General features: G+C 41.6%; 3 protein-coding genes across 11 annotated transcripts in view; 1 reads left to right on the top strand and 2 right to left on the bottom strand.

Annotated features, from left to right (window-relative positions):
* The window catches only part of mical2a (microtubule associated monooxygenase, calponin and LIM domain containing 2a), a 296,251-nt gene extending 254,510 nt beyond the window's left edge, over positions 1–41,741 (bottom strand). For 5 of the 6 annotated variants that reach the window (XM_060838999.1, XM_060839005.1, XM_060839007.1 and 2 more), the window contains exon 1: positions 41,516–41,741. The gene's annotated coding sequence lies outside the window, so the exon portion shown is untranslated. Of the gene's footprint in view, positions 1–39,792; positions 39,821–41,515 lie in introns of those variants that run through there. The other variant, XM_060839004.1, reaches the window with a different exon arrangement.
* A 49,840-nt stretch (positions 41,742–91,581) lies between these two features.
* Positions 91,582–128,276, top strand: LOC132824235 (dickkopf-related protein 3-like). 2 transcript variants are annotated; one of them, XM_060838550.1, is made up of 7 exons: positions 91,582–91,622; positions 92,118–92,238; positions 103,152–103,274; positions 116,877–116,969; positions 117,929–118,073; positions 119,476–119,632; positions 127,517–128,276. In XM_060838550.1, exons 1-7 carry the CDS (start codon positions 91,606–91,608, stop codon positions 127,767–127,769), a joined length of 909 nt encoding a protein of 302 aa, XP_060694533.1. In that variant the 5' UTR covers positions 91,582–91,605; the 3' UTR covers positions 127,770–128,276. The 2 variants fall into 2 exon arrangements, with proteins under 2 accessions (XP_060694533.1, XP_060694532.1); XM_060838549.1 differs by lacking the exon at positions 91,582–91,622 and having other exon boundaries at positions 91,968–92,238.
* Positions 128,277–133,654: 5,378 nt separating this feature from the next.
* usp47 (ubiquitin specific peptidase 47) lies at positions 133,655–287,477 on the bottom strand. Of its 3 annotated transcripts, XM_060838995.1 has the most exons (29): positions 287,152–287,477; positions 223,132–223,191; positions 219,164–219,367; positions 211,568–211,681; positions 210,663–210,813; positions 205,528–205,624; positions 203,073–203,218; positions 202,877–202,956; positions 201,237–201,386; positions 198,822–198,917; positions 198,586–198,738; positions 195,914–196,081; positions 192,488–192,619; positions 186,187–186,263; positions 180,305–180,360; positions 174,952–175,064; positions 171,165–171,269; positions 170,542–170,749; positions 169,672–169,787; positions 167,309–167,428; positions 164,488–165,268; positions 155,253–155,428; positions 151,903–151,983; positions 148,437–148,552; positions 143,810–143,928; positions 139,913–140,043; positions 136,945–136,992; positions 136,336–136,466; positions 133,655–135,247 (listed from the first exon to the last, which is right to left on the bottom strand). In XM_060838995.1, the coding sequence occupies exons 1-29, from the start codon at positions 287,188–287,190 to the stop codon at positions 135,073–135,075; spliced, it is 4,143 nt and encodes a 1,380-aa protein (XP_060694978.1). In that variant the 5' UTR covers positions 287,191–287,477; the 3' UTR covers positions 133,655–135,072. The 3 variants fall into 3 exon arrangements, with proteins under 3 accessions (XP_060694978.1, XP_060694981.1, XP_060694980.1); XM_060838998.1 differs by lacking the exon at positions 223,132–223,191; XM_060838997.1 differs by lacking the exons at positions 223,132–223,191; positions 287,152–287,477 and adding an exon at positions 253,005–253,419.
* Positions 287,478–288,358: the final 881 nt, after the last annotated feature.

Below are 288,358 nucleotides of genomic sequence, written 5' to 3'. Positions count from 1 at the left end.
GGAGAGAAAGAGGCAGAGGGGGGTGGAAGAGGGAGAAGCAGAGAGAGGGAGGGAGGGAGGGAGGGAGAGGCAGAGAGAAGGAGGGAGGGAGAGGCAGAGAGAGAGGGAGGGAGAGGCAGAGAGAGGGAGGGAGAGGCAGAGAGACGCAAAGAGAGAGAGATACAGAGAGATGCATACAGAGTGAGAGTGAGAGAGAGAGAGAGACAGACAGACAGACACACACAGAGAGAGACAGAGCGAGAGAGAGAGAGAGAGAGCGAGAGAGAGATATTGCATTACTAAATCTGTGTCCTTTCTCTCTCAGCTGCTACTGAACACAACAATTGAAATATAGTTTACTGTGGATTTGAGAGTCTGGTCACATTGTATTTCAAACCTAACAAACCACAGAGAGAGACCTATCAAATCCCAATGTTTGATACTCTCACAGAGCTGTGAAAGAAAACTGTAGATGCAAATTTGGCTTTCTTGACTCAGATGCCTGGTTTCAATGTCTTCAGTTAAAATGGTAATTATAATGCAAACAGTTTTAGTTATTACACATTGGTCTCTTGCCTTGCTTCAGTCTGTGAATCAGGTGATCACAGCATCTATTTTAGATTTGTATTTGTTCTTGTTTCAAAATTAAAGGTTTCAGTCAAGGAAAGGTCTCAAATATTGCAATCAGATGACAGAAATTAAAATTTGACAGTCAACATTTACCATGATCTTAACAAAAATATGGGAATGAACAGACCATTCAGCTCACTAAGTCTATCCCACAATCTAGCCTGTATCTCAATACCATTCACCTGCTTTTTGTCCATATCAATGAAAACCTTTGCTGAACAAAGATCTGTCCAACTGGGTCTAAAGGTCCTAATTGGTCCCTGGCATGCAGAGCCTTATTTTGGGATGAGGAGGATTTTTAGATTTCCAGTCTATGTCAACACCCCCAGGAATGTTAGACAGCTCTTCTGTTTGACTAACAACAATTCATTACCCATAGCTTGGGGATGCTGAAGTATGTACCACTTGGACTGGAGAGATTCAGAAAGGTAGCTCCTCACCACCTTTCTCAAGGGGTCTAAGGGATGGACAATAAATGCTCATCTATCCAGTGACACCAACAATTTGTGAAAGAATTTTTAGAATCTGTTGCACGGTGTACACAATTCTTGGAAAAAATTGTGCTGTACTTGTAAATGCTACAGATGTTAGCAAAGTCCATAACCTTGCTTCTATAAAAATCTACAAATGTAATTCAAAACAGGCGTCAATCTTAGAACCCATTCCGCACCTTGTGCCTGTGTCAACTCTTTGAAGGGGCAATCTAATTGTTTCCCCTCTTTCTGCCTAACCCTGTAAATTGCTTCTTTTCAGAAATATGTCCAATTCCCTGTTTTCAGATGACATGCTGACATCCGTTTGCATTGCATTGTAAAGCGAGGTATAAGCAGTTAAAGTCCAGGGGCTTCCTACTATTAAAAGAAATAAGGATGTGAGAAAAAAAATCAAAATCAGACCCAAATCCTCTATTCACACCTCAGCAGCTATTCTGAGTCAGTTCTTTTCAAGGAAGTTATTTTTCCAGCTAGTTTGATTTATTTTTTGTCACTTGGACTGAGGCTTAAATCCCACTTTCCCCTGCCTGTAAATTCCCCTGGAGCAGGGAGTTAAACTGGGGAGGACTGAACCCTTCAACAGGAGGAGGAGGGGGGGAACAACTTCAGAGAGTGTTTGACCGATGACTTCTTCCTTAATGTCGATTGCCCCATTTACATGATCAATCTAATGAGCTATGTTCCCTGTCTCCTGCTTAAACTGCTCATTGGCAAGCCCAGACAAAGCAGGATTGCTTCCCAGATTTCCCCCTCCTCCATTCCTGCGGGATATCAATTTAGCGAGGGTTAAACTCTATGCTGTCTTTGCTTGAGATACGCCCTTTCACCTGAGGGAGTTTCTGCCTCTCACTAGAGTCCTGGCAGCTTCCCCACCCTGCTTGCAGCATAATACATTCCCTTCAACAATAGCTCAAACCTTCTTTCTTTCCAGACAAGAACTGATCAGATCACACTAGAATTCCTGCCCTACAAGGGCATAATGGTTAGGGATTGTAACATTCAAACATAGCCTGGGACTGCCGTAGTGTTAAGGGCCTGGATGGAGAGGAATTTGTTAAGTGTGTACAAGAAAATTTTCTTATCCAGTATGTGAATGTACCTACTAGAGAAGGAGCAAAACTGGACCTTCCCTTGGGAAATAAGGCAGGGCAAGTGACTGAGGTGTCAGTGGGGGAGCACTATGAGACCAGTGATCATAATTCTATTAATTTTAAACAGTTATGGAATAGGATTAACCTGATAAAAAAAAAGTTACAGTTCTAAATTGAAGTAAGCCCAATCTTGATAGTATTAGGCAAGAACTTCCAGAAGTTGTCTGGGAGAAGCTATTCACAGGTAAAGTTGGAAAATGAGAGGCCTTCAAAAATGAGATAACAACAGTTCAAAGACAGGATGTTCCTGTTAGTGTGAAGGGTAAGGCTGGTTTATGTAGGGAATTCTGGATTATGAGAGAAAATGAGGCTCTGCTCAAGAAAAAGGAGGAGGCATGTGTCAGATATAGAGATCTGGGATTGAGTGAATCCCTCGAGGAGTATAACGACAGTAGGAATATACTTAAGAGTGAAATCAGGAGGGCAAAAAGGGGACATGACATATCTTTGGCAAATAGAAGAATTCAAAGAGATTTTGCAAATACATTCAGGACAAAAGCGTAAATAGGGAGAGAATAGGACCCTGTAAAGATCAACAAGGCCATCCATGCGTGATGGGTGAGATACTAAATAAGTATTTTGTGTCAGTATTTACTGTGGAAGGGTATGGAAAATGAATAGTGATATCTTGAAAAGTTTCCATAATACAGTGGACAAGGTGCTGAATGTCTTAAAACAATAAAAATGGATAAATCCTCAAGAAATGATAGGTGTATCCCAGAACTTTGTAAAAAGCTAGAGAAGAGATTGCTGGGCATTTTACGGAGATATTTGTATCAATAGCCACAGGTGAGGTACCAGAAAATGGGAGATTGGCTAATATGGTGCCATTATTTAAGAAAGATGGTCAGGACAAGCTAGAGAACTATACACCAGTGAACCTGATGTCAGTGGTCGGTAAGTTGTGAGAGGATTTTGAGGGACAGAATCTACCTGCATTTGGAAAGGAAAGCACTGATTAGGGATAGTCAACACAGCTTTGTGCATGGGAAATTGTGTCTCACTAACTTGATTGAATTTTTTGAAGTGACAATGAAAATTGATGAGAGCTGAGTAGTAGATGTTGTCCAAATGGACCTCCAACAAGGCATTCAACAAGGTTCCACAAGGTTAGATCATATGGAATCCAGACTGAGTTAGACAATTGGATACAAAACTGGCTTGAAGGTAGGAAACAGAGGATGGCGGTGGAAGCCTGTGAGCAGTGTGCATTAAGGATTGGTGCTGGGTCCAATGTTTTTTGTCATTTATGTAAATGATTTGGATGTGACTATAGGATGTGTGGTTTATAGGTTTGCAGATGATACCAAAATTGGTGGTGTAGTGGACAGCAAAGAACGTTATCTCATTGTTCAACAGAACCTTGATCAGCTAGGCCAATGGGCTGAGGAGTGGCAGATAGCGTTTCATTTAGGTAAATATGAAATGTTGTATTTGGTAAGGAAAACCAGGGCAGGACAGTTCATTGTAGGACCCTGAGAAGTGTTGCTTGAAAGTGGAGTCACAGGTAACCAGGGTGGCGAAAGTAGCATTTGGCATGCTTGCTTTTATTGGTCAGTGCATTGAGTATAGGAGTTGGGAAGTCATGTTATGGCTATACAGGACATTGGTTAGGCCAATTTTAGAATATTACATTCATAGCTGGTCTCCCTGCTATAGGAAGGATGTTGATAAACTTGAAAGGGGTCAGAAAAGATTTACAGGGATGTTGCCAGGAATAAAGGCTTTGAGATATAAGGAGAGGCTGAATAGTCTGGGGCTATTTTTCCCAGAGCATTGGAAGCTGAGGAGTGACCTTATAAATGTTTATAAAATCATGAGAGTCATGGGTAGGGTGAACAGCCAAGGGCAGGGGAGTCCAAAACTAGAAGGCAGAGATTTAAGGTGAGAGGGGAAAGATTTAAAATGGCAACATTTTCATGCAGATATGATGCATGTATGCTAGCAACCAGAGGAAGTGTGGCGAACATAATTACAGCATTTTAAAGGCATCTGAATGGGTATGTGAATAGGAAGCGTTTAGATGAATATTGTCAAAAAAACTGGGAAACGGGACGAGATCAGTGTAGGATATCTGGTTAGCATGAACAAATTGGACCAAAGGGTCTGTTCCTGTGCTGTATAACTCTGACTTGATGACTATAACTGTAAGCCTAGGAATGGTTGTTGGTGATGTTCATGTGGAAATGTGTCCTGGGCCTCACTCTATCAGTTTAATATGGTGACAAGCTGTTTAATTTAAAAACAAAACCTATAGATGCTGGAAGGCTGAATTAAGATCAGGAAATGCTGGGAACATTCAGCAGGTCAGGCAGGATCGGTTGAGAACAAAACAGAGATGATGCTTCAGGATGTTCACTTTGTTTCTGTCTCTCTCTTCAGTGTTGTTAATGTGATCAGCTGAGTATTTCCAGAATCTTCTGTTTTTATGCTTATTTGAACAGATTTATGCCTCATCAAACAGCAAAGAATGGAATTGATAGAAATGCATAAAATATTAATATGATCGGATATTGTTAATGAGGCTTTACTGTAAGGTTAGGTCTACATGCACGACAGTGAACATTAACAGGTTTTATTGACCACAAGACGCTGAGGATGGTAAAGAGATACCCCATATGAGACCCGTCATACTTGGATTGCAGGTCAATCTTGTTCCAACATCAGCTTGACGTAGCTCTTTATACACACGCTCAGTAGCTATTATTAGAGTAAACGTAGAGTGAATCCTTTCCTCCACAATTGGATTGAACTTTATACAAATTCACTTCTTAAAAAGTGGTACTATTTTTACATCAAATTTACCCCAGGACACCCATTACTTGTGAAAGTGCAAAAGCAAAGGGCTGGAAAATAACTTGTGTGTGCATCAAGACCTTCCTAAAATGTTGGCCCATCATCTCTGCAGGGTGATCCAAATTAACTGAGTAGGTGTATATTAACTAATCAAAGCTCAATGGGTTTTTAAGTCGCTGTGAGAATATTATCAAAAATCATTGGGATATAAGTCTGCAATTATAGGTGATATGCCCTACCTGTGTTAAACAAGGTTTGGAAACAAGAATACACAAGTAGTTTCATTTCAATTTAACCGAAGCAATAAATATTTCCAGGAAGTCAACATACTAACATCTCCAGAAGGTATTCAGCTGGACAGCCTTTTTTGAAAGAGATAATTATCCTTTATCCAACGCAAGGCACTCCCAACTTGATTCCTAAAATAGTTTATTTTCTAAAGATCATTGCTGTCAAGTTAATTTATGAACTCAGTTAAATATGTACAGACAGATCTCCTGTAATATTGCTCATAATGGGTGGGTCAGCGTTATGACGGAGGTGTGACTGTAGGAAGTGTACGTGATAACCATGACACTTAAGAATTTAATGTGTATATCTTGTAATGTAATAAATTGTTCCAAGACACTTTACAGGAGCATTTAAATGTCATGCCAAACCATATAAGGATACATTAAGTCAATTGACCTGAAGCTTCATCAAGGACATTTGTATCAAACTGGGCCTTAAAGGGAAGAGAAATGTGTAAAGGTTTAGGGAGTGATTGAAACAGCCCAGATTCCAGGCAGATGAAGGTGTGGCCATGAATGGTGAAGCCATTAAAACGAGTGGAGCTCATGAGTCCAGATTTAAATGTGTGCAGATGTTGTGGGATTGGAGGAGACTGGATTGATAGGGAGGGAAGGATTTGAAAACAAAGCTGAGAACTTGAAAAATCATGATTAATGATTCACATGAACAACGAAGAGCAAGTGTAATCTTCAAGTGAAATAGGGGAAGGGAGTTAGGCCATTAGATCATAAGAAATAGGAATAGGAGTAGGCCATTCCACCCCCTCGAGCCTGGTCCGCCATTCAACACAATCCAAATATTCCTCATGGCCAGAATTTTCCCCAAAACCTTTGATTTCCCTACTAAGATTCTAAGAAATAGGAACTGCAGTAGGGGATTGTTGATGGAGGACTCACAGATGGAATTCAGTTCCAACTCTAAAGTGATAAAATCTATCTATCCATTGGCAGTCTGTGGTGCAGTAGTAGAGTCCCTTTCTGTGTGTGAATTGTAACAGGTCTGAATGACATGGGCTATTCTGAGAAACTGTGGAAAACGGGTTGAAACGTTGAGCAAGGTCTTTCTCGACCTCGGGACCAAACAGCTGCATTTATCAGGATCAAATTCCTGGCAAGCAACAGCTGTGAACTGCCGACCTTTGACCATGTGCATAGCTGTGGATATAAGCTAGCCTCAGCACCAGGGAACCCAGGTATCGGCAGCAAGTACTTCCAGCTATGGGAGAACCAGGCTAGCACTGGATACAAGAGAGACACCACAGTTAGACAGTCAACTGGTATACAATTAATATGAAGTGAGTTTCAGGCAATTCCACAAGAAAACTCATCAAGCCTTAGGGAGAGAAATCCTTCATGAAACTCATTGAAAATAACACTGAGCAGACTTTTGGTAGGAGTCAGCCTGAGTCAGAAGCTCTGGGTTCACGTCCCACTCTCGGGCCTGATGTCCGAGGAAGGTATGTTCATAACACAGCCAACTCCATTGAGTGTAGACTTGTAAATACTTTCAACAGTTTTTAATGGAATGCAGTAAAAGTGGATGAAATTCCTAATTAGCCATGTGATAGTAGGAAATCAGAGCATCTACTTTCACTATGTCAATCCAGACTATAGTGTGTATGTTTTCAAAGGAACTTTAACTACTTTGAGTACCAAAGATTGGTATTAACAGTAGGGATTTTTACCCTATTCTGGCTGGGCTGGATATGTAATCTGCTTCGTTACCCTATCAGCAGTGCTGATGGTTGGACATGTCTTTGTGCAGAGAATTCAACAAGAATTTTATAAAATGATTCTTTGGATAGAAGTAAAGATTATCATAGCTTCGTTGTTTGTTTGTACTAAGTGAGAGCTAAAAGACATAACAAAGGTTGTGAAAGCACCACCATTGCCAGGAGAGTGTAATTACAGCATGACATTTATTAGAGAATATTCCCTCTATAGACATAGATGTGAGCCATGCTCGGTGGGTAATGTTTTCACCTTTGATTTAGAAGGTTGAGGAATCAACTACTGCTCCAAGAATGTGAACACATAATCCAGGTTGACATTCAGTGTCATGTTGAGGGATTGCTGCAATTCAAAGATACCATTTTATAGATGGCAAATTAAAGTGAAACTCTGATTAATCTCTCAGGTGGCCGCTAAAGAATTCAGGACAGCATTTTGAAGAGTATTGAATCTCTGCCACTCTCCTGACCAATCTTTGTCTCATCCGACATGATTAACACTATTTTGGTCATTATCACACTCTGGCTTGTAGAATCTTCATTTTCTGGTAAGTTATTTTCAAAATCTCATGGTCATGAAGATTACAATTCAAGAGCAATTTAAAAAAAAATTCAAATCAAGATAATATGTGACATGGAGCAATTTTGGGGCTGATGGGATATTTGTGTCCTTTCCAGCGATAGAGGACCCAGTTCTTGTTCATGGATAAAAGGATGCCATCCAGTCCATTGCACCTGTGCCAGCTCTTGTATAACAGTCTAAATTGTCCCACTTCACTGTTCCTCCCTGATAACACTGTAATTATGTTGCCTCTCATGTATTTATCCAATTCTCTTCTGAAAGTTACTCTTAAAAATTATCCCATCAGAACCCCTTCATGATTTTGAACATCACTATCAACTTCTCCATAACCTTCTCTTTTTTCAGGAAGTAAAAAAGGTCCAGATTGGCTTGTATGTCTCAGTATTACAGTAAGAATACTGCATTGCATTGGACATCAGTTCCTGTTCCAGCAGTAGTCCAGACAGGAAATTGTTGTTGTTTTACTACATCAGAAATGATTTTAGTTTAGTCTCACATACTATTGTTTCAGCTTCAACTGTGGAACTTTGCACTGTATTTAAAAAGTAACTCATTGGGTAATTCTTTCACCTCTGCTCATTAATGGTGGGTTGAAGACCCAGTCTAGAACCTTGAGCACCCAATCCAGATCGATATTCCCAATGTGGTGCTGAAGGAGCATTGCACTGTTGAAGTTCCTCTGGGTAATGTTGTCATACCAACCATCTGCAGCTGCTTCAATGAACTTCTCTTCATCAGAAGGTCAGACGTGGGGATGTTCGCTGCTGATTGCACAATGTTCAGCACCATTCAGGAATCTTCAGATTTTGCAGCAGTCCATGTCCACACCAAGACCAGGGCAACACTCAGGCTTGAGTTGATAAATGGCAAATAATACTTCTGCAACAAAAGAGGTGGGCAACCAATGATCTCCTACAAGGGAGAATCAAGCCACCTCCCATGACATTGAATGGAGTCATCATCAATGTCCCACATAATCATCCCACAATATCAACATCCTGGCAGTTATCATTGTCCAGAGACTGAATGGCTCCAGCCATACAAGATTGTGGCTATAAAACATGTCAGAATCTAGGAACTCTGTGGCAAATAACCCACCTTCTGACTTCCCAGAGTCTGTCCACCTTCTACCGAACAAAAGTCAGCTGGAATCCTCTCTACTTACCCTGATTACTGCAGTTCCAACAACTCTCAAGAAGTGTGGCATCATCCAGGACAAAGAAGCCCACTTGATTGGCACCACATCATCATCTTAAATATTCACTCTGTCCATCACTGATGCACAGTGGCAGTGGTAGGTACCAGCTACAAGATATACTGCACAAATCCACAAACACTCCTTCAACTGCACCTTCCAAATCCAGGCCCTTTCTCAGCTAAAAGCAGTTGCAAGCTTCCCTCCAAGCCACTTGCCACTCTCACCTGAAAATACATCACTGCCTCCTCACTGTCACCCAGTCAAAATCCTGGAACTCATTTCTTAACATTACTTTGGGAGCACTTACCTGTTATAGGTTAAGGCAGTTCAAGAAGATAACAGACCACCAACTTCTCAAGGGCAAGTACGGACACGCAATAAATATTTGTCTAGTCAACATACCCTCATCCACGAGCAAAGCAAAAATGTATCCGCGGATCAGTACTGTGCAAACACTGCATTATCAGAGGGTTAGTGCTACATGTGCACTGCATTGTTGGAGAGGTCAGTATTGAAGAAGCATTGAACTGTCAGAGGGACAGTACTGAGAATGTGCTGCATTTTTGGAGGGTTAGGACTGAGGAAACAGAGGGACAGAACTGAGACAGTGCAATATTGTTGGAGGATCAGTATTCCCAAAGTATTTTTATGTCAGAGGGTCAGTACTGAGGTAGTGTTGGAAGGCCCATACTCATAAGTATTACACTATTGAAGGGTCAGAATTCAGAAAGTGCTGCACTATTGGAGGGCCACTACTCCACAAATGTTGCACTGTTGGGGGGTCAGAAGTGAGTTAATGCTGCCTTGGAGGAGATGCCATCTTCTCAACGATAGGACATGAACATTTTCATAACTCTGGATGCCCCAAAGTGTTTTATAGACAATTAACCACTTCTGAATAATAGTCATTTTTATTACGTAAGACTTATGGTCATAGCAAGGCCCACAAATAGCAATGTCAATTGATTGGATAATCTGATGTAAGTTTAGGTATAAATATAAAATTTGGCCAGGCCACCAAAGCAAATTCAGTAAATCTTTTATGTCCACTTGGGCCTCGGTTTACCATCTCATCAAAAAGGAGGCACATTCGACAATGTAGCACTTGTTCAGTACTGCACTGGGTGTATCATCCTACATGTTGTGTACAAATCTTTGGAGTTGAACTTAGATTCACAATCTTCTGATTTGGAGGTGGGAGTACTCATTGAGCTATGGCTGACTGGAGAATACATTCATTCCTGAAGAAGGGATTATGCCTGAAATGTCGATTCTCCTGCTCCTTGGATGCTGCCTGACCTGCTGCGCTTTTCCAGTGCCACACTTTTCAACTCTGGAGAATACATAGAGCAGCCTCCCACAGTTATATTGCCAACCTCACAATGATTGGCATGTGTCATGACCCTACAACTCTTTAAGCCCCCTTACTGTTTTTTTTAAGAGCAAGGTCTCTTTAGTTCTAGCACCTACTCATGCCTGGGCTTAATAACTCCTAGAGAAGGGGGCGGGGGGGGGGGGTGGTGAAGGGGGACATACCAGGACAAACGCATGACTGTTGGAAAACAATGTATTTACTTGTTGTTGTAGAATTCTCTATCCTGTGCCAAAACTCAGAAGAATTAACTACAGTGGAGACAACAGAATTCTAATCTTTTAAATACCAATTTTTTTTGCTGAGATTGAGTAGGAGGAATCAGAATCAACTCTATACATGCTTTTTGTTTTGATTAAGCTTTTGGCTGATCTTACAATCTTGCAATTATGTTAAGCAAATCCTGCTTCACATTAGCAGCTCATAGAATTCTGCCCATGGTTTAGAAAATGGTTAAGTAACTTGCAGTTAAAGCCCAGAAGTAAAAGTAAAATGGTCAATTTACATTCATTGAGTGACATGTTCATGCTCTGTAAGAGGAGTAATATTTCATTATAAGGTACTCTCACTTCAGTTTTCGTTAATGGATGTGTCTCCATTGGCAGCACTGTAGTTGCTGTGTGACAAAGTTATGGATTCATGTTCCTCTCCAGAAGCTTGAACACATAATCTAGGTTGAAAGTCCCCAGTGTACTGTAGGAGTGCTGCACTGTCAAGGGGGCAGTCTTTTGAATGAGGTTTTAAACCAAGCCCCACCCTCCCCGCCCCAGGTGAAAAAAGAAACTGCATTTATGTAGTGCTTTTTGCAATCACAGGACATCCCAAAGCATTTTACGGTGAATGGAGTACTTTTGATGTGTAGTCATGGTTGCATTGTAAGAAATACAGCAGCAAACTTGTACAAAATAATCTCCCACAAACATCAGTGTGATGCTGATTTAACTTTGTTAACTGACAAATAAATTTTGATTGTATATAGCAATAATTCCCTTTCTCTTCTTCAAAATAATGCCACGTGATCTTTTATCCCTTCAAACATTTCTTATGAGATATATGGGTCAAGTGCAGGCAGGTGGCACTAGTTTACTTTGGGAACAGGGTCAGCATGGACAATTTGGGCCGAAGGGTCTGTTTCCGTGCTGCATGACTGTATCACAGATGGGCCCTCAGTTTTAACGCAGCATCTCTGACAGTGCAGAGTTCCACTGGAGTGTCAGCCCTGATTCCTCTGCTCAAATCTGGCACTGGGACCTGAACCCAAAATCTTTCTGGCTCAGAGGCAAAAGTGCTCTTGACTGAGATACAACTGACACAATGGTTCCACAGGCATGACACGGGAACTCTCCCCGGCAACTCGACCAACATTAATCCCTTAACCAATATCACTAGGATAGATGGTCACATGTGCATATCCCTATTTCTCATCTGGATGGGGAAGACATGGTTAAAATTGTCTCTGTTTTACTGCCACCTTGCCTGCATGGCTGTCCCTATCCACTCACTGAACTGGGATTGCGGTCAATGGAAATTAAGTCAGTGAAGAAATCAACAAAAATATTTACTTGCTATTTCAGTCGGACACTGAACGGTACCTGCTAACAGAGACAGACAGGCTGCAGGCCAAGTCTCCAGTATTGCCTTGGCTGCTGTCCACATTTTCAAATTCGAATGCACCAAACAGGGTGGATAGAGGCTGTCATTTGTTTGACATGAAAACCTCCAGCCCTTCCCTCCTTTCTCCACCCTATCTGGGGAGCCATGGCAACTTTCCCCGAATGTCAATCAACAAAGCAAAACAAGGAAGTGTAAAATGACTGCAATTTGTAAAAGCATGGCAGACAGCATAACAAAATTAAACAAAAGCAAGCAAAGCCTGACAGAAACAGGCTCCGATTCAAGAATGCCTCAGAACCTCAGGATGTTCTTGAACATTTCAGACTCGATGATGGATTTGGATAAATAGGCAGCAGATGTTTCCAGTGGTGACAGGCTCAGTAACTGGAGAGCAAAAGCTGCTGTGGTGCAGTGTCCCTACCTCTGGGCCTGAAGCCCTGGGTTTAATGTCCCTCATGCTCCAGTGGTACACCATCACATATCTGGATGTGTTGTATAAAAAAAGATTTTAAATTCCAGAGGTCATACATTTAAGGTAATTGTCAAAAGCACTTGGGAAGGGTTGAGGACACTGAGATTGCACCCAGTGAGCAGAGTGATCTGGAAAGTTCTGACAGAGAGGGCAGGAAAAGCAGATCCAATAATAACTTGCAAAAAGGGAATGAGATAAATACTGAATACATTAAGGGATAAGACCATAACAAACAAGAGTAGGCCGTTCAATCCCTTGAGCCTGTTCCGCCATTCAATATGATTATGGCTGATCTGACATTATCATATCCATTTTGTTGTCTTTTCCCCATAACTCAATTCCCCTTCTGATCAAGAATCTATCGAGCTCAGTCTTAAATATGGAGAAAGATGAAGGGAGTGAGACTAATTAGAAATCCAGTAGAGACATGATACGCCAAAAAACTTTCTGCACTGTATGTTTCTATGATACTACTGCTGGCAAATCTGTCCTCATAGCATAAAGTGAGTGGCAAATTGGTAAAAATGGTTATTAAACATTACCAAAGCTGTTATCACTGTGATTGCAGACTGATGGATCAACTCATTCCCATGGGCAGACTGAAGGATTTGTTAAAACTCAGCAGTGATCATGACGAAATTATGCGCTGCCACAACATGTATTACATTCTTGCTTTTATATTTTACCATTGGTGTACAAAACAGTCTTTGTACACCAATGGTAAAATATAAAAGCAAGAGTGTAACAACGAATGTGCATCCTTATATTATCAGGAGGTGCTGTGTGGACCATGGTTGATTCAGAAGAAAGTGACGACTGCAGATGCGGAGATCAGAGCTGAAAAATGTGTTGCTGGAAAAGCGCAGCAGGTCAGGCAGCATCCAAGAGTTAGGAGAATCTGTCGATTCCTGAAAGGCTGATGCCTGAAACGTTGACCCGCTGCGCTTTTCCAGCAACACATTTTTCAGCCATGGTTGATTCAGCCAGTTTGTTTCTAATTCTTTTTAAAAATCTTTCCTTGGCCTCACCCTTCCTAACCACTGTAGTATCCTCTAGTCCTATAACCCACCAGAACCTCTACAGCGCTCCAGTTCTGACCTCATCAGCATCCCTGATTTTAATTGGCTCATTTGCCGAGCCATTACTCCATTAAAATTGTTTAAACCAATTTCTTTGATCAGGATTTTGGCCACCTGCCCTCATATCACATCTCAAATTTGCTTATAATTGCTCCTGTTAAGGACCTAGGCACTACATAAATGCAACAAAATCATATAAGCCTCAGAGGGGCCAGGCTTGAAATCAACTTGGATAAAATTTTATTCAGTCATTGAAAAAGTATACATTACTGTCCAGCTACCTCACACATACAGAAGCACAGTTTCCTTACTGGACGTTAATGGACGATGTCTACGAAATGAGTGTGCTTACCTATTTAAACTCTCTTACAGTACAAACTCTTGGAGTCATTATATTATAGTCAGCAAAATAAATAGTATGTCTTTTACGTGAAAATTCAGCATTGTTTTAAGCTATTTGCTCTCATGTTTAATAGTAACCAATAGAAATGTAATAACTAAATCATAAAACTCATTTAACTATTATAAAAACTTTTTCCATCAGGCATCTCAAAACACTTTGCAACGAAAGTACTTTTAAACTATTGTCACTTTTGTACTCTAAGGTACAGCAGCAATTGCACAAGCAGCAAACTCCCAAACAGTAATGTGATGACAATCAGATAATCCGTTTTTGTGATATTGACAGAGGGATAAATATTGCAAGAACAGGGACTAGTCCTCTGCAGCTTTTTCTAATAGCTACTCAGGATCCTTTTGCACATTCTTGAGCAGGCAGATTGGAACTTGATTTACTGTTTCATCCGAGAGCCAAATGCTCACCTGCAGCTGAAACAACAGCTCCCTCCCTCCAAGCCTTAAAGTTGGACTTAAGTGTAGAATTTTTTAAATTTAGAGACCAGGTGAGCTGCAACAGAGTCCAGCCTGCGTATCTCAATTCCCAACCATAATCAAACAGTATTCCAGTTCACAACTCTACAAAATGGAGTTAAATCATCACAACAATTGTTATTGTACAAATAATCCCAAGGTCGGGATACAAAGAAATGAGGTCAAATCTCACCATGACAGTTTAGGAATTTACATTCAAATATCTCAGTAATGGTGACGACAAAACTATCAGAATGTGGTAAAACCACAGCCAGTTCATTAACAGTCTTTTAAAGCCATTCAGGACAAAACAGCCTGCTTAATTGACACCATAACCACAAGCATTCACACCCTTTGCCAATAACGCTCAAAGTAGTGTGTACTGTGTAGAAGATGCACCATCCGGACCCACAACCACTATGATCTCAAAAGACAAAGTTAGCAGATACATGGGAACACCACCACCTGGAAGTTGCCCTTCAAGCCAATCACCATCCAAATTTAGAAATATAACCGCTATTCCTTCAGTGACACTGGAAATCCCTCCTTAATAGCAAATAGACTGCAGCAGTTCATGAACGCACCTCCTTCCCAAAGGCAATGCCCACGTTTCATGAATAAATCTTTTAAAAAAAAAGGTAATTTGCTATGATGCTAGACTTATAACAATTTGTTTGGTTTACTAGCCATTTTGGTTGCCTTCGAGAACCTGGATCACCACCACCTTCTCTAGAGCTGTCAGGGATGGGTAAGAAATGTTAAATGAGAACAGTGACTCCTATTCCTCTGTGATCTTATAGACACGGAGCATACAAAGATCCTCACTGAAGTTTCAACAAACTAGAATCTTGACTGAATATTTCAAGTGTCAAATTAGCTGAAGTCTCATAATTTAATCCACTCAGCCATTTATCACTCTCAGTGAATCACAGTCAGAACAGCAATGCTACAGTCATGCACACAAACGTAATGCGTGAACAGTCACAGTGAAAAATTGGTTCTCATATTGAAGATGAGCACACTAGTCAGTTAATGTTAACCTACATCAGGTAGTTGGATCATTGACAGGAAATGCAGAGGATTTAGAAGAGAAAGTGGGTACAGTTTGTGAAACTTTGTTTTTAATAATTATGGTCATTTGTCATCTGGAATTCTCACAATGTAGACTAAAGATTTCTGAATAAATTTCTGACTTGGTACAATTTCTGCTGGATCTTATTGATGTTTTAGGATGGTAGTGTTGGAGAATGTAACCATTTTGAGTAATAATGCTCAAGGAGCTTGGGGTCTGTTATAGGAGCTAAATCACAAGCTTGAAGGAACTGTACCTTCACTGAGCCAGCATAGTGGCTCAGCAGTTAGCACTGCTTCTTCACAGCACTAGGGACCTGGGTTCAATTCCAGCCTTGAGTGACAGTCTGTGTGGAGTTTGCACATTCTACCTGTGTCTACATCCTTCAGGTGCTCCGGTTTCTTCCCACAATCCAAAGATGTGCATGTTAGGTGAATTGATCACTCTAAATTATCCATTGTGTTCAGGAATGTGTAAGTTAGGTGCATTAGTTAGGGGTAAATGTGGATGTGGTTGGGTTATCCTTCGGAGGGTTATCCTTAGGAGGGTCGGCATGGACTTGTTGGGCCGAAGGGCCTATTTCCACACTGTATGGATTCTAATTCACAAGATTAGTACTAATGGGGAAGACCCAACATGCCTTGTCTAGTGAAAAAAAATCTTCAACCACTACTTTGTTTAAAATGCTATGGACTCCAAATTTGTACAACAGTAAACTAGTATGATGCAATTCTTCCCAATTACCACATCTTCCTCTTCCAAACCACAGGGTTCAGCTATTATGTTGTACATTTGGATAAACTGGGGACTCCCCTCAGCTGCCCAGCATTAGGGCATGGTCCAGACTCAAAACTCATCCCAAGTGGAATATTAGTCATTGGAACTTCATCAGGTTGACACCAGGGTCAAAAAGATTGAATTTGGCAAGCAACTTGCACAGAGTAGACCGGTATTCCCTTATGATCCACGATTCCTGGATGATGTAGTGGAGGTGCTTCAGATGACTGAAGGAGTTGAATAGTCAGGCTGACCCTCCTAGTGCAGTTCTGTTAGCAGTGTTATCTTTTAGTTAAGTATAGTTTTGATGCTGCAAGTGCCACAAGATAACATGCTCGGGGTCTCCTGAGCAGGATCTGAACCCATGATCTTCTGATTCAGAAGCAAAGAAACAGAACTTAGACAAGAATCAGAGAAGGAGCAGTAGGAAGTCACTATCCTTGCCACAACTGAGCACAGCAGCCAAAAATGTGAACATGGCAGGTGAAGGGAAAGATTCTGGTAGCAGCAGGTTACCACAATGTGAAGGGCTACACAAGAGTCGTAGGAATCCTAGAGCATTGGAGGCTGAGGGTGACCTTCTAGACGTTTGAAAAATCACGGGGAGTACAGGTAAGGTGAATACCCAAAGTCTTTTCCCCAGGGTAAGGAAATCCAAAACTAGGCAACATAGTCTTAAGGTGAGAGGGGTTAGATTTAAAAATGACCTGAGGGTTTAAAAACAACCTTTTCCACACAGAGATTGATGCATATCTGGACACAGCTGCTGAGGAGGGTGTAGAGGTGGGTACAATTACAACAATTAAAAAGACATTTGTCCAGGTACACTGATAGTAAAGATTTAGGGGGATATGGGCCAAATGCAGGCAAATAGGCCTAGTTCAGTTTCAGAAACTTGGTTGGCATGGATGAGATGGGCCAAAGGGTTTCTTTCCGTGTTGTATGACTATGAATCGAGACACTGTTATCTCAGACATCAGGAGTAAAGGGGCTAGTGAGTTAAATTCATCCTACACACCATTATCAGGCATTTTATTGGCAACTGTCTACTAACAACTTACTTTTTCACGAAAAGCTATTGTAATGATTGTTTGACAGCAAAGACCCCAAGGTAACAAGTGAAGGGGGTGCAGAGTAAAGGTACTGAAATGTCCCAAGGGTCAAGGAATTTCAGTTACGTGGAGAGACTGGATAACTGAGCAGAAAAAAGTTTAAGAAAAAAATTGAAGGAAGAGTCCAAAATTGGAAGGATCTTGGTAAAGTCCGGGAAGTAATTTTCCAGGGAGGTAACCTGTGGACTCAGAATAAAAATAAATAGCAAAACTTCCACCAAAGAGGATATTACTTTTCACATAATGAGTTGTTAATGATCTAGAATGCACTGCCTAAAATGGCAGTGGAAATAGATTTGGAATTAGAGAAATATTTGAATTACAGTAGGGTTGTGGGGAAAGTGCAGGAGCAGTGACCCTAACCTAGATAGTTATTTGAAAGAAGTGGAGGTGGGTACTGCAGATGCTGGAGATTAGAGTTGTGCTGGAAAAGCACAGCATGTCAGGCAGCATCCAAGGAGCAGGTAAAACAAAATTTCAGGCAAAAGCCTTTAATCAGCAATGAGGTTGGGAACCTCCAGGATGGAGAGAGAAATGGTGAGGGGGTGGGACTGGGGAGAAGGTAGCTGAGAGTGTGATAGGTGGATGGAGGTGGGGGTAAAGGTGAAAGGTCAGACAGGAAGGTGGAGCAGATAGGTAGGAAGAACGGTTGACAGGTGGGACAAGTCATGAGGATGGTGCTGAGCTGGAAGGTTGGAACAGGAGTAAGGGGGGGGGGTGGTGAGGGAGGAAAATGAGGAAGCTGGTGAAGTCCACATTGATGTCATGGGGTTGAAGAGTCCAGAGACGAAAGGTAAGGATTCTCCAGGCATCGGGTGGTGAGGGAGTGGCGATGGAGGAGGCCCAGGACCTGCATGTCCTCGGCAGAGTGGGAGGGGGAGTTGAAATGTTTGGCCACGGGGCGGTGGGGTTGATGGGTGCGAGTGTCCTGGAAATGTTCTTTGAAGAGCACTGCAATGTGGTGTCTGGTCTCCCCATTGTAAAAGGAAACCGCATCGGGAGCAATGGATACAATAAACGACATGTATGGAAGTGCAGGTGAAACATTGATGGATGTGGAAGGCTCCTTTGGGGTGTTAGATGGAGGCGAGGTGGGGAGGTGTGGGCGCAGGTTTTGCAATTCCTGTGGTGTCAGGGGAAGGTGCCAGAAGGGGAAGGTGGCTTGTTAGTGGGCATGGACCTGACCAGGTAGTCGTGGAGGGAATGGTCTTTGCAGAAAGCGGATAAGGATGGGAGGGAAATACATCCCTGGTGGTGGGGTCCGTTTGGAGTTGGCAGAAATGTTGGCGGATGATGCGATTTATGCGGAGGTTGGTGGGGTGGAATGTGAGGACCGGGGGGTGGTTCTATCCTTGTTGCGCTTGGAGGGGTGGGGTTCGAGGGCAGAGGTACAGGACATGGATGAGATGTGTTGGAGGGCATTTTCAACTATGTAGGAGGGGAAATGGCGGTCTTTAAAGAAGGAGACCATCTGGTGTGTTCTGTGGTGGAACTGGTCCTCCTGGGAGCAAATACGGCAGAGGTGGAGGAATTGAGAATACGGAATAGCATTTTTGCAGGAGATAGGGTAGGAGGAGGTGTAACCAGCTAGTTGTGGGAGTTGGTAGGTTTATAAAAAATATCAATGTTGAGTTGGCCATCGTTGATGGAGATGGAAAGGTCCAGGAAAGGGAGGGTGGTGTCAGAGATGGTCTAAGTGAATTTAAGGTTGGGGTGGAATGTGTTGGTGAAGTTGATTAACTGCACAACCTCCTCGCAGGAGCATGAGGTGGAACCGATGCAGTCATCAATATAGCAGGGGAAAGGTGGGGAGTGGTGCAGGTATAATTACGAAAGATGGACTATTCTATGTGGCCAAAGAGACAGGCATAGTTGGGGCCCATGCAGGTACCCATGGCTACCCCAATCGTCTGGAGGAAGTGGGAGGATTCGAAGAAGAAATTGTTGAGGGTGAGGACCCGTCCAGCCAAATGAATAAGAGCGTCAGTGGAAGGGTACTGATGGGGACGTCGGGAGAGGAAGAAACGGAGGGCTTGGAGGCTCTGGTCATGGAAGATGGACGTGTAGAGGGACTAGATGTCCGTGGTGAAGATGAGGCGTTGGGGACCGGGGAAACAGAAGGCTTGGAGGAGGTGGAGGGCATGGGTGGTGTCCCGAGTGTATGTGGAGAGTTCCTGGACCGGGGGACAGGATAGTATCGAGGTTGGTGGAGATGAATTTGGTGGGGCAGGAGCAGGCTGAGACGATGGGTCGGCCGGGGTAGTCAGGCTTGTGGGTCTTGGGTAGAAGGTAGAAGCAGACGGTGTGGGGTTCCTGAACTGAGAGGTTGGAAGCTGAGGGAAGCCATTTGAAGAGCTATTTGAAAGATTTGGCATTGATTCAACTGGCCAAATGGCCTACTGCTGTGCTGCTGCATGGGTTGCACCCTCACTCCCTTTGTTCAACCATTAGTGGCCATACATTCAGCTGCCTGCTCCTAAGGCCTCTTCAACATGGTGTTGCTCTGATTTCTTTATGCATTTTTCTACAATTTAACAAAACTGTGGAAAAAAATATTCTGGACATCTGTGTTCAGGTAAATTTGAATAAAATCCCATGCTTTGTAATTTGCTTCCTATCCTCTCCACCTCCCTTTCTTCTCTTTTAAGATCCTTCTGAAAAATACAGTTCTTCGAACAGGACTTTAGTTACCCCTTTGGATAACTTCTTATTCTGTTCAGTATTTGTTTTGTATTTTGTTTCTGTCAAATTCAAATTGTTATTGTCATATAATGAAAGATGAAAGCCTCAAAAATCAATGTTACAAATACTAATGGAGAACCACACAAGACTTTGAGTCATGTTTCTGATTTTTAATGGAGGCGTTAATCTATTTATTTAGATGGAGTTATTGCCTACACTAAAACACAGGATGCAAGGAATGCCACAGGAATGTTTTAAATATACCACCACGAAGCACAATCATTTCTAAGCAAGTTTTTATTCCACATATAAAGATGTGCTTTATCTGAGCAAGAATTTTTAACTACTGCTAATGTGCTATCCGTTAATCGCTTAATTGTGCTTCATTGACTAACTCATTACCCTTCATTTAGTTTTAAGTTAATTCAAATTCAAAACAATTCAAATGGCTCAAATATCCATTCCAGATCCTTAGTAGCTTCAACTGAATGGAAAACCTCCTGTGTTTTCCTGTCATAGTTTCTTAAAATAACATTCAATAATGTTAACTGCAACAATGGGAGACTTGCACTATTTTCAAAGCTGCAGATTATCAGGGGTGAATGTCTGGAATTCTTTACCTCGAGGGATGTGGATTTTCAGCCATTGAGTACACTTGAGGCTGATGTCAATAGACTTGTGGATTCAAATGGGGTCAAGATAGAGTTGGAAGCATGGAACTGAGATGTTCAGTAACAGTTGAAGACTGTATCTAAATGCTGTGAAGACCGCATTATAGCTAAGACAATACAGTCTATGTTTCTTTGTAGGATACTGTAGCAATTTCAAGGCAGTCATACTACAATATGTACAAGGCAAAATACGGCAGCCTCGATCTCCCTTGTCAAACGGCAGAAAATAACATTACTTAAGAATGATACTCAAGGAGCTAAGGAAACAATTTGGTCCTTTTTCATGTATTAAATATTCTCCTGCACTTGCAGGACTGACACTTTTGATGCAAGACAAAGAAACCCAAATTTGTGGCAAATCTAACATGAAGATGTTACAAAAAGAACTAACATATTTATATAGCACCCTGCACAACATTGTGTTGTTCCAAAGGGTTTTACACTCTGAGTTACTTATAAAGTGTGATCTCTGTTATAATGCAGAAAGCTCAGAAACTAAATTTGCACTGAAATAGTAACAACGTGATAATTCTTAAAATGCTTTATTGGCATTGATTGAGGAATTAACCTGGATGCCAAGGAGACCTCGCTACCCTTCAAAACATTATCGTTTATATGCATGTGAGGCGGCAAACTGATTCTTGGTTTAATATCAGCCACCCATCAGTACTGCACTACAGTGGTACCGTGGATTATGGGCTCAAGTTCACTGTGCCATGGCTGAAACTGACACTTTTTTTCTATATATCAATTTTTGCATGGCATGGGAAGTTCAACAAGGGTTGATATCTTGTGAAGAATTGAAATAAGGCTCTTAGATATAATTCAGACCCAATTTTAAAGATATATGTTCTGTTCTAATGTTTTATACAATATTTTGCAACATAATTATTTATAGTCTTTTTATAGTGCTACAAATGGTCAACTAATTTTCAACATTCAACATCCTTAGGATTTTTCGTAGACTTAAAAGTTTAGGAAAAATCCTTAGGGTGGCTTTAGCGTTCACCCAACCATAGGTTGAGCAAAGCTTCATGAAAGCATCAATAAACAAGACTCAGTCCAAATTGAAAAGCACATACAATGAAAATGACTGAAACCACTCATTCAGATTTGCATCTTCTGTTTGATTGACATCCTTCTGAAATTTTCACATATTGGAATGCAAGACTCACCTAAAGATTACCCAGTGAAAAACAATGAAACCGGACACAGAAATGTACAATTGAACTGTATGTCAGATAATTGTTTTTGGCAGAGCAGAGAGAGTGAGAAAACATATGACAGTGGAACTGGAAGACTCTTTCTCCCTGTTTTCTCTCAGCCTGTGTAAAATAATACGAGATGATAAAGCAATTTAGAGATACCTTCACTGTGAACTAAAATATGTCTGCAAACTTTGTCACTGCTGAGGATACCAATCATCAATTAAGTTACCGTGATCTCAGTTAAACCCTAACATCAGGGTGGCACGGTGGCTCAGTGGTTAGCACTGCTGCCTCACAGCACCAGGGTCTGAGGTTTGATTCCAGCCTTGGGCGACTGTCTGTGTGGAGTTTGCACGTTCTCCCCGTGTCTGCGTGGGTTTCCTCTGGGTGCTCCGATTTCCTCCCACAGTCCAATATGTGCAGGTGAATTGGTTAAGTTAAATTACCCATAGTGTTAGGTGCATTAGTCAGAGGGAAATGGGTCTGGGTGGGTTACTCTTCGGAGGGTCGGTGTGGATTTGTTGGGCCAAATGGCCTGTTCCCACACTGTAGAGAATCTAATCTCAAATTGTACTGTTTTATGTTCTAACTCTAAGGGCATTTTTAAGCTGCATACTTTGAACTTTTTGTACTAGACACACTCCCCTAATTAAACCTTATACCAGTTTTTGTGGGTGTGCTTGCCATCATGTTTTACTATTTTTCTTCATGTTATTAAGCAATCATATTCCGGTTTCTTTTACTAAAAAAAAACTTTGCAGTAACCTCTTTTATCTTGAGCTGCAAAACTATGTCTCAATTGGAGTGTGATGCATGCTGAAGAGAATTTAAAGTCTTTGTTGAAGTCACCCAGGATGGGAGGGGTGGGTGTGTTAAAAAGTGAGGAGTTTAGTCAGTCCTCCTTACCTGATCATAATAGTGGAAGATCTTTAGCATCCTTCGGATCATAAATTTGTTCTACAGTGCAAGTCAATGGATTGGTACAACATCACCACCATTGTTGGATGGGTGTAATTACAGCATGTTTCATTTTCACTGAGATATCAATAATAAATGTGGGCAGAGGAAATAATAATGCAATGGGCTGGTAGAACATGCATACAAATGGAATTTTTTTTATTTGTTTGTAGGTTGATAGGAGACCTGGATAAGTAAAAATACAGATTATTGGTCTCCTTCCTTTCGGAAAGATGTTGTGAAACTTGAAAGGGTTCAGAAAAGATTTACAAGGATGTTGCCATGGTTGGAGGATCTGAGCTACTAGGAGAGGCTGAACAGGCTGGGGCTGTTTTCCCTGGAGCATCGGAGGCTGAGGGGTGACCTTCTAGAGGTTTACAAAATTATGAGGGGCATGGATAGGATAAATAGACAAAGTCTTTTCCCTGGGGTCAGGGAGTCCAGAACTAGAAGGCATAGGTTTAGGGTGAGAGGGGAAAGATATAAAAGAGACCTAAGGGGCAACTTTTCCACGCAGATGATGGTACGTGTATGGAATGAGCTGCCAGAGGATGTGGTGGAGGCTGGTACAATTGCAACATTTAAGAGGCATTTGGATGGGTATATGAATAGGAAGGGTTTGGAGGGATATGGGCCGGGTGCTGGCAGGTGGGACTAGATTGGGTTGGGATATCTGGTCGGCATGGATGTTTTGGACCGAAGTGTCTGTTTCCATGCTGTACATCTCTATGACTATGACTGTATGTACAAAAAGCAAGATTTTGTTCAATATGGCAACCCTTTTAGTCTGGTTGACTGTTCTCAAAGCTATGGAATACTTAGTAGGTCAGGCAGCACAGTAGATCAGGCAGCATCTAAGGAGCAGGGAAATTGATGTTTCGGGCAAAAGCCCTGCACTATGATGAGTAAGGAGGAGTATGAGTAAGGTAGAGTCATAATGAGGCCATTCAACCAGCCTTACCAATTCCACTACCCTCTTCCTGTAGCTCTGAAAGCTTATTTTGCTGAAATGCCTGTCTAACTTCCTTTAGAAATTTCCTTTAGAAATCTTTGACTGCCTCAGAGGAAGATAGAAGTGGAAGCAATAAATTCCAGATTATCACTTGATCTGAAAAAGCTCTCACATTTCCTGTGCACTGCTTTTCCAAAACCTTACATCTACATCTATCATCCTGTATCATCAGATTTTCTTTGATAACCTCATCTAAACCGGACATAATTTGGATAAATCTCCTCTATACCTCCTCAAGGACCTTCACATCATTCCTAAAATGTGACCAGAATTAGATTCAACAGTTTTAGACTGAATGGAACTTTACAAAAGGTACACCATAATCTTTCTGCTTTTGTATTCACTGTCAATTCATAAAGCCCAAGATCTCCATCTGCTCTGCTGACTACTCTGTCAATATGTTTTATCACCTTCAAATGTTTATGCACTGGGACTCCTCCCTCAAACCCTTGAACCCTATGCAGTCTTTGGAATAGTGTCATTAGTATATATTGTCTCTCCTTATGTTACATCTGCCAAAATGCATCACCTCATTATTTTTCTGTATTACAATTCATTGTGGTCCTGGACTAATAGCGCAAAGGCTTAGGGCTCCAATCCCAGTATGGTAAATTGTAAAATTGAAGAACATCATTCTGAGAAGAATATTCAATAAGAGTGTCAGATGTTGTATGAGATAGTGGTTTGTAGTTATGCCATGAGAAGCCAGTATATCTACCTTAATCTATTTGTCTGAAATTCCTCTTTTTACTCTTTGACTAACCAGTTTCCTGTTGATGATGTTTCATTTTGTTTCAATGTATATTAATTCTGAAAACATGCATTTTATTTTCTAACCACAAACCACAATGAAAAACAAAGAAACTGGCCTGAACAAGTTGCTAATCCTTGTCTGCCCAGACAATGGGTGCAATATGTGCCAACATCTATGATACAAGTCAAATCTAGCCTGTCTTACCTATTAAAGGGAAGGCTCATATTCTAACTACAAGCTTCATTTATGAGAAAGGCTGCATATTACATTAAAACAGTCACTCAGAATTTCATACCAAGGAGTTTTGCCTCTCAAGTCAGACATGGTCAGGAGTTCTTTGACCCACTACGGAAACTCGAGAACAGAATCTAAGCTGGCAATCTCAATGCAAAACTGAAGGAGTGCTGCACTGTTGGAGTTATTTTCCTTTATAAAAGATGTCAAACTAAAGTCCTATCTGGCCTCTCAGGGAGATGTAAATTATGGCACTAATTTGAAGCAGAACAGGAAAGTTATCTCCAGCGTTCTTGTGTTTCAAAGTACTTTACTGCCTACATTTGAAATATGGTCACTGTTTCAAAAATCTACAACAGCACCTAATTTACACATTGCAAGATTCCATCACCAGGGAATGCAGTGAGATGAATAATTGAATGATCTTCTGTTTTCATAAAATTGGTTGGGAGACAATTACATAACTACCTCCCTGGGATAAACCCTTTGAGATGCCACTTCTGCTGTAGAAACATGTTTCATGGCAGAGAGTGAATTGCAAAATTGCCATCATCCTCAGCAGAAACTTTATTTTAAAAATAGACAGATTCACCTCTCTTGCCTTTTGAGTTCAGCTGATTTGCATTCAGAAACAGGAGTAAAGGTTATGGTGTTAAATGGGAACAGGGGATAGAAGATTATAGTCTGTTCTCACTCAAACAGCATTGTCAGCCACACAAAAACATGAAGAACATTAACTATACTTTCTGAAAGGACAGAAAAAAGTATTTTACAAAGATAAATACAGATGAGGAAAGCTATTGCCCCATTTGGATAATTCTACTTTACATATCATCGATTCCCACCTTTGGAGCCCCTATCCCACCACTTGGAAAAACTTAAGAGATTTCTCTCCTTTGATCTATCTCAAGACCACAGCAATTGCAATTTCATAGCACCTTTAGTAAAGTATCCAAATGTACTTAGGGTGGTATGGTGCTTAGTGGTTAGCTACTGCTTCCTCACAGCCCAGTGACCCAGGTTCAATTCCAACCTTGAGTAACGCTTGTGTGGTGCTTGGATGTCCTCCCCGCGTCTACATGGAGTTTCACTGGGTGCTCTAGTTTCCTCCCACAGTCCAATGATGTGCAGGTTAGGTGGATTGGCCATGCTAATTTGCCATTGTGTCCAACGATGTGTAGGTTGGGAGAGTTAGCCAAGGGAAATTGGGGTTATAGGGACAATCTGTGGGGGAAGCTCTTTGGAGATCGTGCAGACTCAATGGACTGAATGGCCTCTTTCCACACTATTGGGGTTCTATGATTCTAATTCCCAGTCATTTATGCAGTAAGTAGCCAAGATCTGCATGTATTACCTGAAACTGTACTTCGTGGTGGCAGATTCAATTGTGACTTTCAAAAGGGATTTGGCTAAGTATCTGAAAAGGGCAAATTTGTATGACGACAGGATAAAGGTAGGGAACAAGCACAGTTGCTCTTATGTAGAGTTGAAATGAACAATGGGCCAAATAAACTCCTTCTGTTCTGTATGATGCTATGATTCCTAAATTGCATATTTAAAGACAACTATGTTCTGAAACAGTTGAAAATGTGTTGCTGGTTAAAGCACAGCAGGTCAGGCAGCATCCAAGGAATAGGAAATTCGACGTTTCGGGCATAAGCCCTTCATCAGGAATGAGGAGAGGGTGCCAGGCAGGTTAAGATAAAAGGTAGGGAGGAGGGACTTGGGGGAGGGGCGATGGAGATGTGATAGGTGGAAGGAGGTCAAGGTGAGGGTGATAGGCCGGAGTGGGGTGGGGGCGGAGAGGTTAGGAAGAAGATTGCAGGTTAGGAGGGCGGTGCTGAGTTGAGGGAACCGACTGAGACAAGGTGCGGGGAGGGGAAATGAGGAAACTGGAGAAATCCGAGTTCATCCCTTGTGGTTGGAGGGTTCCCAGGCGGAAGATGAGGCATTCTTCCTCCAACCGTCGTGTTGTTATGTTTTGCCGGTGGAGGAGTCCAAGACCTGCATGTCCTTGGTGGAGTGGGAGGGAGAGTTAAAGTGTTGAGCCACGGGGTGGTTGGGTTGGTTGGTCCGGGTGTCCCAGAGGTGTTCTCTGAAGCGTTCCGCAAGTAAGCGGCCCGTCTCCCCAATGTAGAGGAGGCCACATCGGGTGCAGCGGATGCAATAGATGATGTGTGTGGAGGTACAGGTGAACTCGTGGCGGATATGGAAGGATCCCTTGGGGCCTTGGAGGGATGTGAGGGAGGAGGTGTGGGCGCAAGTTTTACATTTCCTGCGGTTGCAGGGGAAGGTGCCGGGAGTGGAGGTTGGGTTGGTGGGGGGTGTGGACCTGACGAGGGAGTCACGAAGGGAGTGGTCTTTGCGGAACGCTGATAGGGGAGGGGAGGGAAATATATCCCTGGTGGTGGGATCAGTTTGGAGGTGGCGGAAATGACGGCGGATGATACGCTGTATACGGAGGTTGGTGGGGTGGTAGGTGAGAACCAGTGGGGTTCTGTCTTGGTGGCGGTTGGAGGGGCGGGGCTCAAAGGCGGAGGAGCGGGAAGTGGAGGAGATGCGGTGGAGGGCATCGTCGACCACGTTTGGGGGGAATCTGCGGTCCTTGAAGAAGGAGGCCATCTGGGCTGTGCGGTGTTGGAACTTGTCCTCCTGGGAGCAGATGCGGCGGAGACGAAGGAATTGGGAATACGGGATGGAGTTTTTACAGGGGGCAGGGTGGGAGGAGGTGTAGTCCAGATGGCTGTGGGAGTCAGTTGGTTTATAGTAGATGTCTGTGTTGAGTCGGTCGCCTGAGATAGAAATGGAAAGGTCTAGGAAGGGGACGGAGGAGTCTGAGACAGTCCAGGTGAATTTGAGGTCGGGATGGAAGGTGTTAGTAAAGTTGATGAACTGTTCAACCTCCTCGTGGGAGCACGAGGCAGCGCCGATACAGTCACCGATGTAGCGGAGGAAAAGGTGGGGGGTGGTGCCAGTGTAGTTGCGGAAGATGGACTGTTCCACATATCCTACGAAGAGACAGGCATAGCTGGGGCCCATGCGGGTGCCCATGGCAACTCCTTTAGTTTGGAGGAAGTGGGAGGATTGAAAAGAGAAGTTATTCAGGGTGAGGACCAGTTCAGTCAGTCGAAGGAGGGTGTCAGTGGAAGGGTACTGGTTGGTGCGGCGGGAAAGGAAGAAGCGGAGGGCTTTGAGTCCTTCGTGATGGGGGATGGAGGTGTACAGGGACTGGATGTCCATCGTGAAAATAAGGCGTTGGGGACCGGGGAAGTGAAAATCCTGGAGGAGGTGGAGGGCGTGGGTGGTGTCCCGAACGTAGGTGGGGAGTTCTTGGACTAAAGGGGACAGAACTGTGTCAAGGTATGCGGAAATGAGTTCGGTGGGGCAGGAGCAGGCTGAGACAATGGGCTGGCCGGGGCATTCAGGTTTGTGGATTTTGGGCAGGAGGTAGAAACGGGCGGTGCGGGGTTGTGGGACTATGAGGTTGGAGGCGGTGGATGGGAGATCCCCTGAGGTGATGAGGTTATGGATGGTCTGGGAGATGATGGTTTGGTGGTGGGAGGTGGGGTCATGGTCGAGGGGGCGATAAGAGGAGGTGTCCGCGAGTTGGTGTTTGGCCTCAGCGGTATAAAGGTCGGTGCGCCAAACTACTACCGCACCTCCCTTGTCTGCCGGTTTGATGGTGAGGTTGGGATTGGAGCGGAGGGAGTGGAGGGCTGCACGTTCTGAGGGTGAGAGGTTGGAGTGGGTAAGAGGGGTGGACAGGTTGAGTCGGTTAATGTCGCGGCGGCAGTTGGCTATAAAGAGGTCGAGGGCGGGTAGGAGGCCAGCACGGGGTGTCCAGGTGGATGGGGTGCGTTGGAGGCGGGAGAAGGGGCCGTCTGTGGGTGGGCGGGAGTCTTGGTTGTGAAAGTAGGCACGGAGGCGAAGGCGGCCCACCCTCTGACCAATTCTTCCGCCGCCTTCGCCTCCGTGCCTACTTACACAACCAAGACTCCCGCCCACGCTCTGACGACCCCTTCTCCCGCCTCCAACGCACCCCATCCACCTGGACGCCCCGTGCTGGCCTCCTACCCGCCCTCGATCTATTTATAGCCAACTGCCGCCGCGACATTAACCGACTCAACCTGTCCACCCCTCTTACCCACTCCAACCTCTCACCCTCAGAACGTGCAGCCCTCCACTCCCTCCGCTCCAATCCCAACCTCACCATCAAACCCGCAGACAAGGGAGGTGCGGTAGTAGTTTGGCGCACCGACCTTTATACCGCTGAGGCCAAACGCCAACTCGCGGACACCTCCTCTTATCGTCCCCTCGACCACGACCCCACCTCCCACCACCAAACCATCATCTCCCAGACCATCCATAACCTCATCACCTCAGGGGATTTCCCATCCACCGCTTCCAACCGCATAGTCCCACAACCCCGCACCGCCCGTTTCTACCTCCTGCCCAAAATCCACAAACCTGAATGCCCCGGCCGACCCATTGTCTCAGCCTGCTCCTGCCCCACTGAACTCATCTCCGCATACCTCGACACGGTTCTGACCCCTTTAGTCCAAGAACTCCCCACCTACGTTCAGGACACCACCCACGCCCTCCACCTCCTCCAGGATTTTCACTTCCCCGGTCCCCAACGCCTTATTTTCACGATGGACATCCAGTCCCTGTACACCTCCATCCCCCATCACGAAGGACTCAAAGCCCTCCGCTTCTTCCTTTCCCGCCGCACCAACCAGTACCCTTCCACTGACACCCTCCTTCGACTGACTGAACTGGTCCTCACCCTGAATAACTTCTCTTTTCAATCCTCCCACTTCCTCCAAACTAAAGGAGTTGCCATGGGCACCCGCATGGGCCCCAGCTATGCCTGTCTCTTCGTAGGATATGTGGAACAGTCCATCTTCCGCAACTACACTGGCACCACCCCCCACCTTTTCCTCCGCTACATCGGTGACTGTATCGGCGCTGCCTCGTGCTCCCACGAGGAGGTTGAACAGTTCATCAACTTTACTAACACCTTCCATCCCGACCTCAAATTCACCTGGACTGTCTCAGACTCCTCCGTCCCCTTCCTAGACCTTTCCATTTCTATCTCAGGCGACCGACTCAACACAGACATCTACTATAAACTGACTGACTCCCACAGCCATCTGGACTACACCTCCTCCCACCCTGCCCCCTGTAAAAACTTCATCCCGTATTCCCAATTCCTTCGTCTCCGCCGCATCTGCTCCCAGGAGGACCAGTTCCAACATTGCACAGCCCAGATGGCCTCCTTCTTCAAGGACCGCAGATTCCCCCCAAACGTGGTCGACGATGCCCTCCACCGCATCTCCTCCACTTCCCGCTCCTCCACCCTTGAGCCCCGCCCCTCCAACTGCCACCAAGACAGAACCCCACTGGTTCTCACCTACCACCCCACCAACCTCCGTATACAGCGTATCATCCGCCGTCATTTCCGCCACCTCCAAACGGACCCCACCACCAGGGATATATTTCCCTCCCCTCCCCTATCAGCGTTCTGCAAAGACCACTCCCTTCGTGACTCCCTCGTCAGGTCCACACCCCCCACCAACCCAACCTCCACTCCCGGCACCTTCCCCTGCAACCGCAGGAAATGTAAAACTTGCGCCCACACCTCCTCCTTCACATCCCTCCAAGGCCCCAAGGGATCCTTCCATATCCGCCACAAGTTCACCTGTACCTCCACACACATCATCTATTGCATCCGCTGCACCCGATGTGGCCTCCTCTACATTGGGGAGACGGGCCGCTTACTTGCGGAACGCTTCAGAGAACACCTCTGGGACACCTGGACCAACCAACCCAACCACCCCGTGGCTCAACACTTTAACTCTCCCTCCCACTCCACCGAGGACATGCAGGTCCTTGGACTCCTCCATCGGCAGAACATAACAACACGACGGTTGGAGGAAGAACGCCTCATCTTCCGCCTGGGAACCCTCCAACCACAAGGGATGAACTCGGATTTCTCCAGTTTCCTCATTTCCCCTCCCCCCACCTTGTCTCAGTCGGTTCCCTCAACTCAGCACCACCTTCCTAACCTGCAATCCTCTTCCTGACCTCTCCGCCCCCACCCCACTCCGGCCTATCACCCTCACCTTGACCTCCTTCCACCTATCACATCTCCATCGCCCCTCCCCCAAGTCCCTCCTCCCTACCTTTTATCTTAACCTGCCTGGCACCCTCTCCTCATTCCTGATGAAGGGCTTATGCCCGAAACGTCGAATTTCCTATTCCTTGGATGCTGCCTGACCTGCTGTGCTTTAACCAGCAACACATTTTCAGCTCTGATCTCCAGCATCTGCAGACCTAATTTTTTACCCTATGTTCTGAAACAGACAGGACTTGAATCTCTTTGTTGCTGATAAATGGGACACACTGCTTTGTGGCCATTTCTTATCTTTAATATTGACAGGTAAGGGTGAAAATTGATTCCTTGTGTATGAACACTTACCAGACAACATCAATTGCTGCTCCCTGGTTTATCAGGTCTCCCTGCAGTTAGGGTTTAACTTTGAATAGTGTTGTGGAATAAACCTTTCTAATCCATTCATTATCACAAGTCAGGTCCATCCTAATGGCCTTTTTTCAAGTTTAATGACCACCAATGTGTTAACCCTTTAAACGAATAAAAATGACAGATTTACCATAGAAGATTTGGTGATAAGGAAGAAAAAAGATGTTGAGTTATATGAAAGACCGATATTAAAAAATGACAAAGTGGCTGATATAAATTCTGCCCAATAGGGCCCTGAGTGTTGCAGTGGTAATGCCCCTATGCCTAGCCTAGGAGTCCCTAGCCTGCTGGCTCCACATGATTTTACATCTTCATAAAAGTTTGATTAGAAAATATCTATAAATTCTGACAATGCAGGTTGTGTGGAGGTAAAAACCGAAAGAACTAGAGATGCTGCAAATCAGAAACAAAGACAGAAGTTGCTGGAAAAGTTCAGCAGGTCTTACAGTATCTGTGAAGAGAAATCAAAGTTAAGGTTTCGGGTCCAGTGATCCTTTCTCAGAACGTTTTTGAGGAAGAGTCCCCAGACCTGAAAGGTTAACTCTGATTTCTCTGCACAGATGTTACCAGACCTGCTGAGCTTTTCCAGCAACCTCTGTGGAGTTATGTTTGAGGGGCTGAATAAAGTGCAGTAAATAAAATTAAATTTCATGTGAACAAACTCCATTGGCTGTGAAGCATGCTCAACCACACTGAGATCGCAGAGGATGCTACATAAATGTAAGTTTAATTTGTATAAACCTATCCTGTTTTGCACGAGGAAGAGTGTGCAAAAGATAAAGATGCATTTTAAGAGTTGTAACAGTTCAGTACCACAGCAAAGCGAAAGCTCTTTTATTTCGTTGATACGTGTTCTTGTTAAAAAGCTAACTCTTCAACTCAGAATCCCTTCAGGGAAAAAAAGTCATTTTAAAGTTTGAATACTTGGCTTCAGTTTTAAAAAGGAAACTTCTGTCAATTTCCTGAAAGTTTATTAAAATCTGTTAGGTCTTTAAATTACTGCTAAGTAGTTTAGTTTATCTTTTATTACCTCACATTAGTCACCATGTACTGTAATATGATGCTGAGAGACTGACACCATTTCATAAATTATAAATCTTTCCCAGTAGTGTTCGACTTGTGAATGTAATTATGCATGAGAACCCAAAATGAATACTGTCAGACTGCAGAGTGATATTCTGATGTGGTTGTCTGATACTGTATATACACACATTCTACACACATGTAGAACAGGCAGTTAATACTAGCAGAGAGAAAATACTCTAGAGAAACTTAAGATACTAAAATGGTCAAATTCCAGGACCAGATGGCCTAAATCCTAGGATTTAAAGAGGTACTGCAGGGACAGGAGAACCACTGTTAAGGATTTCACAAAACTAGAACAGATAATTCCCTAATTCCCCAATGAAAATCAGAGAGACTGCCTTGCATTTGGAGAAATGTTAAGACTCTGAGGGCAAAATGACCACTGTCATTGGAGATGGGTGTTCTCTCTCTTGGGACTGCCAGCCAATGAACTGGTTGGTCGCTCTCTGGTTGCAGAGCTCCATCAGGATCAGTGGCTACTGTCAGGGACTGTATCCACTCCTCAACGGTGGTCATTGTTGGAGCCAGATGGAGAGAAGGGTTATCAGTTTGGCCAAGCCTCAGTAAAGTGGGGAAGAGAAGTGAGGATGGGCTGGGAAAGGCCTGGGGACAGAGCAAGACCTTCGGGTGGAGAAGTTCTCTGATTTACCAGGTGGCACCAAGAGAAGGTGCCCACTCCTTCTCTGCCAGTATTACAATGCACTAGATCTGGCAGGCTTCAAAATGACCCCCCTCCTCTACCTGCCAAATACAAGCATGCAAACAGGACTACCCCAAGTGTAGGTGGGTCACCTGTAGTCTCTCTCCCCACAGTCAAAATTGTGGTGGGATCAGGGCTGGGAAGGTAGGTACCAGAAAAGGCATGCACAGCATGATGCCTACTTTCAGACTACACCACCCCCACTCTGCCAGCATGATCTCGTAAATGATCAAATTCTTAAATTCTGCAAGTGCCCCAGCAGATTGGAAGTTAGTAAATGTAACATTGATATTCAAAAACAAATGAATGACAGAGGAACCAGAGAATGAAAGGCCAAGTAGACTTAGATCAGACGCCAGAAAAATCCAGGAATCTATTTGGAAGAAACATTAACAATGTGCTCAGTAATTCAGAATATGACCAAGGCACTGTCAACATGGTTTCATAGAAGGGAAATAGTGGTTATCAAAATGTTTACACTTTTTGAGGAACAATTAGGGTAAATAATGGAAAATCAGTAGATGCAGCTTACTTAGATTGCATTTAATAGGGTGCAGCTGAAAAGGTTAATATGTAAGCTATAGGTTCAGGGAGTAGGGTGGACTATTAGTATTGATAGAGGATTAGTTTAAGGATACAAGCAAGGAGTAGGGATAAATGGGGAATTTTCAAATTGCTGGCTGTGACAATTGGGGCATTACAAGGATCGATGTAGCAGTATTAATGACTCAAATAAAAGGGGCCAACAGTAATCTGACAGTGACTTCAGTAGATCCTGAGAAGTTGTTTCTCCTGGCCGAGAAATCTAAAACATGGGGGCATTGTGTCAGGATAAGGGGGACCTATTATTGAGGACTGAGATGACGAGAAATTTTCTCGCCAAAGGGCTTCAAATGCTTGGAACTTCCCGCCCTACAGGGCTGTGAATGTCTGGCTTTCTCTATCCCAGAGGATTGAGAATGTGAAGGATTCTCTACCCCTTAGGATGATGAATGCTCAATCGTTGAGAATATTCAAGGAGGCGATTGATTGGTTGATTTCTTAGACAATCAAAAGATGAAGACTGGAGAGAAGAGATAATGGAGTCGAGGCAGAAATGAGCCACAACTGTAATGAATTATGGAGCAATCTCAAGGGGCCATGTTGGCTACTAATTTTCCTATTTGTTATGTTCTAATGTTAGCACAGACACAGGCAACACTCACACATAGGTAATACCAGACTGAGACCAACCAAAATCAGCCAGTTCCCATCCCCAAAGTAATATCACTGAACCAGTTGGGCTTTTAATAACAATCCAAGAATTTCATTATCACTTTTATTGCCCTCAGTTTTTATTTCCAGGTTTTGTAAATTGAATTCAAATTCTCAGTTTGCTCCTGTTCTCTGAATTATTGGTCCCCTTGATTCTTTAATGAAAGTGCATCAACGTAATACATTAATTCTGTGTCTTTCTCCACACATTCTACATGTGCCTGCTGAGTATTTCCAGTATTTTATGCTTTTACCTGGTACAAACACAACATTATTATAGTATGTCCAGTTAAATGATAAGCATAAACAATGTTTTGATAACCTCAAAAATTACATGTACAAAAATTCTACATCATATTCACATCTCAAACATTTTATGAAATTGTGCATAGGACACAACTTTTAGTATGTTGCTCATTCACATACAAGTTGAAGTGGCTTTGTGACATACAGTAAATTCCCAATAACACTGAAATAGTTAGAGATGGTTTGCCAAAACGCATAAAGGTGGATAAATCCCCAGGACCTGAACTGTCTGTGGGAAGCTAGGGAAGTAATTGCTGGGCTGCTGTGATATTTGTATCATCGATAGTCACACATGAGGTGCTGGAAGACTGGAGGTTGGGTAATGTGGCGCCACTCTTTCAGAAGGGTGGTAAGGAGAAGCCAGGGAACTATAGACCATTGAGCCTGACCTCGGTGGAGGGAATCCTGAGGGACAGGATGTACATGTATTTGGAAAAGCAAGGACTGATTAGGGATAGTCAACATGGCTTTGTGCATGGGAAATCAAGTCTCTCAAACTTGATTGAGTTTTTTGAGAAGTAACAAAGAGGATTGATGAGGGCAGAGCGGTAGGTGTGATCTATATGGACTTCAGTGAGGCGTTCAACAAGATTCCCCATGGAAGACTGGTTAGCAAGGTTAGAGCTCATGGAATACAGGGAGAAAATTAGATTTGCATACAGAACTGGCTCAAAGGTAGAAGACAGACGGTGGTGGTGGAAGGTTGTTTTTCAGACTGGAGGCCTGTGACCAGCCAAGTGCCATAAGGATCAGTGTTGGGTTCACTACTTTTCGTCATTTATGTGAGCAGAAGAGGTGTAGTTAGTACATTTGCAGATGACACCAAAATTGGAGGTGTAGTGGACCGTGAAGAAGGTTACCACAGGATGTAGACCAGATGGGCCAATGGGCTGAGAAGTGGCAGATGGAGTTTAATTCAGATAAATGCGAGGTGCTGCATTTTGGGAAAGCAAATCTTAGCAGAACTTATACACTTAATGGTAAGGTCTAGGGAGTTTGCTGAACAAAGTGACCTTGGAGTGCAGGTTCATAGCTCCTTGTAAGTGGAGTCGCAGTTAGGTAGGATAGTGAAGAAGGCATTTGGTATGCTTTCCTTTATTGGTCAGAGTATTGAGTACAGGTGCTGGGAGGTCATGTTGTGGCTGTGCAGGACTTTGGTTAGACCACATTTGGAATATTGCGTGCAATTCTGGTCTCCTTCCTATTGGAAAGATGTTGTGAAACTTGAAAGGGTTCAGAAAAGAGTTACAAGGATGTTGTCAGGTTTGGAAGATTTGAGCTACAGGGAGAGGCTGAACAGGCTGGGGCTGTTTTCCCTGGAGTGTCGGAGGCTGAGGGGTGACCTTATAGAGGTTTACAAAATTATGAGGGGCATGGATAGGATAAATAGACAAAGTCTTTTCCCTGTGGTCGGGAAGTCCAGAACTAGAGGCTTGGTTTAGGTTGTGAGGGGAAAGATATAAAAGAAACCCAAGGGGCGACTTTTTCATGAAGAGGGTGGTACGCGTATGGAATGCCATAGGAAGTGGTGGAGGCTGATACAATTGCAATATTTAAAAGACGTTTGGATTGGTATATGAATAGAATATGGGCCGGTGCTGGCAGATGGGACTAGATTGGATTGGGATATCTGGTCGGCATGGACGGGTTGGCCCAAAGAGTCTGTTTCCGTGCTGAACATCTCCATGGTTCTATGACTCTATTAGCAATGTTCAATGTAACGGGTCAATCTAATTGTGGTTTGATGTGATACTATGGTCAAGGTTCACATAGCTCTATCTGAGTTTGTGAACAGAATAAAACTTCAAGTTAAGGGTTAGACTTTTTCAAAGTAGCATGCACTTTGGCAAACTGGAATTATACCACTGCCTGTGCCTATGCATGAAGAATGCACTCGGTCACAAAGTATAGATTAACTCTTAACTCTAGAATGAGCTAACACAACACATCATAAGTATAAAGTTTATAAAGCTCCCAGTCAGCTGCAACCAGCAAAAAGCTGAAGAATTGACTCTGCCAGGAACAGTTGCTGGGGGTTATCACTGAATGGTAAATAGTTCAGTGTTCCATATACACACACATAGTCACACTTTTAATTGTGATGGAAACTTTGAAAAGATGGATGTGACAGGCAGATTACAGTGAAGACCATAATTCCAAACTAAAACCTCAGAGGCAAAATGACAGGTGATGCAATATTTGTTTACGAATATGTGCAGATGGCAAGCTGAAACAATGTTGAACACCAGTAGTCACGTCAGGTCACACCTGATCCCACAGTCATGAATACATTACTCAAAGCCACATAGAATTGGCATACAATATGCAGAGTGGCATGCCAGGTTTTCAAACTGGGGGATCTCAGGAATATATTGGTGTTCTTGGAGGGAATGTCAGGGTTTCTCTCAGATCGTCACCTTTCTGCATTTGATGTTGTCTTTACATCTTAGATTTCTTTGGAGAGCTGAGTTCAGAAATGGAAGGATTCACAGGGTGATTAACACTGACAACATCACTTCTATTATTTTGACCATTTATACTGAAGTCAATTCAGTATAGGGGTGTTAGTTCTACCCCGATAAACCAGAAGCTTATGAGCTTCCACAGTCGATACAATGGGAAGGGGATACTCACACCTACTTGATCCTACTGGATTATTAGTGTTAGAATTTAGGAGCTTTCGACTCGAAGAGGGAATAACCATCATTGAGTCAAACACTCTATTATTGAGTTCTTCCCATTTATAACAAAACTTCTCAGATTGTCAGTAGGTTTACTGGCTCCCACATGTTTAAATAATCACATTTCAGATTTTGAAAGATTAGATTAGATTACTTACAGTGTGGAAACAAGTCCACACTGACCCGCCGAAGGGCAACCCACCCATACTCCTACATTTACCCCTTACCTAACACTATGGGCAATTTAACATGGCCAATTCACCTGACCCGCACATCTTTGGACTGTGGGAGGAAACCGGAGGACCCAGAGGAAACCCCATGCAGACACGGGGAGAACGCGCAAACTCCACACAGACAGTCGCCCGAGGCGGGAATTGAACCCGGGTCTCAGGCACTGTGAGGCAGCAGTACTAACCACTTTTTGGAACTTTTTGTGTTTAACTCAAATCTTTTCAGGCGAGGTATGTTAGCTGTCTTATGGGGTTACAGTAGAGGATGGGATACTCTTTGGTGCATCTAGCCTCTCTTTGCACTGTAGGGATTCTATATGTGATGCTTATAGAAGGCTAGGAGTCTGCCTAGGCTGGTGTCATGTTACACAGTTCTGATTCTTTAGCACAACCATCAATGTGGCCCCACTGGAACACATACACATACAGTTGGTTCTTGACTAATCAATTCCTAGCTCTTTACAAACAATACAAGAACATGTGAAAGTGTGTAGACTGGCCTAAAGAGAGTCAGGGACCATCATACTTCGTTAGTAACCTATCTGTCAGGGTGCAACAGTTGCACTGAGTTGTATAAATCCACAGTTCATCCTGAGTGGAAAAGTGGAGAAAGCTTCCCAGTACCTGCGCTGCTCTGCATTCACACTCACGCTAACAGTCAATGTGAGGAAAACTGGATTGTCACAAATATTTCACTTCATGGCAAAATGCACACTACATTCCAACAGTAATCCTACAGGGAATCACATTATCAATCATGTGAAATTGAACATAAATAATTCAGATGGTACACTAATATTTTGCATCCAAATCAGTAGTGCATTGTGCCAAGTTGTACTCTGTAACAAACCATATTATACAAAGTTCCACTCTGCAGAAGATCATGTTACACTGAGTTCCATGCAATAATGGACCAAGTTACACTTGGCCTAGTTATAATATCATTTGCTATAGCACAAGGTCTACAGCACACTGCATTATACTGAGTTAATCCATTATAAGGCCTATGTCTCACTTGGCCCAATTATTATGAGTTCAACACAATAGTAGACTATGTTCTGGGATATAGCAGGAACTCAACATATTAGTGGCCACTTCATATTATGACTCCCTACATGACTAAACTTTAAAAGTACTTCTTCACTGGCAGGGAAAAACTTAGAGACATTCTGAGGTCACCCAAGGCACCACATAAACCCAAGTCCTGATTATCTATCAATCTATTCCTGTAGAAACCGTTGACAAAGTCACCAGGTACAGCTTTGAGGCATCTTAGTCTTCTAAATATGAGCATTCTCCACTGTTCTCAGGTAGGAGTTGAATGAAAGGTGATCTGACAGCAAATTGTTTGCTGCATCAGTATTCGTAGGAGTCTTGCGGTGCAGTAATAAGGTCCCTACCTCTAAGCTTGAAGGCTTAGATTCAAGTCCCACCTGTTCCAGATATATCATAACTTGTCTGAACGATGTGATTAGAAATATCTTCCATCAGTGTTCATAGATGGAAGGATGCCAGCCCTAACCTGTGAATTCCATCGCTAAAATACTGAGCAGTGAATGCTAAGCCTATGACCCAGCTAAACACTCCCCAACAGTATTACCTACATGTCCCCTTTTCTCCAACAGTAATTGGTCTCATGGATGATCAAAGATACAAAGTCAGAAAGCAACTGTCCTGTTGCCCAACTAACTTGAATTTCTCCTAAAATATATTGTGCTTACAAACAGTATAATGCAGCACTTGGTATAATAATATGGTCTGATAGCATAACGTGGTTCATTATAACATGTAACTCGATACAATGTGGTCTTCTATAGAATGGAACTCATTACAATGTGGTCCATTTTCGCACAGAATTTGGCATAACACAGTTTTATCTTAGACCCGAAAATATTCATTTTGCAAATATGTCGACAAGCAGGAGCTTGTAACAACCTAATTACCCTGCCTAACAAGTATCTATCTATCTCCACCTTAAAAATATTCAATGACCCCACCTCCACTGCTTTCTGAAGCAGACAGTACCAAAGTCACTCATACCCAGAGAGAAAACATTTCTCCTCATCTCTGACCAAAAGGTGACTCTAATTTAAAATCAGTGTCCCCAAGTTCAGGACTGATTCACAAAGTAAAACAATCTTTCAATCAAGACCATATACATACATGCTTGTGGCTGGCTATTTGGTTTCACAGAAAAGATTAGACATTGTTACTCTAACAGAAGTTGCAAAAGGAAAAATAGTAGTAATCTCACCTGAGACAAAACATTCTGTGTACAACATCCCTTCAGAGACTTGAGCAGATATTGCAGGGAGACACTCCAGTTTAGCACTGGGGGAGCGCTGTGCCGTCAAAGGGTCAGCACTGACAGAGCGCTGCGCTGCACCATCAGAGGGTCAGCACTGAGGGAACGCTGCGCTCTTGGAGAATCAGTGGCTGAGGAAGTGCTGCACTGTCAGAGGGTCAGCACTGAGGGAGCGCAGCACCATTGGAGGGTCAGCACTGAGGGAACGCTGCGCTCTTGGAGAATCAGTACTGAGGGAGCGCCGCACCGGAGGGTCAGCATTGAGGGAGCGCTGCACTGGAGGGCCGGCACTGAGGGAGTGCTGCACCGTCAGAGGGTCAGCACTGAGGGAGTGCCGCACCGTCGGAGGGTCAACACTGAGGGAGCGCTGCACCATCGGAGGGTCAACACTGAGGGAGCGCCGCACCGTCGAAGGGTCAACACTGAAGGAGCGCTGCGCTCTTGGAGAATCAGTACTGAGGGAGAACTGCACTGTCGGAGGGTCAGCACTGAGGGAGCGCTGCACCGTCGGAGGGTCAGCACTGAGGGACCGCTACACCGTTGGAGGGTCAGCACTGAGGGAGCGCTACACTGTCGGAGAGTCAGCACTGAGGGAGCGCTGCACTGTCTGAGGTTAGTGCCAAACTGTAGGAGGGGCAATGTTGAGGGAATACAGCACCGTCAGAGGGTCTGTAATGAGAGAGCACTGCATTGTTGGAGAATCAACACTGATGGACCAGTACGCTGTTAGAGGGTTAGTATTGAGGGAGGATTGCATTACTGGAGGGTCAGTATTGAGACAGCACTACACTGTTGAAGGTTAAACACCGAGTGAGTGCTGCATTGTTGGATGGTCAGTACTGAAGGAGCACTTCATTGTTGGAGGATCAGTACAGATAGAGCATTGCGCTGTTGGAGGATTTGTATCGAGGGAGTGCCGTACGCTGTGTCCTTCAAATGAGATATTAAATCAAAGTTTATTCTGCTTTCCTGGGTGAAATGGGAAAAACTGACAATGGAATTGTTTTGAGCAAGAATTAAGGCTTGCTTCTATGTTTTGACTAATTGTTGATCCTCAATCAATATCATCTAAAAAAAAGTCTAACTGGTCATGATCACTTTGCTGTTTTAGGAGTCTGCACATTAGCTGCTGATTATCCAACAACAATGACTACATTTCAAAAGTACTGAATCAGCTTTACAGCACGTTGGGAGAGGTGCTATAGAAATGCAGATTCTTTCCATTAAGATTTTGTATGATTCTCACTGACAGTTACAGTATCAGAGTCAACTTATTGGCATATTTCTATCCCCGTGCCCAATGCCAAATAAAACCACCAGCGTATTTGGAGTATTTATAGCTAGCAACATAAATAGCTATGCTGAGCTGTTGATTTCTGGTGCAAAAAGAAGGAAGATAAGGTAGCTCGGAGGGTTAATTATTAAACAGCAGCTGCACTTTACATGGTCTTAAGTCTGGCTCTGAGTAACTCCATACAATACTTTGGAAACCTGACACAGTCTGGAAACTCAAAGCTGCTTGTAAACTTAGCTGCTCCCGAGTTTAAAGAATAAAATTGCTTTGCTAAATGAATGGAGATGGAACTGCGGGAGTTTAATTAGCCGGACTTGACTGAGTGACACTTGTTTTGAACTGAGTTTTCAAAGAAAAGTAGCTTGTTTTTGTACTTACATCAGCAGAGCCCGAGGGTTGCTCGTTGTTATTTGCTGATCCTTTAAAAGGCAAGAGGGTTTTAACGGTTGTTAGGATGAAACATGTTTTAGCACAGCTCTCTCGCAACGCTGGTCACCAACTGAAGCCCTTGTGGGGGAAGTCACTGAACTGGGAGGGCTTGCTCCCAGTCCAGTCCTAAGAGTCACTAGTCCCTCATCTACAGTACACACACACACACGTTTGAACAGACTGATCTCAGTGTATATGTGACTGGCTTTGGGCACGGCTAATCACTGAGCAGCACCCAATCAGAGACTAGGGAGTGTTACAACTGACGTTACTCACTATCTGCCAGCAAGTTAAAAGTTGTCATGAGCATGGTTGGAGTTACATCTAACTTTTTTTTTAATCTTTTAACTTTATGCTGACCGCATGACAGCCTTGCTCATGTACATTTTTAAGTGGAAGTTTCCAGAACGTTTTTTAAGGAATCTGATTCACGACTTTGCAATGATGTCACCACTTCTCCAAGTTAAACAGCCCCAAGAGTTCCCTCGTCGCTCTTCTGCATATTCACAACAAACAGCTCTGCTCTGCACCAGCTCGCTAGCGTTTAGAGAGAAAGTGGAAAGGTCACTGGTAGTTGTTTCATTAAATGTCCTGTGAGTAATGCTGACATTGTGTATTTTGAAAATTACTGCTGTTCACTTTAAACACGTGTCCAAGCAGATAGCCCCCAGTCGGAATGGCCTTCATTTCTGGTCGTACCAAGAAAATGTGAGACACCTTGTCATTTGTTCCACAACCCCTGCCAACCTTCAGCTGAAAATAAAACTCAAAACATCTGTTGATGCACCAAGCAGAAAGTGGTGTTCTTGTGTCCCCAACTGCTCAGAATTCTTTCCAGTTCCTGGTGTGTGATGTGACAGGTTTCCAAAGCTGCTATCAAGGAGACCCCTTCAGACCATCACACAGCGGGCACTAAGAAAGAAAGACTTACATTTATATATCGCCTGTCCAGAAACTCAGCATGTCTGTGCTTTACAGCCAATGGAATAATTTTGAAGAGTAGTCACGGGGCAGCCTAACTGCACAAAGCAAGATCCCACAAGCAATGATGACTAGCAATGTTGACATAAGTAGAGAAGATGTGTTGGGTAGGCTAGAGGCTATTAAGGTGGACAAATCCCCAGGACCAGATGGGATCTATCCCAGGTTGCTGAAGGAGGCGAGAGAGGAAATAGCTGGGGCCCTGATCTTTGTGGCATCCTTAAATACAGGTGAGGTGCCAGAGGACTGGAGGGTTGCTCATGTTGTCCCCCTGTACAAGAAGGATAGTAGGGATATTCCGGGTAACTACAGACCAGTGAGCCTGATGTCGGTGGTGGGAAAGTTGCTGGAGAAGGTACTGAGGGATAGGATCAATTTATATTTAGAAAAGAATGGGCTTATCAGTGATAGGCAACATGGTTTTGTGTGGGGGAGATCATGCCTTACCCACTTAATAGAGTTCTTCGAGGAAGTGACTAAGTTGATAGATGAAGGAAGGGCTGTTGATGTCATAAACATGGACTTTAGTAAGACATTTGATAAGGTTCCCCATGGTAGACTAATCGAGAAAGTGAAGTCACTTGGTGTGCAGGGTGTTCTAACAAGGTGGATAAAGAACTGGTTGAACATCAGGAGACAGAGAGTAGTAATTGAAGGGAGTTCCTCGAAATGGAGAAAGGCGACCAGTGGTGTTCCACAGGGGTCAGTGTTGGGGCCACTGTTGTTTGTAATATACATAAATGATCTGGAAGAGAGCACTGTTGGTATGATCAGCAAGTTTGCAGATGACACGAAGATTGGTGGGGTGGCAGAAAGCATAAGGGACTGTCACAGAATACAGGAGGATATAGATAGACTGGAGAGTTGGGTGGAAAAATGGCAGATGGAGTTCAATCCAGACAAATGTGAGGTGATGCATTGAGAAAGACTAATTCCAGAGCGTATTATATAATGAACGGAAGAGCCTTGGGAAAAGTTGATGGGCAGAGAGATCTGAGAGTGCAGGTCCATTGTACCCTGAAGGTTGCTGCACAGGTGGATAGAGTGGTCAAGAAGGCATATAGTATGCTTGCCTTCATTAGACGGGATATTGAGTATAAGAGTTGGCAAGCCATGTTAACATTGTACAAGACATTGGTTCGGCCACATTTAGAATACTGTTACAGTTCTGGTTGTCACATTACCAAAAGGATGTGGGCACTTTGGAGAGGGCGCAGAGAAGGTTTACGAGGATGTTGCCTGGCATGGAAGGTGCTAGCTATGAAGAAAGGTTGAGTAGGTTAGGTTTATTTTTGGGAGAGCACAGGAACAGCAGCTTCATAAGGAGAAGTATTGAAGGGGCAGCAGTGGTAGGAGATCAAAATAAAAGCAGCAGACAGCAAAATCTGTGTCTGCTATTAGAGCCTAAATTCGACATCACAGGAAAACTGGGAAGCAATTGTTTTTTTTTCCTCGCCTCTTGTTATTAAAATATTTAACATCCAAATTAATTAATTAAGTAGAATAGAGATAGCTCGGTGGACAATGTCTTACAGCTGTACTGTGAGGGAGTTGGAGATTGCCACTGCGATCTAAAACTGCAACAAGTATTGGCAGCTCAATGAACACCGGATCAGAGTTGATGAGCTGGAGTCCAAGATACAGATCAGAGAGGGAGAGAGTTACCTGGACACTGTGTCCTGAAACAGTCATGCCCCCACCTCCTTAGATTAATGACATTAAATTTTGGCAATGTTCAGGGACAGGAGGTGCAATTATGAGTGAATCAAGAATGTGGATCCAGAATTTAGCTTTGAACAAGCCTCTGCTAGTGCGCTTGTTCAATAGGTACATGGCTTCTTTACCCAGCGTAGATTAGAGTACAGACAGCGGAGAGGGTGAGCTGGAACTGACCACAACATGGTGGGTCCAAAACACTGTTCAAATGCAGGATACTGATAGGAGATAACGTAATGAGAGAAACAGATACTGTTTTCTGCTGCAAAGACAGAATCCAAAAAAAGGCTGTGTTGCTATGTCAGGTGACAAGGTTAAAGCCATCTCTTTTGAGCTAGAGAGGAATTTAGAATGGTTGGGGGGGGGGGAGAAGATTCAGTTGGCGTGATCCATTGGTACCTCAGTGACATAGTTGCAGACAGGAAAGAAATTACAAGTGAGGGATTACAAGTGACTCAGATCTAAATTAAAACCAGATTCTTAGCAGTAATAATCCGTGGATTGATACCTGACCTACATGCAAATTTTGAAATGTAAATAAGATGGGAGAGGTAAATGCTTGGCTCAACGATTAATATGGAATAAATGTCTATATGTTTGTCTCTCTGGGTCTCTTTCTCTCTCTCTCTGTTTGCCTGTCTCTGTTTCTCTGGGTCTCTCTCTCTCTCTCTCTCTCTCCAACTCTCAGTCTGTCTCTCTCCATCTCTCTGAGTGTCCTTCTCTGTCTCCCATCTCTCTCTTTCTCTCTCTCTCTGTAGGGGTAACTTCTTCACATCAAGGATGGCTCATATGTGGAGTAGGTTTATAAAGTCATGAGGGACATGGATAGGGTAAATAGCCAAGGTCTTTGTCCCCAGGGTGGGGGAGTCCAAAACTGGAAGGAATATGATTTATGGTGAGAGAGGAAAGATTTAAAAAGGACCTGAGGGGCAATATTTTCACGTAGAGGGTGGTGTGCGTATGGAACGAGTGGCCAGAGGAAATGGTGGAGGTGGGTACGAGTATAACATATTAAAAGACATTTGAATAGGTACATGGATAGGAAAGACTTAGAGGAAAAGGGCAAAATGTAGGCAAATGGGATTAGTTCAGCTTAGGAAACCTGGTCAGCATGGATAACCTGGGCCGAAGAGCCTGTCTCCATGCTGTATGACTCTAAATAGGTTCTGATTTAATGGGGGACTGGCACCAGTACTGGAGAAAGAGAAAGAGGTGTTTTGTTGGGATAAGCTTCATTTGAACCATGCTGGGACCAGTATGAATCACATAGCTAGAGTTGTGAGCTTCCTCCTAATTAGTTGGGGAAAGGGTTCAATTGAAGAAAAGTTTAAAAAAATTTTAAAAAGGATTGAGACAGCAGAAGTGCAGATTAGTAAAGAGGTAACAAGCGTTGAAAATATTCCAGGTGTGGCCTCAACAATACTCCGTCTAATTGCAGTAAGACATCTTTGTTCCTGCACTCAAGTCCTCTCATTCTGAAGGCCAAGATTCAGTTTGCCTTCTTGCCTGCTTGCTGTATCTCTGTGCGTACTTTCAGCAACTGGTGCACGAGGATATCCCCATCTCTCAATTTACAACTATTCAAAAATAATCTGCCTTCCTATTTTTGCTACCGAAGTGGAGAACCTCATATATATCCATTTTATACTACACTCAACCTGTCGAAAGTACACAGCAGCATCTCTGCACAGCTCACCCTTCCACCTCAGTCATCTGCAAATTTTGAGATATTATGTGAAGTTCTCTCATTTAAATCATTACCATGTATTGTGAAAAGTTGGGGTTCCAGTACCCCTGCAGTATCACTAATCACTGCCTGCCATTCAGAAAAACACTGATTTATTCTTAGGCCTTATTTCCTGTCTGCTAATCAATTTTCTATCCATCTCAATATACTACCTCCAATCTCATATCCTTTAACTTTACATATTAATCGCTTATATGGGACTTTGTCAAAAGCCTTCTGAAAGTTCAAATAAACCACATCCATTGGCTCTCTTGAATAGCTCTATTTTTTACTTCCCCAAAGAATTCCAGTAGATTTGTCAAGTATAATTTCCCTTTTGTAAATCTATGATGACTATGTCCAGTTCCACCATCGTTTTCTAAGTACTTTGCTATAAAATCCTTGATAATGAACTTTAACATCATCCTATTACCACTTACTGATCTACATTTCCCGATTTTCTCTCTCCCTCGGTTTTTAAACAGTGGAGTTACATTAGATAACCTCCAATCTGTAGGAACTGTTCCAGAGTCTAAACAATCTTGGAAGATGACCATCAATGCAGCTACTATTTCCTGGGTCACTTCCTTAACTACTCTGTGATGTAGGTGATCAGGCCCTGAGGATGTAGCAGCCTTCAATCTCATCAATTTCTCCAACACTCTTTCTCTACTAATAGAGATTTGCTTAATTTCTTCCCTTTCACGAAACCTTGTCTTCCTCATCATTTCTGGTACATTCCCTCTTTTGTGAAGACAGAAGTGAAGTATTGATTTAACTCATCAGCTGTTCTTTTGTTCCCCATTATAAATCCTCCATTTCTGACTGTAAGGGACCTACATTAGTTTTCAATCTTTGAACTTATTCAGTCAGTTGTCAGTTCCCTGCAAGTTTATTCTCATACTCTATTTTTTTCCCTTAGTCAATCCCTTGGTCCCCCTTTGCTGATTTCTAAACTGTTCCCAGACCTCAGATTTTTTTGTTTTTTCTTGCCGATTTGCATGCCCCTTTTTGCATCTAATACAATCTCACTTCCCTCAAAAGCCATGGTTTGGCCAATGTTCTTTTTGCTCTTGTGTCAGGTGAATAAACAATTTTTGTAGTTCATCCATTCACCTTTTGAACTTTTCCCATTGCCTATCCACTGTCAATCCTTTCAGTAACATTTCCCAATCCATCATAGTCAGTTCATGCCTTACACCATCATAATTTCCCTTATTAAGATTCAGGACTCTAATCTCAGGATCAACTACCACACTCTCTATCTTGATGAAAGGTTCTATCATATTATGGTTGCCCATCCTTTAGGGTCTCTCATGATTGCAATAACAATTATTATTTTCTCATTGCACAACCCCTAGTCTAAAATGGCCTGTTCTCTAGTTGGCTTATCAACATATTGGTCCAGAAAACGATCCCACATAAATGTTAGAAATTCCTCCTCTATTGTAATGTGACTAAATTGATTTGTCCAATCATTGGTTACCCATAATTAAGATTGTTGCTTCACTGCATGTATCTCTGATTTCCTGTTTGGTGCCATTCCCAACATCACTTCTATCATTTGTTTCCTCTGGTATTTCTCAACAACACCCACACAAGTTCTATGTTGTTTGAATGAATATCTTTCCTCAATTTTGTGTTGATATCACCTTTAATCAGAAATGCAACTGCACCATTTTTTTCCTTTATGTCCCTCCTTCCGAAATACCTCTGGATGTTCAGTTCCCATCCTGGTCATCGTCTAGCCATGTCTCCCAACTATATTGGATCCACTTACATGATTAATTCATCCACTTTATTTCTAATGCTGTATACAATGTCTTTTTAACATTCCTTGTCCCATTTCACTATTTTTTGTACTGTGGTCTTGTTAGATTCTGACCATTGATACCTCCCCCTATCACTTCTGTTATTCCTCTTTCTGTCATTTGTTCTTGTCCTTGATTCCCCTTGCTCTGACTCCTTGCACAGGTTCCCATTCACCCTGCCATTTTAGTTTAAATGCACTCTAGCAAATACTCCTCCTGGGCATTAGACCCTGTCCTGCCCAATGTCGCTTGTTGCCACATTCTTTACAAATATCAAGAAAACTGGACAGCCTTTGGGTGTGTGAATAAACTACTTCTGTTACAGTTTTTGTTGGTTTTATACATTTTGCTGACTGTAACAATCGTGTTGGCTGGACCTAATGTGTGTAATTGTTGTTAGCCTGCTACGATGGCTTCATACGTTTGTCCATCCGCAAACATTTGTCAATGCTATGGCCCTTTCTCTTGCCCAGAAGATCCTTCTCTAAGGCTGTTACTGGTATAGTGATGCTTATTGAATTGAATTGAATTTATTGTCACGTGTACCAAGGCACAGTGAAAAGCTTTGTTGTGTGAGCAATATAGGCAGAACACAGAGTTAAATAGCATAGATAAGTAAATAATAGGTAAACAGCGGCAAAAACCAAAACACAGGTACAGGCGATTGCTAAGAGTTTGTGAGTCCATTCAGTATTCGAACAACAATAGGGTGGAAACGGTTTTGAAACCTTCTCCCCGATGGTAGAGGTTGTAGAAAAGCATTGCCAGGGTGGGATGGATCTTTGAGAATGCTGGCGGCCTTTCCTGGTAGATGGATTCTGTAGATGGGAGGTTAGCCTTTGTGATTGTCCGGGCCGAGTTCATCACTCTCTGTAACTGTCTCCGATCTTGAACGGTGCAGTTGTCATACCAGGTAGTGATACATCCAGACAGAATGCTCTTGATAGCACACCTATAAAAGTTGGCAAGGGTATTTGCCATCATGCCAAATTTCCTCAGCTGCCTGAGGAAGAAGAGATGTTGTCAGGCCTTTGTAACCAGTGCGTCCACATGAAGAGTCCAAGAAAGCGTTTTGTTGATGACCACTCCCTGGAGCTTGACACTCACCTCTGTGCTGTTAATGTGTAGGGGGGCATGAGTAACATCCCGCTGAAAGTTAATAACGAGTTCCTTGGTTTTGCTGGCATTGAGAGCTAGGTTGTTCTCAATGCACCATTTTTCCAGGTCTTTCACCTCCTGTTTGTAGTCTGTTTTGTCGCCATCTGAGATTCGACCAACTATCTACAGTGGTTTAGATTAGATTACTTACAGTGTGGAAACAGGCCCTTCGGCCCAACAAGTCCACACCGACCCGCCGAAGCGCAACCCACCCATACCCCTACATTATCCCTTACCCCTTACCACTATGGGCAATTTAGAATGACCAATTCACCTGACCCGCACATCTTTGTGATGTGGGAGGAAACCAGAGCACCTGGAGGAAACCCACGCAGACACGGGGAGAACGTGCAAACTCCACACAGTCAGTCGCTTGAGTCGGGAATTGAACCCGGGTCTCCAGGCGCTGTGAGGCAGCAGTGCTAACCACTGTGCCACCGTCCCGTGTTATCAGCGAACTTGTAAATAGCATTAATCTGGTATTTGGTGACGCAGTCATGGGTATACAGTGAGTACAGTAGGGGGCTGAGTGCATACCCCTAGGAATCTCCGGTGTTGAGTGTTAGTGAGGATGAAATATTGTCCCCAATCTTCATTGATTTCTGGCCTGTGGGTCAGGAAACTAAGGATCCAGTTGCAGAGTGGAGCTTAGTCCGAGATCACTAAGTTTAGCAATCAGTCTCGAGGGGATAGTAGTGTTGAAGGCTGAACTGTAGTCAATGAGTAGGATTCTTACATAGCTGTTCTTGGTGTCAAGATGTTCTTGAGAGGAGCGAAGGGAATGTGATATGGCATCTGACATGGATCTGTTGGCCCGATAGGCAAATTGGATAGGGTCAAGAGTAGTGGGGAGGCTGGAGTTGATTAATGCTATGACCAGCCTTTCAAAGCACTTCATGACCACCAAAGTTAGGGCCACTGGGTGGTAGTCATTGAGATATGCTGCATGAGCCTTCTTAGGCACAGGGATGATGTTGGCCCTCTTGAAACAAGCAGGGACAGTGGCCTGCTGCATGAAGAAGTTGAAGATGTCCAAGAAGACCTCTGCCAGTTGATCTGCACACGCTCTGAGTGCACGACCTGATACTCCGTCTGGTCCCACTGCTTTCCTTGGATTCACATGAAGGAAAACTGATCTGACCTCCGATGCAGTGACTGTTGGTGTAGGTTCATAAGGACTTGTTGGAATAGGTGTTACCTCTCCGCTGAGATTCTGCTCAAAGTGAGCATCGAAGGCATTGAGACGATGTGGGAGGGATGTGCCATCATTTGCTACCTTGCTATGTATCTTTTTAGAACCTGTGATGTCATTTAGTCCTTGCCATAGTTACCAGGTGTCTGTCTGAGTCTCTAGTTTGGATTGGTGTTGATCCTCGGCTGTCTTAATGGCTCTGCGAAGGTCATACTTGAATTCCATATAATTGAGTGGGTCTCCTGATCTGGAGGCCTCACGTCTGGTTTTTAGCAGGTTCTCTATGTCCTGATTCATCCAGGGTTTCCTGTTGGGGAACACTCAGAATGACTTTCTCGGTATGCAGTCCTCCACACACTTGCTGATAAAGTCTGCGACGGTGGTGGCATACTCATCCAAAAATAAAAAGGCTGATTACTAAATAAATGAGCATTTCTGACTACTCCTCTTCAGAAAAAATGTCACATTATGTCCTTTGCTGCAGAATTTTCTAACAAACGGGGTTGCTGTTGTACAACTGGAGTTAATGTCTGTTAATCCTGAAGTTAATTCTTACTCTGAACTGGTCAAGAATTTTTCTGATCTTTTCATGGATCTTTCCAACTTCACAAAAAGATTAGATATGTTGATTCTGTGAAGTCCCTCCTCGCAGCAAGATTATCAGTGCTCTTTTCTTCAGATAACCTATTACTTGGTCTGTCAAAGGGAATTGTATTTGTTGTTTGAACAGATATAATCCAGTTACTATGTACCATTCACCCAGCATCCTCATGCTTATTGGCATTGGATTATGTCTCATAATGTATTAGTGTACATTTGAGAGACATTTTCATGATATGCTACCCAATCTATAATTAAGTGTTCACTTTCCATTTCTCTTTCTTTAAATAAATACATTGCAGTGCAATGTTGTCTATCTCTTTTAATAGTTTTATTTCTCTCTCTATCTCTCTCCTTTTATATTCCCTCTTTTACCTTTGTTTCTCAGTAATTTTCCTCTATTGTTGCTCAATTTGCCTTCATCCCTTTAATTCTCTATTAGGAGTTGCAGGTTTTTAGGAGCAGGTTTCTATGAGAACTTGTTTATGTACCAAGGAGTGGTGACCATTATTCGGGATTTTATTTCAATTTGCACTGATTTGCATGAAAACAAAATGGTGACACCAACCAACCAAGGCCTAGATTCAGGTAAAACATTTTAAAACTGATTGTTAGTGTTTTTAAGGCTACATTTTCTTCTATGAGTGCTTTGTGATTTAGGAGCATTTAATTGCCTTATTTTTCCCAAATTAGATTTTTTTTAAAAAGTGAATAAACATTCTTACTGTGCTTTAGTACAGGTGTGTAGCTTTTAGCTTTGAGTATATTTGTTACTGCAGCCCTTTTATTTTTATGTAAGGCAATCTTTGGAGTTTCTTGTATACTAAAAGAAGTTACATTATGATTAAAAGGAAATTAGCTCTATCTTCTTGTGGGTTAATGCCCTAATAACAGATCTGTATGGTTGCATGTAATCTCTGAAACTGATGCTGTTGATTATCTAAATTCTCAGATGTCTTGAACTGTTGACTTTGTGATCTTGGATTAGCTTTTCAAACATCCATCAACAAGATGGTATTGGTATTTTTCATGGATGTTTGAAAAGCTAATTCAAGATCACATTGTCAACAGTTCTAGACATCAGAGAATTTAGATAATCAACAGCATCAGTTTCAGAGATTGGTATTGGTATTTTTTGTAAACAGCTACAACTACTAAACATGATGTGATTTTGCTTTCAACAGGATAGTCTACTTGGTGTAGCAACAGTATGCATTGGGCATCATTGTGAGTATATAATGATCTACTTAAGAAACTAGGCATGAATATTGTGGAAATTTTCAATACCACAGACATTTATGACAGCTGTAGATTATATACAAGTCTTACATTACAGGTGAGCTTTCAGTAGAGTGCCATGTTTCAAGTGACTCAATGTAAGAAGGTGTATGAGATCTCTGTCCTTACATTATCACATCAGTGGTATCATGAGTATGGCTCTCAAATGTGTGGTGAGATACAACTCAAAGCCAATAAATATGAGGATGATGGATGATGGATGAATGGAACAACACAAAAATATGTTCATTCGACCCAACCAATCTATGCAACAGTGAAATCGACACTGATTATATTTACCTGCAGATGGCTCTCCTATAATGCGTAGTTGCATTCCAGCAAAACCGTGCTTAATGGAAAATTGCATCATAGAACTAATGAGGCCTATGGTAAAAGTGGGGTTGGGGCAAACCAACAAACAAAATTACTCACAATCACTCAGAAATCACCCAGAAGCCCAACACTAAGTATAGCACAGTCTGAATGAAGGCTGAAATCACATTTATTAATAAAACAAAGTAAATTTAACACAGCACATTTTAAAAATGTAAGAAAGCTGCCCTCTGTACAGTACCTCTCCCAGAAAGCTGCTCCGTCGGCAGCTGACATCAGCACATGCACAGAACAGCACGAAGAGCGGTGCTGACATCATGCATGTGGTAAGAACATCGGCACATGTGCAGAATGGCACAGAGATTTCCACGCACACAGTGGCACATGCTGGAACTGCACTATTGCCAACAGAGGTATGCATTCTCCAAAATACTGTTCCCTAATTCTTCAGTGACAATGCAGCTAAATCGCACTGCCAATTATCCCAGAACTACCTGTGTCTTGTTCCCTTATCAATTCAACCATTTTACTTCATCCGTCCATCCAATTTAGGCCTGATTTTTTAAATGTATTCAATTATAAAATGAGAGTGTCACTGGCAAAACCAGCATTTACCACCCAACCCTAAATTATCTTCTGTAGGAAGGATGTTGTTAAACTTGAGAGATTGCAGAAAAGATTTACAAGGATGTTGCCTTGGAGGGTTTGAGAGATTGAATAGGCTTGGGCTATTTTCCCTGGAGCGTTGGAGGCTGAGGGGTTACCTTACGGGAGTTTATAAATCATAAGGGGCATGGATAGGGTGAATAGCCAAGACTTTTTTCCTAGTGTGGAGAAGTTTAAAACTCTAGGGCATGTTTAAGATGAGGGGGAAAGATATAAAAAGGATCTAAGGGGTCACATTGAAGGAGGTGTGTGAATAGAACGAGCTGCCAGAGGAAGTGGTGGAGGCAGGTACATTACAACATTTAAAAGATGTCTGGATGGGTATATGGACAAGAAGAGTTTAGAGGGTTATTGGTCAAATGCTGGCAAATGGGACTATGTCAGATTGGGGTGTTTGGTCAATGCAGACAAGTTGGACCAAAGGGTTTATTTCTATGCTATATGACTCTATGACTTTACGTTGGCAAGCTACTGCAGCCTATATGACGTAGGTATACCGTGGTGTTGCTGGGATGGGCATTCCAGGATTTTGACCCAGTGACGGTAAAGGAATTAATATTGACAATTCCTACCTCAAATACTAACCTTGGGAGTGAATGTCACATCTTTGTTTAAAAAAAAATCTCCCTCCTCAGTCTCTAAATATTTAATCATGCATCTATAGACCCTCATTCCTAGTTCCCTCAAGTAGAGATTAACTTGCATGTGTGAAGGTGAATTTGTTCCTTTCCCATATGGGTATGTTGTAAACACTAAATGGAACTCGACTGTATTTTGAAACTACATTCTGTAATATTTCAACGCCATTACATGAAAACTCAAACCAAGGACACATTACACCCTGTTTTTCCTCAGAGATAAAAGTTAAAAATCGCACAACATCAGGTTATAGTTCAACAGGTTTAATTGGAAGCACTAGCTTTCAGAGCGCTGCTCCTTCATCAGCTGGTTGTGGAGAATAAGCTGATTCTCCACAACCACCTGATGAAGGAGCAATGCTCTGAAAGCTAGAGCTTCCAATTAAACCTGTTGGACTATAACCTGGTGTTGTGTGATTTTTAACTTTGTACAGCCCAATCCAACACCGACACCTCCAAATAATTTCTTCAGAAATATTGCCATGGAAGTTTGAACATCCTCCTGAGACAGGATAGACTGGGTGCTACATGGAAGACAGAACTGCACTCCTTCAGTACTGCACTGGGAGTGTGAGCTTAGGTTTTGGACTGGAGTCTCCGGAATGGAATGTCTAGACTTTGAAATGAGCAATTTACCCAATGACCCATTTGTTAGAGTAGATACATGAGGGTTATATATCAAAAATATAAAACGTTTGATGGAATACTCTCCACTTGGCTGGATGGGCGCAGTCCAACAATATTCATTCTAGGAAGGCAATGGCTCAGTGGTATTATCACAAGACTGTTAATCCAGAGACCCGTGTAAGGTTCTGGGGACCCGGATTTTAATCCCACCACAGCAGATGGTATAAGTTGAACTCAGTAAAATCTGGAAGTAAGAGTCTAATGATGACCGTGAATCCATTGTCGATTGTTGAAAAAAAAATCTGATTCACAAACGTCCTTTAGGGAAGCAATCTGCTATCCTTATCTGGTCTGGCCTACATGTGACTCCAGATCCACAGTGATGTGGGTGACTCTTAACTGCTCTCTGAGCAATTAGCGATGGGCAATAAATGTTGGTTTGGCCACCAGCACCCTCATCCCATGAATGAATTTTTAAAAATCACAATGCTCAATATAATCCAGAGAGTATGCTATTCAACTCCTTAAACATTCACTCCCTTCACCATCAGCATTCAGTGATAGCAGTGTACACTGCAGTAACTCACTAAGTCTCCTTTGATAGCACCTTCTAAACCCTCATCCTCCACCACTTAGAACCACAGTCTCCAGCACATATCATGATCAATTGGTCAATCGCAGAGTCTCTGGCAGTCAGTCTTATCACTTGTCTGCATTCTCAAACATCGCTTGCACATTGATCATCATGCTATTACATGACCTCTGTGTCTAAAAGCAGCATGCCTAGAAAAAAGTGCATGCTCTTCTAAGGCTTTATCAGCATTTTGTTGCATTTTGTTTTAGATTGGTCAAGATGATTTTCTCTGCAGGATAAGGTAAGCTTTGTGACAGCAATGCAAACAGAAATTTACTAGAAACTGAAGCGGGAAGCCAGTATATTAGAGTCTGAGAAACATAAGAGGGTCTTCAGCCCATCATCTCCACATGGACTTTCTACAACAGCAGCTTGGCTAGTTCTGTCCATTCTTCATAGACCTGCAGTTTCTTTCTTCCACTGCTTATCTAAAAGGTCCATGCAGGACGAAGAGAAAGTACAGAGAATGCTGCAGTGCCCTCCATCCAATATCCAAGCAACACAGGCCAGCACACACTTTGGAAACAAATTGTGACCACAGGTCTAACCTGCATACCTCCACCTTTGAAAGCAGCCACTATCATTCAGGCTGTTCCACTGGTGAGATCCACAGGCTGAAGAGGTGAAGCCATAATGATGAGTGATGAACCTGAACCATCAATGAAGAAATCAAAAACTACAATTTCCACGCAGAATGGGAAAATGAATTTCTGTTCACAAGTGTAAAATTTAAGAACGCTTGCCTTATGTCCAAGAACATTGACAAGTAAAAAAGGGGAATTTGGAATGACAACATACATGACAACACACACAACACACAGTAAATTCAAGGATAGTTTTCTCAAATGACATGCTTCAGATGAAAAAAGTTGATGAGCTGAAGGTCATTTTGAAAACTCAACAGTATTTTGATTCCAAACCAACAGCAAAAAGGTAAGGCCTGCACTGAGGCATCAGTATGCATTCTGGCAAAACACAAGAAATCATTCACAGACGCTTAATGAAAAGTATCAATAGCTTACTCTATTCAAAGACGTTAAAGAACAAAGAAGGCACAATATTCACAATTCAAAGCATGTAACTTGGTGCTTCAACAATAACAAGACCCAATGGAATCTTTCTCCAAATATACCTTCCAGCAATAAACTGAAGGTCTGTGAATATTTCTCACTGAAGTTCAATGAATCCATCAACATTACCTACAGTTCACGATTGTCATGTCTTTAAAACCCATGTGCACAAAAACAGCTAAAGAGGATTGTCTCACCCTTATGTTCCCTTTAAAAAAAAGAGAACAAGTGTAAGAATATCTACAAGGAGCTCCAAAAGTACTTGCTTGTGAAAAGCGGTCAAATCAAGAAACTAGTTTCTGTCACAAGTGATGGTACACCATCCATTATCTTGGAGCAAAATCTGGTCTTTCTTGGATTTTGCAGAAATGATCCTGTTTTTCCCTCTTTTGTCAATTACCACTGTATAAACCACCAGAAACCATTGGTTAGTAAAGCTATGAACCTCTCTCATATAATGAAACTAATTGTAAAGATGGTAAACTCAATTCAAGCTGCAAACCACACCAGTTGGTTAAATCTTTACTTGACAAGTTAGATCAGCGGTTCCCAACCTTTTCAATAACAAGGCACATTGAGAAACAGTTCCATGGCACACCCACATTTTACAAGTAAATTGATTGCTCAGGGATGTCACATTTACTTACCTTTACTGTGGCTATGGCCTGGCTAGAGGTCTGCAACATAGTGCATGTGACAAATGAAAGAAGGATCAAATCCAACAGCAAAAGGCACACTGTCTTATTTTCAAAATCTACTCAATTCAACTATTTCTAACTATTCATGAACAGCGGATCAGAGCGAAATGCAAAATAAATTGCAATGTACTGTGTTAGTGGGAAATTGGGGCTGCTGGAGTGTACAGAGCCTTTTGATCTGGAGAGAACTTGGATGAGAGGGTCACCCACAATTCTTGCTCCAGTGACGAGTGCTCCCTACTGTTGGTTTTCCTCTGAAGACTTACACACCCGCAGTCAGTACATAGTACTGGTTTCAGCACATCGTACCTTCAGCGGGGAACCTTATCACACGCCTTACTGAAGTGCATGTATATGACATCGAGGGGATGGGAAGCATGGACACGGACTTGCCACTCACTCAAACATTTCATGGCACATTTCTCACCTTGTTGTTGCACGCCGATTGAAGGTAACTGAATTAGATGCTGCCTCTATGGTGAGTTAATCCTCCATGCTGATGTGAAGTAGTTAAGTGAGGGAAAGTTCTTTTCAAACTGATGCCTGAAATAGGCATCAGTTTGAAAACATGGTTTTGTTCAATCATGTATGCACTGAGGTGACAGGCAATGTGTAGTTGCTTGAATTCAGGTCTTAAGTGACAAAACTGAATGAACTGAATTGTAAACTTCTGGGAAAATGGACAGAGAATTAGCACATATGATCTGTGCTGTGAAGGCATTAAAATTGAAACAGAGTCTGGCCCTCCCAATTACAAAACAAAACCTTGCAGCACTTCCTGAGTCTAGAGAAAATAAAAGACAAAAGAAAATGGTTCCACCCAGAAAATGCACACCTGAGGAAGTTAGCAGAGGAATTCGACAGGAGATTTCAGAAATTAGATGTGATGGTACAAATAATCACATTGTCTCAAATCCATTTCTTCAAGTAGACTTTCATGAGTTTACCATCAATGTGTTGAATTACAAATCGATGGGGTAGATATGGAGGTAATTACATTAGAAAATGGTATTGAACTGAAGGTCAGATCAAGGGAGAGTGATTTTTGGGAGCTTGTACAAACAGAAACATACCCGCTTCTATTATCCAGTGCTTTTAAAGTGAAAGTTTACCATGACTCCACATTCCTCTGTGACAGCTTTCTGCCATATGAAGGTTATCAAGTCCAAGTACTGCATCTACCTGAGATACCCAATTAATGGACTCTACATGACTAGCAGCCTTAAATCACAACCCAGGCTTCAAGGCACTGGCAGATAATGTGTAGTCACAAGTGTCACACTGGAGAATAGAACGAACTATATAGATATAGAATATATAATTGGTTTTGAATTTATATAGCACTAACAACAAACTGCCTATTCAATGTTCGATCCTGGATTCCACAAATACAAATAAAGTGAGCTTGATTAAAATAAAATGGTGTAGACCACCACTTTAGAAGGATAATGGTTGCAGATCCATGGGAACTAGAATATCACCTCCAAGCCACACATTATCCTGACTTGGAACTATATCACCATTGTTTTGAACTTGATATTTCAAAATTCACATGGACTGTAGTGGTTAGCTAGGTGGCTCACTACTGCCTTCTCATGGGCAATAAATGCTGCCCTTGCCCTCCCATCCAAAGGCTGATCTTTTCTTAAAATGCCAGATTTCAACTGAATGCAAAAAAATTGAATTAAGTTAATCATTCCTTTTGTACACTGTGGATTTCTTAAGTGTTCACAGGGCATGAAGTCAAGAGAGAACTATTTATGTTTTACTTGCAGTGCCGAAGGCAAAACAGCTGGTAAAATAAAAAAAAGGATTAATTCAATGATGTGTAAGATCACTTTCAGGGAAATAATGTATAGATTTTAAAAAGTCATAATGTAGCAACTCAAGTATGAATAAACATGGAAAAACAACCAGGTTAAGAGCACAACTGGAAGAAAAGTTGAGGTTTTATACATGACTGAGTGACAGAGCGTAGTACCTTGCAACAAATCCCACAGGAAAGTCTAAAATGGGTGCTGAGCTGACGTAATGCGCTGTGGGATTCTTAGTCAATAAACTGTAACAGTCTCAAAAACAAAAATAATAACTCCAGGACAAATATAGTTGAATGAAAACATCTGCTGTCATCTGGCCATGAACAGTTTGTTCTTAGAATCACAGAATGATGCAGCAGAGGAAGGGGCCATTCAGCCCATTCTGTCTGTGCCAGCCCTTTGTAAGAGCTATCCAATTGGTCCCCACTGCCTCTGTTTCCTTTCCCCAAAGTCCTGTTGTTTTTCATTTTTCAGTTTTTAATCCAATTCCCTTTTGGAAATTAGTTTCCACCAGTCTTCAGGAAGCACATTCCAGGTCACAACTCGCTATTCGTTTTTTGTAACAGAACGGAAGGAAATCATTCAGCTTCTCAAGTTTGCTCCAGCATTAAACCTGATCCTGGCCTACCTGTATCCATGTTCAGGTAAAATTGAGGGCTTATAGTTCAATGCAAGGTCAACCTATGTTTTGAGTTTTGATGCTGATTGTCAGTTCCAACTTTGTGATTTTTGATCATGGGTTGTCAGCATTGTCGAAAAGGCCACCATGTGTTGTCCATGCCTAACTGCCCTTGAGAGTATGGTGGAAAGCTGCCACCTTTAACTGCTGCACTCCACGTGGCAGAGGAACATTCAAGGTGCTGTAAAGGAAGGAGTCCCAGGATTTTGACCAGCGACATTGATGAAACAGCGATATAATTCCACATCAGGATGGTGTGTGGCTTGGAATGGGGTTTGCAGTGGGTGATGATCCCACGTATCTGTTATCTTTGGCCTTCAAGACAGAAAGGCTGCACGTTTGGAAGGTGTGATCAAAAATGTGCTTGTGGATTGCTGCTGTGAATCTTCCCGTTGGTGCACACGGCCGTCACTGTGCATCAGAGAGAGTGAACATTTAAGATGGCTGCACAAAAGGCATCTAGAATAAAGTGCCACTTTATTCTAGATGGTGTCAAGAATCATGAATATTATTAGAGTTGCACTCCTGAGTTTTCCTTAGGATCACGGAATGGTGCAGAAAGAGGCTATTTGGCCCATTATGTCCACGCTAGCTCTGGATAATACCTTCCAGATGGCTGTTAGGAGTTCGAAGGTATGTCACTCAAAGAATTCCCAGACTCTAGCCTGTCCTTGCAGCCACAGAAATTATACAGCTGGTCCATTTAGGTTTCTAGTCCTTGGTGAATTGCGTAATGCTGATGGTGGATGACTCAGTGACGGTAAGACTGTTAAATATCAAAGCAAAGAAAATGGTTAGAAAGGTTCTCTCTTGTTGAAGATGGTAATTGTGTGGTGACATGAACATTATTTTCCCAAGCCTATATTTTTCCTCTCTTTCATCTCCATCTGTCAATTGGTGAAACATAAATATTCCCAGTGAATGGACAGAAACTGCTGCACCCCACACACAGCTGCACTCGCTGCTAAACAGGAATGTTGGCTTTTGCTCAATCTTCTTGTTGTCACAACAGAAGGGGATGGTGCATGCTAATCCCAACCCTTCTAGACTGCGCTATCCGACAAATGTCATGGAAGTGTTTTTGGGGTGAAAATTGTGTGCCACCTTCTGAAACACTTGATGAATTTTTCTGTGTCTTCCAGGCAGCTGCCAGACACACTAATCACAAACTGTAGACTTTTACCCCTAAAAGTACATCTCGTACTTTTTCTTCTCAAACCTGTCGATGTCATGTTGACTTCACAGGCCGTGACAGAAGGTCAAAGCATTATCTTTAATAGCAGTGGTTCTGGCCTGAGTATTACGTTAGTGGATGAAACCAAAAATAGACACAAGCAATTAAAGGGACAACTTTGAATATGCAAGCGAGAAATTCTTGTTTCTTTTGATAGAGCCAGTTCTAATGACAGAAGGTATCAAAGAACATCTTAGTGGAGCCCATGAGGCTTAATTTGGTGCTGTTGGCTGTTTGAGCATTCCAATAAAAATGTCATGTGGTAAGGTAGGTTAAAAGGAGTTTTGATTAACATGCTTTAAAATTTTATTCACAAGGTGAAGGTTTCGCTGGCAAGGCCAGAATTTATTGCCCTTCCAAATGCCCCGAGGGCTTAAGAGTCAAACACATTGCAGCATGTCTGGAGTCACATGTAGGCGAGACCAGATAAGGATGGCAGCTTACCTCTCCAAAGGACATTAGTGAACCAGATGGATTTTTCCAATAATCAACAAAATTGTGAAAGATTTTAGGGTCTTGAGACAATAAGTCAGGAGAAACTGTTTCCAGGGAAGGAGAGTTTTCATTTTGACAACAGATATTTAAAGGTGACTGACCAAAGAATCAGAAGCAACAGCAATACATGTTTTACACAAAGTGATTTCTTACGATCTGCAATGCATTGCTGAAGGTAGACAAGCAGGAGGCAGAAAGAGCACAGCAAGCAAGGCAGCAACAAGATCCTTGCTTGTTGCGTTCTTCCAGCTTCCTGCTTGTCTACCTTGGACTCCAGCATCTGCAGTTTTTCTGTCTCTAACCATGAAAAGCAGATTCATACCAAAATACCAATTAGAAATAAAAGCAGACTGCTCAGTGCCTGCTCCACTATTCAATAAGATTATGACAAAAGGGAATTGGATACTGAATGGGATTATTAAGGCTGCACTTTTAAGTAGCAGGCACGATGCATCAATTGGCTGGCTGCTGCGTTGTCACTTCTATGGTTCCAGTTAAATAGCTCTTCTAATCTTATGTCATGAAGTTGATCCAATGCTAATTGTACTGCAATCTTCAACTTCTTAAACTCCTCAGAGGTCAGGCAAAATTGTTAATGACACCATGTATTTATCTAGTGCCTTTAACAAAGTATCCTTAGGAACTTCACGGTGGCTCAGTGGTTAGCATTGCTTCCTCACAGCACCAGGGTCCCACGTTTGATTCCAGCCTTAGGTGACTGTCTCTGTGGAGTTTGCACATTCTCCCTGTGTCTGTGTAGGTTTCCTCTGGGTGCTCCAGTTTCCTCCCACAGTCACAAAGATGTGCAGGTCAGGTGAATTGGCCATGCTAAATTGTCCATAGTGTTCGCTGCATTAATCAGAGGGAAATGGGGCTGGGTGGGTTACTCTTCGGAGGGTCGGTGTGTACTGATTGGGCCTGTTTCCACACTGTAGGGAATCTAAATTTAAAATGATTATCAAATAAAATTCAGGTGACCAAAGAATCAGAAGCAACAGCAAAACATGTTTTACACAAAGTGATTTCTTACGATCTGCAATGCATTGCTGAAGGTAGACAAGCAGGAGGCAGAAAGAGCACAGCAAGCCAGGCAGCAACAAGATCCTTGCTTGTTGCGTTCTTCCAGCTTCCTGCTTGTCTACCTTGGACTCCAGCATCTGGTGACGTTTGGACTGGTAACTGAACACTTGATCAAAGAAACAAATTCTAAAGGAAGAAAGAGGCCAAGATATTTGGAGAGAGGAATTCCAGAGTTCAGAGGCTAGACAGATAAAGACACACACATACCAATTGTGGAGTGATTACTTCGCAGTGTTTGTGATCTCAGGACATCCCAGTGAGCCTCATGATCACTCTTCTTCACATAGTGACCACATGACAGAACAGATGGCCCCTGAGTTTAATCTCAAATTCAAAAGGCAGCATCTCTGGCAATGTAGCACCTCCTCAATACTGCTCTGTGAGTTACCGTGGATCATGTTCTCAAGTCAGTGGGTTTAGGTTAGATTTCTGACTGATAGGTCAGTGGCCAAGAACAGGAGGAGGTCTGGTGTCCTGGACTAAAATTCATCCTTTGACCAAGATGACTAAAATATACTTTGTCATTGCTGTAAGCTTGTTGTGCACAATTATCTCCTTCACTTCCTACATTACAGTGATTGCAGCTTCACAAGTACCCCATTGCCTGTAAAGTGCTTCAGGAAATCCTAGGGTTGTGAAAAGGTCCACAGAAATGCAAGTGTATCTTTCTCTCTACAATCAATTAATACTGAGAAGGTTAATGACAGCAAGCCACTGTCAGTTTATATCCCCTGCACTAAATATCTTGTTCTGAGAAAACTCTGGAACAGCTAAGGATGAAGAGAAATCAAATCTGCTCATCCACTTAATAGTTTGCCAAGATATGCTGAACTTGTACCAGGATTCCACTTGATCCTGATAGATCATCTACAAATAAAAACACGCCTGAAAGATTACCCTTTCAAAATTTGCTGCTGTCTTAATTAAAGGGCAGGATTAACACTACCCAGTTTGTTATGTACATTTTCTACCTGACATGACGCATCTGAAATATATTCCTGGATCAGGCATTCTGTGGGAGCGTGTGGAGTGTTATCTGATAAACTGATATTGACGTACATAGTCACTCTCCAAACAGTCAACAGGCAGTTATGGAAAAGATCAGACTCAGTAGGATGTGGCTCCAGCTCCCTCTACTGCTAGTCCACGCACAGAGTTCAAATCATTAAATCATACTTCATTCAAAACTGCTACTCACATCTTGTTTATTATTTGATTATCACGTCAAAATTAACTAATTTATTGCACATTGCTGTTTCCTCAGAGATATTAATTCATAGAAGTAACAGGGTGAACATACAGAAAAGGTAGCAGTAAACCCAAGGTCGGGGGGAGCACAGTGGCTCAGTGGTTAGCACTGCTGCCTCAGCACCAGGGTCCCAGGTTCAACTCCAGCCTTGGGTAACTGTCCGTGTGGAGTTTGCACATTGTCTCTGTGTCTGCATGGGATTCCTCTGGGTGCTCCGGTTTCCTCCCACATCCAAAGCTGTGCAGGTCAGATGAATTGGCCATGCTAAATTGCCCATAGTGTTAGCTGCATTAGCCAGAGGGAAATGGGTCTGGGTGGGTTGCTCTTCGGAGGGTTGGTGTGGACTTGTTGGGCCGAAGGTCCTGTCTCCACACTGAAGAGAATCTAATCTAATCTAAATCTTATGAAAGAGTGGTGGCATTTGACTTCAATTAATAAATCTGGAAATAATGATTTATTTTTTAATTAATTCACAGTAAGTTGGAGTAACTAGTTAGGCCAGCATTTATATCCCATACCTAGTTGCTCTTTAGGAGATGAAATTAAGGATGACCATATCATTAATTGTTCTCAGCCCAGCTGGCTCACCGTCTTTGCCTGATGTGGTCTACATCTGACTCAAGACCATAGCAATCTGCCGTCATTGCCTGGTCTGACCTACATGCAACTCCATACCCACGGCAATCTGGTTGATTCTTAACTGCCCTTTGAAGTGGCCAGCCACGCAGTTCAAGAGTAATTAGGTATGAGCAACAAATGCTGGCCCTACATCCCTTCAAAAATATTTTTAAAACACCCATTTCGGATGAGTGGACAAAGGAATGTTTTACAAAAACCTTTCCTCCCATACTCAGAGAGCCATAACATTAAAAACATTTCTGTGTTGGCTCTCTAATGCCTTTGCAAACTAATCCTACTGATTTCTGCTTTACCTATATCCAGTCTCAACCTTAAGCATTCCCCACTGGCCCACATTCTCCCTATAGATCTGAATCAAAGCCAAATTAATCCCCATTTCCTTGCTGTTTCCCCAGAACTCTATATAAATCCCACTGCCTCACTCTCTTCCTATATTCTTGTAAGACCGTGAGGACTGTAGATGGTAGAGAGTCAGAGTTGAAAGTGTGGTGCTGGAAAAATGCAGTAGGTCAAGCAGCATCTGAGGAGCAGGAGAGTCAACCTTTCGGGCGTAAGCCCTTCATCAGGGCTGAAAGGTGATGATGCCTGATGAAGGGCTTATGCCTGAAATATTGATTCTCCTGTTCTCAAACGCTGCCTGACCTGCTGTGCTTTTCTAGCGCCACACTTTTCGACTCCATATCCCTGTAACCTAATCCCACTGCCTCATACTCTCCCTGGGTCCTGTATTAATTCTAAGCGAATCTCACTGCCTTACTCGCTCCATGTAGCTCTGTATCAATCTCCACTCTCTCACTGCACCCTTCAAAGATACATGGTTCTTGCCTCTGTCATTCCCTGTGATTGACCATTCTGTGCTCCAACATCCTCTGTGTAAAGATGTTTCTTTCTAACTCCGTCTGCCTCCTGTTTGTGATGTTTTTGGGAGAAAAAAATTGATGACTTCTCACCAGTTATGGAGCTCAAACCCACAACACTGTGACTCTGAGTAAGAAATGCTGATGCTAAGTGATGGCTCAACTGGAGGAAAAGCTCAAGTGGAACTGGACAAAAATTCAGAGATGGAAGTCAGAAACCCTGACTCTGTGCTTGACCCAATGATGGAGCTGAGTTCAGGGTTAAGCAGGCAAAGAACACTCTGGTTTGTCTGAGGTAATGGGGTTACAGCTGGAAGCGAGCAGGTATTGGCAGGAGCTAAGAGATGTACTACTCATCAACCAAGCGGATAGTGTGTCCCAACTAGGAGGGTGCAGACTTCAGACTGAGAAGAGAGAGAGAGAGACAGAGAGAGATGGAGACAGCTCTCTGTGCCTTGGCAGGTCAGTGCTGGCAAGCTGAAGAGGTCACTGAAAAAACAGCTGTGGTTTGGCTCATAAAAACCATTTATAACTTCCCATCATCATCAGCATCCCCTCCTGCATACGATCAAACCTTGGAGCAAGAAAAACACTGAAATTGATTCTGCACTTAACAGATAGAAAACACAATTTGTACCTCAGCCCTAAGAATGTCCATAGAGAAAAAAGAGACAATCTTCTTCATGTGGAAAAGACAGCTAGGAAGGTATTATCTCATTCTATACCAAACACTATTCCTCCCCTTTATGAGCTGCTGCCTTGTTTCACAGTCTGCTTTCAATCTGGGTAAACACTGATACTACCTTTGTATCCTTATATGAGGGTCATACATATATTGATCCTGCTTGTTGGTAATAGTAAAACTAATAGTAAAACTTTGTTACTGAGGACTCTTGTGCGCAGTGGTTGTGTCTCTACCTCTGAACTAGGAGGCCTGGGTTCGAGTCTCACCTGCTGCACAGGTGTGTAACAGCATATCTGAACAGGCTGGTTAAAAATATTCATGACTTATTTACTTCCTGCAACAGAGACAGCATTTCCTGGATTGGAAGCGTAGTCTTTGGTGGGATTAGCCTGTTATTTTTGACAACATTGAGTTGTGATGGACCTCTTTGCAGTTGTTGTATTTCTCTTTGTCATGGTTTGTTGAAAGCAGGTAATTTAAACAGTTATTACAGGTACGCCAGTTGTTTATTACAACAACTGTACAGTTTACTATGTAAACACTTTCTAGCTGAGTGTATACATTCACATCACTTTGGTAACTTAGAGACAATTGAATTGAATTGAGGCACAGTGAAAATCTTTATTTTCCAAGCAATACAGGCAGATCACAGAGTTAAGTAGCATAGCTAAATAAAAAAAAAGGTAAATAGCAGCAAAAACAAAAACACAGGTACAGGCGAATGTTAAGAGTTTGTGAGTCCATTCAGTATTCTAACAACAGGAGGGTAGAAACTGTTTGAAACCGGCTAGTGCCTGTGTTCCGGCTTCTGTACCTTCTCCCTGATGGTAGAGGTTATAGAAAAACATTGCCAGGGTGGGATGGATCTTTGAGAACGCTGGCGGCCTTTCCTTGACAGTGGGCCTGGTAGATGGATTCGATAGATGGGAGATTGGCCTTTCTGATTGTCCGGGCCGAGGTCACCACTCTCTGTACCTGTATCTGATCTTGAATGGTACAGTTGCCATACCAGGTAGTGATTCATCCAGACAGATGGTACACCTATAAAAATTGGCAAGAGTATTTGGCGTCATGCCAAGTTTCTTCAGCTGCTTGAGGGAGGAGACATTGTTGGGCCTTTGTAACCAGTGGTTCCAAATGAAGAGTCCAAGAAAGCTTGTTGTGGACGACCACTCCCAGGAGCTTGACACTTTCCACTCGTTCCACCTCTGTGCTGTTAATGTGTAGGGGGGCATGAGTAACATCCTGCTGAAAGTTAATAATGAGTTCCTTGGTTTTGCCGGCATTGAGAGCTAGGTTGTTCTCAGCGCACCATTTTTCCAGGTCTTCCACCTCCCATCTGTAGTTTGTTTCGTCGTCATCTGAGATTCGACCGACTATGGTGGTGTCATCAGCAAACTTGTAAATGGCATTAGTCTGCATTTGGCGACGCATTCATGGGTATACAGTGAGTACAGTAGGGGGCTGAGTATGCACCGGTGGGGGGTGTTACAGTGTTGAGTGTTCGTGACGATGAAATATTGTACCCAATCTTCACTGATTGTGGCCTGTGGGTCAAGAAACTGAGGATCCAGTTGCAGAGTGGAGCTTAGTCTGAGATCACTAAGTTGAGCAATCAGTCTCGAGGGGATAATAGTGTTGAAGGCTAAACTGTAGTCAATGTGTAGGATTCTTGCATAGCTGTTCTTGGTGTCAAGATGTTCTTGAGAGGAGCGAAGGGCAAGTGATATGGCATCTGACATGGTTCTGTTGGTCCGATAGGCAAACTGGAATTGCTCAAGAGTATTGGAGAGGTTGGAGTTAATTCATACCATGACCAACCTTTCAAAGCACCTCATGACCACCAAGGTTAGGGCCACCGGGTGGTAGTCATTGAGACATGCTGCATGAGCCTTCTTAGGCACAGGGATGATGTTAGCCCTCTTGAAACAGGCAGGGACAGTGGCCTGTTGCAGGGAGAGGTTGAACACCTCTGCCAGTTAATCTGTGCATGCTCTGAGTGCATGGCTTGGTATTCCATCTGGTCCCATCACTTTCCTTGGATTCACACAAAGCAAAACTGATCTGACCTCTGATGCAGTGACTGTTGGTATGGGTTTGTAAGGACTTGTCGGAACAGGTGTTACCTCTCCGCCGAAATTCTGCTCAAAGCGAGCTTGGAAGGCGTTGAGACAATCTGGGAGGGGTGTGCCATCATCTGCTATCTTGCATTGTCTCTTTATAGAACCTGTGATGTCATTCAGTCCTTGCCATAGTCACTGGGTGTCTGTCTGGTCTCTAGTTTGGATCGGTATTGGTCCCTAACTGTCTTAATGGCTCTGGGAAGGTCATACTTGCATTCCTTATATTTGAGTGGGTCTCCTGATCTGAAGGCCTCACGCCTGGTTTTTAGCAGGTTCCCTATGTCCTGGTTCATCCAGGGTTTCCTGTTGGGGAACAAGCGGAATGACTTTCTCGGTATGCGGCCCTCCACACACTTGCTGATAAAGTCTGTGATGGTGTTGGCGTTCTCATCCAAGGTACCTGTTGACTGTTTGAACATAGCCCAAGCAGCCGATTCCAGACAGCACCAGAGTTGATCCTCTGCCTCCTCCAACCAGCACTGGACTTGTATCCGCGAGGGGGTCTCCTGCTTGAGCTTTTGCCTGGAAGCCAGGAGAACAAACATGGCATTGTGGGGGAGTTCCCAAAATGAGGGCAGGAGATGGAGCAGTAAGCATCTTTCACAGTGGTGTAGCAGTGGTCTAAAATGTTCGGGCCCCTAATGGGGCAGGTAATGTTCTGGTGGTATTTGGACAATACCTTCTTTAGATTGGCTTGATTGAAGTCACCAGTTACAATAAACAGGGCCTTGGGGTGTTCCATCTCCACGGTGTTAGTGGTGGAGTACAGCACATCCAGAGCTTCCTCAACCACAGCAGTTAGTACAGCAGCGATAAATTCCCGTAGTAGATAGAAGGGGCGGCACTGATGGTGAGGAATTCAAGTCCTTGAGCAACGGCTGCCCAGGATTGCAATTTCCGTGCACCACAAGCAAACACCTCCACTCTTTGTCTTACCCGAGGACACTGTATGTTCCATATGATGGATAGAAAAACCATTAGACTGAAGTGCGCAGTTGGGAATGGTTGGGTTGAGCCAAGTTTCTGTGAAGCAGAGTGCACAGCAGTCCTGCAGTTCACTTTGGAAGTCAAGATTAGAGTAGTGCTGGAAAAACACAGCAGGTCAGGCAGTATCCGAGGAGCAGGAAAATCGACGTTTCGGGCAAGATTCCTTCATCAGGATTCCTGATGCAGGGCTTTTATCCGTAACATCGATTTTGCTGATCCTTGAATGCTGCCTGACCTGCTGTGCTTTTCCAGAACCACTCTAATCTTGACTCACTTCTGTACCTACTTCTGCTGGAAGCTGAGCCGTGATCTGTGTTTGTCCATCTTGTTCACCAGAGATTGTACATTTGCTAGGAGTAAGCTAGGATTGGAGGTCTGAAAGTCTCAGTCTTACTAGCAGGCTGGCACACTTACCCCACTTCCTTGCAGGTATCTTACATTTGGGTGGAGTAGATTCAGACTGCTTCCAGTTAAGTGATCCTTCCCAGGACCCTGTGGAGCAGGTAGGTTGTAGTTTAGCATATCTTTGCAGAGGATCTGCTGCGGACCCAGTGAAGCAGGTAATTTACTGTGTGGTTTTTTTGACTAGAGGGAGTTTGCCTAGGACCCAGTGAAGTTCCTGGTTTCAGTTGCTGCTCCAGGTTCAGCCACATTTCTTGCAGAAGTGTTTGGGCTTCTGTCCAGGCACGTTCTGATAGATTTCATATCAGGCAGGTGTCTTATAGGGCTGGGAGCACTTCGTATCAAAGCCAATTGACAGCTCATAGGATTATAGTCAGTGCAAACACTGCCTATTGGATGAATTGAATATAATTGATGTGTGGGAAGGAAGCTCTTCTCTGAGTCAAAAAGCTGGGCTACACTCCCTGTATGGAGACAGTGCTGCACTGTCAGAGGTACTGTCATTCAGGTGCCAAGTTAAATTGTCCTCTCAGCTCAATGTAAAAAGATGCCATGGTCAATACCTGAAGAAGAGCAGGGAAATTCTCACCATGCCCAAGCCAATATGAAGTCATTGGACATCAACATAAAGAACAGATGATCAAGTCATTATTATTTGTGAGAGCTTGCTATATACAAAACAGGGTCCGCACATCACGAGCTGCAGAGAGCCATAGGCAGTCCTGAAGTTCTGAAAGACTATTATCTTGAAGTTTGATGTTCTCAAACTCTCCAAATTGGATTTTAAAGAAGTATAGCTCCTTCTCCTCATCCTCAATAAACTACGCTGCATTCTAACTCTTGTGCCAATGATTTTCAGGACTATATCCTCACATTCAAATAATTCCGTGGCTTCCTATCATCCTACCTCACTGATCTCCAGTAGCTATTCCTCTTCCACTCTTCTCACGTTTCACAATGTTTTTGAAAAATTTATTTCTTCATAGGACGTGGGTCTTGCTGGCTAGGGGCAGCCTTTATTGCCATTCCTAGCTGTCCTTGAGAATGTGATGTTGAGCCACTAGGTCTAAAATGATTTGGGTTACGAGGGCATGTTGCATGGAGAAGTCTATATTCTTTTAAGCATTGAAGATTGGGGGGTTCTCTAATTGAGTGATTTAAGATGGCTGACATGAGTTGGGATTAGGTTGTAATGTGTTGATAAAAGGTGGGTGACAGGGTAATGAGGGATTGAGGGTTAGGACCTTAATATTTCACAATACAATGGGATAAAGTTTAAGAGAACCAAGGCAGGCCTTTTCAGCAGCCTAGTAAAGCACTCAACAGCACACGTGGCTGGATCTGGGGCTGGTCGATTGGATTCTATCCAAAAGCCCCTTGGAGCAAAGATCCCATATGCATTTCTCTAAAGAGTCCCACTCTCCTCAGGAGTAAAGACGCAGTTGAAAGTAGCCAAATTAGTGTGCATCAACCACTATGCACATTTATACGTCTTTTAACTACGGTAAAACGTCCCAAGGTGTTTCACATGACTGTTATAAAGCAACATTTGACACTGCATTACTTAAGGAGATTACAGGGCAAGTGACCAAAAATAAGGATAGAAATATGTTGAGGAGCAGAGAGAGGTAGCGATGCAGAAATATTTCCAGAACTTAGGGCACAGTTAGCTGAGCGCACGTACATCAGCAGCAAAGCAACAAATCTGAAGATGTGCAAGAGGCCAGAATTGAAGGAGCACAGAGATCTTGGAGGCTGGAAGGAATAGGTAAAGTTACAACGACGGGAACAGACTGATGAATTGATACAACTTAACAGAGTCTGGGAGTCTGCGTTTGTGGTCACATGAACACATGCCTGAACGGAGGGCTTAAAATTAATTCTTGTGGTTTTCTGCTCAATTACACAAGTGGTATGCCCAAGTTTCTTAGTGCGTTAAAGTGATGTATGAAAGCAGTAGTTAGTGAGATATTTATGATGAGGACCATAGATCTGCTTTCTCAAGGAGACAGAGGAATAACTGTAGGTGGTTTAACCCGAGGGTCACCACGCCTCAGGGGTAAGCTTGGGAAGGTGGGGCTTCTATCGTGATGGCAAAGAAACACTATAGATCACCATTACATTTCTGAATAAATATTATTTTTCTTCTTGTACAATGAAGGAATGGTGCTCTCATGAAGGTGCGTTGTGAATGCTGACTCAGCAAATGAGTGTTGTCTAAATAATTTGCATTTCCACGTTATCTTTTCCCACCTGGGAACATCCCAAAACAATTTCCAGTCAATGAAGTATTTCTGAAGTGTAACAACTCTTGCAAGGTAAAAATCATGGTGTAGTGATTGCAACCAAGTGGACCACAGTGACAATGAGATCCTTGATTGGGGTTGTTAACCTGGTTCAATCAGGAAAGCCCATGAGATTAGAATCAGGAGATTAGAATCTTCTCAGTTGTGGTCTGACTCTGAGCTCCCTGAACACAGCAGTGTTATTGTGGGGTTTTGTTAAAAAAAATAACCTGAGGATTTAGATTCTTCTCAATTCAAGGGACTGACTCTGAGCTGACTGGCCAGTTACAGCCAGTGTACTGTGCCCAAGTAAATAAAAGGATGACATGGTGATTGGTTAAGGGCCACTATGCAGTTATTTAAGATGGCAACCAATCTGCTTACAAACTTGTGTCACGTTATATGGTCAGCGTTCAGTCAATACATCTATATTTTAAAACTGGACACAAAGGCTGAATAATATGGATGCCCAAGGGTCATCTGACTTCTATTACAAATTGAAACCACTTCGCTGTCTCAAGAAGGAACATTCTCGACTGATCTCCCCGAAAGCAATCTAAAAAGGTATTGGCTCTAAATTGGATCATTTCAAAACAAAGATGAGATGTGCCTTAAACTCTAGGTATTAAATCATCGCAGGAAATTGGAACAAACATAAACATTGTTTTTTTTTGGAAAAAGGGTCCTTTGATGAGGGAACCATGTTGTCTGCTATTAATATTGGCTAGAATCTGCTTTGCAGACAGAATTTCACCAAAGCCAAGTAATCCAAGCAGGCAAAATAAGTAAAAGCAATACATTGAAAGTAAGAGATCCCACTAGAAAATAAGTGTGAGAACTCCTCCAACTCAATTTCCAATTCAAATTCACCTCAGAACCAAACTTCTAGAAATTCAACTAAAGAAAATTTTTGAGTCTTTGTTTCACAAGGCTTCACCTTCAGGTTGGGGCAGGTTAACTCAGTTGGCTACACGTTTAGCATGCACTTTTAGATAACTCCAATAATATGAGGCCAGTAAGATACTAGATGTAATAGCAGAAATAGATTATTCAGCTCATTATGTCCCTTCATCATTCAATAAGATCATGGTGGATCTGGCAATCGTCAATTCCACTTCCTTGTCTTTGTTCATACTCATGATTCTCTTACTGATTAAGAATCCGTCCATTTCATCCTTGAATATACTTAACAATACATTCTGTTGCAGTAAATAATTCCAAAGCTTCTGAGAGAATAAATTCTTCTTCGCCACTGTCTTTAATGTGTGACCCCTTACTCAGGGATTATGCCTTCTGATCCAAGGCTCTCCGACATGGTAAAACAATCTCCCAACATCTCCTCTCTCTCACCTCCAAGAATCTTATGTTTCATTCTTCTAAGCATCAAAGAATACAGGTCCAATCTACACAACCTCTCCTCATAAGATAATTTCTCCATACCTATAATCAACATTGTACACTGGACTGACTTCAATGGCAGTATATCATACCTTAGATCGAAGAGATTAGAACTATTCACAGTAAGATCTAACTACTGCCTTGTATGGATTTATTCTCCTTTCCCTTTGAAATAAAGGCCAACATTTCACTTGCCTTCCCTATTTCCTGGTGAACTCACATGTCAATTTTTAGTCATTTATAAACAAGGACTACCAAATCCCTCAGTGCTGCAGCTTTCAGCAGACTTTCTATATTTAAGTGAATATTCAGCTACTCTATTCTTTGTGCCAAAGTGTTTAACCTTACATCTCCTCATACTGTGTTCCATCTGCTAGGTTTATGCCCACTCACTTAACCTGTCGGTATCCCTCTGCAGAATCTATTTGTCATTCTCTCCATTTGCTTTCCCACCTATTTTTGTGTTGTCCACAAACTTACACCCTGTATCCCAACTTTCTGTCTTCTATTAATTAGCTATTCTTATCCATGTACTTAGTACACCATCCACAACATCATAGATCTTATTTTATTCAGTGACCTTACATGCAGTGCTCATCTTACAGACATGATGGTCCCTTGGAAATCCAAGTATATTACATCCACCACCTTTACCTATCCTGCTTGTTATCTCCTCAAAGAATTCTAATCAATTTGTCAGGCATGATTTTCCCTTCATGAAGTTATGCTGACTTTACTTGATTACGTTTTTATTTCTAACCGGTATACTGTTTCAGCCTTTATAATAGATTCTAATATTTTCCCAATGACAGATATTAAGATAAACTGGCCTACAGTTACCTTTTTTTGTCTCTTTCCCTTTTTGAATATTATTATAGTGGCCGGGACATTTCCAGAATCTAAAGATTGTTGGAAGATTACTACAGTGCATCACTATCTCTGGCTCTACTTGGATCAGGATCAACAGATCTAGCGGATTACTGGCCATTTATTTCCATGGTAGTTTTGATCTGCTAATAGTTTATTTTTGTTTATTACCTCCAGCTTTTGCCTTTTGACTATTTCATATTTGACAAATACTATTAAAAAGATCTTAAAACATAACAAAAATGAACAGGAGTAGGTCATTCGGCCCTTTGAGCCCACTCTGCAACTCAATGGGATCATGATCAGACATTCCTCATGTCCACTTTCCTGCCCTTTCCTCATAACCCTTGATTCCCCTACTCATCAAGAATTTATCTATCTCTGCCTTACTTATACACAAGGACACTGCCTTCATAGCTCTCTGTGGCAAAGCAATCCAATGACCCAATTAATGTCTTCTGCTGTGAAGTCTGATGCAAAGTAGTTATTCAACTCCTCTGTCATTTCCTGGTTACCCATTATTATTTCCCTACCTTCACTTTCTACAGAGGCTATCTTCACTTTGGCCTCTCTACTTTTTTGTGTATTTGAAGATAATATCCATTTCGATATTACATGGTAGTTTCCCCTCAATTTATTTTCTCCCCCATAAAAGTCTGGTACTCATTGTCAAAACATGTATTGAATGGGCAAATTACAGTTCTTATTTTCTTTTGGATTTATCCCTCAAGTGCTTGTGTCTGCATACAAGTGAGTGGGGGTGACAAGGAAACACATTTGAGTTTAAAGTTCTGCTAAAGTTATAGTATTAATATTAAAATGTTAATTTTTGTTTAAGCCATAAACTTGATATCAAGTCTGGTTAGGAACAATTGAGCAATTGAATATTTTAATTTCACAATGTTGTCTGAATAAAGTGAGAGCGAGGCTGATCCCTGTATTGTAATATTACCAGATCCAAAATAGCCTGAACCCTAGAATCCACAACATTTGGTTCTAGAAAACTGTCCTGATTACACACTATGAATTCTTCCTTATGGCTACCTTTGTCAATTTGATTTTCCCAATCTACATTAGGTTTAAAGTCTCTCATGACTGATATACTTTCTCAAAAAACATTCTCTCATTGATTTATTTGCAATCTTACAATCTAGCTACTGTCAGCAGTGTTTCCTTCCCCTTGTTATTGCTTACTTCCTCTCATTTGGATTCTACATCTTTTGATCCAAGATCATTTCTTGTTATTGCATCTCTTACTACCAATGCTACCCCACCACTCTTCCTGCCGATTCTGGGACCCTGTCTCCTCACTCTGTCACTGAGGGAGTGGAAAGCAATAGCAAACCTCACTGATGTAAAATTGCCAAGGAAACAATTCAGGAGGAAGTCTCAGTGATTAAAAAGACAAAAAACTGCCTTCAGGGACAGAATACCCGACATGACAGGTACATTCGAAGGTTATGGGACTGGGGGGAATAACACGAACAGGGCTGTGAGGTCATTTGAAAAGAAAAATTAAAATTTTAAAAGCAAGACATTGTTTTGCAAGAGTCAATATAGATCAGTGAATACAGAGATGATAGGAGATTGAGGCTTAAGATATAGATATAGACCACAAGTTTGCAGAGGATAGAATGTGGGTAGTCAACGAGGAAAGTATCAGAATAATAAGAAAGACATGCCTCTATGAATTAGGATTTGCAGCAGCAAATAAAACATAGAACATCATAATGCAGTACAGGCCCTATGGCCCTCGATGTTACGCTGACCTGTGGAATCAATCTGAAGCATATCTATCCTACACTATTCTATTTTCATCCATATGTTTATCCACTGATCATTTAAATGCCATTAAAGTTGGCGAATCTACTACTGTTGCAGGCAGTGTGTTCAACACCCCTATTACTCTCGGAGTTAAGAAACTGCCTCTGACATCTGTCCTATATCTTTTGCCCCTCAATTTAAAGCTATGTCCCCTCATGCTAGCCATCTCCATCAGAGACAAAAGTCTCTCACTGTCCACCCTAACTAACCCTATATATCTCAATGAGCTCAAATGAGCTAAGAAAGGGGAGAAGTTGAACAACGTAACAAAGATGGATATGGACGATAAAATATTTAAGAATAAATATAAATTTAAAACAGAATCTAAACTATGTTAAAAACAATAGATATAAGGGAGTTTCCAAAATCACAACTTTGCACCGAAAACTCCAGAATACTCCACGAGCCAGAGAAGATTAAAGGTATGCAGTACATCAAAATACCCACAAGATGGTAGCATCTGTTGAAGGAATGTTTTACAATGAAGCTTTTCCTGTCACGGTCCCTTATCCTGAAAGTGTTGCTTGTTTCAATGTTGGTCATGTCAACGTTTACCCTCATCTGTTTTCATTTCCTTTTCTGTTTATCCTGACTGTGACTCAATGCCTAATATTCTCAGTCATAAGATTGCTGGTTCAAGTCCTATTCCAGAGATGAAGGCATATACGTAAAGCAGGCTATCATTCCTAGAGTAGTACTGCGGGAACAATGCATTGTCAGAGGGGCAGTACTGAACTAATAGAGTGTTACACTCTCAGGGCACTACTGAAAGAATGCTACATTTTGAGGAGTAGTGCTTTCCAGCCCCTTCAAACACATATCTTTCAATGAATATAGGGGTCAATTGTTCAATGTTTGATTATGAGAGTCTGGCAACTGATCTACATTTTCTGGGCTTAATCAGTTATGTCTATGACTCCGAGCCTGAGTAACAGACATGCTGCTAAAAGCTAGAATTAGGATAGACATGATTTATTCTTTCAAGACATGTAGGCATTGCTAGTAAAGCTGGCATCTGTCGTCCATTCCTCATTGGCCTTCAATTGGGGTTATTTCAGAGGCCAGGCAAGAGTCAACCATGTTTGCTTTGGGTCTGGAATTACATGTACACCAGGCTTGGAACAGAAGAAGTAATTCCTTTCTGAAAGGGTATTATGGCAAACCATAACTGGTGATGGTCACTATTATTGAAACTATTTTAAAACTCATAAACAACCTATTGCACACTTAGAAACTAGCATCTTCTCTGTATTCCTCAGGGATATATAAATATGCAACCAAAATCACCTCACATTTTTCTGAACTCCAGAGACTATACACTTAATTTACTCAACCACTTATGGGATAAGTTCATCCCAGAAATCATTGTAATGACAAAAACAGAAATCGCTGGAAAATTTCAGCAGGTCTGGCAGCATCTGTGGAGAGAAATCAAAGTTAATGTTTCGGGTTGAGTTACCCTTCTTCTGAGGGTCAACTCTGATTTCTCTCCATTGATGTTGCCAGACCTGCTGAGCTTTGCCTGCAATTTCTGTTTTTGCTTCTGATTCACAGTATCCGCAACTCTTTTGTTTCTTATCAATTTAGTGAACAGCCTCCATTGCAAATATATATCCTTCCTTAAATATGGAGACCGTAACTGCAGTAATATTTCAGGTGTGCTTGGTCTCAAAGCTCCATGTAATTGTTGCAAGACTTGCTTTTTCATGTTCTACAATTCTTATGGCCAGTATGATATTTGTCTTCATCGTTGTCTGCAGTGTCTGCATGCTAAGTTTCTATGCCTTAGTGAACCCAAGTCACCCTGGACATCAACACTGAAAGGTTTGAAATATTTCAAAAATTATTCTTACTATTCAATGAAATCATGGCTAATCGTCTTTTTCCACACCATTTTCTGCACTGTCCCTGTTATGCCTTGAAATCTTTAACATCTAGAAATCTATCAATCTATGTTTGAACATATTTAATGACCGACCCTTCATAGTCACCCCCGGCAAAGAATTCCAGAGAATCACCAACCACTGAATGAACACATCTTAGCCCCAAATGGCTTCCCTTTTATTCTGAGAGTGTGACACCTCAACCCTGCCCTAAACCATGCCAGAGGAAACATCCTTTCCACATCCCCATGTTCAAACTGTGTATGGATTCTGCAAGTTTGAATAAGAAGATAAGAAAAGTCTTAAAGAATGAAAGAAAGTAAGTTAGTGAAATGAAAAAAAATTGGAGGGAGCACTTACAGCTTAGCCAGCTGAAAACATGTACAAGATTGAGAGAGCATTTAAAATCTGGGGTACTAAATCGACCAGAGTTCGAGATGTAAGATATCTCAGAGGGTTGTGGGTTTGGAGCAGATTACAGAGATAGAAAGATTGAGATACCATGGAAGGGTTTGAAAACAAGTATGAGAACTTTATAACTGAGACATTGCTGCACTGTTGGCCAGTGTAGCTCAGTGAATGCAGGGATGGTGCTTGAAAAGGACTTGGTGCATGCTCGGTTAGAGGCAAAGTTGTAGATGATTTCAAACTCGAGGAGAATTGAAGATGCGTGTTCAACCAAGAGTGTTTGAAGTGGAGTCTAAAGGTAACACAGGCATGAATTATAGTTTCGGAGTCGATGAGTCGAAGTTGGAGTGAGGTTGGACAAGGTTATGGAAACAGAGAGCCTCAGTCAGCTGAAATTGACAGGTTTCAACATGGTGAAGTAGGCAGAATGGAAAATGTGTCTGCTCACACACATTTCCTGCTGTCTCAGCATGACAATCCAATCAAAGGTAGCCAAACAGAGCTGGAGAAGGGGACCTGCATCCATTTGGAAGTGCAGGTTGGGACATTGTGAGGCAGAAAGGTTGTGCTGGGAACAGAGTCAGAGTCAGTGTTGAGAAACAGGTCCACATTAGGAGGAAAACTGGCAGGAGATTTCCTGTGAGCCCCTTTCTTATTTTCCAAAAGAGATCCAATTTCCCTCAAACTTTCCTGTGTAAAGGTGTACATCAAAATCTCACCAGCTGAGGATAAGTTTCATGCCAGAAAAATCACTCTCAGAATCATTAACCAGTGATACAGTATTAGGGCAAGTGAGATACTTACATTTCCTTAGCATCTGTTACAACCATTAGATGTCCCAAAGTGCTTCACAGCAAATTAAGTACTTCCAGAAGTGTAGTCATTGTGCAAGAAATATGGCAAACAATTAGCAAAGATATTCAATACAATTTTAATCACAGCCCTGTCTAAGAGATTCAATCTTTATTCCGAAAGACAATTTTCCCTTGTGTCTATGCTATTCTCCTCAACCACTTTAGGTGAGGGGTTCTATACATTCTTGAGGTTTCTCCTGGGTTCCCTAGTTCACCTCAAATTCTAGAGAGTCCAGGACATTGCTGGGGAGTTTGCAGTCCCAATAGCTACAGACTATACACTCTGCCTAATTTTCACATCCATCAACCCTAGTGCTAGGTGCTTGAGGACAAAGCTTATTGGATCACTTCAATGTCTAAGAGCAAACTTAATGCGAAAAGTGAAATATCTTTGAATCCACTACATTCTTGTTCATTTTCTTCCTTAAAAATTATTAGTGGAATCTGCACATGTGCAAGCAAGTGGATAACATATGAACATGAAAATCTGAAGCAAAATTAGGCCACTCAGCCTCTTGTACTTGCTCCAACATTCAATGGGATCATGGCTTGGAAACCTCATATTCCCACTTACCCCAATAACTTTTCACTCCCTTGGTGATGAAGAATCTGTCTAAACCTGCCTTAAAAATATTTAAAGATTCTGCTTCCATCCCCTTTACAGGAAGAGGTACATAACAGTGAGAAGGAACAACTCACACTCGTAAACGATAATCACAAATTTTTGAGGACTTGGGATCTCCAGACAAATGTTATCAAATAACAATAGAGTTTAAGATTAATAACACAAGTCCGAACTTCAGTCATGCTGCTCTATTATTTGAAATTTTGGCACTGTACAGCTATCTTCCTCAGTCTTGCAGGGTTGGAATATTTGCTTTCACATTTTTCACAAATCTATTTTTAATTAGAATTTACAATCATCATGTCTGTGGGAGTTAGGAAGCTAACATCATCTTATCCCAGTGTTCCCACAGGGGACTATACTTACAATGAGATATATTTTAGTATCAAGTTACCATTTGAGGAAACCTATTAAATTCCTTCACTGCGGCTGAGTCAAATCCTGGAATCTTCCTAACTTCACTGATGATGTCCCTAAACTCCATGGACTGCAGCAGCTCAGCGCAACCATCTCCAGGGCAGTTAGGGATGGGTAATAAATGCTGCCCTTGCCGGTGCTGCTCACATCCCATGAACAAATATACAAAGGAAGAATATGTAAATAGCTGTAGTCCATGTCTTGTAAGTAGACGCAAAATACTGTTGGGAGGAATTCAAGGATTTTGACTGAGTGACACTAAAGGAACGGTGATATATTTCCAAGTCAGTATGTCAAGTGGCAAGACTTGGATGTCTCAGCATCCTTGCATGAGCATTCCTAATCCTCTCCTGCAAGAGTTAAGATTCTCTCTTTTTCAGGGTGAAGACCCTAATGTCTAGCACCTCTCCACATGTACAGGCTCTCTGTGCCTTGTTATGGGCTGTCTCCTCTTGGAATTGAGTGGTGTTCCCCAGTATCTGCTGTCGTTGTCCTCCTATATGGAAGTGGTCGTGGGTTTGCAAAGTGCTGTCTGAGAAACCTTGGTGAAGTTCTGCAGTGCGTCAGGTATAAAGAACACACTGCTGATTTGAGCATTGTGTCTATGTTACATAAACAAAGACAGAATTTGCTGGAGAACCTCAGCAGATCTGGCAGCAACTATAGAGACAAAACAGAGTTCAGTGAGTCCAGTGAACGTTCTTCAGCACTAACAGCAGCTCAGAAGATGTGATATTTATGCTGATGATGTGTTGTGGGATGGGGGAGGAAGATAGAGAGAAGAGAGAGAGAGAAAAAAAATGAAGACAGAGAGAACGTAAAAGAGAGGGAAATCACATGCTTAAGGGAGACTAACTATGGATCTTAACAGCATCCTTTAATATTTCTTCTAAATCTCACATCAATCATTTATCTCTTCTATAAGCTTATCTTACTCCTTATTCCCGCAACTCTTACTAAGTTTTAATCTTTTAGAAGATGAATGATCTAATTGCCTATATAATTATAACACTATTAATGCCATTAGATTATTTACCCCCAAATGTCAATAACACTTGGAGTCAGAGGTACACAGCTCAGAAACAGCCCCTTCGGTCTAACTCATCCATGCCAACCAGATATCCTAAACTATCCTATTCAAATACCCATCCAGATGCCTTTTAAATATTGCAATTTATACTAGCCTCCACCACATCCTCTGACAGTTCATTTCAGACCTTCATCAGCCTCTGTATGAAAATGTTGCCCCTCAGGTCCCTTTTAAATTTTTCCCTCTAACCTTAAACCCAATGACACAATCTGATGCTTTGGGGGTATAAGATCGGGGAAAATTGAACAGTTGGGAGGAGAACTGCCAAACCACCAGCATGTGGAGACTGCCTGAAAAATAGCTCTCTTAAAAGGTACTTTTATTGATCCATGACCTATGAAGCATGATCCCTAAGAAGACACAGGAAGATCCAAAATAGAAAATTTAACATTTAGCCAGTTTTGAAAACTTGAATTTCTGGTAAATCTTAATCGGGGGTTTTATCGGACTGGTTATTGTAGAAGGGGAAGGTAAAAGATAGGTTAGAGGAAAGAGTTGTAAATAGTTGTTAGTTAATTATTCTCTGTTATACTTTAAGAAATAAAGTTGTTATTTTTACTTTAACTAGTTCTTGGCCTCTTGAAGTTTCACAGATTACTGCACAGGATAAATCTGTGCAGTGTTGCTGGTTTAAATTAAGCAGGAGGGTTGACCCTGTGTCGTAACATAATTTACTCATTGTAACTCCAAAATCTACTTCACTATTCAAAATTATCAACAGCATTTCTGAACTCATTTCTATTAGTTACAATTCTCCTTTTAAACCAACAACTACAGCATGTATCTAAATTGTTTTGCCAATTTGTTAACAGTGTGCCCTCCATTTTGTTTTGTATCATGATTGCCACCTTTGTGCTACAGATGCCCTGATGGGAAGGAATGCTTTTCTTGGACATTTTCTTTGTACTTCCAACATTTATTCTAGCAGTGTGTATCATCGACAAATTTAAATTGCATCAAAACTAGAAGTCTACCTATACTTTATATTTTGGCACAGTTCAATAACTTAAATTCCAGGATGAAAGCATATCTGACAGGCAATATCCCAGACACCATTTTTAGCATCTCAAGGTATGTCCAGTCTCACAAGCTGTGCAAGCCCAGCAGTGGTGGCTGAATAGTGTATTCAGTCAAGAGGAAGTTTCCCTGGGAGACTTTAACATTGACTCTGGACATCTCATGGACAAGGTCAAACATGAGCATGGAAACCTGCTGGTTATCACATAATCCTCCACCTTCAACTAACACCACCATCGCCCCACTGGCTGCTCGGTTTGCCTCCACATTGAACATCACTTGTAAGAAATACCAAGTGTAGCAAGGGCATAGAATATACTCTTGAGTGGGGATTTCAATGTCTACCACCAAGAATGGCTCAGCAGCAGAACTACTGATTGAGCTGGTCAAATCCCAAAAGGTATTGCCACTAGATTGGGGCTGTGGCAGGTGGTGAACAAACCAACAAGAGGGATAAGTATGCTTGATCTCCTCCTCACCAATCTGTCAGCTGCAGATACATGTCTATGACAGTGTAGGTGGAGATGAAGTCCCGCCTTCACACTGAGAATACCTTAGATCACGTTGTGTGGCATTATCACCAGACTAAATGGGACAGACTTCAAACAGATCTAGCAACTCAAGACTGGAAATTTTAACACAAATGAAGGTTTGCATGAATAAAATTTATAAGGAAACTGATTGGTTGACTGCAATCAGTTAGGGGCAAGTTTTGACAAACTTAGAAACGCTTATGGAACTGTACATCAGTGTTTCTCAACGCTTTTGTATTGAACACCCCCTTCTTATCCTTGAAATCATGCAATGCCTCCAAATCACCAAAGTCTGTTTTTGTACATATAACTGCATTACACTGCAGTGCTCAAAACGGAAAACTTTTGTGAAATATGTTTTATATGCAACAAAAAATAAATGTGATCATTTAGTACTGTTCTTACTGTCTACCTACTTTCAGCGCACTCTGTATAAGTTAGTCTGTGATAGCAAAATAGTCAATGCAATCCTTATGGTTCATGTTGTCTTGCTAAATTATATACATCTGGTTCAATTTTTGTCAAAAGTAATCTCAGGTCACCATGCTGAACATCATCCATGTAATTGCAGGTCTTATCTTGTATTCTGGCAACAGCACCAAATCCTTTCTCAACCAAATAAGAGGTAGGAAATGGTAGAGCAAACTGTTTTGCCTCTTCACTTAATAGTGGGAAACGACATCGGGTGGCATCTTGAATCCAAAAAAGGGGTTCAACCATTTGCGAAAATCGAATTTTCATTGCAGTGTCATTTTGGAGCTCTATCATTTCTTCCTGAAGGCGAATATCCATTTCTTCTGCGCATGAGATAAAGGGGTCAGCCAGCCATGTAGGGTTCTCCATCTCGATAAGATCAGCAAATCGTATTTTCATATCATCCTGCAGTGCATGAATGTGAGCTGAGTAGATAAGTAATTGATCAGCAGTAACATCTTCTGCGATATTGTTTAAACTCGGGAACTGGTAAAACTCACGACGACTGATATTCCGACGATAGAGATCAAGTTTCGCAACAAAAGATGTAACAGCCTTCCTTGCTTTTATGAAACTCACATTATCTCCTTGTATCTGCATGATCAGCGAATTGCACTTCTTGAATATATCCGCGAGATATTCACAGTCGTGTTTTACGGTTTCGGCTTTCATACAAAGGTTTTCATTATTTCTGTGTAGGAATTTGATGATAGAATCAAACAGTTCATGGAAACGATTGAGGCATTTTCCTTTCGAGAGCCATCTCACTTCTGTGTGTAGCAGCAATTGCAGAAATTCATCTTCATTACCTTTACAGAGTTAGCGGAGAAGTCGTTCATTCAGAGCATGTCTCTTTATATAATTTACCACATCTATCACCACTTGTAGAGAATGGTTGAGGGTTTCACTAAGTTTCTTTGCAGCTAGATGCTGCTGATGGATAATGCAGTGTACTGTGAAAACATGTGGCACTTCTCTCTTTAATAATGCGACAAATCCTCGATGTTGGCCTGTCACAGCATGCGTGCACAGGCAACAACGTTTTTGAGGGGAACAGACTTTTTATCAAAATAATCCTTGATGCAGTCGAAGATAGTCTTACCTTTGGTATCTGTTGGTAGATCCAGAACAAAAAGTAGTTCTTCTCATATTTCATTTTTGTCGATGAAACATACGTACCCCAAAAGTAAAGCTTGATTTTCACATATAGTACTTGCATTGATTTGTAAGGCGATTTGTTTCGATATCAAAAGGGAACATAATTTATCATCAACATTTGAGGCCATTTCATCGATGCACCTTCTCATGGAATCATTGTTAAGAGGAATACGCTTGATAGTCATTGATGGTTCCTGATGTAGCACAGGTGATAGTATTTTGGCAATAGCTAGAAGCACCAACGATTCACCCACGGACTGAGGTTTACCATATTTTGCAATTAGCTTCGCTATGTTGTATGATGCCACAAGGCCATCCACATTTGTGGCTCCCATCTTTGAAAAAGCAGTGAAAATCGTTGGTCGCTGATTGAATTTATTCCTTAATAATTGAAAATATGCCAAATCTTTGTCCTTTTTGTCACTGTGTTTCTTTTCCAAATGTTTAATAAGACGGGAAGGCTTCATGGCCTTGTTGGAAAAACTTTGTTCGCAGAGTAAGCACAGTGGTAACTGCTTATTAGATGGAGATTGAATAAAGCCATATCGCAAATAGTCCATGCTGTACTGCCTGCACTTTTTCTTACTCGATGAGGCCATTTTTACACTGTCGCTCAAATACCCTGATGGAATATGGGTATTACCTTATCATGATAATTTTAAGATGCTCAGACAAGTGGCAAAATTTGATTGGCCAATTAGCTGTATTGTGCATACATTCTGCCACCCAGTAGAACAGTTGAAAAGCTGCGTTTTATCTTCCGAGAAGCGACATGAGTTAGGTGATATTGATCTCGGCAGTAGAATCAGTGCCAACTGCGAACGAGTTCAAATGGTTTGCCATTCACAGAGAAGACTATCAATAATAGGGCAGCAACCAATCAGAGTGCACGCCTCCATGGGTGCAGGGAAAATAACAGACTCATGTTATGCAACTATCCACCAGCACACAGCAATGCCCTTCAGGGACATTTGCTAGAACTGCTTGGGAGGATTTAAACTAGTAAGGTGCGGGGGGAACCTAGGGAGATAGTGAGGAAAGAGATCGATCTGAGACAGGTACAGCTGAGAACAGAAGTGAGTCAAACAGTCAAGGACAAGGTAGGACTAATAAATTAAACTGCATTTATTTCAATGCAAGGGGCCTAACAGGGAAGGCAGATGAACTCAGGGCATGGTTAGGAACATGGGACTGGGATATCATAGCAATTACAGAAACATGGCTCAGGGATGGGCAGGACTGGCAGCTTAATCTTCCAGGATACAAATGCTTCAGGAAAGATGGAAAGGGAGGCAAAAGAGGAGGGGGAGTGGCATTTTTGATAAGGGATAGCATTACAGCTGTGCTGAGGGAGGATATTCATGGAAATACATCCAGGGAAGTGATTTGGGTGGAACTGAGAAATAAGAAAGGGATGATCACCTTACTGAGATTGTATTATGGACCCCCCAATAGTCAGAGGGAAATTGAGAAACAAACTTGTAAGGAGATCTCAGCTATCTGTAAGAATAATAGGGCAGTTACGGTCGGGGATTTTAACTTTCCAAATATCGACTGGGACTGCCATAGTGTTAAAGGTTTAGATGGAGAGGAATTTCTTAAGTTTGTACAAGACAATTTTCTGATTCAGTATGTGGATGTACTTACTAGAGAAGGTGCAAAACATGACCTACTCTTGGGAAATAAGGCAGGGCAGGTGACTGAGGTGTCAGTGGGGGAGCACTTTGGGGCCAACGACCATAATTCGACTTGTTTTAAAATACTGATGGAAAAGGATAGACCACATCTAAAAGTTGAAGTTCTAAATTGACGGTATTAGGCAAGAACTTTTGAAAGCTGATTGGAGGCAGATGTTCGTGGGTAAAGGGATGGCTGGAAAATGGGAAGCCTTCAGAAATGAGATAACAAGAATCCAGAGAAAGTATATTCCTATCAGGGTGAAAGGGAAGGCTGGTAGGTATAGGGAATGCTGGATGACTAAATAAATTGAGGGTTTGGTTAAGAAAAAGAAGGAAGCATATGTGAGGTATAGACAGGATAGATCAAGTGAATCCTTAGAAGAGTATAAAGAAAGTAGGAGTATACTTAAGAAGGAAATCAGGAGGGCAAAACAGGGACATGACATAGCTTTGGCAAATAGAATTAAGGAGAATCCAAAGAGTTTTTACAAATATATTAAGGACAAAAGGGTAACTAAGGAGAGAATAGGCCCCTCAAAGATCAGTAAGGTGCACTTTGTGTGGAGCCACAGAAAATGGGGGAGATACTAAATGAATATTTTGCATCAGTATTTACTGTGGAAAAGGATATGGAAGATATAGACTGTAGGGAAATAGATGGTGACATCTTGAAAATGTCCAGATTACAGAGGAGGAAGTGCTGGATGTCTTGAAACTTTAAAGGTGGATAAATCCTCAGGACCTGATCAGGTGTACCCGAGAACTCTATGGGAAGCTAGAAAAGTGATTGCTGGGCCTCTTGCTGAGATATTTGTATCATTGATAGTCACAGGTGAGGTGCCGGAAGACTGGAGGTTGGCTAACGTGGTGCCACTGTTTAAGAAGGGTGGTAAAGACACGCCAGGGAACTTTAGACCGGTGAGCCTGACCTCGGTGGTGGGCAAGTTGTTGGAGGGAATCCTGAGGGACAGGATGTACATGTATTTGGAAAGGCAAGGACTGATTCGGGATAGTCAACTGGCTCAAAGGTACAAGACAGAGGGTGGTGGTGGAGGGTTGTTTTTCAGACTGGAGGCCTGTGACCAGTGGAGTGCCACAAGGATTGGTGCTGGGCCCTCTACTTTTTGTCATTTACATAAATGATTTGGATGCGAGCATAAGAGGTACTGTTAGTAAGTTTGCAGATGACAGCAACATTGGAGGTGTAAAGAGGGTTACCTCAAGAGCTAGACCAGATGGGCCAATGGCTGAGAAGTGGTAGATGGAGTTTAATTCAGATAAATGCGAGGTGCTGCATTTTGGGAAAGCTAATCTTTGCAGGACTTATACACTTAATGGTAAGGTACTAGGGAGTGTTGCTGAACAAAGAGATCTTGGAGTGCAGGTTCATAGCTCCTTGAAAATGGAGTTGCAGGTAGAGAGGATAGTGAAGAAGGTGTTTGGTATGCATTCCTTTATTGGTCAGAGTATTGAGTACAGGAGTTGGGAGGTCATGTTGCGGCTATGCAGGACATTGGTTAGGCTACCGTTGGAATATTGCATGCAATTTTGGTCTCCTTCCTATCGGAAAGATGTTGTGAAACTTGAAAGGGTTCAGAAAAGATTTACAAGAATGTTGCCACGGTTGGATGATTTGAGCTATAGGGAGAGGCTGAACAGGCTGGGGCTATTCTCCCTGGAGCTTCGGAGGCTGAGGGGTGACCTTATAGAAGTTTCCAAAATTATGAGGGGCATGGACAGGGTAAATAGGCAAAGTCTTTTCCCTGGGGTTGGGGAGTCCAGAACCAGAGGGCATAGGTTTAGGATGAGAGGGGAAAGATATAAAAGAGACCTAAGGGGCAACATTTTCACGCAGAGGGTGGTACGTGTATGGAATGTGCTGCCAAACCATGTGGTGGAGGCTGGTACAATTGCAACATTTAAGAGGCATTTGGATGGGTATATGAAAAGGAAGGGTTTGGAGGGATATGGGCCGGGTGCTGGCAGGTGGGTTTAGATTGGGTTGGGATATCTGGTCAGCATGGACAGGTTGGACCAATGGGTCTGTTTCCATGCTGTACATCTCTATGACTCTATAACACAGCAGTCTTCCAAGTGATTGGTAAGCTCTCTACAAAGTCGTTCAGTGTCCCCTTGCCGCCTTCTTTGACTTCAACGCTCACCGAAGGAAGGCAAAATCCCCTCAGTGGGCGCTTCTGCCCCCGTTGAGAAACACTGCTGTACATGATGGAATTCGGTAGGTTGTAAGACTGCAGAAATTTCATTTGGAAATCCCTAATCTGTCATAGAGTTATACAGCATGGAAACAGACCCTTTTCTCCAACTCGTTCATACTGTACAGACATTCTAAACGGATCTAGTCCCATTACCAGCAGTTGGCCCATAACCCTCTAAAACCTTCCTATTCATATACCCATCCAGCTGCCTTTTAAATGTTGCCTTTTAATCTAGAGGTGCTGTGAACCATCAGCAGTAAAGGAATTGTACTCCACTGCATTCTGCAACCTCAGCATACCCTAACTCTACCATTACAAATAAGCTATGGGAGCAACTGTAGTTCAATGAAGTGTGCACGAGTAGCACCAAACATGCCAAAAAATGAGGTATCGACATGGTGAATCTATAAAACGGGACTACATGAGAGTCAAACAAAATAAACAGCAAGTGATAGACAGAGGTAAGCAATTACACAACCAATGGATCAGACCTAAGCTCTACAGTCCTGTTGCATCCAGTCATGAATGGTGGCAGACAATTAAACAACTCAGTTGAACAGGAGGCTCCACAAATATTTAAATCTTCAATAATAGGAGAGGCCAGCACATCAGTATAAAAGATAAGGCTGAAGCATTTGCAACAATCTTCAGCCAGAAGTGCTGAATGGATAATTCATCTTGGTCTCCTTCTGAAGTCAGCATTACATGTGCCAATCTTTAAGAAATGTCTGGAGGCACTGGATGCTGCAAAGGCTATGGGCCCTGACAACATTCTCGAAATAGCACTGAAAACTATAGTAATGAGGTGAGTCAGCTCGATATCATAGAATAGACTGGATAGCAAGGTTAGATCATATGGAATCCAAGATGAGCTTGCCAATTAGATACAAAATTGACTTGAAGGTGTAAGACACAGGGTGGTGGCAGAGGCCTGTGCCCAGTGGTATACTGTAAGGACTGGTGCTAGGTCCACTGTTTTTTGTCATTGATATAAATTATCTGGATCTGAATATGGGAGGTATGGTTCATAATTTTGCAGATGACACCAAAATTGGTGATGTAGCCAACAGAGAAGAAGGTTATCTCAGATGGAGATGAGTACAATGGGACTTTGGTCAGATGCTTTCAACTCTACTCTCTTGGCTTTAGGAAAGGTCTTGTTAAATCTTGAAAGAGTTCAGAAACGATTTACAAGGATGTTGCTTGGTTTGGAGGGTTTCAGCAAAAGCACACTAAATGTAGGTGTGTAATTACATCTCTGTACAGATTGATTAGAAATATAGATTTTAAAAAACCCAATGAAACAATGATTACAAAGAACTGATCTGAGAGAAAAATAAAAGCACTGAACCAAGGGGTTCTCTTGTGATATAGTGGCAGTATCCCTATTCCTGGATTGGGAGGCTGAGATTTAAGTCTCACCTGCTTCAGAGATGTGTAATAATATCTCGAAACTGGCTGATTCGAAAAATAGGTTAATGAAAATATTAAGCTTTGAAACTTTGACAAAAGAGATCACAGACAAAATAAATTGTCATAAAGATATGAATCAAGCAAAATCAACACTTCTATACACCTGTGTTTACACTCAGATAATGCTTTTGTAAGAGTTTGTGCTCTCAACTTTCCAAAATAATCCAGACTATGATTCATGATTCCTCATGGAGGTGCTTGCCCAACTCCATGAAATGTGCAGTGATTAGGAGACTGCAAGTCTCACAATGGAGCCAGCCAATTCAAGGCAGTTCAACTCACCACTCACATGCTTATTGAGCACCAACAAAAGCTGGTGGCAATGAGAATGGAATGGGAATCCTCGCAACATGTCTTATTCACCATTTATAAATGGATTTACAGCCACTGAATCATTCCCTGAAACATCCTGGTAATTTTTTTCTGAACCCTGTCTAGTTTAATAATATCCTTCCTATACCAGGGCGACTCCAACTCCTCAACATGACATCCCAACTCCTATATACATGAGAGTCAAACAAAATAAACAGCAAGTGATAGACAGAGGTAAGCAATTACACAACCAATGGATCAGACCTATATACAAAGGGCTGAGCTATGAAGGCAAGCATACCAAACATCTTCATAACCACCCCGTCTATCTATAATACAAATGTCACAGTATTGTATACCTGAACCCGTGGGTCCCTCTGTTCTACAAAATTACCTGCGGCCCTACCATTAACTGTATAAGTCATGCCCTTGTTTGCTTTACAGAAATGTAATACATTGCATTTATTCAAATTAAACTCCATCTGCCACTCCTCAGTCCATTGACCCAATTGATGAAGATCTCTTCATAATCTTTGATAACCTTCTTCACAGTCCACTATACCACCAATTTTGATCTAATCTGTACCTCCTATATTCACATCCAAATAACTTATATAATGACAAAAAAGTGGACCCAGTAACATTCCCTGTGGAACACTGCTGGTCACAGGCCTCCAATCTGAAAAAAAAAGTCTCCACCACCCTTCTCTGTCTCTCAGCTTATTCAGTTCTTCAGACTGAATGGGATCTAACTTTGTAATTACTGTTATTCGTCCTCATGGACCTGAGAAATAAGTTTTCTATTTATTAGATCTTAAACATCTCCATTATGATCAAAACACCACAAATTTTAGAGCTATATTAAGTTTGTTTATTGTTACTTCAGTGCTGCATTAACACAATCATTATAATGTATTTCACTATGTAATTTACAAAATACCTTGCAGCACGGTGGCACAGTGGTTAGCACTGCTGCCTCACAGGGCTAGAGACCCGGGTTCAATTCCTGCCTCAGGTGACTCTCTGTGTGGAGTTTGCACATTCTCCCCGTGTCTGGGGGTGTTCTGGTTTCCTCCCACAATCCAAAAATGTGCAGTTTAGGTGAATTGGCTATGCTAAATTGCCCGTAGTGTTAGGTGAATGGGTTTGGGTGGGTTGCGCTTCGGCGGGTCGGTGTGGACTTGTTGGGCTAAAGGGCCTGTTTCCACACTGTAAGTAATCTAATCTAATCTAAAACTGTAACAAGCACCGCATTAGACAAACAGGCAGGAAACTAGCCACCAGGATACATAAACATCAACTAGCCACAAAAATACACGACCCACTCTCACTAGTATCCTCACATACGAATGAGGAAGGACACACTTTGACTGGGGCAACACATCCATCCTAGGACAATCAGAGACATGCACAATTCCTAGAAGCATGGCATTCCATCTGGAACTCTATCAACAAACACATTGACTTGAATCCCATTTACCACCTGGTGAGAAAAAGAACAGGAAATGACATCTCCAACCCTCAGAAACTCAAATTTATAAATAGAAAGTGGGTTACACCACCGGTGCTTCATTTGGAGACTCACTGATGATGATACCTGGTATGGTGACGAAACATCTGAAAACGAACCTTCCAGCTCAGCAAGCGAACCTACATCCAGAATATAATTCACTATCTGAAATTTTAACATAAAAATACAGATTCAGAGCTTTTACATTTCCATTTTGTTGGCTGTGAAAAGATTTCAACACGATTGCCTGCTATATCTGTGTCAGTATTCCTCTTAGCCTGTTACCAGATTCAGACTGACATTGAGAAAGGTTGTGTTGCAAACTCCTTACATATTAATGTCAATGCACGATCACTAACAGCTCACTACCATTACACTGCCTATTACTGCCACCTCACTACATACTATTGTCAACTCCCTCCCTTTTATTGCCAACTCGCCATCTATCACTGCAAAACTCTTTACACGTACGAACTCACTACATGCTGCTAAAATTTAGGAGCATTTTCCGACAACCTCCTTGCTTTCTCACGCTCCTGCAAAGCTTTTGTTATCTTCTTGGAGCGGCAGCACACGGAGCTGTGAGCGGAGCCGCTGATTGGTGGAGCCAAGAGGAACCCGGAAGCGCGAGACTCCCGGGGATGGGGAGTTCGAGACGGTGCGGAGACTAGAGGAGAAAGAGAGAGATGTGTATAGTGCAGAGGGTGCCGTAGAGGAAAGGGGAGAGGTGCAGGGTGTACGGGCTGCAGTAGAGTAGAGGAGAGGGGAGGTGCAGGGTCTGCAGCAGAGGAGAAGGGAGGTGCAGGGTGTACGGGCTGTAGTAGAGGAGAGGGGAGGTGCAGGGTGTACGGGCTGCAGGAGAGGGGAGGTGCAGGGTGTACGGGCTGCAGCAGAGGAGAGGGGAGGTGCAGGGTGTACGGGCTGCAATAGAGGAGGGGGAGGTGCAGGGTGTACGGGCTGCAGCAGAGGAGAGGGGAGGTGCAGGGTCTGCAGGGGAGGGGAGCGGTGAGTCACGCAGAGATTGCTGTATCGGGGCGGTGCATCTTGCAGAGCTGCAGAAACAGCGTGGTACATCGTACATAATGCAGAGCGCCCTACTCCTCTTGCTTCTGTCCGTGGCCCCCTTTGCCCACTGTATTCCTGCTTTGCACAGGGAACTGCTCCAGGAAGATGCGACTGAGAGCGTGGACCAAACGAGCCTCCGGGAGATGTTTGAGGAGGTGGAGGAGCTGATGGAGGACACACAGCAGAAGCTACAAGGAGCCGCCCGGGAGGTAAAATATTTCATTTCGGACGCGCCTTATTTTGCAGTTTCTGAATTCTATTATATTGCAACGGTCAGAGCAGTTATCCATCCAACCCTGTACTGAGAGTTTACAGCTGCTCAATGACATTAATACTTTTGGCTTTCTTCTAAACGAGACTACTTGCTTTTGGATGATGGATTGTGGGAGAGAAGAGAATTACTGCGCAGTTTTAGAAAGTGGTTGGGTTTAACTGCCCAGTTATAATTTTTCCTTTTCCCGATTTTGATATTTTTCACTCAGCATCATTCAGAGTGATTTTAATTCCTCGAAAAGTTTCTTCCTATCAGACAAGTTTGGCTCCTTATGGAGGCCATCGGACACTCTAACTGCTTTAGTTATAGTTGGGTTGGGATATTTTTTCCCTCTTGGAAATGCGGTTGGCTGTCTTTTTCAAAAATAAATCTGACGTAATTGAACACCCTGGATGGTCTGTACTGGGCTGAAAATGTGTTGCTGGTTAAAGCACAGCAGGTCAGGCAGCATCCAAGGAACAGGAAATTCGACGTTTCAGGCCAGAGCCCTTCATCAGGAATGATTCCTGATGAAGGGCTTTTGCCAGAAACGTCGAATTTCCTGTTCCTTGGATGCTGCCTGACCTGCTGTGCTTTAACCAGCAACACATTTTCAGCTCTGATCTCCAGCATCTGCAGACCTCACTTTTTACTGGTCTGTACTGGCTCTTCCTTAACCAGTTTTTCCAACTTCAATTCTCTTCCTCCTACTCAAATCTCCCATGGTCATACTTCATCCCAATCTCTAATCTCTTGCAGCTCTAACTACCTGAGATAAAACAGAATACTGGAGAACCTCAGCAGATCTGGCGGCATCTTTGGAGAGAGAAATGGAAGGGAATTAATGGTTTGAGTTCGGTGTGGTTTTTCAGAACTGGAGAAGTGTCATATCAGGCTTGAAACATTAACTCTGTTTCTCCGCAGATGCTGCCAGACCTGCTGAGTTTCTCCAATATCTGATCAAAAATAGTTTAAAAACAATTTCATGACGTGAAGAGGACATCAGTTATTGTCCATCCTAATTCACCTTGAGAAGATGGTGGTGAGTTGCTGCCTTGAATTGCTGCAGTAACTGGGAGGTGGGAACACTCTGAAGGGAATTCTGGAATTTTGACCCCAGCGTCAGTGAAGGAGCAGTAAAATTACCAGGCTTTACAGAGGTGTTGTTGAAGGAGCTGAGTGAATTGGTGTGGTGCATCTTGTAGATGATGCACATTGCTGTCACAATTATTCATGGTGGAGGAAGTGAACATTGAGGGTGGTTCGTGACATGGGTGGTTCATTCCTGAAGAAGGGCTTATGCCCGAAACATCGATTCTCCTGCTCCTCAGATGCTGCCTGGCCTGCTGTGTTTTTCCAGCACCACACTTCTCAACTCTGGTTCATGACATGCTAATCGACCGGGCTGCTTTGTCCTGGATGGTTGAGAGTGTGGTGCTGGAAAAACATAGCAGGTCAGGCAGCATCAGGTGAGCAGGAAAATCGATGTTTCGGGCAAAAGCCTTTCAAGGGGTCATCGATTTTCCTGCTCCTCTGATGCTGGCTGACCTGCTGTGCTTTTCAGCGCCACACTCTCGACTCTCCATCTTCAGCCTCATTTTCGCCTAGTTGATTTTGTCTTGGATGGTGTCAAGCTTCTTTTGCTGTTGAAGCTGCACTCATCCAGGCACATGGAGAGGATTCCATCACACTCCTGACTTGTGCCTTAGAGATGGTGAACAGGCTTTGGGGAGGCAGGAGACTGGTCACTTATTATAGAACACTCAGGCTCTTGCCCTAAGATGGAGGAACAGAATTAGGCTGTTTGGCCCATCAAATGTGCTCCATCATTCAATCATGGCTGATACGTTTCTCAACTCTCTTCTTTATAACTGTGGATCCCCTTGCTAATCATATTTACACAGTTGGACCAGTTCAGCTCTGGTCAGCAGATAGCACTTCTGGATACCAAACCTACTGAAGAAACTTGAACATATTTTAGAGTAACAGTTTGCTACCAAGCCATTTCAGGGGAAGTTAAATGATGGATTTTTCAGGTGGTAACTATTAAGATGGGTAATGTTTGTTTAACAAGGAAATTCCAGAGTCTGTGGCCTCAATAACTGAAGGCACAGTAATGGAGGTTGGATCCGAGGAGTGGTAGATGGAGTTTAATTTAGGTAAAGGTGAGGTGCTGCATTTTGGAAAGGCAAATCAGGGCAGGACTTATACACTAATGGTAAGGTCTTTGAGAGTGGTGCTGAATAAAGAGACCTTGGAGTGCAGGTTGATAGCTCCTTGTAAGTGGAGTCACAGGTAGATAGGTTGGTGAAGACGGCATTTGGTATGCTTTCTTTTATTAGTCAGAGCACTGAGTACCAGAGTTGGGAGGTCATGTTGTGGCTGTACAGTACATTGGTCTGGTCAGTTTTGGAATATTGCATGCAATTCTGGTCTCCAACCATTTGGAAGGATATTGTGAAACTTGAAAGGGTTCAAAAAAGATTTACAAAGATGTTGCCAAAGTTGGAGGGTTTGAGCTATAGGGAGAGGCTGAATAGGCTGGGGCTATTTTCCCTGGAGGGTTGGAGGCTGAAGGGTGACCTTAGAGATTTATAAAATCATGAAGGACATGGATAGGGTAAACAGATAAGGTCTTTTCCCTGGGGTGGGGGAGTCCAGAACTAGAGGGCATAGGTTTAGGGCGACAGGGGAAAGATTTAAAAAGGGACCTAAAAGGGCAACGTTGTCATGCACAGGGTGGTGTGTGTATGGAATGAGCTGCCAGAGGAAATGGTGGAGGTACAATTACAGCATTTAAAAGGCATCTGGATGGGTATATGAATAGGAAGGGTTTGCAAGGATATGGATAAATGTTGGCAAATGGGACTAGATTGGGTTGGGATATCTGGTTGGCATGGACAAGTTGGGCTGAAGGGTTTGTTTTCCATGCTGTACTTCTCTATGACTCAAGAGAGCAGACTTTGAAAAGGGGAGAGATAATGTTGGGGTGCTTACAATTTGTGCAACTGTTTCTAGATTGCATTTTGTTAAACAAAACAAATGATCTTTTATGTAGCCTTTAAACTAAACAGTTGTATACATGCCCAAATTAGGAGGGGGGTGGGGGGATGGGGGTGAATACTAAAGCTTCATGGTTAGGATACAAGTTCTTAAAACAACCAGCATCTAGTGTCTCAGTTGAGTGCTGCATTTAGTTACAGAATATAGTATGTGAAGCCTACATTAACATGATTACTTGTGGCTGAAACAAATGATAAAGTTCAGCTTGAATTCTATGTTGAATAAAATGGGGCATTTACAAAGTGAAAATAAGAAGGTTGTTGATAAATGAAAGCAATTTGCCTGACTATGGTAAGTATTAGTTGTCAGTCCTTTTAATGACAGGCTTAAATCAGACATGGGTAATTTATTCAGACACTGCTTACTGTCTTTAGGAATGATTTTCTTAATGCACAGTATTTTCAATTTGGATACTATAAATGTTGGGAGGCAATGGCCTAGTGATAGTATCACCAGACTATTAATATTGAAGAACAAGTACAAATACAGGTGACTAGGCTATTAATACTGAAGCTGAAAATGTGTTGCTGGAAAAGCGCAGCAGGTCAGGCAGCATCCAAGGAACAGGAAATTCGACGTTTCGGGCATAAGCCCTTCGTCAGGAACTCCAGCATCTGCAGACCTCACTTTCTCCTATTGATACTAAAGAGAAAGTACATAGAGATGTATAGCACGATAGCAGACCCTTTGGTCCAACTCATCCAAGCCAACCAGATATCCCAACCCCATCTAGTCCCATTTACCAGCACTTGGCCCATATCCCTCTAAACCCTTCTGATTCATATACCTATCCAGATGCCTTTTAAGTGTTGCAATTGTACCAGCCTCCCCTGGTAGCTCATTCCATACACGCACCAGCTCTGTGTGAAAAAGTTGCCCCTTTGGTCCCTTTTTAAATCTTTCCCCCGTCGCCCTAAACCTATGGCCTCTAGTTTTGGACTCCCTCACCCTAGGGAAAAGTGTTTGTCTATTTACCCTATCCATGTCCCTCATGATCTAATAAACCTCTATAAGGTTGCACCTCAGCCTCCGATGCTCCAGGGAAAACAGCCCCAGCCTGTTCAGCTTCTCCCTTTCGCTCCAATCCTCCAACCTTGGCAACATCCTTGAAAATCTTTTCTGAACCCTTTCAATTTTCACAACATCCTCCCTACAGGTAGGAGACCAGAATTGCACACAATATTCCGAAAGTGGCCTGACCAATATTCCGTACTGCCGCAACATGATCTCCCAACTCTGATACTGAATTCTCTGACCAATAAAGGAGAGCATACTGAATGCCATCTTCACTATGCTATCTACCTGTGACTGTACTCGCAAGGAGCTAAGAACCTACACTTATTCTGCTATAACATATGGTTCATTAAGGTGAATTAGGTGTAATGCAATTGACAAATTGGGGACACTGTGTTTCTAAAGAGCGAACTTTTAAAGTGTGGGTTGGCTATAACATGACTATATCACCAATCCTTCAAGCACTGTTTCTAAAGTGCTATTTTTCTACAACAAGTATGGAATCTTCGCATTATAGAAGAATTACCTGTAGTGTACTGGGGACCTAGGTTCAAATGCTGTCATGAATTCGATTAAAAACAAAATTAAGAGGGTCAATTAGCTCAGTTGGTTGGATAGCATTGGTTCAAGTCCCACACTGGCTGAGGTTAGCGTGAAGGACTCTCCTTCTCAACCTTTCCCCTTGCCTGAGGGGTGGTGACCCTCAGGTTGAACAACCACCAGTTGTCTCTCTGTGAGATAGCAGCTTGATAGCCTGTATCCTTTTGCCAGCAACACCAGGTCCAACAAAGGGTCTCCTTCTTTTCCCTGATTATGTTGCTCAGTTGAAAATGGAAGGTTCTTAGAAATACAAGTCTGCACGGCGTGGAGAAATAAGCAGAAGACATACCTTGAGAAACATCATTACTACAGTACAATAGAACCACACATTCCAAAGAAGTTAGATTAGATTACCTACAGCATGGAAACAGGCCTCTCGGCCCAACAAATCCACACTGACCCCCTGAACAGAAACCCACCCAGACCTATCCCCCTCTGACTAGTGCACCTAACATTATGGGCAATTTAACGTGGACAATTCAGCTGATCTGCACATCTTTCGACTATGGGAGGAAACTGGAAAACCAGAAGGAAACCCACGCAGACACAGGGAGAATGTGCAAACTCTACACAGACAGTCGCTTGAGGTTGGAATCGAACCTGTGTCCCTGGTGCAATGAGGTAGCAGTGCTAACCACTGAGCCACCAAATGGTGTAAGAGGGCAGCTCTATCCTTTAGTAGACAAGTCTTTGAAATTTGAGACCAATAAGAAAAAGCAAATCCCTTGTGTTCTATTTATAGGGAAATTGAATTATAAAGCAGGGCAGTTTATACTAAACTTCGATCTAGCCTTGGTTTGATGTCCTGGAGAGTGCTAAGCACAGTTTAGTTGTCATCTGTCAAAGTCATAGAGAAGGACGAGAGAGTGCAAAAAAGGTTTAGAAGGCTGATTGCAGGATTGAGAGATTATACATGTAGGGAAAGATTATACAGCCTCGATGGTCCTTTTCCATAGAGTAGAGAACACCTGGTGGCTGATCTGATACAAACCTTTAGTGTAGGCATGGAGGAGATGTCTTCCACTATCTAGGAGACCAGAACTAAAATCATCAGAAATATAAAATAGTTGTTAATAAATCCAACAGCGAATTCAGGACAAATATCCTTTTTTCTTCCAGAGTGTTTAGAATTTGGAACTCACTATGACAGTGTGTAGATGAATACCATATTCCTGAAGAAGGTGGATGAATGCATTGGGGAGAAAGGAGTAGAAGGGTATGTTGATAATTTGAGGTGAAGTTGGGTGTAAGAGGCTGATGGGGAGTATAAACGCAGCAAAGAACATTGGTCCCTAAGGTCTGTTCTCTGCTGTTAATTACTGTATAAAGATAGTCAGCTTTGAGTGTTGATTTTCAAATTGGTTAACTCACCAAATACAAGCTGCAAAATGTACACTGGAAGTGTTAAAAAGTTGACTTAAATCATTCGTGCCAGACAGGAATGTTAATGTGTACAAAGAGACATTTTTTTTCATCAGAGGGTTTCCTAAAAATCCAGGCAGTAAGCCAAAATATCCTGGAAGAAATTTCACACCACAGGGGATCAGAGTGAAATGTAAACTTCATTCACTTTGCGTAGTTAATCAAGCCATTCCACATAGAGAAGGTGATCGTAATACAAAAAAGGAAGAATTTGCATTTCTGTAGCACCATTTACAATCTCAATGGGTGTCTGAAACACTTCACCACCATTGAAGTACCTCTGTAATTTAGTAACTGCTGAAATGTAGGAAGCAGTGGAGGCAATTGGTGCAGCTAGGTCTTATATAGCTCCCAGCTTAGAAGTTACTGAAATAGATTTTGAAAGGAAACTTTTCAGGGATATCAAAATCAGTAAGAAGAAATTTTATGATTATATCAAAGGAAAGCAAGCTGGTCAGCAGCAATGTTAGTGTTTTAAAGACTGAAAGTAGGGATATTGTCAGTGACAATGGGGAAATGGCAGACATATTGACGAATTATTTTGCCTCCATATTTACAGCATAAAAGTAGAGTAGCTTGCTGGATGTACTGAGAAAATTACTAGTGGATTGGGAACAGAGACTAAATAAAGTTAATGTAAGTAAACATTGATAGTGAGGAATTTAATGGGATTAGTGACAAATCCCTGGTACCTGACGTTTTCCGCCCAAGGGTGTTAACGGAAGTGGGGAGCACGTTGTTGATGCTGTAGCTACAATTTGTCAGACTTTCCCGGATACAGAAGAATTGGAAAATTGCAGTCTTCTTTTAAAGAAGGCTGAAAGAGGACAAACAGGAAATGACTTACCAATTTGGCTAATATCTGTTGTGGTGAAATTGTTGAGTCTACAATCAAAGATGGGGTAACTGAACACCCTGAAAATTTTCAGTGAGAGCTAGCATGGATTGCTGACAGGTAGGTCATAACTGATAAACCTCATTGATTTTTTGTGAAGAGGTGATTAAGTAGTGGACAAAAGAATGTTAATGTATTTTGGTTACATGGAGCAAGAAGTTAACTACCTTGGATGTCCAAAGCAGCTTTTGAGATTTTGGGTACATAATCTTTAAAATGTCACAGACAAGTGAAGAAAATAATCAAGAAAGCAAATGGAATACTGCTGTTTATATCTAGAGGACTGAATTATAAGGATGTGTCCAAGGATACTGAAGGAAGTAAGAGTAGAAACTAAGGTCACGTCATAATTTCCCAAACCTCGTTAGGTACAGGAATACTATCACAGGACTGGAGGGTTAGTTGTTACTTAAAGGGTTAAGGGGTAAGCGCAGCAACCGTGGCAGCCACTTTAAACTCTTGTGATGGGAAGGCTTTGGGAAGTGATAATCCCTGGCAAAATTTACTCTTCACTTGGATAATATGAATTATTGAAGGAAAGCCAACCCAGATTAGCTTAAAAAGATTGTTTAACGAATTAGTTGTTTGACGTAGTGAGGGCTGCGCAGCTAATGGGCAATATGGTTGAGATGGTATAAGATGACTTCCAGGAGGTTTAATAAGGCCATGCAACAGGTTTGACAGCAAAGTTAGAGCTCGTGGAATAAGAGGGACAGTGACAGCAAACGAGTGTAGTGGCTGTTTTTCATGCAGGGCGAAGGTTTATAGTATGGCTCCACAGGAATCTGTATAAGGACCGCCTGCTATTTTTTATATATTAATTGTATGTCTTGGCCACAATTTTAAAATTTACAGTTGGGACATAACAGCAAGAGTAAGCCATTCAGCCTCTCTGGTCCATTCCACCATTCAATATATTCATGGTTGGTTTGATTGTGGCATTAACTCCATTTTGCTACCTTCCCCCTCCATCCCAGATTCGAAACCTTAGCTTGCTCTCTATCCATGGATACTGCCTGCCCCAGTGTGATTCCAGCATTTTTGTTTGTTTTCAGTACAGATTCCAACATCTACAGTGACTTGGTCCTGCTCTGTAACCATATATTTTTATGGCTACTCCCAGTTCATTTTCTGGTAACCACAGTACATTGATAGTGGGATAGTTCATTGATAATGTGATAGAGTATAATGGGAGCGATTGCTAGATTCAGTTTCTTGTTCGAAGTGGTTTCTGCCTGCTCTTGTATGGCATAATTTTTGAGGCATTATGAATATCGTGCATTCATCAACAAACATCTGACCTTTATGGTGGTGAGAAATTTGTTGAAGTAGCTGACTGTGAATTTGCCCTGGACAGTGACTGCCTTTGTTAGTGCACAAATACAAATCAACAATCTGTGAAAAAGAAATAACATTGGGAGTCGTGGATCAACTCAAATTAATGGGCAGTTTGCACCAGTCTGATGTTGGCCTGGCACAAGTAAACCCTCCGTCAGTCACCACAGAATTGATGGATTTGTGGTGTAAATGTGAATAAACATTTCAGCCATTACATTGATTTTTAATTTCCTAATATAAGGATTCCCAATAATGTAATTTTGTAGTCATCACATATAACTCAGAGGCTTAGAAAGGGAGCACTTGAAACTGCACAGTCTCATTCCTCCAAGTCTAAATTATTGAAAACTTTCTTGAATTTAAAACATAAACACTTTTTCCTTTTTTAAAATTAAATTTGGTTTTCTCTGATGTCTTTCATGGAGTCCTATTTTCTCACTTCCTTATTTGCCTTTTTATCTGATTTCCTCCTTGTGCTGTTTCTTTAAATCTAATTGGTTAAGGAGGTAAACTGATATTCCGTTTGAGCAGATATGTAGTGTCTATTCCTAATTACCCTTGAGAAGGTGATAATGAGCTGCATTCTTGAACTACGATGGTCCCCGTGCACCGCACTGTTGCTAGGGAAGGTGGTCCAGGGTTTTGACCTAGGGATAGTGATGGAACATGATATAGTTCCAAGTCAGGAAGGTGGGTGGCTTTGAGGGGAATTTGCAGGTGGTGGTGTTCCAAAGCACCTTCCATTTGTTTTTCTAGGTGGTTATGTGTGTGGGGTTGGAAAGTGCTGTTGAAGCAGTGGTTGTTGTATTGTTGCAGTGCACCTTGTAAGTGATGCACACTGTAGCCACTGTCAGTGATGGAAGGAGTGAATGCTCACATTGCTGAATGGGATGGGCTGCTTTGTCTTGGATGGTGTCAAGATTCTTGTCATTTTAGACCTATTCATCCAGACAAGTGGACATTATTCCATCACTTCAAGGGCTTGGGCGTTGTAGATGGTGGACAGGTTTTGTGAAGTCTAGATGGGTTACTCACAGAAGAATACCAAACCTTTGACTTGCTCCTTTTTTAGATTAGATTAGATTAGATTAGATTAGATTACTTACAGTATGGAAACAGGCCCTTCGGCCCAACAAGTCCACACCGACCCGCCGAAGCGCAACCCACCCATACCCCTACATATACCCCTTACCTAACACTCTGGGCAATTTACATAGCCAATTCACCTGACCTGCACATCTTTGGACTGTGGGAGGAAACCGGAGCACCCGGAGGAAACCCACGCAGACACGGGGAGAACGTGTAAACTCCACACAGTCAGTTGTCTGAGTCGGGAAAAGATGTCCTGTAGACAAGATGTTTAAGTATTGGTCCAGTTAAGTTTTTTTGGTCAATGGTAATCCTTACGATATGAATGAGGTGGATGCAGTGGTGGTAATGGTATTGAATGTCAGTGGGATACGATTAGATTATAGCCCCAGCCTGAAAGTTGTCCAGGTCTTGCTGCATATGGACACTAACCTGTTCAGGACCTGAGGAGTCAAAAACAGTATTGAAGTGTGCAATTGTCAGCTAATGTCCCTGCTTGAGAGACCCCAAGGCTTTTGCATGTAGCTGCTAACAAGAGGGAATCTTGTGCTGAAGCAAGTGAAAACCAGCCATTGGTGGGAACAAAAGGGGACCATTCAGTTAATATGTCAGCTCCATCTGCCTTAATACCAGCCACAATAAGAATAACTCATTGTCAGTCTTGAAATCTAAAATTGTCTCCCAGCAGGGAGATTGGGGGCTGCAATAACTGGATTTCCACAACTTATTTGTGCCGAATAGTGTTTTTGATTGCAGCCCTGTGCTGTCTCACTCTAAGTTTATGATCAGACTCTTTGTTCAGAACTCTCCGTATTGACCCAGTCAGACCAGTATTTCAAAACCTTTCTCAGATTACCCTTAATCTTCAAAACTCATGGGTGTGCAATTTAGTTGTTTTTAACTTCTTTGCTGGTGTTAATAAATTCTTTCGATTTTCACGCAGGTTATATTCGACACTCTTGAAATTTTTGCGCTGCTGCAGTTCTGGCCCATTGACCTTTCCTGACTTCTGTCACTCCAGTATCAATGACCATCTTTTCAGTTGTCTGGTTCCTAAGCTCTTGGTTTTCATTGCTTAACCTCTAGGCACCTGTCTGTCTCGGACCTTTTAAGATCCTTCTTAAACCCTCATTCTTTGATCAAAATTCTTTGCCAGTTGTCTTAATGCCATTCAGTGAGTTAGTATTACATTTTGTCTTGCCTCTGTGAAGTTGCTTGGGATGGTTTATTGTGCTATCAGTGTTTTGTTATAGAAATGCAAATTATTGTTGAAAATAACTTGGTTACATGGTGCCTTTCAATCTAGGAAGATACTCTAGATGGGAGAGGTAACATCATCCCTCAGCCTTTTAACCTCGAGGGAATGTAAACCAAGTCTGCACAGCCTGTCCTCGCCAATCTTCTCAGTTAATTAAAAGCAGGAATTTGTTGTCTAAATGTAATCGCAGATGGAGTTGAAGCAAGGGAGGATGTTACGGGATCTGGAGAGCGTATCCGCCAACTACAGCAAACTTGGCGCACATTCCAGGGCGAGAAACTTGACTATCAGCGCTCTTCTGGAAAACAACAAGGTAAGCTCACTGGAAACTTCAGCCTGCTTGATGGGGCAGACTTTCTGACTGAGTTGCTGAATTTGGCAGGAAGGTGTTTCCTTTAAGGCCAGTTTCCCTCCTGCACAAACACCACGAGCTATGACGCTGTAAGGTGCAGCAATACGGCATGGAATCATACAACACAGGAGTCCGAGCTGGGCTGATTGTGGCACAGACGGCACCACGCTCATCTCTCACTGTCAGAGTTTTGGGTTTTTCAGTCCCACTGTGGGAGAACGCACTATTGGAAATGCCAACTTTCAGGTGGAATGCTAACACTCTCTCCATCCACCTGATAAACTGCATGTACAAGACCCCATGGCGCTATTTTGTAAAATAGCAAGGGAGTTATCCCTGATATCTGTCTGATATTTATTCATCGGTCACCATCACAGGAACCAATCCGATAATCATCACTATGTTGCTGTTTGTGATGTTTTGCCATGCTGTGTTTCTAATATTATAACGTGACTACACTTCATAAGTACTTCATTCCCTTTACCCTGCGTAAGGGATCTCGGGTGGTGCTGAAAAACAATATAAATGCAAGCTGCCTTGTTGAGGAGGAAGCCATTTACTCCTCACTTCTGTCCTCGCTGTTTGAACTGGCTACCTAATTAGCCCCACTTCCTCTGCTGTTTCCTGATAGTCCTTCAAATATTTATCCAGTACTCTTTTATAAATTACTGTTGAATCATCTTGCAATGCCCTTTCAGACAATGCTTTCAGATTATGACAGCATGCTTGGGTGGTGGGAAGAGAAATCACTTCCCCCTTTAACAGTCTCCAATTTGTCAGCATTCTCTTCTCTCAGTAAACACTGATTCCAAAGTACACTAACCTACTCTAGGTTTCTGCTGCAGCTCTAAATGTAAATCCTGACTTTTTAAAAAAGCTCATTAATAGTCCACATCTATCTGTCACTTACTTATTGTTTGTATGCTAATAGAACACTTATGGGTTTCCTTTTAAGCCAACTCTTTCTCTCTTGTCATATTCTCCTTTTCTCTCTTGTCATATTCACACCGCTGAAACCAAATGCCAAACTCGAGGACACCTCTTCCTACTGGCCCCTCGACCATGAGCCCACACCCCATCACCAAACCATCATCTCCCAGACCATACAGAACCTCATCACCTCAGGAGATCTCCCACCCACAGCTTCCAACCTCATAGTCCGGGAACCCCGCACTGTCCGGTTCTACCTCCTTCCCAAGATCCATAAGCCTGACCACCCTGGCCGACCCATTGGGGCAGGAGCATGCTGAGACACTGAACTCATCTCTACCTACCTCGACACTGTCCTATCGCCCCTAGTCCAGGAACTCCCCACATACGTTCGAAACACCACCCACGCCCTCCACCTCCTCCAAGATTTTCGTTTCCCAGGCCCCCAAAGCCTCATCTTCACCATGAATATCCAATCCTTCTACACCTCCATCCGCCATGACCAGGGCCTCCAAGCCCTCCCTTTTTTCCTCTCCAGACGTCCCCAAAAGTACCCTTCCACTGACACACTCATTCGTTTGGCCGAACTGGTCCTCGCCCTTAACAATTACTCCTTTGGATCCTCCCACTTCTTCCAGACCAAAAGGGTAGCCATGGGCACACGTATGGGCCCCAGCTATGCCTGTCTCTTAGTTGGCTATGTAGAACAGTTGATCTTCCGTAATTACACCAGCACCACTCCCCACCTCTTCCTCTGCTACATTGATGACTGCATTGGTGTCACCTCGTGCTCCCCCGAGGAGGTTGAGCAATTCATCAACTTCACCAACACATTCCACCCTGATCTTAAATTTACTTGGACCGTCTCTGACACCTCCCTCCCCTTCCTGGACCCCTCCATCTCCATTAATGACGACCGACTTGACACTGACATGTTTTACAAACCCACCGACTCCCACAGCTACCTGGATTACACCTCTTCCCACCCTACCTCTTGCAAAAATGTCATCCCGTATTCCCAATTCCTCCGCCTCCGCCGTATCAGCTCCCAGGAGGACCAGTTCCACCACAGAACACACCAGATGGCCTCCTCCTTTAGAGACCGCAATTTCCCTTCCCACGTGGTTAAAGATGCCCTCCAACGCATCTCGTCCACATCCCGCACCTCCGCCCTCAGACCCCACCCCTCCAACCGTAACAAGGACAGAAACCCCTGGTGCTCACCTTCCACCCTACAAGCCTTCGCATAAACCAAATCATCCGCCAACATTTCTGCCACCTCCAAAAAGACCCCACCACCAGGGATATATTTCCCTCCCCACCCCTTTCCGCCTTCGCAAAGACCGTTCCCTCCGTGACTACCTGGTCAGGTCCACGCCCCCCGACAACCCACCCTCCCATCCTGGCACTTTCCCCTGCCACTGCAGGAACTGTAAAACCTGTGCCCACATCTCCTCCCTCACCTTTATCCAAGGCCCTAAAGGAGCCTTCCACATCCATCAAAGTTTTACCTGCACATCCACTAATATCATTTATTGTATCCGTTGCTCCTGATGCAGTCTCCTCTACATTGGGGAGACTGAGTGCCTCTTAGCAGAGCGCTTTAGGGAACATCTCCGGGACACCTGCACCAATCAACCACACCGCCCCGTGGCCCAACATTTCAATTCCCCCTCCCACTCAGCCGAGGACATGGAGGTTCTGGGCCTCCTTCACCGCCGCTCCCTCACCACCAGACGCCTGGAGGAAGAACGCCTCATCTTCTGCCTCGGAACACTTCAACCCCAGGGCATCAATGTGGACTTCAACAGTTTCCTCATTTCCCCTTCCCCCACCTCACCCTAGTTCCAAACTTTCAGCTCAGCACTGTCCCCATGACTTGTCCGGACTTGCTCCTTTTCCATCTATCCACTCCACCCTCTCCTTCCTGACCTATCACCTTCATCCCCTGCCCCCCACTCACCCATTGTACTCTATGCTACTTTCTCCCCACCCCCATCCTCCTCTAGCTTATCTCTCCACGCTTCAGGCTCACCGCCTTTATTCCTGATGAAGGGCTTTCGCCCGAAACGTCGATTTCGCTGCACTTTGGATGCTGCCTGAACTGCTGTGCTCTTCCAGCACCACTGATCCAGAATCTGGTTTCCAGCATCTGCAGTCATTGTTTTTACCTCCATATTCTCCTTTTGGCAGTCCTGCTTTTGTCTTGCCCTTAGCTTATTAAATATGGCCAAGATCTCATTTGAATACACCACCAGACACACAACTGAAAGAACTGTGGAAGCTGGAAAGCTGAAACGAAACAGAAATTGCTGGAATTTCTGGCAGATCTGTGGAGATAAATCAGAGTTAATGTTTCGGGTCCAGAATAGATCATACACCCAGTTGTCTTTTTTTTCCGTCTTTATTTCAAGATATTCTCAATGTCCCTCATTATCCAAGGTGCCCTGGCTTTGATTTACTAAAGTGTACCTAGCCCATCTGTAAGACATCTCCTCTGCATAGATCACCCCTCATTCTTTTCTGCCAGTCTTTGATTCTATTTTTCTCTTGGTGAGATTGCCTCTTATCACATTGCAGTTAACCTGTTTTGATACTGTACTTTTTATTGATTCCCGTCTTCACTGATCCAATCCCGATAATCCCTCTCACCCAGCAATCTCCCACTGGCATTGGACCCATTTGGCTTAACTACACTTAGATGACCCAGATTCAGCAATGACTCCTTTTCTGATGGATCACTGATAAGTCAGTAAAGGAAGTTTCCTGGACTTGTTTCAGAAATTCCTTACCCCTCCTTTCTCTTTAATGTATTCAAAATATTAAGGTAATTAAGTCCTTTGGTATTACTATTGTGATATCCCAGCAGTTTTGATGATCTTTTTGTCCAGTTATTGAAGACCTGTGCAGTACAACAGACTCGCTCTTACTTAACTCTATCTCTCTAGTGAGTACTATCATCACTTTCAAGTCATTCTCTTTCTAACCTTTACAATGTCTTCCCAAAACAATACTGCCAAAACACCTCTGTTTTCCTTCTATATCTTCTATAAATACTTTATATCCTTGAGTATTTAGTGTCCACTTTGCTCCTTGTAAGTCACATTTCTGTTTTTGCTATTATATCATATTCCCACCTGGTGATTGTTTGTAACGCATGAATCATATTCCCCACATTTTGTGAATTTTCATACATGCATTCTATAGCTGTCTTTATTCTAAACCTAGCCACATGGTCCTCCTTAGTTCATTCATATCTAATACAGTACTGGTCCCTTTTCTTGGGCTATCCAGCACCCAACCCTTTCGGAATCTTATTCCGATGTTCCTACACCTTTAAAATTGTACAGTTCAACTTGTATTGCTTTTCCCTATTCCTCCTACCAAATTATATCACTTCATATTTCTCTGTGCAGTGCAAACTCGATTATCCAAACGAGATGGGCGGGCACGGTTTTGTTCGGATAATCGATTATTCAGAAAATCTATTGAATGTCGTTCCTCTGGGGCTCGGAATTTTAAAGTCCGCTTCCCATTCAGGAGACTACTAGCAGCACAGTGTGTGGGGCCCCACCCCCAACAGGACCCCCCCCCCCCCCCCCCAAACCTGGTCCATCACCGCCCCCTGCCTCCCCAACCTGGTCCAACCTCCCCCCACCACCCTCAAACCCCCAACTCCATTCAAACCCCATCCCTCCACTCCATCCAAATGTGTTCCCTGTGCCCCAGCACAAAGCAGGGGAGCCCCCCACCCCCACCCCCCGGGCCATCTGGACTGCGCACCAACAAAACTGCTGCTCCTGCTGCCTTTGTGGGGTAAGTCTCCAAATAGCACACAGCCCCACACACAACTTTTTACTGCAAAGTTTTGACAGGTTCCACGTTTGCCCTGCCCAGGACAATGCTGGAGAGATTATTCCAGGGGGTGCAGGGTGGAGGTTAGGGTCCACCCCTCTGTAGAACTCCGGGGAAAGTGAAAAGAGAGAGAGAGAGAGAGGGTGGGAGGTCAGTCATTTGGAGACGGTGCCTGTTTAATCACGGTAAACAAAAGACGCGATCTGGAAACACGTCTTTGGTGTGATGTTTCTATATGGACCTTGAGATCTCCTTTGGATGATTCGATTTTTGGATAATTGGTATTCGGGTAATTGAGGTTCCCCTGTATTAATTTTGATCTGCCATGTGTCAGTTGAATTCGCCATCTCTTTTCTACAGAAACTTGTTGCTGTCTTCCTCATTTACTACTATTACAGATTTCATATCATGAACAGATTTAAATTTATGCTGTGTTTACATTGGGTCATTACTATAATTCTAAAGGACCAGTGATTCTAATACAGACCTCTGTGTTGGTGAAGCTTTTAATCGATTCTACTGCTGTAAGCAAAATATTCAAAGCATGTTTCTTTTCCCCTGCTGACAGATGTTTCACAGAACAAAATTGATCCAATTTATCTTGCTATGCAGGCTATAACTGGACAGCTTGTTCCAGACTCTGTGTGTGGGGAGAAGGAAGGGAAGGAGGATGGTTCTGATAAATCACTTTGACCCAGAAAAATGATTGCCCTTTTTATGTGTTCTTGTCAGCACCCGGGTAGATTTCTGATGAACGTAACTCTTTATGTGCATGTGATTTCAGTTTTATATTCCTGAGGCATTAGATCATGTTCAAATGCAACTCCACATATTTGAATACATAACCCAGGCTGAGCTTCAACCTGCAGTCCTGAAGGAATACTGCATGGTTGGAGAGGGATGTGGGATGGTGGCTCAGTGGTTAGTACTGCTACCTCACAGCGCCAGGGACCTGGGTTTGAGTCCTACCTCGGGCGACTGTCTGTGCGGAGTTTGCGCATTCTCCCTGTCTCTGCGTGGGTTTCCTCCGGGTGCTCAAGTTTCCTCCCACAATCCAAACACGTGCAGGTTAGGTGAATTGGTCATGCTAAATTGCCCATGCTAAATTGCCCATAATGTTAGATGCGTTAGTCAGGGGTAAGCATAGGGCAGGGGAATGGGTCTCGATGGGTTACTCTTTGGAGGGTCGGTATGGACTTGCTGGGCCGAAGGGCTTGTAGCATACTGGAGGGAATCTAATCAAGTGGTTGGAGGGGCCACCTGGCTGGGATTGCTGGGGCCAATATCTACCCCTTAATGACAATTACAAAAACAAATGATCTGTTTGTTGTCTCACTACTGTTTAGATGAGCTTGCTGTGTCACATTTCCAGTATTCTAAGAGTAACTCTAGGCCAAAGCACTTCATTTGTTGTAAAATTCTGTGAAACATCATGATAACATGAAATGCACTATAGAAATCTGAAGTTTCTTTTCTCTTCTGACTTGAATAAACTTGCACAATTTTGCAGATTTTAGGCTTTTTGCTCTTGAACAGCTAGCTCAATGGAAGCATTCAGGAGCAAGGGTCCTAACAAATTTTAATTTTACTGCTTTAACATTTTTTTGGGGGCTATGGAAAGGCTTTCCAAGCTCAACCTGTTGCTGCCCATGTCTGGAAAATGTGATTCAGGCCGCCATGGTTTCCTTGAGAAAATAAATTTTAAAAAAAAAACACGTCGGTGACCACGAAAGTTAGCAAACCTCCTCTGCATTCTCGATTCCAGGCTGAGACCACACAGTGGCCATCAATCCCAAAATGTTTTGGTTTAGATATTTTATTTTGAAAGATACATTTTAAAAAACCTCTCCCAACTGCTTCAGCGCAGACCAAAGCTGTTTACAGCCTTGACAACCCAACCCTCTCTAGATACTGCTCTGGGCACGAGATTACAGAGTGCAGTTTCAATCTCGAGCCCTGCAGTCAACACTGAACTGGAAGTACTCCTCTTATCTCTGTGTTGTAGCCAGTGATTTGGTCTGTATGGGTTTGAGATTTATGTTTCTGCAGGTTTGGAAAGTGCTGTTTTTCTCCATATTCCCTGACTAGTGGATAATTGCTACACCGGAACCCTCGAGTCTGTTCAGATCAGCAACAGAAATGGATATTTGTGAGCAGGCTTGTCCATTCATGCCCCTGTTCTGTTCCACCAACTGGATCATGAACTGATCTGTGGCTAAACTCCGTTTACTAATACTGTGGATGCTAGAAGTTTAAAATAGAAAATGCTGCCAATTGAGAGAGAAATGGAATTATGTTTGTCGTCTATGACTTTTATCAGCAGAACTCTATCCCCAGTGCTATAGGAGCTGCAATATGTCTCTAGCATTTTTCTATTTTTACTCATCTCTGGATTTCCCCACCAGAAGAAATAATTTAGCTGTCTGCTCTAGGTATCCAATCTAAGCTACTTATTATTTTAACTAACTCAGTCATATTAGATTCAACCATCTAAATACCATGGAATGCAAGCTTAGTTAATGAAACCTGTCTTTATTGAGAAACTGGGGATAAAAGATCTAAGTTCAAACGGATCTATGCTGTATTTGCTTCAGAACTAATATCGCCTTCCCTTGGGGTCTGGTCATAGAGTCATAGAGATGTACAGCATGGAAACAGACCCTTCGGTCCAACCCGTCCATGCCAACCACATATCCAAACCCAATCTAGTCCCACCTACCAGCACCTTGCCCATTTCTCTCCAAACCCTTCCTATTCATATACCCATCCAGATGCTTTTTAAATGTTGCAATTGTACCAGCCTCCACCACTTCCTCTGGCAGTGCATTCCATACACCTACCACCCTCTATGAAAACGTTGTCCCTTAGGTCTCTTTTATATCTTTCCCCTCTCCCCTAAACCTATGCCCTCTAGTTCTGGACTCCCCCAACCCAGAGAAAACACTTTGTCTATTTATCCTGTCCATGCTCCTCATAATTTTGTAAACCTCTATAAGGTCACCCCTCAGCCTCCAATGCTCCAGGGAGAACAGGCCCAGCCTGTTCAGCCTCTCCCTATAGCTCAAATCATCCATCCCTGGCAACATCCTTGTGAAACTTGAAAGGGTTCAGAAAAGATTTACAACATCTTTCCGATAGGCTGGAGACCAGAATTGCACGCAATATTCCAACAGTGGCCTAACCAATGTCCTGTACAGCCGCAACGTGACCTACCAACTCCTGTACTCAATACTCTGACCAATAAAGGAAAGCATACCAAACGCCTTCTTCACTATCCTATCTACCTGTGACTCCACTTTCAAGGAGCTATGAACCTGCACTCCAAGGTTTCTTTGTTCAGCAACACTCCCTAGTACCTTATCATTAAGTGTACAAGTCCTGCTAAGATTAGCTTTCCCAAAGTGCAGCACCCCACTGTACAACCAAAGTTGGTCATCTTCCATTTTGTATCCCTTGGTGATTTTTATGTACATGGTGCCCTTCACGGTTCCCAAGCTCATCCCAATTTAGACACATGTCTGACACACAATTGAACTAAACCTGATGGCTCCGCTCTGTCTGGGTGATCTTGAACCTCACTATGTTATACTCCGACCTGCTGCTGTTTTTCAACTCTGTTGTGTTCCACTGCCTTTTTGGCAATTTCTTGTTCCCATCCCAACCGAATAGAGATGCATTTAACTTGTTTACTGAGCAAGGGGAATCTCAAACGTGTGGCTGACTCTCTCAGCAAGCTCCAACCCTTTGATTAACACCTAGGGTAATCAAAAAGGAGATGGCTGTGCAAGTTTGCCGCCTTAATTTGCTAATATGCAGTCAGTTTCACAAGCTGAGCAGATGTTTTCAGTAACCTATAATTTAAGAAAAAGATCCTGGAAGTATTTTACTGCCAATATGCACCAGTGAAATTAAGCAGTGCAGATTAACAGATTGAGGACTGCATGCATTTTGGAAGCTGTTAAACATCAAAAAATATTTATCTCTATAACTTAGTGTGCCTCCCAACTTCATGTCATCAGCAAACTTAAATGTGCAACTTTATAAGCAACTTGGTGCTCTATAAAACATGGATGCTCTGCATTTCGACGACAGAAGTAGCCTGAACCCTTGTCCAGCAATATGTTTCAACAATAGACAAAGTAAATTTTGTTTTGTGGTGTGAGCAGTCTAGCGAATTTTTCCCCATTTGTTCCAAGAACAGTAATCTGCGCTTTTCATGGTACGTGGTTTTGGTCAGCATCTTGTTCTGATTTGTAGTTCTGTGATTCATAGCTGGGGGACTGAGGGTTCCTGTTTGATGTGAGGCCACACAGCAGCAGCCATTCCCATTGATTCAGACTGAACTGAAGGCTGATTCCAAGGAATTCAGCACAAAAACACCCAGCCTTCTCAGTGCCTTGTGCTTGAATTGACTCATTGTTTGCTGCCGTTCGGAAACATTGTTAGCAGGGTCTTTGAGATGGATTCGATGTTTGTTGAAGCAAGCCACTAGACCTTTACTACCTGCTGGGAATTCAGCATGTTTGTGGTTAATCCTCTCCCTGACTCTACCTTCCCCATATCCTTTCAGTTCCCTTAGGAAAACATAATGTCATCAGTGATTTTCTTGCCGCCGCCTTGAAATCTGTATTGGCATCTCACCTTTTCTTCATGTTTATTCATAACTTGTGTGAATGGCTGCGGTCTGCCCCTTTGTGGGAGCGGGTGTGGCCCGTCCTTTTGCGGAGCGGGTGCGATGTTGTCTATCGACTTTTGGAGGTAGCATTAAGTTTGGAGGGTCTCTGGTACAAATGGGAGCAGCAAGCCACTCTGACAGGTTGGGTGGGCAAAGCTATGTCAGGCCGAGTTCAATATGGGAGAAGTGTGACATCATCACTTTGAACCGACCAGATGTTGGAATATATTCTAAACAGTGACAAACTAAGGATTGTTGTGGTTCAGGGAGAGATGGAAGCTCAGCTATATCCAGTAATTAAATGCTAGTACCTGTAGACAGATACAATCAAGAAGGCTTAAGGAGTTATCTCAATGGGGCTAGGATATAAAGTGGAGCAAGTTTATTGTTCAGTTGTTGAACCTTTGGTCAGAGCCTACCTGGAGTGACTTTGATTCTGGCCACTTCACTTTAGGATATATTGATGTTGGATGGCTGTAGCAGATTAATACTGAAGTTTAGAGTTAAATTGTGAGGACATGTTACAGAAACCAGACTTGTATTCCCTTGAGCACGGGAGATTAGAGGATAATATAAATCACTTATTTAAAATGTTAAAACAATTCGGTTGGGGAAATAAGAGATCATTTCCTCCAGTGGGGGAATCTGAAACTAATATTCCCCCTCGTGTGGTGGAGGTGCAGGACAAAGCAGCAGTCCAGGAGATGAGCAAACAAACAGAAGTTCAGAGACCAAAGAGTCCAACACACAGACTGTGCACTGTGTAAGGAAATCAAAGATAACATTGGAGAGGATCTTAAAATTAGTGCCAGCCATTTCAGAAGGCAAGTTGGAAAGCAGTTCTTCACATACAGGCGACTGGGAAGCTGGAATTTTCCCTCTCCTAACTTGGTGTTCCTGAAGTTAAGATGGGGAGTGGTCTGGAGGTGAAAGAGGGAGTTGTTGATTGGTGTTTTGAAGATTGTGATCAGTTGCTTTTTTTTAATTGAGTAAAGGAATTATGGGAAATGGAGAGGAAGTGAAGTTGGGATCCAGATTATCCATGATCCCATTGGATCGTGGAATGGGGATGACTGAATGACCACCTCCCAGCCTAACAAATTTCCATTGAGTGAGTGGCCCATCTATAGAATGAGCTTTGTTGGGAAGCGAAGAAAATGAGTTCTGATTCATCCAAATTATAAATGAGAGACTCCTCTTAATAATATTTTGGGATAGAGAACTGAATAATTTAAGATCAATAAGTCAGTTTCTTCTACAGTTGAATAAAGTTGTCCTTTAAATAACCTTTGTTTTACACACACAAAACAAATGATTAACCCCTCTGAAATAACACGTAACAGCAGGTAAACATTGTAGCTTTAAGGAATTGCATACATAGCAGAATAATACATGTGCATTGGTGTATAATCCTTCCGTTCTTGGTTAGCAACGTGACGTATGACTTGCAGCCAGCCCATCTTGAGAGGAGCTAACTAGTTTCTAAAATAATTGATATTGTATACACCATTTTGATCTTTTTAAAAAAGAACGATGAAGCAGAGTTGAAAACATCACAGAAGGGAGAGAACCTTTCAGCTTGTGTGAAATGCTGACACCTCATTGGCTGGAGCAATTCAGTGTGTGAAAGCTGCCAAGATGGTGATCCATTGGAAAAACATGCAACACGGATCTGGAACGTAATGCAACCGTGTTCCAATATTGCCTTAAACAGAGCCTTACAGCAACAGTTATCTCCCCCCACCCCTTCCCCATCGTTAATATAATGTCAGGTTTGGCGAGAACACGTTTTACTGTAATTATAGAGGTGTGGTTTATCTCTTGAAGTAATGCAGTTTCCTCATCATTGTCCTAATGAGTTACTTAACTTGAGGAAAATTTTGATCTCTAACTATATGTTTTATTTGGAAGGGGGAACGTTCAGGGTTTTGAATATCAGGAGAGCCAGCTGCCACAGTTTTTCTTTAAATGTTGGATTAATCTTTCTTGAAAGATTTCCAGTTATTCGTTGCCCAACCACAAGAACGTATTGGCTGACTCTGAGTCTGAGGCTTTTGCCATGGAGCTGTGTGGGGATCTTGTTTGGATCCCTTGACTTGAATCCTGCTTTCAGCCTGGACACTGGAACGGCCGGATACTGGAGGTGGTGCAGAGAGAGGCTGTGAGCCAAGCCCAGTGTCTAATCGCCAAATTCAGTGGGATATATTCCTGGATGCTTTATCTCTCCACCATCTTTCTTTGCCTGATGTTGCCTCTTTATATCCCCACCTCCTCATAACTGATCAAAAAACACAGGGGCTTTTCATTTACTGATTTTACTGACTCTTGACTGAATCAAATAACATTCTCTCGCATCATGAGTATTTTTCTAACTCGCTGTTCAAAGTGATTTATGGTCAAAAACAGTTTAATTTCATACGATGGCATTTCTCCTCAGGCTTAGTTTGAAAGTGTCTCAGTGCTTAGTCTTCAGATCCTGAAGGTTTGACGAGCCTATGGGATGGTGTCATTAGGGAATGGAGTTATTAGAAAATGTCAAGGAAAAACAGTGCTAAAGAATAAGTAGCCTGTTCAGAATGGGTACTAGTTTAACCACAAACCCTAGTTTAAATTTATTGCCCTATTAAACCTAATGCAGAATTCTCAGTGGAAAATGTTGCTCACTGGGCTATCTTGTCTCTGAGGCCAGAGCTCATGGGTTCAAATCCATCTTAAAGATTTGATTCATCATTCCAGCCCATTCTGTCAGAGTATTGAGGGAGTGCTGCCATTCTAATGTGTTAAGCCAAACCAGACCCCCCTCCTCCGCTGGATGTGAAAGATTCCCTTAAATTTTTCGAAGAAACCTTGCTAAACCTGTCTCCAAACACGTGTAATGTGGTCATTTTGTAGGATCTGTCCGTGCACAAGTTGATTGCTCTTGTTCCCTGCTTTACAACGGTGGCTACCCTGCAAAATTAGCTGTCAGGTAAGAATGGGCTTGCATTTCAAATCCTCAGGATGAGCCAAAATGCTTTACAGTCAGTGAAGTGTTTTTGAATTGTAGGGGTGTATGAAAAGCAGCAAGATCAAACTAACAGTAATTTGACAAGTGACGACATAATCTTGTAGTGATGTTGATTGACTGGTAAATATCAGCCTGGACACTGGGGAGAACTGCCTAGTTTTTCTTTGAATAGAGCCATGAGACCTATGATCACCTGACCAAGGAGTCTGAAAGATGGCACATCATGCATTTATGTGCCAGCCTGGATTTTGTTCTCCAGTCTTTAGAGTGGGGTTCGACCTACAACCTTCCTACCCAAGTGAGAAAGAGACAGACACCCATATTTATTTTCAAGTCCCTTGTCCTTCCCAGTGTCATCACCACCTTCAGCCCTCAGCTCACCTGGGGTACATCTCCAATTCTGCCCCTTGTGGGTCCTTAATTCACATTTCTTTATCAATGCTTTCAATTACCTGGGCCCTAAACTCTGAAATACAGCGAATTTCTGTCTTCCCACCTTCAAAATGATCTTTTACCAAGCTTTTGGCCATTTGACCTGATACATCTGCCGAGGCAGATAGATGTTCAGTTTTAGGGCAACGTGGTGTCTCAGTGGTTAGCATTGCTGCCTCACAGCGCCAGGGACCTGGTGACTGGCTGTGTGAAGTTTGAACGTTCTCCCTGTGTCTGCATACGTTTCCTTCATGTGCTCCAGTTTCCTCCCACAATCCAAAGACGTGTAGGTTCGGTGGCTTGGCCATGCTAAATTACCTATAGTGCCCAAGATGTGCAGGCTAGGTGGATTAACCATGGGAAATGCAGGGTTACAAATGGTGGGTGGGAGGGGGAATTGCTGGATGGGATGCTGTTCTGAGGCTCGGTGTGGACTTGTTGGGTCAAATGACCTGTTCTGTCATTGTAGGGATTCTGTGAAATGAATTTTCTCTCGACTGCAACATGATTTGTTCCCATGTTTAAAGGTGCCGTACGAATGCAGAGTTTTAGCAAAACTTATTGTGCATAAGCCATCATCAATAATTCCTTGCTCTGGAGCAGTATATGTGTTTATAATTGTGGCTGTTGTTAATATCATACTGAATGGATTGTGCTCCTGTAGGAGTGTATGGTTGACGAGGATTGCAGGCAAGACCATTTCTGCTGGGTCGATGTCTTGGAGTCGAAATGCTTTCCACAAAGAGCACAGGAGGAGGTGAGTGCTGTCAGTCATTGTGGCTCTTTCACATTTGCTTTGGGATGTGGGTGGGTGTTGCTGGAGTTCCTTTACCCTGAAAAGGGGATGGTGGCTGTTCTTAAGTTGCTGGCAGTGAGCTAGACACCACTTTGAACCAATATTGCTGGTGTAGACTTGGGGTTATGTACAGGGCCGGACTGAGCAAGAAAAAAATCTCCTTTCCGAAAGGCCATGAGTGAACTGGATGAGTTTACATGATTCTTGTAGTTTCATGGTCACTTATTTTAATTAAATATTAAAAATAAAAACAAGTTCAAATGTTTAAATTATCGATCTTCACTGGAATGCTAGTTCGTTCATAAAATCTACAAGGAACGATGGTAATACAGTAGCGTCTCAACTTACGAGCTTAATCCATTCCGGGACCCGGTTCACAAACCGAAAAGTTCGCGAACTAAATCGATTTTTCCCATTGCTCGGATAGCGTAAGAATGCTCAGACATAGCAACGAACACTGTTCACAGCGCACGCGCCAAAGACTAACTGAATGAGATCACGCAGAGCCCGAGAGCTTTTGCGTTCAACAAGTGCGTAGCAAAGCAGAACAATGAAACCACGCGGTTGCACACGGGCTTTTTGCGCTCGTACCTTCGTCCGTATCTTGAATTTCGTATATACAATGAAGCGTGTCGAGGTGCTACTATGTAACCAAGAGACAGGCTATTCAGCCCAACTATTCACGGTTGTTAATAACATTCCATATTAGTCTCTTTCCATTCCATTTGCTTCATATTAGCTTTTCATCACACCTTTCTATTTTTTGTGTTTGTCTGATTTTCTTTTGAACTGAATGTGATATTATCAGCGTCGCCCACATCCCAGGAAGGAATGGTTCATCATCAGTATTCAGAATGTCTTTGTTCTAGAAGTTGATTAGTTGGATGTTGACTGTACATTTTTGTTCTGGATTTCTTTAGAATTGTACTCGAGATGGAGAATGTGATTCGGATTCTTTGTGTATTTGGGGACAATGCAAAAGAAGTGCCATGAAAGGAGAAACTGGCTCCATCTGTGATAAGCAACAGGATTGCAGTGGGAACCTATGTTGTGCCTTCCACACCCGTGAGTTACAAAAAATAATCTGATTCCTTCCCCATGCTACTACAGCTGGCCTTTTCTAAAGTGTGCAAGTGCGGGGTCATATGGTCAGGTTTAGCCACCCACCTGATATCCAAAATACTATTTAGCTTAAAACATGGGCCTGTTTCTCTCCTAATTTAAGTAAGCAATTTAAAGTTGTTTGTTTTTTCCAGACCAGTTTTCAAGGAGTTGTGAAGTTTCCAGCCCAAATAGCAATTAAATTCCTGTAGGTCTCTGGCTGTATCACCTTAGAACATAGAACATTGAAAAATACAGCGCAGTACAGGCCCTTCGGCCCTTGATGTTGCGCCGACCGAAGCCTACCTAACCTACACTAGCCCAATAACCTCCATATGCTTATCCAATGCCCGCTTGAATGACCATAACGAGGGAGAGTCCACCACAAATACTTGCAGTAATTTGGCTCTGATTGGCAACTGGCGGTATCAACTTGCAACAATTGAATTCTGGCCTCAGACTGTGGTAACTTACTTTAACTAAACCCTAGTGGTGAGAAAGGGACAGGTCAACCCTAAAATAAACTTTGTATGTTTGCTTTTAATATTTTTGTGAAGGATACTAGAATGAAGAGATACAGTTTAAAAGTAAGAGGTTTCCCTTATCAGGTCGAGATGAGAGTTGGTTTTTCTGAGGGTGGTTAATCTGCAAAATTCTCTTCCACAGAATGCGTGGAAGGCAGAGTGATTGACTACAGTGAAAGTTGAATGCAACAGAATTCTGATAGATGAAGAAGTTGAGGGTTATGAGGGCCAGGGAGGAAGGCAGACTGTCCAATCAGCTGTGATGTTATTAGATTAGACTTACAGTGTGGAAACAGGCCCTTCGGCCCAACAAGTCCACACCGACCCGCCGAAGCGCAACCCACCCATACCCCTACGTTTACCCCTTACCTAACACTACGGGCAATTTAGCTTGGCCAATTCACCTGACCCGCACATCTTTGTGACTGTGGGAGGAAACCGGAGCACCCGGAGGAAACCCACGCAGACACGGGGAGAACGTGCAAACTCCACACAGTCAGTCGCCTGAGTCGGGAATTGAACCCGGGTCTCCAGGCGCTGTGAGGCAGCAGTGCTAACCACTGTGCCACCGTGCCGCCCTCAAATTGAATAGTAAAGAAGTGAATGACCTATTCCTAATGCCAAATCCTATATTCCTATGATTATGCCGTTTGTGATTCATAATGGGATGTGTTTGAAAATATTTACTTCCTTTTAATAATACATAATAGAAAAATAGGTTTGCTCATTTGGTAGTTGTTGAGAGAGGTTGGAACACTTGTGAAATAGCCTGTTGTCCTGAACCATCATTGACATTGCAGACACAATGTTGCTGTCACAAAGTCTTTATTAATTTCACTCAGATCTCTTGTTTCCTGTGTGTACCCCACTGCCCACCAAGGGCCAACTCTGTCGTGACCTCACACTCCGAAGTTTGGATCTCATCACCTGGGAGATGGAGCCAGATGGAGCTTTAGACCACTGTCCCTGCGCCAAGGGGCTGGTGTGCCAACCTGAAGGGTAAGTGGCTGTTCACTATGATTTGATTTTACAGTTTTTACAAAATGAATGGGCCTGACGATTACTCCCTGAAAACCCAACCAGAGTAAAAGTCTTTCTGGATTTGTCTCCTGCTTTTGGAATGTATAAGTGGGCACGTTTGACAATCAGGCACTGGTTGTAATCACACGACAGTATAATTACTGTCACCATTTACAACCTACTGGTTTTTGGCATAAGATCTTTTCTATCTCCATAGTAATAATGGACTGCAGTTGCTGGAAATAGAGTCATAGAGATGTACAGCATAGAAACAGACCCTTCGGTCCAACCTGTCCATGCCGACCAGATATCCCAACCCAATCTAGTCCCACCTGCCAGTACCCGGCCCATATCCCTCCAAACCCTTCCTATTCATATACCCATCCAAATGCCTATTAAATGTTGCAATTGTACCAGCCTTCTCCACTTCCTCTGGCAGCTCATTCCATACACGTACCACCCTCTGTGTGAAAATGTTGCCCCTTAGGTCTCTTTTATATCTTTCCCCTCTCACCCTAAACCTATGCCCTCTAGTTCTGGACTCCCCGACCCAGGGAAAAGACTTTGTCTATTTATCCTATCCATGCCCCTCATAATTTTGTAAACCTCTATAAGGTCACCCCTCAGCTTCCGACGCTCCAGGGAATAGCCCCAGCCTGTTCAGCCTCTCCCTGTAGCTCAGATCCACCAACGCTGGCAACATCCTTGTAAATCTTTTCTGAACCCTTTTAGGTTTCACAACATCTTTCATATAGGAAGAAGGCTAGAATTGCACGCAACATTCCAACAGTGGCCTAACCAATGTCCTGTACAGCCGCAACATGACCTCCCAACTCCTGTACTCAACACTCTGACCAATAAAGGAAAGCATACCAAACGCTGCCTTCACTATCCTATCTAGCTGTGACTATACTTTCAAGGAGCTATGAACCTGTACTCCAAGGTCTTTTTGTTTAGCAACACTCCCTAGGACCTTACCATTAAGTGTACAGGCCCTGCTAAGATTTGCTTTCCCAAAATGCAGCACCTTGCATTTATCTGAATTAAACTCCACCTGCCACTTCTCAGCCCATTGGCCCATCTGGTCCAGATCCTGTTGTAATCTGCGGTAACCCTCTTCGCTGCCCGCTACACCTCCAATTTTGGTGTCATCTGCAAAATTACTAACTGTACCTGTTATGCTCACATCCAAATCATTTATGTAAGTGACAAAAAATAGAGGGCCCAGCACCGATCCTTGTGGCACTCCACAGGCCTCCAGTCTGAAAAACAACCCTCCCCACCTCCCTCTGTCTTCTACCTTTGAGCCAGTTCTGTATCCAAATGGCTAGTTCTCCCTGTATATCGTGAGATCTAACCTTGCTAATCAGTCTCCCATGGGCAACCTTGTCGAAGACCTTACTGAAGTCCATATAGATCACATTTACTGCTCTGCCCTCATCAATCTTCTGTGTTACTTCCTCAAAAAACTCAATCAAGTTTGTGAAATTTGAAACAAAAACAGAGTACTGGTGAGATTCAGCAGATCTGGCAGCGAGTGTCGACAGAAAACAGTTAACATTTCGAATCGAGTGCAAATATCATTCTGATAAGGGGTCACTTGACTTGAAATGGCGGCTGTCCTTTCTCTCTGCAGGTGCTGTCAGACATGCTGAGTTTTCTATGCCTTTTATAATTGAACATCTTAATCCCCTCAGACTTTAAGTTGTGCGTGAACAAGTGTTGATGTTAGCCTGTTTGGGCTCAGTTAGTTTAGTTGGCTGAATGGCTGGTTTGTAATGCAGAGTGACACCAACAGCATGGGTTCAATTCCTACACTGGCTGAGGTCACCAGCAAAGTCATGCTTTCTCACTCTCTTCCCTTGCTTGAGGTGTGGTGTCCCTCAGGTTAAATTCACCACCACGTGACTCTGTCTGAGAGGGCAGCTGTATGGTCCCCTGGCAACTTTGGCAACTCTACTTGTCAAGAGGGAAAGAAAATAAATTAACTTCCTTCTTCGAAGTAAGAACAGAGTGTCAGCCTGGCTTAGTGAGCCACCAGTCTGATCTGAGTTGGGGGTTCATAAATTCCAGTCCCACTGCAGTGTCCATTACAGGTAAACCAGGCTGACATTCCCAGCACAGTACTGAGGGAATGTTGCACTGACAGTGGTACACAGGAACAGGTGTAGGCTGTTCAGCCCATCAAGCCTGCCCTGCCATTAAATATGATCATGGCTTATTGGACACCTCATTGCCTTTTATCCATCCCATCCACCTAACCCATTACATCACAATTTATATCTTTTTCGTTGAGCTTTGCATCATCTGCAAATTTGGCAGTATTACATTTTGTCATCACCTCAAAATCTCAGATATTGTGAATAGCTGAGACACAAGTACGGACTCTTTCAGTCGTCATCTTCATTGTGGGATTGTCAGACTCATTGATTCTGCCTGTTAACCAATCACTTGTCCATGCCAATGCATTGCCTCCTATCCTAGTGCTTTAATTATTCAACCATCCTCTTGGTGGGCGGAGTCTTTATCAAAGGTCACTGAAAATTTACATCTGCTACATCCATTGGCTTTCCTTTATCAATTTTGTTTTTAACATCTTGTCAAAGACAATTGCTCGTTTGGAAATCCATACTCAATAGGCATATTCAGATCATTATCAACCAAGTGTCAATAGACAGTAGACAATAGATGCAGGAGTGGGCCATTCAGCCCTTCAAGCCTGCACTGCCATTCAATATGATGGCTGATCATTCCTAATTAGTATCCGCTCCCTGCCTTATCTCCATAACCCTTGATTCCACTATGTTTGCGAGCTCTATTCAACTCTTTCTTAAATGAATCCAGAGACTGGGCCTCCACTGCCCTCTGGGGCAGAGCATTCCACACAGCCACCACTCTCTGGGTGAAGAAGTTTCTCCTCATCTCTGTCCTAAATGGTCTACCCCGTATTTGTAAGCTGTGTCCTCTCGTTCAGAACTCACCCATCAGTGGAAACATGTTTCCTGCTGCCAGAGTGTCCATTCCTTTCATAATCTTATATGTCTCAATCAGATCCCTTCTCAGTCTTCCAAACTCAAGGGTATACAAGCCCAGTCGCTTCAGTCTTTCAGTGTAAGGTAATCCCGCCATTCCAGGAATTTGTCTATCCCATCCTTTCTAGCATTTTCCTTACTGATACAAGACTGTTCCCTTCTCCCTCGTTTCCTCCTTTAGTGGGAATCTGTAGGAATCTTTCCAGATCTTAAAGAATTTTGGAAGACAATCACCAGTAAATTGACCATCTTTATAGTTACCTCCTTCAACACCCTGGGAGGTAGACCATCAGGTCGTGAGAATTTATCAATTCCATTAATATGGCCAATGCAATCTTGTAAATGCGAATTTTCCTTAAACTCTTCACTCTCATCCCTTGGACCCTTGGATCTGTAAATCTGCAAGATTCCTTACAATTTTCTCAGTGAAAACAAACAGCAAAGTAATTATTTAGCATGGATGTAGGTTTGCTCACTGAGCTGGAAGGTTCATTTCCAGACGTTTCGTCACCCAACTAGATAACTTCTTCAGTGGGCCTCAGGCAAAGCACTGCTGATAAGTCCTGCTTTCTATTTGTGTGTGGGTTTCTTTGTGTTGGTGATGTCTTTTCTGGCAGTGATGTCACTTCCTATTCTTTCTCAGCAGGTGGTAGATCGAGTTAGGTCCCATCTACCACCCCCGAGGAGGAGAACAGGAAGTGACTTCACAGAATGACAAAACGTCTGGAAATGAACCTTCCAGCTCATTGAGCAAGCCTACATCCAGAACTTCAACCTGAGCTACAAATCTTCCCAAACTCACTAATTATTTAGCATCTCGGCTATTTCTCTACTCTCCGTTTATAAATTCTCCTGACTCTGCCTGTGATGATCTTACATTTGATTTAGCCAAATATTTGTCGTGTTACAAACTGATAAGAACTTCTATAGCCCAGCTTTGCTTTTTGCTTGATTACATTCATATCCAACTCTCCCTTTACCAGTAACTTGATCTTCCTGTGTAGTTTATGAACTTTCCAATCTTCAAACTATTATTAACTTTATTGGTCTTTTTAAATCTTATGGAATCCTGAAATTCATTTGTATGCCATGGTTCCATGACCGTTTTTCTCGTTTGCACTTTGCTGTAAATCATGTATTTTCCCAAGCCAAGTTGGGCCTCATACCTTCATAATTTCCCTTATTCAAATTTGATTCACCTACTTCAAAACAAACTCCCTCACTTCCAAACTTGGTGTAAGATTCTACCATATTATGGTCACTGATCCCTAAAGTATTATTTCTAACCAGAATTAGCCCTTTTTCATTACATATTGCTCGGTATGCAATAGCATATCCTGTATCTGGCTCCTCAACATACTGCTGTAAAAATATTTTTTAAATTTGAAGACCAGTCAAAATTAGCCTCCATAGATTTCGTGGTCAATTGATTCATGTAATCTATATACAGATTAAAGTTAGTCACGCATACTTTACATGCATGTTTTACATGCTACGTGCTTTGCTCATCTGCTGAACTATTGGAAGATCAGTATTGTTTCCCTCCCAACCAATACTGGGATACAGGTCCCTTGTTCTGTTTCCATCCCACCAGTTTAATCTGCTATTTCTGCCATCTCCATCCAGTGTGATGCTGCCACCTCAAACCACCTCTTCTGTCACCATTCCAAAGGGACCTGTGAGACACCTGGGTCCACCCCAAACATCAGTTCCCCCCACAACACCTTGCCACACACCTGCAGCCTGTCTAAAGTCTACCCTTTAACTTTCTGTCCTCATAGTCCAAGGCTCCCAATAGATACAAAACAGGTATTTGCTTGTTTCTTTCAGTCTGGTTTACTGTATTCTGTGTGTTGTGGAGAGCAGCACAATGGGTGATCTTATTCCATAGTGCTCAATCTGTAGCATGGCCCTGACCTTTAATTCCCCATCCTGCTCTCCTGTTCACACTTTTGTCTTTTCCAGTGAAGCTCTGCAACAAGCTTAAGGAACAGTGCCTTCTCTGGACCGAATGTTGTGTTCAGAATTTTGCACCATGAACACACTCTGTAATGTGCTGGTCTAAATCTTGTCTGTCTTTGCGCTGCCATTTTGATCCCACCATCCAGTTTGGAAGCTTGAATTCTGTTTTGTTTATAAACAAATCTGAAATTGAAAAGCTGGTGGAAGTAGTGTTGGTGAAGCTGTTGGATTGTCTCTAACATCCGACTAGTCTAATAATGGGCTTTAAATAAAGAAACTTGCCATCCTCCCCTGACCTGGATCTGTTTATAAATCAAGTCTGATATCAATGTTAACTGTCCTGTGAGGTGGTCTAACAAGCCCCTTAGATATTGAATGGGTAAAAAATGAGGTCTGCAGATGCTGGAGATCACAGCTGAAAATGTGTTGCTGGTTAAAGCACAGCAGGTCAGGCAGCATCCAAGGAACAGGAAATTCGATATTTCGGGCATAAGCCCTTCATCAGGAATGAGGAGAGTGTGCCAAGCAGGCTAAGATAAAAGGTAGGGAGGAGGGACTTGGGGGAGGGGCGATGGAGATGTGATAGGTGGAAGGAGGTCAAGGTGAGGGTGATAGGCCGGAGTGTTGGAGACGTGGCGGAGAAGAAGGAATTGGGAATATGGGATGGAGTTTTTACAGGGGGCAGGGTGGGAGGAGGTGTAGTCCAGGTAGCTGTGGGAGTCAGTCGGTTTATAGTAGATGTCTGTGTTGAGTCGGTCGCCCGAGATAGAAATGGAAAGGTCTAGGAAGGGGAGTGAGGAGTCTGAGACAGTCCAGGTGAATTTGAGGTCGGGATGGAAGGTGTTAGTAAAGTTCTGCTCCCAGGAGGACCAGTTCCAACACCGCACAGCCCAGATGGCCTCCTCCTTCAAGGACCGCAGATTCCCCCCAGACGTGATCGACGATGCCCTCCGCCGCATCTCCTCCACTTCCCGCTCCTCCGCCCTTGAGCCCCGCTCCTCCAACCGCCACCAAGACAGAACCCCACTGGTTCTCACCTATCACCCCACCAACCTCCGTATACAACGTATCATCCGCCGTCATTTCCGCCACCTCCAAACGGACCCCACCACCAGGGATATATTTCCCTCCTCTCCCCTATCAGCGTTCCGCAAAGACCACTCCCTTCGTGACTCCCTCGTCAGGTCCACACCCCCCACCAACCCAACCTCCACACCCGGCACCTTCCCCTGCAACCGCAGGAAATGTAAAACTTGCGCCCACACCTCCTCCCTCACTTCCCTCCAAGGCCCCAAGGGATCCTTCCATATCCACCACAAATTCACCTGCACCTCCACACACATCACCTATTGCATCCGCTGCACCCGATGTGGCCTCCTCTATATTGGAGAGACGGGCCGCTTACTTGCGGAACGCTTCAGAGAACACCCCTGGGACGCCCGGACGGACCAACCAACCCAACCACCCCGTGGCTCAACACTTTAACTCTCCCTCCCACTCCACCGAGGACATGCAGGTCCTTGGACTCCTCCACCGGCAGAACATAACAACACGACGGCTGGAGGAGGAGCGCCTCATCTTCCGCCTGGGAACCCTCCAACCACAAGAAATAGACTCAGATTTCTCCAGTTTCCTCATTTCCCTTCCCCCCACCTTGTCTCAGTCGGTTCCCTCAACTCAGCACCGCCCTCCTAATCTGCAATCTTCTTCCTGACCTCTCCACCCCCACCCCACTCCGGCCTATCACCCTCACCTTGACCTCCTTCCACCTATCACATCTCCATCGCCCCTCCCCCTAGTCCCTCCTCCCTACCTTTTACCTTAGCCGGCCTGGCACACTCTCCTCATTCCTGATGAAGGGCTTATGCCCGAAACGTCGAATTTCCTGTTCCTTGGATGCTGCCTAACCTGCTGTGCTTTAACCCGCAACACATTTTCACCTTACATATTGAATGTAAGGACATTCATTCTGGCCGTACCAGTGCCTTGAATTAATTTTATAAAGGACCATATAAAGCTTGCCTAATATAGACTCTGATTACAGTCAGAAAGTCATATTTTAAAAAAAAATCAAATTTCACTAAGTTTCATTCAAAAGTTTCACTGATAAAACATTGAATTCATTAAAACTCTGACCACCCCTTGTTGAGCAAGTTTCTCTGGATTGAAAATTTCAAAGCATTTGTCAACGAAAACTTATACATTGAGCAACGTTGTGCATTTACAGAGCATTATTTACAGATAAATGGCTTGCTGTTTCCCAAAGATGACTTCTTAAAGTTCACTTATGGGATGTGGATGTCACTGGCAGGGCCAGTACTTATTGCCTATCCCTAGTTGGCCTTGAGAGGGTGCTAGTGAGCCACTGCCTTGAACAGTTGCAGTGTGTGTGCTGTAGTTTGACCCACAATGCCCTTAAAAAGAGAATGCCAGGATTTTGACCCGGCCACACTGAAGGAACGGTGATATATTTGCAAGTCAGGATGGTAAGTTATTTGTTAGGGAACTTCAAGGTGACGGTGTTCACATGAGGGTAATGGTTGTGCGTTTGGAAGGTGCTATCTGAGGAAATTTTGGAGACTAATCTTGTTGATCAATTGGCACATCGTGTTTTTAGTTGTAATTGAAGTTTATCATGAATGGCTACTGATTTATATGGTGATTAGGTGGGTGTGAATGGATCTGACATGTAGATCAGCTGTGATCTAGCTGAACAAAGAAGTAGACTTGAAGTGCTGAAGTGTCTCATTCTGTTTGTCTTAAGGTGCGACCAATGTACTAGACTTTGTGCTGTGTATAAAATGAATGGACATGATGCCACCAGATTGTTGAATTATATTTTTCTTATTCTTTCTGCCCCCTCCCTTAGTAACATCTTTTTGTCGGTGTGTAAGGAGTCTGACCTTGAGCAGAGGGCGGTCTCTGCAGACTTGTCTCAGTATATGGAAATGGAAGAGGCACCATTTCTTCAGCTCGTAGCCCTCGAAGGTCCTGGTGATGTGGAGAGCTACACCTACACAATACCAGATGTGGAAGATGTATGGGCTGTAGGACTGGATTCAGTGACTGATCTTTATAACAAGGAGAACCCAGAGAACCATGATGATCCCGACACCATGTGAGATATTCCACAAGGAGAGAGTGCCAGTGTAAGAGGGCAGGATCTGGTCAAAACCGCTAACATTTCTTTATCGTCCAAATCAGGGCTATGACAATCCCTCCATCACCTTTCTGTGCATTAGGAAATGCAATAAGCAACTAAAGGCTTAATAGTAGGTTATTTTTAAAATACGATGTGTAGTTCCACTTGGCATTCTGTCCACAGATACCATTTACAGCTTGCTTTAGTGATGTAGACTGTAAATCTGTCACAGACATGTTAATTTTCTGGACTGGAGGATGTTTACATGTCACACGGTTTACATATTTGGAGCATTGCAGAATACATTTCCGTTGTGAGAATTGAACACTCCTCAAATCTGGTCTGCCCCCTCAAGTCAGTTCCAATTTTTTTTTGAAAAATATTCCTAAAAACAGCAAGAAACCATCAGGTTGTGGCTTTACCTCGCTAAAATATTTTCACAAGTATGTAACTATTAATCAATAAAAAGACACCTTTTCAGTTGTGACATTGGATGATGTTTTGGTGTATTATTTGTAACAATTCAGGAGTTGACCAGTATGTCCCTGCCATTATTTTTGCACCACATGAGCATCCTTGCACCTTTCTATTCCTTCAGCATATTCTTCGATTTGTTTTTCCCTGTGCATCTGCATTGTTGAAACATGTTGGTTTCTTAGCGAGCTGGACAGGATAAATGTGGAGAGGATGATTCCCCTCATGAGAGAGCCTAGAGCCAGAGGGCATAGTCTCAGAATCAAGGGGTACCAATGAGTTTCTTCTGAGGGTTGTGTCTTTGAAGCTCCTTGGCACAGATAGTTGTGGGGGCAGGGTTCTTGTGTGTATATAAGGCTGAGAGAGATCCTTGATCAGTAGGAGAATCAAAGGTTACAGGGAAGGTGCAGGAATGTGGACTTCAGTAATGTCAGATCACTTGTGATCTTATTGTATTGTGGTGCAGGCTGGAGGGGCTAAATGGCCTATTCCTGCTCCTATATCATGTGGTCTTATGATCTATTCAGCTCAACAACCCCACCCCTTCTGTTTACCTCAGATTTGAAAAAAATGCCTGTTTAAATTACCTTATAACATGCATCACCCCTTTATCTGCCCATCTGATCAAATTTGTGTGTGCAGTGAACTCAATCAAACGACAAGATTGATAAAAGATTTTGTGATTTTGACCAGCGCGAAACTGGGTTTGTTTCCCAGGATAATGTTTCACTGTTGTGAGTGCTAAACTCCCCAGGACAGGAGTTAATACATGGAACCATATTGTAGGATCTGGAGTGCGACTTAACCTCTAACCTGTAACTCTTGAGCCTGTTAAATAAGATAACTAAACACAAGTTAAACCCCAATAGGAAAGAATCCCATAGATGACTTTGTTTCTTCTACCGGAATGCAAACTTTAAGTTCATCAATTCCTGAGATTTTGACGTACTCTCTTAGGTAATTGGGAGTTGTCAATATATGCACATGTTCTGTGGGAACCCCCTCTACCTCCTAGAATCAGATCACTAGTTCGAGTCTCACTCCAGAATTGAATATATAATTGAACTGTCTCTTTGGACATAAAAGGATGGCATGGAGAGTCAGTCATAGGTTTAGTCTGTTGATTGTGGTAGGACTGAAGGAAAGTTCCACTGAGACCTGAGTACGGTAAGCTAGGCTAAAGTCCCAGTATCATATTGACAGAATGCTACTTTGCGGAAGGTGCGATCAGTCATCTAACTGATATCTAAACTCCCCTTCTGGATGAACCTCAAAATAACATTATAGGATCTCTTAAGAGCAGGTGGGGTTTTCCCTCTGGTCTGGTTCAATATTCATCCCACAATCAATGTAAATGACCAGTTCATGTTTTAATTAATATTATATGAAGAATCTTGCTGTGTTTCCACACTACAACAACACTGGAGGGATGTCAATATATTTCCAAGTCAGGACGGTGAGTGGCTTAGAGGAGAACTTGCAGCTGATAGTGTTCTCATGTATCTGTTGTTGTCCTTCTAGATGGGGTCATTGGTATGGAAAGTGTCCTGGTGAATTTCTGCAGTGCACCTTGTAGATGGTGCATACTCCCTCCACCACTGACAACCAAAGTGAGTGTTTGAGGATGTTTTACCAATCTAGATGCTGCTAAGCTTGTGTTGATGGAGCTGCACCTATCCAGGCAAGTGGGGAGTATTCCATCACACTCCTGACTTGTCAATGATGGGCAAGCTTTAGGGTGTCAGGAGGTGAGATGGAAAGACTGATTTGGTTTGGTTGCCTTTTCTTGTAACATGTTCAACAAAAGCTTGGGTAACATTTACTTTCCTATTGCTTGCTTTCATAGTCAAATGCTCAATTTGTGCTCAAGGACTCTCAACCCTCTGAAAATCAGTCTTACTAAAATCAACCTTGCATTCTTCAAAAATATTCTGCTTTTCCATCCATCCATCCAAACTTGATCATTGTAATTCAACATTTCCTCATTATATTCTATGTACCATCACAATGTTCAATTACTTCATATATCTTTCCAGTTAGATTTGTATTGTCACCTCACCTGAATCATTTAGGTTCAATACCACATAGAGATGTTTGAGAAGAAATTTGATTAGAAGTGTCATGAAGGGTCTAAAAAGTTCTACATCCTCGCCATTGTCCTTGTCATCAGTGATCATCTGGGCCTACTCACTAATGGAAGAAGATGTTTCCTGTGTATTTCTTGCAAATCAATTTCAATATCCAACAGCTGAGCTTCATTCCCTATCTTGCTTACAATTAGCTCAGTTGGCTGCTAACCCTATGCAAGAGATTTCCAATTTGCCTACTTGCTTTAGTCCTCAAAAGTTTTCCTTTTCAATTATTTATTCAGTTCAGAATTGTTATTTCTGAATTTTTTTTACTGCTGTGCCAAATCTTGTCGTGCTGCATAAGGACTGTTTCTTCATCCTTCTCCAGGTTTTGTATGGCAATTAGTTTAAAGATACATTACCATCTTTCCATTGGAAGTAGTTTCTCCTTGCTTAATTATAACTCTTATTTTTGAATGCATAAAATAAATCCCTTTAACTTTCCAACATAAACAGGAAATTTATAGTACAGGAAGTGGCCATCACAACAGCAACTTATCTGAAGCCCACTTTCAAACGCGAGGTATTGTAGTTGGCAGGGCCACAGACCTAAAGTGCATCATAGAAGATTTGATGAATCCCTAAATTGCAAAAAGAGACCATTTAGCCCATTGACTCTGCACTAATGTGCCAAAGAATATGCTACCCCTAACCCCATAATCCAATATCCATTTACCATGGCAAATTCAACTTTGGACTGTGGGTATTAACCAGAGCACCTGAAGAAAAACAATACAGACAGCAGAAGAACATGCAAACTCCACAAAGATAGGCACCCAAGGTAGAATCAAAGTCAGGTCCTGACACTGAGGCATCACTGAGCCACTGATCCTAGTATTTTTAAACAAGAGGATTTTTACTTTACCACCCTTTCAAGCAGTAAGTTCTGGTCCTCAACTTTCATACAAACAAAGAACAAGAGGCAGCCATTCAGCCCTTCAAGTCTCTCTGCTGTTCACTAAGATCATGGCTGACCAGATTTTAACCTCACCTTTACGTTCCTGCTTATTTCAACTAAATCACCTCTGACTCTTCTCCACTCTAGAATGTAGCCTTTCCTCATACTATCCACTTAGTACCAGTATTATTTGAGTAAACCTTCTCTGAATTGTTTACAATGTATTAACATCCTTCTCGAAGTATGAAGACCAGTCCGATACAGTCCTGCATAGGAGGTCACCCATTCCTTTTATAAATACAAATTAGGAAGGTTATATTTTAATTAATTCCCCTTACAATAAACTATAATCTGTGAGCTTTCCTGATTACTTCCTCTAACGGCACACTAACCCTCTGGGATTCAAGCATTATGATCCTAAGAGCTCTGGAACCAGAAATCATTTAACTCTGCTTCATTTTATTCTGCCAAAATGGACAACATACCACTTAGAACATTACAGTGCAGTACAGGCCCTTTGACCCTTGATGTGACTTTGCAACACTGTACTTCATTTGGCAGATATTTGCCCACTGACAACCTTTGTAGCTCCTTATGTCCTCAACTTCCCACTTTTCTTTGTCTAATTGCTCATTCATCCCAGTCCGCACTCTTATCCAAACAAGCTGAGAGAACATAAAGCCTATTGGATACTTTTAACACCCCGACCCTGCCTCACTTGCAGTCGCTCCCTTCTGTCCCTGACCACATTAAACCACCCTAAGAGCTCTGACTGCTTCTTGATAAGAATAATCCAAATAACCTTTCCCCTCCTTGATGCATCAGTATCTGTAGTTCAACCTCCAATTTATAAACTCTTGAGATGAAGCTGCTTGAACAGCACTTAATATGTAGTTGTGTGCACCTTGGATCACAGTAGTATCCTTCAGCTCCCCCATACTGCAGTTTTGACACAACACCTGGACTGCCATTCTTAATGTGTGAATTTTTAGTTATATTCTTCAACTGATTGCTTTCTATGTATAATATGTATTAACTTTACCACTAATATGTATGCTATGCTAAAAGTTGAGAAAACAAGCATCAATTAACAGACTCATTTCTGATAAGTGCCTGAAGCAAGTATTGAATTGATATTCGGTTTAATGTTCCTGCCTTCAAATCCTTCCTTCCCAATAACAGTCAATGGATTTATGGACTTTGTGTTGTTTCTTTTATCAACAACTGACTGCAGACCAGTCTACTTCACTGCAATGCTGATTGTAGGCCACTGCTTCAATATAATAGCAACAGCTGACCACTTTTCCCAGCCTGCCTCGCAGGGCGCTTCAGGGAACATCTCCAGGACACCCACACCAATCAATCCCACCACCCCGTGGCCCAACATTTCAACTCCCCCTCCTACTCTGCCGAGGACATGCAGGCCATGGGCCTCCTCCACCGCTGCTCCCTCACCGTTCGATGCCTGGGCAAAGAATGCCTCATCATCCTCTTCGGAACACTTCAACCCCAGGGCATCAATGTGGACTTTACCAGTTTCCTCATTTCCCCTCACCCTACCTTACCCCAGTTCCAACCTTCCAGCTCAGCACCATCCCCATGACCTGTCCTACCTGCCAATCTTCCTTCCCACCTATCCGCTTCACCCTCCTCTCTGACTTATCATCTTCATCCCCACCTCCATCCACCTATTGTACTCTTTGCTACCCAGCCCCCCGACTATTTATCTCTCCATCCTGGAGGCTCCCTGCCTCCATTCCCGATGAAGGGCTTTTGCCCGAAACATCAATTTTCCTTCTCCTCGGATGCTGCCTGACCCATTATGCTTTTCCACCACCGCTCTGATTTAAACTCACGATGATGGTGACTGCTGGCTATTTTTCCCAGTGAAGAAATGTCTGAGCTTCCTTCTAATCCTCCTGCCAATTATTTTAAATCCGTGTCTTGGCTAATAAACATACCTCTCTGCTCTCAGGAGAACAGAAGTCTCTCACTCATCCCTAGTACCATTAAGTTAATTTCCTCTGAATTCTCACCAGGGTCTTGATTTCCTCCTTAAAGTATATTGACCAAAATTAAAGACAATATTCCAGACAAGGCCTGACTAATGTTTTATAAAAAGTGATTTAATGCATCACTTTTTATCCAAATTGTAATTATTTGATGCATTTACAATTATGTGGTAAGATGCTTGGTGTTGCAGTTACAATAATCCCAAACTCTGTTCAAAGTCCAATACTTACTCGTATTAGAGGAATGATTATAGAGACTTTTTCACAACATCCAAATACTAGCAAACGAACAACCTCTCAGTAAAAGGCAGTTCAAAGTTGCCTACATAAAATGTAAACCTCAGAATCCAAATAGAATGAATAAATGTTTTATTGGCATGTTACTCAATTGTGAACAGCATTGGCCATGAAAAAATACTTTAACCAAAAAGAAAACTGTCTCATTAAAAATTGAGACCACTTGGGGAATCAGAGGAGGGAGAAATGGCGATGGAGATTATGCAGCAGTTAAAGTTTCCAATTCCTAATGCTCTTCAGTTAAGTGTGTAAAGTGAATCTAGCCATGAAACAAGCTCATCATCCTAAGTGTTTTCTTTTGAATTGTTGAAAATAAATTCACACTTAAGATGAACTACCTCTTAGGTCAAGTCAATTAAATACAGCAGAAAATTAAAATCATTCCTTGCTTCTTCATGGAACAAGATTCACAAAAATAATTAATCTTTGATACAGAATCACAAATTATATTACACATAATTAGAAATCAGGTGCCTCTAAGGTTGGTAAAAACCAAAGTTTGAGCAAAGGCATGAAAATTATTAATACCCAAATACCAACTGAACAAATGAGAAAGAAAGAAAGCACCTAAAAATGCAACAGTTCAAGTAGCCCTCTAATACTATACCTCGTGTGCAGCATTTGCATGGTGTACGTGCATGAAATGTGTACCTGGACATGTGGTGTACATGTTTTGTTTGCATGTGGCTTGTGTCATGTCTGCCATGTCCATCCACGTACTCCTAGATGCCAGAGACAAATAATCTTCAACATCTTCAGCCAAGATTCAGTTAATTTATGTCAATCTGCAGCTAATGTCGATGCCTGTACATTCACAGAAACAATACAAGGGCTGGAACCTCAAAATCTACAATCTGGGAGACAAAAGTAAACCCATCATAGTCACTACAAACAAAATGATTGAGTGCAGATTTATAAAACCCTCGCATAGAATTCCAGGCCAGGTAAAAGTTGCCGATAATATTTGTTCATTCGATTTATAATGAAGAATCACCTCTTTCTACACTGCTGATGGTACTCCATCGCCATTAATCAACCATCAATACCTCCCTTCCCTAACCCATATAGAATATGCATTTTTTAAAATTTATAACGTAGGTGCACACTTATGAATAAAATAAATGACAAATTCTGAGGACTGTGCACAGCTTTTATTCAGCTACAAAAACCTCTTTAGGCAGAGGGGTCTAGTATTTCCAGCGAATATGTGCAGAGTCCACATTATCTTCAATCATTTTAACCCCATTTTTTGCACTTCCCTTTTAACTTTACAGTACAATAGACTATAGTGCACGACATGATTCAAAGTCAGACAGTGATCCCCAACGGGGCACTGGGCTTCTGATTGGTGGCCAATCAGTGCTGGTGTCATTAGGTACACCTAATGATAAATGGGATAGCCACAGGAGTTCTACACAGCAGTGGTGAATCAGATTTCGGTTCCAGGGATGACCTGACCAGGGAGGCCAAGTTTCAGTCTTGGCTGGAGTCTTTGCTAGGGCCGCCATCCAGATAGATCTTCAGTGCTTTCTCTTTGCGAGGTGAGTAATTCACCCGGTGGCCTGATTTTTGAAGCCGGCTGCTTTCTTTCTTCAGTAGCCCGTTGCGTTGCTCTTCAGTCATCTCCATCTGAGCCTCTGACTTGTCCCTGCAAAGGAGTGCAGAAAAGCTAACTAGAAAGCTGCCAGGAATACACTTTTATTTAGAACGACGCACCTTGAGCTTCTTGGTAAAAATAAGGCATACGTCAGGATAATATCCTAGCATAATTTTACCTACTGCAATGAAATTGCCATTTAAAAGTAATACATTAAAACATTGATAGCAGGTTTGTTTTCTACATAGCTGAAGCCAAACACAAGATTTGCTCTGGTATTAATATAATGAACAATTAAACCTAAACCAGATAAAGCGACTTCACGGTGGCTCAGTGGTTAGCACTGCTGCCTCACAGCATCAGAGACTCTGGTTCAATTCCTGCCTCAGGCAAGTGTCTGTGTGGAGTTTGCACATTCTCCCTGTGTCTGCGTGGGTTTCTTCCGGGTGCTCAGGTTTCCTCCCACAATCCAAAGATGTGCCGGTCAGGTGAATTGGCCATTCGAAATTGCCCATAGTGTTAGGTGCTTTAGTCAGAGAGAAATGGGTCTGGGTGGGTTTGGTCTTTGGAGAGTCAGTGTGGACTTGTTGGGCCAAAGGGCCTGTAGGGAATCTAATCTAATCTCAAAACCTTCCATGGAGATTCTCCAATACATTCCAATTCAAATTCAAAGGAATCTGAGAGTTGAAATCCCACTCCTAAATCATGAGTACAAAAATCCAGGCCGTCATTCCTGTGCAGTACAGAGTGAGTGTTGAAGCTTTGGAAATGTCATTTGGATACAACATTAAACTGAGACACTGTTTACCCTCTCCGGTGGATGTAAAAGATCCCACAGTATCATGCCAAAGCAAAGCAGGAAGTTCTCGATGTCACTGAAACTGACTACTTGGTCTTTATTATATTGCTGTGTGAGAAGAACTTGCTAAGTGCAAATTGCTGCATTTCAGTATGGTAACCGGTGACATTTCAAAAGTTCTTAAAAGTGTTTTAAGACATTAAGATTGCAAACTCACTATACAAAAGCAAGTCTTGTGTTCATCCAGATAAGGACTATTCCAACAGATTAGTTCTAACTGCGCTGTAGTTACTAAAATGAGATGTTATAATGCCCTGCTCAGTTTAGTGAACCCATTTACCTGTAAAAGATGACTGCTCCATCATCACAGATGTAAAGTGGCCAAACATTCAGGGTTGAGACTTTAGGATTCCAGTCTAAGTCCTGGTGAATTTCCAGTACTGAAATATCACATGGGAATGTTCCCCGGCCCTGCACAATAGATAATGTGAAGTGATGTTAATAAATGATCAGTGATGTGCATTTAAGCTCCCTTAATGCTAATAAAAGAAATTAAACCACTGAATCACAAAAGTGCTAATTCTGGAAGAAGCATACTCTTGCAGAAGACTAGGGTTTGGGAAGTGAGGGAGATAAAATAGGGGAAAAGGGAGGGGAAGTATTTATTAAAGATTTGTGTCTCACTTTTCCACAAAAAAGCAACATGTCAACATCTCTTGTATGACTTTGCAAAGTGGAATAACTCAAGAGATTATGGATCGATCTACTAGTGCATTAAAATATGATACAGTGTAAGAATGAGATGGAAGAGTGGAAAGAGGATCAAGCCAGCAAAGACTGTTGACTGTATGCCTGTTTCCACACTTTAAAAACGACATGACATTCTACAATTAATTGCGTTCAGACAAACTGAATGATTAAAAAGAATGGCTCAAAGTAAACTACTCACCTTAGCAAATTCTATGCTATCAATGGGAATTTCACTGATTGCATGTAACTGTTAAACAAAAAATACAAAAGATCAGACAAAAAGTTCTTACCATATGCATGATTACTACAAAACATTTATCCCACAACTGGCCTGATTAACTTTCAATGTGATTATCTTTGCCAACTGGGCAGATTTAAATGCCAAACCAGTATCAGTTGTCATCATCACTTAAAAAGCAATAGTTATTAAATGGTACAGTTGCAACCTGAAACTTTTTTTTCTCTTTTAGTAATTTGGACCTATAATTTGCCTGATTACTTTGGAGCAGCAGTGGCCATAATTTGACAGCTCAAAGTGAACATCAATTCCAGAATCTCTCAATTTCATATGCTATGGACTAGGCCAGACCACTCAAAACATTCTTTAGCAGGCAGCCCAGACCATATCTTTGCAATTTGTTTCAGTAAGCATACAGTGAAAATTACCCAGATTAAGTTAACGAGGTTGACTACCAGGTTTAAAACAGACAAAACATTTATTCACAAAATGAAACACTAAGAACTGAATAAAAATGCCTACAGAACTAGAGTTCAGTATGTTGTTCCGAATATATACAACAGTCCCAATAAGCAAACTCTCTTTAAAACACGGTACAAAAAAGGATCACATTTTAGCGGTTGATGTTATAAGGGCAGACGAGAGTGTTTCCACACAGCTCTCAGATACAGTTAAATTCCCAACCAGTTTTGGACTGAACTAAACTACCCAGCTCAGCTGGAGAGCTGACCACTCCCTTTTCTTTATAAGGTCACTTCTAAAACATTACAACTTCGGCCTGAAGTCTCAGTGGGCGGCACGGTGGTTAGCACTGCTGTTTCACAGCGCCTGAGACCCGGGTTCAATTCCCGACTCAGGCGACTGACTGTGTGGAGTTTGCACGTTCTCCCCGTGTCTGCATGGTTTTCCTCTGGGTGCTCCGGTTTCCTCCCACAGTCCAAACATGTGCGGGTCAGGTGAATTGACCATGCTGAATTGCCCGTAGTGTTAGGTAAGGGGTAAATGTAGGGATATGGGTGGGTTGTGCTTCGGCGGGTCGGTGTGGACTTGTTGGGCCGAAGGGCCTGTTTCCACACTAAGTAATCTAATCTAATCTAATCTAATCTGTTTACATATAAACAAAAAGGCCTCTCAATGCCCTTTAATCACTGTATCAAACCAGACTGATTGGAGCCCGGCCTGGAAAAACATCAAGGACAGAAGTATCCTTGAGCCAAGGAATAGCTTTTAGACAAAAAAAGGACTGACTTTGTGACACGCACCTCAGATGTCAATCATCTAGCTCTGTGCACTCAAAGCACTCTTAAGTACCCCACTTAATTCAATTTCCCTATACTTTCTACATTTGGTTCAACATGTCTGCTATTTCTAAGAGCCAACACAATCTATTTTAAAAATTTTAACTTTTTGAAAGTCCTCATTTTCTTTTTAAGAGTAGTTCAATAACTTGCTTGAATTGCAATCTTACTTTGTCTTCACATTTCTTTTTGGAGAATGACAAAACATTGTCTTAATGTCAGTGAAGGTTTAAATTATGCAAACTTATGGAAATCTTAGCACTCATTTGCCTAGACCTTGCTCTTTCCTAACTTTCATGTAACTATATCCAATCCATTTCCCTCATCGCCCATATCTGTTATCCACATAAGTAATGGTACTAGATTTGTCAAGCACCTTTGAAATTCATGTTAGCTTCTAACTATGTTCTCCCTATCTGGACATACAAGGTGACATATGTAGCAAATTTTATCTGTAAAATCTTTCTTACCATGGATGCTAAAATGGGTAAAAGCCATCAAAATGACCACTTTGTAAATGCAATCATTACATTGGCCACATCCCTGTCCTTAATCCCACATCCACGCTCAATGCAGCTCCACAGCCTCTATTTTTCTCTCCTTATTTTGTCACTTATAAAAATTTTGTTGAAATAAAACTCAGGACAAATGTAGAGATTCAATGGACTTGCCTTCATGTATAAAAGCAAAAGTATCTATGGGCTTTGATATTGTTTTGCCATGTTAGAGGGAGTTGTTACATTTATCCCTACTCCAATATCAAGTTCTGATTGTCATAACCAAGATTTATAACCTTCTGCACCAATTAACTTATTTAATATTTATTTATGGGATGAGGGTGTTGCTGTCTCAGCCAGTTTTTGCCATCCCTAAGGATGAAAGTTTCCTTTCCTATACAAGGACATTAGGTTTACCTTGAAGGTATAGTATACTTCATTCAGCAATTTGCCCAATGTAAGAATGAAACAATATATGGCATAATTTGGTAGGAACATGAACTGAAAACGAAGCTTGGTGAGGGACAATCTTTAGCCAATGAGAATAAAGGAGTGAGAAAGAAACAGGAATGACAGGGTTAATTAGGGTCAAATCAGATCAAGAAAGAGTAGTAAGAGGAGGAAAGAAAAAATTATATTAACAGACTAAAAAGAGACAAAGGGGGGGTAAAACAAGTTGTAAAATCTTTTAAATGTCTATTAACTATCTGATGGAAATGAGATTGATCAGTTAAATTATCTGGATAATTAGCGTTGCTTTAACAAGAACATCATGGTAATAAAATGTTACTTGCACTGTTAATCAGAAGCACTAATTTTCTGCAGCATGTTTAATGGGGATTTAAATTGATAATTGAGCAAGTTCCATTTGTGTAAACTTAACAGAGGAGTAGTGTAAATCAACCAGTTAGCTCTGAGGATTTGCAACGTGTGGCATATCTCTTGACCATCTAAACACGCTGATCAACCTACAAATTAAAAACAGCATGCATCATTAACCGCTATTCTTCAAACAAGATTTGGCTCATTATCAAAGGAGCTCTGCAGTTGGAAAATATCTGAGTGTCTAATGAAACATCTCATCAGATTTCTTTTGTTAAAAAAGAAAGAGAATGGCTGTTTGAAGTGACAAACCTTCTCTTTCAGCTCCTCAACACTACTGCTCTCCAGGACAATTTCTTGAAAGGGGTCCAGCTTCATGCAGGACGGCCTCCACCGTCTGGTCAAAACTGCCAACTGTGACAGGGACTTCATCTTCTCAGGCTCTGAGGGAAGACCAAAAGAACATAACAGAATTTCCAACAGCACTTGTTTATCACTCTGCAGTGCATCTTCTCTCCACTGCACTCTTATTCACCACTGGATCACTGTGAGTGTATTATATTCTAAGAGAAACAATGTCCTACTCTCCAAGTTTAATACATCATCTCCCAGCCCGACAACTCATTGAGGAGGATACAAAAAGCAAACTAGTAGAAACATAGGCACCTCCAAGCCTTCCCTATAGATTATTTATCCTGGCCAAGTTAAACAGCACCATTCTTCACCCTATCAAAAATAAATCCCCACCACCACTGAGTACTATTTGTACAAGCATAGCAGTGTTTTAAGAAGGCAACCTACTTCCACTTCCCTAAGAGTCAATGAGAGACAGAACAACTTTCATTGCTTTCTTTTCCCCAAGTCAGATAAAAAATTATCCAAGTCAAAAAATCAAATATTAGTAAGTAGTCAAAGCATTTTGGACTGAAGTTAAGAGAAATTTCTTCACACTGAGAATCTTTAGAATTCATTCACTAGAAGGTTATATAGAATCCCTATAGTGTGGAAATAATCCCTTTGGCCCAAGTCCATACCGACCCTCCGAAGAGTGACCCTCCGAAGAGTGACCCACCCAGACCCATTCCCCTACATTTACCTGAGACTAATACACCTAACCTACACATCATGAACACTGTGCAATTTAATATAGCCAATTCACCTAACCTGCACATCTTTGGATTGTGGGAGGAAAACGGAGCACCCAGAGGAAACCCATGCAGACACGGATGCACAGTCACTGCATATATCAAAGTTTGGGAAGGACCTCCCCAGGAATCACATTTCACACAGCATGTATGGAATTGAGACTAACAAGATCAATCGTATCATAGAATCATAGAAGCCCTACAGCGTGGAAACAGGTTATTTGGCCCAACAAGCCCACACCAACTCTCCAAAGAGTAGCCCACCCAGACCCATTTCCCCTACCCTATTGCTCTACATTTTCCCTGACTAATGCACCTAACCAACACATTCCTGAACACTATGGACATTTTAGCATGGCTAATTCACCTAACCTGCATATCTTTTTGTGGGATATAGGTAAAGTAGTGTTACTTCTGCAATCATAATTACTTATGCAAGGTAAATGAACTCACACCAGTGTATAATTGTTTCAACCAAGAGCTGAGTCAACAAGAATGAAAACTATGTGGAGGAAATATATAATAGCTTTTGTATTAGCTATAATGTGCACAAGAATGAAACGTGCCTGCAAACAATGGTAAACAAATAGATAAGGTGCTGTGAGGATGTAGGTTAAGCCAGATATGCTTGTACAAGCAGTAGTTATAAGCATCTGTTTCCCACTTTTGCAAAAACACAATTAAACACAAACCCCAATTAAAAGGTCATAAGGATCAATATGGTTGGGGAAAGGGAGGAAATGGCACAGGTGAAGGAAGTAGATAATTGTGAAGAAGGATCTACCTAACAATGGGCCACAGCAGGATGTGGTGAAATGGCCGAGCAAAACTTGTCTTGTGCATAACAAAGTACCGGATAAGGCAAGAGACAAACAATAGTAATGGGCACCGGGTCGGGAGTAGTGAATCCTATATAAGATATGTACTTGCTAAACTCTAGGTGCCTTACTTCAGGCACCACGCTTGCAAGCATATAATAAACATAGTGATTGCTTCAGATCTTGTCTCGGACTAAAATTATTGAAGTGAGTGAGCTTTGTTTTTCACATTTTGGACAGGGGAGGAAACCCTCAGACATGGGAGAATATGCAAACTTCACACAGACAGTCGCCTGAGGCTGGAATCGAACCCAGGTCCCTGGCACAGTGAGGCATCAGTGCTAACCACTGAGCCACTGTTCTGCCCACATGATCATACTGAACAAGGAAGTAGACTCAATTGGGCATATGAACTATTCTATGGCTCTCATCACCCTTACATGAAGTATCTCCCTAACGATACTTCAGGAGCATCTTCACCATAATGACTACAGCAGTTCAAGGTGATTCACGGCTAACTTGGGGTGGAATATAAAAGGCAGTAAACATACGCATCTCCAAAATGAATTGAGATTAAAAAGATCCCATAATACAACGCACAGGTGCTAACAATTACTTCTTCACCTGAAGGTTACACTGAGGTTTGAGCAAAACAAGCAACATTTGCAATGTCAGCACAGAGAGATGAAATTAAAAACCAAAGTAATTCAAACCCAGACCAGATGTGAAGCACAGACAAAACTAAGTGTCTAAAAATGCAGAACATTAATTATAACTGCCCGTAAAATTAAATAGGCCAATGGCCTGCAGAATTAGAGCAGCACAGTGGCTCAGTGGTTAGCACTGCTGCCTCACAGCACCAGGGACCTGGGTTCAATTCTAGCCTCAGGTGACCGTCTGTGTGGAGTTTGCACATTCTCCCTGTCTGCATGAGTTACCTACGGGTGCTCCAGTTTCCTCCCACAATCCAAAGATGTGCAGGTTAGTTGAATTGGCCATTCTAAATTGCCTGTAGTGTTCTGGGATGTGAAGGTTAGGTGCATTAGTTGGGGACAAATACACGGTAAGGCAATGAGTCTGGGTGGGTTACTCTTCAAAAGGGTTATTGTGGACTTGTTGGGCCAAAGGGCCTGTTTCTACACTGTAGGGATTCTAATTCTAATTCTAAATTTCTTTGCAAGGTAACCCTGATCACTAACACCCCTGTTCATGTCAACCTGAGGAGGTCAGGTCCCTCAAAGCCTGAAGTTGAAGAATTCCTATTCCGATATTTAAATCCCATCAAAAGTTCACTACTCTTCATCTTCGTAACCTCCTCCAGCTTATGGTACCCATGATTTTCCCAAGACGCCAGGGTTAATGCAGTAGATTCTGAAAGGTAGACAAAACGTTTACTGATTATCTAACCAACAAAGTCTTATTATCATGTTTCATCGTTGTTTCAAATTACTTTAGGAAATTATCAAAATATTAGGAGGACCAAATCTATTGACTTCTGTACCCCACACAAATGGTTTTCGATTTACTAACTACAGTTCTCTCCACGGACTGAGGTTGGACCTGACTTTCTGTAATATGGCATGTTACATGATCATGAACTGAGCTTCCTATCTCCTCTCTAGCACCAGGATTGTCTGTGCCCACATCAGTAACATTGCCCACTTTTGCCTCAACTCACCTGCGACTGAAACCCTAAACCATGCCTCAGTCACTTCAAGACAACTATTTCAATGCTTTCCTGGCAGTTTCCCATTTATCACTTGCACCAAAATTCTGCTGCTTCCATCCTAACGTGCATCAATTACTCCATTATCATCTTGTGCTTATGTCCTAAAGACTTCCTCACTGACTTCCAGATGCCACAAACCTGACTAAGTTCTATCACGTATCAAATCTCTCTACTGCCTCAATACTCCCCACCTTTGTAAGCTCTTTCAACCATACATCCGTCTGAAATATTTGCAGTCCTCCAATTCTTATGCACCCTGATTTACATTGTGCTGTCATCAGCGCAGTGCCTTCAGTTGTTGAAAGATTAAGCTCTAAAATTTCTTCCTGAAATTCTTCCACCTCTCTAATTAATTACAAAATTCTTTAAGAGCTACTTCTGTGATCCTATGATCTAATTTCTCATTAAGTGGCGCAGTGTTAAATTTTGTTCATTATGTTTCTGTGAAGCACCTGGGGATTTTAAAAAAAAACAATAAAACGGTTTTATATAAAAATTCTTGTTGAAGCAGCATTACCATTAAGTGCCTCAAGGAAAACCTCCCAGTTAGTGGATATGTTGATATCTTCCTCATAGATATGATAGTCCAAAAAAATTGTCCCAGGATTTTTCCAGGTTTTCTTCCTCAGTCTAAACCTATTAAAACACAATAGAGATTATCAGCGAAGGGAAGCTTTTTATTTTTAAAGTCAAGTTATATTGCGTTAATGTATTGGCAATGTAGTATTATGAAGGCAGCCTGAAAATGAACAGCTTGGTCTGACTAGTTCAGTGTTTTTCAATGAAGTTTGCATTAGTTATTAACAACTTAGAGGCATATAATATTTAACAAAAAAAAGAACCACTTTGTTCCATATAATTTATTCAAATCATCATAAGGTTGCTTGCAATAATCTCTGTAATTATATCAGTCAAGTTTCAGTGGCTAATACTTTCAGGTTTGAATCAATCCTGAAACTGATGTATATAACCTAGGCTGACATTTTTAGTCCAAAACTGAATGTTCTGTACTGTCAAAAGTATCGCCTTTCAATAAATCAAGGCCCTGTCATCTTTTGTGGATTTAAAAGACTCCAGGGCACCATTTTAAAGAGGAGTAGAAATGAAATCCCCCACAGCATGGGCTAATATTTGTTGCTCAATCAACATCACTATAAACAGTTTACCTGATCACTTATTACACTTCTGCTTGCGGAAATTGGCTGCCCTATTTCCCTTTATGATTTTCCTTCCTAGGTCACAGACACGACTTCTTCATTTTCCAAACAAACTTGTAAAAACTACCTTAAGACGAATGACAACACTGATTCACTGTGAGAATGAAACTGATCAAAGCTGCATGTGAGCAAGAATGGCATCAAGGAGCCCAAGCAAAATGGAGGTAAATGGAAATCAGTAGAAAACTCTCCAATGGTTAGAATCAGAGTCATACAGCATGGAAACAGACCTTTCAATCCTACATGTCCATGCTGACCAAGTTTTGAACTCTCCAACCTTCGGGAAAATACCGTTGCTATTCATCTTATCTATGGTTCTCATGATTTTACAAGGTCACCCTCAACCTCCTCTGCTTCAGTGAAAAAAGTCCCAGCTAATCCAGCCTCTCCTTATAACTCAAACCCTCCAGTCCCGTCAACATTCTAGTAAACCTTTTCTGAACCCCCCCCCCAACCTATTTACTAATCTCCTTCGTAAAGCAGTGACCAGAACCACACACAGAATACTTATAAAGTGGCCTCACCCGAGTCGTGTACAACCTGAACATGACGTCCCAACTCTTAAATTCAAAGGTCTGAGTAATGAAAGCAAGCATGTGAAATGCCTTAACCACCATCTACCTGTGACACAACTTTCAAAGAACTGAACCTCTAGGTCTCTGTTTGACAACACTTTCCAAGGAGAAAGTGAGGTCTGCAGGTGCTGGAGATTAGAGCTGAAAATGTGTTGCTGGAAAAGCGCAGCAGGTCAGGCAGCATCCAAGGAACAGGAGAATCGACGTTTCGGGCATAAGCCCTTCTTCGGAAATGAGGAAAGTGTGTCCAGCAGGCTAAGATAAAAGGTAGGGAGGAGGGACTTGGGGGAGGGGCGTTGGAGATGCGATAAGTGGAAGGAGGTCAAGGTGAGGGTGATAGGCCGAGTGGGGTGGGGACAGAGAGGTCAGGAAGAAGATTGCAGGTTAGGAAGGCGGTGCTGAGTTCGAGGGATTTGACTGAGACAAGGTGGGGGAGGGGAAATGAGGAAACTGGAGAAATCCGAGTTCATCCCATGACGGTTGGAGGACGAGCGCCTCATCTTCCGCCTAGGAACCCTCCAACCACAAGGGATGAACTCAGATTTCTTCAGTTTCCGAAATGTCGATTCTCCTGTTCCTTGGATGCTGCCTGACCTGTTGCGCTTTTCCAGCAACAAATTTTCAATACTATCCAAGGCTCCATCATAAACTGTGCAAAACCTGCACAATACAGCCTTGTCAATTTGTTGAAGATCTAAGATCAGACCTAACAGTTCCTTTACAATTATGGAGTATTAATTGATATATCAAGTTGGGGAGGAGAGCAGGGGTACAGGAAAGATAAATTAACTATGCAACAAGAGTGTATAAGGCTAGTAGGGAAATTTCATCAGCAAAGCCTCTGCTGCATTCTACAGATTCGATGGGAGGACTGTCAAACAAACCTTATCGTTCTTCTTGAAGTCATCTCCACACGAATTCAGACAAATCTCCTGCAGAACCCATTTCAATAAGACGTACACCATTTCAATGGCCAATACGTATCATAGAACATAGGACAGGACAGGCCCTTCAGCCCTCAATTTCGTGCTGACGTTTTATCCTACTCTTAGATCAAACTAACCTACATACCCTTCACTTTACTATCATCCATGTGCCTATCCAAGAGTTGCTGAAATGTCCTGAATGTATCTGACTCTACTACCACTCCTGGCAGTGCATTCCACGCACCCATCACACTGTGTAAAGAATTACTTCTGACATCTCCCCATAACCTTCCTCCAAGCACCTTAAAATTATGCCCCTTCATGATAGCTATTTCCACCATGGGAAAAAGTCTCTGGCTATCCACTCTATATATGCCTCTTCTCATCATCTTGTACACATCTATCAAGTCACCTCTCATCCTTTGTCACTCGAATAAGAAAAGCCCTAGCTCCTCCAACCTTTCTTCATAAGGCATGCCCTCCAGTCCAGGCAGCATCCTGGTAAATCTCCTCTGCACCCCCTCTAAAGCTTTCACATCCTTCCTATCACATCCGACCAGAACCAAACAATATTTCAAGCATGGTAGAACCAGGGCCTTATAGAGTTGCAGCATAACCTCGTGGCTCAAACTCAATCCCCCTGCTAATGGAAGCCAATACACCATATGCCTTTTTAACAACCCTATCAACTTGGCTGGCAACTTTGAGGAATCAATGGACATGGACTGCAAGATCCCTCTGTTCCTCCATTCAGGAGAAATGGTGCAAGAGAAGGTAAGATAAAATGGAAACAAATACTTCTTTCGAACAAACATGAAGGAAGAGAACATAGCTGTTGGAGGGCAATCAACTCAATCCCAGAACATCTCCTCAAAGTAGTGTTCTAGACCCAACCAGCTTCAGCTGAGTCAATGACCTTCTTCCATCATAATGTCAGAAGTGGGACATTCACCAATGATTACCCAATTTTTTGCATCACTTGTGACCACAGAGCTGATGCATGGAAATATCATCGCTTGCAGGTTCCCCTCAAAGTCAAACATCATGCCAACTTGGAACTATATCGCTATCCTTCACTTTCATTGGAAGAAATTCCTGGAACTTCTGCCTTATTAGCAATGAAAATACACCAACACCACATGGACTGTAACGTTTCAAAGCAGTGAAATCACTTTTTCAAGGGCCAACTGAGGATGGGCAATAAATATTATCCTAGTCAGTGTCATTTGCAACTTATGAAAGAATAATTTTATTTTTAAAAGTGTTTAGTGATGCTTGCATTCACAAAAGGTATCTTGTGTAATGTGAAAACAAAAAGAAATTCTAGAAATATAATGCTGAGCGTGGAAGACAAACAAACACTTGCAAAATCTGTGGTCACAGAATTGAAAGACTCCAGCTCATCTTTCTTCAACCCTCTGGCAGAGATTCAATGCAGTTAAATACAAGAGAGACTGATAGACCTTAAGGAAGGAGTGTCTCAGGTGACGTTTCCCATACAATGAAGACTGTTCCTCTGTTAAACATGAATCAAATCTGCACATGATGTAAAAGAAAAATGGAATTTGAAAGGCAGAGGAAATAAACAATAAAGCTAATTTTTATTTATAGAAGCGCAAATATATTCCAGATTTCTGCCAGCAGGCCCACCAAGTTACCCAACAAGTAATGAAAATTTCCTTTCAATCTATGAGATGTTAGCGACTGATACAAAATTTGGCAACAGTAAGCAAAGATGCAGGATGACATGGGCAAACTGTTCATTTTTAGCTCAACACTGATTCAAGCTTGCGTTCTTCCACAATAATTACTACTATTTTAACAAAATAAGGGACAGTCCTTTAAGGAATTGCTTTATTGTGCTCACAATCGTTCAGTGATAACATTTGAAATTCAGGTTAGTTATATTTAAATTACTATTTAATGAATTTCTCTTCTGGATCATTTATATTATCAATCCAGTCAGTTGTACATATCTCCACACCAACCAGAAATGACAGAAGGGATTTGAAATCTTTCATGCCTACTTCATTTTCTTTGCTAGACTAGATTCCTGAAGGGCTCATGCCCGAAACGTCAATTCTCCTGCTCTTTGGATGCTGCCTGACCTGCTGCACTTTTCTAGCAACACATTTTCAGCTCTGAGCTCCAGCATCTGTAGTCCTCACTTTCTCCTCCTAGATAGAAATCTTATCTCTGCTGTTATCTATAGAATTTTACTATAGAATTCAGATAGTTCAAGACTATATGTAAACCCAGAAGACCAAAAGAATATGATACATATGCTAGAAAAGACAAAATGGAACAAATGGCTTTCACTCATGTTGTCATCTCCTCTGACCAGATATTAGTTAGCCTACAAACAAATGCTAATAGGCATCTGGCGCCTGCAGATTATTACAATGTAGATCAATGGTAATTCGTACCTGTCAACACAAAGATCTAACCCACACTGTTCTCTCAGCTGAGGAAGGAGTTCCTCCTTTGATTGGCGCACCGTCATTCCTTTAGCAAACACAGCATCGAGCAGAAATTTACAGGGCTGCAATACAAGAACACATAGAATATACTGATAGAAGTCTTTTCTTCAAACATAATTCTGGCATTGGAATTTTATTGAAGCCCGAAAATGTACAAATCTCGGTTTTTTCCTGATTAAATTCTTCAGGTTATTACAATTTTTTTTTCAAGATCATCAAATACAATTGAATTTGTCGCTACTCTACCCATTGTTAGCCACTAATAGTTTCCATTAACATGTATTCATTCTCCTAGGCTGACCATTACTCACTCCTTTGCCTGTCCAGCTGTTCTGCTCTCTCTTTGTGTTCTATGTCCACCTATCATTCAGCCCTTACACTCTACCACATCCAATCTTCTGCATGAGGAATCATGAGGGACAGGATGTACATGTATTTGGAAAGGCAAGGACTGATTATGGATAGTCAACATGGCTTTGTGTGTGGGAGATCATGTCTCACAAACTTGATTGAGTTTTTTGTAGTAGTAACAAAGAAAATTGATGAGGGCAGAGCAGTAGATGTGATCTACATGGACTTCAGTAAGGCTTTCGACAAGGTTCCCCATGGGAGACTGATTTGGATACAGAACTGGCTCAAATGTAGAAGACAGAGGGTGGTGGTGGTGGAGGGTTGTTTTCAGACTGGAGGCCTGTGACCAGTGGAGTGCCACTAGAATTGGTGCTGGGCCCTCTACTTTTTGTCATTTACATAAATGATTTGGATGCGAGCATAAGAGATAGTTAGTAAGTTTGCAGATGACACCAAAATTGGAGGTGTAGTGGATAGCGAAGAGGGTTACCTCAGATTACAACAGGATCTGGACCAGATGGGCCAATGGGCTGAAAGGTAGCAGATGGAGTTTAATTCAAATAAATGCGAGGTGTTGCATTTTGGGAAAGCAAATCTAAGCAGGACTTATACATTTAATGGTAAGGTCCTAGGGAGTGTTGCTGAACAAAGTGACCTTGGAGTACAGGTTCATAGCTCCTTGGTAGTGGAGTCGCAGGTAGATAGGATAGTGAAGAAGGCATTTGGTATGCTTTCCTTTATTGGTCAGAGTATTGAGTACAGGAGTTGGGAGGTCATGTTGTGGCTATACAGGACATTGGTTAGGCCACTGTTGGAATATTGTGCGCAATTCTGGTCTCCTTTCTATCGCAAAGATGTTGTGAAACTTGAAAGGGTTCAGAAAGATTTACAAGGATGTTGCCAGGGTCGGAGAATTTGAGCTACAAGGAGAGGCTGAACAGGCTGGGACTGTTTTCCCTGGAGCGTCGGAGGCTGAGGGGTGACCTCATAGAGGTTTACAAAATTATGAGGGGCATGGATAGGATAAATAGACAAAGTCATTTGCCTGGGGTTGGCGAGTCCAGAACTAGAGGGCATAGGTTTAGGGTGAGAGGGGAAAGATATAAAAGAGACCTAAGGGACAACATTTTCACGCAGAGGGTGGTATGTGTATGGAATGAGCTGGTAAAGGATGTGATGGAGGCTGGTACAATTGCAACATTTAAGAGGTGTCTGGATGGCATATGAATAGGAAGGGTTTGGAGGGATATGGGCTGGGTGCTGGCAGGTGGGATAGATTGGTTTGTGATATCTGGTTGGCATGGACAGGTTGGACCGAAGGGTCTGTTTCCACGCTGTACGTCTCTATGACTCTATAAACAACCTTTTCCTCACTATCATCAGTTCTGAAAAAGGGTCAATGGACCTGTTAAATCGATTTCTCTCCATAGATGCTGCCAGACCTGCTGAGATTCTCCACCAATTTCTATTTTTATTAACCAGGATCTTGCCTGGTTTGGAGTGTGTAAGCTATCAAGAGAAGTTAGACAAACTTAGATTGTTTTTGCTACAGCAGTGGAGGCTGAGGGGTGACCTGATTGAAATGTATCAAATTATGAGAGGATTGGATATTTGGAGTCTTTTTCCCAGGGCGGAAATTTCAAATACTAAGGGTATTGGTTTAAGCTGAAAAGGAGAAAGTTTAAAACAGATGTGCCAAGCAAGTTGTTTTTTTTTTACACAGAGGGTGGTAGGTGTCTGTAACACACCAGGTGAAGTTGTAGGAGCAGATACGATCACAATGTTTAAGTAGTATTTAAACAGGCCTCATGAACACGCAGGGAACAGAGGGATATGGACCACGTGCAGACGGATGGAATTAATTTACAATGGCATCACAGTTGTACATACATGGTGGGTCAAAGGGCTTGTTCCTGTGCAGTACTGTTCAATGATTATTCTATAATCTATGATTTAGATTTACAGATGGGATTTAAAATCATATTTTGCTAGTCTAGTGGCAAACTCCTTAACTGGGCTGCTGTTCATTTGTCACAAAGATTATACTGTAAACTGACTTGAAGTACAGCACAAGATATTTGGAAGGGGGTGGATTCTTCTTCCTTGGTTAACAGAGGGATTTGCGGAATGGAAGGAGGGCACCCTGTCCCTTGGTATCTACACAATTACTCCCCAACTATGTCTGCTTTTGATCCATTGATAAGTTAACTTTTGGGAATGCCTCCTGACAAAGCTGTAGCAGACCGTGTTCACCAGCAACTGTCTAGTCTGAAAAGTTTTAATTTGTGAAAGTTGCTTGACAGTGTCCAGCTATTATCAGCCCCTTACGGTATTAAATACCGAGTGACAATGGAATGATATTTTGAAGTTTAGTTACAAATGGCACTGAAAAAGCAAAGTTGTGAAAATTTGCACAGGAAATTCTTTACATATTTACTTATGGAGTTACTTCAGTCAATTCTCTGCCCAAGCAGGAAATCTAAAACCAAAATTAACTAGGTAACTTTTGCATAATTGTTGAACTGTGATTTTATACACAAAGTTAAATTTTGCTTGAATTCAAAACATCTTAAGATATAGTTTGAGGGATATAAGATTTTGAATAATGGCCACAAATACCATGACAAGGCAGAAATCACATTTCTTTATTAGCCTTATCTAACATTTAATCCTGACATGATCAGTTGCCATAACGACTTGCATAAGCAGTAAGAACAGTGTTTTTTGAGAGAATGGAAAATTATCTCATCTATACCTAATTGACATAAGCTGTCCATCATGGCTCAGTGGGCAGCACTCTCAACTCAGACGGAAGGTTGAGGCTATTGAAAGGAAGCAGAAAAGTGAAACTGCTGCAGAGGATCAGGTCTGATCTTCCTGAATGATGGAGCAAACTCAAGGTGCCAAACGGTCTGCTCCTATTTCTGATCTTATGATTCAAGCCTATCGCAGAGACTGAAACATAGAAGCTGACCAGGAATCCTAGTGCTTTCACAGATTAAAGACTAAATGCAAACCTATTACTCATTGAACGTAGTTGAGTCAAACTAATCAATATTACCTCTGGATCATTCACTAGTAGTTGGTACACTTTCACACGATATTCTCCTTTCCGTAGGGCTCTTCCAAGTCGAATAGTCACCTATGGATATATTTTCAAATATTAATTTCAACTTGACACAGCTGTACTCTTCAAAAATTTACACAGTTATGTTCATGCTCGACTGTAACTGGTTTCCTATGAATAGTGCAACAAGTGATGAGTGGCCTTGTTTCTCCTAGCCTCAGTGCGGAACAACAAACAGCACCTTTTTGCGCATGAACATGTGGAGATCTGCCACCTTAGCCTCTAGGAAAAGGTGAAAAGTGAAATAATCCATAATTTTATCTCAATAAACATTCAATTGCATAATGTCAAGGTATAGATGGTGGGTAACTCTGCTGCCTCAGTTAAAAATTTTGCTGCTGGTATTGTCCGTCATCACCACTTAACTATACTTGATTTCTTACAAAAATTGTACTGAAATCTCAAACACACTTTCAGTTGTCAGAGTTCTAAACTCTAGAATTCCCTCCTTAAACCTGTCCTGAAAAACCTCAATAATCTAGCTTTTGGTCGTCTACCCTGATGTCGATGTCGTTCAGTGCCAAATTTCCACACTTGTGAAGAGCTTTTACTGCGTTTAATGCACTCTATAAATGCAAACTATTACTGAGCAAGACTAGATCGTTGGAGGTTTGCATATTTTCCTGAGTAAGACTAACCTGTGCAGCAGGGTTACAAGGGCATGAGAAGGCATGAGAAGTGTCTGAACTCCTTCAAGATATTTGCTGATCTTTTGAAAAAACTCTGAAATAGCGACATAAAGGAGAAATATGATTTTAGTCATTATTGACAAGCTGGTGCCTTCTGGAATTCCCCTAGTGTCTGAGGTTTCAGTGCAGAAAGTTTGATAGAGGGTTCCTGATTGGACTGCAGGTCACTGACTTTTAGCCTTTTTGAGCTAGGAAGCATACTGCAAAGGCACCACTACCTGTGATACATAATAGTGGTTTCCACTAAGAATAATCTTTACTAAAACAATATGGTACTGGATTCATAAGTCAGTTTAATATAGCTCAGTTATAGTATCAAAACTTTAGTAATATTAGGCACATTTTAAGATGGAAGCAGGATGAAATCTCTACACTTCATACATTTATTTGAACAACTAGTTTCTGCATTCTTTTAAAGTGCTAAACAGTTAAGCAACAAGTGCATTCAAAACAAGCAACATGACATGTTTCCTCTACAGAAAATATTATCCTCTTGATGGCATTTGAATTTTGTTCTATCATTTTCTGATCTGGCCTTTGGTCAGACGAGTGATGTTATACTGAGGAGAAGGTTATGCAAAACAATGTCATTGTGGCAATGTTGTTAAGACTAGAATCCAGGTAATGTTCCAAAAACTCAGATGGCCTCTAGAACTTGAGGGGCAATTCAGTTTGAATTCAAAAACAAGATCCAAAATTAAAAATTGAATGATGACCATGAAACCACTGTCAATTGTCATAAAAGGCCACCTGGTTCACAAATGACATTTAGGGAAGGAAACCTTTTGACTTTATTTGGTCTGGCCGACATGCGACTACAGACCCAGAGCAATGTGGCTGATTCTTAACTGTCTTCCGAAATGTTGTATAATACCACTGCCTCAAACTGGAATGAAATTAGACAGACCCACTGGACATCAACTGAAGCACTAGAAACATGGGATACCACCATCTTCAATTTTTCCTCTTTGGCACACACCATCCTGACTTGGAAGGCATTGCTATTCCTTCAGCACGGCTGCATCAAAATCCCTGAACTCTCACTGTAGCAGCATTGTCAGGTTACCTACATCAAATAGAATACAGCAATTCACCACAACCTTCTCAACAGGAACTAGTGCTGGGCAATAAATATAGCCACACCCCATGAATGAAAAATATAACAAATCTCTGCTCTACACATTATTTACAAACTTGGGGAAAGAGGCAAGTTAGAAACCTACTGACAGGCATCTGCTGCATCTGTAAAAGCTGGGTTAAAATTTGAACTTTGAATGCACTGAACAGAAGAAACACTAAAGGGGACAAGACGTAGCTAATAAAACATTTCAAGATAAGAGACTTTAATATTGTAAATGGGAAAAAAATCATCACTTGGAATTGGGTCATAATATTTTTTTAAAAATCATTCATGGGATGTGGATATCGCAGGCAAGGCCAGCATTGACTGCCCATTCCTAATTATCCTCAAGAAGGTGTCAAGTCATTGGAAAAAGCACAAAAAGAATTTGTTCACTCAGGTGCCAAGCTAAGGAACACTATCTGAAAAAGTACAGGGAAGTGAGTTTTCAGATAATCGTTTTTTAAAAAGTGAGTTAGGTGGATACATCATAAGGAACATAATATTAAGAAAAAGCAGGGCACTGGAACTATAACAAGAACTTCATTAATCATCCCAACGTGCTTCCAAGAGAATTTCAAAGCAAAACCTACCAAACAAGGCAAATTTAGTGCAGCTGACCAAAAACTTGACCCAAAAGATGGGTTTCAAGGAGCACCTTAAATCCGAGGGGTAGACAGATTTATATGCAGGATATTCCAGAGAATAAATACTTTTTCAAAGGATCTAGGACAGCCACAACAGTTCAATATGATTTTATGCATGTTGTCAATTTCTGTGATGTTAGGCTCTATGAAGCATTGGTGAATTGCTATAGGATACAATGCAGAAATTCACCAAGGCTTTACAGACAGCACCTTCCAAACCCATGACCACTACCTTTAAAAGGATAAAGACAATAGATACATGGGAACACCTAAATCTGCAGGTTCTCCTCAAAGCCACTGTCAAAGTTGTGGGTGAGGGTTCATGCAATGTGCAGACGATCAGGAGCTGAGGACTTGTTTCAATTGCGAGGGGGGAATAGGTTGCAACGTCAATTGGGATAATGTATCAGAAAAGATGAGTTATTGCTTTTTCAAAAACTATTAAACTTATAAACCTGCTGCAGCACATCACCATCCATTACCCTTAACTGCTAATCACATTGAGAAACTGGGATCTCAGTAAACAGCATCACTAACTGATCATCTTCTCAATTAATCTGTACATTAGATGTCAGAGATTTTAACCATTCTGATTTAAAGAAAACTTCTGAAGCCCCTATTTTCCTGAATGGTCATCAGCCTGAAGAAATAATTCGTTTCTCTTTATACAGATGCTTACAATTTCTGCCGTTTTATTGCAGTGTTAACATTCTCAAGCATTTTGCTTGTAAATAAACACACTTCTCGTTAGTCACTGTGAAGAGTTCCTGATTCACTCATACCCACTTAATGAACAGATTTAACACGTATTTAATGTGCATGTCTCACCTTGTTGTCATCAGAGAATGAGGAAAGAGTCTCGTTTAATCGAACACTCTCGAACTCCTGATTATTAGCATAGACCCGGAAGACTTTAAATTGGGATGATGGAACTCCAATAAATGGCTCTAACTGCTGCTTGAAGGCCGCCAGTGTGATGCGTTTATCAACAAACACCAACAAACCTGTTAGAACAAAGTTAACATAAAAACCTGGCATAGATTCCCCAATTTCATTTTAACTCATTTGATCAAATTACTTTCAAACATTTACAGTTAAATAGAGATTACTAAAATCATTCAAGGCATGAGTGACAAGAATCCCAGGGGAACAGCACACTGCTCCATAACTACTAGTACTACAAGAGACCTTTTATCACTAAAGACACTTTTTAACCCGACTTAAGACTGCTAATTTGTATTACTCGGTCTCCTTCTGGTCAGCATTGAGATAAATAAATGTGCAGATGTGCATTAGCAAGCATCAGGAAAACACAGGTTAACAAAAATATTAATCCAGATTTTGTTTGAGTGCCATTTCAGCAACCTTCAGAGTAAAAATATTTTGTTCCATAAGTTGCTAATTTAGCACAGAGTACAAAAGATCACCTGTAACCTTATTAGGTGACAGGGTAAATAGTCTATTTGCTTGCAATCTCTGTGGTGGGAAAACAGAGCAAAATAACCAAATAACCCTAAAGAAGAAATTGCCAAAGATTCCATTTACTGTAGTTTTTATTTCAACCCTGAATTCAAATTAAATCAAATTGAGAGTTAACAGACAAATCATATTATATTATATTTACTGGTGAAAATCACATTTCTAACACTCAATATTTAGCCAGAAAAATAGAGGGTTGACTTTTACACAAGTAATATTTGCAAGGGGCTGAAATCCAGCCTCATATTCTGAGGTCAGAGACTATTCTTGCCACATCCACCCAAAAGTAGCCAGTAATATTTTTATGACTGAAATTTTATTTAAATTATGCAATATGTTGGCCTTCTGTCGCTCCTCTCCATAAATTTAATACATCACGTAGGATGGCTTCGAAATCTGTTATACATTTTTGTTCTTGCTTGCTTTGGGCCAAAGTTTCAGATAGACCTGCAAGAAGTGGAGATTCTATTCTGGCAATTATTACTGATGTATTTTGCAGCTTCATTTTCCTACTGTGGCCACATCCTAGGCTTTCCTCAGTTTAGCCATATTTGCTTCAGCATGGATAGCTTCCTCCAATCGCTAACAGTCCTTCCCACTTTCTTGGCTTCTCAAGCTGCTGCACATTTGATGTAATTTTGTCAAATATTAGAAGGTGGGAATGCAGCACATACCATTGAGATGGCAAACTTCACTGAATGCATTGACATGTGGAGGAAGAAAAGGAGATGAACAAGCTGCCTTTGATTCTGTCAATGAATATTTTGCAATAGGGCGAATTTGACTTCACTAGTGAGCAAGTGGTAGAAAGAAAGAATTTGGATTTTTGGCCAAAGGTCAGGAATCAATTTTTTGACCAGATCAAGATTACTTGAATATATATGATCATGAAAATTTCACTTAAAATGGTCCATCATAACTATATCTTACACAAGCATTCCCTTCAGCATAAATGGCATTACATAGCTCCACAGTTCCACAATATTCTGTTCTTTAGGTCAAATACGAAAGAATTCCACTTCTCAATATACCAGGAGTTTGATGGCAGGACACTGTTGCAGTACTTCCTTACATTTTACAGCAGTAGGTTTTTTTTTGTCCATTTCCTCTGCCGTAACGTCCGTAACCACACAGGCTCTCTTTCCTCCCTTCCGTTAGGCTTTGTTTACTGGTCAAGGGTTGCCATGTCACATTGACCAGTATTTATTAACACCCAAGAAAATATTAAGCCTACCTTTGAAGCCTTTCCTACTAAAGCACCAACACAGCAGCATAGTCCACTGTTCTATGACACAATTTAAATTAATGGTGATTTTTTTTTAAAAAAATGACATGAAGTACTTCTCCATTCTCACTAAATTTAGTGACTAACCCTACACCACAAGGACTGCAGCAGAGGCATCCTCAAGGGCATTTAGGGATAAGCAATAAATGTTGATCTAGGGCAGCAATGCCCATACTCTCAAAGAATTTGTAAAAACCAAGAGAAAATTCTTCAACATACATAAATTAAAGATTCTTCAGTCAATACTCACGTTTGCTCAATCGGAGTTCATGCCTCATTTTAAATTTCTCTTTTCTATCTTCCTTCTCAATTTATCTCTTTCTAGTTCTATGAGTTCTATAGCTTTTTCAATTCCAGAATTAATGGGATAGGCTACCATGAGTTTCAAAAATCAATTTTTGTTATGAGTATAAATGCTGTTGTTTTTTTGTCTCTCTATTTCTTTGGCTTAAGAAATTGCTTTATTGTTAAAACCAAACCTGCAAAACTGCTTCCTTACATTTCCAGGGCTACCTTGTCATCACCAAAACAAAATGATTTTTAAGCCAGATTTCGGCCTCTGATCTGATCTGTCCAGTAGTAATGAGAAAGCCTATAGCCTTAAAACTTGTCTTTAAACATTTAGACTAAAATGTAACTGCTGAATTATAGAACACATCTACTGCAATAGAAAATAGACAGGTAGGAAGGCTCAGAATGCAAAAGATAGGGACAACCTGGGCTCACCAAGTGATAACAGAATGCTAAAAGACAATTAAGAACATTTGCCTTAGCATCAGTGAATCTGTGTGAACAGGACACCAAGTGATAACATTCACAGCCGTTCCCTTGTGAAATTAATGACAGTGTTTGATTCTGACCCTGAAACAAAACTTGATACTGTCAAAAACTTTGTGATTAACGGTTAGATGCTGCCAATTATAATGGATTCTTATTACTCCTTGCAAGCGGGGCAGTCACAGAGAGAAAAGAAATCTTTGCTGTTACATAGAAAATTAACTCTTTGTGCTTATCTGCTATGGATTGAATTTAATTGCATTGAGACTTTTTGATGATTTTGAGTAGCCATTACTGGCTACGAAATGCAAACTCTGTAGAAGGAAATATTGATAAAGCTTTAACTTACTTGTTGCTTTTCCAGACCTTACAGACTGCCCCACTGTCAATGCTAACTAATCAGATCTTAATGTCTTATTTGAATTTAAATCACAAACTTGAAAAGGCATGTTTAATTCTTCAGAAATGAGGACACACTTTCCTCATTCCTGAAGAAGAGCTCATGCCCGAAACATCGATTCTCCTGCTCGTTGGATGCTGCTTGTCCTTACCAACTTCCTTAAATAGTGGTACCATGTTAGCCAACCTCCAGTCTTCCGGCACCTCTCCTGTGACTATCGATGATACAAATATCTCAGCAAGGGACACAGCAATCACTTCCCTAACTTCTCACAGAGTTCTAGGGTAAACCTGATCAGGTGCTAGGGAGTTATCCACTTTTATACATTTCAAGACATCCAGCACTTCCTCCTCTGTAATATGGACATTTTTCAAGATGTCACTATCCATTTCCTACATGTCCTTTTCCACATTAAACACTGATGCAAAATACTCATTTCGTATCTCCCCCCATCTCCTGTGGCTCCATACAAAGGCCATCTTGTTGATCTTTATAGGGCCCTATTCTCTAGGAGAAAGTGAGGACTGCAGATGCTGGAGATCAGAGCTGAAAAAGTATTGCTGGAAATACGCAGCAGGTCAGACAGCATCCAAGGAGCAGGAGAATCGACGTTTCGGGCATGAGCCCTTCTCTCCCTAGTTACCCTTTTGTCCTTAATGTATTTGTAAAAACCCTTTGGATTCTCCTTAATTCAATTTACCAAAGCTACCTCATGTCCCCTTTTTGCCCTCCAGATTCTCTCAAGTATACTTCTATTGCCTTTATACTCTAAGGATTCATTCGATCTACCTTGCCTGTACCTGACAGATGCTTCCTTTTTCTTAACCAACTGTTTTCTCTGGAGTGTCGGAGGCTGAGGGGTGACCTTATATTATATGGAGGAGCATGGATAAGATAAATAGACAAAGTCTCTTCCCTGGGGTGGGGGTGTCCAAAACTAGAGGTGAGAGGGGAAAGATAGAAAAGAGACCTAAAAGGCAACTTTTTCACGCAAAGATTGGTACCTGTACGGAATGAGCTGCCAGAGGAAGTTGTGGTAGCTAGTACAATTGCAAGATTTAAAAGGCGTCTGGATGGGTATATGAATAGGAAGCGTTTGGAGGAATATGGGCTGGGTGCTGGCAAGTGGGACTAGATTGGGTTGGGATATCTAGGTGGCATGGAAAAGTTGAACCAAAGAGTCTGTTTCCGTGCTGTACATTTCTATGACTCTATGACACAAAAGCCATACAAAAAGTGTGTCAGACAACACTCAAGACAATAATGTTTGTGAGATGAGGTTGAGTTACAAAACCAGAAAGTTGTCAAATTGATGCAGAGACTAATGCATTCTTCTCCCATGTATATAATCACCAGATCAGAATGAGCTGTCAAACATTGTTTTGGTTATGACCCCCAGGTAGTCTCTCTTGGAAATGTAAGCAAGTAGTTTCGCAGGTTTGGTTGTAAGCAATAAAATAATTTATTCAGCCAAAGAAATAATGGTAAAATACAGGGTGAAAATAAATGTTATTTACTCAAAAAAATTTAGATTTTGAAACATATGGTAACATATTCCATTAATTCTCAAATTGAAAAAGCAATAGAACTCAATGAGAAAGAGATAAATGTTTAGTCTTGTAAACTCTGCTCAACTTGTTTGTATCATTATCAAACTGACAACACATGCCTGCGTACAACCAGGTATATCTGTTTGGGATGAAATTTTGTCTTTGGAAAAGGGAATGGTGCTATGTTTCATAGTCAATATGCATTTAAGAAACATGATTACATCATCATTCTTACATCATCGCATGTGGCCTGAGAAGATAAAGATTTCACATTCCTCCTTGCCTCAGACCTCTTGAAGGTTCACATGCAACTGGAACCGTGTTGTATTAGCGTTGCAGCTTAATGTCAGGTGAGACACTGACGTGTTTAAAGAATGTAATGCTTGCACATAACTCTTAGCTGAAATAAATATCAATTGGGTTCAGATCTGCTTTGTTTAGTCACTGGAGATAATGCGAGCATTGCTCCATGAGGTAGAAACACTATGGATGGGAAGCAAATTCAGACCAAATCAATCCCAGATAAGCCCCCAGTTTTCTTACATTCACTGGGTGGGTAACCCTAAACCAAATCAACAAAATGAGACCCTCCCATTCCACACCCCACCCCCTCCAAAAATAAATTCCGACCAAGATTTCACTTTTTGTAGCTTTGACTCGAATATTGGCCACAGGAATGGTAAGAAGAATTAAATCCAGTGAAGTGAGGCAATGCATTTGGGAAAGGCAAACAAGCTAAGCAATACCAAATTAAGAGGATTTTGAAAGGGATAGAGAAAGTGATAGATTTTGGAGTGCATGTCTATAAGTCCTTGAAGGTGTTACCGCAGGTCAATAAGATGGGAAAGAAAACACATGGAATTCTTTCCTTTATTGGATGAGAGTACACAGGAGGGATAAAGTATAATCCAAGCTTTTTAAAATTCATTCACAGAATGTGGGTGTCACAGACTGCACCAGCATTTATAACTCATCCCTGGTGATGATGGCGAGCTGTCTTTTTGAACCACTGCAGTCCACTTGATGTAGGTACATCCACAATGCTATTTGGGAGTTTCATGATTTTGACCCAACAACATTGAAGGAACAGTGATCTAGGTACTGTCCAGGTCATGCTGCATTTGGACATGGACTGCTTCAGTATCTGAGAATATCATACAATCATCAGCAAACATTCTCACTTCTGACTCGATGATGGAGGGGAGATCATTGATGAGACAGCTGAAGATGGTTGGGCCGAGAATACTACCTTGAGAAACTCCGACACAGAATGCTCAGTACCTGAGAATATTGATGTTAAATCACCATAACGCTTTTCCTTTGTGCCACTTAATGACTCCAGCCATAGAAGAATATTTCCCAATTCCACTGACACCAGGTTTGCTAGGGCTGTTTGATGTCATACTTGATATTGAGGGCAGTCATTCTCATGTCTAGAATTCAGCTCTTTTGTCCACAACACTGGAGGTTCAACAGAGGCTCACTGGTGTTACTTAGCAACTGATGACGAAATGTCCAAGTAATCCACCAGCCCAGCGAGCAACTTACAATCTGAATCTCAATCTGAGCTACAAATCTTCTCAAAAATTGCAAATCCGTGCCCTCTAGTTACTGACATTCTGTAAAATGTTCCTCCGTAACCACTCCAGGAAAACTGATAACAATTTATGTGAATTGCCAACTCTTTTTTTGGACAGCCATGCTGATTCACACTTTCAACATAGAAGTGTGATTGTATGACAGCCTAAAAAGTCTAAATATCCCTCTAAATGTAGGAACATTATAGGGGGAATATTGAATTGGTTTTATTAACTTTTATCAGGACAAGGACAGAATACTGTGTAACCTGTGATCAACATGTATGATCTAGTCAGCTTCTAAAATATCAAAGTCTAACATTCTGTTGCAATTAGAACATAGTACATAGGGCAAATAGAAACTTTATTACTAGATATTTTCAGTTGTTGGGAAAGCTATCCCTGGATTTACAGGTGTTTTCAAGTCTTCAATTCATTGATGAGATGAGAACCCTGTAGAAAATGACCAACTTCATATGCCTTTCAATTTTTATACTGACATAGGCAACCAAAGTATGAAAACAAACCTTACAATACATAAGGCGAGATTTATAGCTTGCGTGCCCATATTACATTTTGACGAAAGTACAAAGTATAAAGGTGTTGCACCTTCATATATAACCAATTATAAAGCAGATGGGCCATCAGGTCATCGGGAGACTATGGATGCCCTCAGAAATATACTGCTCATTTAACACGGTTTACGAACAGGTTGACAACTCAGGTTATTTGAAACTGGTACTTTTGAGAAATGCTGCAAGAATTATTAAATCATAGATAACATTGGAAATGGTGAGCATTCCAAATAGAGCTTGATCTCAGACCGTTTGAAATGTTCCCACTTTATATTGACACAATAGGAGCCTTTGATGTTCCAAATGCACCTCATACTGTGCCATAAATTTACTGATATGGTTCAGAAGCAAAATTTGCACACAACTTATAGCTCAAAACAGAAGATATAGTTGCAATCCTGGCTACACCACTTTGTGGCAAATGTTTCATTTTCAGAGGTACAGAACGACCCCCCCCCCCACAAGCAGTTAGATTATAATTGAAGAAATAATAGGGAATAATGTAGGCAAAATGAGTATTAGAACTACAAGGGGTAGGCAAAAATAGTAGAATGTCTGTCTGTGCTTGCAATTGCATCCTTTAAGTTACTGATCTCAGTCACCCTACTGTGGGGCAACTACAGGCCATAAATTTGAAGACAACATAATACTTAGCCAGCTGTGCAAGCATCAATCATTGAGCATCACCCCACCACATGACTGGGAATAATGCATTATCTGAAGGGAGAAACATAAATTAAATCTTTTTTGTAAAAAGACTGGCATATACTTCTTATAAAGTATTAAAGGAACTGTAATACATGTTTAGTGAACATTTAAAGTACTATCAAACCTTATTGAATGCAGCCTTCAACTTGAGACAAATTTAATTTCAAATGATTTCAAAAATGAAGTTTAAGTCCTGCTAGGTGCACAAGGCTTTGGAGATTGCTACAGAAAGTGATTTAGAGAACATTTCAAATTAACTTTCAGATTGGGAAGGCAGTTAGAAAATTAATACATGAATGATGGGGTGTTATTTTGGTAGGAACAGAGGAAACTGACAGTACAGATACTTAAAACACAAAGTCACAGATTAATAAGGCATTAAAAAAGGAAACAAAAGAGTTTACTTCTTGGGGGGGGGGGTACAATTTAAAAGCAAACAGAAGTTACATGAAATTTGGACAACACTTTGATTAGGTCACAGGAAGTAGAATGAACAGTCTTGATCTTCAAACTGTACCTTTGAGGTGAAGCAGAAGCTATAAACAAGATTTTGGAATGATACTCATACATATCATCAGGAAACATTGAACACAGAGGCATTTATCTCCAGAAAGGGAAGCCTGAGGGCAACCTGATAAGAAATCTTTAATTAAGGATATGAAAAGTATGGATAGGGGAGATGCATTTCCACTTGCTGATGAGCCCAGAACTAGAGAGGTCATCACTATATAATGGGTACCAACAATTTTGGTTGGGATTTTGGAAGAAATTATTTTCCCCTCCAGAGTGTCCTGCGAATATGAGATTCGCTGCCATAAACAAGTGAGGCTAATAGCACAGTTGCATTCAAGAAGAATACGAAAGTAGCATTTCATTCAGCCCGTCAAGCCTGAATTAGTCAAAGATTATTGCAATCTTCCAGTTCACTTCCACAATTCTGGACTTGATATCCAAAACTCTATATCAGTCCTGAATATGCTCAACAACAGAGCTTCTGGGATAGAAAATTCTAATTAGTCACAATCCAATTTTTCCTTATTTCAGCCCAAGATTGTTGACCCCTTATCCTGAGACCATTGACTCTAGTTCTAAACTCTCCAATCAGAAGAAATAAACTCCCAACATTCACTTTGCCAAAGCCTTTAAGCATTTTATATTACAATAAGGTCAGGTCCCATTTTTCTAAACTTTGAGAACATAAGGGAGCATGATAAATAAATGTAAAAACAAATTCTGCAAATGCTGGAATTTTTACTGAAAACAACAAACTCTAGAAATCACAGTGGGTCATGCACCATCCACAGAGTGTGCAAGATAATTTTTTGAGTCCAGATGACTCGTCATCAGAGTTAATAAATACATGCTAGAGCAAAGACCAGGAGAATTTGGTGATGGAGTTAGACAATAGTTGCAGATTGCTGATACGGAGTTTAAATAGCAGCATGAACAGTCGAATTGAATAGCCTGTTACTGTGCTGAGTACTGTCAGACTATGCGGGATGGAACAATTGGAAAAGGCAGTAAGATACCCATGTGTCACCTGACTGAAGAGAACTTTGACTCTTTTTGAAATCAGATTATGAATTATTTAGGAGATTGATAGTGGTAAAAAGTATGCTGTTAGCAATTCTACTACCAAGCAAAGATAAATGTATTAAAGTTCCTTTAATATGCACCTTACATGAAATATAACATGCTTTTTTGTCCATCACCTGATCCATCTTCAGAAGTGCACTGCTCTGCTTTGAAGTACATGTACCGGGTCAATCCCCTGGCCTTCCCATTTTCGTCATATTCACTGTCTGTTCCGGAATCCTCTTCTGCCGTATCCCACGTTTCCTTCTTCCCTTCATTAGCCTTTGAGCGGCGGCTGTATGTAATGCTGTGAGTGTCCAGCCCATTTGTCAGGGGCATAGGTGCTGTTTCTGCATTGCACAAAGTGTCGCTGCTGTGACTCGAGCTGAGGATATCACTATCCACTGAGCTCGTGCTCCGGTCATTGTTCACATCAGAATCTGATCGTTCCTCTGACTGGAGTGGGGTCTCTGGATCAGAGGGGGGAATCCGGTTTTCCAGTTCCCTATTGTCCACAGAGGTTGAGGAGTCAGCCTCTTGTGATGGTGACTCAATGGTTTCAAAATCACTGCCTTCTCCACTTTTGAGACCGTCACCATTTTCCCCTGGAGTGCAGGATGACTGCTGTTGCTGTAGCAATGACAAGTTCTTCAATTTCTCAGTGCTTTCTTCCAAAATGGCTTCCACAGGTTTCCTGTGTGTCAGAGGCCCTTTTGCACATTCATAGCTGTCCTCTTGGCTGCCTGGATCCCCTGCAGCTTTTTGGTGATGATACCTTAGTCCTTGAGACCCTGGTGACTGTTCCGGCAATGAAACATATAGTCGAATGGTATTGGCATGCTGGTCTAGTAGATGCCAGAGTTGTGACTCAGTGAAAGCTACTTGATTATCCTGGATGTCTGAGCTTTCAACAAATATCTAGAACACATTAAAATTCAAGTTAGCATGAATTAAAATCACTGGCATACAAGCTCACTGAAAATGAAATTAATGGCAATAGAAATGTTCATAAAATTCAAAGTTGCATGGATTTCTTTTTAAAATGCTATATTCCACGTGCTTTATATTGTGATGTCAGATGTGGCTCACTCAGTAGCCCTCACACCATTGAGGTGGAAGGTTATGGGCTCATGTCTCATTTTCAAGATTTTATCACTAACTCCAGATTGATACCCTCAGTGCCAGTATGGATGGAGTGGTGCACTAAGATACTGCCTTTCAAAGGTAAAAGATCCCATGCTGCTAAAGAACAAGAAAATCGTTGCTTTGCTGATATTAATCTGTGTAATATTAAAATTATCTGATCATCATTCAAATAATGCTACACAAATTGTCTACCCCATTTCCTACAATAGTGATTACATTTAAGACACTTCATAGGCTGTAAAGTGCTTTGAGATGTTCTGAGGTCATGAAAAGGTGCTATAAAATGCAAGTCTTCGTTTCCATGTTTGCACGCGGCCTGTGGTGCATTCAGCACAAAAATATTGAATGGCTTGATTTTCAATGGTCTACAAAACTCAGATTTCAAGTTAATGCTCTATTCCTTCCGAACATTTCTGATTAGAGGTTGAAAAAGCTCGGCTTACGCTCCCCGAATAGAAATATGTATTTCAAATAGTGTATGATCTTTTATTAACACAGGTTATAATTCAGTGTATTAGGGAACCAGCTACCACCCGACCTAATCTCAAATTAATGATATTGTTTTAGTTTAAAATGTGAAATCTTCCTTTAGCCAGACAGCATTTCATAACTTAAGGTTTGTGCGAAGATTTGTAGCTCTGTTCGCCGAGCTGGAAGTTTTTGTTGCAAACATTTCGTCCCCTGGCTAGGAGACATCATCAGTGCTCTGGAGCCTCCTGCGAAGCGCTTCTTTGATGTTTCTTCCGGAAAAAACATCAAAGAAGCGCTTCGCAGGAGGCTCCAGAGCACTGATGATGTCTCCTAGCCAGGGGATGAAACGTTTGCAACAAAAACTTCCAGCTCGGCGAACAGAACCACAACATTTCATAACTTAATTTTACATTGCAGCTTGCATAACACTAAAATCATGTTCCAAGGATATGGCAGGTAGTGAGAAATTGCAAGGAGCACTGGCAATAAACTTTCAGCCTTTCCTAATCTCAGAGGCAGTGCCAAAAGATTGGAGAATTGAAAACATCATGTCCTGTAAAAAGGTTGTAGGATAGTTCAGCAATTAGAAATAAGTTTAACTTCAGAGGAGGGAAGCTTCTAGAAATAATTATTTAGTATAGCATTAGAAGTCACATAGAAAAGGTGGGTTGATGAGTATGATAGATTTGAAGGGGTTGGGACTGCTCTTCGCAAAATAAAAAAGGCTAAAACGAGATGTGGTAGAAATGTTCAAAATCACCAGGGGGTTGGAGTGTTGAGATAGGGAGAACTATTCTCACTTATCAAAAGATCAAGATGAGAAGGACAAATTTAAAGTGATTTGCCAGTGAAGCAATTGGATTGTAAAACATTCATGTGCATCCTAGACTGTGAAAGTGTTGTGAGTGTCATCTCCAGGAACCACTATCCATCTCCAAGCCAATGATTTCAACTTGAAGCAACTCAAGATATAATGATGTCTCAGAGTGATATGGATCTGGAATGAACTTCCTGGAAGCATGATAGAGACAGGTTCATTTGAGAAATTCCAGAGGGCATCGGATAATTATTTAAATAGAAAAGACGAGAAAGGGTATGGGGAAAATCACAATGCTCACTTGGAGGGCTGATGCAGACATAATGAGTCAAATGGCCTTGTCCTCCGCTGTAACATTTATGAGGTTCTCTGATAAGTTACTGTACCTGTTTTACTGGTATTAAAATGGAATTGTTTAAAATTTTGATTCATCACCAGAACAACTGCAGCAGCTAAGCTCCCTCCAGGTAGTTCTGCAATATGCTACTCACCCATCTATTGCAAAATTCACTTTTTGAGCTCACCTTATTACTCCTGAAGAACCCTTCTGCCTTCAGTGTTTTGTTTGGTACAGAAAGCAACCGCAGATCATTGCAACAACGTTCCAGTACGATGCGCATTGTCTCAAAGGAGAGTCCCGTGGCCTAGGATCAAACAGAGGACATGGTCCCTATCAAGTAATAGTTTTTCAGAACAGCACATTCTTTTAAAGCAGAGGAAAAGCCCACAATTTCTTATCATTCTTTGACGTGTGATTCCAAGAATGATATCAGTTGAGGAATGTGACATAAGAATTCTGTCCCTTAGCCTACACCCCACCTGTGGGGCTCTCAAGAAAAACTGGTTAGTTTATTTGAAAACTTTAGATTTTATTCTGACATAATGCACACAATGCAGTAATATATTGGAAACTACATTGTAAGTTTTAATTGACCACATTGTTGGAAGACCTTTGAGATGTGAACAGCTACATCTACACAGAGTCATGCATATTTAGCAAAAATAATAAAATGTTGATGCACACTACTACATTGTGCTCTGGTCAAAAGGAATACGTTCAAACTCAAACTATTATGCTTCAAGAGTTACTCATTTGAGAGCCAACATCATCTGAGGTATGAAAGTGGCTGATTATTTAGTAATGGAGGTCAAAACGTTCCAAGATACATGCATTTTCAGAAAATATTTCAAGATCATTGTCAAATTGGCATTTTTTTTTATCTTGTTCAACATGATTCGAGTTATAAGGAGCATTTACTGTTAGACAATCAAGTGAGAAACATTCATTGCTTATGAAATTACTTAGGTATATTAACAATGAAATTACACAAGTAATTGATCAGACTGATAAAACTAGACATAAAAATAAGTCAGTTTCCAACTTCGCTGATATAAATGCTTATATTAACATGTGAAACATACTAAAGCAAAATTAATCATATTATTTTCAAAACACTGGATAAATTGTTCTGTTGATGAGTTTTAAATTAATTATGTGAATGCTCAGAGCGCCACACACTGGACAAAGATTGCTCTAGCAATGACATCATTACAGGTACAACAGACTGTGATGTTCCTGACATCTACCAAGTAGAGTCCACTTGCTAACCAAAAGGATTCTCTTTGCTTAGAGTTTTTTTTTAAAATTGTCCTCCATTTACATTGGATTTTCATGCAAATTGTCCTGAATAGAGTAAGGTGAGAAGTTCAGATTTTTTCAAGAATATAGTTTAGGGTATCAAGTTGGCAGGATGGGTTTGACTGAAGGGTCTGTTTCCATGCTTTATAACTCTGACTCTAATACACAATATACTTGCACTGAATTAAATACTGTGTGATTATCCATTAGTTTATTCCATAAAGTTATCTAAATTAAATGGTAATGGGGTAGCAGGTAGATCACTGAGAAGACGGTTTTCTTGAAAATTAAGGTGAAAATCAGACAAGAAACAAATTAACATGGCATTGAGGACCTGGATAGGAGAGAAGAGAGTTTGAGAGAGATAGAGATGGTGAATGTGTGGGTGGGTCAGTGATGCTGCTGCTGAAAGGCATCTGATCATATTTTAAGAAAAGCAATGGTAGCTTGAGTTTTGAAGGCTTTTGAAGACTTCTCAAGTCTAAATGGTATCCATCATTTATTTACTAAAACCAGGTGTGTGTTTCAGTTAGAGAAATGGAATCAAAAAGAGGAAGCAGTGTATATGTTGGCTCCTGCATAAATAATATTTGGAATTTCAACTATTTCTGCAAATGCTCAGTACTGATTTAAGGACTAATCTTTTCAATTAGGAAGCAAAGATTTAATTCAAAAGTGAAAAATGCATTTTTGTTGGTGAATATAATAGTTAATTCCAACAGCCTTGGCTCAGAATTTGAGTCAACTCTGTTTACAGTCCACTCTCAATGAGGTCAGGCAAGGGTGAAATGAAAAAAAAGACAGGTAACCATATCAGCTACCATATTGGTGAGCACTAAATATGAAAACAGGAAATTCACACACTAGCGTCCAAGCACCAGACATGGAAAGCAATTCCAAAAAATTACATTAATTGCAGTGTTGACCTGTGATTTTGCTCTCTTGGGAGTAACGAATTCCAGCATTCTCCTTTTTCTTTTTAGGATTTCTATGCCTGCAATTTTTGGTTGACCTTTTCAACAGAAATGAATTTTTGTTTCACCATATTATCCTATTTTCAGGGTTTTTTAAATTTGCTTTACCAAAATGTACACCATTTACCAGGTTCCTGTTTCTCTATTGAGCAGCTCAGTGCAAATCAATAAACAATCCAATTACAATATTCATACTTTTGCCTTCACTTGCTTTTGCATAGTCAGTTCTGAAGGAATTGGCACATGAAACAACACTCACTGCTTATGTTCCTACCTGGGAAATGAGCTGCTTGAACTCTGTTACTGTTTGATTAAGGTAAGCGCGGATGCTGATGGGTGGAACCAGAGATCCTGTTTTTAGGTCAACTACATGCACTTTCACCATCACTTCTAAAGAAAACAAATGGATCAATATGAGATGGACAAAACAACAATAATATTTTTTTTCTGACACTGATCAAACTGTCTTGTGGCCTGGGTACTGAGTCATGGTCCTGACTTGATTTATTCTGTAGCATTTATCAGGTGACTTGGGTGCACTACAGACTCAAGGATGCGATCCAGACCAAAAGGCCGGTCTTGGGCACAGGCTAGTGCTGTGCTCCTGGGACAGAGAAAGAGTGTTTAGGTAGCTCTGTACTGTTGAAGCAGCAGTACCAGGATAGAACTGCATTGATGACAGCACTGAGCTGGCAGTAGGCGCCACACCTGGACAGTGCTGCGCTGGCAGCAGGTGTTGCACCTGGACAGCGCTGTATTAACAGAGGGTCCAGTCCTAGAAGAATAGTGCTCAGAGAGCACATCATTGCGAGAAGGGTATTGATTGGACAGTGCTGCACTGACTGAGGAGCAGCATCAGGGGATCCTTGTGCTGTCACGTTGACAGAACCAAGGGTGTATTGGCCGTTAGGGAGGCATTCGTGATATAGATTTGGATTGCTATAGTAACAGCAGTGAAGTGCTGCAACGTCTGAAGGTAGTACTTAAGGGATGCTGTTGTTGGTATACAGTCAGACAAATTTGATGATAGTACCATAAAACTGAATCTTAATTATAAAGTCACATTATTGCAAATGTAATTAATAAATACAAATTTTTTTAAATTAAAATTACCTTTCTTTCCTGCCACTCAAAAAAAACTTACCCCCTGATTTGTATGGTTGAAATGCTTGATTAGGTTGTCTTGTTTCCAGGAGTAAGTCAAACATATATGATGACTTAACTCCACCCAGAAGCAGCCCCACTGGGGTATCCTCTTCTCCCTCATAAGAACGCTCCAAGTAATCATGAAACTCATCATATTTGACCAACCGGCAGCAGTCAAGTGGAACTGCATCTTCTAAATCCATGAGCTTCGAACAGGAGACAGAAACAAAAGCTGTCACTAACTATTCATACATAATAAATACCAATGTTATAATAGGAAGGATCACAAGAAACCAAGACAAGCCTTAAAAAGGAGACTTAAACGTGGCCAGATACCCTCGCATGTTGAATGTAACCCCACATCTTTCTTTTTGTTAAAAATCTGTAAGCTTTAACTTTTTCATCCTTAAGAACCTGTACCAAGTCCCTTGAAAATTATTTACTGGAATCAACTGCCAGCATCTTTTTCGCTCACCTAAGAGTAAGTAATTGGTCCTCATCACACCTCCCAATCACCTCTAATGATTGATCTATATATCAGATGAAACATTTTTCCCCTTTTAAATCCTATCCAGCGAATGGTATCTAGTCATCTGGAAATACTCCTTCAAATCCACATACCTTGTATGCTATCTCTACAGCTTCTTGCAATGTTTTGTCCTTATGTACCTCCAGTTTGTTTTCCATCATTACCTGCCGCACTGGATGCATGCAGAACAGCTTGATCTATGAAAGAAAGATAGTTTTGAAGGTATCCACTTGGAAACTGTATAATTTGAGAAATAGTCAAAATTCTAAGGTCATTCTAATGCGTTATCAAGAAACAACTGATGTCACTGGATACTGCAAAGGCTGAGCCTTGACAACATTCTAACATTTGTGAAGACTTGTGCTCCAAGCCAAGCTATTATATACAGCTACAATACCAACAACAACCCAACCATGTGGAAAATTGTCCTGTTCGCAAAAAGAAGGTAAAATCCAACAGTGTCACTTACCATCCTCTAATACTATTCTTGATCAGTGAAATGATGGAAGAGACTATCCAAAGTGCTATTGAGTAGCACTTGCAAAGGTATAACCTATGCACTGATGCAGTTTGGATTCTGCTAAAGACACTCAGCTCCTCACCTCCCCTCGGTACAAACATGCACAAATGACCTGAACTCCAGATGTAAGGGGCCATCAACTGCCCTTGCCATCAAGGCATGACTGACTACAGCATCAAGGACTCCTAGGAAAACGGAAGTTAGTAGGAATCAGAGTGAAAGCTTTGTGCTGAAGATCTATCCAACACAAAAGGTAGATGATTGTGGCTGTGAGAAGTCAGACATCTCAGCTCAAGGACTTCTTTGCAGGTGCTCCTCAGCATTCCTTGGCCTAACCAACTTCAGATGCTTCATCAATGATCTTCTCTTCATCAGAAAGTCATATATCTAGGACTTGCTGCAGATGGACAACATCCAGGCTTATGTTACTAAATGGCAGGTAATATTCACCCACCACACAACTGTCAGGCAATGACCATTTCCAATGAGAGAGATTATAATTAGCCATAAACTTTCAATGGCATTACTACCATTGAATCCTCCACTATCAACATTCTGGGGATTACTGCTGCCCAAAAACTAAACTGGCCAAGCCTTGCAAATACTTAGTTACAAGACTAAGTTAGAAGCTTGAAACTCCAATTTTCCTTTCCATCTCTCCAGTGTCTGTCCATCTTACAAGGCACCAGTCAGAAGTGTGATGGAATACTTTCCAAGTCCTGAATTAGTACAACTCCAACAACAAAAAGTAGTTGTACACCATCCAGAACAAACACTTAGCTGGTACCCCAAACACATTTAATATTCACTCCCTTCACCATCAATATATCGTGGTAACAGTAACACCTCTACATTGTGTCTTGCACTAACACGTTCTTTGACAGCAACTTCCAAATCTGAAGACTAAGGGGACATGGGCAGACAGTGCATGGGAACACCACCTGCAAGTTCTCCTCCAAGTCACATATCATCTGATTTGGAACTGCATCACTGTTCTTTCAGTATAACAATGTCAAAATTTGAGAACTCCTTTCCTAACATCACTGTGGGTGGAGGTACACCCCAAAGGACTGCAGTGGTTAAAGTTGACAGCTCAACGTTACTTCTCCAGGGTAATTAGGAATGGACAATAAATGCTGCTCTAGCCAGTGATGACAATATCCTTTGAATGAACAAAGAAAAAGATAATGTTTGATAACATGATCAATGTTACCTTTTGTCACTTTGCTGCTGATTGCTTATAAATTGTTGAGATAGTAACTGGCCAGGTGGGATATCTCCTACTTTTTCTAGACAGTATATACTGACTAATTTTCGATTTTGTTGGGCAAATGCCAAGGTTGCAATTATGCCTGAATAATTTACTATGAGTGGAGGATGAAACTTCAGTATTGATAGGTAAAGAGGCCATTTCATCCCAAATTGTAGCATTATTCCCTCCTCAGAGATGAGTAATGGCTTAAATTCGACAGTTAAAAGCCTAAAGCACAAGTGAGGTTGAGGAGGACAATCCTTCACTGTAACCTCAGGCAGTGTGGGAAATTAATCCACATAGTTGGTGTTACACTGCATCACAAACTAGCTGTCCAGCCAACTGGATTATTACAAGATGTTGCTGTAGATTCTAAGCTTTGCCATCTACTGCCTTCACGATTACTTGACTTTATGTAAGTGAATAGAGTTGACCTACCCGAAAAAAAATTCAACATCTCCACCAATTCATGGCAAGCTCTTACCCAAAACCGCTCAAAACAGAGCTATCTGAAGGTGCCAATTATTTTCAGCATCTCTGATAAACAGGGGAAGCAATATGTGAAAACGTGAGCATCCCACCCACCCATCTGTCAAATCCCACCTGCCCCAACTGTGACAGAGTGTGCAATTCCAACATTGGACTATTTTGTTCAATTCAGGACCCACAACTTCAGAGTGTAAGTAAGTCATCCTTGATCCCAAGTGACTGTCTGAGAAAAATGACGGAGCATTTGTCTGGGGACTTTTGGAGAATGCACGGATAGATCATCGCTGTTGACTGCTTGCATTCTTTCTTTAGTACCGTGGGGTTCAGTTGCCCCATCTTTGAGAATGTGTTTATGGTGCCACCTCCTCAGCTCAACTGTCCATCATCACTCATGACTGCATTTTACAGCACTGCTGTGTTTAGATCTAAAGTGTTGGTGGAAGGTTGACTTGTAGCAGTTCATTATTTCAGAATCAGATGCTAATGCAGAGAAATAGTCATGGAGAGATATGTTTTTCATGCTTGTGCTGACATCAGTGAGCAGGCACCTGTAATCCCACCCATCACTACAAACCTCCACAGCACTCTTTCAACTCTGGTCACTTGCATGTTCCCACTTTTAATTGCTCCATCATTGGCCACCATTCCAGCAAGACGGCGGCAGAGTAAGACATTGCAGCCGGAGTTGCTCTGCACTGCCCATTCTTTTCCTTTTCTCACCCTTTCTACTTCATTCTTTTCCAACTAATGACTTGGACATACATGGAGGAGAATGGAGGAGCTGGCAAGCTCTGAAGCAGAGGCTGGTGGGCAGTGGTCCTGGAGCGGGACAGTTGTCCTAGGCAAAGGCCAGTGCAGGGAGTAAGTCACAGAGAAAACGTACCTTGGAGCAGCTAAGAGCTGGTGTGGAGCAGACTGGAGGCTTGGAGCAGAACAGGGATGGCCGTTGGACTAGGTCTGGCGCAGGCAGTCAGACCACACGTGGAAGCCCCTACATTGAGCTACTGCAATGTAATTTGTTTATTGGACTGTAATGTCGACCCTTTTAACTATGTCTTATTTTTTAATGCTACGAATTACTGTAAGGTAATGAAACTACTTTTTTTATTCCTTTTTTGCAATTAAGCTTTGTACCTAGGTACTTGTACCCAAGATGGCACCATAACAGAGAATATTATAAAACTTTTCACTGTACTCCTGTACTTGAGTATACATGACAATGAAGGACACTCTGATTCTAATGTGTTCATCTCCCAAGGCTCAACATAAACCTAGCCGCTGCCTTTAAGATACCTCTTAAAGCCCCTGTCCACTTGACCAAGCCTAATGGCTACCTATTGTATTATCACACTATGACACAGTGTTTAGTTTGATAAAGCTCCAGTCCAGTTCATTCTGATGCATTTCTATACTAAAAAGTGGTTTCTAAATTTGTATAGTTGTTGTTGTACTTTGATGACATGACGACTCAAATCACAGCCTCTCAAATGTTTTAAAAAAGCAGACATATAATAACTAAGGAGCAAATCAGTCACTTAGAACATGAAACTATAAAATGTGAGTGCGTCATCACTAGGACCAATGGAGAGTTATATTTGAACTTGACTATGCACTATACCTTGCAAGTGTTGCGTTCAATTTCCCGCTGCCTTTTCTCTTGTTCTTCTGTTTCTTTCTCCTTCTGGACTAGATGTTTGATGTGCTCAGGAAATTCATGAACCTCCAAGAACTCTATCAATGAACAAAAAATAGCCACTATACTTTAAAAGAAAAACAAAAAGCTAAATATTTTATGGCACTATTCTTAGTTCATGGTTTACATTATGGACCATTACTGCATAAAGAATTTAAATCAAGTTAATGATTGCGCACTCAATATAGTGCAGTGTGGAAGAATGTGAAGATATTGGGACCTAAGGTGAGTAGCCAGAGGGATGAAGCACAAATCCCAAGTGATGACAATGGACCCTGGCATGACCATAAAAAAACAGAAAACCTTGCATTTATATTATGCTTTTCATGATCTTGAGAAACCACAAAGTGCTTTACAGTCGACAAAAATATTTCTGAAGTGTAGTCAGTCATAAGGTAGAAAAGAGGGCAGACAATTTGCATACACCAAACTTCTTTTTGAGTAAAATTTTCGTCGTTTCGCTGAAAATATCATTATCTAGATATGTCTCAATATTTGACTTTGTTCACGCGATGTACTAAGGAAATAGTGCACATTATTGACATAATACACAAATTAGACTCTCTATAATTTAACCCTAAAACAAGTGCTTCCCAAACATTTTCCATCTATGACCCCATTTCAAAATCTTAGCTAACGGTTAAAGAGTGGGAGTAGAGCTGCCCTATCCAAATGTTCTTCTCTCTCTTTGGCCTCTATCCCTGCCAATTGTTTACTCCTTAACCCCACTCCATCTTCTGCATACAAACCGACATTTTCCTAGCTACCATCAGTTGAGGAGGTGTCACATGACCCAAAAAGTTAACTGACATCTTTTCACAGATGCTGCCAAACTGGCTGAGCTTTTCCAGCAACTTCTATTGAGGGGCTGGGTAGTCTTTTCTGACTCTGTCCTTTCCAAAATTTAAACCTCAGTGATAATTTAAAACTAAATCAAGTCACAGTGGTGCTTGCAATCAATTCAAGTATCCTTCCTAACAGTGATTCTACATGAATTATATAACAAAGCACCAATGGAGTTCATTTTTGTACCTTTCATCTCTATTCTTATTTGCACAAGCTTTGTAGTTGGAATTTAAAAAGGCAGAAGTGAAAATCAACTTTTATATTACAAAGTTCAAAGCCTCACAACAAGGATTTCAAGCACCAGGTTTGGCTTCTATTTATATCAATAGTTTGCACATTTACACATGTGGCACGTTAAAAAGGAAGACTTTCATTTGTACAGACTATAGAACAACCTAAAATACTTTAAGTGAAGTCACTGCAGTATTGTAAAGTAATGATATCACAGTCAATTTATAAACACAAGCCCCCAAAAAAGGCAGAGATTACGAATAGATAATTAGATTAGTGATGTTAGTTGAGGAATAAATTTGGTCAGGTTATCAAAATAATTTCTGTGCTTGAGAAAATAATGACATTAAAACGTTAATGTCTACCTGACAAGCCTTGAAAATGGGACAGCACAGCATAGGAACAGACCCTTCTGTCCACAACTGATCATGATACCATTCTTAACTAATCCTGTCTGCCTATATATTTTCCATATCCTTCTATTCCCTGCCTGTTCATGTGTCTGTCTAAATGCGTTGTAAACTTTGCTATCATTTCTGCTTCTACTACCTCCCCTGGCTGCAGGTTCCAGGCATCTAATACCTTCCATGTAAAAAAAAACTTTCCTTGCACATCTCCTTTAAACATTTTCCCTCTTACCTTAAACTCACGTCCCCTGGTATTTGTCACTGCCACCCTGGTAAAAAGACTCCAAGCCTCTCAAATTTGTCGTCTTTTACCAGGTGACCCCTCAATCTCTGATGCTCTAGTGAAAACAATCCAAGTTTGTCTAACTTCTCACTATAGGTAAATCTCCAAACTAGGCAATATACTGGTAAACTTCTTCTGCACCCTGTCCAAAGCCTCCACATCCTTCCTATAGTGTGGTGACCAAAACTGCACGCAATACTCCAAATATGGCCAACTCAAGTTTTATTCAACTGCAGCGTGACTTGTCAACTTTTATACACAACGTCCCAACCAATTAAGGCAAGTACTTTCCTCTTGCATTTCACCTCCCAAAATGCGTCACCTCACACTTGCCCAGATTAAACTCCATCTGCCAGTTCTTTGCCCAACTTTCCAACTGATTTATATCCTTTGACAACCTTCCTAAATGTCCATAATTCCACCAATTTTCCTGTCATCTGCAAACTTATAATTCAGACCACTTAGATGAAATGTAAGTGATTGATATATATTACAAACAACAGATCCCAGCACTGATCCTGTGGAACACCACTGGTCACAGACCTCTAGCCAGAAAATTACACTTCCACAACTACCTTCAGTCTTCTGTGACCAAGCCAATTTTGTATCCAGCTTATCAAATCACCATGGATCCTACTTGACAATCTTCTGGATCAACCCACCAGAAAGGTCCTTGTCAAATGCTTTAATAAAGGCCATTCAGATTCCATCCACTGCCAAACTCTCAATCACCTTCATCACTTCCTCAGAAAATTTAATCAAACGTGTAGGATAAGACTGCCCTCACACAAAGCTATGCTGACTATCCCTAATGAATTCAAATGCAGGTAAATTGGGTCTTTTCCTATAATTTCCCAGCTGCTGAAGTCTCACTGACGTACAATTTCCTCTATTATCCCTGCTTAAAGGAACAATATTAGCTCTTCTCCAGATTCCTGAGACCTCACCTGTAGTTAAAGAGGATGCAAAGATCTCTGTCGAAGCCCCAGCAATCTCCTCCCTTGCCTCATTCCGTATCCTGGGATAAATCTCATCAGTACCTATCTACCCTAACATTTTTCAAAACATTCAACATCTCCTCCTCCTCAAATACTGACATACCTTAGAACATCAACATATCCATACTTAATCTTACCATTGTCCATGTTCTTCTCCTTGGTGAATATTGATGGCAAAGTACTCACAAAGAACCTCACCTACTTTTTCTGGCTCCATGTATAAATTCCCTCCTTTGTACTTGGTGGACCTACTCTTTCCCTGGCTACCCTCTTGTTCCAAATATACATATAAAATACTTTGGGATTCTCTTTAATCCTACTTGACAAGAATATTTCAGAATCCATTTTTGCCCACACGATTCCTCGTTTTAAGTAGTTTTCTGCTCCCTTTATAATTCTCAAGGGCATTTTCTAATTTCAGTTGTCTAAACCTTACAATATGCTTCCTTTTTTTAGGCCAAACTTTAATATCTCTTGCCATCCAGAGGTCCCAAATCTTTCATCCTCACAGGAGCATGCTGAATCTGAACTTTAATCAACTGGCATTTAAAAGATTCCCAGATGTCAGATGTAGATTTATCCTCATTCCCAATCTAATTTCTCCAGTTCCTGCCTAATAGTGTTGCAATTAGTTTTCCTCCAATTTATCACTTTCACCCAAGGACCACTCTTATCCTCATCAATAACTAGCTTAAAACTTATGGAATTATGATTACTGTTCACAAAATGGTCCCCCACAGAACTTCAATAATCTAGCCAAGCTCATTGCTTAATTCAAGGTCTAGTGCAGCCCTTTCCCTGGTTGGACTATCAAAATATCATTTCAAGAAAATCTTATGGAGGCACCTAAGAAATTCCACCCGATCGAAACACATTGCACTAAGCACTTCCCAGTCAATATTGGGCAAGTTAAAATCACCCATTACAACATCTCACCCCAAAGAGACCGATTTATGAATATTTCCTGTATTTCTCAACGCTGGAGAGTTAAAATATCTCACAATGTAAGTAGGAAAAAGTGAGGACTGCGAATGCTGGAAATCAGAGTCTAGATTAGAGTGGTGCTGGAAAAGTACAGCAGGTCAGGCAGCATCTCACAAGCAGGAAAATTGATGTTTCTGGCAAAAGCTCTTCATCAGAAATGAAGGCAGGGAGTCTCCGAGGTGGAGAGATAAATGGGAGAGGGGTGAGGCTGGGGAGAAGGTAGCAAAGAGTACAATAGGTGAATGGGATGGGCATGAAGGTGATAGGTCAGAGAGGAGGGTGGAGCGGATAGGTGGGAAGGAAGATTGGCAGGTAGGACAGGTCATGGGGATGATGCTGAGCTGGAAGGTTGGAACTGAGGTAAGGTGGAGGGAGGGGGAATGAAGAAATTGATGACGCCCACACTGATGCCCTGGGGTTGAAGTGCGCCAAGGCAGAAGATGAGAGGTTCTTCCTCCAGACATTGGGTGGTGAGGGTGTGGCGTTAGAGGCGGTCCAGGACCTGCATGCCCTCAGCAGATTAGGAGGGGGGAGGTGAAATGTTGGGCCACAGGTCAGTGTGGTTGATTGTTGCGTGTGTCCTGGAGATGTTTTGCGCCCACCCAACAACCTCCCCTCCCCTCCTGACACCTTCCCCTGCCACCGCAGGAATTGCAAAACCTGCACCTGCACCCACACCTCTCCCCCTCACGTCCATCCAAGGCCTCAAAGGAGTCTTCCACATCCAAAGTTTCACCTGCACATCCACCAATGTCATTCGTTGGATCCGTTGCTCCCGATGCGGTCTCCTCTACATTGGGGAGACTGGATGCCTTCTCGCAGACCACTTTAGGGAACATCTCCAGGACACATGCACCAAATCAACCCCACTGCCCCGTGGCCCAACATTTCAACTCCCCCTCCCACTCTGCCAAAGACATGCAGATCCTAGGCCTCCTTCATCGTCGCTGCCTCACCACCCGACGCCTGGAGGCAAAGCACCTCATCTTCTGCCTCAGAACACTTCAACCACAGGGCATCAATATGGACTTCACCAATTTCCTCATTCACCCTCCCCCCACCTCACCCCAGTTCCAACCTTCCAGCTCAACACCATCCTCATGACCTGTTTTACCTGCCAATCTTCCTTCCCATCTATCCACTCCACCCTCCTCTCTTATCTTCCACCTTCATCCCTACCTCCATCTACCTATTGTACACTTGGCTACCTTCTCCCCAGCCCTACATCCCCCCTCCCATTTATCTCTCCACCCTGTAGGATCTCTGCCTTCAACCCTGAAGGGCTTTTGCCTGCAACATCGATTTTCCTGCTCCTTGGATGCTGCACGGGATGAAAGCGCCATAGGATCATGCCTGATCAAGAAAGCACAAAATGTTGCTAACGAACTGCAGATAAACAGCATAACTTTCGCACAAGTCAAAATAAAGATCTGTCAAATTATAAAGGAATATTTGTCTTCTTGCAAAGCAAAATGCAACACTGATGTCTTGATAAAACTTGGAACAATACTCAATATAAAAGTACTCACTTGCATTTCTTGTAGATTCCTTTTGTCTGTAAATTAACATGTATGCGTTGGTGGAGCTGGCAAGGGGAAAAATATCAGTTGTTAACAACATAAATTCAAAATCTTAGTTTTACGCTTGCCTATGAATTTGCCATTTTGGTCACCATTCAAATTTCCAGTTGCAAATTAATATATGCATCCCAAGACATTTATGACATCAAACAATCTAGACGTGTACACTGTCATGGCAGAATTAACTTCAATCACAGTACAAAATTATAAATTAAAACAAAAACCAAAAAGATATGCAGATGTTGCAAAATGGAAACAAACAAATTACTGAAGAAACTCAGCAAATCTGGCAGCATTTGTTGGAAGAAAGCAAAGTTAACATCGAGTCCAGTGACTCATCAGAACACAAATTAAAATAATAGGTTCATAGAAATAAAGCTATGAAGTGCTGAATGACTTGCACCGTAATGTGCCTTTTTAATGGATCACCATGTATACGGAACTCTGCTCTGTCTATATTTGCTGTAATTAACTGTTTAGATTGCAGATCTAATAGGGTGCAAAATTATGCAATGTTTTGATCTAATGTCAGAAGGAACATTTTCAGACATTAGATTTTAGTTGAAGATGCAAGACAGTAAATTGAATGAAAGCAAAAATGAATCCTTTTAAAACAGAATCTGGATTCAAAACAACAGCAGAAGTGGAATTCATAATCACTTTATAAAGCAACTTAAAAAACACACAATACCAGGTTATAGTTTGAACAGGTTTATTTGGAAGCACTAGCTTTCGGAGTGTTGTTCCTTCGTCAGGTAGTTGTGGAGTATAAGATCATAAGACACAGAATTTACAGCTATAGGCTACACCCCAGTCTAACCCCGGCATCTCCAATTTATAAAGAAAAGGAGATAAGTATTTGAAAAGGAAATATTTAAAAAGGCATAGGAAATGTTGGATGACTAAAGAAATTGAGGGTTTGGTTAAGAAAAAGAAGGACGGAAAAATAAGACAGGATAGGACGAGTGAATCCTTAGAAGAGTATAAAGAAAGTAGGAGTCTACTTCAGAGGGAAATCAGGAGGGCAAAACGGGGACATGAGATAGTTTTGGCAAATACAATTAAGGAGAATCCAAGGGGTTTTTACAAATATATTAAGGACAAAAGGGTAACCAGGAAGAGAATAGGGCCCCTCAAAGGTCAGCAAGGTGGCCTTTGTGTGGAGCCACAGAAAATGGGGGAGATACTAAATGAATATTTTGCATCAGTATTTACTGTGGAAAAGGATATGGAAGATATAGACTGTAGGGAAATAGATGGTGACATCTTGCAAAATGTCCAGATTACAGGGGAGGAAGTGCTGGATGTCTTGAAACGGTTAAAGGTGGATAAATCCCCAGGACCTGATCAGGTGTACCCGAGAACTCTGTGGGAAGCTAGAAAAGTGATTGCTGGGCCTCTTGCTGAGATACTTGTGTCATCGATAGTCACAGGTGAGGTATCGGAAGACTGGAGGTTGGCAAACGTGGTGCCACTGTTTAAGAAGGGTGGTAAGGACAAGCCAGGGAACTACAGACCAGTGAGCCTGACCTCGGTGGTGGGCAAGTTGTTGGACGGAATCCTGAGGGACAGGATGTACATGTATTTGGAAAGGCAAGGACTGATTCGGGATAGTCAACATGACTTTGAGCGTGGGAAATGATGTCTCACAAACTTGATTGAGTTTTTTGAAGTAGTAACAAAGAAGATTGATGAGGGCAGAGCAGTAGATGTGATCTATATGGACTTCAGTAAGGCGTTCGACAAGGTTTCCCATGGGAGACTGATTAGCAAGGTTAGGTCTCATGGAATACAGGGAGAACTAGCCATTTGGATACAGAACTATCTCAAAGATAGAAGACAGAGGGTGGTGGTGGAGGGTTGTTTTTCAGACTGGAGGCCTGTGACCAGTGGAGTGCCACAAGGATCGGTGCTGGGTCCTCTACTTTTTGTCATTTACATAAATGATTTGGATGCAAGCATAAGAGGTACAGTTAACAAGTTTGCAGATGACACCAAAATTGGAGTTTTAGTGGACAGCAAAGAGGGTTACCTCAGATTACAACAGGATCTTGACCAGATGGGCCAATGGGCTGAGAAGTGGCACAGTTTAATTCAGATAAATGTGAGGTGCTGCATTTTGGGAAAGCAAATCTTAGCAGGACTTATTCACTTAATAGTAAGGTCCTAGGGAGTGTTGCTGAACAAAGAGACCTTGGAGTGCAGGTTCATAGTTCCGTGAAAGTGGAGTCGCAGGTAGATAGGATAGTGAAGTAGGCATTTGGTATGCTTTCCTTTATTGGTCAGAGTATTAAGTACAGGATGTGGGAGGTCATGTTGCAGCTGTACAGGACATTGGTTAGGCCACTGTTGGAATATTGCGTGCAATTCTGGTCTCCTTCCTATCGGAAAGATGTTGTGAAACATGAAAGGGTTCAGAAAAGATTTACAAGGATGTTGCCAGGGTTGGAGGATTTGAGCTACAGGGAGAGGCTGAACAGGCTGGGGCTATTTTACCTGGAGCGTCGGAGGCTGAGGGGTGACCTTATAGAGGTTTACAAAATTATGAGGGGCATGGATAGGATAAATAGGCAAAGTCTTTTCCCTGGGGTTGGGGAGTCCAGAACTAGAAGGCATAGGTTTAGGGTGAGAGGGGAAAGATATAAAAGAGACCTAAGGGGCAACTTTTTCACCCAGAGGGTGGTATGTGTATGGAATGAGCTGCCAGAGGATGTGATGGAGTCTGGTACAAGTGCAACATTTAAGAGGCATTTGGATGAGTATATGAATAGGAAGGGTTTGGAAGGATATGGGCCGGGTGCTGGCTGGTGGGACTAGATTGGGTTGGGATATCTGGTCGGCATGAACGGGTTGGACCGAAGGGTCTGTTTCCATGCTGCACATCTCTATGACTCTAAAGGACAGGATAATACAGGTAGCTCTTCTATAATGTGATGGTTCCGTTCTTGTGCAACCTTGCATTATTGAAAAATCACACTTTAAAAACAGAACTTAAGATGTTGGCGATGCAATCTCACTGTCGCCAACGCTTTAGAAACAGCATCTCCAATTTGTCAATCGTGTTCGAGTGAATTTGTGTTAACAAAATGTGCATGAAAGCAGAATGAAAAGTACCTTCAAGTCAAACAATTGTTTTTCAAACTAAACTTTAATCAAGTTAGACAGGCCTTGTTGGGACACTACAACAAAAGCACAACAAAATGGTTAACAGAAAAAGTGAATGAAAACTTACAAATGAAAAATATTATCCAAAATGATGAAACATTCCAGGCCCTGCAGTGCACACCAGTCTCTAAAGATCTCTATCATTCCAGTGGGCACCATATCATCCTTCTCAATGAACACTCAAATGCAGACGTAATAGCAAAAGAGGAGCGGACAGTCCAACATTATGACTCACTGTATAGGGCTATTAAGGGCCACTTTAGCCAAGCCCAAGAACAGGTCTACAACACAACTTTTGCCCCGCCCATGCCACTCCATATGTTACAAGATTAACACAAGTAAAGCTTACATCAGCTTATTGTGTTGTTGCCACAATAGAAAGCAGGTGCTAATACTGTGCCTTTATTGCCTAACTATCAAATTCTCTTCACTTGCATTTTTCCTTTAAAAACAGCATTCACTTGGACTATTTACTTAATCCGCTTCATCTGGCAAAAAGGAAATTTAAAAAGTGAGGACAATAAAGTAGTTTGTCCATTCAATATTAACTGCATCGATTTATGACATTTTAGAGGCAAAAAAATTATTATTTATAAAACCAAGGATCCAAGTGTTTCTGATTTTTTTAAAAGATGATTTAAATACCTAAATTCAAGGCTTCTCAGTTACATCACCCTTCAAACTTGACTCTTTTCAATCTTCATTTCACAACTTCTGCGTGACACTTTTGTCAATGGCCATGCTTGTGTCCATTTTAAAATCCAAATCCTCCCAAATTTAAGACTCAAGTTATAATTTGATTAGGGACTGTTAATATTTAATTTTCTCTTTAAACACCTCACTTTCTAACAAGATGTCACTTTCTTGAAGAAAACAAATTTTGCAGGAGGAGGAATGACACCCATTGAAGCAGTAGAAGGCAAAGTTGTTTAATCCACAGCATTTTTAGACTTCCTTCACATTTGATTTTTAAAACTGGATTCAGACCTGTTATGATGGACACTTGGTCACACCCATCATTACAAAAGTGGGAAACTTAAAGGGGCCTGACAGATATTAACATTTGATCAGAATTCCACAGCAGCCACTGCTACATCAGAACTGCGAGAAGCAACTTAATCCATAGATTGGGAAGTCAAAGGCAGCATGGCAACCAGCCTTTTGAGTATAAAAGACACTAAGCTTGCTTTAATTGTATTTATCCCACTTTCTGTAATTGAACCTTAATTATTAAAATTACAATCTTGATTCTAAAACTGAAAATATATTACAAAATACATCAAATATGAACTAAATATGGGCAAGATACAACAGAAAGATGGAATAACGAATTTCATAAGCAGCAACATGGTAACAACCAGTTAAACTATTTTACTGATGCTGTTTGAGGCATCAATACTGGTTGGAGCGCTGGGTAGAACTCCATCGCTCTTTGAAGAGTATTGTGTGATCCACTACATAACCGAAACGGTTATATGATCTTGGCTCAGTGCTGGATCTGAAATATAGCTTGTTCAATGGTACAGTGTTCACTCTGAGCTCTCTGTCAAGACAGCGCAGTACTCCCTCAGCACTGCCCTCTCGACAGCACAGCAATATACCCAGCATGGAATCTTCTTCTGTGTACTTCAGGAATGCAAAAAACATCTATATTTTGTTATGGAAGCATTGGATAGAAGCATTTCATCTAAGCTGCACAGTGCCCAAGCCAAAACAGACGGCTATTTGATGAATAATATGATAGCGTGACTTAAAAGGAGACCCTGAACCAAGCCTGCAACTTAATTAGCACAAGCAAAAATATCCAGTCCAATTTAAATATACACAAGTATATTAATAGAAATGCAAGATGATCCATTTACAGATGAAGTCTGAGGTATTTCACTTTGAACTGAAAAAGTTGCTCAGTATATTTTATAAATGCCAAGAAACTAGAAAGTGGGGAGGAAGAGAGACTTAGGGATTTAAGTGCAATATAAAAATCATTAAATGGTGGAAAGATTAAAAAATAAAAGCTACTGTAACATTGTCCTTCACTTCAGAGGAATTCTGCACATTACAGTAGTTCAAGTTAGACTCCATTTGCAACACTGCGCCTGTTCTGGGCATCACACCAGAGGAAAGACAGATTGGCTTCAGAGCACGTGGAGTGGAATAGAAAGGAGATCCCTTTAGTCAGCAACTGTGACTATGTTAAATTGTGGGGTCATATACATGTGATAAACTGTATACTCAAATACAAGTCTAAGATGGCTGAAAGATTTCATAGCATTGATAGATAGAAACTATTCCCTCAGAACATGAGGCAATTTATAAAAACTTCAAAATGTGAATCAGGCTGACATGGTTGTCAGAAAGTATTTCTTCACAAAAGGATAGTATAACTATGGAAGTCTTTTCCCAAAACAATGGTTATAGTTGGTTTGATTAAAAATTTAAAAATGGAGACTTAGACTTTTTGAAATTAGGTGAGGGCATTAAAGGTCACAGATTCAAGGTGGAGTTAAGATATAGAGGTTGAATGGCCACCTTAGGTTCCTATGGCCCTCGGGTTACAGGACAATTTTTTTTGCTGGAACCCAAGTGAAATAGTCTAGTCGAGTAGAAACAGGCCAGAGTGTCAAAAATACAAGGTGAACATCATTTAGAATGTGCCTTGTGGTTACCTGGCAAAAGCGCTGGAGTAATATCCTCTGGTCACTGTCGAGCCTCCATACGTTTTCCTAATATCATCTTGAGTAATCTAAAAGAAAAACAGTTTTATTCTTACTTCCATTTAAAAAAAACTTAAGATAGTTCCAAAATTTTAAATCATAAAAGTAACTGATCAGCACAAGCTCACAAGTCAATTCAGAAATTGTTTTATCTGGAAAAGTACTGTCAAGAGAGATCAGGGAAAACTGAGGACTGCATATGCTGGAGATCAGAGTCGAAACGTGTAGCGCTGGAAAAGCACAGGTACGGCAGCATTCGAGGAGGAGAGCCAACATTTCGGGTAAAAGTCGCTCATCAGGAATGTGGGGAAGGGGTAGAAGGAGGCTGATAGTGGAGAGAAGGTAGCTCGGAAGGTGATAGATGGATGCAGGTGGGGGAACTGAGATAGGTCCGTGGGAGGGTGGAGCAGATAGGTGGGAAGGAAGATGGACAGGTAGGACAAGTCAAGAGGGAGGTGCAGAGTTGGAGAGTTGGATCTGGGATGAGGTGGAGGGTGGGGAGATGAGGAAACTGGTGACGTCAACGTTGGTGCCATGTGGTTGAACAGTTGAAAAGCAAAAGATAAGCGTTCTTCCTCCATGTGGCAGGTAGCTAGGATTTGGTGGTGGAGGTGGGCTAGGACTTGCATGTCCTTAGTGCAGTGGGAGGGAGAGCGAAGTGATAGGCCACAGGATGGTGGGGTTATTTGGTGCTTGTCCCCCAGTGATGCGCCCTGAAACATTCCACAAGTTGGAATCCTGTCTCCCCGATGTAGAGGACACCACTTCAGGAGCAACAGACAGTAGATGAGGTGTTTGGTTAGGTAGGAAAATCTCCGCCGATGTGAAAAGATCCTTTGAGCCTTAAGTCGGGGCGGGGGGGGTTGCCAAGTGTGGACGGTGGGCGTGGACCAAATGAGGGGGTCATGGAGGGAATAGTCTCTGCGGAGCATAGACAGGGGTAGGGAGGGAAATTTATATCTGGCAGTGGGGTCTGTTTATAGATGGTAGAAATGACGGAGGACATTGCGCTGTGTCAGAAGATTAGTGGGGTAGAATGTGAGGACCAGGGGGATTCTATCCTTCTTGCAGGTGGAGGGATGGGGTTCAAGGGGGAGGTGTGGGAAGTGGAGAGGATGCATTGGAGGGCATTATTGATCATGTGGGATGGGAAATTGGGGTCCTTGAAATAGGTGGTCATCTGGGATGTCTTGGAGTGAAATTGCTTCTCCTAGCAGTAGATATGGTGGAGGCAAAGGAATTGGGAGTAAGGGTTCACGTTTTTACTGGAGGGCAGGTGGGAGGTGGTGGAGTTGAGGCAGATGTGGAAGTCGGTGGGTTTGAAGTAGATGGCAGTGTTGAGCCTGTCGTTGGAGATGGAGATGTCCAGAAAGGGGAGGGAGGTGCTCAAGATGACCCAGGTGAACTGAAGGTCAGGGTACAAGGTTTTCGTGAAGTTTATCAACTGTCCAACCTCCTCGGGGGGAGCACAAGGTGGCACCAATACAGTCATTAATGTAGCAGAAGAACATGAGGGGGATGCTGCCAGTGTAACTGCAGAGGATTAACTGTTCCATGTATACTACGAAGAGGCAGGCACAGCTGGGGCCTATGCAGGTCCCCATGGCTACACCTTTGGTCTGAAGGAAGTGGGAGGATCTGAAAGAGAAGTTGCTGAGGGGGACGACCAGTTCCACCCATTGAATTAATGTGTCAGTGGAGAGGTACTGGTTGGGTCAGCAGGAAAGGAAGAAAGGGGGCTTGGAGACCTTCAACATGGCAGATGGATGTGTAGATGTCTGGTGAAGATGAGATTTTGGGGGCTGTGGAAACAAAAGTCATGGAGATAGACTAAGTATTTAATAATTCTAACATGGACAGGTTATAATGGAAATAAAATCTCAAAGAAATTCTGTAAGTTTTAAAATACTCGTAGTCAAAGGTGAGAGTTGTCCTAAGGGAAAAATACTAAACTGGGCCAAGGCCAATTATATCAAAATTAGGCAGGAGCTGGGAAATGTGGATTGGATGCAGCTATTTGATATGAGGGAGGCTTTCAAAGATAGGTTGAAGATAGTTTAGGGTAGGCACATTTTGTTGAAAGCAAAGGATAGGAAAGGCAAGACTCGTGAACCATGGATGACAGGAGAAATCGTACAACTACCTTGAGGAAAAGGGAAGCATACATGAGGTCCAAACAGCTAAGAACAGAATGGGCCCTGGAGGAATATCGGGAGAGTAGGACCAGTCTTAAACGAGGTTGGAAGCGGGTGAAAAGGGGTCATGAAATAGCTTTAGTCAGCAGAATTCCAATGCCTTTTATTCTTGTATAAGCAGCAAGCGGGTAACTGGAGAAAGGATTGGTCCACTAAAAGATAAGGAAGGAAGGCTGTGTGTCGAATCTCAGAGAATGGGTGAGGTTGTGAATGATTACTTTGTATCAGTGTTCACTGAGAAAAGGGGCATGATGAATGTTGAGATTAGAGATAGAAGTTTGATTACTCTGGATCACGATGACATAAGTAGGGAAGATATGTTGGGTAGGCTAGAGATTATTAAGGTGGACAAATCCCCAGGACCGGATGGGATCTATCCCAGGCTGCTGAGGGAGACGAGAGAGGAAATAGCTGAGGCCCTGACCGATATCTTTGTAGCATCCTTAAACACAGGTGAGGTGGCAGAGGACTGGAGGGTTGCTTATGTTGTCCCCCTGTACAAGAAGGGTGGTAGGATTATTCCAGGTAACTACAGACCAGTGAGCCTGACGTCAGTAGTGGAAAAGTTGGTGGAGAAGATACTGAAGGATAAAATCTATTTATATTTGAAAAAGAATGCCTATCACTGATAGGCAACATGATTTTGTAAGGGGGCAATCATGCCTTACCAAATTAATAGAGTTCTTTGAGGAAGTGACCAAGTTGATAGATGAAGGAACGGCTGTAGATGTCATGGTTCAGGGCCATTGTACCCTGAAGGTTGCTGCACAGGTGGATAGTGTGGTCAAGAAGGGACATGGTATGCTAGCCTTCATTGTTCAGGTTATTGAGTTTAAGAGCTGGCAGGTCATGTTAAAATTGTACAAGATATTGGTTTGGCAGCATGTAGAATACTGTGTACAGTTCAGGTTGCCACATTACCAAAAGGATGTGGACACTTTGGAGGGGTTGCAGAGAAGGTTTACGAGGATGTTACCTGGCATGGAAGGTGCTAGCTATGAAGACAGGTTGAGTAGGTTAGGATTGTTTTCATTAGAAAAAAGGAGATGGAGGGGACCCTGATTGAGGCCTACAAAATCATGAAGGGTATAGACAGGGTAGATAGAGATAAGCTTTTTCCCAGGGTGAAGGATTTAATAATGAGAGGTCTCACTTTCAAGGTCAGAGGTGAAAAGTTTAAGGGGGATTCACGTGGCAAGTACTTTACATAGAGGGTAGTAGGTGCTTGGAATGCGTTGCCAACAGAAATAGTAGAGGCAGGCATGGTAGATTCATTTAAGATGCGTCTGGACAGATGCATGACTAGGTGGTGAGCAGAGGGATACAGATGCTTAGGAATTGTGTGACAGGTTTAGACAGTGGATTTGGATTGGCTCAGGCTTGGAGGGCCGATTTGCCTGCTCCTGGGCGTAGATTGATTGTTCTTTGTACAACACCAAACTGCTGAATAAGTACTCTCAAATCCTGGGTAACAATATTGCTCCTCATCAATTATTCATTCCTTTGTAAGCTTTCTGTGAACAAAAAAAAAACTCAAGACCCAAGAATAAATAAGCAATTAAAGTGACTTACTTCTAATATTGGTTAATTCCTATGTGTAAAACTGCTTTTTATACACCTATATTTGCACTTGAGAATTTTTAATTCACTACTTACTGAAGTTGCTTTTATTCTTTTATTTTACTTTTGGTTGCTATTCTTTCTTTTGTTTTTCTCACTGCCCCACCAGGTCTGATATTTTCCACTCTACCTGAGTGGATGTCTGATCATAACTATTCTGTTTTTGTTAAATCTCTATTAGCTACGGCTTTCAGGCAATACAGTTAAGGGGTGGATTGTCATAACTGCTCCCATACCTGCCCCAGATTCTGCCATCATGTAAAAGCAGTTTTCTCTTTTCATAAATGTAGTGGAGGGGATGACATAGCGAGGCTGATAGTGGACTAGCAATCCCCCAGAGACCAAGTTAATGCTTGTGGTTTAAATCCCAATGCAAATAGAAATTCAAATAAATCTGGAATTGAAGCTACTCTAATGGTGACTGCGAAACCATTATCAATTGCTGTAAAAACCCTTCTGGTTCACTGATGTCGTTTAGGGAAGACAATCTACCACCCTTACTTGACATGGCCTATATGTGACTCCAAGATATTAGCCACGTTGTTGACTCTTAAATACCCCCTGAAATGGTCCTGCAAGTTAATCAGTTGTGTTTAACTGCTATGAATTCTGATAAAATGAAACCAATGATGGACCACCTGGCATGCTGGAAACAACAATAGCAAACTCAGATCTGTCAACCCATCATGGCCTGCTTTACTGACATCAGGGGTTTGTATTAAAATTGAAAAACCTGTCCCAAAGACCCATCAAGTAACAACCTAAGATAGTCATTGTTGTTGAATCAGAGCTTTACAAATAACCTCTTAGACACCATCACAACCATTGGGTTTGCCTTGTCTCATCACAGGTGGGAGCACAATAATACAGAGCTGGAAGACAGCATTAATTCCTGATCCAGGAAGTCTGTGGCTGAATTCAAACAGAGGCAAGAAAATCTCTGGTTGATAACTACTTACTGTCCATCACCCAACTCACCATCAGCTAATGATTTAGTACTCCTCTTTGTTGAATATGAATTGAAAGAAACACTCAGGATGATAAGGGCACTAGTACAGCTAATAATCAGCAATTACTCAGCACTGTGGAAAACTGTCCAAGTGTGTCCGGCCAAAAAACAGCAAGACAAATTCAACTCAGTGAATTACTGCCTTATTAGGCTACTCCCAATCAGAAAAGACATTATTGACAAAATATAAAATGAAATTTGCTCAATAACCTGCTCTTCGATCCTCAGTTTGCTTTTTGCCAATTCTCGTCAGCTATTAAAGTTCATTACAGTCTTAGTCCAAACATGAACAAAAAAAAAGCTAACTCCAGAGGAAAGTATAAATGTCCTTGGCATTGTGACACAGAATTTGACCTAACATGGCATCAAGTAGCCTAGCAAAACTGAGGTCAATGGTAATCGGTGGAAAAACTAGCCACTGGGTTGGAATCATAGCTACCATTAATTGCTTAGTTGTACAGAACTTAAACATTGCTAAAACAAGACGTGATGTCAAATCTTGTCATCTTGCATGCATCAGGACTCAATGCAAGAAATCAAACTTGGAAAGGGAACACTAATCTATACAAGATATAAAACAAAGAACTGCCGATGCTGGAAATCTGAAACAAGTAGTAATTGCTGGAGAAAGTCAACAGGTCTGGTAGCATCTGTGAAGAGAAGGTGGAGTTAATGTTTTGAGTCCAGTGACTCTTCTTCAGAACCTTTTTTCTAGAAATTTCTACAGCATAATAAGAGGGTACTGATTGATTGGACCTTGGCTGCATGGGCTTGAAGCAGGAACTGTTAATCGTCAAGCTTCGTTCATTGAAAAAACTGAGACCATGCAAGCAGAGTCTGATTGGTCAGGAATTTGATATGGTGACATACCGTCACTGGATTATAAATCCCGGAACTCGCTTGCCATGGCACTTTTGGTGTATTCTCGTTTGAAAACTTTGGTTTGGCCATAACTGAAGTATTTAAGGCGGCCAACAGGCTGAGGAAAGAGCCCAAAAACATTTGTACTTGAGTGCAACTAATCTGTAACTTAAGCCTCCAGCTTTACATACAGCCTTAAGTTCAGAGGTAGACAGACAACTAACCACAAAAATATTTACTCATTGAATATAAATACACAACTTTTTCTCCTTAATTCACGGGATGCATACACTGTTGACTGGGTCAACATTTATCTTGCATTTCTAATTTCCTTGGAGAAGGTGGTGGTGAGCTGCTTTTTGAATTATTGCAGTCCACTGAGATAATATAGATCCACAATGCCATCATGGAGAGAGTTCCAGGATTTTTACTGGGAGAAGGGTTCAGCTATTACAATGCAAGTATGATGAAAAAAATTCACATCCATGTTTAGGAGGAATGTTTCATTCATAAAATAACATGGAATAAAACATAAAACACATCATGAGACACTTAAATATTTACATACCCTGCTAACATGCTGGTCATTAAAACTGTACCACTGTCCATCACTGAATGATTTAATACAGGCATAGTAATGTCCACCAGCAGCACTTCCTGAGTGAACCATAACAGAGAAGAGCTCATAAATCCAGGCACCCTGAAAAAAATCATTAACAAACAAACTGAGCAAAGGAGAAAATAACTTTTTTTAAATTTGTATCAGACCCTTAATACACAAAACATCCCAATATGCTTTAAATAAGCAATGCCAACAAGAAAATCTCGCACTGAGCAGCATGTGGTTGCCCAAATAGTGATAATAACTTGGTCAGAGAGACAGATTTTAACAAGCAATTTAAATAAGGAAAGGGTTAGGAATGCAATTCCAAAGCCGAGAGCCCAAGCACCTGAAGACATGTCTAAATATGGTGCAATTAAAATCAGGGATGAGAAAATACTGGAAGAGTACAGAGCATTGAGAAAATTATTGGTTGGAGGGTATTACAAAAGATGACTAGTGTTACCACTATTTTTCTTCTGCGCAGAACTCTGAGGTCAGCGCATGGCAGCAACTTCCAAAACTGGAAGTCAATGCTTTGGCATTGACCCACAGCTTAAAAGGGAACATTACAAATAGAGTCATAGAGATGTACAGCACAGAAACAGACCCTTCAGTCTAACCCGTCCATGCCGACCAGATATCCCAACCCAATCTAGTCCCACCTACCAGCACCCGGCCCATATCCCTCCAAACCCTTCCTATTCATATACCCATCCAAATGTCACTTAAATGTTGCAATTGTACCAAGCCTCCACCACATCCTTTGGCAGCTCATTCCATTCACGCACCACCGTCTGCGTGAAAAAGTTGCCCCTTAGGTCTCTTCTATATCTTTCCCCTCTCACCCTAAACCTATGCCCTCGAGTTCTGGACTCCCGGATCCCCAGCATATAAAGAATGACCGATTACAAGGTTAATTAGGACAAAGAAATCAGAACATGAGGGGAAGCTAGCTAAAAATGTAAAAATGGACAAAGTATTTCAAAAAAGAAGAGTAACTACACACTCATTGGTCCTCAAGAGAATGCAAATAGAGAGTTAGCAGTCAATAAGGCAACAATGTAAATGAAATGAATACACATTTAGTTTCTGTCTTCGTGAGAAAATATAAAAATCTTTTCAGCAACGTTGATAGATCAGGAAGTGGAAGGAAGAAAGGAACTTGATGAAATTACAATCAATCAATCAATCAGCAGGGAAAAGATCCACAACATATGATGATGCAAGGGGCTGACGAGTTCCCAAATCCAATGGACAGCACTCTAGATTTTAAAAGTAGCACCTGAGGTAATTTGTGTGTCTGGGTTAATTTTCCTAAATTCCATTAGATGTTGGAAATGTTTCATCAGACTGGAAGTAACAAATTTTCAACAAGGTATGGAGAAGGAAAGCCAGATAGCTTGACATCTATCATGCTGAAGGTTTCAACACTAGTTCTTATGGCGGTTAAGCATCATACTTATGAAAACACAACATATTACAGTCAAGAGTTCTATGCTAGGGAAATCATGTTAAACCAATTTATTGGAGTTTGTTGAAACAGTAACATGGGAAAGTGGGAGTCTGTTGGCGTACTGTATTTGAGATTTCAAGGGCGCATTTAACAATGTTGCACAAGGATTCGGAAGAAGTGTCACTGGACTCAAAATATTAACTTTGTTCTCTTTCCACAGATGCTGCCAGCTCCACTGAGCTTCTTCAGCAATTTCTGTTTTTGTTCTAAATAAAGGTTATTGGGCAAAGTAGAAGTACATGGTGTAGGAGGTAGCATACTCTTACTGATGGAAGATTGGCTGACTGGCAAGCATGTATGTATAAAATGGTCCTGTTTCATTTTGGACGCATGTGTAAAATGGTGTTCCCCAGGAATTGTGCTTGGGCCTCAATTTTTTGCAATTTACATCAATGACTGATACGAGGGAAGTTATGGTACAGGAGCTAAACGTGCAGGTGACACAAACATTAGCAGAAAAATATGCTGGAAAGATGTGATTGCAAACAACAAGCTGAGTGCGTAGGTATAATCTGTCAGTTGGAGCAAAACGTGGGGCATTATGAAATTGCTCACTTTGGCAGGAGTTACAAAAGAGCAAAATATTACCTAAACTGAGAATGACTGCAGAATTCCAAGGTGCAGAGACATACGAGTGCCCCACTGCATGAGTCACAATAAGTAAGTATGCAGTACAGCAAGTAATAAAGGCTAATGAAATGCTTTCCAATATTACAAGACAAATTGAACATAAAAGATGTTGTGCTTCAGAATGCTATGTATTGGAGCAAACATCTCAAGTACTGTATGCAGTTTTTGTTTCCTTATTGAAGGATGTAAATGCAAAGAAGGCAGTTTAGAGTAAGTTTGCTAAATTAATAGCTGGAATGAGAGGTTGTTTTATATGGAGAGACTGAACAGACTAAATTTGTTGTCACTGAAGCGGAGAAGAGCAAAGGATGACCTCTTTGAAGTATATTAGAGATCCTGAACAGTTTTGACAAGATAATGTTTCCTTGTGCAGGCAAGCCCAGAACTAGGTTACAGTTTAAAAATCAGGGGTCATCCTTTTAGCACAAAGATGAGAAGTGTTTTGTTTCTGTCTTGGATTGTTTGATTTTGGAGTTCTCTGCCTCAGAAGGTGGAGTAGGTGTGGCAATTGAACATTTTAAGATGAAGATGGGCTAATTATGTAGTTAACAAAAACTCTACGGTTATCAAGATTAAACTAGTTGGTGGAATTTGAAACAGACAGAATCAGCCATTATCTTATTGAATGGCAGATCAGGTTTTAAAGGCTAAACGTTATACTTCTACTCCTAATTTATTATTGTCTGTGGCAATGTGCATTCCCAGAAAGTGTGCCAAGATTCCCAAGAATGTAATCAAGGAGAAATCAGTCTCTCCTGATCAAATGGATTGTTTGTGTTGAAGGTCCAGCTGGACTAAATGTGGTGAAGAAATGTTTTGTACGGTGGCTCAGTGGTTAGCACTGCTGCCTCACAGCGCCAGGGACCCAGGTTCGATTCCAACCTCCAGCGATTGTGTGTGAGGTTTGCACATTCTCCCCACGTCTGTGTGGGTTTTCTGCCACAATTCAAAGATATACAGGTTAGGTGAATTGGCCATGCTAAATTGCCCATTGTATTCCAGGATGTGTGGGTTAGATGCATTAGTCTGGGGTAAATGCAGAGTAATAGGATAGGGGAATAGGTCTGCTTGGATTACTATTCAGCAGGTTGGTATGGACTTCTTGGGCCAAATGGCTTATTTCGCTTCTATGACGATTCTGCGAATGTGACTTTTGCTTTAATCTTTTGTATAAAAATTAAAAAGGACCCAAATTTCATACCTATTGACATCAAGCCCACAGCAAAATTGCTGATCATACCATATACCTTTTCGTTCCCTGCCTTTAAGGATTTTTCACCTCCACTGTTATTCTCCAGGCATATTCCTTCATCTACAACATCATCATTTGAGAAGTCATTGCTCATCTGGTCACTGTGGCAACTTCCTTCATTCTCAGCACCACTGTCTGTGCAGCTCTCAGTCTGAGGAGATTTCTGTGGAAAGAGAATTTATTGGATAGATCAAGTAGAATTAGTCTGTTGACTTCCCTTGCCTCCCCCATCCCACTCTCATCTCACCACTGGCAGTTGTGTCATCAATGACCACAGAATTTCTTCCCTAGAACTCCTCTCTCGTCCATTAAGACTTTCGTTGAAAACTCATCTTTTGATCAGCTCTCTTCTAATATATCCTTCTTTGATTCAACCTACATTTTAAAGTGGTAACTCTTCTGTGAAGTACTGTATAAGATTTTTCTGTATGTATATAGCTGCATAAATGCAAGTTATTAATACAGGAAATGTGGTTAAATTGTATGGATTGCGCATGATCAAAACACAGTTTTCTAGATTTTAGCAAAAAAAAAACTGGATTAGTCCAAACAAAGATATGCACTAGTGCATTGGTTAATGTGTAGATGTCCACACTTGATGGATCAAGACCAGTCCAGTAACATTCCAGAAGTATCCTTCTCTTTGTCCACCTGCTCTCTCCGCTAATATGGACAGACATCTGATTATATTTCCCTCCCCTCCCCCATCAGTGTTCTGGAAAGACCATTCCCTCTGCGATTCCCTCGTCAGGTCCACATCCCCCACCAATCCAACCTCCACTCCCGGCACCTTCCCCTGCAACCGCAAGGGATGCAAAACTTGTGCCCACACCTCCCCCCACACTTCCCTCCAAGGCCCCAAGGGATCCTTCCATATCCGTCACAAATTCACCTGCACCTCCACACACATCATCTACTGCATCTGCTGCACCCGATGGGGCCTCCTCTATATTGAGGAGACAGGCCGCCTACTTGCAGAACGTTTCAGAGAACGCCTCTGGGACACCCACACCAACTAACCCAACCGCTCAGGGGCTGAACACTTTAATTCCCCCTCCCACTCCGTCAAGGACATGCAGGTCCTTGGCCTCCTGCATCGCCAGACCATGGCAACACGACGCCTGGAGGAAGAGCGTCTCATCTTCCACCTAGGAACCCTCCAACCACAAGGGATGAATGCAGGTTTCTCCAGCTTCCTCATTTCCCCTCCCCCCACCTTATCTCAGTCCCAACCCTCTGACTCAGCACCGCCTTCTTGACCTGCAATCTTCTTCCCAACCTCTCCGGCCTATCACCCTCACCTTAACCTCCTTCTCTTCGGAACTTTTGGGTGTGGCTGGAATGCATAATGGAACCTTTCCTACTGGACTCCCTCCTATTTTTCCTTGTTCCCATCTCAGCAACTACCATGACTGAGTTAGGAAATTCAGCCCATTAACTCTCATTTCCTCCTCTTGGATATTGTATGACCAGCCTCTACTGTACTTTACGTCTGCATTGATGGTGGCCAAGTCCGTGACTCACTATCCTTCATCTTAACCCTTGTTGGGATGTATCAGAACTTGACATTTTTCCTGAGGTAAAGCAAATTTTAATTGGTGGTGACAGATGGTTTGCACAATTGGATAGACAACATACTTGTGATGAAGAGTGACGTCAACAATGCAGCTTCAATTCCTGTAACAGCTCAGGTTGCTTCTGAAGTCCTGATTTCTCAACCTTGCCCCTTGCTTGAAGTGTGGTGCCCCTCAGGTTAACCAATGCACTACTGCATACCTTTGTTTGGACTAATCCATTTTTGTTTTTGCTGAAATCTAGAAAAATTTAAGCAGTCATTTGTATCGAATTAAAAACTAGCCCTATGGTCCTTTGAGACGATGGTGGCTGTTCAGTCATACTCCACAACAAATCCCTTTCCATCACTTTTCATGTTACCCTATCCTTCTATTTCTCTCTATCTTGTGTATTTATCTAGTTTCTTTTCAAATACATCTATGCGAATCACTACAAATATTCCTTTCAAAACCAAGTTCCATATTCTCACCATTGTCTGGGTAAAGAGTCAATCCAACATATTGCATATTATTCAAACAAAAAAAAATTAATCAAGTCATCCCAAAGTTTTGTTAAAAGTTGACAACTGCTTTTTACAAGGTTTCAGTAAAACAAATTATTCATTATTATCCTGGTTTCTTCTAGATGCAAAAACTAAGGGGATTTCTTCAAATTAAAAGGAATACTACATAAAGCGCATAAAACTACATAACATGGGGACAGTATTTTGTATAAATGCTTTCCTTTACCTGTAAGTTTCAAGTTATTCAATCAAAATAATTTAACAGAGGTTATCTGGTGAATTGTCTGACTGTTGTTTGTGGACTCTTGCTCAACATACCTAGGCACCTACATTTCCAATCTTACAAACAATAACTATGCTTGAAAAAGTACTTCACTATAAAGTTAAAGTGTTTTGGGATATCCTGAGGCCTTTAGAGAAACCACAGAAAAGCAAATTTCTTCCACCCATAGTCCCTTTATTTTTATGCTTTTTGTTCTATCCCAGTTACAGCTCCTGCAGTGGGCATTTGAGCATCATTGTGAAGGATCAGATCTTCGAAACTGTTGGACAATATCTAATAACTAGGCCTTCAGCATTATTACACATACCTCCTCTTCCACATCTATGAAAGGACTCATGTCGAGCTCAGCTGGAAAGGTCATTCGGTCATTCAGCTTAATTCTGTGCATCGTAGTATAGTCAAAGTCAAAGCGCTTCAGTTGCAATGTCAATAAGTATGGGAAGTGTAGAAACTTTAGCCCCTGTAGAAAGAGATTTCAAGTCACCTATGATTCAATATGCTTGAAATGCAAGTTGACCAGCATTCATCACTCAAACTATTTACCTTGCGCGCATCACATTTTTTCTTGCAGCGTTCACAGAAATATTGATTGGGGCCATCTAAGGTTTCAGGCTGAACAAATGCTTGCAACGCCTCTTCCTAGTGTGAGAACAAACAAAGAAAATATATACAACTCTGCAGGAATTCCACAGTTTCAAACTTTCTTGTACATTCTTCAACCAATGAATGTGACACATGTAATGAAAGAAATTAAATTCTACACATGTGGACAGCTACTCTCAATTATGTAGACTAAAGAGTAGAGGTTCCAGTTTTGGTTACCTCAGATTACAATGGGATTTTGATCAGATGAGCCAATGGGCTGAGAAGTGGCAGAAGGAGTTTAATTTCAATAAATGTCAAATGCTACATTTTGGAAAAGCAAATCAGAGCAGAACTTATGCACTTAATGGTAGGGTCCTGGGAGTGTTGCTGAACAAAGAGACCTTTGAGTGCAGATTCATAGTTTATTGAAATTAGAGTCACAAGTTGATAGGATAGTGAAAAAGGCATTTGGGATGCTTTCCTTTATTAGTCAGACTACTCAGTACAGGGGTTGGGGGGTCATGTTGCAGCTATACAGGACATTGGTTAGGCCACTGTTGGAATAATGCCTGCAGTTCTGGCCTCCTTCCTATCGGAAAGATCTTATGAAACTTGAAAGGGCTCGGGAAAAATTTACTACAATGTTGCTGGGGTTGGAAGATTTGAGTTATAAGCAGAGGCTGCCTTCCCTGGAGCATCAGAGGCCGAGGGGTGACCTTATAGAAGTTTTAAAATATCATGAGAGGCATGGTAGGATAAACGGACAAGTCTTTTCCCTGGGATGGGAGAGTCCAGAACTGGCGGACATAGGTTTAGGGTGAGAGGGGAATGATATAAAAGACACCTAAAAGGACAACTTTTTCATGTAGGGGATGGTGCGTGTATGGAATGAGCTGCCAGAGGAAGAGGAGGCGGCTGGTGCAATTACAGCATTTAAAAGGCATCTGGATGGGTATATGAATAGGAAGGGTTTAAAGGGACATCGGCCAAGTGCTGGCAAATGGGACTGGATTAAGTTAGGATATCTGGTCAGCATGGATGAGTTGGACCGAAGGATCTGTTTCAGTGCTGTACATCTCTACGACTCTCCAATAATGCTGAATCAAAGACTTTCACCAAAATGGTCATTTATTACTACTTAATCCTTCCAGCTTTATTTCTGGGAACAATCTACATTCGAGCCTGCTCTTGTTGGGCTTATTGTGGCATTGGCTAATTAATTCTCTTGAATGCAATTCAATAATTTTGTATCCTTTGTGCCTTTCACACTGTTTTTACCTCAGTTGATATTTGGTTAGTCAAAATACTCAAATATGATTGCCCTATTAATTTTATATACAGAAATATGCCAACCTATTTGCTCCTCCAATATTTTCCTCCTATTTCTATGTTTATAGTGCATACCAGTAGTGTGGATGACCCCTTTTATTTCCGAAATAAATTCAGATAGCGCTCAACGTAGAGGAGAACTGATTTATCTACCCAAGGGTTGTTGGTGGCAATCAGTAAATGTCCTTGCCTATGCCTGACCTGATCCTAACAGATTTCATGGGGCTCGCCCAAGAGTCGATGTTTGGAGTTCCCAAGCAACTCCTTCTTAACTGTATGCCATGGTGCTATCATTCTTAGTAAGTCTGTCCTGCCAGTCGAAAGAATATATCAAGGGATGGTGTTGTCTGTAACATTGCCTACGGTACAATTCCATGAGTGTGACTGTCAGGCTTGGCTAGTCTGAGGGTCTGCTCTGCCGATTTTAGTTTAACCCCCAAGTAGCAGGGAGGAATTCGCAGGTTCAACAGGATTGTGTTCGTCATTTTCAGTGCTTCAGTCATTGATTTGTAGTCTGGCCAGTTTCATTCCTTTGTTGAGATGTTGTACGGTTAGATATAACTGAGTGATTAACCAGGCCATTTCAGAGGGTATTTAAAAGTCAACAACAATGCTGTAGACTGGAGTCATCTCCAGGCCAGATCATATAGAGATAGCAGATTTCCTTCCCTTAAGGACATTAGTGAATCACAGCAGGCTAGTTCTTAATTCCAGATTTTTACTGAATTCAAATTTCAACACATGCCATAGTGAGATGCATGACCATGACCCCAGAACACTAGCCTCTCTCTCTGGATTACTATTGACATTACCACTATGCCACCACTCCCCTCTAGAAATAATAAATATTTTTATTTTAACAAGTAGTAATAGCATAAAACACACAGAAACAAAGTCTTTTGGTTTTGACACCAACTGCCTGTCTTCCCAAAAACACAATCAAAAAATGTAGCTTAATTAAGAAATTTCAATAGGCCATCCTTATAATTGTTGCATGGTCTTATTATCAAGTGACACTCTGGACAACAGAAGTCAAACACCTACCACACTGTTAAATGCCAGGTTGGAACCATATGGTCTGATAACCAGCGGGATGTCAAGGTATGTATCAATTCTCCAGCTCTCATAACCACACTCCAGACACTTGACGTAATCCTTCAATTTTCCTTGGTACAGTTGATTGATGAGGTCAGCCTGAAACACAAAAATAAGATAGCTTGGAATAAACAGTAAAGCACAGCTGAAATTTAGTGGGATGCAGCTACCCATGCTAAGACTTAACAGTGATTCTACGACAGCAAATTGCAGTGGGAGGTTTGCGAATGAATGCTTTCTTGTGGTATCTGACAGGCAAGAATCAGAATTCTGGTTTCATGAATGTAAAAGTTACATTTTAGATAGACTTCTGAAAGGATGATAGCAAGCAAAATTTCGATTTAAAAAGCTCAGTGGTAACAGATGAAGAAAACAGACTTGGAAAATACAAAACTTAACTGACCTTTACAAACTCAAATTCATAAATTAACCAATTCCACAAAGCAGCAACCCATTAAAAAAAATTGTGCCAAAATTATTTCCTCATTCAGGCATAGGGACATCAATTGAATTGGAAATATTTTCACAGGTTAAGCTATTGTTGGAAGCTTTTGAGTTCCAAGGCCATTTCCAGAAACTTGAGCACATAATCTTGCTGTATTGTCAATACGTGCTGATGTTGGAGCCCTGGATGCCCCTCACAAATATGCAAAAATTCAATAATAATTATTTGAAGAGCATCAGAGGTGGTGCCCTGGTCAACCAACATCAATAAAGTAGATTGTGGGACCTAGCTAAACACAAATTAGCTGCTATATTTTGCACATTACACCACTTCTACAAGAAGTAATTCGGTGTGAAGAGACTTGAGAGTGTGTGGGTTAACAGATATTTTTTGTAAATACAAATTCTTTTAGTAGGTTAGAAATCACTCATTTCCCTCTGGCTTTCAAAATACAAACCCAAGAGATGGTTAAAGAACAAATAAAACTAAAGTACACATTCAAAGCTATACTGAAGATTGATTTAATTATTATATTTAACTCAATACTGCAATATCTAATCGCAGTGCCACAATGTAAAAAAATCAAACAAGTTGTATCACAGCTTTCAATTTGCAATTACATTAAGAAACTACTCTGAATTTTACCTGTCACAGTAGAAAGATTGGAAGGGAAAAATAAAATGTTTGATCAGGATCCTCTTCAAGGAAGGCCAGGTCATGTCCATTGTTATTATATTAAAGTGAAGGGAGACATGGCAACATAGAGGTAATGTTACCAACCAGCAACTCAGATGAATGCTCTAAGGACACATAGTCAAGTCTCACCATAGCAGCTGCTGGAATTTACACTCAATTAATAAATCTGCAATTCAGTCTAATCTCCTTAATGGTCACCAGAACAGCTATCATTCACTGTCATAAAAAGCTCATCTGGTTCACAAATGTCCTTTAGGGAAATAAATCTGCCATGTTTAACTGGTTTGGTCTATATCTGACTCCAGATCCACAGCAAAGTGGTCTACTCTTTAACTGCTTAATACTCTGAAATGGCCACTCAGTTCAAGGGTAATAAGGGATGGGCAGCAAATGCTGCCTTTGCCAGTGACACCAAAGAAACTATAAAGAAAAATTAACATGGGATTACCTGTTCAGTCTGCTTCCATTTCTGCTCCAATGCATCAAACATGACCCTGCACAATTCTTGAACATCATGCTGCTGCCAAGCTAATAAGGGAAAACCAGTAACAATTAGGTCACATTAAAAGCTCAGCTATTAAACACCTAAGAGCATATTTTACTCTTGCAACAAAGGAGTAACTTTGCCTCAAAATACAACCAACCTTCACTGCTGTCCCAGCCAAAGCTTCGAGTCACATCTGTTGTTTCCACTGCTCTTTTCTTACTAGTTTGTAACAAGACAAACAACCTTTGGAGTTGATAAGGAATGCTGATCACTGGATCTTCATCATATTCTTCAAACTCCCACCTGTGAATACAATTCCATGCAACCATTAGAAAATTAACATTTAAAAATCATTAGGTCAGTTTGTCCACTCGAGGGGTCAGCCAAGAAGCTTGAAATACTGCTGGCTAAAGGGTTACTGGCAGAAGATTTGGTCTGGGTATGTGCTGAATATTCATGCTGCTAAATTATTAGTTCGATGGTTAAATGCGCTGAAATATAATTGTGAGAAGAGAAATAGTCCTTAACCGAGCAGATTTTATCCAAAGCCTATATTTCATTTTGGACTACACTAATAAACTCTCAAGTTAAAGGAAGGGTATCCAAACTGCATCTCCATAGGTCAATCTCTGGTTCCAGAAAATTGGCCTACCACAAGCCAATAATTGTTCTATTTCTCAAGTGCGAATTTTGTGAGCCTAGAGGTTTGAAACGGATCGCACCCTCATTTTGTGATCTCTGGTAGAAAATTCCCAAAACAAGAGGTCTGTTGGAATCGATAGCTTTGAATATTCACATTTTAATGGAAAGATCAACTTAATACATGGCCCGGAGACTCTGTGGAATATGAGCAGGGAGCTAATAACAGCAAACATTTGGATACTTCTGTCCCATTAAATCTTGATTACAGGCAGAGGTTAAAAATAACTGTCAATTCTCTAGTGTTCTGCCTCGTGCTCTAACGGAAAAGAATGAGACAGGTATAGGCATCAAGTTGGATGACAGTGAAATATAAAGTGAGCATAAGGAGTGAACATAAAGAGGAGGCACTAGTGCGTTTAGCAGCCATGACTTGATAAATCCGCATTGAACAGCTGTGCTCTTCCAGCACCACTGATCCAAAATCCGCATTCCAGGCCATTGACAGAGGAAAGGGAAGAGTTATTACAGATTCTGGCAATAATTTTCAGATACTCTCTGACCACAAGTGAGGTGTTAGAGGACTAGATGATTGCTAATATTTTTTAAAATAATTAAACAAAGGAGGAAGGGAAAGACCAGGAAATTACAAGTATTAGTGAGTCCAACGTTACAAGAGGAGAGTTACTAGGAGGAGTTCCGAGGAACGGAATATATCTGCACCTGGAGATACAGAGATCATAGGTTAGTCAGGGACAGTTGTCATGGATTTCTTAAAAGAAAGAAGTGGTTTGACAAACTTCATCGAGTGTTTTGAGGCAATAAAGAATGTTGATGAGAACCTACATTTGACGTGGTCTACATGGATTTTATCAAGACTTTTGAAAAGATCTCTAAGCAGATTGGTCAAGAACATAGAGCACATGGGATTGAAGGCAATGTGGTATGTTGGATCCAAATTGTTTGAGAGGCAGGAAGCAGAGGATGATAGTAGAGAATTGCTTCGGCGACTGGAAGTTTGCTTCCAGTAGAGTTCCATAGGGCTTGTGGCTGGGTCCCGTGCTGTTTATGCAGTTCTTTAATGATTAGGACGTAAACAGGGTGGTGGTGTTGGTAGTGATGGGGGGAAGAGAGAGAGAGAGAGAGTGGGTAGAATCAAAATTTGTGGAGGGCATAAAATATGCTAGGCTGTTAAATAATGAGGAGGACAGCCATAAACACACAAGTCAGGTGAGTTCAGCAGCTCTAAATCCTTCCCAGAAAGTGAGGAGTAATGCACATGAGGTGCCGTAACAAGGCAAAGAATTACACTATGAATGAAAGGACCCTGTAAAGTATTGTACATCAGAAGGCATTTGGATGGGTATATGAATAGAAAGGGTTTGGAGGGATATGGGCTGGGTGCTGGCAGGTGGGACTAGATTGCGTTGGGATATCTGGTCGGCATGGATGGGTTGGACTGAATGGTCTGTTTCCATGCTGTACATCTCTATGACTCTATGAGAAAGACTATTTTTTGTGCATAACCACAGATCCCTTGATGGATAAAATCAAAGAACATAGATAGGGTTAATTAGAAGGCAGACTTGTGTAGGGGTTAATAGTCAGGGAGCATAGATTTAACATAAGAGGTCAAAGATTAGGAGGACAGCTGAGGAGATTGTTTTTACCCAGAGGATGACGGGAATCTGAAATGTACTACTTGAAAGGGTGGTTGAGTCAGAAACTCAAAGCATTTTAGTAGTATTTAGGTATTCACTTGCAAGACCATAGCCTCTGGGGTATGGGCCAAATGCTGGAAAACTGGATTAATGTAATCAGATCTTTGTTGACTAGCACAGACAGGATGGCCCAAATGGCCTCATTTTGTGCTGTAACTACCCGAGAGTCTAACTTAAATATCTAATCATAATCATCCAGAATCATATTCTATTTCTGGTCATGCATACAAGAATAATCATGTGAATCATTACTTGTACAGGGCATTCCTAAACTCAGGAGTCATGAAGAGCGTCTGCAGCAAACTGTTCAGGTAGCAGGTCATAGCTTGATTCACCAATCCAACATATCCTGCAAAATACAGAACTTCATCAGTCATGTTTGACACATTAATGCCTCACTTCAACTTAACTCACCGCAAATAAGTCTTTCCCTCAACAGATGTTTTTTTACTTTCTTCCCAGGTTATGGACATAGCTAGCAACGTCAGCATTTTAGTCTATCAACACTAATTAAATCACGTTAGTGCACAACTACAACAATTACCTTCAATGAAATAGCATTACTTGATCATTGCTGCTAGTGGAAGCTTGCTAGGCACAAAATGGGCTGTATTACAACAGTGATTATGCATTAAAAATAGTTAATTATTTGCAAGTGCTTTGGTTCAGAGGTTAGAAAAGGCACCATATTAATCCAAGTCTTCTTCCCTTCACCAGGAATTGAGGCTATGTTAAAACTCACAACATAATGCATTTAAAGGACAAATTTTTAACCACTACATTTATACAAAGTATCTCAGCATTGTTTATTTGTAGAACTAGTGGTCAAGTTGAAGTTTTAATATTTCAGTACACAGAAAACACCATTCAAATTGATTTGTCAACTTATTTCTCTCTTTGGCCACTCCATTGAATAGGTTCTGGGATGCTGTGTTACGAATGCAGATAATGGACTTCTATGAGAACTTGTGGGTTCAACTACAGAGTCGCTCCTGAGCTACTCAATCGTGGAAAATAATCTACCATCCAAATATGTAATGTTGACAGTTAAAAAGGAATCAATGAAAATGCTAATTGCATGACTGTGTGGCAACTGATATGGCATCCAGCACAGTTAGGGTTTAGGAAAATTAGGCCATTAATTCCATTTGCCTTCCTAATCACTTGCTGTACCTGCATACTAACTGTTTTTGATTCATGTACCAGACACCCAGATTCCTCTGATTCACCAAGTTCTGCAATCGCTCTCCACTTTTTTTTTATTCTTCCAGTAGAGACCTTCTCTGTAGCACTAGTTTCCACAGCAAGGAAACCTAAGGAATGCATCGAAAGTCTAGATGAAAACAAAACTAATCTTGAATAATTCAGAAGCAGGAATTCCTTATTTTGGTATTGAAGCTGGGGGGAGTGATGGTCTTAGCATTATAATACGATAGTTTTAACGGCTAAACAATGAATGAATTCACCTGCAATGAGGAAGTCAATAGAGGTTACTTAAAAAACTCTTCTAAATTTGGAAGAAAGCTATCTTAAAATAATTCCATGCACCAAAAGCGTTCAACCACTAGATGTTGCCCTCATTCTTTATATCTTCCATATATTGCAGGATCCTTCAAGGGGACCAGAAAAGTACTTTGAAAGGTTCTATTACTAGAACTATTTTTAGTCACATTACTCAATAGAGATGCCAACTGCTCCAACGTTGTTGGAACCTTGGCATCTTGCACTGAAACCAAATAGTCACTAAGTCGCATGACGCATCATTAAATCCACAGCTGGGCCTGGGCATTCAACAGGCCACTTGTAGTTTAGTTCTAAATAACAAAGTAACACTTATGACCACAGAGCAATTAAGAACCAGTAGCACACTACTTAAAGTGTAACTATTGCAATTTAGGAAACTACTCTAGACACAACTTTTACACAACTAGGTCCCAATAACAGCAACATGACAATAACCAGATAATCTCTTTTGTGATGTTTGATGGTAAGTATTAGTCAAGACAATGGAGACTGTCACTCTGCTCTTATTTGATATAGTGGCTGTGGATCTTTTGTGGCCAAGTGAAGGGGCGAAACAGATTGCATTTCTCTGCTCAAGCTCAGCTTCCAGAAGGTTGCCCGAATACATCTCATGCCCAAGGAGTATTGCCCCAATGTTACTTCAGAAGAAGTTAAAAACCTTACTGTTTCAATCAGAGTTTTGATGTAAAGGAAGATCAGGCTCACTTTCATTTGCTGCTCTTGAATCCCTAGAAATGCTGAAGGCTAGATGTTGGATGCATTCATCTTGCTTCATTACTCTGCCAGTGTGCCACCCACTTATGAAATGAACTTCTGATTCATTTCAAACAGAGTAAAGGAGTGCTAATTTAATTCAGATTGTCACTCTGGTCTTCCTTTGCTGCACAAAAAGAGAGCACTGCTTTTCTAACAAGATATTCTAATTAGGACTCCTTCAGAAATGCAGGGCTGTATTACCATTCCGACAGACCGCTTGTAATACAGAACTGTCAAGAAAAAGGCAACTATGCCTCCTTTCTCCAGTCAGCTGCTGGCTTCACACATTTAAAGGGTCAGTATCACAGCCAAAAAGTGACAGATGCCGTCAAATGCCAAGAACATTAGGCAAGTGAGACATACAGCAAATGGAGTGGAAAGTAAACATGGTGTTAGATTGAAAGTTATATTAAAAGGTGCAGCAGACCCAATGAGTGAACAGAACAGTCAGGTCTGGAGCAGCAGGGGAGGTGGGGACCATGGGTGCAATGACAGGAAGAGAGGGTTGGGTCCTGAGGCAGCTGAAGGAGGATCAACTGTGGGTAAAGGTGGTCAGGTTCTTGGAAAGCAGTGGGGGAAAAAATCATGTCCAGGAGAAGTAGTGCTGGCGGTGTGCTGTACATAGAGGAGATAGGGATTGTTGTCTGGTCACTGTATAGCTCCTAATGGAGGTATAATTGGGGTTCTTTGAGGGTAGGGTTGATTGTTATGCAGTAGTCATGCTACACTCTCATAGGTACACAAAGGAAAAATAACTGATGATTCGGTTTATAACTTTATACTTTATGCAGTAATTAAGAATTAGGAAGCAGTTGATACTACCATACAATTCTGCAGATGGTACGTCTTTATTGACAATTTACTATAAACTTACCAGGAATCAAGCTATTTTAGATTTTAGTCCAACAGATTTAATGGGAAGCACTAGCTTGCGGAGCACTGCTCCTTAATCAGGTGGTCGTGGAGTACACAATTGTAAGACACAATTTATAGCAAATCAGGAAACTGTATCCTCCACAACCACCTGAAGGAGCAGCGCTCCGAAAGCTAATGCTTCCAATTAAACGTGTTGGACTATAACTGGTATTGTGTGATTTTTAACTTTGTACACCATGGTCCAACACCAGCATCTCCAAATCAGAGTTTAGATTTAGCATTATGTAGAGAAAAAGGCTAATTAATAACCTTGCTGAAAAGAAGCCTTTGGGAAACAGTGACTAGATGATTGATACTCGCATAAAGTTTGAGTATGATCGGAACAAAAAACTATGAGGATACAAGGCAAATTTGCTATAAAAGATTGGGGAAATACACTAAACAGGGAGAATGTGAAGACTGTAGATGCTGGAGAGTCAGAATTGAAAAGAATGGTGCTGGAAAAGCACAGCAGGTCAGGCAACATCTGAGGAGCAGAAGATTCAACATTTCAGGCATAAGCCCTTCTTCAGGAATGTGGAGAGGGATGGAGGAATAACAGGTAAATAGGGGGTTGGAGGGACAGGTGGGAAGGCAGATGGACAGATGGGTCAGATCAAGAAGGCGATGCCATATTGGAGGGTTGGATCTGGAATGAGGTGGGGAGGGGGGAGATTTGGAACCAACTGAAGCTGATGCCGATGCCGTGTGGTTGAAGGGTCCCATGGCGGAAGATATGACACTCTTCCTCCAAATCTAATATGAAGGGAATGATTACTGGACACTTTGAAAACTGGCAGAATTGGGAAGATGAATTTAAATAAAGAAAATTGCGGTTGTCAATCATGAGGATTTTGGGAAAGTAGTTAGTAGCATTGGAGAACCCAAGGATGTGATATATTAAAATTTTCAGAGAGTTTTTATATGGCTTCACACAAAAGTTGTGAAGATCCAAAGCGGCCTCAAGGGGACTTGGACAGGCAAGGTAATGGACTGGGCTATAACATGATAAATGAAATACAATACTCATAAGTTATTTACTTCAGCAAAAAAAAAGAGAAAAGCAGAATATTTCTCGAATAAAACAAGATTGGAAAGTAGCTTCCAAAGGACATGGGTGCGGTTTTCGTAAGCCTCTCAAAACAAGCAATTAGTAAGCTTGTCTTCACCGCAACAGGACTGGAGTGGAGAAGAAACGATATCTTCTACAATTATATAGAGCCTTGGTGAGACTGCATGTTGTGCATTTTATGCACAATTATGATTTAAGAAAGAATATACACACCACAGAGGAAGTGCAACAAAGGTTCACCAGACTCGCGCCTGCAATAGCATGATTTTTTTTATGAGAAACAACTAACAAAACTGCGTCCATGTTCTCAATAGTTTCAAACAATGAGAAGTGAGCTCATTGAAACATACAAAATTCTTCCACAGCATGAAAAGGTGGATGTAGATAAAATACTTTCCTTGATTGATGAGCCTAGAACCAGGAGACGATCTCTGAGTAAGAATGAGGCAAAGAAAAATTTCTTCACCCAGAGGGCAGTGAACCTTTGGCATTCTTTACCCACAGGGCAGTGTGGTAGCTGAAGCACTGAATGTTCAAGGCAGAAATCTAAAGATTTTTGGAGACAACTCAACAAAGGATACATTAATATGGCATTGAGGTAGATAATCTTCCCATGATCTAACTGAATGGAGGAGCAGACTCTAGCAGCTGAATGACTGACTCCAGTCCCTGTGCTATTAGGAACAGGAACACAATTGCCAGACCACCATGAGGAAAGTTTCACCCACTGCACATATTAATTGAACCTGACTAGCACAGGTACAAACCACATCTCTATTTTTGATCCAAGAACTGAATAACACATACCTTTGAAAAATGCTTGAAGAAATCAAGTCAAACACACATGGACAAGTAAAATAATCACTTTACAAGAAAGCAGACCCAAGTAGGACAGAATAAAATATTTAAACAGCCTAAAATCTAAGCTTTCATGGGTGACGTATACCAGAAACTCAAGGTTTCATATCTGAATGAAACATTTAATTTTTTTTTCACAGGATTTTCACCTAATCAGAATTATTCAGCGAGACTATTTAAATATTCAAAATATTTTTAAAAATTTCTTTTCGGTTAATATTGTGGAATAAAGGTTTCAAATATTTGCTGTCCAATCACTCACCAGTTTCTGACTTTCCCAGGACAGGAGAGTATGAGTAGTTCTGACTACTGTACTCTCCACAACCCACAGTGTTCTCCCTCAGCTGAGGGCCAATAATCCTTTCCTGAGTGCTGTCATCATGTCCACTGCTTTCTGCTGTACCAGACTCATCCTGTAGAGATATAGTACACTCAAGTGACATCCTTTTCTATGATCAACAAATGATTAAGTCCATAAAAATAACTTAAGGATGATGCATAGTAATAAGTAAATTACAGAAAATAAACCACAGTACAAAGTCAAAACCCAATTTTACTTTAATAATCCACAGAATGTCTAGCATTTGGATCAATAATTTATTTGAAGATATCTACATATTAGAATCATTCATGAGCATTTTAACAGTGCAACAATTCAGAAATTCAGGTCCTTCCAGCTATCAGGTAAACTTTGTTCCCCAAGCAAACACATAGCAGATTTAATAAAGTAGCTATGATGCCAATGAGACTAAATAAAGCCCTAGTTATAAATCCTATGCCCTGAACAAGAACAATTAAATTCGTTGCTTTTGGGACTCAACCTCCTCCCCAACAGAATGTGTGCATTCAGCAAAACAGCAGGTGCCAAGTAAATTTTCTTTTCACCTCTTCCTCTGTCCACATATATTTTCTAAGCTTTTGTGAATTGCTATAAATGTATCACTTGATTTGAGTGACATAGGCAATAGGCACAATTGACATAATAAGCACTGCTCCAACTCAAAATACTGTGCACACAATAAACACTTTGAAGACTTTTATGTTTTAAATTTTTCGCATCCCTCAAGGAATTACAAAAACTCAAATTACAAGACAACAGTTTTTGATTGAAGCAGTTATTCTAAATGTCAGCAGGACAAGCTGTGATCATAGTTAGAGTCCACCTACCGATGCAAACTGGGGCTGTTCACCATCTTTATCTGTGAGATGTAGAAAATTTTTCTTTCCTGGTTCAAATCCAGAATCAGCAAGAGATTTTTCACTAGAGTAATCCAGGGGGCTCTGAAACAGGGCACAATTAAAGGTTAGGTTTAGACTTGTTAAATGACAATTTCAAAGTTGGGCATAAGCTAACAGACCTGGAGTTGTTTGAATGAAGTACATGCAATCTGGGATTTCTCCACTGGAGACATATAGTTTAAACTCTGCCCCAGCTGGGAAAATTGTGTCCAATTCTTTAAAGCGAAAGAAGTTGCGCAATAGAAACAAATGATTTATACAACTGTTCCAATGATTAGGGATAATAGTTATGTAGGAAAACTGAAAACTTTGTGAATTGTCTCCTTAGGGGAGAGGTAAGCAAGAGTTGAATTAGGTTTACTGTCACATGTACTCACATGAATACAGTGAAATGTTTATAAGCTGCCACTTACTGCACCATCTTAGGTACAAAGGTACCTAGATACAGAATCTTAGGTGCAAAGCAGAAAAATAAGGAAAACAAAGTTAAAAGGTTAAACATTACAGTCCTCCTTACTAAAAGGTAGAAGGACAAAGAAACGCTTAACAGTTAAACGCCAGAGTTCAAAAGTGTCTGGTAACTGATTAGTGTTTTTTAAACTCATGAAGGAATTAGGTGGAGTAAATAAAGGAAAATTGCATCCAAAGAATGGAGGGTATATGACCAGAGAATAACAATTTAAGACGACTGACAAAAGAGCCAGAGGTCCCTTTGGGTAAACGCTTATTTTTAAATATAAGTACCTAGAATGTGAATGCACTGCCTGATATGAGGTGGATACAAATTCAATAGCAGCTTTCAAAGAAACTCAATAAATACTTGGAGCAAAAAAAACTGTACAAATATGGAAAAGTGCTGGGGAATGGGAATAATTGATTTGCTCATTGAAAGACCCAATGCAGAATCAAAGGACTGAAAGGCATCCTGTGGTGCTGAATAATTCAGTAATTGCATAATTGAAGAGGTTTTGGTAGCATTAGGAAAATAATTAACTCAGCTAAATTGAATATTATGGAGCCAAGGGAACCCTGCTACTTCTGTGCAAAGTGACTCCTGGACAATTCCCATTGTTTTTACTACTGAGCAGTGTAACACGGTTACTTTTAGACTGTTTTCTTAAAATAAGATAAAACAGAGCATTGGAGCATTACATTTCCTTTGGGATCTTTACAGCCCCACACATTACCAGAAAATAAATCAATTTTCACTTTAATGCCTCAATTCAAGCTACCTCAACCACATCTTAGGCGGTGTATTCAAGATTCTAACTATATGCTGCATGAAAACATTCTTCCTCAAGGATAAACCATCAACTGAAGATGACCTAACCCCTACTTGAGGACTATGAAGCTTAAGACTACAGAATCAGCTTGGTAAAAACAACGACTGCAGATGCTGGAAACTAGATTCTGGATTAGTGGTGCTGGAAAAGCACAGCAGTTCAGGCAGCATCTGAGGAGCAGTAAAATCTGCTCCTCGGATGCTGCCTGAACTGTTGTGCTTTTCCAGCATCACTAATACAGAATCAGCTGATGACGCATGTAGTCTGTTTCATTTTGCTCCAAGAACTGAGTGAAGATGACTTTGTTTAAAAGGACATCGGAATATACATCCTATTGAAGCAGAGGGGAGTGTATTATGACCACAGCTATAGAAGTGCACCGTTGCTCTAGTCCCACGACTCCATGCAACACAACGTAAAATAAAAATACTTTTTCCAAATCCCAAAATGGCCAAATAAATGCTTTATCAAATCAGGTTTTAATTTTTTTTTAAAAAATCCATCAAGTGTCTTAAGAAACACAATGATTGGTTTAATATTTAAAATATTCAATGAATACGCAATAATTAGTTAGTAATATATATTCTTAAAGAGTCATAGAGCATGCAAATAGACACCAGTCCAGCTGACCATAATCCCAAATACTCAATGCACTGACCAACAATGGTAAGCATATCAAATGCCTTCTTCACTATCCTATCTACCTGCGACTCCACTTTCAAGAAACTATGAACCTGCACTCCAAGGTCTCTTTGTTCAGCAATCTTCCCCAGGAACTTACCATTAAGTGTCTAAGTCTTGCCCTGATTTGCCTTTCCAAAATGTAGCACCTCACATTTATCTAAATTAAGCTCCATCTGCCATTCCGCAGCCCACTGGTTGTGTTCTTCCAGCCTCTTGCTTGTCTACTGAAAAATACACTTCAGTCAACTGTCATTCTTCAAGGCAAAGATATACAGTGAAGACTATGCTAAAATCTGTCACTATGTTATTCTGGCAGGTCAAGTGGAGTCGCAGGTAGATAGGATAGTGAAGAAGGCATTTGATATACTTGCCATTGTTGGTCAGTGCATTGAGTATAGGAGTTGGGATTTCATATTGCAGCTGTACATGACATTGGTTCGGCCACTTTTGGAAGTCAAGTCACTAATCATGCAAAGTTATTTCTGAAATCTTTCAGACACAGCTTGCTAAAGAAATACAATATTGCGAAGATCATCCAATCACTCTTTCAGAAGAACAAAAGTTTGAACCTGAATGCAATTGGGTTTCTGCTCAGATTAGATGGACAGCCATTCCTCACAGGCTTCTCCTCCCTCAACTGAAGGCCAGATACCAAAGCACTCTCCATCACTTTTCAAAACATCTCTTTCAAGGTTATTGGGCAAAACAAATAATTGAGTGTCATGTGATTTCTAGGAAGCCTCATGAAGGTAAACCTGGATTAAGGTCTCTACTATCACTGTAGCAGTAATTGCTCTTAAGGGCATTGCCTCAGCAATTCAAGCAGCCATCTCCAGAATAGTAAAGATATGCTGGCATTCTGCTTTTATTTTTAGTAATGGTTCCACACAATCCATGAAAACCATATTAATTTAAAAATCACACAACACCAGGTTATAGTTCAACAGGTTTAATTGGAAGCACACCAGCTTTTGGAGCAACGCTCCTTCATCAGGTGGTAGTGGAGGGCTGATGAAGGAGCATCACTCCAAAAGCTAGTGTGCTTCCAATTAAACCTGTTGGACTATAACCTGGTGTTGTGAGATTTTTAACTTTGTACACCCCAGTCCAACACCGGCATCTCCAAATCATATTAATTTAGTTCCTCAAAAAAGCTGGTAATGATTGCATATTACAGTTTCCCATCATGTGACATGCACAGCGCATTTTACAGAGCTGTATACATCCTTCAGAAGACCTAGCTAGTAAAAATGTTGACTTAAGTGTTTGGATCTTCCCAATTCCTACATGTCTTTCCATAACAACTTCACAGGCTTTGTTTAATATTTCTCAACAATTATTAGAAGACAATGGAGGCGATGGCCTTGTGGTATTACCATGAGATTATTAATCCAGACACCCACCCTAGTAATGTTCTGGGGGGTCCTGGTTTGAATCCTGCCACAGCAGAAGGTAGAATTTGAATTCAATAAATATCGGAATTAAGAGTCTAATGATGATCGTGAAACCATTGTTGGATTGACAAAAAAACCCATCTAGTTCACTCACCTTGCCATCTTTACCTAATTTGGTCTACATTGACTCCAGACCCACAGCAATGTGGCTGACACGGAATTTCGTCTGGGCAATAAATGCTGGCTTGGTCAGTGATGCCTACATTCCACAAATGTATTTTTAAAAAGTACCACTATTTAGTGAGCTATTGCGTACTCTTTAATGTTACTTCCGTGATGGAAGCCTCCACTTCTCTCATTTTTCACGTAGTAACATTCCATAAATCCAGCTTCTTCAACTTCCCTTTGTGGTGATTTGGCTACTTCACAACTCTGAATCGACTTGGTGAGTTTAAGAGAAGAATTACTGATCACTCCCTTTGAATTACCCAAATCCTCAATGAACGTTTCAGGCAACTGTATATCTGTCTGTTGTGTCAAGTCAATTGCCAATGATAGACTTTATTTAGCCCCTGTTCAAGTCACCACATACGAAGGAACAATTCCTGCAACTTTCCTTTAACTGATCTGTCTACTTGACTTCACTTTGCCTTTGCATTAGTACTAAAAAAGACACCACCTTCATCTCCTAGCATCACTGTGCAGAAGTGATTCAAATCCGACCAAGGTAAACTATGGTCACCCCCGACGGTTACTGCCCTCAACATTTGGACATACTCTCTAATAATTCCATTTCACTAAAACTTTAGCATGCTTGTCATTTTCTCAAAGAAAATTCATACCTTTCCCCAATAAAAGACTTGAGTGGCTTATGTACTTGTCTCATTTCAAGAATAACAAATTAACTCTTAAGTACTTTGCTTTCTACCCCGGCACTCAAGTATTTAAACTTGGTCTCACAGCTGAAGCCAGAACTTCCAGCAATCTGCACAAAGGTGTCCCATCTACTGAACATCTTAGTGTTCCTATCATCAAAGTCACTTCTATCCCCAGCATCTTCCGTTCTGATTCAAGAGAGAGATCCTGGGACTTTCCCCATTATCCCTTTCCATGCCTGGTTATTTGTCCTCCTTTCAACTTCCCACCATCTATTCTTCTCAGGCTGGTGGGAGTGACAGACTCGTGGATCAGCTTGTAATTATCAATCATCTCAACTGACTGTCTTGCTGCTGCTACCTTCCAGTTTTCAATGTGAGTTCATTCTAATGAAGGGAGAGAATTTTTAAATTCTTCCAAAAGTAGTACTTTCTTAAGGCACTCATATACGATCTTTATCTTTAATGCCTGCATCCAACAGTGAAATTATTTTACTTTATCCTCTCAAATTCTACAAAGTCTACCCAGGATACTTCCAGATATTCTGTTGAAAGCCTCAGGGACCAACTCATGCACACAACAGCCTTCTTTATAACCTCAATCTACAGAAGCCTCCTCAGAAAACAAAATTTTATGTGGCCTGATTGTCAACCAGCTTTGACTGAGCTATGTTCAGTTTTCTTTCATCCATCTCGTATACTTTCAAAAGAAAAGAATCAAAAAGGCCTCAGAATTCCTTTTATTAAACTTTGGGAGCACTTGCACAAATTCAAACAGTTCATCACTGAGTTTGGATCAGACTCAGATCGTTCCTCATCAGAATATCCTCTGGGGTCAGAGGTCTTGCTTTTTTAAGTTCAACTTTTAAATTTCTTTCCCCTTTTCTCTTGCTGTCCAGGTCTTGCTACATTTGGCCATAGACTTCTCCAGCATCTAAGGACACTACATAATCATTAACAAACATCCCCAGTTCTGGCTTCATGTTGGAGGATAAGTCATTGTTGAAGCAGCTGAAGATCGTTGGGGCTAGGACACCACACTGAGGCACTCAACTAGGCTAACTGACCAGTGAATTTCTACTGTAAGCTTTACTGAAACAATGTTCATTCAAAAGAATCAAATCAATCTAACAAAGCAGTGTGCAGATGGAATCCTCAACTACAGTAGGAGGTTTGGGATTACTTAGAGACCACTCTTGGGACTAAGTGCCATTTGGGAGACACAGGTGACATAAGGATACAATATTATTAAATATCTTGCACCCACAGAGAAGTACTTTCAACATCACCAGGGTAGGTGAGAAGTACTTTCAACATCACCAGAGTAGATGGAAAGTGAGGAGCAGAGTAATGGAACACAGGCATCCTGGGGAACAATGATGGATGCAGAGGCTGGCAGCAGTGTTGTGTTAGTAGGACCTAGCAGCAGAATAGCAATTTTCAGACTTTTCAGGCAAGTACAGCTGGAATCCATCATTCTCTTTCTTCCCCTCTCAGATTACAATTGCCATTCTGCCCAGTGTTCCCTAATACAGTTCACAAAAAGTCTTTATATATGGGCAAGGATTCCTCTGAACATTTGTAAGAGCATGATAAAACCAGAGCCAATGCTTACTTTGTGAATACTTCATAGTCACTACCAATGAAGTGATGTAAAGAAATAAAGCAATTAAAAAATGCATGGTAGAAGAAGAATGGAAGAGAACCAATTACTCAAAATGAACATAAAAGAACATTACAGGTGAGGTATCATGGTAGCCACATTGCTGAATTAGTAATTTAGATTAATAATTCAGTGGCTAGAATTGAAATTCCAACATAGCTGGAGTTGTGAATTATTTTGACCAAATAAAATTTGAAATAAAAGCTCAGTGTATGTTCACCATGAAACTACTGGGATATTAAAAATGTATTTGGTTCTCTAACTACTTTAGGAAGAAAAAAATTCTCAGTCTGGCCGAAAGGTCTATATACAACATCTGGCCTGATTCTTAACCACAATGTGAAATGGCCAATTGTGGTCAGGTTTAATAAACATCACACAATGGTAGCAGTTAAAACACAATAGTGCAACTAGAGCAAATAAATGATGGCCTTGCCAGAAACACCAACCTTTTGGTGATAGATATAGGGCAGATGTCAGAGGTAGGTTCTTTATTCAGAATAGTAAGGGCATGGAAAACCCTGGACAGTAGTAGACTCACCAACTTTAAGGCCCTGCAATAGCAGTAGACTTGCCAACTTTAAGGGCATTTAAATGGTCATTGGATAAACATATGGATGATAATGGAACAGTGTAGGTTAGATGGGCTTCAGATTGGTTTCACAGGTTGGCACAACATCGAGGGCCAAAGGGCCTGTACTGAGCTACAATGTTCTATGTTCAAGTGAATGAAATTAAAAACTAAGATACACTAAGATTCCAAGCATGTTTAAAAAAAGATCTATAATAAAATGAAAATGCAACACAAAAACATATTAAACAGACAGGATAAAACTTGAGGACCTGATATTCTTTTGGAATTCTAGGGAAGTTTTAAATAGAAAGCGCTAAGTTGATCATTACACTTCAAGTTCCCTCAAAATGAACAAGACTAAAGGGAGGGCGGCAGTGGTTAGTACTGCTGCCTCACAGCGCCAGGGACCCGGGTTCAATTCCCACCTCGGGCAACCGTCTGTGTGGAATTTGCACATTCTCCCCGTGTCTGTGGGGGCATCCTCTGGGTGCTCCAGTTTCTTCCCGCAGTTCAAAAATGTGCAGGTTCGGTGAATTGTAGTGTTAGGTGCATTAGTCAGGGGTGAATGTAGGGGAATGGGTCTGGGTGGGGTTGCTCTTCGGAGGGTCAGTGTGGACTTGTTGGGTTGAAGGGCTCATTTCCACACTGTAGGGAGTCTAATAACCAGACAGATGGCAAAGCTATGAGGCAAGGAAAGTCAGGAAGCACCATAAATCAAAGCTAACAGGGCAACTGGAGATTTTTTGTGTGTGTGTGTGTGTGTGTGTGTGTGTGTGTGTGTGTGTGTGTGTGTGTGTGTATATATATATATGATAAATTATATACTTCCATAGTCAGGCAACAAATGGTGAGGTAGGCACATATGACTGTGGCCGAATTGGCTATTGTGCACAAATAATGGTAATCAGCTTATAAGCCCATTGGTGAGATGCCACTTGAGCTTGTTTAACCAGGTTTTCCCAATTGTGAATTGGTCAGTTTAAATCACTAAGCAGCCACTATAAATAAATGCAACAAGATCAAATACTTTTGATTTCCTGGTCAAACTCACCTGGTCAGCGTTGTTAAGACCACTGGTCCACACTAATTCAAAGGTGCCAGTAACATAGCCCGCTTTAGATGCGACATCATCGAACAGTTGTCTGAGTGGAGTGGATGCAGGAAGGTTTAGGGTGAGCCGCTGAGTAACTGCCTTGGCATTGGTGGTGTCCTGAACAATGCACAGCACCCGTGGTTCATCTGCTGCAGTCTCTGACTATGGAGAGATTTTGTATTTTTTAAACAAAGATAAGCCATTACAAATCAGTGAACAAAATCAAAGATTCACAATAAGAATATAAGAACTAACAGCAAGAGTAGATCATACATCCCATCAAATCTGCTCCACTATTCAATACAATCATGATTTTTCACTGTTTCAACCCCATTTTCCCACCCTCTTCATTCCTCAGATACCAAAAACCGTCTCAACTTTACGCTCAATAATGAAACATCCAAAGCCCTCTGGAGTACACAGTTCCATAGATTCTTAACCTTCTGAAGGAATTTCTGATCAACTGAATTCTAAATGAATCACCCCTTATTCTGAGACAGTTCTCCAGATTCTGTTTTCTTGGCTGGGAAATCTAACCTTTCAGGTTCTTTTAGAAATAATGCAATTTATTTGCAGCATTTGGTAGCACAATACCTAAACGAATTGGGACTCAGTTAGTTCTGTTGGCTGGACAGCTGGTTTGTGATGAACAGTGATGCCAACAGCATAGGTTCAATTCCTGCACTAGCTGAGGTTACCATAAAAGAGACTGTTTCTCAACATGGTGGCAAGTCAGGGTTCAAACAAAATACACAAGATTACAAGAAAAATTCTGAGCAAGCAAATGTGTGATTATAAATCAAAGGCAGATCAGAAACTTTGCTGAAATTGTATTGCTAATGCAACCATGGAATCCCAGTATCATACATAAGGCACCATACCTCTACCTCCTCTTTGAATGAGCTTTCCTATCAATTCCACTTCCTGTTCTTTCCTGTAATCTTGCAAGTGTTTTTCCTTCAAGTATTTATCAAAGTCCCTTTTGAAGCCACTACAGAACTGCATGTGCTTCTATCACCCACCAGGACAGTGCATTTCAGGTCACAACTTCATATTTGTATTATCACTGGTAATTTTGTTCTTCCTACTCTACTCAATCTAGCCCCCTCATTAGCCTTGAATTATTCAATTAAATCTTACCTTAGTGCAAATACATTAATCTATCTCTCACAAGTGACTTAGTGCTGGTGTGCTTTCAAAAATTTTATTAAATGTTTCTCTGCGGGCCCCACACCCATCTATCTAGACTGCTTGATAATCAAGTAAAAGATGTCGATCATTAGCTTTCCCATCGCTTTTGGGACAAAGTACAGAGAGGTAAAGTACCACATGTTACTCATTAATTAGCAATGGCAACATTTGAGCTAATTCTATCCCCAAGCACAATATTTTCTGATACCATGGTTCTCTCACCAAACCTTCCCCTCCACTTTTCAAACCTCAATCACAAAAACAGTCAAGACTCTTTCTACACCAAACAAGATGCCTCTCATTTGTTTCCACAGGGTTGTCTCTCCTTTTAGACCTTCCCTATATAGCACTATATATGAAGGTCATTGCAGACGCAATGGGCTGAAGGTCCTCCTAACACACTGTGGGGAGTCTACTATTCTAAACTAAGCAGAATGAAGGGAATATAATTAGGTCAGAAAATCTCTAACATAAACCTGTGAAAATGCCTTCAGGATGAGAAGCAAAGCACCACTTTGAATACACTCCAAAGAGTTCCCCATTCGTCACCTGCTCTGAATCATGACACAGCTATCTTGTCAATATAATAGTTACTCAGCAAAATCATTGCTAGAACTTGAAAATGATATTATCCTTTTATGGAAGATATAAATAACCCATATTTTTAGCACAACAGTCCACCTAAAATCTGCACTCAGTAAAAGGAACATTAAGAGAGAAGATGCCCTTCTTATCCAAGTAAAAGCAATTATTTTGGTTTTTTTTGGGGGGGGGTGCCTTAATGGATCCTGTTTGAAGACTTTAGAATTTTCTCTCTTGTCCTTGGTGCTTAAAGCTGTTTTAAACACACTGCAGTTCAACCAGAAGGCTGTGGTCTGCCAGAATATTCTTAATTCAAAAGATTCGCAGAGCCATCCAGTTTCAAATTCTCCTTCTCTCTGCTTCAAAAAGCAGAATTGTCTTCCACAGCTGAAGAATACATGGGTCTTGATCGTTTTTAAGTTGCAAAGCTCTTCTGGTGTTTCAGTCAGCTTCCATTTCAGTTCATAGTTGCAAAGGAAGCAAACCCATTGCCTTTTACAGTTTAAACCGTTGGGTAAATCTTCAAAGGAAACATCAAACTGCTGCTTTATAAAAAAAACGCCCACTACATTCAGGTAATGGTTTGGGAAGAACCCTTGACATAAACAGAATTGATTCCTGATGAAGGGCTTATGCCCGAAACATTGAATTTCCTGTTCATTGGATGCTGCCTAACCTGCTGCGCTTTTCCAGCAACACATTTTCAGCTCTGATCTCCAGCATCTGCAGACCTCACTTTTTCCATAAACAGAATAGCATTGACTTGACCAAGAGATTTTCAACAGCTGGATAGGAGGGAGAAATTAATCCCAGAGGTTTTCTAATCAAATTCATAGCTAGATATAAGACAATAATCTAAACTTGGCATTTCTCCTGGGACCTGCAATTCGAGGGGGGCAATGGAGGCAGGCAGATAGAAAGAGAGGGGGAGGAGAAAGCGGTGGGGGGGGGGAAAAAGAGAGAGAGAGAGAGAGAGAGAGAGAGAGGGAGGAAGGGAGGAGGCAGACAGACAAAGAAAAAAAAGAGGCAGATGAAGATGTGGAGGGGAAGGCAAATGGGGGAAGAGATAACAGACAAAAACAAAGAGTCAGACAGAGAAGAAGGGAGATTGAAGGGGAGGGGAGGCAGACGGAGGAGGGGGAAGCCGACAGAGAGAAAAAGAGGGGGGCAGAAGGGAGAGGGGAAAGCAGGGGAGGGGGGATGCATATGTTCCCAGGGCACTTCAGCATTTAAGTAAATACTGGGCACTGCATGTCAACTCAAGCATGCAAGGTGCATTGGATCTACTGAGGACACTGCTAATCATGTAGCTGAGCAATTGCTAGAGTAACAAAAAGCCAAACCAAGAGACAGCTTGTGTGCTAGACAGCCAATATGCCTATAACAGATTTAAAGCAGTCCACATTATTTCAGCTGAGAGGCTGAACCCAAAACGAAAACAATGCATTAAGTTGTAAAACCGCATCAAAGCAGCAAAAATAATCAGAAGTTATACCAAGAGCTGCCTGCATAATGATATGGGGATATAATGCGCTGGGATTCCTTTAAGTGTCTAAGTGGAGACATCACCAAAGGATGTGACGGCATACCTCAAGTAACCACTAGTTGAGGGTATCAACTGAGAATAAGATGTGCACTTCTATCTCATGTGCATGTTTTTCAGTTCAAGCTCCAACAAAAACCCATATTTTTATTGCATGTTGTCTATGTACCAGTGAATCCAATATCAGGCAAACATAGGAGCAAAAATATATTAGGAGAGTAAAAATCACAAGTTATACTCAAAACTATGTTTGAAGTGATACAAGGGAGCTTGGCACTAGCAAATTAGAAAAATAACACCATGGGAAATTAGTTGCTCCAACTGTGCAAGCTCTCAGGCATTTTTGCAAGACAGAAACAGGAAATTAAATAAGATAGGATTAACAATATCACTGATCGACAATTTTTTTTAAAAAATGGACGAGCATAATCTTGCCTTTTACAATCAGGTTTGAGTAATTATACATACATTTAAGAGCATTTTTGTTAGTATTAATATTGTCACAGCATCCGCAAATCAGAGACCATGCCTGTCATAGCCAAAATTGCATTGCAGTACGTTAGTCATTCGCATAGTTTCCATTTTCCATTCAATACAACTCAAATACTACCTGAGACAACTTCTTCCTCATTTCATCAAAGATACTTTGTCTGCAACTCCAGAACATTTCCTAAGATGCACAATAGTTACAAATTTAAATCTGATGAAATAAAAATGTAATTTTGTTCTGAAAAGTACACAATAGGGTACATATGCCAGGATATTTCTTTTTTAAAAAAAAAATTCTTTAAAGTAAGCAATGAGTACATAGCACAGTGCAAATTTACAAAGCAAAGGTATTGCAAAGAATATTGATAAGTCAACCTCTTTTGTATGTAAACAGATGAAGCTTTTGCTGCACTAGTCTGGTCTAATTAAAACTCATTCAACTGCAATATAATTAACCTTGCAATTTATTTTGAATGTCAAAACAAAGTCAATGAAATCAACATATAAGTTAAAACCCTGGTTACAATAAAACAAGGACAAGATATGGCCAAACAAATGACAATTCACAACATACTGACTGAGATTTGTCAAACGCCAAGAATAAGTTATGAAAGGTCTCTCTGAAATGATAAAATCTGCATATTAAAAAGTTTCAGAACCTATTTGTTTTATTTGTATTGGAAGCTTTTAGATCAAATTTAGTGGCAACCTTAAGGTTCAGATTGGTGAATCAGTATTTAACTTTTATACAAAACATTCAAAAGCAAATCCATGCACCTGCAATACTTCAATGCTCTTTTGTTTTGATTTGGAAATGCCGGTGTTGGACTGGGGTGTACAAAATTAAAAATCGCTCAACTCCAGGTTATAGTCCAACAGGTTTAATTGGAAGCACGAGCTTTTGTAGTGCTGCTCCTTCATCAGGTGGTTGTGGAGTACACAACTTGTTTCATTCCTCTTCACAAGCAGCACAGAATTTTGAAAGAAGGGAATGAAATCTAACATTGATTTCATGGCACTTTCATTCTCAAATCGTAACTTGAAGTGAAAGGTTGGAGAATCAAGTATGGATCGCATTTGCAAAATTTGAACCCATAAACTCAGAATGAAAGTCAACACTCCACAACTTGCAATGTTCACAAATGAATTAAAACCCCATTTCAGAGAAGCTGCATGTTATAGTCATGGTGTCAGGTGTTCTGTCACCTAAAACGAACTACCTTAACAATGTTGCAAATGTGTTGCTGGTCAAAGCACAGCAGGTCAGGCAGCATCTCTGCCTGACCTGCTGTGCTTTGACCAGCAACACATTTGCAGCTGTGATCTCCAGCATCTGCAGACCTAATTTTTTACCTAAACAATGTCACTGGTATCAAAGGATTCTTTTAAAAAAATGCTATTCTCTTCCTGCAGCTGAATGTAAAATTGAATTTCACATTTGTTACGATATGGGATAAACCCACTCCCCACTAATTTATCCGACAAAACCCATGCTGTAATTAAAATTCGAGTGTCAAGGAACTATTCCCAAAAGTCAGTAAGGTAAAAATTAACAACTTCATTTTTTTTTAAAAAGGCTAACAAGAGAATAATTAACTATTTAAACTCCTTTCTCTAACCTATCCTTTACCTTCCCCTCTGCAATACTAGTCCGATAACCCCTGCCATCACCTCCCCTCTCCCCCATCTCACCTAGAGTAAGATTTACAGAAAAATTCAAATTTCAAAACAAGCTAACTGTCAAATTTTTTCTTTATATCCTCCTCTGGAGATCGGCCTTCCAGGTCGGTGTAGACGTTTTTCCTTTGTGCAAACTCCTTCTCTAGACAGGTACCTCTCAGAGTTCTCACCAGCAACCTACATTTATTGGTCTTTTCGCAGTTCTCTAACAATTTATTTTTTGGTTTTATGCCCCAAAGCATCAGGTCATTTCATTGGTGTTAATACTGTCAAAATACTAAATTCAAACTCAATTGCAGTCTGGTATTTTGGGGCATAATTTAAACTGATTGGCCGAACTTGAATTAGTTTTTTGTCTCCAGGTGACCCAGCTACTCTAGCTGTGTGACCAAATGTTACACTGTTGCCTTGTTCAGAAGGCTTGGTGCTATGTCAGGTAGTTCTGCGAGCTTTTAAACTCTCTTAAAAAGGTACAGTACCCCTCACACCTTCATAACACATAAAAGTTTAGGGTTACCAGTTTTTAATAATACTGATTTCGGATAAAATTAAAATATTCTTTCCATTGTCATAACTAATAATATATTCAGCCAACTTAGGAGAGCCTCACTGTGTACTCATTTTCCCCTTTCAAGTGCCACTTCCAACTAGCTCCTACATTGTGGTCACGTTTTTATGGTTGCTGTCAGTTAATGGAAATTTTGTCAATAACTTCAAAAGTTCATTTGAATAAGGGATTCAGAATCTGCATGCAGGAATGCTTTCACTATATCCTCACTAAATTTGCATTCTACTGCTACAGAAGGTGGAAAAGTCATTATCAATGGTCGAGATAAAAACAAAATGCTCAAAATGCACAGCCAGGCAGAACATCTCAGTCATAAATCACAGAAACAAACACAGAAGTGGGTTTTCAGACCAGCAAAGTCTGCACTGCCAGAAGTTCACCAAATCTACACCATCCCATCAATCAGCACTTGGCCCATAGCCTTGAACATTATGATATTTCAAGCGCTCGTAGAAGTACTTATCAAGTTTCCCACCTTCACCCGCCCAGGCAGTGCATTCCAGATTCCCACCACCCCTCTAATCCCCTCCTAACCTCCAGCCTTCCACCTTTTATGGTCTTGTTATTGACCCTTCAACTGCTTTCTATTCACTGTGTTCTCCCCACCCGCACCCCCCCACCCCGCCCAATCTTATACAGCTCAATCAGGTCTCCTCTCAATTCTTTCTGCTTGAAAGAAAACCTGAGCTTATCAAGCCTTTTTCCATAGCTAAACTGCTCCATCCCAGACAACAGCCTGGTGAATCTCAACACCCCTTTCCAGTGCAATTACAACCTTTCTATAATGTGGTAATCAGAACTGCCAGAATATTCCTTGCGGCCTCACCAAGGTTAGCTCCAAATAACCTCGAGTGTCATACTCCATGCCACAAATGATAAAGGCAAATGCCTTTTATGCCTTTTTAACAGCCTACTAACTTGTCCTTCAGGAATCTGTGGACAAGAACCCCAAGATTTCTATATTCCTCTGAGCTAGTATTCCTAGTATACTGTCATTCATTGATTATTCTCTCACCTGCTCTCTACGTCCTCCCATAACCCAAGACTTTCTTCCACACTGTCAACCAGTCAGTCAATCTTCATGTTATCTGCAAACTTATCATCCTCCTCATATTATCTTCTATATTGTTTATGGACAACAACTACTGACCTAGCACTGACCCCTGTTGTGCATCACTGGACACCAGTCTCCAGTCATCCAGATGCCTACCACTATCTTCTGTCTCCTACCAACTTGCAACTTGGGATCCAATTTGCCAAGTTACTCAATCTCATATACTTTTATCATCTTTATCAGTCTCCCACATGGGACTTGTTAAAAGTCTTACTGAAATCCATATAAACTACATCAACTGAACTCCCCCCACTGGCATGCCTTGTCACCTCGTCAAAACATTCAATGAAATTTCTTATGAGTGGCAGGCCTCTGACAATGTCCTGAGCAAACTATGCCACTCCAGGTGGAGAGTAACTCTTTTCTTGAGCATTTTCTCCATCAGTTTCCCTACCACTGATGAGACTCATTGGTTTGTAATTCTCTTGTTTCTCTCCACCACCCTTCTTGAAACATGGAACCACATTAGCTTTTCTTCAGTCCTCTGGCACCTCCCTCTGGACAGAGGGGAACACAAAAATTGGGGGAGGGCCATTAACTTTCCTTCCTTGTCTCCCACAACAGCCTGGACCCCACCTATCCACACCCAGGGATCTGTCTACTTTCAAGCCTGCTGAAACTTCCTCACTTGTTACGTCAAACTGCTCAAGAACCTCTCAGTCACTGCTCTGAATTCTGGATCTACATCTTTTTCCAAAGGTTTGGCAGATGTGAAGTACTCTTAACACACTATCCATTGTCCTCCAGCTTCACACACATTTCCCACTTGGTCCCTAATGAGTCCTACTCTTTCCCTGGTTATCCTCTTCTTCTTGATACTCAGAAAAAAACTTGAAGAATCAAGATAAAGTGCCAGTGTTTTTCATACTTGCTCTTCACTTTCCTAATTAATTTAAGTTCCTTCCACTTTCTATACTACATTAGGGTCTACATTGATTTGCTCTCTTTGTACCTGCTGACTTCTCCTGCCCTTCCTATCCAGTCTGGAATATTCACTGACATCCCAGGTTCTCTGTGCTTGCTGCTCCAACATGTCTCCCTTCAGGGAACATGTTGGGTTGGTACTATCACCAATTCCATGTTGAATATCACCAAATGTTATGTTGCAGATTTATCCATAAGTAATTGTCCCCAGGTCCTACCTTACATTAATAAAATCTTCATTCCCTCCAGTCCAAAACCCTTTTCTAAGACCATTTTTCTCCTTTCCAAAACAAACTTAGAACATAGTGTTGCATTTGATAAACTAAAATGCTGTCCCACTGCCACCTCGAACACTGGTCTAGCTTCATTCCCCAGAATTAAGTTCAGCACTCCTTGTTGGACACTTCTACATGTCAACGTCTGAACAGCTCTACTGGATACATTTCAAGAAATCTGTCGCTCTAAACCTTTTTACACAATGAGTACTTCAAATAAAATTGGGGAAGTTGAAGGTCCCTAATAAAAATTACCCTATTGTTTTTAGAAACCTTCAATTATCTACAAATTTGCTTCTCTGTTGACTGGGGGTCTTCTATATTCTCCCAGCAGTATGACCACCACCCCTTTTTATTTCTTAGTTCTACCCACAAAATCTCATTTAAAGATCCTCCCAAGCTATCATCCCCCACTGCAACAACTAGCACTAATTAATAAATGTGACATCACCACCTCTTCTATTTGTTCCCCTGTCCAGCCTGAAGATCCCATACTCCGGAATGTTGAGTAGTCAGTTCTACCCCTCCCTCAACCATATCGGAGTGAGGGCAACATCATCGCAATTCCATGTGTCAATCCACACCCTTAACTCATCTGTCTATCCTCTCACACTCCTTGCATTAAAGCAGAAGCGGTGCAGCCTCAGCTTTCCTTGGGCATCAATGCGGCTGAAGTCCCTGTGTCTAGGTTCCTTTAGTAAAGTATGCTGTGTCATCTCCCCTGTCGAACAAGTTTAAATTCCTCCCGGCAGCGTGAACAATTACATTCAGAGGACACTGGCCCCAGTCTGGTTCATATATTAACCATCCAACTTCTACAAGTCTCATCTTCCCCAGAAACAGCCCCAATAGTCCTACGAAAGCAGTGTATACTATCTATAAGTTGCACTCCACCAAGATACTAAGTGTCCTTTGACAGCTTTTCAAATTGTGACGTAAACCACCCAGATCCTTAAGTTTTGTATAAACTCATAGAAAGTTACACCACAGAACAATGTTTTTGGAAATGCTGTCAACCTGAAATGGTAACTCTGCTTTTCTCCACAAATGCTGTCCCAGCTGAGTATTTCCAGCTTTTCTTGTGTTTAATTTCAGATTTCCAGCATCCACAGTATTTTGCTTTGGCCTTACTGTCAATAATTGGTTAGATTAATAAGACTCTTATGCATTCTTTAATTGGATAACAGCCTCACTGGTAAGGTCCACAATTGCTGCCCATCCCTATTTACCCATGAGAAAGTCTTGGTGAGTCACCTTTTTGAATCGTAGTCCAAATAGCACAGTCACACCCACAGCATTTTCTATAGAGTTCCTGGTTTTTCAAGCAGCAGTGAAGAAGTTGTGATTGAGCTTCAAATCAGGGTGATATGGAAAACTTGCAGGTGTTTTCTTTTTATTCATTTACAGGCTGAGGGCATTGCTGGTTATGTCAGCATTTATTGTTAAGTGTCAACCTCGTGGCTATGGGTCTGGAGTCTGGGAAATCAAGTACCTTGTTTTTCTGTATGACGTTGAGCCTCTACATGTTGCTGGAGCTGCACTCAATCAAGTAAGTGGAAAATGTTCAGTCACATTCCTGGGTTGCTTTGTGGATGACAGACAGGTTTTGGAGAGATAGAGGTAAGTTAACACAGAATTCACAACTTGTGACCAGGTATTACAGTTACAGAATTTACTTGGCTGGCTCTGTTAAGTTTCCGGTCAAAAGTAACCAGCTGGATGATGGGTAATTACTTAACACAAATTGGAAAAAAAAGAGTTAGATTCTCTTTCTGGGATGGCCATTTCCAGGCAGGTGACAGAAGCTAGTCATTACAGAGAAAGCTAATACAACCAAGGCTCGCAAACGCAGAACTGCTTTTTATTTTAAGATGAGAAGAATATTGCAACATGAACAAGTTACTTTTAAAAGGGACCTAAACACTTAAAATGTTACATCTCAAAGTAATTAACAAACTAATGATAAAGTAAAGTAGTACAGGAGAAAAAGGAGGAAACGAATATTTCAAGAATGGGAGACCTGTTAGTAGAAAACTGAGTGACTCAGAAGAGAGACGAGTCCAGGGGTAGGGATTCTATCACTGCAGCACAAGAGTCCCTATTGGACTGCAGGGAATAAATTTGAGGAGAGATTATAGAAATTAGGTACATTTGCTCTAGAATCCCCAGAATGGCTCCTGTGCATAACGAACTGCCAGAGGAAATGATGGATGCAGGTACAGTTATAAAACTTAAAAGACATTTGGATAAGTACACAAACAGTAAAAGTTTGGAGGGTATGGGCTAAACACAGGCAAACTTAGTTTGGGAACATGATTAATGTGGACTAATTGGATGGAAGGGTCTGCTTCCATGCTGTATGACATTATGAATGATGAAAGAGGCTCAAGGAGCTAAATCGCCTACTTAGTCCCCATGTTACTAAAACATTAGAAATGTTGCATGCATGGACACTGTCAACTTTTACGATAACCTCTATATCTACATTCATGATGAAAATTGCCTTTGCCTAACAATAAATACGTTGACCACAATGAAAGCCCAGTTTTCACTTCTCTCCCAACTCCTTCCTCCCCAACCCCAATCCTCTGCAAAACAAAAAGCCTCAACTAGTCTAAACTCATTAGGATGGAAAAAACATGGATTAGGGATGTCTCAAAGCCTTTATTGTTGATCCCCTAGATAATGATTTGAAAGTGACAACTGAAAAGCTAACAAAGGAAAATTGAGTGCTACAAAACAACACGAGATTACCAAACTAAATGGAGGTCAGTATAGTTTAGGGAGGGGTTATATTAGACGACATCTGTTGGGTAAAATGAACTTTTCAGATCAAATAACTTAGCTCCTGTGGATAGGGCAAGGTGTCAAAAGTGGCAAGCTTTCCCACTAAATTCCCAGTTTTGCATTCATATTTCTGAGGGCAGGGGAATTCAAAACTAGAAGGCATAATTTTAAGATGAGAGGGGAAAGATTTGAAAGTGACCTGATAGGCAATTTTTAAACTCACAGGTTGGTGTGTGTATGGAACGAACTGCCAGAGGAAGTTGTCAATGCAGGTACAGTTACAACATTTGAGGGGGGTTTGGGCAAGTACATGAATAAGAAAGGTTGAGGGGGATATGGACCCAACACAGGCAAATGGGACTAGTTTAGATTGCACTTTTTGCTCGATTTAATTCCATGTAAGACATATTTTCTACCAGTTCATACAAAGGATTGAGACCAGAATAAACAAAATAAGCAAAGTGAAATATGAAAAATAAATGGCAATATGCTACAAAGATCAGATGGGCCAATGGGCTGAGGAGTGGCAGATGGAGTTTAATTTAGATAAATGTGAGGTACTGCATTTTGGGAAAGCAAATCTTAGCGGGACTTATACACTCAAGGTCCTAGCGAGCGCTGCTGCACAGAGACCTTGGAGTGCAGGTTCATAGCTCTTTGAAAGTGGAGTCGCAGGTTGATAGGATAGTGAACGCGGCATTTGGTATGCTTTCCTTTACTGGTCAGAGTATTGAGTACAGGAGTTGGGAGGTCATGTTGCGGCTGTACAGTACATTGGTTAGGCCACTGTTGGAATATCGCGTGCAATTCTGGTCTCCTTCCTATCGGAAAGATGTTGTGAAACTTGAAAGGGTTCAGAAAAGATTTACAAGGATGTTGTCAGGGTTGGAGGATTTGAGCAATGGGGAGGGGTTGAACTGGCTAGGGCTGCTTTTCCCAGGAGCATCGGAGGGTGAGGGATGACTTTATACAGGTTTATAAAATCATGAAGGGCATGGATAGGGTAAATAGACAAAGTCCTTTCCCTGGGGTGGGGGAAATCCAGAACTAGAGACAATAGGTTTAGGGTGAGAGGAGAAATATATAAAAGAGACCTGAGGGGCAACGTTTTCACTTAGAAGGTGGTACATGTATGGAATGAGCTGCCAGAGGAAGTGGTGGAGGCTAGTACAATTGCAACATTTAAAAGGCATCTGGACAGGTATATGAATAGGAAGGGTTTGAAGGTATGTGGGCCAGGTGCTGGCAGGTGGGACTAGATTTGGTTGGGATATCTGGTCAGCATGGACGAGTTGTACCAAAGGATGTGTTTCTGCGTTGTACATCTCTATGACTTTTTTTGCAAGGTTGAGGTTTAGGTTGTAGGTTTGCTCGCTGAACTGTAGACTTGATATCCAGACATTTCATTACCTGGCTAGGTCACCACGTTATATTCCAACAAGTTTATTGAGAAGCACTAGCTTTCGAAGTGCTGCTTCTTCGTCAGCTGTTGTGGAGCAGAATCATAAGACACAATTTATAGTAACTGGATTGCAGTGTCATGGAATGTAATATTAAACAAATTTAGCTAGAATTCTTTTATCTTTTAGAACGATCATGGCAGTTTCAGTCCCTTCATATGTAAATCTCAGAACATTTTTAAAGTTATGTTCTCAAGATAGCTTTAACAATAAATGATGTTAAAGTCTCTTTGAACAAGCTTCAGATCATCTGACCTAATCTCTCTTTAAATTTTTCAGTGCCTCTTTATTGTATAATCCTCCTGTAAAGTACCTTGGGATGTTTTATGTCCGAGGTGCTATGAATAAAGTTTTTATAAACACATCTCCCCCCCCACCCCACCTCCATCAAAGTTTCACCTGCACATCCACAAATGTCATTTATTGTATCCATTGCTCCCAATGCGGTCTCCTTTACATTGGGGAGACCGGACACATTCTCGCACAGCACTTTAGGGAACATCTCCAGGACACCCACACCAGCCAACCCCACCGCCCCGTGGCCCAATACATCAACTCCCCCTCCCACTCTGCCGAGGACATGCAGATCTTGGGCCTCCTCCACCGCCACTCCCTCACCACCTGACGCCTGGAAGAAGAACACCTCATCTTCTGTCTCGGAATACTTTAACCCCAGGGCATCAATGTGGACTTCACCAGTTTCCTCATCTCCCCTCCCCTCACCTTACCCCATTCCAACCTTCAAACGCAGCAATATCCTCCTGACTTGTCCTACCTGCCAATCTTCCTTCCCACCTATCCGCTCCATCCTCCTCTCTGACCTATCACCTTCATCCCCACCCCATCCACCTATTGTATTCTTTGCAACCTTCTCCCCAGACCCACCCCCTCCCATTTATCTCTGCACCCCAGAGGCTCCCTGCCTTCGTTCCTGTTGAAGGGCTTTTGCCTGAAACGTTCATTTTCCTGCTCCTTGGATGCTGCCTGACCTGCTGTGGTTTTCCAGCACCACTCTAACGTAGACTGATTTCCATCATCCACAGTCCTCACTTTTGCCTACTTTTCTTAAAGGAACCCTCATCCACATATAGTGTCTTCACAAGTGGTATTTTTAAAGTTTGATATTGTACTGGCATTAGAAAGATTTACAATTGAATCGAGTGCCACAATGCCCTCTTGGGCCTGATCAGGCCCCAACCCCAGTGGCTCACTGATGATGTTAACTAGCATAGTGGCAAAACATCCGAGAATAAATCTACAGCTCAGCGAGCAAACTTACAACCTCATTCACAACCTGAGCTACAAATCTTCTCCAAAATTGCAATGCGCTTATAGAGTGATAGGTTGGAGTCATTGGTTAAATAAAGTTTTCTATTTGCGACAGAGATTTGTAAGCATAATGAATCAGATCAGAGCAGATGAGATGACTATAAGCAACCTCGCTAAATACACTATACTTAGTGTACATTTAATATAGGGAGATGACTAATCACAGAAATTAATCGTGGCAAAACTAATTTATTCAAAACACAACAGGCAAATGTTAATTGAAGCCCCCATCACTTCCATTATCCAGTTCCACGAGGCAAATTACCAACCTGCATTTAAGTTATCCATATCTTTCTTGACTTAAAGATTGCACAATACTCCCAATGGCTCCACTGAGAATAAATCACTCTTCTCCAAAGCAATTATAGTTTTAAAGATGATGTGGTAAAACCATACTGCATTCTAAATGGGTCTGATCCTGGAGTTGGGCAGCATTAAAATAAACTGCCTCAAGCTTGCACATGATTTTGAATACTTCTCTGGCTTGCTGTTGCCAGCCTCAGAAGTTGCTTAGAAACTTTTTGATGGACAATTAACTGTACTCAAATGCTGTTCCAACTTTGTTCAGGTCATTCATTTCTGCTTTTATCATTCCAATGTGTTTATCTTGTATGCATCCACAATAACCTCTCATACCTTGAACCACTCACTTAACATCAGAGACCAGGACTAAATATTAATCACCCATAGACTAATCAACTAGCAATGAGGATCGTTACCATTACTTTTTCGATAATTAGAAGAGTATTTACATTACTACAAATAATGACTATAACTGCACATCAATGGATTCAAAGCCGACTACTGGTATAAGTGACCATTGCCAATGAACATGAGTGTTAAATGTTTTTGTAAAGCGTTCAAACGCATTTTGAAATTCCAGAATTATACCTCCGGTTTTATGAGGTCATTCTACAAGCTATCACAGATATGCTACTGACTCTTATGACTTTAAGCGAGCAGTGGGCCATGAAATACTCCCAAACATTTTCCCTATTCCCCCCCAACTCAGGTGTCTCATTTTTTTGCACATCAGAATTAGATGATTTCCTCCAGTTCTCAGATCTCCCACCACTGCCAACCTGCAAGTAGTCCAATGAAAATTCTATAGGCTTCTAATGGAGGCATTGAGGTTACATTGAGGCAGACATTTTGCTCTTGAAAAAAATACTTTGCACTCACAATGCATTTTTTTGGCTTCCATATGAGTTACAGACCACTTAGTTGCATTTACCCAAGCAGGCTTTACATATACAGTTGTGAAGGCAATTTGAATTGTAAATACTGTACATCCATTTCAGACAGTAGTGTTGGCAGATTATTTTCTTGCTGAATCTTATGCCAGTACACAAACTCCAGACACTAATAATTGTATCTCTTAATTCACAGCATCAACTACAATACAGAAAAGATAATTTGACAAAATATCAACCAATGTATACCTTCCACTGAAAGAGAGTCATTGTTACACATGTGTATCTAGCACGGGTTTTCCCTTTACTGCTAAAATATCCAGATTCCAGCACCCTTGTTCCATCACTGACTCCCAACATACATTAACCAGAATGACCCAATTCTAACCATGGCTTTATCAAGGCAGATAGAACTCCCTTCTTAAAGGGTGTGCTGTACTTTTAGGTAGCTTATACTGTAGGTGCTAATCAGAATGTCACTGGAGGCTGGTTGGTCACAATATTGAAAATTATAAAGTTTGCTACATTCTTTAGCATATCTGTTCTCTTAACTCCACCACACTGGTATAAAGCAGTACACTTGCCCTATGGTATTTAAGTTGCTTGAGAACTAATCAAATTGTTAAAGCTACAGGCTTCTTCGATAAGCTTTCTAAAAATAACAATGCATTGCATTAAAAGTATTTCAGCTTTGCTTACAGCTTTAATTCTTGCACCATGAATTTGGCAGTATTATCAGATTAGGCATATTTTTAACAACAGATAACAGTTCCATATTGCTGAAGCAGGCACGATGCAGTTCAAACACCTGTGCATTGTACGTTCGCTTAAGAATTTTCACTTCCATCAATATATCTTACACGAGTGTGATATTTTCAAATTAAAATAACATTTCTTTCCTGAAATGCATCTCTACCTGCAGCCACTACAAGCTAACTCCAATTAGAATCTCAGAACAGTTTGGGTCTAACTACATTACAGTGAAAGCGGCACCACTTTGTAGCTCACCTTGTTGCAGAATCAAATTTTGACATTTTAAATTCATTCTTGGGATGTGGACATCATTGACTGGCCCAGCATTTACTGCCCATCCATAGTTGCCCTTGAGAAGGTGGGAGTGAACTGCCTTCTCTAATTGCTATAGTATTTTGGTGCAGGTGAATGCACAACTTTGTTGGGAGCTCCAGGACCTGACCCAACAACAATGAAGGTTTGGTGAAATATTTTCAAGCCAGGATTGTGAATGACTTGTAAATGTTCACAGGATCATACAGTAAGGAAGAGGCATTTCAGACCTCTTTACTATTGAAATTATGCTAAAAAGCCTTGCATGTTATGACATTTGAAGTACTCATCCATGTACTTTTGAAAGGTTGAGGTGTTACTTGCCTCAACTACCCTATCAAGCTGTACATTCCAGATGCCCATCAACCTCTGGGTGAAAATATTTTCCTCACATCCCCTCTAAACCGTTTGCCTTCCAACCACCATGTCCATGCCCCTTAATCAGGTCTCCCTCAACATTCTCTGTTCTAAAGAAAACAATCCAAGCTTCTCCAGCCTCTCTTCATAGCTAAAGTGCTCCATCCCAAACAACATCTTGGTGAATCTCCTCAGCAGTTGACAGTGTGGTGCTGGAAAAACACAGCAGGTCAGGTAGCATCCAAGGAGCAGGAGAATCGACATTTCAGACAAAAGCCCTTCATAAGGGTTCGTTTCTGGAGGTTTTAGATTTGTAGTAGCCACGGCTAAAGTGACAGAACTGCAGTTTGATCTACTCTCATTGGCTGTAGAATCACTTGGCCCTGTCTATCGCTTGCTGATTATGCCGTTTGTCACGCAATTGGCCTTGTATTGTAGCTTTCCCAAGTTGATACATTCCTGATGAAGGGCTTATGCCCAAAACATCGACTCTCCTGCTCCTCGGATGCTGCCTGACCTACTGTGCTTTTCCAGCACCACACTGACATTTTTAAATATGTCTGGGTGCTGCTCCTCCTACACTCTTCATTGAAACAGGATCAAGCAGGGAAAGACACAGTGAGGGTGAAAAATATTACTAACAAGATACCTTAGTAACCTTAAAAGATGCAGGGCCAGATGGTGTGCAACTGCATGTGTAACCGGGGCAGGTAACTGCATGATGTGGGAGCTGGCGGACAACACTGATTCATAATGACCACATCTGTAGCAAGTGTTGATTGCCTGAGGATCTCCAACTCAGAACTGATGATCTGGAATCTGAAACATTGACCCTGTGACACTGCTGCATTTCAGGGAGCAAATTCGGTCAGTGGTTAGGGACCAGAGGGTGTGACTACAAGCAACACAAGTAGAGGGATCCAGGAGCCTCAGCCCTTGAGCTTGTCCAAAGGTTTTGAGATTTTGTTCCATGTGGGCAACAGCGGGGGTTGGAGACATGATGAGCACATTGACCGTAGTATCATGTACAGGGAGCCATTCAAGAGAAAGGAGAAAAGAGAAATATAAATGTATTCAGCAATAGTATAATCCTGATATAAACAATTTGATGTGACCGAGATGAAGAGCCCTGAAGGTTATGTTCCCTGCCTGGTGCCCGGGTTCAGGATACCTAATCTAGGTTGCAAAGAAACTTAGAGGGAGAGAAAAAGATCCAGCTGTTGTGGCCCATGTAGCTTTCAACAATATAAGTATAATGAGAAAAAAAGTTTCTGGTGCAGGATTAGGAACACCTAGGGGCTAATTAAAAGGTAATCATCTTTGGATTACCACCTGACCATGAGCCAATTGACATAGGGTCAACCAAATTAAAGAAGTAGACACATGGCTCAAAGGTTAGTTTGGGAGAAAAGGTTTCTTGGACATTGGCACCCGTTTCAAAGGGACCGTTTCCACCTGAATCATGCTGCAATCAGAGTCCTGGCAAATTACTGATGTACTGCTGGAGAGGACTTTAAACTAAACAGTGGAAGGCAGATGGGATTCAGTCAGATGGAAAATTAGAAAATCAGAAGGTGACGAAAGCAGGATTGCAGGTTAGGAATTGGGCTAATTGTTCCAAAAATTAAAAAGGAAGGGGCAGAATGTATGAATGCTGTACGAAGGAACTACAAAAATGTAGGGAAATTCAATAATGGAACAAACTTAAAAGCTTTCTAGCTTAATAGACAAACCAATCAGAACAAAAACTGATGATGTGAATTGAGGCAACTGAATATTATAGCCATCACAGAAACATGGTTACAAGGAGATCAAAATTGGGATATTTTGGTCTATTAGAGAGACAGGAGGGATGGACAAGGTGGCAGGGGAGCACTGTTAGTAAGAGACAATGAGGACAGTTCTGAGAAATAATCTAGGCCCAGCTGAGGTGGCATCCATTTGGACAGAGGTTAAAACACAGCAAGCAAGACATTGATAGGAATAATATACAGACTCGCCCAAAAAATAGCTGTACATAAGGCTACAAATCAACAAATAATAGAGTAATAATGATGAGAATTTCACTTTCATGTTGATTGGATCAAACTGGAAAGGATAGCTACAATAATAAATTCAGAGTGCATTAGGATTAGTTTCCAAGATCAATACACCATGGAACCAACCAGGGAGCAGATTACCTTCAATCTGGTCATGGGTTACGAGGCAGGTTTAATAAATGACCTTGAAGTAAAAGATCTTTGGGGAATAATGATCATAATGAATTTAATGAGAAATCTGGGTTGGAAACAATTGTGTTTAACTGAAATAAAGGGAATTACAATGAACTGGAGGACAGAGCTAGCTAAAGTGAACTGAGCAGATAGATGAATGGACAGAGACGAATCATTAGGTGTGTTGCATTTAGACTTCCAGAAGGCATTTGATAAGGCACTGCGGAAATGGTTAAGTCATAAAATAAGAGCCCATGGTGTCATAGATATTATGAAAGCATGGATAGAGTATTGCCAAAAAGGGAGGAAACAGAAAGTGGGGATAGAGTTTTCTTTTTCAGGTTGATGATCTGTGAACAGTGGGTTCCACAGGGATCAGTGGTGGGAAAACAACTGTTTACAATACACATCAGTGTCATGGAGGAAGAAAGTGAAAGTATAATAGCCAAATTTGCAGATTACAAAAATAGATGGAAAGGTATGTTGCAAGAGGGATATGTTGCAATAGCAAGATCCTGACAGGTTAAGTAAGTGGGGAAACACAACCTCACGGATTCAACCTCAGTATTCTGACTTTTCACAAAAATTTAGTGGATGCTCAATTTGGAATTTTATTACGGCAACCATTTTTAAACATTAATTCACCTTAAACAATTGAGATATATTTTTACAACTCATCAATCTGAATGGATCTTGATTTTGTACTCTAAATATACAAAGACTCGCGTGTTATTCTGTATTTCTTGTGCCAGTAAATAACATGTTGAAATTAAAAAAGGGAATAGAAAGAAATATTGAAAGATTAAGATGAGGTAGATCAAACTGGTAGAGATCCATATGGAGAATCAATACAAGCAGAGACTAGCCTGATCAAATAGACTGATATGCTTTTTGCTATGTAATTCAACAGAATACTGAAAACATACCTTTCACTTTTATTAGGAGGCTCCTGTTATTTATTTCTTCAATAGTAAAACAAAAACATAACAATAGTTTCTAAACCTTGTAAGTGGTGCTTTGTACAGTGAAGCATGGTTACAGAGCAGGATTTGATTAGGGTGCAAAGACAATTTAGCAACCAATTTAAAGTCATACATTCTTTTGTTCTTTCACCAGTTCTAAATCATTTTTGGGCCCACTTTATAACGGAAACAGATTATATTAACTAGTTACACAGTAACTAAGGAACCTATAGCAGTGGACAGAAGAGAATTTTAAAGTCTCAAGAATTGGAAAATTTAGTAACTGATCCAGAAAGATGAGTTTGACAGCATTTCACAAATAGGCAGAGAAGTAACAGAAAGTTTTTATTCTACAGCTCCATACCGAACATACAAATTAGCAGAAGCTTACTATTTGGCCCTTCAAGTCTGATCTGCCATTCAATAGATTAGATTCCCTACAATGTGGAAACAGGCCTTTCGGCCCAGCAAGACCACGCCGACCCTCTGATGAGTAACCCACCTAGACCCATTTCCCTCTGACTAATGCACCTAACACTATGGGCAATTTAGCATGGCCAATTCACCTGACCTGCACACCTTTGGTGCTGTGGAAGGAAATCGCAGCACCCGGAGGAAACTCACGCAGACATAGGTAGAATGTTCAAACTCCACACAGTGCAGTTACCCAAGGCTGGAATTGAACCTGGGTCCCTGACACTGTGAAGCAGCAGTGTTAACCACTGAGCCACCGTGCCACCCAATAAGAGGGTGATCCCCAAATTTCACATTCCCATTGACACCTGATAACATCTTGCTGAACAAAAGTCTACCTACTTCTATCTTACAAGTATCTGATGGCCCTCTTGCCCCACTTTCTGAAGCAGAGAGTTCCAAAGTTGCACAACCCTCTGAAAGATATTCCCCTCAGAGTCAGAGTTATACAGCACAGAAACAGAACCTTTGGACCAACTCATCCGTGCCAACCAGCTATCCTAAAGTGATCTCATCCCAATTGCCAGCAATTGGCCCATATCCCTCTAAATCCTTCCACTAACTCCTCTAACAGCCTGTTCACTACACAGTTCCCAGGCTTTTCCTTACCAACTTTCTTCAATAATGGCATTACAGTCACCACCCTCCAGTCTTTTAGTACCTCATCCATGGCTCAGCAAGGGGCCCAGCAATCTTTTCCCTAGCTTCCCTCAAATCTTTGGGATGCATCTGATCGTGTCATAGAGATGTACAGCATGGAAACACCATTCGGTCCAACTCATGCTGACCAGATATTCCAACCTAATCTTGTCCCATTTGCCAGCATTTGGCACATATTCCTCTAAACCTTTCCTATTCATATACCCATCCAGATGCCTTTTAAATGTTGTAATTGTACCAGCTCCACCAGTACCTCTGGCAGCCCATTCCAGACATGCACCACTCTCTGCATAAAAACAATGCCCCTTAGGTCCCCTTTAAATTTTCCCCTCCTCACCCTAAACCTATGCCCTCTAGTTCTGGACTTCTCCAGTCCAGGGAAAATACCTTGTCAATTTACGCTAGCCATGCTCCTCATGAATTCATAAATCTCTATAAGGTCACCCCTTAGCCTCCGACGCTCCGGGGAAAACAGCTCAAACCCTCCAACTCCAGCAACATCCTTGTAAATCTCTTTTGAACCCTTTCAAGTTTCACAACAGCCTTCAGATAGGAAGGAGACCAGAACTGCAAACAGACGTCTGGAAGTGGGCTAACCAATGTCCTGTACAGCTGCAACATGACATCCCAACTCCTCTACTCAATGCTTTGACCAATAAAGGAAAGCATACCAAACGCCTTCTTCACAATCTTATCTACCTGCAATTTCACTTTCAAGGAACTATGAACCAGCAAACTATGAAAGATCTCTTTGTTCAGCAACAGTCCCGAGGACCTGACCATTAAATGTATAAGTCTTGCCTTGATTTGCTTTTCCAAAATGCAGCACCTCACATTTATCTAAATTAAACTGCATCTGCCACTTCTCAGCCCATTGGTCCATCTGATCAAGATCCCGTTGTAATCTGAGATAAGCCTCTTCGCTGTCCACTACACCTCCAATTTTGGTGTCATCTGCAAACTTACTAACTATACCTCTTATGTTCACAACCAAGACACTTACTTAAATAATGAAAAGCAGTGGACCCAGCACCAATCCTTGTGGCACACTACTGTTCACAGACCTCCAGTCTGAAAAGCAACCCTCCATCACCACTCTAACTTGTACCTTTGAGCCAGTTCTGTATCCAAGTGGCTAGTTCTCCCTGTATTCCATGAGATCTAACCTTGATAACCAGTCTGCCAGGAAGAACCTTGTCGAATGCCTTTCGGAAATCCATAGAGATCATGTCCACTGCTTTGCCCTCATCAATCCTCTTCGTTATTTCTTCAAAAAACTCAGTCAAGTTCATGAGTCATGATTTCCCACGTACAAAGCCATGCTGACTATCCCTAATCAGTCATTATCTTTCCAAATACATATTTTAAATCTTGTCCTTCAGGATTCCCAACAACTTGCCCACCACCGATGTCAGGCTCACCAGTCTAACATTCCCTGGGGCTTTTCCTTACCACCTTTCTTAAGTAGCGGCACCACGTTAGCCAACCTCCAGTCTTCCAGCACCTCATCTCTGACTATCTACGATAGAAATATCTCAGCAAGGGGCCCAGTAATCACTTTCCCAGCTTCCCACGGATCAGGTCCTAGGGATTTATCCACTTTTATGCATTTCAAGACATCCAGCACCATCTCCTCTGTAATATGGACATTTTTCAAGATGTCACCATTTCTCTCCCCACATTCTACATCTTCCATGTCCTACTCCACGTAAACACTTAGACAAAATGCTTGTTTAGTACCTCCCCCATCTCTTGTGGTTCCACACACAGGCTGCCTTGCTGATCTTTCAGGGGCCCTATTCTCTCCCTAGTTACCCTTTCGTCCTTAATATATTTATAAATTTCCTTTGGATTCTCCTTAACTCTTTGCCAAAATTATCTCATGTCCCCATTATACCCACCTGCTTTCCCTCTTGAATATACACCTACTGCCTTTATACTCTTAAGGATTAGTTTGATCTCTGTCTATACCTGTCATATGCTTTCTTCATTCACTCATTCAAAACCTCAATTTCTCTAGTCATCCAGCATTCCCTATACCTGCCAGCCTTGCCTTTCACCCCAACAGGAATATATTGGTCTCGAGACTTTCATCATCTAATTTTTTTTTTAAGGCTTCCCTCATTTTCCAGCTGACCCTTTACCTGTGAACATCTGCCCCAATCAACCTTTGAAAGTTCTTGCCTAATACCATCAAAATTGACCTTCCTCCAATTTAGAACTTCAACTTTTAAATCCAGTTTATCCTTTTCCATCACTATTTTAAATTAATAGAATTATGGTCGCTGGCCCCAAACTGCTCCACCACTGACACCTCAGTCACCTGCCCTGCTTTATTTCCCAAGAGTAGGTCAAGTTTTACACCTTCTCTAGTAGCTACATCCACATACTGAATCAGAAAATGTTCTTGGGCACAATTAAATCTAAACCTTAACACTGTAACATTGTGGCAGTCCCAGTCTAAACTCCCCTATCATAACCACCCTATTATTCTCACAGATAACGGAGATTTCCTTATAAATTTGTTCTCAATTTCCTGCTGACTATTAGGGGGTTTATAATACAATCCCAATTATTTCTCAGTCCCACCAAATAACTTTCCTGGATGTATTCCCGGGAATATCCTCCTCTTACTATAGCAGTAACGCTACGCCTTATCAAAAACACTCCTCCTCCTCTCCTGCCCTCCCTTTCTATCCTTCCTATAGCATTTGTATCCTGTAACATTAAGCTGCCAGTCCTGTCCACCCCCGAGCCACGTCTCTGTAATTGCTACGATACTCCATTCCCATGTTCCTCAGTTCATCTGCCTTCCCTGTTAAGCCTCTTGCATTGAAATAAATGCAGCTTAATTTATCAGTTCTTCCTTGTTCTCGGCTTTGTTCCTGCCTGCCCTGACTGTTTGATTCGCCCCTTTTCCCAAATGTACCAGTCTCAGATTGATCTTTTTCCTCACTACTTCCCTGGGTCTCACCCTGCTACCTTAGTAGTTTAAATCCTCCTGAGCATCTCTAGCAAATCTCTCTGCCTGTATATTGGTCACCTTTCAATTCAGGTGCAATCTGTCTTTCTTGTACAGGTCACTTCTACCCCAGTAGAGATTCCACCTGAGGATTAATTTGCCTTTATCCGATTAAGTGAGGACATTGCGTTTTGTCTAATATGGATACTTTCCAAGACATCACTATTTAATTCCCTAAGTTCCATAGCTTCCATGTCCTTCTCCACAGAAAATGCTGATGCGAAATGTTTGTTTAGTATCTCACCCATCTCCTGCAGTCCCACATATTGACTGCCTTGAATTTCTTTAAGGGGCCCTATTCTCTCCCTAGTTACTCTTTTGCCATTGATGCAATTGAACTCTCTTTAACCCTATTTGCCAAAGCTATCTCCAGTCCACTTTTTGCCCTGATTTCCCTTTTAAGTATACTCCACTGAGTTTATACTCTTGCCGGGATTCACTTGATCTAATTGTCTCTAACTACCAAAGCCACAACTTCTCTAGTCATCCAGCAAACCTACACCCAAAAGCCTTGCCCTTCGCATTAATAGGAACATAATGTCTTTGACCTCTCATTTTTGAAGGCCTCCCAACTTTCCAACCACGTTTTAATGGCTAACAGCCTTTCCCAATCAACATTTGAAATCTCCTGTCTAATACCATCAAAATTAGAACTTTACTTCTATACAGAACTTTACCTTTTGGATCAGGTCTATCCTTTTGTATGCTACATTAAAACTAATAGAATTATGATCACTGGCTCAAAAGTGGTGCCCATTGACACCTCAGTCACTTGCCCTGCCTGGTTTCTCAAGAGGTGGTCAATTTTGCTCCTCTAATACATCCATATATTGAATAAAACCAACTTTCTTGTACACACTTAAGTTCCTCTCCATCGAAGTCCTTAACACAATAGCAGTCCCAGTCTATGTTCAGAAGGTTAAAATCCCCTACCATTAAACCTCTATTATTCTAATGGTTATTGGAGATCTCCTTACATATTTGGCTTTTCAATTTCCCAATAAGACGATCACCTCTTTCTTATTTCACAGTTCTACCGACATAACTTCACTGGACGTTCCCCCATGAATATCCTCAAATACAACCATGATGTTATCCTTAACCAAAAAGGCCACTTTCCTCATGTCCCGTTCCCCCCCCCCCTTTCTATCCATTCAATAGCATCTATACCCTGGAATATTAGGTTGTCAGTCTGGCCCCTCTTGGAGCCACCTTTCTGTAATAGCTATGACATTCCAGCCCCAAATCCCCAGCCATGCCGTCAGTTCATGTACCTTACCTGTCAGGCATCTTGCATTGAAATAAATGCTGTTTAATTTATCAGTCTTACCTCATTCTCTGACATGCTGTTGCCTGCCTCTCATCCTATAAGGGACACTAACTTTAAAACAGCATCTGCTAGTTCTGGCAAGAGTAAACACCCTTCTTACATACACCTTGAGATTTTTCAGGATCTTATTAAAATTTCAACCAAGTCACCCTTCACTCTTCTAAATATTAATGGAAACATGCCGTGTCCTGTTCACTCTTTCCTCCGATAACAACCCATTCATTATAGGTAAACTTCCTCTGAACCACTTCAAATACATTTACACACTTCCATGCAACAAGACTTCATGTAGCTCAGTGCTGAAATTGCATAGGGCTAATCCACCCTGACTCTGTACTACTACAACACTACGTCCCAAGGTTTGGATCAGCTATCAGGGCAGGATATGTACCAAGACTGTGATAGAGAAATCTGGGAATTGACTGCAAGATATGACTACATCTATCAGGTTGAATAGGAGGATAGAGCAGATGAATGCATGGCTGAGGAGCTGGTATATGGGAGAAGGATTCACATTTTTGGACCATTGGAATCTCTTTTGGGGTAGAAGTTACCAGTACAAGGAGGACGGATTGCACCTAAATTGGAAGGGGACTAATATACTGGCAGGGAAATTTGCTAGAACTGTTTGGGAGGATTTAAACTAGTAAGGTGAGGGGGTGGGACCCAGCGAAATAGTGAGTAAAGAGATCAATCTGAGACTGGTACAGTTGAAAACAGAAGTAATTCAAACAGTCAGGGCAGGCAGGGACAAGGTCGGAATAATAAATTAAACTGCATTTATTTCAATGCAAGGGGCCCAACAGGGAAAGCAGATGAACACAGGGCATGGTTAGGAACATGGGACTAGGGAAATAGATGGTGACATCTTGCAAAATGCCCAGATTACAGAGGAGAAAATGCTGGATGTCTTGAAACATGTCTTGAAACAGTTAAAAGTGGATAAATCCCTAGGACCTGATCAGATGTACCCGAGAACTCTGTGGGAAGCTAGAGAAGTGATTGCTGGGCCTCTTGCTGAGATATTTGTATCATTGATAGTCACAGGTGAGGTGCTGGAAGACTGGAGGTTGGCAAACGTGGTGCCACTGTTTAAGAAGGACGGTAAAGACAAGCCAGGGAACTATAGACCGGTGAGCATGACTTCAGTGGTGGGCAAGTTGTTAGAGGGAATCCTGAGGGACAGGATGTACATGTATTTGGAAAGGCAAGGAATTGATTAGGAATAGTGAACATGGCTTTGTGTGAAGGAAATCATGTCTCACAAACTTGGTTGTGTTTTTGAAGTAACAAAGAAGATTGATGAGGGCAGAGCAGTACATGTGATCTATATGGACTTCAGTAAGGCGTTTGACAGGGTTCCCCATGGGAGACTGATTAGGAAGGTTAGATCACATGGAATAAAGAGAGAACTAGACATCTGGATACAGAACTGGCTCAAAGGTAGAGGGTGGTGGTGGTGGTGGAGGGTTGTTTTTCAGACTGGAGGCCTGTGACCAGTGGAGTGCCACAAGGATCGGTGCTGGGTCCTCTACTTTTTGTCATTTACATAAATGATTTGGATGTGAGCATAAGAGGTACTGTTAGTAAGTTTGAAGATGACACCAAAATTGGAGGTGGAGAGGACAGCGAAGAGGGTTACCTCAGGTTACAATGTGATCTTGACCAGATGGGCCAATGGGCTGAGAAGTGGCAGATGGAGTTTAATTCAGATAAATACAAGGTGCTGCATTTTGGGAAAGCAAATCTTAGAAGGACTTATACACTTAATGGTAAGGTCCTAGGGAGTGTTGCTGAACAAGGAGACCTCGGAGTGCAGGTTCACAGCTCCTTGAAAGCAGAGTCGCAGGTAGATAGGATAGTGAAAGAGGCGTTTGGTATGCTTTCCTTTTATTGGTCAGAGTATTGAGTACAGGGGTTGGGAGGTCATGTTGCAGTTGTACAGGACATTGGTTAGGCCACTATTGGAATATCGCGTGCAATTCTGGTCTCCTTCCTATCAGAAAGATGTTGTGAAACTTGAAAGGGTTCAGAAAAGAATTACAAGGATGTTGTCAGGGTTGGAGGATTTGAGCTATAGGGAGAGGCTGAACAGGCTGGGGCTGTTTTCCCTGGAGCGTCGGAGGCTGAGGGGTGGCCTTATAGAGGTTTACAAAATTATGAGGGGCATGGATAGGATAAATAGACAAAGTCTTTTCCCTGGGATCGGGAAGTCCAGAATTAGAGGGCATAGATTTAGGGTGAGGGGGCAAAGATATAAAAGAGATCTAAGAGGCAACTTTTTCACGCAGAGGGTGGTATGTGCATGGAATGAGCTGCCAAAGGATGTGGTGGAGGCTGATACAATTGCAACATTTAAGAGGCATTTGGATGGGTATATGAATAGGAAAGGTTTGGAGGGATATGGGCCAGGTGTTGGCCCATATTGGGTTGGGATATCTGGTCAGCGTAGACAGGTTGAACAGAAGGGTCTGTTTCTGTGCTGTACATCTCTATGACTCTATGACTAGTCTATGGAGTATCTCCATAGAGTATTCCCCTCCGCCCTCGGATTAATGAGTTCAACACGCGGCGAGATATTGAACAATTCTTCCGCCGCCTTCACCTCCGTGCCTACTTTTACAACCAAGACTCCCGTCCACCCTCTGACGACCCCTTCGCCCGCCTCCAACACACCCCATCCACCTGGACACCCCGTGCTGGCCTCTTACCCGCCCTCTATTTATAGCCAACTGCCGCCGCGACATTAACCGACTCGACCTGTCCACCCCTCTCACCGCTCCAACTTCTCACCCTCAGAACGTGCAGCCCTCCCACTCCCTCCGCTCCAACCCCAACCTCACCATCAAACCGGCAGACAAGGGAGGCGCGGTAGTAGTTTGGCGCACCGACCTTTATACCGCTGAGGCCAAACGCCAGCTCGCGGACGCCTCCTCCTATTGCCCCCTTGACCATGACCCACGTCCCACCACCAAACCATCATCTCCCAGACCATCCGTAACCTCATCACCTCAGGGATCTCCCATCCACCGCCTCCAACCTCATAGTCCCACAACCCCAGACCGCCCGTTTCTACCTCCTGCCCAAAATCCACAAACCTGACTGCCCCGGCCGACCCATTGTCTCAGCCTGCTCCTGCCCCACCGAACTCATCATCGCGTACCTCGACACGATTCTGTCCCCTTTAGTCCAAGAACTCCCCACCTACGTTCGGGACACCACCCATGCCCTCCACCTCCTCCATGATTTTCGCATCCCCGGTCCCCAACGCCTTATCTTCACGATGGACATCCAGTCCCTGTACACCTCCATTCCCCCATCACGAAGGACTCAAAGCCCTCCGCTTCTTCCTTTCCCGCCGCACCAACCAGTACCCTTCCACTGACACCCTCCTTTGACTGACTGAACTGGTCCTCACCCTGAATAACTTCTCTTTCCAATCCTCCCACTTCCTCCAAACTAAAAGAGTTGCCATGGGCACCCACATGGGCCCCAGCTATGCCCGTCTCTTTGTAGGATATGTGGAACAGTCCATCTTCCGCAACTGCACTGGCACCACCCCCCAACCTTTCCTCCGCTACATCGATGACTGTATCGGCGCTGCCTCGTGCTCCCACGAGGAGGTTGAACAGTTCATCAACTTTACCAACACCTTCCATCCCGACCTCAAATTCACCTGGACTCCTCCCTCCCCTTCCTAGACATTTCCATTTCTATCTCGGGCGACCGACTCAACACAGACATCTACTATAAACCGACTGACTCCCACAGCTACCTGGACTACACCTCCTCCCACCCTGCCCCCTGTAAAAACTCCATCCCATATTCCCAATTCCTTCGTCTCCGCCGCATCTGCTCCCAGGAGGACCAGTTCCAATACCGTACAGCCCAGATGGCCTCCTTCTTCAAGGACCGCAGATTCCCCCCAGACGTGATCGACGATGCCCTCCACCGCATCTCCTCCACTTCCCGCTCCTCCGCCCTTGAGCCCCGTCCCTCCAACCGCCACCAAGATAGAACCCCACTGGTTCTCACCTACCACCCCACCAACCTCCGTATACAGCGTATCATCCGCCGTCATTTCCGCCAACTCCAATATATTTCCCTCGCCTCCCCTATCAGTGTTCCGCAAAGACCACTCCCTTCGTGACTCCCTCGTCAGGTCCACACCCCCCACCAACCCCACCTCCACTCCCGACACCTTCCCCTGCAACCGCAGGAAATGCAAAACTTGCGCCCACACCTCCTCCCTTACTTCTCTCCAATGCCCCAAGGGATCCTTCCATATCCGCCACAAATTCACCTGCACCTCCACACACATCATCTATTGCATCCGCTGCACCCGATGTGGCCTCCTCTATATTGGGGAGACGGGCCGCCTACTTGCAGAACGCTTCAGGGGAACACCTCTGGGATGTCCGGACCAACCAACCCGTGGCTCAACACTTTAACTCTCCCTCCCACTCCACCGAGGACATGCAGGTCCTTGGACTCCTCCATTGCCAGAACATAACAACACGACGGTTGGAGGAAGAGCGCCTCATCTTCCGCCTGGGAACCCTCCAACCACAAGGGATGAACTCAGATTTCTCCAGTTTCCTCATTTCCCCCCCTCCTACCTTGTCTCAGTCGATTCCCTTGAACTCAGCACCGCCCTCCTAACCTGCAATCCTCTTCCTGACCTCTCCGCCCCCACCCCACTCTGGCCTATCACCCTCACCTTGACCTCCTTCCACCTATCACATCTCCATCGCCCCTCCCCCAAGTCCCTCCTCCCTACCTTTTATCTTAGCCTGCCCGGCACCCTCTCCTCATTCCTGATGAAGGGCTCTGGCCCGAAACGTCGAATTTCCTGTTCCTTGGATGCTGCCTGACCTGCTATGCTTTAACCAGCAACACATTTTCAGCTATGGAGTATCTATTCAGTTTTGGCACAAGCCCCCGGTATTAGTGAGAAGGATTTCGTAGTGTTGACTAGGCCAGCCATGCTTGTGTTATTTTTAAGTGTTTAGGTAAATGCTAGCTGCTATGCTGAGTTTTGTTTCATACAGGTGAGTGGGTTGCTAGGTCATTTCAGAGTATAGCTAAACATCAACCACTTTGCTGTGGGTATGGAGTCACATGTACGCTAGAAAAAGGAATGTAGATTTCCTTCTGTAAATTATATTAGCAAACCAGAGGAAGTCTTTAAACATAATCTTGTTGTTTCATGATGATTGCTGGGACCATTTTTTGATTCCAGATTTATGAATTATGTTAGGTTCCTGCCATGTCTCTGGTGGGATTTTGAATTTATCTTTCCAGATCCATTACGATAGACCGCTGCATTGTGTACTTCTCTAATTCTGGTCTCTTGAATATTTCCAATTTTAATTGCTTCACCAATTGCCTACTCTGGTTCTGAGTTCCAATCAAGCTTTTCACCTCAATTCAGTTTTCATTTTGCTTCAGCACATTCTTGTGAAGCATTCAAATAATCAGCATTTAAAGTTACTATACTATTTACACCAACAGCTGATATTTATAATCTAAAAACATGTAACCTGAAAACATCACACTTAGAGGAAACTGAGGTTAGGCTGGCTCAGGACAATTGGTGAGGTAAGTGAAGGGAGAGCTGTTCTGCAAGTCATTGTGCAACAGCTGACCTGAAATACTTGATGCTCAAACATTACGAATGCAAAAATGAATAACTTACACTTTCCAGTAGAAACAAGCCTGATCTTAGGAGGGCTTCAAAACAAAAATCACCACCTGTTAAATGGTTGGACAGGATCAAATCAGCCTTTTTCAAAACAGAAGGAAAATCTTCATGTAATTTCCAATTAACAGGACTCCAAAGAGAAGAAAAAATGGTCAACCAATGTTTTACTACGCACACACTAGTGACAATTAAGATGATGGCTTTACTAATCTTTTACATCTTAAAGTTTCCATCAACACTATTTTCAGTCCGCATGATTCATTTAAGACAGCATGGTACATCAATACGGCTGTACGTCAATACAGGTTCATTAGCATCTACCCCATCTTGGTTCTGACATCGTTCATAGTCTTGCCTGATGAAAATCCTTCACAGTTTTCCAAGTTTCAAAGAGACTAAGGAGACAGATTGTCCAACTTTGAACAAAGGTAGTTGGGGAGAATTCAATAAAGTTTTCAAAATAATTCGGGCATTTGAAACATTAAAATAAGGAGAAAACATTTCCACTAGCAGGAGAGTCAGTAACCAAATGGCAGAGATTTTAGGTAATTGATCAAGAAAACAGAGAAAGATAAGGATTTTTGGGGTTGAGATAGGACAGTCTGTTTAAAGGGTGGTGGAAACTATAATTTTCAAAAGGCAGTTAGATTAATGCTTAAAAAGGGGAAATTTGCAGACTATGAGCAAAGAGTAAGGGGAACAGGACTAAATGAAACCTTTTAACATGTTGGCACAGGCATAATGACTGAATAGCCTCCTTCAATTCTATAAGATTCTAATATTTGGTTCATTTTCATTCAATAGAATATGCCTCTACTGTGTGAAGCAGATCAACACAAGTTGAAAACAATTCCAGCCAAAGTGATCAGGCAAATATTTGTTGAAAATTAAGCGATGGCAAATACTTGACTCCAATAATGTACAAGTCAGAATACACAAACCATTACTTTTAAAAGTCACACAAATGCATGAATAGAAATTGTTTCAGATCCTCCATCTGGATCAAATTCATACTTATTTACAAGATTATGTACTCCTTAGGCTGACAATTTCAGTATATTTGCAGTAATAACTTGAATTCATAATGCCTTTAATGCACAAAAACATCCAAAGCTACTCACCAGTGAGAAATTAATGAGAAGTCAAAAGGGAATTGAGAAGAGCAACTAAAAGCTCTGTCAAAAACATGAGGCATGAATAGTATCAAAGGAACAGGGAGACACAAAAACGCAGATTGATATACAAAAATTTTCGAAGTGCTGACCACAAGTGACTAAAGGCACATTTGACAATATGGGTTGAACACAAATAATGGGGGTGAGAAGGAATCAATTATAGTACAATTAATAGAAATTGACAAACACACTCTCAAAAGGAAACTAAAACAATGCTCATCATCCAACTAATTTCCCAAAATAGTTCTCCAACAGTGAACTGTAAATACCCAAATCTTATTGGTAAGTGGCAATTGTGAAAAGCCTGGAGGAAAAGCTATAAAGAAGGGTGAAAGATGTAACTCCAAAAGACCATTAAAGCCAAGGTATAAGTATTGTATGATAATCCGTGATCATTGTCATTTAGGAGGATGACAACAAATGCACAGGAACATTACCAACAGCAAGTTCCCTCCAAGCTATTCATCATTCTGACTTGGAAATATATCGCTGTTTCTTCAGTGTCACAGAGTCAAAATCCTGGGCGCACCTACATCAAACAAGCTGCAATGGTTCAAAGATGGGCAATAAATGCTGGCCCAGCCAGCAATGTCCACAATAAAAACAAGTACAAATGATTGCATCAAACACTGAAGTGAAACCACTTCATTTAAAATTGCAGCAAAATGTCTAATGAGGGGCATAGATAGGATAAATAGACAAAGTCTTTTCCCTGGGGTCGGGGAGTGCAGAACTTGAGGGCATAGGTTTAGGGTGAGGGGGGGAAGAGATATAAAAGAGATCTAAGGGACAACTTTTTCACACAGAGGGTGGTACGTGTATGGAATGAGCTGCCAGAGGATGTGGAGGAGGATGGTACAACTGCAACATTTAAGAGGCATTTGGATGGGTATATGAATAGGAAGGGTTGAGGGATATGGGCCGGGTGCTGGCAGGTGGGACTAGATTGGTTTGGGATATCTGGTCAGTATGGACGGGTTGGACCGAAGGGTCTGTTTCTCTACAACTGTACATCTTTATGACTCTAAGTGACCTTAAAGCAAGTGCTCACGCCATTACTGTTTTAGCATTGTGAAAGATGGTGCAAACCACTGCTAAGACACCTCTAATGTAGGATAAAGTTTTGTTTGGATGTAGAAACGCAGGAATATAAGACTGTGCCATAATTCAGTTAAATCAGATCTAATTTGTACTTTGATCAAATCACTTTGGTTCCCATAACTCTTATTTCTCTTGGTTAACAGAAGTCTATCAAGTTTCACTTTTGACGTTTCCAAGTAGCTTTATTCGGTGCCTGAGGAGAAAGACTTCAATGTTAAGGTTTCCATAGCTCTTGCCTTCCTTCAGCTTAGAGAATCATATTTCCTGCAAAGTAGTATTTATTGAAGTTTTGGTCTAATGAAATTGTCTAACTCATGTTCCGTTTTAATTAAGCTTCCCTGATAGATTCGATCTGTGGAGAGCTTAATTTCTTTACTTTCTTTATTCTAGATTCCCAAGTACTCAAGCATCAGTCTAGATGGCTTGCAAATCAAGCTGAGCACTTCTGGGAATTTCCAACAGGCAACAATTACTAATTCCAAACATTTTTCTTTAAAAAAAATTACAAACAGAAAACTGTCAGAATGTGGGCCAAATGCAAATTCAACTGGACCAATTCAGGCCTCTGCCCTTCACTTTCCCTGCTAATCCTTAAACTTACCGGAGAATCCAGAGCACGACCCTTCTTTCGGTTGATTCTCAATGACATTAAAACATCCCCAAAGATCTTGAACATCAGTAGTCCACACAGTGAGCTTCCTTATGGATTCCCACACTACCAACGTAAGAGAAGCTGTGACCTACAAGTCTTTTGTACAAAAGAGAATGCCTGGATTACTGCTGAAGGTCACAACAGACTCTCGACAGTTGGATGGCATAAGTAGTAATTTTCAGAAGCAAAGTCAAGAAGAAATGGGGCAGTTATTGCCATAAAACTGTCTTTAGATTAATATTTCATAAGTAGTAAATGAACGTCCATTTTCTTCTCAGCAGAACTGGTAAGGGAAGCGATACTAGAACTCTGTAGGAGATCATAAACAGAAAGCTGAAACAGCTGCCAGACTGGTTCACCTTAAGAAAACTAAAGCCAAAGTACTTAATTAACTTCCTTGTTTCATACCATGAATTGTTGTTCTCGCCACTTCCTGTCTCACAACCAATAGAAATCCGCTTATTTGCTTAAATCCAATCAAAATATGAACTTCAGCTAATTTCTGTTTCATTGTTTGCTCACTTTCTTATACTGCTATTTACAAAAGAGGAACCTCAGAACTTTGCAGTGCATAAGACGTCAGCACAGTTTCATCACAGCAGCATGCCTCAAAGTCTCAAAATTGTGGGTTAAAGTCCCACATCAGATAACCTCAACAGAATTATTAACGTAGCACCAAAAAAAAAGGGAGTATAATCAGAAAGGGGTCAGTTGGTGAGTGGGATGGGGTGAGAGGGAACGACAGGGGAGTGGTGAAAGTTTGGGAGGGTAAGAAGGGAGATATGACAGATGCATTAGTTATAAGTGCAAACTGTAGAAATGCACAGATCAGCAATTACATGACTAGATGATACACTGTGTTACAAAAACCAATATTTATCACAATCAATATAATCAGCAAATAAATTGTATATAAATCGGTTTTGTTTTTTACTGTTGTCCGTGGAATATTTTTGTATGATACTAAATGGATGTTGTTTTTCCCCAACTGTATTTCAATAGAAATGGTGCAGGATTAATTACTTTTGCCTTTTAGTTACTGCATTATTAATGCAACAGTGGTATGCATGTATCCAATTTCAGGTATACCAAACAAATGAGTTTCGTCACAATTTGTTGCACTTCCTTGGATCATATCAGCAATTTAGGTTTGCAACGAAAATGTCATCACAAATCACTTAAATGGAATGCACTCTGGTCATGGCAAGGAAATGTGAGTAAAGAAAACCCACTGCAAACAAACATTGAAGGATAATCAAGAGAAACATCAAGATTTTTATTACAGTCTATTTTCTGCTGATTTAACTGTGTGATACAAAGTAGAGTGATCCCATAAGTACAGATCAGATTATGGCAGTGTATGCCCTACACTATTGCCCTAGATCTGTGTGTTTGTTTATGGTGTTGTGGTTGGAGTGCCAGGCCTCTAGGAATTCTCTGGCATGTCTTTGCTTAGCCTGTCCCAGGGATGAAAGAAACCACCAATTCGACTGGGACAACACATCTATCCTGGGACAGGCGAAGCAAAGAAACACATAGATCTAAATACCATCCATCAACCCCTCAGAAAACAAACAGAAATGACGTCACCACAAACCTCAGGAACCCCATCCAGGACAAACATACAAATAGAAAGCAGGAGAACACAGCTTCGCTTCACTTGGAGGTCACCACTGATGATGTTACCTAGCCAGATAATGAAATGTCTGGATATCAAACCTACACCCTAAACGTCAACCTGAGCTACAAACCTTCACAAATCTTGCAAAAAAATTAGGAATTTTATTAGGTACCAGTTTTTATTAGCAGTCTTATACGCCATCTGTCCATAATTGTTTAGCTGTAGTTAGAATCTATATTTATAATAAAGAGAAATTCTTGAAAAATATGAAACTTTGATCTATGCTGTCAACTAAGATCCATAAGGTAAACAAATTGGGGAATTCTGTCTACTTCTTAAAATCTTTTAACTTTGTGATGAGGCTGGAATGGCAGAGCTCAATTTATAATTTGCTACCCCAATAAGACACAAAGGTAACAAAGATGTGTGTCTAGTATCAGTAACATAGTTGAACGAAAACACCAGTTTCTGTACTTTCACCAAGGGGAAAATAGAATTTACAAATCATAAACATAAGCTTAAATTGTGCAGTTGAAACAGGAGATGTCAGATCCTGATGAAGGTCCCACTGGAGAGAACTGGAGAAAGTTCTGACGATGGAAATTAGAAGAGGAGATATACCCATTCTAACAGGTGGGACATCTCCGTTCAGAATGCTGGAAGGGCAAGGGAAATGGATGGAACTTGATGGAGTTTGTAAGATTTAACTTCAGAAAGGAAACTTTAAAGGAAATACCATGGATTGGATTTTAGCTTTAACAACACCTGAGATACCAGAGGTAAACAGCACTAAGATTGCAGAAGTAGCACATAGGGTGGATGATAGCTATGAAGGATTTCTACCTAAAGGCAAGATAACCCCTTTTCCTTTAATCGCCAAGCCCATAGTTATACTAAAGGATACAGGGGTTATTCAAACTCAAGAATTCAAAGAGGTTATATAGTTTTGCAAAACATGTCACCCATGTTGGGTGGCAGGAAAGCCTCAACATGTAATCAAACCAAAATTTTTCAGACCAATGTCAGTTTTTGAAAAACAATTTAGTCGACATGCTGTATGACACTATGACAGTGTTGGTAAATCATGTAGGACCATTACTAAAATTAAAAGCATTACAATTATGGATATGAAAAGTCAATTTCCAGAAGTTATTGCTCTATGGACAATTACAGCTAAGGTAGCAGTGGAAAAATTGACGTAGTTTTTGTTTTTATTTGTTATGGACTACTAATTGAGATACAATCTGATCAGGGTTCTAACTTTATGTCTGTTGTTTTCCAGGAAATCATTAGCAGTTTGCCTATAAAACAACTCGAGTCAATGGCACATCATCTGCGAACACAGGGAGCTGTGAAGAGATACCACGAAAGACTACAAGCCACACTATATATGACAAACAGGCAGGCAACTCGCAATCCGCATCCACAAATATCAATGAGCCACTAAAAGCCATGACCAGCTATCCATAGCAGCCACGCGCACACAGATGACAAAGCCCACAAATTCGACTGGTACATCACAATGATCACAGGGCAAGCCATAGAATTTCTAGAAGCATGGAATTCATCCACGAACTCCATCAACGAGCACAGAGACCTAGACCCCATATACAGGCCACTACAACAAACAACCCGAACTGGCAATTTGAAGCAGTAGGAACTGGACCAAATAAATTCCAGAAGAGACAGTACAGCAGCGCTTCACAGAAGGCTCCAAAGCACTGAAGACTCACCTAGACAGGGGACAAAATGTCTGCAAATCAACTTCACAGCTCAGTGAATATACCCACAACTATGATAAATATTTCATAGCTCGAAATATAGCAGCAAATCCCCGAAAAAAAATTATTAATTTCAGAAAGCTGATAGCTGAAGGATAAAAAAAAATCAGATATCACAAAATTGCATTAACCCAATTAGTGAGATTTATTTAGGACTTCTTAACCAGTGTGCAGGGAGGAATGACCAAAAAGAACGTAAATTCAGAATAAATAGCATTCAGAATAAATAGCAGTAAAAGAAGGAGCAGTGAAAGAACCACTACTGTACTGCAGCATTAAACCACTACACATTGTCACACCCCAGGCTGGGTTGAAGCACAAGGAAATGCATTCTACACCAACAAAAAGTGAAGAATTAATGGCAGGTATGGTAGATTAATGTAGCGGGAGATTGCAGTTTCTCCCAAGCATAGTAGTAATGAAGTTGGGAGGTTGGGAGTTATAGTCAGAGAAATCATCACTCAAAACACAAGGATTCTGTTGGCAAACAGTGCTGAGAAAGCCAAGGATCACTTCCTCAAAGCATAATAAAAGAGAAGGATGACTATAAATCAGCAACAAACAGGCCAAGCAAATTTCATTATAGAATTTAAAACATTTGAGGACAAATGAAGGAGAATCAGGTAACATAATTATTGAGCAAAGAATGATGTGAGAAAGAAAATTAAAATAAAAATTTCTTAAAACAATTGTTAGAACAAAGCAATATAGAATTGATAGTATTCTCTATATATAATTGAAAGATTTATAATTAACATGTATACTTTACAATCTGCAGATACAGTTTCATAACTGCTGCATTACTATTCATGAACACACATAAGGACAATTGCCCATGCAGCATTATATTTTTTTTGCAATCTACACTACAAGCATCAAACCGAGGTCAGGAATCCATTATCCGCACATCTTAAAACCAGAAAGACCTAAAACTGAAGGTCTTTTCAAAAGAGGGCCAAATCAGATTGCTGAGTTCAGGCCCTTCGGAGAAAAAAAACTGAGCCAAAAGCAGAGGTCTTTTCTTCAGATAGCCAAACTCAGCATGTCTTCCATTCAGGCCCTATTCAGATCCCATTTATTTCTGAAACACACACACAGTATCCATTTTAAAATACAACCTTGCAAGTTGTTTAGTAAAAAAATTCAATAATTAAGAATTGTGCACTTTATCAGAGGGAACCCACCTGCCAAGAAGTTGCTTTGAAAACATCAAGTGTCAGCACTAATTCTCTCCCCAACACCCAAAACTAACATTGAAGCCATTTGTTTCTTACAACACAATGTAACATCTGAAAGAACATGTCCTTCTCCACAGTGCAATCCCTTCATCTTTAATCTAACATACATACACATGGTGAAAAGCAAATTAGCATTTGCACTAATGATTTCTACAACTAAACGAGGGACAACTCATGACTGATAACACCTGCATTTTTGTAAGAACTATGTTCTAATCAACCTGTCCAGTTGTTGTTAAACACCTCTGGTGCAGGTTTGACTTGAACCCAGGCCTCTTGGTTCAGGAGTGGGTACGTGACCAGTGCCTCCCAACTTCCACAAGCAAACTCATTATCCAAATTTCTTCCACAAACAAGAACCAAAAGAATGAGAGTTCTGAGGAAGGGTCTCTCAATCAGAAATGCTAACTCTGATTTCTCTCCATAGACGCTGCCAGATCGGCTGAGCTTTTCCAGTAACTTTTATTTTTGTCCTTGCTCCACCTTTACCCTGCTCTGCAGGTCAATTTTATCTTCCAACATTGTTAAACTGCCTAAATGCGATGCATATGAACACAGCAAAAATATTTTTAATTTCCAACACAAATCAATGTGGCATACCAAATGAGAACCCTCATTGCGAAGCAGCAGTTAATGGAAAATTAACTGTTTGAGTTACGGTTCAAGAAACTCACTTCATGCTTGTAATATTCATGTTTATTTCCTGCAGACCATCTGTCATGTGTATTTTTGATAGTGAACTCTATCTTGCCAAAAATCTCAATACCCTTCACCAGCACTATCCTTGCATCCCCTCTCAAACTCTCTTTTTCACTGGCGTCTGAGGCTGAGGGGTGTCCTTATACAGGTTTATGAAATCATGAGGGCCATGGATAGGGTAAATAGACAAGGTCTTTTCCCTGGGGTGGGGGAGACCAGAACTAGAGGGCATAGGTTTAGGATGAGAGGAGGAAGATATAAAAGAGACCTAAGGGGCAACTTTTTCACGCAGAGGGTGCTGCATGTATGGAATGGGCTGCCGGAGGAAATGGTGGAGGCTAATACAATTGCAACATTTAAAAGGCATCTGGATGGGTACATGAATAGTAAGAGTTTGGAGGGATATGGGCTGGGTGGTAGCAGATGGGACTAGATTAGGTTGGGATATCTGGTCGGCACGGATGGGATGGACTGAAGGGTCTGTTTCCATGCTGTACTTCTCTATGACTTAGATAATTTCTGTGCATTACCTTTCTTTTCATCCCAGAGTAAAATGCTTTTAAGTCATCTAAACCAGGGTTTCCCAAAGTGGGGATCTGGACCCCAACTAGAATTGCAAGTTGAAACATCACCTGCTCACTTCCCACACCTCACCCTAAATACCAAGGGGCTGAACTCATTTTCAAGCCACAAAATGGAGTTATAGTAGCAAAACATTTGGAAAACATTGATCTAAACCTCTCATTCTAGAATTTCAACTTTCAAATCCTTCGCCGGTTTGTGTTTAAGATGCTTTTTAAAACCTAACCATTCAGCCATGCTTTTGAATACCACACCCCACACATCCTTTTGTGGTTCAGTATAATTTTCTTTTGCCTGAAACCATCTAAAAACTTGTATTCAACTGAACCCTCAGAAGAGACCTGAGAGAGATACAGGTAGCCCCACTATCCAAAAGTAGAGCATTCCCAGGAAACCGCTCGTAAGCCGAAAATGGGGTAAAACTAAGGTACGTGATTATTATTAGAAAGAGTATCGCTGCTTTTCGTAAAAGCAAAAACCCTCTTTGGGTTCACAAAAACAGGTACTAAAGCAAAATTGTGTAAAGCGAATGATGAAAAGCAGGGTTGGCTGTATTCAAATAACTTGCATTTATGTAACACCTTTTATGTTCTTGGGATCTCTGAAGTCATTTCACAGTCAAAAAAAGTAATTTTTAAACAAAAGCAGAAATTGGTGAAATTCAGCAGGTTTGGCAGCATCTGTGGCAAGAAAGCAGAGGTAACGTTGAGGTCCAGTGACTACTCAAAGTTCCATAGCATGAGATAAATTGAGCAGATAACCTGTTTTGTTAGTGCTTAGAATAAGCATTGGCTAGAATGCCAGGAGAGTGCTCTTTCTTTCCTTCCAATAATACTGATATCATTTACAATATGAGAGCCTCAATTTAATGTCTCATCTAAAAGCTGGCACTTCCAACAGTACTCCCTGAGCATTACAATGAAGTACCAGCTTGGAATAATGTTTAAGCCTCAAGCCACAACTTTATGACTCAGGCAAGAGAGCATTGCCACAGACCTTAAGGTAGAACCCTGAGAAGATAGAGCTTTACTAAAAGAGGATTTGGAATACACCTTCAAAATAAATGATTTTTGGACAAGGAACCAAAGGTTAGTCTTAAAATGTCACTCATAAAAGTTTCACTAATAAATTGATAAAATTGAGAATTGACGTCAAGAGGTTTTTTTTTGTGTTGCGCTGTGGAGGAAAGATCTCTCAACATTTAACAATTGTGTTTCAACTTCGTAACTCACCTAGAGAAAGCAAAGTAAATACTGAATTTAGAAAAGATAAATGCATATATGCCAATGCAACAAATTCACAAGAAAGTTTCTGAAAAGTTTATTATCATGCAGACCATAACTAACTTTTAGAAGTAAAGGATTTGCTCAAAAGCCTGAGGGATTGAAAACTGAAAAAAGCTCCTGATGCACTTATTGTTACAATAGAGGAAATACAGTGAATAGAATGTGGGAGCTTGTTGCGCTCAGACATAAACGATTAACTAACTTGTTTCCTTTAGTTAAAAATCACAACACCAAGTTATAGTCCAACAGGTTTATATGGAAGCACTACCTTTCAGAGTGCTGCCCCTTCATCAGGTGGTTGTGGAGTATAAGATCATAGAACACAGAATTTGGAGCAAAAGTTGAGTGTGATGTAACTGAAATTATATATTGAAAAATATCTGGGATTGTTTAAGTCTCTCATCTTTTAGAATGGACATGTCGGTTTCAGTGCTTTCATATGTAAATTCCAGAAATAAAAGTTCTGGAATAAAAGTACTGAAACAGAGTCAAACATCGGCACATCCAAATCATCACTATCACTGTTTTTATTTTAAAAAGAGGTGTTGGTTGAAAGAAATGATACCAGAACTCCTTAAGTACACAGACCTGTCACTTGAAGCTCAGGTTGTTTGTTTACCTATTTGTTTATCTGTTTATCAGACTATTTATACAGTTTATTCAACCCTACTTTAAGTTTCAAGCATTACACTCACTTTATCACAAAGACTGCCTACTTCCACTACGTCCATCACATTCCTGATGAAGAGCTTATGCCCGAAACGTCAACTCTCCTGCTCCTTGGATGCTTCCTGACCAGCTGTGCTTTTCCAGCGTGACACTTTTTGACTACTTTCACCATGTCACTGTCTCAGTTAGCTCGGATTATGTCCAGGTGAAACCCTTACCACATTTTAAAAACCATTGTTGGTCTTGTCCCTGACAATATCAGCAACCAGACATCCAGCCCATTAACCCTTGAGCAATTTTGTTCTGTAATGCTAGAATATTTCTATTTCCAGTATATCTATATCCTCCTCTACCACAACCACTCTTGGCTGTGAAGTCAACCATCCAGACCCTAAAATTCCAATAGGCTCTACATATTTAAAACTCTGCTTAATACTACCTTTTTGACCAAGTGTTTAGTCATGTCCAAATACCTCCTTTGGTTTGGTTTCAATTTTTGCTTGATTATAGTCCTGTGCTGCAATTTGGAGAAAATTTTCTCTATTAGAGAAGCTATATAAATGGATATAGATATATAAAACTTCAGTTAGAATCTGTACATTACACAGTACTTTATATATCATCAGTTCATTGTTTATACCAAAATAATATCATGCCAGTACAAAACTGGAGTTTAGTAATGACTGGAACTAGTTTTTACCTAAAAATAGGAGTACACGATCTGTCCCCACAACTTCTGTGATTCACTTCTTCACAATTTCAAAACATATCGCCATGTAAGCAACTAATTTGACATAGTCATTAATTGAACATAATAGTACATTAAACAATAGCGTAATTTGAAAGAATAAAAATTTACAAGAATGTGGGGAAAGAATGGGATTAAATGAATTGTTCTCAGGAACTTGCACCAACTCGATGGGCTAAACAGTCTCCTTGTGTGTTGCATTGTTCTACTTCAGTGCTTATCCAACACTAGTCCCAAACAAATTACAATGACTGGGAAACATTAACCAGAGGAAGGATTGGGAAGCCTTTAAAAACTAACACAGGACAACTAAAACAGAATAAGAGAGGAAGATGATGAAATATGAAAGTAACATAGTTAGTAATAGAAGAGTATGTTTAAGACATTTAAAAGCTAAGATCAGTTAAGAGTGGACATTAGATCGCATGAAAGTGAGGCTGGAGAAGTAGTTACAAGGAACAAAGAACTGGAAGACTAATTGAATAGATTCATTGCATCAGTCTTCAAGTTCCAAGTCACCAGTAGCACACAAGAACTTCAAGAGAGTCAGGGAACAGAGTTGAGTATAATGGCCAATAAGGTGAATATGTCTGGAAGCTGAAAGGTCTGAAACAAATAAATCATCCAGACTGGAATAACCATACCTCGATGTCCTCAAGAGGAGAGGTGAAGAGATTGTGAAAGATGATCCTTCAGGAATCACTAGAATCAAGGAGGGTTCAGAGGCCTGGAAAATGGCAAATGTAACACCCTGCTTAAGGGAAGCAGAAAACGGGAAATTATCTAAACTTTGGTTGTTGGTAAGATTTAAGAGTCCATTAAGGATGAGATTGCATAGTACTTGGAGGTGCAGAGTAAAATAGGGCTGAGTCAGCATGGTTTCATCAATGGGATATAATGCCTAACAAATCTGTTAGAATTGAGGAAATAATGGGAAGTCACACAAAGGAAAGCCAACATTTGCAATCTATTTGGATTTCCAGAAGGCTTTTGACAAGGTTGCACAGGAGGCTGCTAAGCAAGCTAAGAATCAATAATGTTAGTGGCAAGGTACTGGCAAGGATACAGAATTGGCTCACTGGCAGAAGGCAGAGATTAGGGATAAAGGTATCTTTTTCAGCATGGCAGCTGGTGCCTAGTGTGGAGGAACTGTGGGAATTGTTGCTAAGTTTGCAGATGACACAAAAGATAGGTGGAGGGAAACAGTGTTGAGAAAGCAAGAGGCAACAGAAGGACTTGGACAGAATAAGTGAGTGGGAACATGTGGACATGGTACACAACGTGGGAAAGAGAGAGGTTATGCACTTTGGTAGAAACAATGGATGTGCAGACTATTATCTAAATGGAGAAAGATATCAGAGATTTGAAGCACAAGAGGATTCAAGATTTACAAGGTTAACTTGCAGATCCAGTTGACAAGTAGGAAGGCTAATGCAATGCTTGTATTCATTTCAAAGGGCTCAAAAACAAGAGTAGGGACATACTCAGGTTATATAAAGCAATCTGCAAATGTGTTGCTGGTCAAAGCACAGCAGGCCAGGCAGCATCTCAGGAATAGAGAATTCGACGTTTCGAGCATAAGCCCTTCATATATAAAGCAATGATCAGATAACAATTGGAATATTCTGAACAGTTTTGGGCTCTATTGAAGGAAGGATATGCTAACCATGGCAAGAATGATCCCAGCGATGAAGAGCTTCTCATGCGAGTGGTGATTGAGGACTCTGGGTTTGCACTCAATGGAGTTTAGAAGGATGAGGGGTAATCTCATTGAAACTTAGAATACAGGAGGCCTGGATAGAGTGAACGTGGTGAAGATGTTTCCCCTAGTGGGAGAGACTAGAACCATAGGGCATAGCCGCCGAGGCAAATGGCGTAGTCATTCTGTCACAAAATATTAATCCATGAAGCCAGGTAAACTTCGGGGGACCTTGGTTTGAATCCCACATGGCAGATGGAATTTGAATTCAGCAATAATTTGGAACAGTTTAATGGTGTCGATGAAACCATGGCCAATTCTTGGAGGTGAAAACCTTTCTGATTTCTCTAATATCCTTCAGGGTAAGGAATCTGCCAATTCTTAGCCTGTCTGGCCTAAACGTGACTGCACGTGGTTAACTCTTAACAACACACTGGGCAATAAATGCTGGTTCAGCCAGTGACACCCACATCCATGAATTAATAAAAAAGGTAAGGAGATGACACTTTAGAACGGAGATGAGGATGAGTTTCTTTAGCCAAGGGTGGAGAATCTGTGAAACTGATTGCACAGAAACTGTGAAGGCCAAGTCATTGAATGTACTCAAGATAAGCTCTTGATTAGTAAGGGAATCAAGGGTATAGGGAGAAGGCAAAAGAACAGGACTGAGAAACTTATCAATCAAGATCAAATGGACAAATAGGCTCAATGGGCCGAATGGCCAAATTCTGCTCCTATATCTTATGATCCTCCATATCACTTTAATAAAATACAATAAAAGGGTCTCCCACTTGATACAATAGACCTAATTTCAACCAGATATAGAACAGACAATATCCTCTTCACTTCTGTTCAGCAAAAGTTTGCAGAGGAACCTCGATTAGCCAAACGAGGTGAGCGGGCACGATATTGTTCAACACAGTGGCTCAGTGGTTAGCACTGCTGCCTCACAGCACCAGGGACCAGGGTTCGATTCCAGCCTCGGGCAACTGTCTGTGTGGAGTTTGCACTTTCTCTCAGTGTCTGTGTGGGTTTCCTCCAGGTGCTCCAGTTTCCACCCACATTTCAAAAGATGTGCAGGTCAGGTGAACTGGCCATGGGAAATTGCCCAGAGTGTTCAACGTTGTGTAGGCTAGCTGGATTAGAAATGCAAGATGGGTCTGGTTGGGATGCTGTTCAGAGGGTCAATGTGGACACGATGGGCCGAATGATCTCCCTTCACACTATAAGGATTTTATGAGTTGATTATTCAGTAAATTCATTTTCTCTGGGGATTAGAGTTTTCTATGAAGTCTGCCTCCCATCCAGGCAGCAGCACATCGTATGCGAGCGCCCGTGCCCGCACCCGCACCCCCCCCCCCCCCCCACCCAGCCCCATCCCCATCCCCTGCATGCGCCCACCCCCGTCCGTACCCAACCCCACCTGCACAGGACAATGTTGGAGAGATTATCTGGGTAAGGGGGGGTTTAGGGTTCACCCATTTGTAGAACTCCAGGGAAAGTGTGGGAGGAGAGTCATGGAGTCAGAGATGTACATCACAGAAAGAGACCCTTCGGTCCAATCTGTCCATACCAAGCAGATATCCCAACCCAATCTAGTCCCACCTGCCAGCACCTTGGCCCATTCCCTTCCAAACCCCTCCTATTCATATGCCCATCCAGATGCCTTTCAAATGTTGTAACTGTACCAGCCTCCACCACTTCCTCTGGCAGCTCATTCCATACTTTCTCCATGAAAAAGTTGCCCCTTAGGTCTCTTTTATACCTTTCCACTCTCGCCTAAACCTATGCCCTCTAGTTCTGAACTCCCCGATCCCAGGGAAAAGACTGTGTCTATTTATTCTATCCATGCCCCTCATGATTTTATAAACCTCTATAAAGGTCACCTCTCAGCCTCGAACGCTCCAGGGAAAACAGCCCCAGCCTATTCAACCTCTCCACATAGCTCAAATCCTCCAAACCTGACAACATCCTTGTAAATCTTTTGTGAACCCTTTCAAGTTTCACAACATCTTTCCGATAGGAAGGAAACCAGAATTGCACTCAATATTCCAACAGTGGCCTAGCCAATGTCCTGTACAGCTGCAACATGACCTCCCAACTCCTGTACTCAATACTCTGACCAATAAAGGAAAGCATACCAAACGCCTTCTTCACAACCCTATCTACCTGCGACTCCACTTTCAAAGAGCTAAGAACCTGCACTCCAAGGTCTTTTTATTCAACAACACTCTCTAGGACCTTACCAATAAGTGTATAAGTCCTGCTAAGATTTACTTTCCCAAAATGCAGCACCTCGCATTTATTTAAATTAAACTCCATCTGCCATCCTCAGCCCATTGGCCCATCTGCTCAAGATCCCGTTGTAATCTGAGATAACCTTCTTCACTGTCCACTACACCACTAATTTTGGTGTCATCTGCAAACTTATTAACTCTACCTCTTATGCTCGTATCCAAATCATCTATACAAATGATAAAAAGTAGAGGACCCAACACCGTTCCTTGTGGCACTCCACAAGACCTCCAGTCTGAAAAACAACTCTCCACCACCACCCTCTGTCTTCTACCTTTGAGCCAGTTCTGTATCAAAATGGCTAGTTCTCCCTGTATTCCATGAGATCTAACCTTGCTAACCAATCCCCCATGGGGAATCTTGTTGAATGCCTTACTGAAGTTAAGAAAGATCACGTCCACCCTCCTGCCCTCATCAATCCTCTTTGTTACTTCTTCAAAAAAAACTCATTCAAGTTTGTGAGACACATTTCCCACACACAAATCCATGTTGCCTTGGCTTTCTAAATATATGTACTTTCTGTCACTGGTCTATGGTTCCCTGGCTTGTCCTTACCATCTTTCGTAAACATGAGCACGTTAGCCAACCTCCAGTCTTCTGGCACCTCACCTGTGACTATCAATTATACAAATATCTTAGTAGGAGGCCCAGGAATCACTTCTCTAGCTTCCCCCAGAGTTCTAGGGTACACCTGATCAGGTCCTGGGGATTTATCCACTTTTACGTGTTTCAAGATATCCAGCACTGCCTCCTCTCTAATATGGACATTTTTCAAGATGTCACCATCTATTTCCCTACATTTTATAATTCCCATGTCCTTTTCCACAGTAAAATCCCAATAAGGTGATCATCCCTTTCTCATTTCTCAGTTCCACCCAAATAACTTCCTTAAATGTATTTCCGGGAATATCCTCCCTAAGTACAGCTATAATGCAATCCCTTATCAAAAACACCACCCTCCATCCTCTCTTGCCTTTCTATCGTCCCTGTAGCATTTGTAGCATTTGTATCCTGGAACATTAAGCTGCCAGTCCTGTCCATCCCTGAGCCATGTTTCTGTAATTGCTATGATATCCCAGTCCCATGTTCCTAACCATGCCCTAAGTTCATCTGCCTTTCCTGTTAGGCCTCTTGCATTGAAATAAATGCAGTTTAACTTATCATTCCTATCCTGTTCTCTGCTTTGCCCCTGCCTGCCCTGACTGTTTGACTTGCCTTTGCTCACAACTGGACCAGTCTCACTACCTTCCTGGGTCCTACACCCCCTCCCCCTCCACCTTACTAGTTTAAATTCTCCCAAGCAGCTCTGGCAAATCTCCCTGTCAGTATATTCGTCCCCTTCCAATTTAGGTCCAATCTGTCCTTTTCGTACAGGTCACTTCTACCCCTGAAGAGCTTCCAATGATCCAAAAATGTGAATCCTTTTCCCATACACCAGCTCCTTAACCATGCATTCATCTGTTCTACCTTCCGATTCCTGCCCTCACTAGTTCGTAACACCGGGACCAATCCAGATTTTACCACACTCGAGGATCTAGTTTTTAAATTCCTGCCTAACTCTCTAATCTCCCTTCAGAATCTCAACGTTTTCCCTTCCTATTTTGTTGGTTCCAATGTGTACAATGACCTTATGCTGGCCCGTCTCCCTCTTAAGAACATTCTGCGCCCTGAGACATCCTTGATCCTGGCACCAGGGAAGCAATACACTGTTCTGATTTTTCGATGATGGCCACAGAAACATGCGTCTGTGCCTCGGACTAGAGAGTCCCCTAACACAATCGATCACTTGGAACCCGCTGTACCTCTCATTACATTAGAGCCAGTCTCAATGCCAGAAACTTGGCTGTTCATGCTACATTCCCCTGAGAATCCATCACCACCACATTTTCCAAAACAGCGTACTTGCTTGAAATGGGGACAGCCACAGAAGACTCCTGCACTAGCTGCCTACCTATCTTACCTTTCCTGCAGTTAACCCATCTATGTGATTGGATCTGAGACTTGCCTCTCTTCCGATAATTGCTGTCAATCACACCCTTTGCGCTTGTAAATTCCTCAATGCTTTTAACAGCCCCTTTAACCAATCCATTCGATCTGATAAGACTCGCAGCCAACGGCACTTATTGCAGATACAATCGTCAGTAACCTGTAAACTCTCCCTAAACTCCCACATCTGACATGAGCATATCACTCTACCGAGGGCCATTTTTGCTTCTTTCAATCTACTGACCAAGAAAATAGCACTGTCTGATTCCTCTACAAAACACTGCTCCAGGTTAAATTAATACTTATGACTTATATTTTAAGTTTAAATCCACTCACCTAACCTGTCCAAGTCATCCTAGCATCCTCCTCACATTTCACACTGCTACCCAGCTTTGTATCATCAGCAAATTTGCTAATGTTACTATTAATACCATCTTCTATATCATTAATATATATTGTAAAAAGCTGCGGTCCCAGCACTGATCCCTGCAGTACCCCACTGGTCACCGCCTGACATTCCAAAAGGGAGCTGTTTATCACTACTCTTTGTTTCCTATCAGCCAACCAATTTTCAATCCAAATTAGTACTTTGCCCCCCAATACCATGCACCCTAATTTTGCTCACTAAATTAGGGCACAAGGTGCCACAGAAGAGGCTGCTGCATAAGATAAAGGTGCATGGCATTACAGGCAAAGTATTACTATTTATAGAGGATTGGTTGACTAACAGGAGGCAAAGAATGGGAATAAATGTGTGTTACTCTGGTTGGCAAATCAGTAACTAGTGGTGCGCCTCAGGCATCGGTATAGCGACTGCAATTATTCACAATTTATATAGATGATTTGGAGTTGGGGACACATACAGAGTCAAAATTTGCAGATGACACTAAGGTGAGTGGCAGAGCAAAGTGTGCAGAGGACTGTGAAACGTTTGCAGAGGAGCATCGATACATCGAGTGAGTGGGCAAAAGTCTGGCAGATAGAATACAATGTTAATAAACGTGACGTCATCCATTTTGGTAGGACTAACAGTAAAAAGGGCTATTACTCGAATGGTTAAAAAGTTACAGCACTCTGCTGTGCAGAGGCACCTGGGTGTCCTTTTGTATGAATCAAAGGGTTGGCCTGGAGGTACAAGTAATTAGGAACCAAATGGAATTTTGTCCTTCATTGCCAAAGGATTGAGTTTAAAAACAGGGAGGTGATGGTGGAGCTGTACAGGGTGCTGGCGAGGCCATACCTGGAGAATTGCATGCAGTTTTGGTCTCCTTACTTGAGAAAGGATGTACAGGGGAACCTTGATTATCCAAACGAGATGGGCGGGCACTATTTCGTTTGGATAATCGATTTTTCGGTTAATTGATTAAATGCCTTTCCTCAGGGGCTCAGAGTTTTTAAAAGTCTGCTCCCAGTTTAGGAGACTGCAGAAGCACACAGTGAGTTAGGCCTCACCCCACCGCTCCCAAAACCTGTCCAACATCATCCCCTAACCCAGTGCAATACTGCACCCGCCCATCCCCAACACCGTACACACCCACCCCCTCTCCAGGGCAGCTGGACTGGACACCAACAAGACTGCTGCTGCAGCTGCTTTTGTGGGGTAAGTCTCCACATAGCGCACGCGGGCGCACACACACACACACACACACACACACACACACAGATAGACACACACAACTTTTTACTGCAACTTATTGACAGGTTCCACCTTTGCCATATATAAGACAGTGTTGGAGAGATTACATGGGGGGGGGGGGGGGGGGGGGGGGGGTGCGGCGTTTTTAGGGTACATTCCTGGTAGAATTCCAGGGAAAGTGTGGGGGAAAGAGAAAGAGGGCGGGCAGACAGTCATTTGGAAATGGTGCCTGTTTAATCACTGTAAACAAAAGGCGCGATCACTGCTGGAAACAAGTCTTTGAGGTAATGTTCCTATCAGGACCTCGAAATCTCCTTCGAATAATCCGATTTTCGGATAACTGGTATTCAGATAAGCGAGGTTCCTCTGTACTGGAACTAGAGGGTGTACAGAGGAGGTTCACTAGGTCGAATCTGGAGTTGAAGGGATTGACTTATGAGGAGAGACTGTGTCGACTGGGATTACATTCATTGGAATTAAGAATTTGGGGGTGGGGGGAAAAAAAAGTCTTATAGGAACATTTAAAATTATGAAGGGAATATAGAAGATAGAAATAAAGTCCTAGTGTTCGTAGTAGTCTGGCTGTCAGTTCAGAAATGTTCTTGATGTATGGTAATGTGGCTAGTCCTTTGGGTTGTGGCATGTCCTCATTCTGTTGTCTTTCCCTTAGGACTCATAACAGCACACAAACCAACAGCCACTCTCAGACAACAACTCACCAGACAAAGGGCCCGATACCCAGCATGAGCAAAACCAATGTAGAGTACAAAATCCCATGCAAAGACTGCACAAAACACTACATAGGATAAACAGGAAGACAGCTAACGATCCACATCCATGAACACCAACTAGCCACGATACAACACGACCAGCTATCCTCTGTAGCCACACACGCAGATGACAAGCAACATGAGTTTGACTGGGACAACACTACTATTATAGAACAAGCCAAACAGAGAACAGCCAGGGAATTCCTGGAGGCATGTCACTTATCCACAGATTCTATCAACAAACACATCGACCTGAACCCAATATACCGGCCACTGCAACGGACGGCTGGAACTGACAACTGGAAGCGGCAGAGACAAACCACCATAAATGCCAGAGGAAACAACACAGAAGCACTTCACAAAAGAATCCCAAGCACTGGGGATGACACCTAGACTGGGGACGAAACATCTGCAACACAAATTCTCAGCTCGGCAAACAGAACCACAACTTCAGTAAATGTTTTTAAAGTAAAGATAGACTTTTTTTTAAACAATAAAGGAATTAAGGGATACTGTGAGAGGGTGGGTAAGTGGAGCTGAGTCCACAAAAAGACCAGCCATGAACTTATTTAATGGCGGAGCAGGCTCAAAGGGCCAGATAGCCTACTCCTGCTCCTAGTTATTATGTTGACAGGCAGGAGGCTGGAGGAATACAGCAAGCCAGACAGCATCAGGAGGTGCAGAAGTCGACGCTCTGGGCGTAACCATTCTTCAGACGCCTAGTTCTTATGTTGGCAGTAAGTGTACCATTAAGTTAGTTTACACAAACGGGGAGGGGAGCGAAAAATGGTTTCAGCTCTCCAGGTCATCAGTAAACCTACTGACTTCACTGTCCAAAACTAATGAGCAACCAACAGTGGAGATATATCACTTCAGTTGAATGTCCTACACAGCACCATCATGTAATTCAGCAGATTACAAGATTCTCTACCAATACAAGCCAACACCCTGAAAACACGAGTCGTTTGTGGCCGTCGAGACCAAAGCCAACTTACCTCAAACATCCTGACTTGTTCATATACAAACTAAACTTTCCATATTTCAATGTCAACTAACCACTCATCATTGAAAGCATAATCTTATCCTAGGGTTTTCAAGAATTTGGATGCTCATCTCCATAAAAGGCCATCCCTGACAAACATCAGGCACACAGATAAAGACATATTTACACACCAAGAAAAGGGATAATTCAAAGAGGTGTTTTGCATCTGCATGTAAAATGTTCTACCACTTAAAAAGTACCCCTAATTAAAATTGGCCATTAAAAGCCACTACCTATTGTCCATGATCACAAAATAATTTTAAATTTCTTAAGTGAATTCTTCAATTTTGTTGACTTAGCAGAGGAAGATAATGGGTCCTCTGCTAATTTATTGAAAAATAAAGGCAGGGGAAAAAGGGCCAATTTCTTTAAATCTGACAATCCCAAGCAAACTCCAGAAAATAATTTTGCTTTATTTCAGTTATCCATATAGAAATTTTTAGGGGAACTGATTATTCACTGACCATTCCACATCTCAAAAAAAAATTAGGAAATTGGATCATACACACCCACAGAAGAAAACTAACATTCAACTGTGTTTTAAAGGTCAGATACTATGGCCTTAAATATCAAAAGCAAAAAGTGAATGAGCACATTTCATTGAAGCATGCAGAAACAAAGGACATTGAAAACATGAGTAGCCATTAAGGTTCTTCAGCCTGTCCCACCATTCATTACATTCATGACTGACCATTCAACTCAACAGCCTGCTCCTGCTTTTCCCACATATCCTCAATTCGAAGTGCAACATCCAACACCTTCTTTAAATCATACAAAGTTTTGCCCTTAACTGTTTTCTGTGGTAGTGAATCTTGCAGGCTCACCACTCAGACATTTCTCATCTCAGCACTAAATGGTTTACTCCGTATTCTTAGACTGTGACCCCAGTTCTGGACTTGAATATCTGGATGTTTCTCATTCCTTTTGGCTTTGTTTCCTTTATTTCTGCTTTTTTTTTCAATTCCAGTTTTGTAATCAAGTATGTAACCAAGATGACACTGGTTATATCGGTGGAGGTGAGATAGTGCCAAAGATTGGCAGCTTTTGGTCCAGCAGCAACGACTTGGCAAAAGGGATTCAGGTCTGGCCACCACGCCCACAATGGAACACTTAACAAGAAAGACTGCAAAGCTGGACATTTTATTTATTCATTTTTCTTCCTTTGTATTCTGTGTTTTGATTATTTTGTTTTATGAACTGGCTCCAGAGTGGCAACACTATACAACATTTTCACTGTATTTTCTAACAAGGTACATGTGACAGTAAATATATCAAATAATTTCCCGTCTTTGGGAAATCCTTCCTGCATTGGTCCTGTGAGAATTGGTTTCTATGAGAATCCCTCATTCTTAACTCTAGTGAGTTTAATCCTAACTGATTCAATATCCCCTCATATGACAGTTTTGCCAACAGTCTGGCAAACCTTTGCTGCATTCCCTCAATAACTGCAACATTCTCCTTCAGACGAGGAGACTAAAACTGCACATAATACTCCAGATGTGGCCTAATTGATGCCCTGTACAGTTGCAGCAAGGCATCCTTGCTCCCATTCACAAATCCTCTTGCTATGAAAACCAACATACCATTAAACCTTCTTTATCACCTGTTGCACCTACACACCTGCCTTCAACGACTGGTGTACAAAGAAACACAGGTCCCGTTGCACATTTCCCCCTCTCAATTTATAGTTAATCATCTGCCGCCTTGCTTTTGCTACCAAAATGAATAAACTCATTTATCCATATGATACTGCATCTACCATGAATTTGTCCACTCAGTTTGTTCAAATCATATACACATTGGTTAGAAGATGTAGCACTTTCCTACAACAACTGTCAGGATTGTCTGTGATTCATTTTTAATAAGTTTTGTTTGATTAACACATTCAACAGGCAGATTTGCCAAGGCTTGCTACAATACCAAGATAACTCAAAACCTACTTTAAGCAGTGGGGACCATGTACTATATCAAAAGCACAAATGAGTAGTCCCTACCAGAGGATGCAACTTGCCCTACAGATTTTGGTGAATCTGCAGAGCACATTTAACATTGCAAGAGCGTATGGAAAGATTTAATACAATATATTTGATTAAAACAACCAAATTTGTTTTGGGTGCATCACATTATAACATCACTACTTGTCTTACAAAAAATTCCCTTTAATTTTTTTAATTACAAAAACTTCAGGTAATCATTAACTTATGGAACTTTAGACTTTCCTCTCAGATTGCGTCAAATACAGCACTGAATCACTAATTCTAGGCAGCAAAAACTTGACACAGTCAAGTTGTACATCAAGTCAGAAAAACATTTGACAAAGCTTTTCTTCCCAGTCCAAAGATACAGCATGTTGTGTAAATATCTAAGGGTGCTCTTTCCAACTGAAAGCAAAACAGCAAATCAGGAAGATTACATTTGTAAGATATTGTCACTAGGGTTTTGTTTTATGCAAATGTTCACATTTAATTTTAAAATTAAGTTCCAACCCAAGCTTTCAAATGAAACTTCTTTAGCATTTACCAAAGCAAAATATTCTAATCACTTCAATTTTACATTTATCACAAAGTTATTAGGACAAGGTGACTTAAAGCTTACCAAAGAGATAGGTTTTTTGAGTCATACAGCAGGAAAACAGACCGTTCAGTCCAACCAGTCCATGCCGAACATAATCCCAAACTAATCTAGTCCCATGCCTCCTCTTGACCCATAACCCTTCAAACCTTTCCTATTCATGTATCTACCCAAATGTCTTTTAAATGTTGTAAGGTTATCTGCATCCACCACTTCCTCAGGAAGTTCATTCCACATGCAAACCACCCTTGTAAAAGGTTTGCCTCATTTCTTATTAAATCTCTCTCCTCTCACTTTAAAATGTGCTCCCTAGTCTTGAAATTCCTCATCTTAGGGAAAAGACTACTACCATTAGCTCTATTTATACCGCTCATTATTTCATGAACTTCTATCAGGTTGTTTCTAAACCTCGTACGCTCCAGTGAAAAGTCCCAGATTTTATTAATAACTCAAAAACTTCTTTGCCGGGCAACATCCTGGTAAATCTCTTCTGAACCCTCTCCAGCTTGATACTATCCTTCCTATAACTTAAGGAGCATTTTAAAGGAGGGAGAGGAATAGAAAGCTATCCTCATCACAATCACTATTGTTACTACCTACCATGAGGACAAGAGCAGCAGAAATATGGGACCACCACCAGCAAGTTTCCCTTCAAGGCACTCATCATCCTGACTTGGAAATATATTACTGTTCGTCCAGTGCTGTTAGATCATAATCATTGAACTCCCTAACAGCACTGTGAGTCTACCTGCACTATATGGACTAGCGGTTCAAAAAGGCAGCTCATTACCACTTTCTCAAGGTCAACTAGAGACGAGCTATAAATGCTGGCCCAGCATTGTGAAGAAAGAACAAAGAAAAACATCTAAATAACAATTTTCATTTGTATTTTGACAGGGTCACAGCATAAAACAAGGAAGCTGTAGTAAACCTTTACAAGACATTAGATTAAATTCCAAATGGAGTCTTGTGTTCAATTCTGGGAACAAGAGGGTTTCTTTTCAAACTGAAGGCTTGTGAGCAGCAGTGTACCACAAGAATCAGTTTTGGGGCCACTGATTTTTGTCATTTATATAAATGATTTGGATATGAACATAGGAGGTACATTTCCAGGTGACACCAAAAGTGGAAGTATTGTGGACAGCAAAGGAGGTTACCTTGGATTACAACAGGATCTTGATCAGATTGGCCAATGAGAGGAGGAGAAGCAGATGGAGTTTAATTTACATAAATGCAAAGTGCTGCATTTTGGAAAGGCAAATCAGAGCAGAACTACACGCTTAATGATAACATACTGGGGAGTGCTGCTGTACAAAGAGACCTTGGAGCGCAGGTTCATAGTTCCTTGAACTCTCAGGTAGATAGGATAGTGAAGGCAGTGTTTGATATGTTTGCCTATATTGGTCAGAGCATTGAGTAAAGTAGTTGGAGGGTCATGTTGCAACTGTACAGGACATTGGCTCAACCACTTTTGGAATAATGCGTGGAATTTGGTCTTCCTCCTATAGGAAGGACGTTGTGAAACTTTAAAGGGTTCAGAAAAGATTTCCAAAGATGTTTGCCAGGATTGGAGGGTTTGAGCTGTAGGGAGAGGCTAAATAGGCTAGGGTCATTTTCCCTGGAGTATCTGAGGCTGAGGAGTGACCGCATAAAGGTTTATAAAATCATGAGGGACGTGGACAGGGTAAATATATAAGGTCTTTTCCTTGGGGTTGAGAGTCCAAAACTAGACTGCATAGGTTTAAGGTGAGAAGGGAAAGATATAAAAGGCACCTAAGGGGCAACTGTTTCACAGAGGGTGGTGCACATTTGGAATGAGCTGCCTGAGAAAGTGATGGAGGCTGGTATGATTACATTTAAAAGGCAATAGGAAAGGTTTAGAGGGATTATGTGCCAAATGTTGGCAAATGGGACTAGATTTATAGAGGATATCTGGTCAACATGGACAAGTTGGATCGAAAGGTCTGTTTCCATATTGTATATCACTATGACTCTAATACAAGAGTTTAGGATCTAGGCAACTGCCAGAACAGAGCTGAAAACTGGTGATATGTAAGTGGCATACTTATCACGTTACTAATATGTAAAACTTCCATATTAGGGAATCAAATATTACATTTGTATGTAATCTTACAACCCGATAGAGAATATCAACAACTCTGGATGCAATGATGCTAACATGCTAAATGACAACCTAATAGCACCTGTCCAACAGCTTGCATCAAACATTTCCATCTTGTCAGTTTATGAAAGAAAACAATTTTTTACAATAAATTTCTACAACAGTGGGAACAGAAATTATATTCCAATAAGCTTTGATATGTCAGAAAACTGCAAGTTTTTGTTGCAAACATTTCGTCCCCTGGCTAGGAGACATCATCAGTGCTCTGGAGCCTCCTGCGAAGCGCTTCTTTGATGTTTCTTCCGGCATTTATAGTGGTCTGTCCAGCGGCAAGGACAGACCACTATAAATGCCGGAAGAAACATCAAAGAAGCGCTTCGCAGGAGGCTCCAGAGCACTGATGATGTCTCCTAGCCAGGGGACGAAACGTTTGCAACAAAAACTTCCAGCTCGGCGAACAGAACCACGACAACAAGCACCCGAGCTACAAATCTTCGCACAAACTATGTCAGAAAACACTATGAACTTAGAAATGGCTGTACACCAGGCAAATTTCAGTGTCCTATCACTAATCCCAGCTTGAGGAAACATCTGCAGAATAAATATAGCATTGACCAGATTTGAGCTACTTACTGGACCTTTTTTCCAGCCACAACATGAAATTTGCAGCTTAAAAAACTGAAATGCATTCATATAGTGCCTATCATATCTGCAAAGTCCCAAAATGCTGTAATATTTAAAACATAATCAGTGCTGCTATACCACAGTACTTTCTCACAAACAGTATAGAGATATTATCAGCAGACTTGTTTCTCTTGGCATTGAAGCCAGACAAATGCTGGTCAGTTTACTGAGAGCATTGCCAGGTTGCTTCCAGTGGTACTAAAGGAACTTTTACAACCATCTGAATTGTCAAACTGATCATTGGAAAGTCAGCAACTCAAACAATACACAACTTGCTCAGAACTATACTGCAATACCATCCTAGATGGCGTCTTCAAATTCATCAAGTGAGCTTGACCCAAAATTTAATTCAGACAAGTGTTAAGCTCCAACACTTCCACTAATTGATGGGTTGAGCTTTTCTTAATTTTGGAAGGGGGGGGGGGGGGGGGAGCACAAGAGAAGAGGGAGATAGAGGGACAAGTAAGCAAGAATGAAAGAATGAGGCAAATGATCTATATTGAACATGTAGCAATGCCAACTTCAGATCAAAATTAAGAATATAAGAAAAAGGTAGTCATTCAGCCATCAAACATGGCTGTGTTACTCATAAGATAATGTCTCACATAATTGTGGCCTTAACTTGATTTTCCAATCATTCTTAATTTTTGATTCCCTTATATGTAAATCAAAAACACAATTTAGCATTAAATATATTCAAGGGCCCAATTCCCATCGCTCTATCAGGTAGTGAATTCCAGGGATGAACAATCCCAAAAATGAGTTCTTTGTCTTCACTGTCTTAAATGACAAACATTTTAATACTAAAATTGCTTTTCCTAGTTTCAAATTCCTCCAGGAGGGAAAATATCCTGTCAGCATCTGTTAAGCTACCTCAGAATCTTGTGTTTTAATAAAACTACCTCCAATCCTTCTAAATTGTAATGAATGCTGGCAAAACGCTGTTCAACCTCAACTTAAAGAACTCCTTCATCAGAAAAACCGAAGTCTACTGTTCAGTAATCTTACTTTTACATCTTAACTACAGGCTTGGTGCAAGAATGGGGGAAGAAAAAAAAGAGAAAATGTATATTGGAAACAATTTGTAGAGCATGAATAGGGATATGGCCACATAACACAAGCTGAAAAGGAAGTTGCAGGTTTTTTAACTCAAGAATATTGCTACAATGTCACTGACGTTCGAGTGTGAGGCAATAAATAATTTGCTTATAGTATTGATAAGAAATATTACAAATGAGTTTCAGAGAGACATTTTGATTTGGGTGACAGAGCAGAATCAAGGATTATATATACACAAGATGATTATTGATAAATTCAAAAGACAATTCATCAGAATAACCCAGAGTGGTCAGAATGTGGAACGTGCCACCACAGAGAGCAATTCAAGTGAATAGCAGAAATGCATTTAAGGGAAAACTACATAAATACAAAAGAGAAATGAATAAAAGAGCATTCTCGTAGGCAGAGGAAGAAGAGTGATGAGAAAATTCGCGTGGAACATAAACACTAGAATGGATTGTTTGGAAACATCCATAAACATGTACCTGATGAAAAAATAACCCTGGCATGTCAAACCTCATGGCAAAATTATTTGCATTGTCAAATCTTCCATAAAAATGATCATCCCCTTTCTCCATCATTCTTCTGTGTTCTTTCTCCAGTTTTCAGATCAAACATGAAGTTCTGTCTGAGCCCAATCATTTTTAAAATGGGGAAGCCAAAACTGCATGAAATCTAACAGTATGTGGAAATCATCATCTTTCACACAGCTTAGTATATGGTATCTTATTGTTTTATTCCAAGCTGTCAACAGCTGATCCCTGCTACACAGATTCATATACTTAGCCATTTATTTCCTTAGTATCTCTTTACAGTTTTTGGATGATCTTACATTTATACTGCACAGGAAAATATCTTCACAGTAAGATGGCAATCGCATTGCACCTAAACATTTACTGTAAAAGCAGCTTTGACCCCAAAATACTGAAAGATCAGAAAGTATCTACATTAACTATTACACAAAGTTACATTTTGCTCCTGCAAAATATTTGCAAATATTTTGAGGAGTACTTGTTCTAATGTCACTATTTTCTTTCAGATAACTTCCCACTTGGCAGCAAATGGAATAGAGTGCCAAATAGAAGATCATATTTCACTTACTCTCATAACTTCTCAATATTAACAGCATTTTCGCAACTAGCACACACCACTATGAATGTTATCATTTCTAATCAACATAAACAACAGCAGAAATATGATCAAATTTTAATTGCCCTGGTTCTGCAAGACTTTGCTATCACATTCTCCAGGTGTTATTGATAGCTAATAAACGGAACAAGTTATAGTATCTGTTAAATATACAGTTTGTGGCACATTTCTTTTCCACTGCAACTATCACCAACAGAATTTAAATAATGAAACTCCACCTTCACATAGCTTATTAGTCTTTTCCCAAAGGATTACAACATCAGTGCATCAAAAGTTTGTATCTACACAGTTAGCATCTTTTTCTGCTTTTGTGCACTATTTTGCTTATTTCCCCATACTTCTGGACAGCAGCAATACGCAAAAAAGGAGCCAAATGACTTTACTCTCTGCACAAAGTGTCTCCAGCAGTTATGTACTGTGCCTCCTGGTGACATCTGGAACTCTAGACAGTTTTTAGCCCCCTTATTTAAGGGAAGATACCCAGGTAGTTCTCCTATAATGCCGTAGTTGCATTCCAGCGAAACCTCACTTAATAGAAAACCATTTAATAGAAACAATTGGGCCTGTGGGAAAAGTGGGGTTAGGGACTGAACAGTTTTTTTTTTAAAAATCGCCTATTTTCGATCAAAAATCACCTAAAGGTCTCATGCAAAGTACAGCACAGCCTGAATGAAGGTTCAAATCATATTTATTAATGAAACAAAAATAAATTTAACACAGTACGTTTAAAAAATGTAAGAAAGCTGCTCTCTATATGGCACCTCTCTCAAAGCTTTTCTGTCGGCAGCCAACATCGGTACATGTGCAGAACGGCACAAAGTTTGATGCTAATATCGCACACACACAGAAAGGAGCAGAGACTTGAAGCAGACATCGCGCACGCACAGAACCACGCAGAGACTTTGAGGCATGCGCAGAACTGCACAATAACTGGCACCAATGTTGCACATGCACAGTACAGTAAGAACAACAGCGCATGTGCAAAACGGTACAGAGATATTGGCGTACACATTGGCCAACTATCGAACCCAATTCCCACTGAAATCGCACTATTGCCAACAGCGGTGAGCGTTATCCAAAACACTGCTCCCTAATTCTTCAGTGACATTATAGTCAAATCGCACTGCCAAAACGTGCGTTATCCCAGATTTTGACTTAATTGGAGGTAGTTCAGGGGAGGTTCACTGGGAGGATTGTCGGTAACTGTCTCATGAGCACAGTTTAAACAAGTTAAGACTCTACCCACTAAAGTTGACTTCATTGAAACATAGCATTTACTCTGTCAGATCCCTTAAAAATGCTAAGATGCTTTCCCTCATGGGAAAATATAGAATAAAAGGGCATAGTCACAAAGTAAAGGGGTGCCAATTTAAGATTGAAATGAGGAATTGCTTTTTGCAGAGGGTTGAGTGGCTTTGGAATTCCCTCCCAGAGACAGCACTGGGGCAGAGTCCTTGTTTGTATTTAAGGTTAAGACAGGCTCTTGATCAGTAGGGAAACAGGCAGGAAAGTGAATGTGAGGAATGTCAGTTCAGCCATGATCCCACTGAATTGCTGAGCAGACTTGACGGGCAGAACAGCCTATTCCAATTTGTACAATTTTACAATGAAACCAGTAGCTTGCAGTCCAGAGAGGCAGAGAAGAGGTTCGGCCTCCGGATATGCAGTGATTCAGATTCATAATGTTAAGTGGTCATATCCCTGTTCATGTGGGCACATCCTATTCAATCAAACTTTCAGCCGTGACAATAACTCCACTGTGTTGTGGATATATCAGAAAATGTGAAGGTTAAAGGAGTAAACCTTGTCAAAAAATCTGAAGCAGAAGTCAAAATTAAACTGATTTCTAAGTACATAATTTTTCTGTCATTTTCTGCAAAGCTACCACCCTTTCCATTGGCTTCTTTGTATCCCAAGGACTCATCAAGTCAAGAGGAGGAACCTAATGCTTGAGCAGCCCAGGGTCTGCACAAATCACACCACAGACAAGCTCCTCCGCTCAACATAGAGGACAAGAGTTAAGTGATAAACCCAATTTGATTGGCTTAGAGAACAGAATTTAGAGTTGCAATCTGCTCAACATATCATCAGAATTCTTTGCACCAGATAAACAAACAAGGTAGATGGTAATTCTTCAATGAGAAGATAGTACGTGAGGACCATGTGCGCAGGATTGGTAGAAAACTTGCAATGGATCAATATCATTGTACAATAATTGCTGTCAACATAAAACTTGATAGGCTGAACTTCCACACAATATTCTTACATGAGATCCCACTCCCAAAAAAAATTGTTCTGACAGGGTAAAGTTAATTGTAAATGTTTAACAAGCGTTGATCTTCACTAAGAAAATTGTTTCTCTTTACGATACAATTCCTCACTCACATGGTTCAGATCACATTGCATGCATCTGCCTCTCAACTTAGAGGGTCAGATAATCTCCTGATTATATACGCTTAACGCCATGCTTGGCTCTAGAGATAAAAGACTATCCTTTGAAGAACTTGACGGTGCTATTGACAGAATTCTAAGTGGGATATTTCAGAACTAGAGTTGGCACGAACAAACAGAAAAGTCTCAAAAAAACTTTTGCCTCAGGTATCACGTCCTGGGAAAAATAAATAGTAATAGACTGAGTCCTTTTGACCTTTGCTTCTACCAGAATAAACATATACTTTCGGAACAAACCACACCAAGAGGTGTTATGGACACACCCAGGATTAAGACATTGGCACCAGCCAGATATGATCATCACCAGATCTGACTCTCTAAACAGCATTCTCAACACATATACAGCTACCACAGTACTGACTGTGAAATAATTGACTCCCTGATATGTACTGAGGTGAAATATTGTTAACATTGTAAGGACATCAAAACCTTTTGAGATTTGCAATAGAGTGAAACAGAGCTGTGTTGTAGCATCAACACACTTTGGCATATTCTTTCCTTGCTGTTGTCATATGCCTTGAAGTCACGACAGTGGGTATAACTATGTAGCAGAACAGATGGAAGGCTTTCCAGCCTTGCTCACCTAAGGTTCAAGCCAAATCTTACTATGTGATCATCAGAAAGTTCTTCAAGTTGATGGTGCTGCACTAGCATTCAGAGGAACACATGCAGCAACAAATGCAGAGGCTCATAGGAGGTTTTCAAATAGCATCAACATAACAAATGTCATGATCCAGGGTTCAGCCATACTATCATCTATCAGTATTGAAAATGTGATACTAAAAGTTGCTGATATGTCAGCTCCACAATCCCGAGCAATCTGTGACTCGTTTATTGAAAAAGCTGCAGTTGTTATGTCCAATCCAAGTAAAAGTGTGGAACACAGCAACTGGACTGAACACCAAATGTGAATCTACCAAGCCTGCATCCTCAGAGTACTCCTTCATAGTAATAAGGACTGGATAACATTTGCTGGGCAGGAGAAAAGGTTATAGTTTCCACCTGCACCTGTCTTGGACATATACACACCATCTCTAGGTCATGATCACCATCTCAGAGGTTTTGCAGTGCAATAATTCAACAATGTACAGTTGTTGCTAAGTCAAACACATCTTCACTGGCTCACCCATGCTCATCAGATGAATGACAACCATATACCCAGACACCTCCTGTATAGTGCATTGATAAATGGGTCAAAACCTTCTAGACATCCATAACTCTATTACAAGATCATCTACAAGTGAGTTATGTAAATGCAGATAGACACTGACAACTGGGAGACATTCATTGATGGCTGTGACATCTGGAGGCTAACTGGAAGGGCACTGGAAGAGGCGAGCAGAAACTAAAACCTCAGCAGGTTGCGAAGATGGCCAGAGAAGAGGTGCCAGTGAAATATCAATCGCCTGAGTCTAGCGTCTTCCACTGCAATTAATGCAGGGACTGCTACAAAAATGGAGCCCCTAGCAACATTAGTAGACCACAACAGGGAAAGCTTTAATCTTACAAGATGGAAGGTTGCCACCACAAAAATAATTAACCTGAATTGTAAAACTGAACTAATAAAACAAAACAACTGGGAGAATGCGTGGACATAAAATAACCAGTCCGGGTCTAAAATTAACTTTCAACATCACTACTAGCATTCCAGCAATAAGCAGAATTGGGTTGAATTACATCAAAAGAAAAATCAATTGAGTTTTCAAAACAAAGATGGTTACTTATTAAATTGACCCACAATCACCGTTAAGGGCTTCTAGCCTATTAACTAGCTTACACAGTCAATACTAAATGCTGCATATTAACCAAGCACAATGAGAAATAGTGCAATAATGTAAAACATTTCAATGTTTTGCTCAGAATGAAGCTGAGGCAGCAAACATTAACAGGTTGATAAACTGAGATAACTTTTATAAGTGCATAAACTTAATAGAGGAAAAGTTAGATAAGCATATAAAAGAGAAATAGACTTGTGAAATGTCGCAAGGAACATCCAGACAAAACAATCCTTTGTACTTTGAAACACCTAAAGGCAGAAGTATAATTAAAACTATTAGAGGCCGAATTTTAATCGATAGATTGATTATCCCAAACTGCCTCAAAATCCAAATGTCATGAATAACATCAACATAAACAGCATGCTGGCATGGAATGCAATGCATTACTTAAAAAAGGACAGCATGTTAAATCACATTGAGAGCTTCTTCTATTCAAAAATGTTGAATCTATAAAGGCATTATAGTACACAAATCATTCAGTAATAAACCCAATTAATTTGCTCATTAAGCTTCAAGGATACAAAAGTTTAATCAATATATAAAAGGGGTGAAATTTAGAAATTGAGAGATTTAATCAACGCACAGTGCACATTGGGAATTTCAGACTTGAAGCATAAAAATGTAAATAGTTTATCCTTATGCTAACCTCAAAAAAACAACATTTGCGGTTGTCAAGATTTATTTGGAATGACAAATATTTTTGAATTTTAGCTACAACTTCAGCTTAACAGCAGGCTAGAGCAACAGTATGAGTATTAATCTCTCCAAAGGATGCGTTTTCCAGCTAATATAAGAGAAAAATGTGATATTCCCCAAGAAAACAAAATCAGAAACTACTGGAGAAACTCAGCAAGTCTGACAGTATCCAGACAGAAAAAGAGTTAACCTTTTAAGTCCAGTGACCCTTAGCATACAAGGTGTCATGAGGAGATGGCTGACTGGCTCCTTCCGACACAGACCGTATTTCAGATTTTGTATTAGCAACATCTTGCTTAAACTGTTAACTGTTAACTACAATCTACGGAGGAACCTCGATTATCTGAATATCAATTATCTGAACGTCGGATTATCCGAGGGGGATCTCAAGGTCTCAATAGAAACATTACGTCAAAAAAACTGTTTCAACCCTGATCGCAACTTTTGTTTGCCGGTACAATGATTAAAAACGGACTTGGCTCACTGAAATGCTGCCGAGAACAGTCCAGGCACGGTCTCTAAATGACTGCCCTCCCACCCTCCCTCTCTCCCCACACTCCCTCTCTCCCCACACTTTCCCTGGAGTTCTACACTGGGGTGAAGACGGCATGGGGGGTGGGGTCGAGGATGGACGGGGAGGGGTGTGGGGTTGGGGCCAGACGGGTGTTGGAGGCAGGTGGTGGGGGGATAGGAGCGGACAAGCCGGCGGGGGGGGGGGGGGGTGATCTCACACGAAATGTGCTTTTATCTAGTTTCCAGAGCGGGCAGCAGACTTCATAGAAGACTCCCAGCCCCAGAGGAAATCAATTAATTGTATAATCAAGTATCCAAACAAAATAGTGTCCACCCATCTCTTTTGGATAATCGAGGTTCCTCTGTACGCAGAAGATGAATAATTGCCCTACTCTCCCAAAGCAGGCCAAAAAATATTAACTGCAAGTCCACAATGTAATCACATTCTGAGGGGTTAGTTCTATCTAATCAGCATATTCCCAGAGTTGGGATTGAGGTTACAGACAGTGAACAACAACTTTTCTTACACAATCATAAGTCTAAACTGCTTCTGATTCAAATATTTGGGGATGGGGAAACAGCATTCACAGTGGGCCAAATAGCCTATATTTGCATAACTTCAGACGAGCTATAAATAGCTAAAACAGAATGCTGCTTTATGTCATTCGTTCAAGCAGCCAGATTCCTATTTACTGACAGGATATAGCATATAGAATGGTGAGTTGCTATTTTATCTGTTATCCGTGGTGACCAGGAGGGAACAGAAATCACCAGATGGTTTTTTGATCTATCACTCCCCATGTGTTGTAACGTAGTGAGAGGATGCTGGTTTTATTAGGACAGTATCCCTTCTAGGTCTTCTCAGTCTCAAAAATTAGCAAAATGCATCAGCAGAACACAAAATCAATAAATGAAAATGGAGTAAATGTGGATGCAGCTGGTGACAAAGAATTCTTGGCACATGTATTTTCAATGATGATTCAGCAGGGAGCTGCAGTTGTTGTCCTTGATTTGAAGTCTTGCAAAATGAAGAAATACATTTGACTAAGAAAGTGGAAAATGAAGTCTGCATGTAAGAATTAATACTAATTCTGAAGTTATGAAGCAAATATCTGCAAACAGTACACAATGGAACAAGTGATTTGTGCAGATAAAGAATGAGGCTGCTGATTAACACACAACATCAAGTGTTTGAACACCACAGAGCTTGCACCACATTATCTGTTATAGTGTCAAAATGACAAGAAATAAACTATACCAGAATTTTTAATCAACAGCACTTTACACCATTCTAAGGCATATAATTCAGGAGCATTAGTAACGGCTCAACAAGTAGCACAACAAGAAAAGCACGTGGTAAACTCACATATACACCAATAACATCACAAACCAATGGGAACAAAAATGAAACACACTGCAGTTTAATTCAAGCAAATACATCCAAAGCTGCTAACAATCATTTGACATAAGGGCTCCCCGATGTCAAGAGCCTGTGCTGCCTCAACATCCCTCAGAACAAAGTACACTGAGGAATGCAAGTTGCAGCAGATTCCACTCTCGACTTTAGACACATATCCATAGGGAGAAACAGATACAGTAGCATTCCACTTTGTAACAGTGCTTATTGCAGCACAATTGTCACATTTCACATGTGGAGAAAGTCCGGTTACCCTTAAAATTTGTGTCTTCAAAAGAATAGAGCAACTCAGCTCATGGTTGCCAATACCTTGGGCTATAGCATAGCCCTCAACTGTCCAAGGTAGTCAGTCACTCAAGGAGAGCAGCGTAACAACCTCAATAACCAAGACAGCAGCAGAATCGCCAACTCCCCCCACCCCCACGCCCACCTCTTGAGAACCCCTGTAATTTTGGAGGTGCAACTGTAGAGAAACCCCCAACTAACTGGAAGCAGCACAGCCATTGCTCTATACCAAAAAGTCACAACACAGCTTTTCTCCATTCAAACAATTAGGAGCAGCACATCCAAATACAGAGAGAAACCTATCCCCCATCCAAAATATAAACAATAGAAACAGGGTAACTACTTCTAGTCATCTGAGAGAACAGTGGAATCCATCTCACATCTGGAGTGAACAAGGAAGTTCCACTCATGGGCAAGTTTTGCTCTCAAGGAGAATGGCATAACCCGACAAAGAGCAGCGAAGTTAGCAGTATATAAATACAGGCAGAAGCAGCAAAGACTACCCCACAACACTACACCCACAAGACTAAGGAGCAGTATAGGACCCAACACATCGGCAGGGGAGTAATTTTTTTAAGATTAGATTACTTACAGTGTGGAAACAAGCCCTTCGGCCCAACAAGTCCACACCGACCCGCCGAAGCGCAACCCACCCAGACCCATTCCCCTACATTTACCCCTTCACCTAACACTACGGGCAATTTAGCATGGCCAATTCACCAGTAATGGCATACAACAGCAGAGACCCAGCCTATAACAGTAGACAGCAGCATAGACATACCCCCAAATTGAGGCAAAGCAATGTAACTACTACAATTCTGGAAGTAGCAACATCAGCTCCCACTACCTCCATCCCAAAATCAAGGGGACCAGTATCAGGACACCATAGTTCCAAATCAGTCAGAAATGTCAACTGCCCTTCCCAACCAAATCCACGAGAATGAACATCAGCTCCTGCACCCTAAAGCATTACTGAACTCCTATTTTAAATCCACAGGAAGCAATGTCAGCAATTCATGCCCCCACCGTCACCACAGATCGAAACGTCCCCGTCCCACTTTAATAAGAGGCAGCGTTGATTCCCCCTTCGGACAACAGAACCTCTCTCCCCGACCCAGAAGGTGGTGGGTGACATTTGTGACCTACGCTGCCCGACTTCCAAGCCAGCTAAGGAGCTGGGTGGTGGAAGAATAGCAGCAGGTGCGAGACATCTCCCCTCGCCAACACAAGCCTTCAGCATTTACATAGTGCCTTGAAGACAGTGAAACATCACCCACTCCCCGCCGCAAGCTGCTTTGCAACAGCTGTCAGGGCCTCACCTCTGTGGGTAGCAGTTGGTTCTCCTCACTGGGCACCATGTCTTGGAGAAGGAGAAGAGGTTTGAGGGGGAAGGGGTGAGAAGGAGGGGAAGGGAGGGTAGAAGGGGGAGAACAGGCAGGGGAGAGGGGCGGCCGAGCCGGGCTTCTCAGGACGGACACATCATTTCGGAACTCAGGCTGCCGGCAGAGGTGGGGTTTAAACTGAGCCAAAACGCACCAAGTGTCCCTCACAGTGGGATACGAGAGAGCTGTGGGCCCGTCCTGCTTCCTTCCTTCACTAACTCACTCTCAGTCAGTCAGGGCGCCCGGGCAACAACCAAAATGGCGGATGCGGGCCTCTACGCGCAGCGTCCGCCGCTCGGCATCGTCGACGTCATCACGCTCCCACACGCCCCGCCCTCTACGCACGCTCTAGTCTTCACAGCTACTTCCAGTGCCAGGTGGCAGCAGAGGAGCTGTCTATACAGGGTTCACTATCAGGAAGCATGACTTTGCAAATGGGGAAATGTGCAGTGGTGATAGGAGTGGACGCAAGTTTTTGCGCAGAGGGAAATGCATCAATGGTGAATGGTAGCACTCCTGGTGCCAGGTTCTTTTACATTTTGGGTAATGACACTCAGCTATGCCACACCATACCCCAGCAGACCCTCTAGTACCGGGCAAGCAGAAATTGCGTCCAATTAAATACTGGGAAGGCCCATCTCACAAATGCTGTTTTCGTGCCATAACTTCGGTATTATGCCATTAAATATTAATTCCCTCAAGCTTTCTCAGTAATTCTATGAGACCATGATGAAACTAATTGTAACCTCAAAGTAATATTCTCGCTCAATATCCTACAACACTTTGCTTAATAAAAATTAACTCAAGTCTGCCTTAAAAATATTCAAGGAATCTCATCCTGAAAGGATGGTGGAAGTAGAATTTCCAAGGCTCATGAACTTCAAAGGGAAAGTTTCACTTAATATGTGTTTTAGGTGGGTTATCCTCTGATTTTTAAACAGAGACCCCTAATTCTATATTCTCTCATTAAAAAATGATACGTCCTCTCCACATTTACCCTATCAAGACCCCTCAGTATCGTATTTCAATCAAGAACATTATAGAAATAGGAGCAGGAGTAAGCCACCTGGCCCGATGAGCCTGCTTTACTAAGTCAGTTTGACACTCCAGCAGGATAAGCCTTTCCTAACAAAGCAACCATCCA

This window comes from Hemiscyllium ocellatum, chromosome 18 (assembly GCF_020745735.1).
Source record: "Hemiscyllium ocellatum isolate sHemOce1 chromosome 18, sHemOce1.pat.X.cur, whole genome shotgun sequence".
NCBI lineage: Eukaryota > Metazoa > Chordata > Chondrichthyes > Orectolobiformes > Hemiscylliidae > Hemiscyllium > Hemiscyllium ocellatum.
Note: the sequence above shows the minus strand (reverse complement) of the source record. Positions and strands in the feature narration are given on the sequence as shown.

Excerpts from the sequence above, each read along its gene's own strand:
- LOC132824235 (XM_060838549.1), top strand. The coding sequence starts at position 92,047 with ATGCAGAGCGCCCTACTCCTCTTGCTTCTGTCCGTGGCCCCCTTTGCC. Across the intron at positions 118,074-119,475 it reads ATGTTGTGCCTTCCACACCC|ATCTCTTGTTTCCTGTGTGT; the intron begins GTGAGTTACAAA and ends AATTTCACTCAG. Across the intron at positions 119,633-127,516 it reads CTGGTGTGCCAACCTGAAGG|TAACATCTTTTTGTCGGTGT; the intron begins GTAAGTGGCTGT and ends CCCCTCCCTTAG.
- usp47 (XM_060838995.1), bottom strand. The coding sequence starts at position 287,190 with ATGGTGCCCAGTGAGGAGAACCAACTGCTACCCACAGAG. Across the intron at positions 169,788-170,541 it reads TCAACCATACAAATCAGGGG|AAGTGATGGTGAAAGTGCAT; the intron begins GTAAGTTTTTTT and ends TGTTTTCTTTAG. Across the intron at positions 136,993-139,912 it reads TTGAGGAGCTGAAAGAGAAG|TTACATGCAATCAGTGAAAT; the intron begins GTTTGTCACTTC and ends TTTGTTTAACAG.